The 288,358-nt window shown below is 37.6% G+C and overlaps 3 protein-coding genes across 3 annotated transcripts; 1 reads left to right on the forward strand and 2 right to left on the reverse strand.

Annotated features, from left to right (window-relative positions):
- Nucleotides 1–39,853: 39,853 nt before the first annotated feature.
- VPS13C (vacuolar protein sorting 13 homolog C) lies at nt 39,854–205,126 on the reverse strand (the record flags this gene model as incomplete). The annotated part of the gene is made up of 85 exons (XM_084239974.1): nt 204,950–205,126; nt 194,125–194,168; nt 191,986–192,028; nt 187,170–187,265; nt 184,739–184,840; nt 179,349–179,411; nt 173,723–173,788; nt 173,340–173,449; nt 170,602–170,661; nt 166,372–166,431; nt 165,502–165,582; nt 164,587–164,644; nt 162,638–162,765; nt 161,181–161,287; nt 160,163–160,334; nt 158,921–158,983; nt 155,756–155,885; nt 155,094–155,188; nt 154,063–154,205; nt 153,062–153,254; nt 151,815–151,929; nt 151,042–151,178; nt 149,987–150,110; nt 148,506–148,623; nt 146,090–146,216; nt 145,213–145,291; nt 142,624–142,763; nt 141,502–141,655; nt 139,524–139,603; nt 138,055–138,114; nt 136,273–136,435; nt 135,420–135,536; nt 133,759–133,862; nt 133,389–133,556; nt 132,583–132,887; nt 130,541–130,688; nt 129,509–129,617; nt 128,637–128,770; nt 126,844–127,000; nt 125,728–125,807; nt 124,603–124,662; nt 123,235–123,391; nt 120,622–120,738; nt 118,906–119,009; nt 118,000–118,167; nt 116,491–116,795; nt 115,570–115,717; nt 112,427–112,577; nt 110,082–110,191; nt 108,916–109,085; nt 108,468–108,715; nt 106,805–107,034; nt 105,463–105,555; nt 102,999–103,364; nt 102,267–102,353; nt 99,746–99,901; nt 99,321–99,585; nt 98,235–98,395; nt 96,833–96,954; nt 95,725–96,019; nt 94,047–94,436; nt 92,201–92,305; nt 91,351–91,515; nt 89,460–89,588; nt 89,070–89,203; nt 87,124–87,250; nt 86,702–86,937; nt 74,459–74,600; nt 72,675–72,815; nt 71,798–71,879; nt 71,615–71,684; nt 70,923–71,034; nt 70,690–70,803; nt 68,238–68,377; nt 66,457–66,538; nt 65,381–65,494; nt 64,562–64,637; nt 63,982–64,145; nt 62,713–62,758; nt 61,045–61,168; nt 60,520–60,634; nt 55,671–55,759; nt 42,550–42,673; nt 40,274–40,357; nt 39,854–39,955 (listed from the first exon to the last, which is right to left on the reverse strand). The coding sequence occupies exons 1-85, from the start codon at nt 205,047–205,049 to the stop codon at nt 39,854–39,856; spliced, it is 11,253 nt and encodes a 3,750-aa protein (XP_084096100.1). The 5' UTR covers nt 205,050–205,126.
- Nucleotides 205,127–213,727: 8,601 nt separating this feature from the next.
- C2CD4A (C2 calcium dependent domain containing 4A) lies at nt 213,728–214,993 on the forward strand (the record flags this gene model as incomplete). Its single annotated transcript, XM_084239811.1, has 1 exon — nt 213,728–214,993. Exon 1 carries the CDS (start codon nt 213,917–213,919, stop codon nt 214,991–214,993), a length of 1,077 nt encoding a protein of 358 aa, XP_084095937.1. The 5' UTR covers nt 213,728–213,916.
- Nucleotides 214,994–279,935: 64,942 nt separating this feature from the next.
- LOC311175599 (C2 calcium-dependent domain-containing protein 4A-like) lies at nt 279,936–280,982 on the reverse strand (the record flags this gene model as incomplete). The annotated part of the gene is made up of 1 exon (XM_084240536.1): nt 279,936–280,982. One exon carries the CDS (start codon nt 280,980–280,982, stop codon nt 279,936–279,938), a length of 1,047 nt encoding a protein of 348 aa, XP_084096662.1.
- Between the last annotated feature and the right edge of the window lie 7,376 nt (nt 280,983–288,358).

Below are 288,358 nucleotides of genomic sequence, written 5' to 3' on the forward strand. Positions count from 1 at the left end.
ATAATTTTAAAAAATGAAGGTATTATCTGCAGAAAAGCAAACGCATCAGGCTGTCACTAATGGACACTTGAGTGTAAATTAGCCAGTGATTAGCTGCTCAGGAATCAAAGATTCACCCTGCAAACAGGGAGAGAACATGACAGCAGACTGGGAAGGCCCAGGCCGTCCTCAATAGGAAACTGGCGAGATACATGGACTCAGAGTTCAGAGAAACTTTGGTCAAATTACCATAAAAAATAATCACACAAAGCAATTTTTCTTCTCTGCTTTTTTATGCCTCACAACCCAGGATGATGTGAGTTATAATTATCCTAAAAGAGGCAGGCAGCACAATGTGGCAGAGTTAGACTACCTGGGCACAAAACCCAGCTCTACAACGTGGCTAGCTGTATGACTTGGGCAACCTAGTTAACCTCTCTGTGTCCCCAACTCCTTATCCTAAAAGTGGAGATGATTCTAGTGCCAACCTCATAGTACTGCTTACAACATGCTTGACACATAGTAACAGTCAATGAGGGTTAACTGTTATTCTATATGTGCAGATATAGGACATGATAAGGTAAAGATATTTGACCAAGGATATCAGTCACAAAATAACAAAACCTAGATTAGGAGGCTTCCCTTTTCCTGGAAAAAGGAAGCATCTGGGAAACCTAGTTGCAGAAGGCACATTCCCAGGCCCTCACCTGGATGTCTGATCAGGCAGGTCAGGCAGGCCAGGGAGACTGGGCCATAAGAGAACAACAATCTGCATTTGCAACAGGCACTGCCCAGTGATTCTGAAAGAGGATCAGCAGAGGAAATTTTGGGGAACACTTTCCTGGACTCAGAAACTCCAAGATGCACTTGCCATCACATAGGAGACCCCGGAGCCAGACTTACCTCCTGTACCCCTTCACCAACATATTGGTTGTCCCTCCCTCCTGACTCACTGGGCATTTTTCTTTTTCTCGTTTTCAAGGGGAAACATGCAGCACAGCCATTATCATAAAAAGAGCTTTCTCCAAGACCAAGAGCTTTAAAACCCAGCTCCACTTCAGAGTGGATTTTACCACCGGGTTCCGTAATGGAAATGCTGACATAATCTTAATTATGAGAGAGAATTTCTCTCGGATGGAAATGCGGCGACCTAGAAGACTCCATTTGCAAGTCCTCCTGACCTGCAAGAGAAGATGCCTGGTGGAATATTCCGGGTAATATATTATGCATCTACTTATCCTATGATCCCCATCTGTGGGCTTATCAAGGCAGTATTTTGAAGAAAGGGAGAAAAAAATATGAACACTAGGCTTGAGAACACTCGCCTGGATCAGAGACCAGGGTGAGCTTTCTACTCTGCAGTGTTTTGCATTTCATATGAAGCGAAATCTATTTCAGGTGCTGCTGAAAATGCAGGAAAAGTACCGGTGACTAGAGTCCTAGGAATTAAACTGGCCTCAGTTCAGAGACACAGGGTGGTCTCACACCATCTTTTCTGCATATTCATAATTTGCCAATGTGAAGAGGTCTTTGTTACCAAAAAAGAAAAGGAGCAATGAGAGGAAAAAGTTCCTTGGGAAGCATCCTCTCATACCAATGAGGTAGTTTCCTTCACCCCAGCCCCCGGGGGTCACACCTGTGTCATCACATCTGTTCCCCCAGCATGATGTGCTGGTCCTGCCAGTCACTTCCTCACCCAGAGAGCATGGCATGGGCTCTGGGTTGACATATTACTCAAAGGACAGGCTGCTTCCCTGAGAGGGGGCAGTATTTAGATATTTAGCTTGTGGTTAGGGTAACAAGCCAGAAAGGGAAGCCCCTGTGAGTCTATTTCTTAACAGAAAGAGGTAACTAAGAGCAGAGTGACCAGTGGGCATCTGGAGTGGGCCTCAGTTGGCTATGACTTCTAGCTATATTTCTCTGAGCAGTATTCAGTCACCAGTGTTTTTTGAAACTTACAGTTTAATAAATAAAGCTTACAGTTTAATAAATAAAGCTTACAGTTTAATAAAACCTACACACTCATGTAACAACAGCCTAATGAGGATAGAGAATGTTTCCATCACCCCAGAATTTCCCTTGAGCCCCCTTCCTATCAATCTCCTCTCCCCAAAATCCCCCAGTTCTGATAACTATCGCCCTAGATAAGTTTTGCCTGTTCTAGACCAAGCATTCATAAAACCACACAGCACACCCCTTTCTGTGCTTGTTTTTCATTGTTGTTGTTTATTTGACATATAAAACATTTTAATGATTACTTACAGGTGAGGGGAAAAGGTAGCTAAATAAGAAGATGACAGCACCCTGCAGGCTTCATGTGGGACCTCAGGACTTTACAGTTTGCATATTGTTTTCTCCCATCATAGACCTGGGACGTGAAGAGCCCCACTGTGACCAGAACCTGGACAAACTGCACTGGTTTGGAGTAAACATATAGAAAATGTCATTACTATATTTATTTTATAATTAATTTCTTATTTTTTAATCAAAAATTTATTGAGCACTTTACATAAGCCAGCCCCTTCCATGTTCGGCTTCTCTGCTCAGCATAAGCGTGAGATTCACTGTGCACTTCACTGTGCCTTTGCCTGTATCAGTGATTAACTGGAGACACCTTTGTCAGTGTTGGGAGCTCACTCAACAGCCCCACCAGCTGAGAGGCTCCGAGTTCCTGAGCAAACAACCCTCGGCTTCCCAGGCTTCCCTGCAGCTCTTGTGGTTGCTCAGCTCATGGGTGATGTCAATATGAGAGACTCCGGCTTTCAGGGAACCTTTGGGTTAATTTCTTGCCCCTTCTCCATCCTTCCTCTTAGTTCTGATGTACAGCAGGCATTTCCCAGCAGCCCTTTCCAATCCCCAACTAGTTCATGGTCCTGACCAGTGGGCCATGAGCCAGGGGGCAGCAGTCTGGAGGCCCTGACTGTGAAAGGTTTCATTAGCTGTGGTAAGAAGGAAGTGGTGGGGACGAGGAAGGGCACCCTTCAAAGGCCTCCAGAGTCTGTGCTAATTTATCCTTCCTTCAAATCGCCTCCAAACTCCGGTAATAAGCACGCTCATAGTTCGGTGATGAAATGTATTCTTCCAAAGCAATTTTAAAATAATCGTAGTGTATGCTAAACCTTAAAAAGAAGAGAGATAGAAAAAGAAAACCCTGCAGCCAAGTCATCCTAGACTGAGCACAACGACAGAATTTCATAATTAGGAAATGCAGTGTCATTTCTGAACGTTATTGTACCTTTGAAAAATGGTATCAAACTGAGGACTGCATATTTGATACCCGATTGATTTCAGATTTCAAGTCAACTGCAGAAAAATAATGAGCTGCCTCTGTCGTGAGCAGCTGAGTTTCAGCTCAGAGGGCCTGGAGGGAAGGCATGGAAGGGGTACCCCAGTCCTAGGCCCTCCAGGCCTCTGAAGCAGAGCTGGAGGGGGGGGTCCTGGACAGATGGGCACAAGGGACTCCCGCTGCTGTTGCCTACATGGATGTTTGCACCCAAGGGGCTGTTTTTTGAACTCAGGCTTTATTTCAATTGTTGTCAATTTGGCTCCCAACACTGATACTGGGAATCAGGAGGGGCAAAGCTCTGGACTGGAATTGATTGCATTTCCCCCGTCATGTATCCTGGCCCCAGCTCAGGGAGCAGGAAGAGTGGTGTGCATGACACAAGCTCATGGACCTCCTGCCTTTCACCGTCTCCACCACCACCGTCTCCGTCCACTACCTGATTCAGTGCTAAATATATAATCAATTAGAATTTCATTCTTTCAATTAAAGCATCTTAGACCCAGTGAGGGACAGCCCGTCATTCAGTGCATCAGTCCCCTCAAAGCCAACAGGTGTCCACAATATACCAAAGACCCGGTCCCGAGGCTCTGCTATTGGGGGCAGAGTGTCTTGTGAAGCCACCAATTCATAGTAGCTACAATTCTTAGAAAAAGTTTCTTTCTCCTCACCACAAGTTCACTTCCTCTAACTCACCCCTATCACAGTGCTTCAAACATCCCAGGATGGTTCTGATGCCCGTAGTGCCTTCCCACTACAGTGCTCCACCTCTGAGTCTAGGGGCTCTCTCAAAAGCCTTGGATAGAGGCCTGGGCATCGCCCTCAATTTACAGGTGGGAGCTGGCATACAGATGGCCCAGAGCCTCACCCCTTGGGTGGGGTCACTGAGCTGTGTGCTCTGCACCAATTCCCAGGTCTCTTCACAGCATCAAGCCCCAGGTACTGGTGGTGGGAGCCAGTTGGAAAACACACCCTTTCCTGGCTGCCTTCCCTTTCCTGTGTCCCTTCCCTACTACCCCCTGCCTCACTGTTCTCTGTGCTTCCATAAAGACACAGGCACTCAATTCCTGTATCAGTTGTGTGATCCCAACTGTAGTGGCAGGAATGGGGCACAGGGCAGGATTTCTATGATCCAGCAGACCGGTTAAAGGAGGAGTCCAGAGCATCCTCAGTGGCTTTTGCAGGCTTTTATTGGGATTTACCGGGTACACAGCAGTCAAGGGTGCTGGGGTGCCAGGAGGCTGACAGGCCTCCCGGTCCCCCAGCAAGCCTTCACTCTGTCTGGGCTCTCGGGTGTTCTCTGGTGATCTCTGCTGCTCTGCTCTCTTGTGGTTCTGCTTCTGCTTCTGCTTCTGCTTTTCTGCTTTCTGCTTCGTTCTGCTTCTCTGCTGGCATCCCCATGATGCGGCCCTTAAAAGCCCAGTCTCAGCCCAGGTGAATCCCATCTACCTATGCCCACACCCTACTCCAGGTGCCCACCATCAGGCATGCATTCCAGACCACAGGGTTCCGTCATCTATCCTAATGGGAGGGCAGAAAAGCCTGATACTTTTACCTTACCCTACACCAACTAAGATAATATTCTAACTAAGGTCTCTTCCCCAAGTTAGATATTCCTGTTGCTTTCTATCCTTCATGTGATGTAGTTCCCAGAAGAGTATTCCCCCTGGACAAGCTTCTCCTTGGTCTTATCACTTGCAGAGATTGCCTTTACCTACGATGTGGCACCTGGGACAGGTACGATGTTCCTACCACATCTATCCAACTGGAAGCAACTCCTGGGGTTCCTCCAGATGTGAGTATTAGAGTTCTTTTCTTAGTCTTAACACTGCATTTACTTTTTAATGAGCTCACAATTTTGGTTTATAATCGGCTTCCTTATTAATGTGAAACTCCCAGTCTTCAGACTTGAACTGCTAACACTGCCAGCTTACTTTACTTTGGTCTATATAAGCATGCTCTGTGCCTTTATCCCAACATTTGATAAAAGTGTGAGCTAGGACAGGCTCAAAGACATGACCCCGCAGCATATTACTGGAGACCTGAGGTTGACAGCAATTCATTAATCAAATCCTGTGGGTACAGTTGACAAGCCCACAACACACATATCTAATTGTCATCATCAAATCCACATTTTCTCTATTAGCTCCACAAGGATATCAAGAGGGATTCTGCCAAGATCTACTGCAAGCTGGGCCCGTAGTCTGAAAGACCCAATAAATCCCCTGTGAGGGTTTAGCCTCATGCACCGTGCCCTGTCTCCACCTCTCTGTCAAAGCTCCACAGTACACCTTACTCAAGCCACAACAATACGCAGAACATTTCACACCTTTTTGGCTCCTAGGTTCAAACATTCCCCTAAACTTCCTCTGGGAGGAGAGAATTTTTTTTTTCAATTTTTAACAAACTTTTTTTTAAAATTTTATATATTTTTTTTACATCATTTTTCATTTTTGCACAATGCATGCATTTTCTTCTTGGTTATAGTTCCCATGAAATTCCCACCACCCTTGTTTTGATCCTACTCCTTTCTCTCCCCACCACTGCCATAGTGTGTCTCTGGTTTATAGTTGCTTGTTGATTTTGATTTTTACTTTATTATAATTAGCCTTTTTTCCTGGTCCCTTATTTAGGTTTTCTAAATTCCTGCTATGAGTGAGACCAGCGGGTATTTTTCTCTTTCTTTCTGCTTATTTCACTGAGCATGATCCCTTCCAGCAATAGGTTAGCTATGGAAACAACCCAAATGCCCCCAAATAGATGACTGGATCAAGAAGATGTGGTGCATATACATAATGGAATATTACTCAGCAATCAAAAATAGGAGGAGAGAATTTTTGACATAGGTACTCTAGAAGAACTGGACAAGAGGCCAGAGAGCAGGGATCAGCAGATTATTTTGTAGAAAAGGCCAGGAAACAAATATTTTAGGCTTTTCAGGTCAGAGGTCTGTCACAACTACCCAACTCTGCCATTAAAGCCCCAGAGCTACCCTAATGTCTAAACAAAGGGCATGGCTATGTTCCAAGAAAACTTTACTTACGGGCACTGAAATTTGAATTTCATATCTTTTCACATGTCACAAAATATAATTCTTTTTCGTGTGTTTTTTCCCAACCATTAAAAAGAAATCCATTCTTACCTCACAGAACATATGAAAAAAGCTAGGAAGCATATTCAGCCTATGGTCACAGTTTGCAGGCCCTTCCCTGAAGTAAACCAAAGAAGACAAGCTCTACCACTGCCACTGCCCCAGTCCTGTATTTCCAGCTCTGGGGTCTCGGGCAAACCCCTTACCTCTTTCTCTGTTCGGTTCCCCAAATGGACTGTGGGGAATGGAATAAACAGGAGCCCAGCGTTGTGGTGTGGGTGCACAGGTGCCTGCAGATCTCAAACCTGTCCCCCTAGAATGGCTCACTCTACTATGCTTTATTTCTTAAAGTTCAGCCTACTGGCTTGTAATTTATTCTAGGAACTGGCCAGCAATTTACAGCCAGTGTGTTCCCCGTATGAAAAGCTGAACACAAGCCTACTTGGTTCCTGCTGGCTTTGTGAACTTAATTCCCACTAGAAGTTCCCTGAGCACCTTCAGGAAGTTCCAACACCCTTAGCTGGTCAGCCTAGAAGCTTGCAAATTTATGTTTATTTTCCTCCACCAAACCATGTATCTGGCTCCTTTCACCCATCCCTTCCTCCTTTCCCCCTACTCCCTTTAGTAACCACTATCTTCTTTTCACCAGTGTAGAGGCAGGACTGGGCACAGTGCAGGTTTTCTGATCCCATGCAGATCGGGTAAAGGAGGAGTCAGAGTCCTCAGTAGTTTTGCAGGTTTTTTATTGGGGTTCAGCGGGTACGTGGCAGGCAGGGGTGCTGGCTAGGGGGCTGGGAGGCTGGCCTCCCAGCCCCCAGCAAGTCTGTACTCTATCTGGGCTCTCTGGAGTTCGTTCTGCTGCTTCTCGGCTTCTCTTTCGGCTTCGGCTTCGGCTTCGGCTTCGGCTTCGGCTTCGGCTTCGGCTTCGGCTTCGGCTTCGGCTTCGGCTTCGGCTTCGGCTTCGGCTTCGGCTTCGGCTTCGGCTTCGGCTTCGGCTTCTACTGCCACTGCTACTGCTGCTGCTGCTGCTGCTGCTTCTGGCGTCCCCGTGATGCCGCCCTTAAAAAGCACAATCTTAGCTCAGCTGAATCCCATCTACCTATGCCCACACCCTATTCCAGGTGCCCGCCATCAGGCATGCATTCAGGACCTCAAGGATCCATCATCTATCCAGATGGCGGGAGGGCAGAAAAGCCTGATATTTTCTTTACCCTACAACCAGGTTCAAATTTTTATTTCTTCTATTGCTTGTGTGTAATTGTTTTTTGGGTATTAATATTCTGCAGATGAGTGAAACCATCGGAAATTTGCCTTTCACTTTTTGACTAATTTCACTCAATGTCATCATCTCAAGGTCCATCCATTTTGTCACAAATGCTGCTGTTTCACCTTTCTTCACAGCTGCCTAATATTCTACTGAATATATGCTCCATTCATTTGTTGAAGGGCCCTTGTGTTGGTTCCATGACTTGGCAATTGTAAACAGTGTTGCTATGTACTTAGTTGTAGATAGACGTTTTCGTTTTAGATTTTTCTTGTTTCTTGGATAAATACCTACTAGCAATATTGCTGGGTCAAACAGAATTTCCAGTTTTATTTCCTTGCGAAATCTCCATGCCATTTTCCCCAGGGGCTAGATCAGATTGCATTCCCACCAACAGTGGATGAGAGTTCCTCTTTCAACAATTTGTTAATTCTGTTCTTTTTTAGAGGTTTATAAATTAAAAGGTAACTGGGTTTTTTCCTTATCTTCAGCCTCAGCTCTCTCTTACACACTGAAGTCTTACTGACTCCAAGTTAGATATTTCCTCTTAGCAAAATGAGAAGACAAGTGATCTGCTCCTCATGGAACCCCACGCCCCAGTTTTCAGAGTCCCCATCATGATTTCCAGTGACTACTCAGACATTCCTCACTTTGCCTTCCTCAGATACCTCTTACAGCTTTGCCATGATCTTGCACTTGACCTTGGCCAGGCTCCCTGTGACAGTCACTTTGGTGTTAAATTAATTAAGTTCTTGTTACTTGGCCAGTTGTTTGGTCAAACAATGGTTTTGATGTCTCTGGGAATATATTTTTAGATGAGATTACAATTTCTATCAGCAGACCTTGAATAAAGCAGATTCCCCATCATAATACATGCAGGCCTCATCTAATGTGTTGAAAGTTATAAGGACAGAGACTGAGTTTCCCCCAAACCGAAGGAATTCCCCTCAAGAGTGCAAGCAGGAATCTAGCCTGAGTTTCTAACCTGCTGCCTTGTGGAATTTGGATTCAGGACCACAAATTCAATTCTTACTTCAACTTCCAATCTAGCTTACCCTGTGGATTTTGAACATTGCAGATCCCATAATCATGTGAGCCAATCCTTAAAAAAATTATGTGTGTCAGTGGTGGTGGTGGTGGGGAACAGTGGACTATGGTGGAGGACTATGGGTACCTTAGTGGGAGGATGCGCTGTGGTGACATGAATCTGAGGTGGTGTGACCCTATGCCTCTGAATCACAGTGTTGTTAACTGTGTAACTGCAATAAAAAAAAAAATTGTGTGTGTGTGTGTGTGTGTCCATCCTTTTGTGGGTCATCTTTGGAGAGCCCTAATACTCTCCTCTTTTGTGTGGCTATCTTGCATTCTTTATTAGCCTCTTCCACCTCTTTTTTGCTCCCAGTCATTTATGATTATGTAGATAAAAAGGCACTTCAGAGTGATAATCAGTATCACCCCTTAAGATTTTGGTGAATAAGAATCACACTTCTCTGTCCAAACCCACTGGCCTGGTTTCTGTTCACATGTGCCCCCCACTGCTATGCCTCCCCCACCACCCCCACCGTTCTCAGCTTCTCTTCCTTCCTAAATAAATTCTAAGACTGGGGTCACAGTCTTCTGGCATTTTTGTCTTCTAACAAACTGACTCCTGCTAGGCTTGTTGACCAGCTTTCCTCTTTGCTTTCTCTTCCTTTGGAGATGAAATTGTGAGCAAGGCAAGATATGTCGTTAGCTGTTTTTAGCCGCCTAAGATTCCGGCTGATCCCAGATGGTTGAAGTCTTCCTTCACTCCTGGAACTTGCCTGCGCGCCAGCCTTGTGTTAGGCCCTTGTGTATTATCCACCACTCCTAAAATAGGACTCCCGTTGCCCTCCACATTGGCACTGTCTCCCCAGGTTGGCATTTGCATTCCAGGGAGAACTTGCTCTACTTCCAGTCCCCTTCCATGATTTCCATTCTGTTACTGTTAACTGTACCATACAATATTCCTGTCCTCAGTATATTCCATTGCTGAGCCCCAAAATTAGATTCTCAGGATTAGAAGATGCTAATGATCATCAGATCTTCTCTGTAAAGGTCTCTTCAGGAAGTTTAAATACCTGCAGTGTCTTGAAGTTCACTTTCTCCCCTCCCAGTCCCTGATGCCCTTCTTTTTCGGGGGATGGGGGAGCTGTTTATTTTTTTTTAAAGCTTTAGCTTACCTGGGTGTAATGACTGTGGTCCATCTAGGGACGCCGGGAGGATCAGGGTGCTCAGAGCTGGAACAGTTCAGCCACATTTTCCAAAATCAGTCTCTTCAAACCCGAAGATGAACTGAGAAGGTAAGAAAGGAAGGAGGAGGAGGACTTTTTGCGTTAACTTCCCCCGTAACAAAATGTGGCCAGGCTTCCACTTGGCAACACCTATAACACTTATGCTCCTCCTGTGCTGTATCTTTTTCACTTTGTCACTCAATCCCTATTTTCTGTTATCCCTAAATTTCTACAGATTTTTCCTGGCCCTCCATACCATTAATTTAAATGTAAGAATATGAGCAAAGAATTTAGCAAGGGTGGTGCCATCACATAAAATCTAAGGAAGAGAAAGAAAACTGAAATAAATTCACAGGTTTTTGCCAAATCAAAATTAAAACCTTATTTGAAAAGTAAAAAGGAGAGTAAAATAGAGTGCAATGTTCAAAGTGTTTAAACCTCTTATACAAAGAGTTCTGCAATAAAGTTACAAGAAAAATCAAGCATTTAATTAGGAAAACTAGGTAGAAGATCTGAACAGAAAACTTAAATGGTCAGTCAGTAAACAAATGAATAGCTGTTGAAATGGGTGTTAATTTTTCAGTATTTGTGAGGCTCAAGATGTAAATGAATTCTGGTTCACATACCCTCATTTCTGAGAATGTATTCAACAGAAAGATTTGTACACACAGGTAAAGATACGTAAAACATTGTATAATGAGGCACTGTAATAGTAAGATGAAAATAATAATAATGTTACCTGAGACAAGTAAATACTAATAAGGGAGAGGTACAAAAATTATGCTGCAGTCAGACTCTGGAATGCTACGCAGAAGTGAAAAGAACAAAGATGATCATCCACTGAAGCAGAAAGATGGACATCTTTAGATGCTAAAAACAAAGCAGAGACAGTGACAGACCAAATGTACCTACTGACTCCATCTGTGAAGATGTGTCTGGGCAGCAGTACATGTGGGTGACATGGGAGAAAGTCAACAAGGATACCCCAAACTGCTGCCTCTGGTCCCTCTGAACCCTGAGACTGGACAGTACAGAGGAAGGAGGGGGACTGTCCCATCTAACTTCATGAATTCACACCTGTCACCCCAGAATAGTGCTGGGACTATAGGACACTTCCTTTTTTTTTTTTTTTAAAAGATTTATTTATTTATATAAGCACTGGGCACAGTCAGAAGCGCGGGAGGGTGAGAGAATTCACCAGAGACAGAGCGGGGAGCAGAACAGGCAGAAGGACCGAAGTACAATGCTGAGGGGAGCAGCGGGTGGCAGGAGAGGTCTGTGCGCCATGTGGGACCCTCCTCCGGTGGCCGGGTTGCAGCCGGGGATCGAACCAGCGCCTCAGAGGTTCCAGGCAGCTTCGCAACCCAGCCCCAACCGCTGCGCCACCGGGGAGGCCCTAGGACACTTCCTTTTGTGTGTTTTTTCTGTCTCTTTTAAATAAATGTTTTCAAAACCCTCCTCTAACCATAGCACGTGGCATAAAATAAGTGCTCACAAGAGCAGCCATGGTCTCAACTGCTCACAAGAGCAGCCATGGTCTCAAGAGCAGCCCTTAGTCTCTGACCTTACACTTCGCTTTCCCTTCTCCCACCCTCTGCACCCATCTCAGTGGTGTCATTGATTTCCCACCTGTCAGAAAAAATGGGAAGCAACGGGTGGGGTCGACAACTTTGGCAAAGTCTTCATGGCGTGCCAGAGACACCGTGAAGAACCCAGCCCACCTCCCACCGGGTGGGGCCCACACTGTCCAGGTGGCATGGCCCCTCAGAGCAGCCACCACCCCCCACTCTGGGCTCGTGCTTTTGAGGTTTTGGTGGTCACTGAGGTGAACACCCCAATGTGCCCCATACATTCCATAATTTAGCACTGAAAGTTCCCTATCCTGGGCCTGTAGTGCCGGCAACCACGGAGCAAGTTTGCTATGATCTGGGCAGACGGGTAAAGGAGGAGTCCTGGGGCCCTCAGTGCCTTTTTCAGGCTTTTAATGGTCTTCCAACACCATTTGTAGTGAGGCAACCAAGTGCAGGGCAGGCAGTGGGGTGGGGGGCGGGGGAAGAGAGGGGAAGGTGGGGAGGGCCCTGGAGGCTGGCAGGCCTCCCAGCCACCTCCACCCCCCCCCCCATGGCGAATCTTTACTCTCTGGGCTCTCTCTGGAGTTCTCTCCTGGTCTCTCGCCGGTGTCTACTGCACCCCACTGCACGCTCCTCTACTGCCACATCCTCTGCTCTCTGCTGCGGCACCTCTGTGTCGCTGCCCTCATATGCCCAGCCTCCAGGCTCAGGTGTGCCCACTAACACACACCCATACTCTAGGTGCCGCCACCCTGCCTATGGATAAGACCACAGGTGTCGATCATAGATGCTAATGGCAAGAGGGCGAAGACAGCCTGGTCACTTCCATTTACCTTACAGGGCCTCTCTCCAGACCCAAGCAAACTGGGAAAGTTGGTTATGGTTTTGAACATTTACTCTGTGCTAAGCATGGGATTGGGTGCAGTGATGGTGGGCGCAAGACCGCCAGGTGCCCCTTACAATGCAAATGGAGACAGACTGGTGAGCAAGCACCTCTGCCCTGATGGGAATCATCTGGAGGAGGTACACGCCACATGGCCTGGAGGAAAACCCAGATCAGCTCTCCCTTCTGAGATCTGGACCTGATGTTGTCCACACCATGGAAGTCTGCTGCTGGGGGAAGAATTTCAAAGGTGCAGACTTTCTTTTCCTGTATAGGGTAAGTGGAGATGCTCAGGCTTTACATTGCTGCCCTCTGTAGCATCACTTGCGGCCTTCACTGTGCTAATGCAGGAAGCGACTAGGACGTGGGTGTGGGACAGGGGCCTGATTGTGGACACCTGGAGAATGGCACCCTTGAAAAGGCTGAGGGATCAGGGCAGCGTCACTCAGAAGACAGTGGCAGAGCACAGCTGTGAGAAAAAGAGACCATGAGAGAACACCAGAGAGATCCCAAAGAGAAAGAGTAAAGATTTGCCAGGGGCTGGGAGGCCTGCAGCCTCCTGGCACACCACGCCCCCAACTCCAAGAGCTCCCTGCCTTGCCAGTTTGCGGGCTTTACCCATAACAACTGGTAAAGAAAGATCATGACAGCCTGAAAGAGCCATTGACGGCTCCAGGAATCGCCTTTACCCGTCTGCCCTAACCAATAGAGAACCTGGCTTGTGTCTGCTGGCTGGCACTACACCCTGGTCTCGCCCATGCCATGTTCTTGCATCCTTCCCACCACTACCTCTTCCTCTTCTGGGGTCTTCTGCTAGGGTACCTCAGGGCTCCTCCAGAGCAGCTCCCCCAGTCAAGCCACCTTCTGGTAAGAAGAAAAAAACAGGCCAGGCCCTGCAGACACTAGAGCAGTCCCAACTTTCTGGGGCTTTCCCTGAACTAACTGAATGAGGGCCACTGTAATGTGGCCTTAATAAATTAGTTCCTGGACTCCAGGATTTCAGCTGGCCCAATCACACCCTACCCTTTCCCCAGAAGCACAGTTAATTTACTTGTACCACCCCCCAGGTTCCAGACCAATTTTCTTTAGTTCAGTCACCTCTCCAAGTCTTGAAGCAGCCTTCCCAAATGCATCCCTCACCTCTCCCTCTGTTCTCTCTGCTCCTCTCTTTGGTCTGCCTCATTAGCACGGCCCTTCAGCCCTGGGTGTGCATTACTGTCACATGAAGAGTGTTTTTAAAACACCAATGCTGCTCCCCCTACCCCACCAGACTAAATTAAATTGGAATCTCAGGAGAGGGACCCAGGAATAGGTAAGGTTTAAAAGCCCCTAGATGATTCTAATGTTCAGCCAAGGCAGAAACCCACTGGCCTACAGTTGTTCTTCTTTGTTAAATGGTAACCTCTCCCAGATGTGGTACATATAATGCTATAGGGTAGTCTATAGGGGAGTTAAGCACACTGGTTCACTCCTCACCTATTAGATGACTTTGACCACCTCTCCAGTTCTAAGCTCAGTTTAATTTCTTCTGTCCTGCCACCATTTTGCCCCATTTCCCCAAAATCCATCTGCAAAATATAAGTAAAGACAGAATTTGCCACAAAGGGTTGTTGGGAGTACTAAAGGAAATAATAGAGGTGAAAATACCTAGCACTGTACACGTACTAAGTACTCCATAATGTTAGCTATCAGTCACTTACTCTTTAGTATGAATGATTGTATAATTGTTTTCTAGCAGGTGGTCTTGAAAAGAGAGGGAGACCCGTGGTGCAGCGGTTGAGCGCTGGGTTGCGAAGCTGCCCGCAGCCTCTGCAGCGCCGGTTCGATCCCCGGCTGCAACCCGGCCACCAGAGGAGGGTCCCACATGGCGCGCAGACCTCTCCTGCCGCCCACTGCTCCCTTCAGCAGTGTACTTCGGTCCTTCCGCCTGCTCTGCTCCCCGCTCTGGCTCTGGTGAATCCTCTCACCCTCCCACGATTCTGACTGTACCTAGTGCTTGTATAAATAAATAAATAAATGTTAAAAAAAAAAAAAAAGAGAGGGAGAATGAGGAGCCTGGGTGCTTAGGGAACAAAGGAAGGCAGGACTGAAGCTCAGCTTTGTTGATGTCATAGATTTGGCTCAGGATGTCATTTTCACTATTTGCTTTGTCACCTTTTAGGTCACCTTTCCTGTCTGGCAGTCTCGTTCTTAAGGATAACTGTGTTATTGTCCCCTCTTTAACCTGAGATGGATAAAATAATGAGGATCCTGCCTTTTCTAAGGAGCATCAGTAGCGAGCCTGTGTTGGTGGGGGCTTCCCAGTCCTGATTTGTGAGGTCATTCTTCTGGATAAATAGAGAAACTAGAACTTGGCTTGCCAGAGGCCTGGAGGCATCATGCCAGTTCTGAGCTCAGTTTAATTTTACCAGCCTCGAATCTTTTTCAATGTCATCCAACACATTACAGGCACTTGATGAATATTAAACAATAACAATAACAAATCGTTGTCTTCGGCCTGCAAAGTCCCCTTTCAGCACCAAAGCCAGAGCTTGGCCTGGCATTTTTGGAAGGAAATCCTGCTTATCTCCTTGTCCTTCCAGCACTCCACTCAGGGGTAGAGAATTCCTGGGCTACAGTGACTAGGAACCACAGCTTTGGCCCACTCTGAAAAGGGCTCATGCCCCCACAGAAGTAGGTGGGGGCTCAAGGAGGCGGGAGAAAGACACAGCAGTGAACCCAGGAGCTGCTAACCATGAGCACAGGCCTCTTATTCCTGAAGTCAGCCTGCAAACCCTGCTGTCGTCAGTCAGAATTCCTTCTTCTGTCCTGCCACCATTTTTCTCCCTTTCCCCAAAATCCAGGATGGCTAATTGGCTTCATCTCACCTGTCCATTCTGATCCATTGGTCATGGTCACTCTCAAGGAGTCTATCAAGAAGTCGATGATAGTGACTTCCTTGGAGAAGGAGGCTTGGGAAGACCCTGACAAGAAACAAAATATGTTGGAGTCATTTGAGTCTGAGGAGTTAAAACAAAGTCAGGAAGCTGTTTTGGGTGGGCTGCAGCACACGCAGGTAGTCCAGGTGTGCTCAGATACTGCTACTTCCTGAAAGAAACGAAACAAAGCCCACCCATCACAGACCACCAGGATTGAAATTCAGCCAATCATTGCTGAGCTACCTTCACCTGATTTGCATGTTATGAATCAATGGGAACTCAAGTGACATCTAGTCTAATTTGTTTAGTGAATCACACATCAGAGCTTGATGGACTTCTATAAATGAAAACTGTCTTGCCTTTTCTATGTAGATATAAGTTCTACCCCATCCAGACAATTGGGAGCGCTATTCAGAAACTTCTTGAAGCATGTGTCCTGGGCAGTACTCCTAAAAAAATCAAATAAATGCTTATGTTTTGCTTCAACCAAGCCTCATTCATTCCGGAAGGCCAATCTTCTTCCTTGCATGCCTTTTTGTATCTTGCTGAGTTTTGGGTCATGTACAGCTATATCTATCCAAAAAGCTAAATCTAAAACACTGTAAAGAATGGATGGAGAAGCTGCCCTTTGTGGAGATAAAGCAGAGAACCGACCATGTTCTATTAGCCAAGTCAGCCATTGTGGAGGAATGGGCGTGAGCACAAATAGCTACTGAATTTTATTTTCTTTTTAATGTTTTAACCTGGAAAAACAATCATGGTGTGGTTACAGATGTGTTTTATCTTAGATCCCACTCCCTCTTTGTGTGCATTTTCAAGTCGAGCAAAATCTTTGCCCACTATTAATGAAAGCACCACCTCTCACCTGTGTTTTTATTACTCTCTCTATGCTCAGGAGGATAAAGGATAGAAGAAAAATACAAGAAGGGAGCTTAATAAATAAAAGATTCCAAAGAGACAGGAAGCAAGAGAAACCAATGTTAAGAGGATGGAAAATAGAAGAACATGTCACAAAGAAGCAGGGGAAGCAGGAAGCTCCATGCCTGAAGGCATAGGCTGCATGTAGTGAATTCACTTCTCTCTCCATCCGAATGGTCCTAGTTACGAACCATCCTTGGCAGAGCTGAGAAAATTGTCACTCAGATCATTAACTGTGTTCTGTGGCTCCCATGAGGAACCTGGCTGGAGAAAGGCAGCATGAACATGTCAAAAGAAGCAAGTGGGGTTCATCCACAGGAGACTGTTCTGATCTGGGAAGCAGCCAAGCCCTGCGCGCCCCACAGGGCAGAGCCAGAGCAAAGTCATATCACCATCACCATGTGATGTATATACTATGTGTGGAGATTGAGCTTTCCTCCCTTTCTCCAGTAGACTAGGAGCTCCAGAGGAAAATGGCCTTATTCATTGCAAATTCCACTGCCACCACACCCACACCCCCAGGGTACTGGGAACACAAGACATGCTCGTAAATATTTGTCTGATGAGGATAAATGATGATCCAGCATCAGCGGATGTGAGGAACATTCAGTTGAGGGGCCAGGGAAACCCATTTTACAGATGCAGGGAGGCCTGTTTCCCCTGACTAGCTTAAGCATGCCCTCCAGGGACATATCTCAGTTACTGCTGCATCCCAAAAGTCAGCCAGGATGTGGGAGCTGGGAGCACTTGTCTGTGTCTGAAGAATTTTCAGGATGGTGGGCAGCACACATACTGAGGACACATGGGGGCTCAGGGGAACCTGTCAGTTTCTGACTGAGAGAGCCCTTATGTGGACATGGCTGAAAGGGCACAAAGCAAACACCAGGGAAAGCCTCCAATGGGTAAGAGGACTCCCTGGCCCACTAGGCCCTGCCATGAGACCCCAGTATTTCCCTTTATTTAAACTTGTAAGGCTCTGTGGAATTGTGCTTTGGGTTGGGATTGTGTGGGGATAGGTACCACATTAAGGTGTTTCTACCCGTGATGCTTTGTTTCCCAATCAGCTGGGCTGCCAGCTCATGGCATTAAGAAACCTACAGGTTTGGGTGAAGGGAAGGGTGTCAGGAAAGGCAAAGGACCCACAGGGACCCTAGTTTGAGGAAGCACCTCAACCCTGTGGAGAGTGGGTCACAAGTGCAGGTGGAGAGGACTGAGGAAAGGAAAGGTTTAGGGAGGTCTGAGCCCATGACTTCAAAACTGAACTGGAACTGCCTCCTGCAAGCACATGTCCTGGCCTGTGTTCCTTACCTGGGGAGAGATTCAGCGCCACAGGTAGGCAAGGGATGCCTTGGGAAAACCTGGGGATCGGCTAGGCCCAGGGGAGAAGCTTCTCTTCAAGGTTCACAGTGTTCCACACTGTGGAAAGAGGTTGATTAGGAGGAAAGGAGGAAAGAGGTTGATTACACACAGCCTCGGTTCTGAAGCTCTAGCAGCGATACCACCCAGTTTCATGGTGTGTATCCCCTACCCAAAGGCACATGAGCATATACATAAACACTAGTCCAGGATCCAAAATGTGAGAATATGAACACTAATTATTTCAAGTCAAAAAATATGTTAGAGGCACCTCTACTCCTCAAGATGTGCTTGAAAACTGTTCGCACATTGAAATTCAACATAGCTCCTGCTAATCTTGCTAAGACGGCTAGAGCTAATGGCACTAAAACCTCTGCTGTCTTTATATGTCTTTATCCAGGACTTGCAGAACTGCAGGAGTGCCAGTCCAGAGCTTGCAGGTGGCATTGGTGGGATCTGTGGGAATGGGTCAGGCCCTTAGCATCCAGCCATGGCTCACACTTACATGGCAATGCCCAGGGCAGGCATACAGTTAATGCTCCCTCAAGCCCAGGTGCTAAGCCCCCATCCTGTGTTTGCAGGAGTGCTGGCACTTCCCAGAGGGTCCAGATTGGTCCCAAACTTAAATGTTTGCTCACCATTCTCCTAATTGCAGCCATGCATGTCAGAAACATATGTCTACATTTGGGGCTCAGAAATTATTTATCCCAAAATTTATAGAACAAAAATCATTCCTTTAACAAAGAATGAGGGGGAAAACAGGCAAACAATTTATAAAAACAGAGCTCCCTGAAAGAAATTTCAGATGGGGGTGGGGGTGAAGAAAAGACAATGATTTTGGAATTCCCAAGAACAGAGCTCACTCAGCAACTGCCAATGAAGCACCCACTGGGGTGGATTAGATTTTGTACACTCAGCACCCTGATCAAAAGGCCTCTCTCCTTCCTCAGAATCACTCTCCTCACTGTCTCACAACACTGCCATGCAGGGGAGATATCTTTTTGCTCCATTTTTAAGGGGTTCATAAATGGGAAGTCCATGTCACCCTGAACAAACTCATTGTTTCATTTTGCCCACTTTAACAAAGTGCTGAGCTTTTAGTCCCGAGAAGCTTAAGTCACCCCGCCACCCTGTGGCCATAGTGAGAACTGCAGCCTCTATGCAGGACAGAAGCCATGCTCTGGAACAATGAGGTCTCAAGCCACATGCAATATTTAAATCTATAATAGAGATGAGCTCCTCTTAAAAGTCTTGACAGTAGTTAGTAATTGCAATGGACATTGGCTATTTTCATACGATTATCCACAAATTTCCTTGTGCTAAAAAGGACTGATTTGTATACTTTTGGGTTCATTTTCTACAGAACAGAATGGCTAGGTTTGCCCAAGTTCATTCTTCTGCCTTGGTGAGGGACACCCTTCAACCTGTGTGAGGAAGAAGGCATTGCTGCCATTTTCTAAGGATATCTGTATGGAACGTCACAATCTACTGGTAACACACAGCCACTTGAAATTCAAGGAGACTTTAGAAAGTCTTTGAATTCGGACCTAAATTCCTACTGCTACAAAGGCCTGAGAAAATAGAAGCAATCCTTTTTGAATCAGATAATGTGAGTTCAAGTCTAATTTTTCTTATTTGTGAAGTGGGAGGGATAAGAGTCATGCTTTCTGGTTGTAGGTGCATTCAGTGATGTGCTGAGCACATGGCATGGCATAAAGCATAGTAGGACATGCCCCAGGCCATGCTCCAGGTTGTCTAGCATGCTGAAATGAGACTGCCTAGAGCACCAGGAACCACTAACCCCTTCGTTAGAATTTTAACCCTAGAACAATCTGCCTTGCCCATTAAATATGAATTTGGGAGCCACACTGGCAAAAGGTCCTATGACCCAGAGGCTCTGTGACAGAATCTTGCCCTAATCAAGGAAAGATCTGTTCTGGATTTTCTGGATTCTGGTTTCAAATATTGCAGTCCATTGTTTCCCTAAGGTAAAATGTGCTTGGAGGGATGCGGCATTCAGGGTTCAAGAAATGCAGTCCCCAAAGCCCAGTGAGCCATCATAATCCATCCCCACAGAGCCCCTCTGAAACAAAGAGATAAAGAAGATCAAAAATGAAAAAAAAAAACTCCTTGGGTTTCTGAAATCCCAGTCCTGAAGTGCAGGGCTTTCACAGTCCCCCTCTCCAGGAGTCAGAGGGTCATCTCTTGAGGGAGGTCTGAACCCAGGGTAGACCCTGAATCTTCCTGGTCTCTAGCTGACCCCAGCTGTCTTTCCCAGAAGCATCAGGAAAAGACCCCTACTCAGAGCACTGGCACAGCCGGTAGCTGGTCTCCCTCTAGTGGTTGACAAGGAAAAAACAGTCTGGAAAGATGCAAAACGGATCTAACCAGGCAAGCCAAGTGAGTTTTTCGTTCAGATTTTCTTCCCTGTGCTCCAGAATTGCCAGCACACATCTGCTTCCACGTTGACTAGTGGGCAGGCTCTGGTGCCTCCTACTTCCAGTCCAGGGAATGACTTTCAATTCATAACAACTCACAGAAACCTTGGAAATATTTCTGAACGGCAGCTCTCTCCACCTCCAAGAAAAACAATGAAGTTGGGTTTTTGGGAAGCCTTATTCCCTTGATGTGTTTTGCACATGGTTCTCCTGGTGCAGAGAACTTTCAAGTCTGGACATTAAATCCAGTCACAGCTCTTTCAATAGGAGGTCTGAAAACCGAGACAAATAGTGGCTGTTCTTTTTAAAACGCATCACTTCTTTTGCTGAGCATTTGGTCTTTTTATTAGTCCCTTTAAAGTGTAAAATCTATTCTGCAGCACACACCCATTCATATGAACCAGCCTCCAGTAATGCTTGGAGCAGATGCACTGTGGCCTATTTTGTGGGCACGCAGGATGGGTGTCTACATTTTCATGTAAATTAAAAGTCATTAACATGAATTATTTAAGCACTACATAAAAGGTTATGGATATTTGTTTACTACATACTTTTTGCAGTTGATTTTTGATACAACCTACTAGCTGTAAAGCACTGCTTGAATATGGACAGTTAACAGCAATGCTAGATCCAAAGTTATAAACTCAAACTAGAATTTACTCATGGGCTACCTTCTACTTGGTTTCTCTGAGCACTGAGCACCATGCCTAGACACTGCACATATGATCTCATTTCATCTTCCCAACCCCTCCACGAAGGAGGTGTTATTATCTCCATGTTATCGTTAAGGAAACTAAACAGAGTCACTAAGTGACTGGGAGCCACACCCATGTGTTGGAAAAGTTGGTCTCTCCACTCAGCTTCAGCGCCTCCTCCATAAATACTAAAACTGCTGGCAAGAAGGACCCACTTCTTAAGTACCCTAAACCAGAGGATGCTGGCTGAATGAAATGCAATTTTGTAAAACAGAATTTCAAGTCAGAAAGGTCAAATTAAAGTAAATGCTGGAAAGAGAAAGATGGATAAATGTACAAATATTCAGCAAAGGTTTTCACACAAAGATGCTGTCAGGTCCTCTCATGTATCCAATCCAGCACTTGGAACCTTGATGCACTTGGAACCTTGAGGACCCAAATCAAACTGAGAACAAAAACCGGTACGTACTCCCAGGGAGACACAAGATCCCAGTTTACTGAGAGCAGAGCTTTTGGGGAAAAAAATAATAACACAAATAGATGGTCCCAGCCAAAAAAAAAAAAGGAAAGAAAGAAAGGAAGGAAGGAAGAGAGAGAGAGAGAGAGAAAGAGAGAGAAAGAGAGAGAAGAGAGAGAAAGAGAGAAAGAGAGAAAGAGAGAAAGAGAGAAAGAGAGAAAGAGAGAAAGAGAGAAAGAAAGAAAGAAAGAAAGAAAGAAAGAAAGAAAGAAAGAAAGAAAGAAAGAAAGAAAGAAAGAAAGAAAGAAAGAAAGAAAGAAAGAAAGAAAGAAAGAAAGAAAGAAAACAAAGACTGACTTTCCTGGCTCTTCCTTGGAGCACTTACTAAACATTATAAACAATGTAAAAAAAAAAAACTTAAAATGATTAATTAATCTTAAACTTCACCCTTTCTAAAATTAAATGCCTCCGTCTGAGGGCCTGGCTGCCTTGGTCTGGAAGGAATTTAGTTAGCATTTATAAACTGTCAGTGTAAATATCTTTTCAAGAGACACACATATGATTATTTTAATTCAAGAAGCCAATTCAGCGTTTATAAAAGGTAACTAAATCCGTCAGCATGCCCATCATTTTCTTTTTGCATTAATGAGATGGTGCTTCATAAGTTAATTCTGAAGTGTGCAATTCAAGTGTGTTTAGATTAGTAATAATTATGCACATATTAATATATAAGTTTACTGCAGGAGAGTTAAAATAGGGAAACTTTATTCTCAAAATTCCAAGAGCAATTGTAATTATAAGGTTTTGTTACACCCGATTGTTTTTTTATAACTTCCCTGAGGCCAAATGGCCTAGACAAGTGGAAACTGGCCACTTCTGGGTCTCCAGTGATTGCATTGTTTGGCCCAACGTAGGTGCTCAATAAATGCTTCTTTAATTGACCTATGCTAGCAACTGGGTTGCTGGTTAGAGCCACAGAAAAGTTTCTAAATTTCAGCAGGGACAAGCATACCTGCCATTCTTTCAAAACAACTCCAAGCCCATTGCAACTCAGGTCTTTTACTCAATGGCTCTCTTCAAAAAAGGGATGGAAGGGCCAACCACAGGATTCTCAACAAGGAGACACTCAGGTTAGACCCTACCCAACCCTTCCCACTGCAAAACGGTTGCCCCTTTCTTATATCAGTGCAGCCAGGGCTTCGGGGGGCCCACATTTCACAAAAGCAACATCTTCCAGATAAATGACAATAGATCTTCTCTGTCCACACCAGCTAACCAGCTGGCACATTCTCAGAGTGGGAGGTCCAGGCAAAGGTAAGAAGTAGTACAATGGCCTTGTTGTTGCCCAAGTCAGTGAGCTCAGAATCTCTCCTTCTCAGTTGCTGGGAGCTATGAAAGCTGACAGATAAAAAAGGAAATTTGGAAATAACAAAAAGTGGAATCAAACACAGGGAGATTTGTCTGAGCCACTCCTTACTCATGCATCCCAACATGGCCGTGTGTCGCCTTGCTCTGCTACTTAGATGACCGGCCCTCAAAGACAAGGGCCAATGTGGAAGTAGAAGTAGAGGTTTCTTTATGCAAAGGCACTCCAGGTATTTCTGTCACAAGAGGGATAAAAGACAGGCAAGTTTCCTCAGAGAGCAAATGCATAGAAGATTATCTCTCTCTCTCTCTCTCTCTCTCTCTCTCTCTCTCTCTCTCTCTCTCTCTCTCTCTCTCTCTCTCTCGGTGGGGGGGGCACATTATCCTTGTCTATCTTTGTTTTGACAGAGATGTTGACTCAAAAGCAAATGTTTTGAGGAGCAGCAAGCCAACTGCCCAAAGCCCTGGCTTCTTAATTAACTAATTGGATCAGCCCTGAAACATAGTTGTTTCAAATCTGTCATTTCTACTTTAGAAAAGGGAGAATTCGAATCAAAATATGTAATTGGATGCTACATAGATACACCTAGGGTTGGGCTGACACAGTGCTATATAAGCACCCACAGAAGGTCAAAAGCTTCCTTTCTTAATCCAGACCAGATTCCTGTCAGTCTAGACCCAGAAACATTTTCTTACCCAGAAAACCTCATTAGCCTGAATTGCTCAAGTAATTCAAGCCAGGCCTCCGCTCTATCAATGAAATAAAAAAGTTAGGTAGAGCTAATTAATAGTGTAAAGTATCACTAAAATTACCTTTCAAGCATTCTCAATTACCTTAGAAGCAGCAATTGACAATCATTTGGTATGTGAGATATGAATCAACTTTATCTAATTCATTACAGCGGGTCCCCCAGAGCCCTGGCCAGACCATACTTTGATAGCTTAAGTTTCTGAAGCATTTGCACCTGAATGTAACACAATTGAATTTCCTGAAAAATCCCCTTCCACATCAGCTGATGTTGTATATTTTTACTGTCCTTTATAGCATTTCTATCTTAAGTAAGAAATACCTGGATTCTCTGAGCAGTATGAATTCTGACTCCTTTTCTGTGTTCTCCCAGGCACGTCCTTCCTTCACAGGACTCAGTTCATCCAAAGATGAGGGGCCTGGTCTCCCAAGCCCCTCATCCTGAGAGTCCAGGGTACCCCATGGTTTCTTCATGTCAGAATCAGACACAGCCACTTTGTTGGGAGACGTCGAAAGACAAAAATCTCCAATGACAAAAATCTCTTGGGCAAATCCAGAGGGGGAAAAATGTCCACCTTCTGTCTGGGATTCTGAGCCCCTCTGTCAGTGTTTTGGGAGTCTGAGGGATGAAGGAGGGACTGGGGGAGGGGGTGTGGGAAGCAGCATACCATACAGGTCTGCTTAATCAGAATGCTAATTTTTCCTTAATGTTCCCCGTATTCAGTGTAGCCCACCACTGGGTGTGGTATCCTAGGAGGCTGGGGAGGAGAAGCAGGGATCTAATTATTCTTAAACCTTCTGTGAATCTTCCTGTTTTCTGTTCCACACAAGGCAGGACTTTCTGGACTTCACAAAGCTCTCCAGAGTCCCCTAGCACCATCAGCAGCTCACAGCTTTTCGGCAGGCCACCCCCACCCCCACCAACCCCATTCACAGCAGCTCTGTCCAATTTGCCAAGTTATTACAATCGAAATTGTCCATGTCTCTCATCCTGCTGTCCTTCGTTATGGGTCTGTACCTTTCAGCCTGGGCTGTCCTGTGGGTGGGGAGATGCAGATGCACCCAGTGTTCCACCTGGCTCTGTTTAAGCACCATTTCCTGGGTGGTTTGCAATGTGCTCCCCGCTTCCTGATTCCCCTCCTTGCTGTTTGCAAAGAACCAGAACACCTTCAGCAGGGACCCTCTCCCTCCATCTCCCAGCCATGCTTGTTTTCCTCTCCCCTCCTCTCTCTTTCTCCCCTCCCCTTGCCCCCTCCTCCCTTCTTTTCTTTTAAATATGAAATGTTTTGTGTACATAAAACCTGAAAAAGAATCTTATAAACACACAAGTACTCACCACCTGGATTTAACAGGTGTCAAACTTTTGCCATTTTTGCTAGCAGTCACTGTCTTATTTTTTTATAGCTTATTTTCCAATGCTTTTCTTTTTCTAATATTTTATTTTATATAATTCTTACTGTCTTATTTTTAACAAAGGAATCATTGTAGATATACCAAAAGCCCATTCTTCGCCTCTCCTGTTCCTTCTCTCATTCTCCCTTCCCAGTATGAAAATAGTGTAAAGTTTTCAGGGAACGTCCCTCCCTGCTCTAGCAGGCAAGAGAGCAAAGGTATCTGCATAGACTTGAGATCTGTGGCAAAGCTGTGCCAGCTGCCTGCGGACAAAGCCAGTCTTTCAACCCCTAGTAATGACCAAGGAGCCTGATAAAGATTTAACAGTGGGTCTCAGCCTTTGCATCTTCCGAGGGCATTCCTCAGACAGGAAGAGATTAAATCCCAGCACTGCCTTCCTCTGTGCAGAGAATAGCATCAACATATCTTTAGGTCAAAATAACTTTGAACCAGAAGTCCCCCTGTCAAGAATAAATATATTTTAATTTCAGTCACTCACTGTTCTTACCTATATACACTAAACTCAAACATGTGTGTGACTGTTAGAACAGTTCTCACAGAAAAAATCTGTTGGATGGTTTCCCAGGCTGGAATCCTCACTTTGATTATCCAATAAACTCGTCATTTATCATTGAGACTTTAATTCCACTTTATGCCATAAAAATGTGTCCTAAAGTTGGCATGTGTAATTTTCATGTGCCTTAAAATTTTTGATCTGTTCCTTTCACTCAACATTCTGTTTTTTAAATTATGTGTGTGTGAATACATATATACAGAGAGAGAGACAGATAGACAGAGACAGAGACAAAATTATTTCATATAGCTGCTTGTTTGTATTTTTTCTGAATGCTTTTCTTTAATACACAAAGGATATACAGTTCAATACTTTTGCTTTTATTTAAAGTGTTGTATTATATGAATATCCTGGCATGTTTATTTATTTCCTCTTTGCTTGTTTGAGAGTTTCTCTAGGTTGTACATTTGCCCAACCTGCCCTTTGGTGTGGATGCATTCAGCTTTGTTGGGCACCCACCAGAGGCTCTCTAAAGCTTTGATTTCACATTTCTTTGTAATAGGGTGGTCCCCAGGCAAAGGGAAGGTTCTAGGTTCCCTGCCCCACCCAAGGGAGGGTGGAGCTGAGCTGGGAGGAGGAGAAGCTGGAGAGGAGATTGGGAGGAGAGAAGGATGGAGAGCCAAAAGGAGACCTGGAGGAAGAACACGGAGCAGAGAGACATGTGAAGAAGCTGCACTTGCTTCTTGGTCTTGGACTGTGTGAAGCAGACATGAGTGAGAGACCCACAAGGGGGTTAGCCACAGCAGCGATTATCCTGATTTTGATTTTGCTTTTTCCTCCAGGCTTGTCTGGCACTTTCTGCCCCTTTCCTAGGGCTCCACAGCAGGAGGTGCCTTAGACTTGTGTCAGGCTTTCAAGCCTCAGTCGCCCTGCTTTGGGCCAACCCTGTTTGGCTGGGCATTTATGCACAAGGGGATGGGGAACTTCAGGTGCTTGATCTGGAAACTTTATTCTTCCCCTTCTCTTATTGCACACTAATTGTATTTCTATAAAGGTCTTACACAGTGGAGTATGTTTTTGTCTTGATGCGGCAGATGGCAGAAACTATTTAGAGTGGGCAGGTTTGGGGGTTCTGGGGTGCCCCCTCTCCCTGCCCTGTAACACTATCAGCAATATTTTCTGTGATTGTGCCACTGCATCCCATGAACATCAGCTGTTCTCAATCTTAGGGTTTTTTTTTTTTTTTTTTTTTTTTTTTGCCAATCTGGCACATGTAAAAGGTCAAAATTGTTTCCATTAGTATGTTCCTGATTACTTTCAGATTTCCTTTCCTGAGAATTGTCTGTTTATAACCTCTGCCCATTTCATTATTAAATTGTTGTCTTTTCCTTACTGAAATGAAGGAGCTCATCACACATTCTCTAATAATCCTTTATCAGTCATACTGATGGCAAATATTCTTCCTGGCTTGTGACTTGTGACTTAACTTTTTCATGGTCTTTTCTTTCACAAAAAAATTTAAGCTTCTCAAGATCATAGACATAGTATCCTATGCTTTCCTCTGTTAGTTTTAAAGTACTGCTTTGCAGTTAGGTCTTTAACATAACTGGTATTTATTTCATTGTATTGGATGAAGAGGAAATCCAATTTATTTTTTTGCCATATGAATAAACCAGTTTCTCAAGCAATATTTATGGAAGTCTATTTTTTTTTAAACGTTGGCACGTACAGAAATGTTAGCATTTTTTTTTTTAAAGATTTATTTATTTATTTATACAAGCACTGGGTACAGTCAGAAGTTTGGGAGGGTGAGAGAATTCACCAGAACAGAACAGGCAGACTGACGAAGTACACTGCTGAGGGGAGCAGCGGACAGCAGGAGAGGTCTGCGCGCCATGTGGGACCCTTGCCTGTAGGCCGGGGATTGAACTGGCACTGCAGAGGCTGCGGGCAGCTTCGCAACCCAGCGCTCAACCGTTGCACCACCAGGGAGGCCCAGAAGTCTATTCTTGATTACTGACTTTTTTTTGTTGTGCCTTCACAATGTGTGACCACAACCTCTCCATAATTTCATAACTTTTTCATCCCAGAAAAACATACCCTCTAAGTAATCACTCCCCAATCAACTCTCCCCCAACCCCAAACAACGCCATGCACTAATCTGCCATCTGTCTCTGTGGATTTGCCTATTCTGATATTTAATATAAAAGGAATCACACAAAATGTGATTTTCTGTGTCTGGCTTCTTAAACTAACTATAGTGCTTTTGAGCTTCCTCCATTTTCTAACATGTATACTTCATCCTTCATTCGTCCATTTGTTATAGGACAGGGAGAGGGGCAGCCCAAACCCCGCAAACCTGCCTATTCTAAATGGGTTCTGCCATCCGCCGCATCAACACAAAACATAGGAGACTTTAATGGGAAGGAACTTTAATAAAACTAGGAAACAATACAGGTAAGGCAAAGAGTCTAGTTTCTAAGTGAAGCACCCAAAGTTACCCATCCCCTCGTGGGTAAAAGTCCATCCAAATGGGATTGGCCCAGAGCAAGGCCCCAAAGCCTGCCACGAGTCTAAAGCACCTTCCAGTGGGGACCCACAGCAAAGGGTCAGAAACAACCAGACAAGCCCAGAAGGAAAAGAGCAAAATCAACATCAAGATAAAAGCTGCCATTGTCACCTCCCTACGGGTCTCACCCACATCTGTGTCACCCCGTCCACGACCAAAAGACAAGTGCAGTTTCTTCACGTGTCTCTAGGCTCCATGCGCCTCCTCCAGGTCTCCTGGCTCCATCCTGCTTCCTTCCTCAGTCTCTTCTGCAGCTTCTCTTCTTCCTGCTCAGCTCTACCCTCCCTTGGGTGGGGCAGGGAACCTCCCTCTTTCCTGGGGACCACCCTGTTACACATTCAGTAGTACTTCATTCCTTTTCATGGCTGAAAAATATTCCATTCTACAAGTACACCACAATTTGTTTTTCTGTTCATTCCTTGATAGACTTCAAGGTATTTCCACTTTTAGGTTATTATGAATAATGATGCTGTGCTTGACCAAAATTTAATGAGGATAAATGAATTAGAATATAAAAAGCATCTAGAAAAAATGCCTGGTACTTATATTTTAAGAAGCATATGTTTTACTTACCATTGTTATTATTTTATCATTACATTATATATGCCTATAGATACATCATGGGTCTGTTTTTGTCTCTATTTTATTCCAGCTGTCTCTTTCTCTAAAAATATCATTGTTTTAATTATTGCAGTCTTTTAGTAAGATTTAAATTCTGAAAGAATAAAACATGCCCTCCACTTGATCTTAATTCTCAAATTAATTTGCTAGTTCTTGGCCTTTCACTCTTCCATGTAAATTTTTGGAGCTGATCTTAAGTTCCATGAAAAGTATAGATGAGATCTTGATTAGAATTTCACTGAACTTACAGATGAGTTTGAATGTTTTCTCTTTAATGAGTGTTATCATCCAAATACATTATGTAACTTTGCATTTATTTAAAAAAATATTGAACTTTTTTTTTTTTTACAAAGTCTTGGTAAACTTCTTAAGCATCAAGATACTATTTTAAATGGTATTTTAAGTCTGAAAGTTTATACATTTATTTGTTATCACTGTTTCTTGTATTTTATTCCTTCTTTCTTGGTTCAACTTCCTTTTCCTGGAGATTATTCTTTAGTAGTTTCTTAAGAATGAGTCTGAGTTGGAGAACTTTTTTTTTAATCAGAAAATATTATTTAATTCTCACTCTTGAATGATATTTTAGCTAATTAAAGACAACTAGGTAGACCACTGGAATTCTCTCAACAATTTGTAGAAATTCCATAGTCATGTGGGTGCCATTGTTCTTGACAGTTCTGCTAATTGTCCATAATCTCTCTGCTCCATACGTTTTCCTCTTTGTGTTTGTTCTACTTTAATCGTAATCCAATGTATCTAAGCTTTGGATTTCTTCTAATTTATCTCAGCTCACTTTGTTTCCTGCATCTATCAAACCTTTCATATCTTCTCCTTCTAGGAATTGAATTAGAAATAAGTGGGATGTTCTCATTCTACCCTCCATCCTGCTTTTATGTCTTCTCTTTATTTTTGCTGTATTCCAGGAAATATGTAGAGTTGGTTCTATCTTCCAGTTCACTAACTCTTACCACAGCTATATTTATATCTAATTAACTGCTAGGGATTTTCATTTACTTATTTCAGTATTTTTCACTTGTAGGATACATGTTTGGTTCTTATTCAAATTTGCCTCTTCTCTTGTATACTTTCTATTTCTTGACAAGCTAACCTGGCAGTTTTGAGTTTTCTCTTTCTCAAGAGGGGTGTTTCTTTATCTTCAGTTTGTGTAATGTGGGAGCTTGGATTATTCTGTTGTTTGGCTTTACTTTTCTTGCCCTTCACTCAGAGTACAAACATGGGGAAGTTTGAGGTAAGGAGACTCTCAGGGCAAAAGTCCTGGTATGAGGAACTATACATGCTGAAAACAGCAATAGATACTGGGCTTAGATCAGCTATAATGCTGTTTCTCCCTGATCTCTGACTCTCTCCCCTGACTCCCTCCCTCATGCCCCCCATATTAACGCATTCCCCACGTCTTCTTGCTGCTTTGATTTCTTATCTTCTACTTGATTATAAATAAATACGAGACTACCCTTGGAAAAGGGGCTGCACCTTGACTCACCTTTCTTAAGGGAGTTTCCTTGGCGTAGCCCCTACAAGGCTTCTCATTGTTCCAACTTACTCAGACCCAGTAATCTTTTCACTCTCAGCACCACACATCATAATGAGACAGTGTGAAATGTGTGAGGCATGTACAACCTGGGTTGAGGGTATATCCACAGGCGTTTTTTTATTTTGCTTTTATTGGGTATTACCTGACACTGTCTCCAGGTACTTTTTATGTTATAGGATGGATTCAATCCAAAAATGCGTGTAAAGAAGGCAGTGATTATACATTCTCAGGGGAGAATTCTATTTCCACCCAGAACCAGGCTAAAGCAACATTCTTTGTAATTTCTTTATGCCAGTGGGAACATTTTTTAGTCTACCATTTCACCATAAAGTAAGTTCAAGATTTTATGTGGGGTTCTAAGTTCCTACTCCTCACCTTCAATGGCCTAAGACTTTACCTTCTAGGCATTAAATCCCAAGCCTTGAGATTAATAAAATTGGTAATAAAATTGACAAGACCTCCATCACCTTGGGCTGCAATAAAGCTGTCTCATGTGTTTATTGATCTAGTTTTCATTTTCCTTCATATTTTGGTCTACAGGGAATTCTCTTGTCTTCTTTGGAGCTCAGCTATATGCAATGAAGAACACATTTTATCTAATATTTCCAGGTGCTTTGTGGGTGTGTTTTTAGACCTCTAGTCTGCCATACTGTCATAAAGTCTTTCTTGTACTTCTATACAATGAATTTTCCTTGATTTTTTTACTGACTTATTTTGCTACCATGTATTTCATCTACCATGTGCTTAAACTAGAATAAAGGACTCACAGCATAATGCCATCTTAACTAGAAACCCCAAATCTCTTGCTATACCAAAGCAACAGTAAATTGGGGGATATGATCCAATGTTCCCGTGTGTGTGTGTGTGTGTGTGAGAGAGAGAGAGAGACAAGATGAGCATGAGTTCATTCCTAAGTGATTGAAGCTAACAGCGGCAAGCACAGCTGCTTCTTTGTCTACTTCCCTTTAATTTCTTACTGGAAGATACCTGATTTTGTTTGGATTTCCACCCCTCCCTTATGTGATTCAAGGGTAAAACTTAATTTCTGTGTATCATTCCTGGTAATACCATTTGTCTTGCTAGTGACAGCTATAAGAAATGTGACTCAATCCTAAACATTAGCTCTCAAGGGAGGTCTATCAGAGTTTTCTGGGAAATGTTCCCATGTTCTTGAAAAGTGAAGAAAAAAAATTTGAGTATTTCTTCTGCAAAATCTTTGTTACAGAAAAGATGCATTACCTGAAATTGTCATAGTCATTCCAAGATCATTGAGAAAAGACAGCTACCAAGTTGAGGATACAAAGCAGAAAGTTGGAAAGAGTCTGCTTCCTTTGATGATGTTGTTATGCTGGTGAATCAACAAAACAGGAAGACATCTGTGTCTTGACATGTCATTTCCTAATATATTAGCTATTAAATCCCCTTACCAGTTAAGTCAGTTAAATCAGAATTTTCTGTTGCTTGCTTGCCTCTGAAAATATGCAAGTAGATACCCCATAGTATAAGCCTAGCATCTACTGGTAACATCTAAAACACGAAGTTGAGCATGAGTTCATTCCAGCTGGGATACAAGATTTGAATCAGATGGCCGGTTTAGTGGCACATAAGGAACCTACATTTACTCTATGAAAAAAAAAAATGTATTGGCTTAATATAAGACCAAATGATACAAAAGCCCAGGGAATATAAAATACTGCTATGGAAGAATAACTATATGAGCAGTTGAAGTCATGAGTAACTACAAAATATTTTATCAAATTTTCATGCAAAAAAGTAGGTAAATATATATGTGTAAATATATATATATATCTCAATGCATGCATAACTAAATTGCTATCCATGTCAGTTATAACTTGTTGTCTCCATCTTGCTCCCTCAAGCTTAAAAAAGGCCCATCTCTGCAGGACGTTTACAGAGAAAATGATAGAGAAAAAAATTATTTAGATCAATTCCTGAGGCTACACTTCCTAGATATGTGAACTGGGGTAAATCACTTGTACAATCATTTTTCTTCATCCTCAAAATAGGAATACCACAACCTGCCATACGGGATTGCTATTAAGATCAAGAGATTAAATGTGAATTAATAAACTGTTAAGTTCTTTAGTATCTCAGTTTCTGAAGTGACCTACCTTTTTCTGATTGGTAAATTAATCCATGCAAATGAATCCACATAGTTAACATTTGCTATCCTTATCCAAAGCAAGAATTCCAATAAAATTTCAAATGACAGGATGGTAAGCAGGAGCATCTTCTGAGTGGGTGATTATCTGTTTGGCCTGTTATAACAAAAATACCATAAGCTGGATGGCTATAAACACCAAACTTGTTTCTCACAGTTCTTGAATCCAGGAAGTCCAAGATTTTGGCACCAGCCAAACTGGTGACTGGTGAGAGCCTGCTTATTCACAGACAAGATGGTGCCTTCTTGCTGTGTCCTTATATGGTAAAAGAAGATGAATATAATAGTCCAACTATGGACTATTATAATTCTATAAATTTAAGTATAATATAGGCCCTCAATTGAATTATTTCTATTAAAATATATTAATATATCTGACATTTAAAAAAATTATTAGTGCTCCTAAAGTCAACATCAGTGCATTATAATTAAACATTAATTGACTAATTAATTTTAGGTAGGATGAGCAATGTATTCTTATTTACCATTCTGAGTCCTGAGTAATCAGTCTTTATGGCCCTTACACACAGAATTTTCAATGGTATCCATTTGCCATCTGAATAGTAATAACAGTTATGTAAAATTTCCACTCTTGTTTATTTGGGGTCAACTTGAAAGGAGCATTTTCTAGGTCTCTACCCTTTAACCACAGGAATCTCTTACGTGGACAAGCAATTGTTTCCTGCAATGAATTTGTAGTCAATAACCTCAGATATATCAATAATGTCAGAGAGCTCTAACATGCATTCAACGACTACAAAATCTCTCAGGTATATATGACTCCCTTATGTTGGCTTAAAGAAAATAAAAACTACTACTTCTCTAAGTTATTCACATTCAAACGATTGCAGAGTCCAAGTCATTTTTATTGAAAAAGTTAAGAACTCTATTAAGCCTCTAATTCATGCCTTTTTTTGAAAACTGATTTTGAAAGTGTGCACCGCCCTGAATTGAATAAAGTAGGAAGGGTTTGATCAGATGTGTCAAAGTAGGTTAAGAATCTCTAACAGCACTCTATAGGGAAGGGAAATGTGTCCTGTTCAAGTGTGGTTTCTTAATTTAAACCATCAATAAGTGCTTGCTGAACTGATTTGCAACAGCATCCTCTGGTGCAGCTAAAATGTTATGGCTTCCATTCAAAATGCAATTTTTGAACACCTGCTCATTTATTACATTATTACTCTATAATATGATGTACTGTGCTTTAAAAATACGATGTCTTCCTTGGTGAGCCCTTTACAAGTTGTGTTAAAGTATGGATCCTGGGCATTTTTCTTCCTGCTTTTAGCATCAGAACTCTAATGGTTTGATCATGGTAGAATCTCAGGCATTTGATTTTTGGTTCTGACTGAACATTAGAAATAGAGGCAAGTTTTGTGTACTAAGTTTTTATTTCCTGATTTTTACACTCAAAAACTATGTTTGCTTGTAAGCTACCACAGTAATATTGGACCATACATATGAGCTCTATAAGAAAAGAAATTCTTTACAGCTGAGGGCGGTTTATTTTTCAAGTGCTACTATGGGAAATGTTTGTGTCCACTGTTAGGCCTAAAACATAGATGAGGAGAAAATAAACAGAAAATCTTAGCATAAGTATATGAGATTTTAAAAGAAATCCAAGAAATCAACATTGGTCGTATTCATTCAAAATGGACACAAGTATCTTTGTTCACAGGAAAAGGAGGAGCTGGAGATAAGAAAAAAAGATATGGTAGATGTTAGATCCTAATTTCAGCTCTTAGCTCACCATCAGATATTGGGTAAATTATTTGATATCTTGTTTCTGTCACATATGTTAAGATTGATTATATGGTGTATAATACAGAGATTGATAAACTTTTTCAGTAAAGGGTGCAATAATAAATACTCCTATGTTTATCCGGCTCTGCCATTATACTGCAGGGACAGCCACACCCAACACAAATGAATGGGTGTGGCTGTGGTCCCATGAAACTACCTACAACAAGATCATTTGGCCTTGATGGGCTATAGTTTTTCAACCAGTGGTATAATACCTATTTAATAAAGCTACCTGATGAATAGGGTGGTACGATACATGTATAAAGAAGGCAGGCTTAATAAAGAAGATGACAAAAGAGAAAAGTCTGAGGGGGGAAAAACTGGTATTATGTAAGGTAAATGTTTTTTATAAAAATAAACCCAAAAACCAAGATCTGAAATCTACTTTTACTGAAAATTATTTATCATGGAATTGACACCACAACTAGGAAACTTTAAGTATTACACTCAATTTTGGGGGAAGTCATGTTGTCATTCTTCAAGTCAGGAAGAATTCTAATTCCTCTTTGTAAAATGTTCATTGTCAAAGTGGATACTATCAACCTAGAAGATCATGGTGGCTTACATCATTACTACTCTAATTATTTTCTCACTTAGAGGTCAATTATAAAAATCTTTCATCCAGGGCCTCCCCTGGTGGCACAGTGGTTGAGCGCTGGGTTGCAAGGCTGCCTGTAGCCTCTGCATTGCCAGTTCGATCCCCGGTCACCAGCGAGGGTCCCACAAAAAAAAAAAAAAAAAAAAAAAACTTTCATCCACCAGTATTTTATTAATTAAAATGCAAAGGGAATAAAAACCATAACTGGCTTTTTCTGCTCATATATTTTCCTAGAGCGTTCTCATAAATCTTTTTTTAATATTTTATTTTATATAATTCTTACATCATTTTTCATTTTTGCACAATGTATGCATTTTCATTTTGGTTATATTCCCCATACAATTGCACCCCCCTTATTTTGACCCTAATCCTTCCTCTCCCCCTGCCCCCCCCCCCCCGCTGCAATGTGTCTCTGGTCCATAGTTGCTTGTTGATTTTAATTTTTACTTTGTATTAATTAGTCTTTTTCCTGGTCCGTTATTTAGGTTTTCTAAATTCCTGCTATGAGTTCTCATAAATCTTAATGACATTCGACAACATTTCAGTTTCCTATATGTTAATGTCAATTCCTTTGACCACTTTATCAAAATATTTTGCCAGAGTAAGTGTAAAATGGAATATTTATTAGCAGGGTCTTAAGAGGAAGAAACTTCTGTTGTTCCTCATGGTTTCTCCTACAGTTCATCATTTTTCTAAAATTCAGTAAACAACTTTGATAAATTGATAATTTTAGCAGTATACATATCTATGGTGTCTTATCTGAACCCTTTGAGACCAGATGTGTGTTGGAATATAGAACTTTTCAAATTTTAGAAAGTCGGTATGCTTCACATACCACATAGCTCACACATCTGCAATGAAGGCTGGAACATCACCCATAATAGAACATATTCATTTTGCTGCAGTCAAACTCATTTACACCAAATAGAATAAAGGCCATGAATAGCCTTATGTTATTTCAGTACAGATTTTGCTGTCAAAGACCTGTTACAAACTTATGAAAAATCTTTTTGTTTTCATTTTTGGTGAAGGACCGGGTTTCTAGTGTGTTGAAACAATACAAACACAAAGCAGATTGTGGGCACTTTGGTGGTAGGAAAATCAGGGTGACTACACCTGACGGGGAAACCCTATATTACAAAAAAATAAACAGGGATGGTTAAAAATTTTTTAAATAAGGACAACACAGAGCCTATCTAATGACTTTTTTGTTCAAAGAGATGCACAATGTTGAATATTTGAATTATTTACTCTTGTAACTGAATATACTTTCAAGCACGAATTCAAAAACAATAAGGCTAAATTCTTCCACTATAGGCACAATTACCAAGAGAAATATGCTCCCTCTGCCCCACTGAGTTTCAATTTCTTTTCAGAGCCAACACATACAGGGCATAAAACCCCTTTGATCAGTACTACTGGACATACTGACAGTGCTTCCCCACCGAAAGAGTTTGTCCCTCAAAGAGAGAAAATTCTGATATGAGTAATCTCCTATACTGATTTTCTCCCCAATAAAAAGATGTTCCTTCTAGTTATGGCAGTAATTGGAAAACTGTATTTTACTGGTATTAAGTTTATGGGGCTCTTCAAGAATTTGATTATTTTTAAGTCCAGTGCATTAATTTTTAGTCCTAGCTGTTCCTTAGAAATACACGTGGGACATGCAAAAAAATGAAACTAGACCACCACCTCTCACCATACACAAAAATCAACTCAAAATGGATAAAAGACGTGGACATAAGACCTGAAACCATAAAATACATAGAAGAAAATATAGGTAAAACACTACAAGACATACATTTCAGTAACATTTTTAAACACTCATCACCCAAAGCAAAAAAAGTCAAGGAAAAGATAAACACCTGGGATTACATCAAACTGAAAAGCTTCTGCACAGCAGAAGAGACATTAACCACAACAGAGAGACACCCCACTGATTGGGAAAAAACTTTTGCACTCCATACAACTGATAAGGGACTGATCACAAAGATATACAAAGAACTCACAGGACTTAACAAAAACAAATAATTCAGTCAAGAAATGGGCAGAAGAACTTAAGACATTTCTCCAAAGAGGAAATGTAAATGGCCAAAAGGCATATGAAAAAATGTTCAACATCCCTTATCATCAGGGAAATGCAAATTAAAACTACATTGAGATACCACCTTACACCAGTAAGAATGGCACATATTAAAAAAACTAGCAACAACATACGTTGGCAAGTATTTGGTGAAAAAGGAACTCTCCTGCATTGCTGGTGGGATTGCAAACTGGTCCAAGCACTATGGAAAGCTGTCTGGAGGTTCCTCAGTCTACTAAAAATGGAGCTTCCATATGACCCAGCAATTCCACTCCTAGGGATCTACCCAAAGGACACAAAAACATTGATTCAAATAACACCTGCACCCCTATGTTTATTGCAGTACTATTTACAATAGGTAAAACCAACCCAAATGCCCCCAAATAGATGACTGGATCAAGAAGATGTGATATATATACACAATGGAATATTATTCAACAATCAAAAAAGAAAAACTCATGCCATTTGCAGCAACGTGGATGGAGCTAAAAGGAATTATGTTCAGTGAAATAAGCCAGAAGGAAAAAAAAAAATCAGATGGTTTCACTTTTAGTAGGAATATAGGGGACCCCAATAAGACATCAGTGTAAAAAAAATAATAACAGTACAAAACACAACAAAGCAAAAACAGACAATTATAAGTCAGAGATATACTGCAGGGAAAGAGGAGGGAGAGGGATTAGAGGGAGGGAGGGGAACAGGGGCTGTGGTGATGGTGCACAGGTGCATTGGAGAAAGAAATTCCATGGGGACTACACCTGAGGGGGTGGGGGAAAGCAAATATTGTTTAAAAATGAACAACGATGTAAAAAAATAATTAAAAAAATACACGTGGGAGCACTGCTAATATTACAGATTCAGGCAGCACTGGATCGATACACATGTAAAAAAGACCATCCAATTTGGACTTTTCCTATGAAGCTTTGGTATACTCTTCTTCCAATTTTTTCATTTGTTTTGCTACAGTCCTTGGGTGCACCTAGTCTTTCTATTGGATAATCTAATATTGGAGGAGGCTTCAGACTTAATGTTTGATCTTCCAGTGAAGGAGGACACAGAAAAAGAGAGAGACAGAGACAGAGAGGCAGACAAGGCAGAAGTCTCCCAGACTGCTATGTAGTCTAAGAAAGATCCTGGAAGCTGCGAAGAATTTTCAAATCAAAGTTGGCTAACAGATGAGCTCATATCTCCCAGGAATGGGGTTGCCCTACTATCCTTGCCAGTCAGTGACTGACAGAAAGCATGGAAGTCATGACCTCAGAGTAAACGCAGTCATGGATTTCAAAGTGTTGCAGCTGGGCCTTTGGTCAAATACATTCTCTATACTCCCCCAGTACTGCAGATTGTGCCACATATATGCAGTAGGATCTAGGACACCAGAAAAAACCTCTTAACCCATCTTTTAACAACCTCCATAACTATTAACTTCTCACTGTAACAGGATAGGAAGAGGAAAAAGGGAAGACATCAAAGTAAAAGCAAATGTCATTTCAATATTTAACATAAATCCACAAAGTTTTCACGGCTGTAAATAATGCACCAAATATTTTATTTCTCTCGGTAGTTCATATGCAAGTGATACACTTTTAAAACATTTTTTAAAACACATAAGACGTTATACTTTATCAGTGAATTATTTCTGTCCCAGGGGGTTCAATCAAATTAAAATTTTATAGTCTGAAAGTTTATTTTTAAGCCAACTGAGTTGACAAATTTATAGGTTTCTATAAATTATTTTTTCTTAGTTCAATGCTTTGTACACACCATCAGTAAAATATAATTTTGTAAATATTTAGGACCATGTCAATAGCTGTGATTCACATGAAAATATAATCAGATATCTCAAATTCCTGATTAAGTCAATTTCAAAGACATAAAATACCAGCATACTTGCTATGAAATTCTGTTAAAAGGCTTCTTTTAATAAACTCTAACCACTGATAAAGAAGTTCTGTTTAAAGCTAGAAGTTTTATATATGATACTTTTCTTCACAGAAAAAAAAATGATGAAAAGGCAGTGACCACCATCCTACATCACAGATGAAATATTTATGAGTCTATATTAAATAATAACTAGGAAAATTTTTAAAAATTTTAAGGTCCATCTTATAAAACATGAATAAAGATAGCAGAAACATTATCACACAATAACAAAACAATATAAACCAAATGTCTCCACATCTTCATTGCATATTTCAGTGATTTGAAATAAATGCCATGTTAAAAACCATGAGCAAACTTAAAAATTTACCAAGGAAACTGAACTTTTAGCATTTTAAACAAAGTTTTAATAGGCAATATATATCTGATCAACATAGGCAAGATGCATAAAAGACAAAAATAATACTGCATAGAAATGATTCTCATAGGCCTGCTTTCTCAAAAATCACATCTACTAATTATTTTCCAAAGTATTGTTATATATGCCTTATTTTACTTATATATAAAACAACTAGAGACTTTTCTTCTTCCTAATAAGTATTTAGAATACATTTCTAGGTACCCATTAAGTGTTAAGATACCCTTAAAAATCTTTCAAGGCATAAAAAATGATTTCTGGCAATATAAAAATATTGAATTTTTCATATTTCTGTGTCTTGAAAAACTTAAAGTGCAATATTTTCATGTATCAGCAAATTATAATTGTGCCATATAAGTGCATTTTCAAAGAGCAAGTAAATAATTTTCAAAACTTTGTGAATGTTATATTACAGAGAACAGAGGTGTCTTTATATTATTTATAGTGCAAGAAGAAAAAATAAGCACCAATGTGAAGCATATTTTTATTAGGAGAAAACAACTTTTTTGGAGAGAAAAGAAGAAACAACATTTCTCTCTCTACTGGCTTTTTCTTCAGTCTATGACCTGGTTTACCAAAAATGTTATCTTGGTTCAATTATTGAACAAATTACTTTTAAATATTCAGCATTTGTCCATGCCTATAAACTTTCAAAGAACACCAGTCATTCTAAGTTCCTTCCTTATTCTGCAATAAAGACTTTAATTAAAAATAAACCAATTGTCCTTTGCTTCACAATTTTAACATTAATGGAAATTTCACTCTGAGTTTAAAGTGGTGTTTGAGGATCTGACTCATTCAAGATGGCAGTGTAAAAGTGGACTGCTAACATAGTTACAAAATTATAGTCAAAAGTAAAGAGAAAAAAAATGAAAAACAATACTAGGTATTCTACAAAAAAAATTCTAAAAACTAAAGGAATGCTTGCAAAATTCTCTTTTGCAAGATAAAGAAAAGTGATATATAGACAAGACTGATGATTGCTTTTTCTCCCAGTAGCAGCCCCCTGGATCTGTGATTTTTTAAAAGGGTATTTGGGGCCTGAGAAGTTTCAGGGATGATTGCTTCATCAGTTTTTGCTGGTGTCTCATTGACTGCGCATCCTCAATGGCATGATAAGCTTTCTGTAAAATAAAACATTTACTATAAATTGTAAAGACAAGTACAGGCTTCTTTGGCGGAGAAGAAAGGCACAAAAACAAGAGTTGGAGCTCTGCAAGCAGGTTCATTAGCTAAGGACAAGAAAAGAGTCCATACATGCAATGCAGAATAAACCCTCTGCCCTACTAAGACCACAGTATATTATTTAAACTTGCACAACAATTAAAAGCTACAACTGAAAAGTCTTTGCAGAGCAATGTATATCATTAATTTTAACAGATCCCTTTAAAAAAAAATCTTTCAGCTAAAAAACTGAGTAGGCATTCTTTAAAATAAATTACCTCTGCTGTGGTGGCATTATGCAGGTAAATTTTCCGGATATAGCCTTGATTGGCACTGTCTTTTCTGAGGAACAGACCCTGCTCCTATTTCAAAGAAAACAATAATAAAAATTATTCTGGAAAAGAAAAAAATTCATAACCTTTAATTGGATGCTTAAATGTCAACTCTATTTTACAACTAGTAGACTAACCAAATACACATATTCAGGTATGATAAGAAATAAATCATTTTGGTACAAGCATAGTGGTTCCACATGTGAGTTGTTAGAATTTATGAAATTGGATGAGTATACATCTATCTGTATAAAATAATGGCTTTCTGCAGGCTATGATAAATAGCCTACAGAAACACCACTTGATAACTCATCACATCTGACAAATCAAAAAACCCTTCCTTCATTTCCCTTGGCTGATAGATAAAATTCTTATATAATGTAAAATACATCGAGTCAATTCTCACCACTGATGTCAAAGAAAAGTGATAACTGAGAAAACTGTAATATATATGCAGAGTGACTCCTTCCCAGTTTGAAAGCTGTGTTTCATATATTAAGGTGCTCTTTAAATTCTGACACTCTACAATGAAGCAAGGCTAATATACAAAATGGAATGGTATCATGGTAGTTCCTTTAATTCATAAACTTCTATGAAAAGTAAACAAATTAAATGGTAATAGCACACGTGCATCTCTAAGTAAATTTTATGATGATACATGTTTTTTAGATAGTTTCAGTAACAGAGAGAACCTCATTATTGGTTAGGAAAAATACATACTATAAAATAACCATCTTTACAATGACAATTTATAGTTTTAAGGAGATAAAGATAAAATTATATCATAAATAGGGGCCTCCCTGGTGGCACAAGGGGCTGAGCACTGCACTATGAAGCAATCTACAGTCTCTGCAGCACGAGTTTGATCCCCACCCGGCCAGGAAGAAACCCACATGGTGAGGTAGACCTCTCCTGTCTCACCTGTTGCTCCCCTCAGCAGTGTATTTCAGTCAATCTGCCTGTTCTGTTCCAGTCTCTGGTGGATCCTCTCCCCCTCTCACCCCCCAGAATCTCTGGCCTGTGCCCCAGCTCTTGTATGCATAAATAAATAAATCTTCTTAAAAAATTGTATCAAATAAAAATTGTGTATTTCAAAGTAAAGGGAGTCTAGGAACTAAGCAAGAGATGGAGTATCATTTTTGCTAATTTTTGCTAATTATTCATTATGCAATTAAATGTTCTTCCTTAGAAAATGATGCAGAGGGAAGATATGAAAACGTTATTACATACTTAAATTATATTAGCATTCAATAACTTTAAGTGTTACAAAACATGACTATTTAAGACATAATATTCCTAATTATCTCCTAAAAAACAGCAAAGAAGTAATGTTGTCAGAAGTATCTATAGTATCTAGTAGCAAAATAGGTATCCATGTGAGGTAAAACAAAATCTCCTATTTACTACTGCTTTAGCCAACCAAAAAGGAAGTATCAGCACCCTAACTCTTTCTTTTTTCTTTTTCTTTTTTTTTTTTTTTTTGGTGTAGAAGAACTTGGGTGTGCCAGCGGTAAGGGGGTAAGAGGATTTACCAGAGAGAGAGTGGGGAGCAGAGCAGGTGGATTTATTGAAATACACTGCTAAGGGGAGTAGTGGGCAAGACAGGATAGGTCTGCTCCTGCCATACATGGGTTAGCTCTCTGTCCAGGGATGTAACTCAGGCTGTAGAGGTGATGATAGCACTGAAACTTAATCCCTAGGCCACCAGGCACACCCAGCACCCTAACTCTCATGGCTAGACTGGATCTTGTACTTGATGCAATCAAAGACTGTCAGAATAAAGTGCAGTACAGGGCCTCCCCTGGTGGCACAGCAGTTGATTGCTGGGCTGCAAAGCTGCCCACAGCCTCTGCAGCGTCGGTTTGATACCCGGCTACCGGCGCGGGTCCCACATGGCGCACAGACCTCTCCTGCCATGCCCGCTGCTCCCCTCAGCAGTATATTTCGTCAGTCTCCCTGTTCTGTTCCCCACTCTGGCTCTGGTGAATTCTCTCACCCTCCAGCGCTTCTCACTGTATCCAGTGCTTGTATAAATAAATAAATACATAAATCTTAAGTGCAGTACATACCAAAAAAGATTGTATCTTTCATTGCATCTCAGCATATAATAATGAGCCTTCAAACACTTTATGAAGCAGCTAACTATAAAACAAAGTCAGAAAACTGGTTCTCACTCAATTAATGAATTCTTTGCTCTGAAGGAATGACTCATAGTTTCTTACCTTAACCGAAATTTTTAGCAGATTTTCACTGACACTAGGAGGAAATACAAAATCTTCAAATGGATACTGCCAGTCTGTGGACATATGGCCTAGGATTTCAACTTCCTTTATGCACAACACTCGCCTATTTTGCAAAAGGAAATAAAAACAGGTAGTGATAAAGATAGTTAATAATTCTAATATTTTTTCTGCTGGATGGTACAGATAGCACTCAGTCAGTATGCAATATAACCAGGCACTTGAAAGGGTATGCTTCACATGAAAAAAAAAATCTAGAGAACTGTCAAATAAAAGCAAATATGGCACCTACCAAGTAACAAACAAGACTCAAAAATTCCCCTTCTGCAAATCTTGCAAAATTCAGGAAAGTGAAATTTGTTTTCAAACTGACCAAAAAACTGAAATCATTTTTGGAACACAAAAGAACAGGCTATATTCTTTTTTTTTTTTTTTTATAGAGGCATGTTTTATTTTATTTATTTATTTGTTTGTTTGGTTTATACATGCACTGGGTACAGTCAGAAGCGCAGGAGGGCGAGAGAATTCACCAAAGTCAGATCGGGGAGCAGAACAGGCAGAAGGACCGAAGTACACTGCTGAGGGGAGCAGCGGGCGGCAGGAGAGGTCTGCGCGCCATGTGGGACCCTCCTCCGGTGGCCGGGGAGCAGCCGGGGATCGAACCGGCGCTGCAGAGGCTGCGGGCAGCTTCGCAACCCAGCGCTCAACCGCTGCGCCACCGGGGAGGCCCAACAGGCTATATTCTTATCTGGGAAGTAAGAAAGGCAGAAATGCTGAAAATGTTTTACTTAGAAAATTATTAATTGCTCTTTACTGTCAATCACTTAAGCCTTCCAGTCAAGAAAGAACGTGCAGAAATGTCACAAACCTCAAATGTCAGCAAAGATGCATGGTAGGCCTATTAATAAATATCAAGTTTGAACACTTTTAACACCAATATACTATATCACAGAGTATCCCATTTTACTCAACAGCAATTAAAAAAAATCATATAACGCTTAAAGGGTATCCACAGTGATTTCCCAGTCCGTGGCTCAGATTAATTACTGATATAACCATACTAGATTCTAAGGTTTCTATTATAGAAAGCAAAACTAGGGAAACAGAAAAACTATTAATTCTACTACTATCTGGGGTGTTAGAAACAAAGAAGAGTTTCGTTTGAGATGTACTCACAGGTTAGAGGGGGAAATAAACATGCAAATAAATGCTACAGCCCAGCTAGATAAATGCAACAGCAAAATGTGCACTACATTCTTTTGGAGCTCAGGAGAGAGGACAGACTGTGTTAGTAGAATAGAAGACAAAAGATTCTTCAAAGAAAGGCTTTCTTTTGGTGGGAAAGGGAAATGATAGACTAAACAAAGGGAATAGCACATTGACATACACAAGAGTTAAAAAAAAAAAAGGGGGGGGGCCTCCCCTGGTGGCACAGCAGTTGAGCGCTGGCTGTGAAGCTGCCTGCAGCCTCTGCAGCGCCGGTTTGATCCCCGGCTGCTCCCCGGCCACCTGAGGGAGGGTCCCACACGGCGCGCAGACCTCTCCTGCCGCCCGCTGCTCCCCTCAGCAGTGTGCTTCGGTCCTTCTGCCTGCTCTGCTCCCCGCTCTGGCTCTGGTGAATTCTCTCACCCACCCGTGCTTCTGACTATACCCAGTGCTTGTATAAATAAATAAATAAAATAAAAAATTAAAAAAAAAAAGGAAGATTTGTAGTACAGTCTCTAGTTGAAGATATATAGAGGTAAAAAAATTGGATTAGTGCCAAATCTCAATGGAAGGGTTTTTTATCTATTTCGTTTGCAATTTTATGCAACTTCGACTTTATCTACAGGCAACGGAAAATGACGGAATAAAGTGTCTTAAGAGCCATGGCTCTAGTAGCCAATGGAGAAGAGGTGGGGCAGACTATCAAGATAGGAAGTTATTGTAATAGTCCAATTAGGAAGCAGAGAGAACCTCAATTAAGGCAGTGGCTATGAAAAGGGAGAAATAAAAATTTGATTCTAGATATTTACAAGGAGAGAGTTGAATAAACTTGGTGACTAAGGGAGCACGGAGACTGAAAGAGACCCCTGGCACTCTATTTCTTTGCAGAGGTGCCACTGAAATGTTGGGCTTGCTTGTGCCTATGGTGCTGTGCACAGCAGGAAGTCCAGAGTCCCTAGCAAGTCCCTAGCACAGTCCACTAAGCGCCAGTAGTGCCCTCCAATCATTGTGACAACTCAACAGCACCAGAGTGTAAGGTCATAAATCTGAGTTGTTTGAAGGTGTCAATTTTATAGTAATATTTTGTTCAGCAATAGAAAATTAATAGTTTTTAACTGTTCTCCCTGCCTCCATTCTGATTCTGCTCCAATTCAATGACTGCCAGAATCTATTTAACCTACAAACCTCATCATATTACTCCCTACTTAACATGCCTTCAGTGAGAAAGAAAAAAAAAAAAAAAAAAGAAACTTATTTGTTGCATATGCCTCTGGGTGAAAGCTGTGATACTGAACAATTACTGACTATGCCTTAAAAAAAAAAAAAAATTAGTGGGCCTCCCCGGTGGTGCAGCGGTTGAGCGCTGGGTTGCGAAGCTGCCCGCAACCTCTGCAGCACCGGTTCAATCCCCGGCCACTGGGCGAGGGTCCCACATGGTGCACAGACCTCTCCTACTGCCCACTGCTCCCCTCAGCAGTGTACTTCCTCAGTCTGCCTGCTCTGCTCTCCCCTCTGGCTCTGGTGAATTTTCTCACCCTTCTGCGTTTCTGACTGTACCCAGTGCTTGTATAAATAAATAAAAAATTAAAAAAAAATTAAACTTAAAAAAAAAATTAGTGGTCTTCCATCACATTAATAAACCTAAACCCTTCCAATGGCTAAGCAGACACTATGACCCCTGCTTCATCTCCTAATACTTCCCCATGAAGTTTTTACTATCTAGCCATTCCAAGCTGATCTTACTAAGTGCCAGTTTTATGCCTCTGCTTACCATTAGTTCACCTTTATGACAGCTCCATTTGCTACAAGACTCGGCTCAAATACATCTTCAGTTAGAATGTCTCCCTAATATCTTCCCCATGACACATTGGTTCCTACTTCACTGGACCAAGAGCTTTCCCTTTGTCTTCAGAGTCTCTGTACATTACTTTCCCCTAACACCTACCATACTGAGGTCATTGATAACTGGTAGGTTTTCTCCTTTAGAGGGGGAGGAGATGGATGATATAAATTTCATCTCTGTGTCCCTGTATCTGTCATAAACTGATGGTGCAATGGACTAAATGTTTATGTTAATGTTATCCAAAATTCATGTTGCATCCTAATGCCAAGTGTGATAGTAGTTGGAGGTGGGGATTTTGGAGGATGATTAGGTTATGAGGGTAGAGTCCTCATGAATGTGAATGAATGCCCTTACAAAAAAGAGGCCAAGAAAATTCTCTTGCCCATTCTGCCTTGTGAGGAACACAGAAAGACTACATCTATCTATGAATCAGGAAATGGGACCTGACTGGACATAGAATCTGCCAGAATCTTGATGTTAGATTTCTCATGCTCCAGAACTGTAAGAAATAAATGTATGTTGTTTAAGCCACTCAGCCAACAGTACTTTCATTGTAACAGTCCAAACATATGAAACAGATGAACAAATTCCTAAAATAAATACTATGTTGTTGTTAAAACTGACAAGTGGAGCTGCAGCCTAATGAATTCATGTCATGAGAACTCATATTTTGTTTGTAAAAACTATTAAGAAAAAAATATTAGAATCAAATTTTGGATGAATTTCAATGTGAAAAAATTAAAATCCTGATAGGAAAAAATCAATATATAATCATTAAAATGTTAATGATACATTGGGTAAAAAGAGCTAAAATCATTAATTTATAAACAATGCTTTACTGACTTTAAAGAAAATCAGTAAGAAAAAGACTAACTGACAATGAGCAAAGAATATAAACAAGCAATTCACAGAACAGAAAATATAGATGGATGATAAGTATATAAAATAGTCATACTCACTAGCAATCAAATAAATGGTAATTAAAACAAATACATTATCTTCTACCCATTAAGTTAGCAAAACAAAAAAGTTTAAATGATAATTCTTAGACTTAGCAAAACACACAAGAAAGAACACTCATATATTGTCAGTTGCATTTTAAAAAAACTGATACACTCTTTCTGAGAAGATAACATGGGAATATATAAAAAGCACCTCAAAAACCTATACAACTTTTAAATCAGCAATTACACTGATAAAATTTATCTTAAGGAAGTAATTATAATGAGAAAGATGTTAAAAAAAGACAACTACACTGACATGTTTATAATAATAAAATATTGGGAAGGAGAAAACTGAATGTAAGGTAGCATTTGAATAAATTATAGGATATCTATAAATACAATTTTATGTAATTATAAAAAAAATTCTCAAGGAATATTTAAGAGTTTGAGAAGGTATTCACAATATACATTATCAGGCAAAAACAAAAAAAAAACCCTACATTAATTAAGCAGGCATAATGCAATTTTTTGGTACATAATTCTTATAAAATACATATAACTGCAAAAATCTGATATAACAGCTACTATCTTTGGATGGTGAGACTGCTTCTAAAGGCCAATTCTAGGGGATCCCATTCCCAGGAATAAACCCAGTCTGTGGCCTGTTTTAGTAAATAAACTTTATCTACCCCAGTTCATTTACATATTGTTATAGTTATTTTCCCATTAGAAGAAGAGCGTTTACAGTTGGGAAACACATACAGCCTTCAGAGTTTAAATATTTACTATGTGTACTTTTAAAAAGATTTCATTGACTCCTGATTCATATCACCTACACTGAATAAGTATAATGTTAGCAATAAAAAAGTTATTTTATAAATACTAATTTTGGAAGAAATACAATTTGTATGTAGACATTAAAGGTCAAACAGATGAACATTTATCTACCTCAGTCAAAGATATACCTGTTAGAAAGAGTCTAGTAAAGGTAAAAGGAGACCAAGGCAATATACTATTTAGGAATATTATTTTACTAATTGCCTCCTAAAAAGTTCTTAAGTAACTAGATTTAAAATTACTATGATGAGAGGGGCGGAGCAACATGGTGGCGAGGAGACGCTGCGACTAAGATCTCCCATTAAAAAAAGTTAATAGGGAGGAAAAGCAGCAGGTCCCAGTGAGAACTGGGACACGGAAGATAAACAGACGACTCCAGCAAACTACCCGAAGAAGAAAGTTGCCATAAAAGAGGACTAGAAGGGAGGAAAGCGCAGAACCCTGCTCCCCTCCCCCACCCAAAGAGTAGGCACTACACAGAGAGGAGGAAAAAAACAAACTAAAACGACCAACAAGAACAAACTACGCAGGAAGCGGGACTGTGAGTGGAAAGGAACTATTGCAGCCACCACACCCCGTGAACGGGAGCTGTGGAGAACCCTGCAGGATTCGCACGGCGGTGAGCTCCAGGCGCCATTAGAGAACAGCAGAGACCACGGAGACCCGCACACAGCCCAGGCCGGCCGGTAAGCTTGCGCGGAAAAGCGGGGCGCTGGAAAAGCAAACGCGGATCGGGATCACGGCTGCCCAGGTCCCTGCGCCTGAGACCTAGGCTTGCGGGGAGACGCACGGGGTCCCTCAATGAGGTGAAGGTCCCTCACTGAGGTGAAAGTCCCTCACTGAGTAATCAGAAACCAGGCACCCAGACACGGGAGTGGGGTGCAAAAGGCGCCATTGCTGTGGCCACTTAACTGGGCTACAGCCCGCGTCCTGGACCTGAGGGCTTTGGAACTGAGACCTGGGGCACGAAATTCGGGGTGTGGGCTCTCCACGATGGTGGGGCACAAGTCAGACACAGCACCCCAAAGCCGTTGAGGTTTTCCTTAGCATTACCACTCTGTTCCCTGCCACACGGGGTGAAAAACACAGCTCCCCAAGGGCTCTAGGTGAGATCTCTGGCGCCACCTAGCGACCAGAAAAAGTCACTAACACCTTTCTTCAGAAAAGACCACTTGACAGGCAGAAGGCGGAGCCCGTGGCCAGCTGGGAAGTTAGCCCACCCCAGGCCCCTTCAGACCAGCAGTCTGAGCCCACAGGGGGAGCGGGCACCCACGGCCAGGGCAGACCGGGCACGCAGGAGAGTGTGCCTGAGACCGGACGTGCAGGGAGTGCGTCCCGCATCGCCATTTTAGAACAGGGACATTTCTTCAGTAAAGACTGCCTGCAGAAGGCTCCCTCAGGAGCCAGAGGTGCGCGGGGAAGCTCGCCCAGGCCAGGCCCCTTCTGGCCTGCAGTCCAAGCCCAGAGGGGAACAGGAACCCACCACCGGGGCAGACCAAGCACACAAGGGAGTGTGTCCCCACATCGGCATTTTAGAACAGGGACCCTTCTTCAGTAAAGACTGCTTGAAACCGACAGAGGGCTCCTGGAGAAGCCAGAGGGGAGCGGAGAAGCTTACCCAAGATGCCAGCCAGTCCCAGCAACACAGTATCCCAATGCATACAACAAATTAGAAAACAGACAGTAGGGAGTAGAAGAACCACACGCAACCAAACAACCCCTCAGGAAAAAACCACCTCCCAGATTGTAATGACAGTAACTTGGAAGAACTTCTGAGCCTTCCAGAAAGAGAATTTAAATTTGCCATGATTAAAAAAATGGCAGAACTCATGAAGGAAATTGAGTCCCTAAAGAGGGAAAACAATGCTCAGAAGAATGAAATTGAGTCCTTAAAGAGGGAAGCAAAAGAAACGCAGGGGATCAAAGAATTAATGGAGGAACTAAAGAACTCTGGGAAAAGCAATGAAAGCAGAATAGATGAAATGGAAGAACGAATAAGTACTCTTGAAGACACAGAAATAAAAAGAACCAAAACAGAAAAGGAAAGAGAAGTACAAAGGAAAAAGAACGAAGAAAGACTTCGGGAACTATATGACTCCATGAGGAAAGGAAATATAAGAGTTATAGGAATCCCAGAAGGAGAGGAGAGAGATGTAGGAACAGAGAAAATATTCCAGGAGATAATTGAAGAGAACTTCCCAAATGTGAACAAGGAGCTGAAAATTGATATACAAGAAGCAAGAAGAACACCAAACTTCCACGACGAAAGGAAAAATACAGCAAGACACAAAACAGTGAAGCTCCCAAGAATCCAGGACAAGGAAAAAATAATGAAGCTGACAAGAGGGAAGAAACAGATAACATTCAAAGGAAAACCAATCAGGCTGACATCAGACTTCTCTGAAGAAACACTACGGGCAAGAAGAGAGTGGAGGGACATAGTCAACAGACACCAAGAAAACAGATGTCAACCAAGAATACTCTATCCCGCAAAGCTCTCCTTCCTCTATGAAGAAAGAATAAGGACCTTCCCAGACAAACAGAAACTCCGGAATTTCATTACGACTAAACCCCCACTCCAAAAAATACTACAAGGAGTCCTAAAGCCAGGACCTCAGAGGGATGAATAACAACGAAAGAAGGCCAAAAAAAAAAAAAAGTTATTAAAAGAATAAATAAAATCAAAGGAAAGACAAACACAATGGCAAATACAGATGCTAACATATCAATATTAACCCTAAATGTAAATGGACTAAACTCTTCAATAAAAAGACACAGAGTTGCAGCCTGGATTAAGAAACAAAACCCAACCTTTTGCTGTCTCCAGGAAACACATTTAGCTACAAAAGATAAAAATAGACTCAAAGTTAAAGGATGGAAAACAATCCTACAAGCAAATGGACCAAAAAAGAAAGCAGGAACGCTATACTTATATCAGATAAAACAGATTTCAAACTCAAAAAAATAAAAAGAGACCCCAATGGCCACTACATTATGATCAAGGGGACAATACTTCAAGAAGAAATAACACTCATTAACATATACTTACCAAACGAAGGAGCGCCAAAATATATCAGACAACTGTTGTCCTCTCTGAAAACAGACATCAGAGAAAACACATATGTAGTGGGAGACTTCAACACATCACTATCAACAATGGATAGATCAACAAGACAAAAAATAAGTAAAGAAACTAAAGCTCTAAATAAGGACCTAGAGCATTTAGGCTTAACAGACATCTATAGAACACTAAACCCCAAAAAAACGGAGTACACATTTTTCTCAAGCGCACACGGATCATTCTCCAGGATCGATCACATACTGGGACACAAGACAAACATCAACAGATACACCAAGATTGAAATCATACCAACCATCTTTTCTGACCATGAAGGCATCAAGCTAGAAATAAACCATAAAAAGAAGGCAAGGAACTTTCCTACCTCATGGAGACTAAAAACCACACTACTGGAAGACCACTGGACTAAAGAGGAGATCAAAGAGGAAATTAAAAAATTCTTTGAATTGAATGACAAGGAGGACACCAGTATCCTAAATGTATGGGACGCAGCAAAAGCAGTAATAAGAGGAAAATATATAGCAATAGAAGCTCACATCAAGAAACAAGAAAGAACTCAAAGAAACAACCTAATCTCGAAGCTCAAAGATCTAGAAAAAGAACAACAAAAAAACCCCAAATCCAGTAGAAGAAAAGAAATAATAAAAACCAAAGCAGAAATAAATGAAATTGAAACTAAAAAAACAATCCAAAAGATTAATGAAACCAAGAGCTGGTTCTTCAAAAAAAATCAATAAAATAGACAAACCCCTAGCCAGGCTCACAAAGGAAAAAAGGGAGAAAGCACAAATAAACAGGATCATCAATGAAAGAGGAGAAATCACAACGGACACAGCAGAAATCAAAAGAATAATCAGTAACTACTATGAACAGTTATATGGAAACAAGTTCAACAATCTAGAGGAGATGGACAAATTCCTACAACTCTACAATCACCCAAAGCTAGATAAAGAAGAAATAGAACACCTAAACAGACCAATTACAATTAGCGAAATTGAAATGGTAATCAAAAACCTCCCCAAAAACAAAAGCCCAGGACCTGATGGATTTACAAATGAATTCTACCAAACATTCAGAGATGAATTAGTGCCTATCCTTCACAAACTCTTCCAAAAAATTGAGAAGGAAGAGACAATACCAAACACATTCTATGAAGCCAACATTACACTAATACCAAAACCAAATAAGGACAACACAAAAAAGGAAAACTACAGGCCAATCTCCCTAATGAACACTGATTCAAAAATCCTCAACAAAATTTTAGCTATCAGAATCCAACAATGTATCCATAAGATAATTCACCATGACCAAGTAGGGTTCATTCCAGGGACACAAGATGGTTTAACATCCGAAAATCAATCAACGTTATCCAACACATCAACAAAAAGAAATATAAAAACCATATGATAATGTCAATAGATGCTGAGAAAGCTTTCGACAAAGTGCAACACCCATTCATGATAAAAGCCCTTGAAATTCTTGGGATACAAGGAACATACCTCAACATCATAAAGGCCATCTATGACAAGCCAACAGCCAGTATCATTCTCAATGGTGAAAAGCTGAAAGCAATTCCATTAAGATCTGGAACAAGACAAGGATGTCCACTCTCACCACTGCTTTTCACTATAATACTGGAAGTCCTAGCCAGAGCAATAAGACAAGAGAAAGACATCCAAGGAATCCAAATAGGAAAAGAAGAAGTCAAACTATCACTGTTTGCAGATGATATGATAATATACATAGAGAACCCCAAAAACTCCACAGAAAAACTAATTCAACTCATCAATCAGTTCAGTAAAGTGGCAGGATACAAAATCAACACACAAAAGTCAGTAGCCTTCCTATACAAAAACAATAAATCTGAAGAATAAAAAAAAAATCCCTTTTATTATCGAAACAAAAAAAATCAAATATTTGGGCATAAATCTAACAAAAGAGGTAAAGGACCTATACAAAGAAAACTATAAAACACTGTTAAAAGAAATAGAAGAAGACACAAAGAAATGGAAAGACATCCCCTGCTCATGGATTGGAAGAATAAACATTATTAAAATGGCCATCCTACCAAAAGCAATATACAGATTCAATGCTATTCCAATCAAAATTTCAATGTCATTCTTCAAAGAAATAGAACAATTATTGATGAAATTCATATGGAATCACAAAAAAACCCCGAAAAGCCAAAGCTCTCCTGAAACAAAAAGAAGGAAATGGAGGCATCACACTCCCAGACTTCAAACTATACTACAAAGCCATAATCATCAAAACTGCATGGTATTGGAACAAGAAAGTACATACAGACCAATGGAATCGAATAGAAAATCCAGAAATAAACCCACAGATTTATTATCAACTAATCTTTCACAAAGGAGCAAAGACTATGCATTGGAGCAAAGAAAGTTTGTTCAATAAATGGTGCTGGGAAAACTGGGTCGCTACATGCAAAAGAATGAAGCTTGACCACTACCTCACACCATACACAAAAATCAACTCAAAATGGATTAAAGAACTAGACATAAGACCTGAAACCATAAAATACATAGAAGGAAATATAGGCAAAACACTACGTGATTTGCACATCAAAGACATCTTTACAGACACATCACCCAAAGCAGTGATAGTGAAGTCAAAGATAAACAGCTGGGACTACATCAAATTAAAGAGCTTCTGCACAGCAAAAGAGACAATAACAAAAACAAAGAGAAACCCCACCAACTGGGAGAATATTTTTGTACACAATACTAATGATAAAGGACTGATCACAAAAATCTGCAAAGAGCTGATGAGACTCAACAACAACAAAGAAAATAATCCAGTCAAAAAATGGGCAGAAGAGCTAAAAAGAAACTTCTCTGAAGAAGAAATGCAAATGGCCAACAGGCATATGAAAAAATGTTCAACATCACTTGCCATCAGGGAAATGCTAATCAAAACTACCATGAGATACCATCTTACACCAGTGAGAATGGCACATATTAAAAAAACTAGCAACAACAAATGCTGGCGAGGGTGTGGAGAAAAAGGAACTCTTCTGCACTGTTGGTGGGAGTGCAAACTGGTCCAACCACTATGGAGAGCTGTGTGGAGATTTCTGGACCTACTAAACATAGAGCTTCCATATGATCCAGCAATTCCACTCCTAGGTATATACCCAAAGGACACAGAAATATCAATTCCAAAGAGCACCTGCACCCCTATGTTTATAGCAGCACTATTTACAATAGCTAAGCTTTGGAAACAGCCCAGATGCCCAAAAATAGATGACTGGATCAAGAAGATGGGGTACATATATACCATGGAATATTACTCAGCATTTAAAAAAGATAAACACATGCAATTTGCAGCAACATGGATGGCGCTGGAAGGGATCATGCTCAGCGAAATAAGCCAGAAAGAAAAAGAAAAATACCGGATGGTCTCACTCATAGCAGGAATCTAGAAAACTTAAATAAGGGACCAGGAAAATGAATAACTGTAGGAAAGTGAAAATCAAAATCAACAAAAACTATGAACCAGAGACACTTTTTGGGGGGTGGGGGGCAGGAGGGGAGGGACTGGGGTCAGAATGGGGGGGGTTGAAATTGTATGGGGAATAAAAAATAAAATTTATTATTAATTAAAAAAAAATGTGGGATATTGACAAACACAACCAGATCATTATATTTATCAGTAAACTTGAAATAGCAATAAAAATCTTTGCAATAAAAAAAATTAAAAAAAATAAAATTACTATGATTTCTCAATTTACTTGAAGAAAAAAAAACCTGATGCATAATGTATTCTCACAAATGACTAAATCAAGCAAATGTTAAAAGTTTATTAAAAAAAACTGATTTCCATTGTATAGTGTTGAATTATATAAAAGGCATACAATTTTAAAGTGAATTAACATATTGCCATTGTCAACTAACTACAACACACAATGCAAAATAAGCATGGCTTTTGGTTTAATCTAATGAATACAATATAAAAATAAATGATTATGTGTTAAACCTGCAAAAAAAGGCTTCTAGATTGCTTTGCATTTTTACTTGCTAAATAATGAGCAAACTAGATGACAAATCTTTGAAAAAGTTTGTAGCTTTAAGCCTGAATCCTGTCACTTTAGTTTTCCTTTTTTTTCTTCTCATCAAATTATATTTAAATCTAATCTAATGAAGACTTTGCTTTTGCAAGTACTTTGCCTTAGTCCTACAAAATATCAAGATATAACTTTAGAATGTTTTGAAAATTATCTACGCATAGTTGTCATTTTAGGATAAGTGATCTAGGGTAACTCTCAGGAAAATAAACTTAATAGTTTAGTCCAAGTTATTTTATTGGAAAAGATGTCTGCCAATTCCAAAATACATGGAAAAAACTCACATTAATAATACCATCCTTCATAATAGGGTAGTGTTCCAAAATAAAATCAAATAAGCAAAAAATGATTTACACTCAGTTATCTGAGATTCCTTTAATAATTTTAAGAAATATAAATTAAAGGATCTAATATTTAAAATTTTGATCTTAAAATGTAAAATATTTCTCATGAATTGCAACACAGAATATTATTTTTAAGAATGACTGTGGTATTCAGTGAGGAAATGGTCTCTATATTACTTCAATATAGTATTTTTAATTACTTTGCCCACATGGACTTCATTATTCTTAATTCTTCTCTCTGTGGATTCCAAGGTTTTAAGGATTTATCTACCAAAAAATTTGCATGTATTAGGAGCATGGCTACTTTTTATATTTTTATGTTGTTTTATATTTTAACTAAAGATTAATAATAATAATAATAATGTAAAATTAAATACATTGCTACCATTGTTTGTGTTACTAATGTGCAAACAAATGAGCACTGACAAAGTGATTTATGAATTCTCCTTCCATAACTGGATTTACAATTCATATCTATCAGTATCACTACTGCACTTAGGGAATCTATCCTAGATTCTGTCTTTCAGTAGTTGTCCAACTTGAATAAGTCCCTGAATCTTGTTAAGTCTCAGTTTCAGCATCTCCAAAATAAGAGGTTGGAGCAGATGATCTCAAAGGACCTATCCAGATATGTATTATTGTGATTCTATGACAACTAACATTTGCAGTTGAAGTATAATTCTCCACATTCTTTGCTACTGTAGTCCCCAAAATTTTTATGATCTACATAATATGCATTTGAAAATATGTGATTTGAAGTTAATACCTATTTGTAACCATAAGGAATGTCTTCTTGCTCCCAGAAATAGCACAGTGGTACCGGTAAGTCTCTCCTTCTAACTTTTTGACATGATTCTGAAAAGAAAACAAGACTCAAGATTTGGCTAGTAATGCATCCAGATAGTTATTTCTAATACTGTACATCTACTAATTTACTATAATAGTTTAAAACAAATTATTAGAAACAAAACTTCAGTTCTACTTATTGGCATGTAAAATGAGAAAAATATTCATAGCAAGCTTATAAGTAACTTCTATTATGCCTTAAAAGACAAATATATATCAAATGCTTACTAAATGATGTGATAAGATACATCTCATACTGTAATAACTTAGGCATTTTAAAATACCAACTAGAAACAATCACATTTTAATTCATGAGAATATGAGCATACACTAATAGAAAAGTGCAACACTAGCACCGCAAAGATTATCAACCTGGGGTCCCAGAAGCACTTGAGATCTACAAACCTAAAATATGTCATGAAATTCTGAAAACGCAGTTCTGCAACTTTTTCATAGGACAATTCATATTTTTCATCAGTTTTTTCAATAGGATTGTGATCCTTCTTAAAGGTTAAGGGCCACTGATTTATATAGAGGCAGATATACAATTAATAAAGTTCAAGATAACATATCTAATGTTTCTGAATATTTGGTCTTATAGGTTAAATATATAAAAGAAGTACATGCATGTGTCAAATTATATTTCTCACAGAAAGAAAATGTAACGACAATATCACTACAAAGAGTTTTTAAGACATCAAATAGCTGGCACAATTTATTGTTAAAGACAATTACAAGCATAAAATAATTCAAGTATAAACAGCAGCATGTTAAAATACATATTTTTCATTTCAAAACTACTGTGATTTAAACTAGTCAACATACACATTAAAAACCAACAAAATAGTTATTTTATAAGAAATGCTAATGAAATATTATTAATCACCATATCTATAATGCATGGTTAAAGGTCAGATGAGCTAATATATAAGAAAATACAGAATATGAACATACCTAATAAATAAGAATTGAACATTTTAAAACTAAGAATACAACAATATCATTAAAAGGATAATATAATCAATATAATCATAAGCAGAGAAAGTACTATTATGTCAATGCTTAAATAAACTTTTTAAAGATCCTTGGTCCCCAGTCACTCCTTGTCAATTATGAAATGCTATGAATAAGGAAGATCACTCCCCAAAGAACTGGGGTCTCATCTTCAGAATGAATCTCAGAGGAAAGTGTAACTTGTTTTACATCTTACCTGTGTAAATTAGTTACATTTTTAACAGTTATACCTTAATTTCTTTAAAAGGAAAATCAATATAATAATTTAGTATATTTATTTTTGGCTTTGAAGTATGTTAAAATATTTAGATTTGAGGTTCAATATACAAGAATTACTACCTGCTTTCCATCCTGTATGCATTTTCATTAGTTCTTAGGCTCATGTGCTTTAAACTGTCATTGAAAGTTTTTAAGCAGACATTTTGTTTTCAACACTACTGAAAACCCACTACACTCTGAGATTCAGAGTAAGATGGTCAGTCACTGATGGCAGCGGGAGACCAGATTAGTTGCTAAAATATTCACTCTCCCTTCCCAAAATGCAATTTGAAGAATTTACAATATTTAGCCAAAGCAATCAATTTTCAAGTAAATTCTAAGGTAAGTACAAGATATGAAATAGCAATGTGAATACTGATGTTTAATACAGGATTATTATGTTAGTAAAATAAGAGAAACAACCTTAATATCAAGAACTGGGGAATGATCAAATATACAATGTAAGGCTATCTCAATAGATGGTAATGTAAGAATTAAGAAAGAAGCATTTCTATAAACATGGAAAATGTAACTAAAAAGGAAAAGGACTCAACATTTTTAATATTATATGATCAAAAGTATGTAAACCACACTGAATTTTAAATAAAAACTGACAATATATATTATATATATGTATATAAATATGTGTGTATAAATAGTAATTACCCTAATAATTGAACAAAAGATAAGCAGAAGAGCATACCCTATGAAAACATAGCATATGATTTAGTAACTAAGTGTTAAAGAATCCAAGGAGATATTCAGGAGGAAAAGAAAATGGGATAAATCAAAGATTCCCAAATCAATTATTTAGAATGTAACCATATTACAGTAAGAACTAGGAGAATATATCCTTATACACCAGTGTTCTTTAATATTTACATATTCTGTTATACTTGGGCCCTTAAAAGACAGAAGTCATTTGTTTTGTATATTCAGCATTATCTACATAATCAATAAATGTTGTACCCAATTGATAGGCAAGGGATCAAACAGCCTAAATTTCTTAATTATCCATGCCTACCCTTGCCACCCAAGGAATGAAAACCATCAAATCTTCACATTAATATACAATCTATTTCTTCGGTAACCACAAGAATATGCAAAAGTTTAAAAAACTACATTGTCAACAAAACTAATAAATCAGGTAAGATCACTATATGTGATCTTATCATTTCCAGCTACAATGATTTTAAAATTTCTGTAAGTTTTGTGCTTATTGACATGCAGTTGCTAAAAGGGAAATCACAAGGGAAGTTTAATAACATAAAGAACTAAACAGTAAATAAAGAAAAATACTTTAATAAGATACGTGATTTCCCAAAAGTTAAACGTCTTTAAAAATCATGATATATCCAGGAAAATTAAAAACCATTACTTTTACCTAAGGAGGAAGGGCAATTATTAGTGATGATTTAAGACAGCATCTTGAATTAGTTATTGTGCTTGATTCTCATAGGAAATTGTACATGCAGTGACATTTTTGCCAACCCTCAATTATCTAGGCACAAGAAAAGTTTGTCAGCTACAGTTTTAGACTGGTCTTTGGATGTCACTCTTCTTTATAATGCTTCAATGTATTCTTTTGATACCTACAGTTTTAAAAAATACATAATTCAGCTGAATGTATGTTAACAATTTCGTTATTTTAGAATGTACAAAACATTAAATCTAAGGTTATACTTGGTCTCAATTTGGGGGAAAGAATGAGGGTTGCTAGATAAGACATTGCTAAATCAAATTAAACACTATTATCACTTATAAAAAAGAAATGAAAACAAATTACTTTGAAAATTAATCATAGTATCGCTTCTCAGCCTTTTGGCTAAGATCAAGTGAAAATCAATCATGGAGGTACTAATTTAAAAATGATAATTTGTAGTTATTTTTGTTCCTATTAAGATAGTGAGTCCTTAAAGGACACTCTTATCTTAAAGGAAAAAGCAAAAAGGAGAGGTTTTTAAAAATAAATATATCTGTAAATTTCAACTGTCAAAAAGAAATTTACCTAATTACATGTTCAACTTCCATATATTAACTAAAACTAATACTTGTGAGATACATATAAGTAACAAGGAGATTCAATTTTTGAACAGCATAAATGCTAAAGGCTGAGAATACATGTAACCTAAATATAAAATGATTGCCATTTATCTAGCAAGGACACTAAAAGATTAAAAAAGAAGAAAGAGATTGTGGGAACATTTCAAAATTCATGTGCTAGTTTCTACTTGATGTTTAAGAACAGAACCAGAGCAACTGATACTTCAATTACTAAAACATATGCCCCAGTGAAAAGTCCCATAATTTGAGTAAATTGATCTGTGAAACTTAAATTATGTAATTCCATCATCAGGATTCACAAACATAAATAATGTACAATAGGATGGGTGTAATAATTGTTCTATTTTTTCAACTTTACTTGAAATGCACATGAATACCATAAAAAATGAAATTTTTAAAATGATAATAAATGTGTTTGCTTCTTAGCTCAGTAGGTCACTCACTAAATGCAAAAGAGTGCTAATTTCCTGAATTCTTTGATATTTTATATTGATGTCTTATTCCTGTACAGTATTATCAGGAATATCCCTTTTTTTTTTTTTTTTGCAGTCAAGTCACTATGATAAAAAGTTCAGATAGAGGTGAAAATTGCCAAGAAAATTTCATTAAAATGCACTCTCAATCTGAATAAATCAAAGACAGTCAATTAATACCACAGTTTGTTTTGATTTTAAAGGATGAAATCAAGTAGTAGTATAGGAAACATTTACTCCTGTATATCCAGTTCTTGCTGTGTAGGCAGAAAAAGAAAGAAAATAAAGTTAGAAGCATGAAGAAAGATAAAATGTAACCACATACAATAAAAACCAAAGACAAAGAACAATGGAGAATTATTTCATTTTATGTCAAAGTAGGAAAATGATAACAAATTTACTTGGGGGGAAGTAGAGAGGGTAGATAGAAATTTATATAGGTATATATTATTTAAGTACAGTAAAGTTGAAACTAAAATAAAAGTCCAAAACTTTAACCTTTTTCAAGATTTAAAAAGATTATAATTGTAAAAAATCTGTTTTTCTCTCCTCCAGCTTTTTTTCACCTGGATAAATCTAGATTTACAGAGTAGTCCAAATACATTAATTTGGTTGGAGAAAAAAGGAAGCGGTAAAATTCCAGTAAATAGTCACAAAGCAGGAATCCAAAGTTAATAATGTTAATGAAATGAACTACCACACAGTGATCAAATATGTGACTCCTTTAACATTATCCTTTCTGCACAAAAAAAAAAGAGCTTTGCTCCTGTGCAGAAAAAATTACATTATTCTCATTTAACATGTTACACATGTAACATATATAATCAAATTCTATAAACCACGTTCCTTGTGTAATCCTAGATTATGGAGCAGGAACTTAAAGAACCAGCCCTGAAATTCTGGTCCTAGAAATCTTTAAAGTTAAATTTCATTCATGACCATGAGGAACAGAATTCATACCTCAAATAAATCAGAGCCCTCGGATTCTTGTCTGTCATATGGGCGAATTATGCCATCTTCATGGATCATGCGAGGGGGACGGAGACTAGACACTTCCTCAGTTGATTCTGCTGCCCTGTATAAAGCAGGAGAGTAAGTATAAGAAAATATGTGAGAAGCTTTCAAAATAATAAAAACATTTTTATTAAACACCTCATTCATATTATTTAATATTGATAAAAAATAATGAGTACACTTAATTTGCCAAAAATAATGTGACAAGTATTAAAACCAAGTGTTCCCAGCTTCCTCACCTTATATTAAAGAAAATGTCAAAATAATAAAAGCAAGGACTAAGTCATGTACTCATTGAGGTCTTGGTGTCTAGCACAAGGCAAATGCTGAATAAAAGTTGAGCCATAAAAAGTGTCTTTTTATTCCTTCCTGGTGAAAGGTCATGAAGAGGTAACAGCAGGTAAAATATTTAACCTATTTATGTATTCATAGCAGCAATTAGCACACAGATAATACTGTGCTCTTAGTTACCTCTGAATTCCTTGGAAGGTACTGCTGGCCATATCAATGATTCCACCAGTTGGACGAGCCACAGCACCCACCAACCCTTTCCCAATGCCTTTAAAGAATCCAGCAGCTCCTTCCTTTTTGGCACCTTCAAAATGACAAAGAATATATATTTTAAAATAAGCAACTTTGGACTAACAAAAGCCCAAGCCAAAACTCTTTTACCCAGGAAACTTCTAGATTTTGGCTTTCTAAAGAAGTAAAATTTCATCCCAACATATAAAATAATGGCTCTTAAAGTGTGCTAAAACGCAAATTATGAGACCAGACCTACTGAATTAGAAACTCTGGGAGGCAGCCCACAATTTGTGTTTTAACAAGCCCTCCTAGTAATCTTCCTATACTAGTTTGACAACTACTTATCAGGAGTTTAATCAATAGCTGTGACTGCAGGTCTAAGAACTGATGAGAAAATATTCTTTTAATGTGGGTCAACTTTTCAAAAAGTATACTTCTTTTAAAATAAATATTTTATTGAATTATAATATACCATATTACATAGCATATTATCAATTACCATATAATTTACCCATTAAGGTATACAAATACAGTAGTTTTAGAATATTCAATAGTGTAACTATCACCACAATTAATTTTAGAAAATTTGTACACCTTAAAAAGAAATTCATTGCCCATTAGAAATTATTCTCTATTTCCTCCTAATGCAAACCTATGCAATTTACCTCCATTCCCCTCCCCCAAACCCCAACCTAGGCAACCACTGATTTACTTTCTATTTTGATGGATTTACTTATTCTGGACATATCCTGGAAATGGAATCAAACAATATGTGCTCTTTTGGGAGTGTTTTTTTTTTCCCACTTAATATCATGTTTTCAAGGTTCATCCATTTTGTATTTGTATCAGTACTTGCTTACTTTTTATAGGATATATCACATTCAATGTATTTACTTATGCAGTAGTTGATGGATAATTGGGTTGCTATTAAATACTGGTTATTGTGAATAATGTTTCTGTGCATGTCTATGAACAAACTTTTGAGTGAAAATATTTTCAAATCTTTTGGGCATATACCTAGGAGTGGAATTGCTGGGTCATATATATTAATTCTATGTTTATATCCAGTTTATGTCCAGTCAGTTGTGAAATGACTATTCTTCCCTTATGGAATTTTCTTGGTATCCTTGTCAAAGATCAGGTGACCAAAAACAAGGGCTTGATTCTGCAATTTTATTCAATTTATCTATATGCTAGTACCATACTGTCTTAAGTCACTATAGCTTTGCAGACATTTTTTTAATTGGATAGTATAAATCTTCCAACTTTATTCTTTTTCAAGACTGTTTTGGTTATTTGAGGTCCTCTGAATTCCCATATAAAAGTTTTTTGCAAAGAATTGAGATTTTGACAAGGATTGCACTGAAGAAATAATTAAAAAGTGAGTCAATTACTATTGGCCATACAAAGGAATCTATTTTACCTATGCCTTGTTGAAAATAGCATTCAAAATCTGAATCATAGTATATTATCTACATTTCTTAAACAATTGAAGGCTATGAATATAAAATTAGTCAGTGAGTCTCTTAATTAAAGACCTAGCAGCAATGACATCACAGTTACCAAGCATCACCTCTTTAGACCATGTACAGGAAGGGAACACTTGCAACCTACCTTCCACAGGTTTTGTTATTATTCCAGTCACTCCACCAACAACTCCCTGGAAGAGAAATCAATCATGAAGGCAAAGAATGGAAGGTGCTTAATTTAGACCAACCACTAGAGGTCTCTACAGACATACTAGAAATACTCTATTTTTCACTTCAATAACATTGCACTATAACAAATGTTTTAGCTGTGCAGCACTACTAATCAACATGTATATATACTACAATAATTTTTTAAGAGAACTTACTTGATAATGTGAAAATACACATATAATTTAGAACTAAGATTTTTTAAGTATCATAACAAATTTTAAATAGAGCACCCTGCAGAAGTAAAATTTTATGACGGAAAGAATGTTAATCAAGTCAAAAGACTCTAAATCTGGCTCTGGCATGAATCAGTTATATAACCATGGGTAGTTGATTCCATTTCTTTAAGCCTCAGTAAAATAAGTGAAGAGAGCCCCCAAAATTACTAGGATCTAATTATCATCAATTTTAATGAGATAGTTTTGTAATTTAGTCTAAGTATAGAAGATTTTGCTAAAGGACAGCAAAAACCAAATAAAACATTTTTAAGATAATACACAACACTACAAATCACTGGCACACAAAGTAGTTACAGTTTCCTGAAATTATTTCCAAAATTAAAACAGTAATATTTTTATATTCTTAATAATTGTCAAGTAATGGTAGTAATGAAAACTCTCTGTTTATTATATAAACATGCAGAAAGAGAACTGCGGATACACACTATAATGAAAAGATTAGGTACCTCCGGGAAGAGGTGAGAGGTGATCAAAGAATATTTTACCCTATATAAAGCTACTTTTTAAAAGGAGACTCAGAGGTTCTTAATTATTTATAAGGAGACTTTATCTATTATTGCCTGTGTAATTAAACAGTATGTATATAATACCTGTATAAATTTTTAAAGTACTAAAAAGTAGGGAAAGGCAGTTACTGGTTTTATAACACTTCACTTCTACACCTTCTTCCTATAAAAATACCAGTTGATGACTTTAAGAACTCCTCCCACTAGTTACCATCATTTACCATATGTCTTTTACCTTCTCCCTGGGATTTGCAGGGCAGTAATAATAAGGAAGGAGAACAAAAAAGGAAAACAAAAAAGACTGCAATTTATCACTACAGGTATTCTGACAGACCTTTACCCACAAGAAGCATTGTAAGTTACAAATAACCAAAAAGAATAATAAATTCTAAAGTGTATTAAAAAGTTGAGGGTTTCTTGAAGATTCAGCAGGGGACATACACGCAGGAAGCCCTTTCCTCCTCTAGCTAGACTGTCTCCAAAATCTTTAGGCTGTCGACCCATCTCTTCTCTTCTTTTTTGCTGATACTCCTTGTCCATTGTAATTGCTGCCAAGCCTTTTCCGACAGAACCAGTGATTCGAGATACAACTCCTGCTGCACCACCTGTAAAAAGGCCCAGAAAAGTTATATTGTTTCCCTAAAGAGCCTTACCACAATAGACAGTACATGATTGTTTTAAACTAACAGGTGATTAAAATTCTGAGTCATACATGAAAGTGCAGAAATTAATTTTTCCCCTTTTCCAATTATCGAAGAGAACAGAACTGTTTAAAATATTTTTTTGTTAAAAATGTTTTAATACTACAGAGACATATAAGAAATCCCTAGCAAGTCAATGTTAAATTATTTTCCACCTAAGAACAAGGGAACACGTCTTTTAAAAGGGATTATTAGAAAAGTGATCCCTCTTTTGTTAAATGTAATCATTTGTTTTACACAAAAAATGCATTTTATAACTATAATATACATTATAGTACTATCTACATATATACATAAACACACAGATACATGATACTTACCTACTGTGTGTCCGAAGAGACTTCTTACTCCAATCACTAAGCCCTCAGCAAATTCTTCAGGGCCTTGAACAGCACCCTGGACAAAAAACATTAGATATTTAAAACTGAAATAGTTTGAGAGTTTTAATCTAGTGTTTAAGGGTTTCCATGAATATACAGAATCTGTGATTCATGAACATTGTGATAACAGTGAGTTCTGAAGACAGAGTTTTCACCCTTTAACCAAAATATTGAAGATACTTTCAACCCACATGATCTCAGCAAACCCTTTAAGATGACAAAAATCAGGTAAGAGCAAAACACTGAATTCAATCACAAACTTAAGTTGGTCTCCCAGTACTAAGTTCACCACATTGGTAAGGAGCCTAAGAGCCCATATAGTTTCAACTCTCTTATTCTCCCATTTATTCTCTCTGCCTTATCATTCTTAGACCTTTGCTTTGCACTCCTGAATCCTTTAAATGGATGTGAACAGGTGAGAGGAAAGCTTGAACATGAAACAAAGCCAGCTTTTGCCTCATTAGTCCTTTCCATAGTGTGAAACAGCCTTAAAAGGATCTTTATATACTACTTTTCCCTACAACTTTATTAAGTCCTAGCAAAATGTGGGCATGTTTTGTGCTCAGACACTAAAAATCCTCAATTAATTCTAAAACAATCTTTAATGTCACCTCAATTACTTTAAAATAAAAAAATATATAATTGATATATTTGTTATTTGAACATTATTCAGTTCCAAGATATAATACAAATTAAATGTTATTTTAAAAACCAGAACATTCATTTTTCTATGCCTATACTTAAAATAAAGATCAATACCTGAAAGGGTTCATAGAATAAAGCTTCAACTCCTTCAGAGAGGCCTCTGATTAATCCAAACGGGTTTCCAAGCACATCTAAGCCCAGTACAAGGACATACATCTGTTTCAAGAACTAAATGGAAAAATGTTAAGTCCTTTACAAACTGTTGTAAAGAACAAGATGATGCAATAAAAAGGGGGTTACTGAATAAATGATGTCATTAAAGGAAAGTTATGTACAGTAACTACCACTATGTCTATTAATTGATCCTTCACTATGTGCCAGACATTATCCCAGTATTTTACACAGGAGTTTCAAATTGGACAGAACTAGGTTTGACGCATATTAAGAACTAAGAAGTTATCTAACCTTGGACAAGTCACTGAGCCTGTGGATAAGTCTCAGTATTCTAAACTATAAAATGGCAAGTGTGCTATACTGACCTTTTATGGTTGAGTATGCATTATTAAATGAATACATAATTCAGTAATTTTTTTATTTTTTATTACTATCTGGGAAATAATAACCTATCTATCTGGGAAATAATTAATAACCAAAAGAAGAAACAGATGAAAATATATCCTTACTTAAACTTGTAACACCCATAAAACATATCACAGGAGAAAGGACCTTCTACTGTGGAGGTCCGTGGGATAGCATTGCCACTCTGAGGCTCTGACACAGGAGTATGTTTCTGTGCATAAAACTCAAACCACGATATAGCTGAGGCATGAGAACTAGCCTGGACCAGAATTTCTCTGGCAAAATTCTACTAAACTATGATTAGAAGCTGTTGTCATTGAAGAAATAATTGTAATCACTCCTAAATCACAATTCCTTCCCCATGTCATTAATGTATAACAGCAAAGAAAAAAAAGAAATTGGTGGAAACTTAGAAAGGTGTACATGGGGGAACAGAACTAAAGAAATGGAAATTAACCATTGAGGAAAACTACTAGGTAATGAGATTAAGAATTGAGTTAAATTAGGTAAAAATGAGGTAAACATTATTGCACATTGTATAATCCATAAGTATTTTGTTCTGTTATTTTATGAAATACATTCCTTATGAGCTACTATGATAAGTCAATTACCTGTTCACTGTAATGTCTAACAACACTCCACATGAGTTGATCTCTATTGTAAAACTGATACCGAATTTCATAATAGGCAAGTCTAGGAGGAGAAAGAAAGATCCAAAGGTACTATGATTATATTTGGGGGAAAAAAAAGATTTAAAATTTCATAATTTTTAATGATAATCATTGCTAATTCACAATTAGATTGTACCTCTTTAGTACTAGTGTTGCACCTATTTTGAAATCTTTAATAATCTGTTTTAATTTGCATATATCCTTTGATTTATCATAATGCTAAACATTTCAAATATCTACCTCCAACTGTATCGTCCTTATACAAATTATTTTATTGTTCTCTGGCAAATATGACATTAGAATCATTGGATTTTTCTTATCAATATTTACTACTAAGAGTATTAGCCCTCGGGCCTCCCCTGGTGGGTGGCGGGCGTAGTGGTTGAGCACTGGGCTGCGAAGCTGCCCGAAGCCTCTGCAGCAGCAGTTTGATCCCTGGCCGCCGGTGAGGGTCCCACATGGAGCAACAGACCTCTCCTGCCATGCCCGCTGCTCCCCTCAGAAGTGTATTTCGTCAGTCTGCCTGTTCTGTTCCCGGCTCTGGCTCTGGTGAATTCTCTCACCCTCCCGCGCTTCTGACTGTACCCAGTGCTTGTATAAATAAATAAATAAATAAATAAATAAATAAATAAATAAATAAATAAATAAATCTTAAAAAAAAAAAAAAAAGAATATTAGCCCTCTATGTCATACTTCGTCTTATTTCCCCAGGTCTTTGACTTTTAACTAATTTTGTTCTGAAGTGCTTATTTTTTGTATTATATTTTCCATTGGAATTTTTTCCCATTGCTTTTATTTTATTTATTTATTTGTTTGTTTGTTTGTTTATTTATTTATACGAGCACTGGGTACAGTCAGAAGCGCAGGAAGGTGAGAGAATTCACCAGAGCCAGAGCGGGGAGCAGAGCAGGCAAAAGGACCGAAGTACACTGCTGAGGGGAGCAGTGGGTGGCAGGAGAGGTCTGCGTGCCATGTGGGACCCTCCTCCAGTGGCCGGGGAGCAGCCGGGGATGGAACTGGTGCTGCAGAGGCTGGGGGCAGCTTCACAACCCAGTGCTCAACCGCTGCACCACCTGGGAGGCCCTCCCATTGCTTTTAAACTTGTAAGCTTGATGAAAACTTTTTTTCCTTAATCTTTTTTAAATTTTATTTTTATATTTTATATAATTTTTTTAAAATTTATATTTTTAAATTTTATATTTAATCATTCAAATCTGATAGTATACAAGTAAGTGGAAATGATACAAATGAATTTCTCTCCCCAAGAAAACTATTTGTTCTAGACCATTGAATATTCAATTGAATATTCATTGAAGTTATAGGTCTCTAATACATAAATATTTTCATATTAAATGTAGCAAGGAATTATTATCTACACTTTGCCATATGATTACACTGAAATCTCTCCCTGTTGCGACATACATTTAAATATAATTGTGTTTCAAAACATGGTGAATTTTTACTATACCACTGAAGTAATTCAATTTTATTCTAAATTCATGTACTATTTAGATAGTAATAACTTTTTAAAAATGTAATTCTTTAGCATATCTTTATGAGTAAAATAAGCAGAACTAAAGAACACTCTTCGAAAGTTTCCAAGCTCTTCAAGTGTATGCAGTGAGAATTATTTTTCTAAGCTAACATTCTAATACAAATGGAGACAATTAATATCCATCCAAAAAACATAACCTTAGTACAAAAGTTAAAATAATTCTTACTTGAATATAAGGTCATCCACATCAGTCAGAGTAGCACCTATGCTTTTCAATAGTAGGTTAACAGAATGAATTGCAATCATTTCCTGTTTTTCTTTGTCAGACTCTTCACCTCCAGAACCCAGAGAGAGACTCAAATGCAACTAGAAGAAAAATAATGTTCAGTAAATAAAAGTTAAAAAAACAAAAACAATGTATAAATATAGGAACCAATCCTCCTGATACAAACTCTGCTTCTTTCGGAATCCTAAAGAAAGCTTTGTTAAGAATAATATATACAATAAAATGTACTGATATATTCTAGATATGGATGAAGCTTAAAAACATTGTGCTAAATGAAAGAAGTCAGACATGAAAGACCATGTCATATGATTCCATTCATATGAAATGTCAAGAAAAGGCTTATTTAAAGAGACGGAAATCAGATTAGTGATTGCCTAAGACTGGAAATGGAGATAGAAATAAACTTTATTTAAGCAAACGGTGTTTTATGGTGTGATGGAAACATTCTGAAATGGGATTGTGGTAAGGGTCACATAATCCTATAAATTTACTGAAAATCATTGAATTGTACATATAAAATGGGTGAATGTTATGGTATGTAAATGACAGCTCAATAAAGCTGTGAAAGAAAAAAAAAAGAATAATATATACAATAACACACTCATATCTAATTCTCATATTTACTTTTTATAAAATGTAAATTAGACTGTTCCAAAAGAGAGTTAAAATTTTATTCATATCAACACTCTTTGTGTTCATATGCATGGGACCAAAACACTTTACTAAAATAGTGTAACAAATTTAAATGATATTTGAAGTTATTAGTTTAGTGATAATTAAATAAATTTTAAATAATTTCATAAACTATATTAAAGAATAAAATTAGGAAGAAAAATAGATAAACTGACACATAGTGGTCTTCTAGTCATATAAGGGATAATTATTTTAGTCCAATTAAGGTAAGTAGCTTTTGTGACAATTAGCAATAATAATTATGATATAATTAAATAATAATAACAATAATATGATAATTAAGGGAGCAATTAGCAAGTTCCTAAACAAATTTTTTTAAAGATTACTAAGGCTTTAGCTTCCACACATCTCTTCAAATCATTACCGACACATGAAACTTTCACACTCCATTTTAGCTGCTTCTACTTTGTGCAGTATCAATAGGCCAGAAGACATGACAAGAGATAATTTTGACATGCGTAAGTAAAGCAGATGACTCTCTTTCCTATTTCTCTAGCCATTTTACTTAACCAAAGAACTTAATAGAGTGAACTTTGGGTAAAATCAGGAAAGTCTCATTGTTGGCTTTTTTCTTTGATAATGATTTCTGCCCATCTGCAGAGTCAGAGTGTTAGGATCAGGAAAGCTTACATGGACAGATATCTACCCTCTCCTTAGGACAGTCACCACAGAATAAGAAAATAACTATGGTTTATGATCTTCATTGTTCAACTTCATGGCACAATTCTCACTATGCCTGAAAACATATATAGGTAATAATAGTCTTTAATACTCTGTTAGATTATAAATTCCATGAAGTCATTTCACATCTCCCACTGACTGCAGCTTTGATAGTAGTCATTCAGTAATATTTACTGAAGGTATTGTTCAATCTCATAAATAACTGATTTTCACATAATAAAAGAAATTATGTATAATCCATATGGATATAAAATAATATCCATTTTAAACCTAACATTAATACATGAATTTAAAATTATAATTGCATTTTATAAATTCACTCATTTAGATGGTTAGATTGGTGAATACAACTGAAAATAATGTGCTATAAACAGTTTTTGAGAATGTAATGGATCATCAATATTTTAAAGAGTTACTTAATTATAAATCTGGCCCATTACACAAGTATAGAGTATTACGGTTGACAGCATTTGTGAGTTTACTAAGCAGTCACCTTCCCCTATAAAAGCTAAAAAGAACAACAAAAGGAGAAAAGGAAATGGGTTCATAAAGTACAAAATCAGGCAAGTGAAAGGTATCCAATTTTCCACTCCCTTAGTTACAATCAGATTTTGGAAGGGTGAAAAACAGCACATCAACAGTATACTACTACTTCAGCGTTTTCACATTCTGGTTAGGACACCCATTATAGCTTTCTGTTTAAACATTGATAGTAGTTACAAAGTGCAACCAAAACATTAAACGTTAGTGAGCACTTCTTCGCTTAATTAAGAAATGCTTTTGTCAGCTTCTTCCTTGAATAAAGGGGTTATTAATTCAAGACTAGAGAAAATGCTCGGGCGGTTTCTCTGTGGGAATTATTGTTGTACATATGTTAGAACTGTCTTAATTATTTCAATTAATCAAACAAAATTCCCGCCAAATATTTGATGCAAAAAATTAAAATCAGTTTCTATACAGACCATTTAAAAGTCCTACACAATTCTGAAAATTTTTCAAAATAGTAATTACAACAAACCTTAACAGGAGAAATATGAAAATGTTCAAAGAAACTAAGAATTGACATATCAGTCATTGAAGTCTCCATTAATTCTGTGTTTAGAGCATCAATATCATGCTGGATTAACTTTGTCTGAAAAAAATTAAATCAAGAAATTCATATTTTAATTTTTTCCTCTGCTACAGTTAGTTAAAAAAATGACTAATTTAATTTTTAATCTAAAAAATTTCCCAAGAAATAAAAATTGTTACCCGTTTTCTTTCAGCTTCAGGGTCAGTTGTTGGGGTAAACAGTGCAATAATAGCGCCTAGAAATCCTTGATCAACTTTTAAAGCCATTTCCTGAATAAGGACCATAAAATACCTAGGAAAAACATTTTATAAATATGGAAAAGGGTGTCTATAAAATCTTAAAATTTTCAATGTTAAAATTTTGATTATGGTCAAAAGTTACAGTAATATCTTATTCTTGCATTTCTGAAGAAGAGATATTATGTTAACAAGTCCAAGGACTACTTAGAATGAGAATTTTTTCATTAGAGTTAAGGTTTCACTAGAGTAATTGTACTGTGTTAACACTTAGTATTTAAAGTCCAAAATCCTACACCGACCAGGTTACAGAAGAGACAAACAAAACTAGATAATGTAGCATGTAGTCCATAGCAATTGCTTTAAAGAACACCCCTCACAAATACATATCATTTATAATTCACTTTTTCGTAGCCTAAATGAAGTTACAAAGGAGAGAATGTGATTAAAGTAATTTTACACTTAAAAACATATAAAGGCTATTATTAAAGTAAATTTCAAGAAAGAATATTACTTGACAAAAAGATTTCTGGGGGAAATAATTTCATATATAAGTCATTTTCAAAAGAGTAAAATTTATTTCAGTGTAGATTCTCATTTTAAATTCCTTTAGCTAATTAGGGGAATCTACTTACTTAAACTGTAGGACTTTACTATATTCATTAAATCTTGTGATGACACTCACATCAATAAAAGGTTTGGGCTCTAGATGAAGAAAGAAAACAAATATAATCATTGCTTTATACTAGTTTTGAATAAAGTACTCAACTTAAGAAATAGGGTATATTGCAACTTAATCTTTGTTGTTTTTTGTTTACCTGAATCCAAAGCAATAGACTTTGGAGGGGCCACTGGATGAAATACAACAGGGAACATTGTACCTGGTAACTGATTATCAACCTGAAAAAAAGAAAGAACATTAACTCAGCAGAATTTAAAATAATTAAATTTAGAAATTTCAGTTTCAGAAACAATATTATAGAAGACATGGCTAATTTCATCATAATTGAATATATGTGGTGCTACTACAAGTTTCATCTCAAATTTAAAATTGTTACATATCTCATCAAGGGCATACTTTTATATAAAGGAATATATAAAATCCTCATAACTGTATTAACATTGTGCAGCATGAATGCCATAAATAGAAATATTTCTACCTATAGGTCATGAGAGATCTCAACTCTTTGCAAATAAAATGTTATTGGAGACTAGATATGAAATTAAGGAGAGGTAGAAAGTAGAGAAAATGTCATAAATAATATTTTGTAGTTAAGAGAGATGTATGGAGATAAGAAGGGAGCAAGTAGCCAAAATAACCTGCAATCATAAGCTCATTCTTATGCAGAATAACAAAATAAATCTAGTTTTGGGGAGTCTGTGATAAATTCAAAGGTATATTTTAAAATAACAATGTCAGTACAAGAAAATACTCTCAGTGTTTAACTAGCAAAATTAAATGGTCTCAACAATCACAAGATCTTTGAACTTGGATGGTCTATATGTTGAATTCACAGATAGTTGGGAAGAAGGAAACAAATACACAAACAAAAGGAAAGATGCCCATTACAATGTATGCTGCATCATACATTAAAAGAGAAAACTGTCTACCAAGGTGATTAAATAGATCTATTGAATTCAATATATCTACTGAATTAAATATAACTATCTATTGAACAATGATGACATTGTTACCTGAAGCCAATATAACCTGGCCCTCAAACTTCTCTGGTGTGGAGACTGTTTAAATTCAATCTGAATTCCTGATAAAAAATCTCGTTTTATAGGGCACTGAATAGGGAGGCGCATTTCCATTGGAACTTTATCAAAATTGACCTGGAAAGAAAGCACATGTGTTTGTGAGGTGCTATTACTACTAGTAATGTAGCTACTCCATTTTGAATGTCCATTTAAATTGAAAAGAAAATGGATCTTAAACTGTATCATGCTGAAAAAGCTACCGTCAGATAATTTAGAGTTGAAGATCTTTGAAGCAGAATTATCACTTTTCCAATAAAGTTATGAAGAAAATAACTAATTATATAATTAATTATATAATCAATTATATAAACTGTAAAGAAAATAAGTCATCTTCATATTTTTTAAAAACCTCAATAGTAATGGATAATTTTACATAATTAATTCTTAAGCTTTGTTTTCACAAAACTAAACAATGAATAGTTAATAGCTTCTTAATGTCTGACACTAATTATACAGTTTTTTTTATTGAGCATGGCCAATATTTATGGGCAAGGGGATAAAGAACATATCTGGTGAATAAAGGAAAGACAAAGAGTAACCAAAACTGTATGACTGTATGAACTGTATGAACCAGAGCACACCAGAAATTCCAAGTCAAATTTCTGTGGTTTTCTTGGAGCAAAAGCAACTTTTAGTTTCAATACTATAAGGTTCCATATAGACTACATCTTCATTTGTAGACATCTACCCATGTCTAATAATCATTCACATTTAATGAATTTAATTGAGCAATTTTCTTTAGTTTTTTCATCATTAAAATATATAATTTTACATAGCCTTATTTAGCAACATGCGTTGGTATCGTTTAAAATACGAGAGAAAAACGGGCCTCCCTGTTGGCGCAGGGGGTTGGGCACCACAGCCTCCACAGCATGAGTTAGATCCTGGCCGGCCAGGGAGCAACCCACATGGCGAGGCAGGCCTCTCCTGTCTTGTCCGCTGCTCCCCTCAGCAGTGTGTTTCAGTCAGTCTGCCTGTTCTGTTCCCCACTCTGTCTCTGGTGAATCCTCTCACCCCTCTGCATCTCTGGCCTGTACCCCAGCTCTTGTATGCATAAACAAATAATCTTTAAAAAAAATAAAATATGAGAGGAAAAGATTCAATTCGCAATCTTCTCAGTAATCTTTTTTTTTTTAGAAAATTTGTTACTTTTTTAAGATTTATTTATTTATTTAAACAAACACTGGGTACAGTCAGAAGCGTGGGAGGGTAAGAGAATTCACCAGAGCCAGAGCAGAGAGCAGAACAGGCAGACTGACGAAATACACTGCTGAGGGGAGCAGTGGGCGGCAGGAGAGGTCTGCGCACCATATGGGACCCTCGCCGGCGGCCCTCACCAGCGGCTGGGGATCGAAACAGCGCTGCAGAGGCTGCGGGCAGCTTCGCAGCCCAGCGCTCAACCGCTGCACCACCGGGGAGGCCCTATTCTCAGTAATCTTATTGAAAACAGAGTCCATTAAATGATTTGCCTTACAAATAGAATAAACTGTAAAAATGCAGAAGAGAAACATTTTAATCATGTTTCAGAGAACATAATAACAATATAACATTTTCACTGAAAATGTAGTAATATTAGTAATGCCAATCTTTCAAATACATAAAGAACTGATTTACTAATTAGTTTTCTGCACACAGTTTTATGTAGACACTAAAGTTTTGGTGATTCACTACCACCAACAAAATATATGTAGAAAATTCCATGAAAAGTTGTTGCATACCTCAAAATTATTGTCTAATTTAATCCAGCCATGGTCTTCTGAAACTTGATGTTTCTTAAAGTATTGTTCCAATAAAATAATCTGTTTTTGACTGAAAGGCTTCCATTTCTGTTTTGGTTTCATCTCCCAAACAACACCAGAACTATAATCGTTCATAAAGAAAATTAAATTAGAATACATACTTAAGTTCGTGGAATTGTTATACAATTCCAAGTTATTGCAACAATTAAACTCTTATGAATTTATGCAAGAGATTTTTAAACACCAAAATATGCCTTTTTTTGTTAGATAACACATACTTGATTCTAACACTTTCCACAAAGTACCTATGACAAATAATATTCAATACATTTAAAAATCATAGGCTTTAAACACTAAATTTACACTTTATGGATTTGTCCAACTAAGTCTTTTTCTGCTCCACACATATTTTTCTCAGAGCTTTTTAACAGAGCTTAAAAGATTCCACTTCAGGTTGCACTGAATTAGCACTATTTCAACTGATTTGAAAATATTCTCATATGTAGTTCTATGCAAACTATTCACAGAGGCTAATTCTTCAATAACTTCAACTCAGCATTGGCTTCTCAAATATACAACAACTAAGCAGCACTGGTAACATCTGTTGACTCATCAAGAGCCTAGGAAAAACAAAATTATTTGCCTTGTTCTTAATTGACGATTGAATGTTGCTCTGAATGGCCTCAATTCTTCAAGTAACTGTTCTCCCTAAAAGGCTAATTAATGGTCCTGAGTTAATTTTCTCTAGACAAATTTCTTTAGCTGCTAAAATCAGACATGATTTAATTAACTCACCATTGGTAAAAGGTTTTCCTTCCTTGACTAATAAATGATTGACTCAGAAACTAACTTGGTAGCAGCCTCACTTTAGATTTTATATTTTTATGAAGAAATTCTGCTGTGATGAGATATTTTGTCCTAAATTTTCCAATTTTTCTGGTCATAGATTTACTGTGAATTGGGTATATTGTGATGCATGCTTAGTTTAGGAATACCAATATATACTGTATTCTTTTAGCTCAGATAAAATATCATTATAAAATAAAATAATTCATTGACATTTCATTTCACAATTTTTCCCTATAAGCGAGACATTAAAAGTTTACTTCTCTTGTTTTAACATGATGAATACATGGCTAATTTCATCATAATTGAGTATATATGGTGCTACTACAAGTTTCATCTCAAATCTAAAATTGTTACATATCTCATCAAGGGCATACTTTTATATAAAGGAATATATAAAATCCTCATAACTGTATTAACATTGTGCAGCATGAATGTCATAAATAGAAATATTTCTACCTATAGGTCATGAGAGATCTCAACTCTTTGCAAAGTAGTAAAAGAACAAGGTTATAGTACAAAGATATGTGGAGCACTCAAACACTTAAATTACAACTACATAATTAGATTTGTTGTACACTGAAAAGCAGTGCAAAAGCAGCTGTAGACATTATGAAAGAATAAGTGAGGCTATGTTCTAATAAAATTTACTTATGTGCAACATTGAATTTTGTATAATTTTCATGTGTAACAGAAGATTTTTTGTTAATAACTTATGAAAAATCTTTTATGGTCCAAGGGTGGCACCAAAACAGGAAGCAGGCTACATTTGACTTATGGGCCATATTTTGTTAATCCCTGATTAGAGAATGCTGTTTGCACAGTAATACAATATAAGTTCATATCATTTTAATTTACATAGCTTCTTGATATTAGTCAATAGCAATATTTACAATGTTCTCACTATGAAAGTAATGAATAAAATTTCTACTATAAATTATATGATTCCAACAACAATTCATAATAAAAAACCTCAGCAAACCAGGAAGACTGAGGAACTTTCTCAACTTGATAAAGAACATCTTCAAAAAAAAACTTAGAGTCAATATCATACTTAATGATATTGAGAAACAATATGCTTTCTCGCTAAGATAAGAAACAAAACAAAGCTGTCCACACTCATAACTTCTGTCCAACATTACAGAAAAAATTCTAGATACAACAATAGGACAAGAAAATAAAAGGTACACAAGATAGAAGAAATAAAACTGTTCTCAGATGACGTGAGTGTTGGTATTAGTCAACAGCAGTATTTACAATGTCATTGCTATGAAAATAATGAATAAAATTTCCACTATAAATTATATAATTATATTGACAATGAGGATTTGACAATAAAAATATTTTTATTAGAAACCAAAGAAATGACATTCTTAGGCATACACAAAAAATAATAAATTTGTACAAAATCTACATGTGGAGAATACAAGTCTGATGAAAAAGATCAAACATATAAATGAATAGAAACATCTCTGTACAGGGTTATGAAGACTCAATATTATCAAGATATCAGCTCTTCCCGATCAAAATGATGACTTTTATCTTGTGGATACTGACAAACTGATTCTAAATTTTATAAACAAAGACGAAAAACTCAAAACAGGCAACACAATATTGAAAGAGAAGACAGAAAGTTAGTGAACTGTAATATATGACTTCATGATCACTATAAAATCACAGAAATCAAGACAGTGCAGTATAGGTGAAAGAATAAACACCTAAGTAGAACAGAACTGAAAATCTTGAAATAGATCCAAGCAAATATACTCAACTTATTTTTGAAAAGGCACAAAAGCAATTCACTGGGGAAAGGATAGTCGTTTCAACAAATTGTGTGGAGGGCTTCCCTAGTGGCACAGGGGTTAAAGACACAGTGCTATCAAGCTACCGCCAGCCACTGCTACATTTGTTCAATCCTTGACTAAACAGCTAACCCACATGGAGCAGCAGACCTCTCCTGCCTCGCCGGCTGCTTGCCCTCAGCAGTGTATTTCAGTCAGTCTGCCTGTTCTGCTCCCCGCTCTGTCTTTGGTGAGTGCTCTCACCCCTTCTGGCTTTACACCCCAGTCCCTGTATGCATAAATAAATAAATCCTTTTAAAAAAATGGTGATGGAACAACTGGACATTCACTTGAGAAAAAAAAAAATAGATCAAGATGAAGAGCTTATATCTTTCACCAGAATTAATCCAAAATTGATTACAGACCTAAATATCATATGCAAAACTATAAAACTCCTAGAAGATAATATAGGAGAAAATCAAAGTGACTTTAGGCTTGACAATGACTTTTTAAAGATGTATCATCAAAAATACAATCCTAGGGCCTCCCTGGTGGCGCAGCGGTTGAGCACTGGGTTGCAAAGCTGCCCGCGGCCTCTGCGGCGCCGGTTCGATCCCCGGCTGCTCCCCGGCCACCGGACGAGGGTCCCACATGGCACGCAGACCTCTCCTGCCGCCCGCTGCTCCCCTCAGCAGTGTACTTCAGTCCTTCTGCCTGCTCTGCTCCCCGCTCTGGCTCTGGTGAATTCTCTCACCCTCCCGCACTTCTGACTGTACCCAGTGCATGTACAAACAAACAAACAAATAAATAAATAAAAATACATGCCTCTTAAAAAAAAAATACAATCCTAGGGGGGGAAAAATGTGTTGAACTTCATTAAAGATCTCTGTGTGGGAAAGACACTGTTAAAAGAAGGAAATAACAAGCCATAAATTGGGAGAAAATATTTGTAAAATATATCTGGTAAAATACTGATATCCAAAATGTAAAAAGAATTCTTTAAGTTCAACAATGAGAAAAAGAACAAATAAAAAATAAGAAAAAGAGCTGGAGATACCTTACAAAGAATATATCCAGATGACAAATAAGCATATGAAAAAATATTTGACACCATACATATAATTAGGGAGAGGAAATTAAAGCAACAATGAGATTCCACCACACACCTAGTAGAATGGCCAAAATCCAGAACATTAACATCAAATGTGGACGATAATGTGGAACAACTCTCATTTATTCCAAGTAGGAATGCAAAATGGTGCTACCACTGTGAAAGACAATTTGGAAGCTTTTTACAAAACTAAAGATACTCTTACATATGATCAAGCAATCACTCCCCTTCTTGATATTTACCCAAATGAGTTCAAAACTTTTATCTATACAAAATCCTGTGCATGAATGTTTACAGCAACTTTATTCATAACTGCGAAGTTTGGAAGCAACCAAGAGATCCTCAGTGGGTAAACAGATAAACAATGGTATGTTCAGTCATGGATTAGTTACTCAATGATGGAAAAAAAAAATTTAGTTGTCAAGTCACAAAAAAAGAGTCAAGTCACAAAAAAAGACGTAAGAAACTTTAAAAAAGTATTTCTCAGTCAAAAAGCCTATTTGAAAAGCCTACATGACAATGACATTCTCCAAAAGGCTACCTTTGGAGATAGTAAAAAAAAATCAGTGGTTTCCAAGGGGTTGGGGAAGGAAAGGACATATTAACAGGTAGAACACAGGAGATTTTAGGGTAATGAAACAGTTCTAGATGATATTATAATGGTGGACACATGTCATTATATATATTTGTCAAAACTTAGAAAATTTATACTATAAAAAGCTAACTCTAACATAAACAATAAACCTTAGGTAATAATATTGTTTCAGTATTAATTATCAATAGTAACAAGCATATCCTACAATTTCAAGATGTTAATAAGGGAAAATAAGAGAAACTTGGGGAGTATATAGAAACTCTGTACTTCATAGTCAACTTCGCTTTACAACTAAAACTGCTCAAATACTAGTCTATATTTTAAAATTACATAAGTAATTGACTTATTTTTCCTCAGCACACATATTTATTGTGTGTGCTGAAAGTATTGTGTGTAAGAAAAACGATCAAGTTTTTCTAGATAAATTTTTAAAATGTCATAAAGGCTAATTTGATAAAATATAATAGCATATATAATATAAAAGTAAAAAGCGACATCAAAAAACAAGAGAAAATTAGATTTATATGACTTAAAAATGACTTTCATACTTATTTTAAAAAATACTATATAATTCTGAAATGTACAACCAAGAGAATATATTACTCGTGTATACACAGGTGTATTAATAATTTATTAATAGTATGCATAATACTATGTGCAAAATGTATTACACACATCACCTGTTTATTTACTTAATTTTTACTTCATTAAACACAAGTTTATTATAGTTCCAATGCTGATTATACATGGCAACATATTAACCACTCCACCAACTGGCCTCCATATAAGAATGAGTCTTTTACCAAAATTAGTATGATTTTTAAAAATCAAATTAAATAAATTCAAACATTTTTCTTACAGATATAAGCAGATCCAGAAAAAAATGGTCCCATCCCTATTAAAAAGTTCTAAATACTTTTTAAGATTATTCCTTCTAGGGGCGGAGCAACATGGCGGCGAGGAGACGCTGCGAGTAAGATCTCCCATTAAAAAAAGTTAATAGGGAGGAAAAGCGGCAGGTCCCAGTGAGAACTGGGACACGGAAGATAAACGGGTGACTCCAGAAAACTACCCGAAGAAGAAAGTGGCCATAAAAGAGGACTAGAAGGGAGGGAAGCGCAGAACCCTGCTCCCCTCCCCCCCCCCCACAGAGGCGGCACTCTCCGACCGGCAGAGAGGAGGGAAACAACAAACCAAAACGGCCAACAAGAACAAACGACGCAGCAAGCGGGACTGTGAGTGGAAAGGAACTAATGCAGCCACCACACCCCTTGAGCGGGAGCTGAGGCGAACCCTGCAGGATTCGCCGTGGCGGTGAGCGAACGGCTCCGGGCGCCATTAGAGAAGAACAAAGACCCCGGGAGACCGCACACAGCCCGGGCTGCCCGTAAGCTTGCGCTGAAAGCTGCTGAAAGCAGCGCTCTGCGCGCTTGAAAAGCAAGTGCAGACCAGGATCGCGGCTGCCCAGGTCCCCGCGCCTGCGACCTAGGCTTGGGAGACGACCTAGGCTTGCTGGGAGACGCGCGGAGGTCCTCACTGAGGTGAAGGTCTCTCCCTGAGTAAGCAGGAACCAGGCGCCCAGGCACGGGAGCAGTGCAAAAGGCGCCATTCCCGCGCCACTGAACTGGGCTACAGCCCGCGTCCTGGAACTGAGGGCTTTGGAACTGAGACCCGGGGCACGAAATTAGGGGCGTGGGTTCCCCACGACGGTGGGGCACAAGGCAGACACAGCACCCCAAAGCCGTTGAGGTGTACCCTACCATCCCCGCTTTGCTCCCTGTCCCACGGGGTGGAAAATCAGCTTCCCAAGGGCTCTAGGAGAGATCTCTGGCGCCACCTAGCGACTTGTAGCCAGCACAGGCTCCTGAAGGAGCTAGTGGCCAGCTGGGGAGTTAGCCCACACCCGGCCCCTTCCAAACAAGTAGTCTGAGCCCACAGGGAGAGCGAGCACCCACAGCCAGGGCAGACCAGGCACGCAGAAGAGTGTGCCTGACACCGGACGCGCAGGGAGTGTGTCCCACATCACCATTTTAGAACAGGGACATTTCTTCAGTAAAGACTACCTGCAGAAGGCTTCCTCAGGAGCCAGAGGTGAGCGGGGGAAGTTCGCCCACGCCAGACCCCCTCTGGTCTGCAGTCCAAGCCCAGAGGGGGAGCAGGAACCCACCGCCGGGGCAGACCAGGCGCACAGGGGAGTGTGTCCCCACATCGACATTTTAGGACAGGGACCTTTCTCCAATAAAGACTGCTTGAAACTGACAGATGACTCCTGGAGGAACCAGAGGGGAGAAGAGAAGCCCACCCAAGATGCCGGCCAGTCCCAACAACACAGTGTCCCAACGCATACGACAAATTAGAAAACAGACAGTAGGGAGGAGAAGAACCACACGCAACCTAGCAACTCTCCAGAGAAAAAGCACACCACAAAAAGAAAACCAGCCCCAGATTGCAACGACAGTAACTTGGAAGAACTTCTGAGCCTTCCAGAAAGAGAATTTAGAATTTAAAATTTAAAAAACTGACAGAAGTCATAAAGGAAAACAATGATAAGGGAAAAATAATCAACGATCAGAAGAATGAAATTGAGTCCCTAAAGAGGGAAGTAAAAGAAATGCAGGATATCAAAGAATTAGTGGAAGAACTAAAGAATTCTGGGAAAAGCAATGAAAGCAGAATTGATGAAATGGAAGAACGAATAAGTGCTCTTGAAGACACATAAATAAAAAGAACCAAAACAGAAAAGGAAAGAGAAGTACGAAGGAAAAAGAATGAAGAAAGACTTCGGGAACTATCTGACTCCATGAGGAAAGGAAATATAAGAGTTATAGGAATACCAGAAGGAGAGGAGAGAGAAGTAGGAACAGAGAAAATATTCAAAGAGATAATTGAAGAGAACTTCCCAAATGTGAAGAAGGAGCTGAAAATTGATATACAAGAAGCAAGAAGAACACCAAACTTCCACAACGAAAGAAAAAATACAGCAAGACACATAATAGTAAAGCTCCCAAGAATCCAGGACAAGGAAAAAATAATGAAGCTGGCAAGAGGGAAGAAACAGATAACATTCAAAGGAAAGCCAATCAGGCTGACATCAGACTTCTCCGAAGAAACACTACGGGCAAGGAGAGAGTGGAGGGACATAGTCAACAGACTCCAAGAAAACAGATGCCAACCAAGAATACTCTATCCCGCAAAGCTCTCCTTCCTCTTTGAAGAAAGAATATGGACCTTCCCAGACAAACAGAAACTCCGGAATTTCATTGCAACTAAACCCCCACTCCAAAAAATACTACAAGGAGTCCTAAAGCCAGAACCTCAGAGGGACGAATAACAATGAAAGAAGGCCAAAAAAAAAAAAAAAAAAGTTATTAAAAGAATAAATAAATAAAATCAAAGGAAAGACAAACACAATGGCAAATACAAATGTTAACATATCAATATTAACTCTAAATGTAAATGGACTAAACTCTTCAATAAAAAGACACAGAGTTGCAGCCTGTATTAAGAAACAAAACCCAAACTTTTGCTGTCTCCAGGAAACACATTTAGCTACAAAAGATAAAAATAGGCTCAAAGTTAAAGGATGGAAAACAATCCTACAAGCAAATGGACCAAAAAAGAAAGCAGGAACAGCTATACTTATATCAGATAAAACAGATTTCAAACTCAAAAAGATAAAAAGAGACCCCAATGGTCACTACATTATGATCAAGGGGACAATACTTCAAGAAGAAATAACACTCATTAACATATACTCACCAAACGAAGGAGCACCAAAATATATCAGACAACTGTTGTCCTCTCTGAAAACAGACATCAGAGAAAACACATACGTAGTGGGAGACTTCAACACACCACTATCAACAATGGATAGATCAACAAGACAAAAAATAAGTAAAGAAACCAAAGCTCTAAATAAGGACCTAGAGCAATTGGGCTTAACAGACATCTATAGAACACTAAACCCCAAAAAAACGGAGTACACATTTTTCTCAAGCGCACACGGATCATTCTCCAGGATCGATCACATACTGGGGCACAAGACAAACATCAACAGATACACCAAGATTGAAATCATATCAACCATCTTTTCTGACCATGAAGGCATCAAACTAGAAATAAACCATAAAAAGAAGGCAAGGAACTTTCCTACCTCATGGAGATTAAAAACCACACTACTGGAAGACCACTGGACTAATGAGGAGATCAAAGAAGAAATGAAAAAATTTTTTGAATTGAACGACAAGGAGGACACCAATATCCTAAATGTATGGGATGCAGCAAAAGCAGTAATAAGAGGAAAATATATAGCAATAGAAGCTCACATCAAGAAACAAGAAAGAACTCAAAGAAACAACCTAATCTCGAAGCTCAAAGATCGAGAAAAAGAACAACAAAAAAACCCCAAAACCAGTAGAAGAAAAGAAATAATAAAAACCAAAGCAGAAATAAATGAAATTGAAACTAAAAAAACAATCCAAAAGATCAATGAAACCAAGAGCTGGTTCTTTGAAAAAATCAATAAAATAGACAAACCCCTAGCCAGGCTCACAAAGGAAAAAAGGGAGAAAGCACAAATAAACAGGATCATCAATGAAAGAGGAGAAATCACAACGGACACAGCAGAAATCAAAAGAATAATCAGTAACTACTATGAACAGTTATATGGAAACAAGTTCAACAATCTAGAGGAGATGGACAAATTCCTACAACTCTACAATCACCCAAAGCTAGATAAAGAAGAAATAGAACACCTAAACAGACCAATTACAATTAGCGAAATTGAAATGGTAATCAAAAACCTCCCCAAAAACAAAAGCCCAGGACCTGATGGATTTACAAATGAATTCTACCAAACATTCAGAGACGAATTAGTGCCTATCCTTCACAAACTCTTCCAAAAAATTGAGAAGGAAGGGACAATACCAAACACGTTCTATGAAGCCAACATTACACTAATACCAAAACCGAACAAGGACAACACAAAAAAGGAAAACTACAGGCCAATCTCCCTAATGAACACTGATGCAAAAATCCTCAATAAAATTTTAGCCATCAGAATCCAACAATGTATCCATAAGATAATTCACCACGACCAAGTAGGATTCATTCCAGGGGCACAAGGATGGTTTAACATCCGAAAATCAATCAACGTTATCCAACACATCAACAAAAAGAAATATAAAAACCATATGATAATATCAATAGATGCTGAGAAAGCTTTCGACAAAGTGCAACACCCATTCATGATAAAAGCCCTTGAAATTCTTGGGATACAAGGAACATACCTCAACATCATAAAGGCCATCTATGACAAGCCAACAGCCAGTATCATTCTCAATGGTGAAAAGCTGAAAGCAATTCCATTAAGATCTGGAACAAGACAAGGATGTCCACTCTCACCACTGCTTTTCAATATAATACTGGAAGTCCTAGCCAGGGCAATAAGACAAGAGAAAGACATCCAAGGAATCCAAATAGGAAAAGAAGAAGTCAAACTATCACTATTTGCAGACGATATGAATTATACATAGAGAACCCCAAAAACTCCACAGAAAAGCTAATTCAACTCATCAATCAGTTCAGTAAAGTGGCAGGATACAAAATCAACATGCAAAAGTCAGTAGCCTTCCTATACACAAACAATAAATCTGAAGAAGAAGAAATAAAAAAAACCATCCCTTTTGTTATTGAAACAAAAAAAATCAAATATTTGGGAATAAATCTAACAAAAGAGGTAAAGGACCTATACAAAGAAAACTATAAAACACTGTTAAAAGAAATAGAAGAAGACACAAAGAAATGGAGAGACATCCCCTGCTCGTGGGTTGGAAGAATAAACATTATTAAAATGGCCATCCTACCAAAAGCAATATACAGATTCAATGCTATTCCAATCAAAATTTCAATGTCATTCTTCAAAGAAATAGAACAATTATTGATGAAATTCTTATGGAATCACAAAAAACCCCGAATAGCCAAAGCTCTCCTGAAAAAAAAAGAAGGGAATGGAGGCATTATAACCCAGACTTCAAACTATACTACAAAGCCATAATCATCAAAACTGCATGGTATTGGAACAAGAACAGACATACAGACCAATGGAATCGAATAGAAAATCCAGAAATAAACCCACAGATGTATGGTCAACTAATCTTTGACAAAGGAGCAAAGACTATGCATTGGAGCAAAGAAAGTTTGTTCAATAAATGGTGCTGGGAAAACTGGGTCGCTACATGCAAAAGAATGAAGCTTGACCACTACCTCACACCATACACAAAAATCAACTCAAAATGGATTAAAGAACTAGACATAAGACCTGAAACCATAAAATATATAGAAGGAAATATAGGCGAAACACTATGTGATCTGCTCATCAAAGACATCTTTACAGACACATCACCCAAAGCAGTGATAGTGAAGGCAAAGATAAACAGCTGGGACTACATCAAATTAAAGAGCTTCTGCACAGCAAAAGAGACAATAACAAAAACAAAGAGAAACCCCACCAACTGGGAGAACATTTTTGCACCCAACACTAATGATAAAGGACTGATCACAAAAATCTGCAAAGAGCTGATGAGACTCAACAACAACAAAGAAAAGAATCCAGTCAAAAGGGCAGAAGAGCTAAAAAGAAACTTCTCTGAAGAGGAAATGCAAATGGCCAACAGGCATATGAAAAAATGTTCAACATCACTTGCCATCAGGGAAATGCAAATTAAAACTACCATGAGATACCATCTTACACCAGTGAGAATGGCACATATTAAAAAAACTAGCAACAACAAATGCTGGCGAGGTTGTGGAGAAAAAGGAACTCTTCTGCACTGTTGGTGGGAGTGCAAACTGGTCCAACCACTGTGGAGAGCTGTGTGGAGATTTCTGGACCTACTAAACATAGAGCTTCCATATGATCCAGCAATTCCACTCCTAGGTATTTACCCAAAGGACACAGAAACATCAATTCCAAAGAACACCTGCACCCCTATGTTTATAGCAGCACTGTTTACAATAGCTAAGCTTTGGAAACAACCCAAATGCCCAAAAATAGATGACTGGATCAAGAAGTTGTGGTACATATATACCATGGAATATTACTCAGCATTCAAAAAAGATAAACACATGCAATTTGCAGCAACATGGATGGCGCTGGAAGGGATCATGCTCAGCGAAATAAGCCAGAAAGAAAAAGAAAAATACCGGATGGTCTCACTCATAGCAGGAATCTAGAAAACTTAAATAAGGGACCAGGAAAATGAATAACTATAAGAAAGTGAAAATCAAAATCAACAAAAAACTATGAACCAGAGACACTTTTAGGGGTGCGGGGGCGGGAGGGGAGGGATTGGGGTCAGAATGGGGGGGCTGCAATTGTATGGGGAATATAACAATAAAATTTATAAAAAAAAAAAAGTTCTAAATAACTACCCATTAAAGACTATGTAAACATAAAATGTCAACTATTGCCTCTTCTATGAACTGTATGACTCAACACTACAGGCTTCCCCTAACCATGTCAATTTCTCCAGCACAAAATAAGGTAGTTGCTTCTATCTCTGCATTTTTATTGCATGAGTATGTATTTTTTTGTATCATTTCTCAGTGTTTTTAAAATAGATTTAAAAAGCACAAACAACAAAAAAAAATAAGCACCCTCTTATTTCCTTATCAACTGATAATATACACTGTGCAGGCAAAGGCATATCAGTCAATTTTTAAGAATCTTTTCAACTAGCAGTGAAAACAACTGTTTAGTGTTTCTGAAAGAATGTACAGTGTATCAAATTAAGAACAAGTATCTGGTCACATTCAATTCACATCAAATTGAATATTGTGAACTTAATGTCTTTAAAGAATTCTGATGCCTTATCTTTCTTCTTCCATACCTGGTTATCCCAATATATGAAACTTCCTGTTTGTTTTCATTGTTAACCAGTGAAAGCCCAAGACTGTGGAGAGAAAACGTGATTTCATGATCTGCCTGCTCCATTTCTTCTGCCTGCAGTGCTTTGGACACCAAGGCAACATCATCAGTGAAAAGCAAAACTCTTTGGCGCCCATCTAAGAATGATACCCAGTGTATCTGGATGTTTGCATCATATGGAAACTGTCCACATTCATCCTGGAGAAAATAGAGGCTTTATATTAAAACCACATGCAAAGAGTTCTTATTACATAAAATTGAACTACAGTAACTAAAACAGGTAAGAGAAGTTTTAAAAAGAAGTTTTAAAAAGCTAGACTCTGTGAGTCTAGCTTCCTTTCCTGTCAGGTTACTCATATAGCACTGATTAACATAAAATGATACCTTTAACAGATTATGCTCTCCAGTATTTGCTGCATATGTCCATGTAACTTTTCTGGTGCCAGTAGGATCTGCCCAGGCAAAAAGTCGAGCTTGTCTTGGCAGCAATACCACTTCTTCCTGTGATCCACTAAAACACAACAGAGCAAAGATTAAAATATCTTGGCCTTGAGAAACACAGGCCACTGGCTTATTTAAGAGGGGATTAACACAATAATCTTACAAAATTGGCTTTGTTAATACAGCACAACTCTGCCTAAAAATAAGTAGCCTTAAAGTAAAAAAAAAAAAGAGAGAGAGAGAGAGAGAAAAATGGTTTAGAAGCTTGAGGTAAAAGAATAGTGACCCTTCTGAAGTTGCTTTTTACCCAGAGTTGATCCAGGCATGATCACACCAATGCATTTCATTAAGATAAATAAATACTCCTGTATATGAGAAAGCACCTGCAGAAAAGGCTGTCAACAGTAAATTGTCTAGTAGAAGAACTTCATTCAGTGCTTAAATTTAGCTTTTTAATCAACTGCAATATGTATGAAATAGGAATGAAAAAAAAAAAACTGGGCCCATACTGTTGCTCAATGTGTGGTCCGTGGATTAGCAGCATCAGCATTACTGGGGCCCTGCTCAAATGCAAAGTCCTAGGCCCCATTTAATAGGATTGTAAGAAGATCTTAACACTGAGCTAAAGTATAAGAAGCATTAACCCATATGTACAAAAATCTTCCCAATAGAAGTAAAAAAACAGCACAATTAGATTTTAACCCCAATCTGTGCTTTCTTTAGCAGTAAACTTAATGTAGTATATATACCTGCTGATTTTTAATGATGTACACTTGAAACTCCTATTATTAAAATGCAGTGTAATTTCAATAAAAAATGTAAACAAAATATCAGTAGATTCAAGCCAGGAGAGTTAATGAATGTGTTTGCATATATGTCCTTCCATACAGAATTTATATGTGCAAAGTAATTCTATGAAGATTTAAAATAATTCTTTGCAGGGTCTCCCCAGTGGCGCAGCGGTTGAGCGCTGGGTTGCGAAGATGTCGGCAGCCTCTGCAGCGCCGGTTCGATCCCCGGCTGCTCCCCGGCCATTGGCGGAGGGTCCCGCATAGCGCGCAGACCTCTCCTGCCTCCCGCTGCTCCCCTCAGCAGTGTACTTTGGTCCTTCTGCCTGCTCTGCTCCCCGCTCTGGCTCTGGTGAATTCTCTCACCCTCCCGCGCTTCTGACTGTACCCAGTGCTTGTATAAATAAATAAAAATAAATCTTTAAAAAAAATAAAATAAAATAATTCTTTGCAAATATATTTTATAAAGATTTAAAATTTGTTATGTCATTTAATAATGGCATGACCCAAATCAAACGACAGCACTAACAAGATCAACAAAACTCCTATCATCCTGTTCTACACATTCACCACCATTATCTATTCATTGTCCTCTCATTTAATCTTCTACTATCCCTACCAAAAACAAAACTAGATAAAGATTTATAGAAAGAGGTTCACTGAGCATTACCAGATTACAAAAGAATAATTATGCTTAAACAGACTCACAGTTCCTTATACCCAATTCTGAAATTTAAGAGATTCCAAAGCCCAAAGATTTTTCTCTAAGTTTGGTGTCATAAGACATTTGGCAGCAAAACCTGATCTGTACTGACGTGATTTTATTAACAGTTCTTATTTATTTCACTTGGCACAAATATTCTTAAGTTTTGCTGCAGATTATTAATGAGTTTGATTCAAAGTGTATTATAGTCTCAAAATCTAGTAAATGTTATTAGTAAGAAACAGTATGTTTTTCATATTATCTTCCCAAATTCTGGGAATTTGGAACACATACAGAATGTATAACATATAACACCAAGTGTTTCCTAAGTGTTTCCACAAGTTCCCAAGTGGACATGTAAAAACAAATCAGATTTTCTATGAACCTTTTTTCCATACCTCTGTTTATATGTGAGGATGTCCAACTGGGTGTGGTTTATTATTAGGGCAGGTGCACATCCCTCATGGTAATCAGAAAAGGTTATGACAGTTGAATGTTCAGCAGTGTTTACATCCACCAAGATACCCCCATTCTGTTGTAGAAAAAAAAATGAATGTTTGACGTGTTTACATTTGGAATTTCAAACAGTTATACAGGCAAAAAAAATCATGAAGTTCTTACTGAAAAGCTAACTGGCTCTGATCCACAAATATGTATATATATACAGCATTGTATATTAATATGGAAGCACACTGAAAAGATCACCAATGGATTCTGTAACATGTTTTCATAAAATATTTCAAATTTTAAAATTGACAGAAATTTTATTTATAAACATGTAAACTTACCAAATCTTCTAGGCTCAATAAAGTGCCATTATCCTGTTGGTTATAAAAGAATGGCTTGGAGGATCCTTCATAGCCCACAACTCTCACACAAAGTTTGCCTGACAAATTTTCAGGCCAAAATGGAAGGCACTATAAATATAAAAGTTAATATCAGTCTTAAAACAATACTGTGGTATAAACAAGTTAGTGACTAAGTTTTCAGTTCTAAATCGGACTGTAATACGATTATTGCTAAATTTCTTAAAATATTACCTCCACATCTCATATTAAAATTACTGACAAAATAACTATTTTTGAAACCAAAGAAACCCTAGTGGTATAACACACTGAATGTACTTACAGAATAAACATAGTAAAAGAAATCGAAGACCCTATTAAGAATACTTAAATATCTTGAGTATTTAAAAACTATAATCTTTTTTTTTTTTAAAGATTTATTTATACAAGCACTGGGTACAGTCAGAAGCGTGGGAGGGTGAGAGAATTCACCAGAGCCAGAGCGGGGAGCAGAGCAGGCAGAAGGACCAAAGTACACTGCTGAGGGGAGCAGCGGGCGGCAGGAGAGGTCTGCGCACCATGTGGGACCCTCCTCCGGTGGCCGGGGATCGAACCAGTGCCGCAGAGGCTGCGGGCAGCTTCGCAACCCAGTGCTCAACCGCTGCGCCACCGGGGAGGCCCCTAAAAACTATAATCTTAATGACATTTGTTTCTGTGCATATCCCATTTTAATTTCTTGATGCACTATAAATTCTTTCACAGAGAATACTATGTGAGATAAACAAAAATGTCAATTAAAGGCAAGGAGAGAACATCACAGACTTTGCTGGAAGTTCTGACACTATCTTCCTAGCTGTTTAATCTTAATCAAACCAACTCTTTGAGCCTCACTTTTCTTATGTGTAAAACCAAGGTTTTGATTCATAATGTAACCCAAAATGGTCCTTTGTTAAAGAATACTTGATAAATTCTATTTCTGAATAAAATAATATTGTTATGAAACCCACATCAAAGTTAAAAATATAATGAGCATTTATTTGCTGCTAAGTCTATGAAGTCTATGCCTCTCATGATTCTCAATTTGTGTTATAACCAGAATCCTTCCCATTAAGCTTTTTTGCTAGCATTTTTAAAAATAATTTTAGAACTTTTTAAGAATGGTTCTATCCTCAAGGCCAGAGAGTCTGGTTGAAAACTCAGATAAATTCAAGCACTAATGCTTATCTTTGCACCTGTCCTCTTTCCCACTCTTTTTCTCATTCTCTTCACTTTCTCAAATTTAATTGAACTTAGAAAGTTTAATTCAAATCCTACATCTTCTATGAAACTTTAAATTTTGCTATAGATAATGATCTCAACTTCTAACAATTTCAATGACCTTAGAGAAATATGAGATTCAATTTATTTCTCTGTAATGTGAGGGGTTGAATTTTCAGAAATTTTCAAGGAAATTTCTAGCTCATCTATTCAGAAATTCTACAACCACTATAACTTAGCATATAGTACCTTTTTTCTCCATGTGCTAAGTTAATGACTCTCAAGCCGACCAACAAGATTATATGTTTGAATACAGAGATATTATATTGACTAATAGACAATATATAGTACATTATCTTTATGTACGTTTCATGGTATATAAACTACGTTCTATGCATACAGGAAGAAATAGAGAATAGGTGTTCATTTCCTAGTCTGGCTAGGATAAATAATAACAACAAAGTTCTTTTTTAAATATATGCTTACAGCGTAAAAAAAAAGCCTGCGAGCTGGCTATCACATTTTAAAACACAAATACAGTAACAACATAGTATATCAAAGAGGTAATACAAAGCTTAGTTACATATCTGTATTTATTGTACTTTTAGGAGCCAGTTACATTAGAGAAAAATTTTACCTCTGCAGAAGCAATATAGTTCCACTTATTCGTTGGCATTGAGCCATCAGATGCAATTTCACCAACTTCAAGTTCTAATGATGACTTGTTTGCAATGGTACAAAAAGGTGTCAGAGTAACTATTCGTGTAAGATTAAAGCTGCTCATTTTGATGCTAACACCAACCTATGGATAGCAAATAAACAAGTTTATCATTCCTGGAACTTTATGCAACTTCTTTGATATATATACACACACACCATTCACACACAGGTTTCTTAAAATATTATAAAGTAATATTTTTTTTAATTACAACATTCCACCACTGAGAATCTTCACACAAAGAAGAAAAATTTTGGTAGTTTAATGTGGCTCCATCAGAAATCACTTCAAGAAATGTCAATCAGGAATTTAACTAATGATGACTAATAATAATATTTTTTGTACTCTTTATACCTTTTAACATTTCAAATATAAATTATTTTATAATAAACATAGAAATTCAAGTTTTGCTGTTTTACTATGCCTGATATTAATAAGACAAAAACATCAAAGCATATATAACACCTGAAAACTGGCAACAGAATGTTTAAATTTTTATAGTCAAATTTAAGTTTTAAAAAATGTTTGGGAGGAAGCGGTATAAAATGAGGATTCTAGTAGTTCTGAATATTTACCAAGTGGCTTATTTGGATGGACTCTGTTTTAAACTTGGATAAATTTCAGGTTTTGCTTTGATACTAGTGGCCATAGAAATGTGTAGATAATAGACCTTCACTTTGGATTCAAATTTCTGTATCCTTTGGAGTGAGCTGGTTTACTCCAAATGTAGTGAATGTAGTCAAAGATAAATAAACAAGGACAATCTTACCAGGTATTCCATATTGTTGGCAGGACACTTCACACACCCGTAACTTCCCACTGTATCCAATGAAAAACTATTGGACCAGGCACTTGTTGAAATTTTCAACTGTACCTATACCAGAGAACACATACCATCATATAAAAAATCTGGAAGGCTGTATTAACTTACCTAGTGAAAAGCTGTTAGATCACTAGAAATTTGTTTAGCATCATGGAACAAAAAATAATAATGAAAACCAAATTGTGTGGGTAGCAGAAGCACAGAAAACTGGAGGAGCCAATATAGTAAAAGTAGGGCTCTGACCTTCCCATTCACGTATGCAATGAGTATGGTAAATTTAAAGATGTATATCAATGAGATACTCTGGTTTTTTTTTAAAGAATCATAATATAAAATTATATTTTCTAGTATTAGACTTGATATAGAGCTAACAAATTCTTAAAAGTTTTAGCATATAGGGGTCTCCCCAGTGGTGCAGTGGTTGAGCACTGGCTGCGAAGCTGCCCGCAGCCTCTGCAGCGCCGGTTCGATCCCCGGCCACCAGCGAGGGTCCTACATGGCACGCAGACCTCTCCTGCAGCACCTGCTGCTCCTCTCAGCAGTGGTCAGTCTGCCTGTTCTGCTCCCCGCTCTGGCTCTGGTGAATTCTCTCACCCTCCAGTGCTTCTGACTGTACCCAGTGCTTGTATAAATAAATAAATCTTAAAAAAAAAAAGTTTTAGCATATAAAGAATCTTTGTCTTTAGTATTATTCAGCGAGTGCTAAATGAAAGGCATTGTTATAAACACAATGGAAGATAATAGGACAGTTCCTGACTTCAGTGAGCTTCCAACTAGATAGAGCAATAGGAAAAACACTAATAATTATGATGCAAGACTTAATGTGTTAAGAGCCATACAAGAGGTACTAAATGTTATTGAGGTGAGAAGGTAAAGCATTTCTTTCTGGCTATGAGATGGAGATAGAGGGTTACAGAAAAGCCCTTCTGTATTCTCGCATTAACTTCCATCTACACAAGTAGATTATAAAAGGCCTGAGAATAACCAGAGGTCATACACATAAACAGGTAATTACCATACCTTGTATTAATCAGTAATTAACACTGACACAATGGTTCTCAAGACATGGTTCCCAGAACAACAGCACCATCAGCATTACCTAGGAATCCTTTAGAAATGAAAGTTCTGTGACCTGACCCAAACATTTTGAATTGCACCATGGGGAGAGAACCCAGAAATCTGTTTATTAAAACCTAAGATTATTCTAAGTATGCTGAAATTTGAGAACCACTGCTCTAAGAGGATATCTAGCCCTTCTTTAGACAGAAAATCCTACACACAGGGCTGGCCTGAGCAGAATGCCAAAAGATGAACAGCAGATTATCAGAAGAGATAAGACCAACAGGACATTCCCCCTGACTGATGGGGGCGGGGGGGTGGGGTCCAGGGGGTGGACATTTTAGGTAAAGGGTGTTGTATAGTTTTCTCTTTCAAAAACTTGGCTTAGCACTTCTTACATAGGAGGACTCAGTTCATATAAGTGAAATTCAACTGTCTTTTCTTTTGAAATGTTATTTCATCACTGGAAAACTACATAAAATCAAGTTCATAACTGATGTTACTTCAAAAACAAAAGATTTCTAGGACCACTGGAAAAAAAGAGAAACTCAGCTTCAAGAATTGGTTTTTGTTAATTCCTGATAACACAGTTGATTATGTAGTCCTTTAAAGTCTCTTTGGATCTAATTCATAACAGGACTTAGTAAATAAGTAAGCATGGTTTTATGGAGGCTAATGACTCCCAAGTTTCCAGGTTAGAGATTTATCTGTTTAAATTTTTATATAAATATACCTTGTTTTTACTAAAAATGTTCTTCTTCTTGAAAGAGAATAAAATAATATCCCTTAAATCTGCTGGATGTTTCACATGAATATCTTCTGAACGATACTGAAGAACCCGAGAGGTCTTGTTGATGAGCCAATAAGGACTAAAAACAGACAGCACCATACGGCTGCCAATTCGCCTCACATGGATTGACACATCCAGTGTCATCATTTCTGTAGAGTCAGAAGTAAAACACACAAGAAAGAATTCGGGAAGTGTATCACATATACGGAAATGTCCATTCCAGTTTTTACCCTGATATTTCACCAGGACTAATTCCATTATTTCTCCACTGATTCTTGAATGTAAAACATCGGCAGTACTGCCTTCTGCTAGCTCATGAACTTCTGCTGTTCCCTAAAAGCAGACAAAAATTAAATTTGCTTAGCAAATTTTTAAAAATCTCTGCAGTAGCAACATTTTATGCAAATGATAAATAACCTACCAGATTCAGATGAACTACCAAGTCTTTAGTGAAGACATTTTTACTTATTAGGAGTGCCAATAACCACTGAGAACTTGAAAAAAAAAATAGCCTGCAATATCAGAGCTCTTTTGGTCATTAGTAGGCTAACAGACTTAAGTTTTAAGAGAAAAATCAAGAGCTTTGCCATAAATCAATGACTGGATTCAAAAACTATGTCTGCTGTCCATTAATTACCACTACTTCGGCTCTATCCTCTATTCACATGTTCTACCTAATGGTTCCCACTTAAAAAGAAAATGGAAATGATATCAAACTATTCTGACAAGCTACCTAAATAATGTACAATTATTTGAAAAATTAATGATAGTAACATAATAAATTAGGATTCCTTGCTGAAAGTGTCTCTTGTATAAATACTACTTAGTTCATTTAACTAATTTAGTCTCTACAATTGAGCGATGGGTCATTGTAACACAAAGACAATTTCGGTTCCAAACACCTCCCAGATTCTTGTATTGTAAAATGTTGTGGCAAGTAGAAATTTCAAAATATTTATTATACTTCATTGTTAGAAATTTTTCTCTATTGTTTCTTTTTTTTAATCTTTAATTATAATTTTTATTTTTATTTTTTTAAATATTAAATTTTATTTTTATATTTTTATTTTTATTTAAGACAGAAAGTAATTAAGTTCAATACAAATTTGGGCCAAATAATCATATTATTAACTTTAAGATTAAAAACCTAAAAATTAACCTTATAATAAATTAAGATAGAATATTTTATCACTATCTTTTTCCTTTCTTTCAGTTATAAAAATTCTACTTTATTAAAGAGATGATTATGGTTCACATGTTATGGCAGATGCAGCAGAGTTTGATGGCAAGGAGTTTGATGCTTAGGTTCATTTTCTAGCCCTACCACTTGGGTCTGTCCCATTTCCCTCAGTAACTCAGTTTCCTCATCTGTAAGATAGGCCTAATAACAGTACCTATTCGGAAGGGTTATTGTAAGGATTATCTATGTTATTATATGTAAAGCACATGATATAATGGTTGGCATATAACAGACAATGTACAAGCTTTTGTTGTTGTTGTTATCTAAGTATTTCAAAGATGCTGTGAAAAACACTGATCTCAACAAAAAACACTACACTTAAAAAAAAAATCAGAATTCACCACACAACACTAAATGTCAAATAAAATATAAGAGACATACCTCAAGTAAGAATCTTAAAGAATATGGGAGAAGATTCCTCAAGGTAAGGGAAGGATAAAGATGAATAATGTAAGCTGGATCCCAATCTTCCCCATGTGTACATATATAACTTAATTCATCAGGCAGAGCAACTGTATTCACTATTAGAGGTAAGAAGCTGACTTCTACTGATGGACACTGCAGCATGCACCTGACTTCTGTGCTCCTGTGAAGTTCTTCTTTCCAGGAAATGTAAGTGGTGGATTCTTTGTACTGCTTCTCTAAGATACCAGCTGGCTGAATAAATAATTGACATCTACAAAAAGAAAACAGACTAGTGAAAAAAGGTTTTGGTTGAGAACTTAAGACAAGGAACTTCAAAAGTTTTCTGTTAATTTTACAAGGCAAGTATTATTCTTTCTATTTTTATAGATGAGGAACCAAGATAAGAAAGGTTAAAAAACTTGACCTAAATCACATAGCTAATTCATGGTGGCACTTTTGGAAAATACATTCAGTAAACAGCAAATTGAAAAAATTCCTCATTACAAATGAAAAAAAGAATCTAATTAAAAAAAGGTCTCAATATTTTTAAATGTCACATGTACAAGAAATTTGTATCTGGTACATTCAATGAAAATAAAATGCATTTCTCTAAAATTATATGTCTTAAAAAGGCTCTACAAATCGGGCCTCCCCGGTGGCGCAGCGGTTGAGCGCTGGGTTGCGAAGCTGCCCGCAGCCTCTGCAGCGCCGGTTCGATTCCCGGCTGCTCCCCGGCCACCGGAGGAGGGTCTCACATGGTGCGCAGACCTCTCCTGCCGCCCGCTGCTCCCCTCAGCAGTGTACTTCGGTCCTTCTGCCTGCTCTGCTCCCCGCTCTGGCTCTGGTGAATTCTCTCACCCTCCCGCGCTTCTGACTGTACCCAATGCATGTATAAAAAAAACAAACGAACAAACAAATAAATAAATAAACATGACTCTATAAAAAGAAAAGAAAAAAAAAAGGCTCTACAAATCTTCAGAAAATAAAAGAGGTAAATTATTCTAAAATATATTCACCAATTCAAAGAATTAAAAATATATATTATGAACTTTATACAGCTTAGTATATTCAAAGAAGTACCTACCTATATGAGTCTAAAGGAACATGGAACTCTTCTTCTGGTCTGGCAACTCCAATGCGCTCCAATAGCTTAACATTTTTAACAGATTTATAAATGATAAATGCAACAGAAAAATGGTTTTTAATCTGTTGGACAAAGAAGACACATGAATTGTTAAAGATACAAAAGTTCAAATGAAAACTGTGAGTTACAAACAATTACTTTCAGATGTACAAAACTTCAAGCTTAACAAACTGAAGGATATTTTTATATTAAAAATTTTGAGGATATTTAAGTGCTACATATATGTTTAAACTTGATGCTTAAGAGGCAATAGAAAATTATTAGAATATTTACAAGTTCTATATATTACTTGATGACATTTAATGTTTGTATATAATATCTTTCAAATATGCATTAATTGTTGAAGATTTCAGTCATATAGTTCTTCATTACAACAATTATTCAATGTACCATGTGATGAAAACACAAAACAATAGCAAGAGAAGTATTTTAAAGAGTACTATCGGGCCTCCCTGGTGGCGCAGTGGTTGAGCACTGGGTTGCGAAGCTGCCTGCAGCCTCTGCAGCACTGGTTTGATCCCCGGCCACCGGGTGAGGGTCCCACATGGCGCGCAGACCTCTCCTGCTGCCCGCCCGCTGCTCCCCTCAGCAGTGTACTTCATCACTCTGTCTGTTCTACTCTCCGCTCTGGCTCTGGTGAATTCTCTCACCCTCCCACGCCTCTGACTGTACCCAGCGCTTGTATAAATAAAAAAATGAATAAATCTTAAAAAAAAAAGAGTACTATGACTCTTTTTTTGACTACAATGTGATATATGCCAGAGCTAGTACTAAAGAAGAGATAAATGACCAAAAATTAAAATATTTTCATTTTTATCTGATATATAGGAAGAAACAGTTATGCTGACCATAAACTGAAGCCTGTAATAATGCACAGAGAAAGAAAATGGATAAAGCCTTAAAAGTAGAAAATAAAACAATTACACAGATCGAAATGCTGCAATATTTTTCCAGGGGCATCATTTCAATATTCCTTCACATATACTTGAAAACATATTCCCAAGTGATGCACAAAGAAAAGGGAATGCTATCCTATTTGAGAACTAACTCTAATTCAGTACTTCTCAATTCTGAATCATTAAAGGAATACACAAAAAGATAAATTAATTTTAAACCCAGGAGACATCATAAATAGGCTTTAAATGAACAAGTTTGTTTTATCAGACATTTAAAGTGTTACAAAAGCAAGTTAGATATGGAATGTCAACCATTTCAATCTACTATTTATTTCTAAATAAATTGCATTAGCCTAATGAAGTTTTATTCTATTCCTATCTTCAATTAAAATGATTTACTATCTATTGATATATTTAAAGGAACACAATTCACTTTAATGTATTACCTGCAGAGGAGAGCGAAGGGTAATCACTTTATTCCCTTCAGTTGCATCAATCTGTACCAACAATGAGTCAGAATGACTGGCATTGGGATTCCGTACATTATATAATCGCCGTCCAGGCCTGGAAACAGGGATTTTTGCAACTTCTGTATATCCATGAGGTACTAGAGCAGACCACAGGTGGGAAGCATCCCAAATATTAATTTAATTATGTTTTTCTATAACAGAATAATTATCAGTAACTCTAAATAATGACTAAACTATTCCTCCTCATGAATAGAGATAATGATTATACAAAATGTCATTCTAAGACACAGGAACTAACAAAGAAAGAAAATCAGTTATTTAATAAAAATTTTTACCCCAAACAATTTTTCTTGAGGTTTTAAATGCATTAAAATAGACAAAATCCAACTTGTTCCCTATTTTCTCAATTACACAGCAATAATCTCCTATTCTTTTAATGGTAATAGTTACTGTCAGTATCTTAGGATTTTTGAATATAGTTATTTCCTCTCTTCACTGAACTCCCATCTGTTTCGAAGCATTTTACATATTGCATTATATAAGGGGGTAGAAATAATCTAGTTTTCTTTTTTTAAAGAATTATTTATTTATTTATATAAGAACCAGGGTACAGGCCAGATGCGCAGGAGGTGAGAGGATTCCTCAGAGACAGAGCAGGGAATAGAATAGGCAGACTGACGAAATACACTGCTGAGGGGAGCAGTGGGCGAGACAGGAGAGGTCTGCTTCGCCATGTGGGACCCTCGCCAGTGGGCCAGGATTGAACCGGCGCTGTAGAGGCTGCAGACAGTTTCACAGCGCTGTGCTCAAGGCCTGCACCACCGGAGGGGGGGGGGCGGGGGGCGGCGGCGGCAATAATCTAGTTTTCTAAGATGCTTCTTAATCAAGTAAAATTTTCTCAAGTTTAAAAGAAAACAAGAGACAAGAGTTTACCAGCTACTTGATCAAGTCTTTAGAAATGTCACACCGCAAGATAAATGTAACAAAATATTTTTCATAGTTTACAAAAATTAAGACCACACCTATAATTCCAAAGTTGCCCTTAAAATAAGTATAGCATACCAAAGGTCAAAGTGAAAAAGGAGCTTTCTTGACGGCTCAATATAGATCGCTTCCCATGATGTGAAGGTTCCATGCTGGCATAGTCCAATTCCAAATTCTGGCCAGCATCAACATCATAAATATCACTTTTCTCAGGAGAACCCATCACTTTGAGGTTATGATTGGGCTGTACCTTAATGGGTACACCTACAGCATTTTTTACTGTAAAAGGTGCTCTGTCTTTTAAAGAGTAATCAAAAGTAGAGGCAGTGCCCTCTGAAAAACCCTGAAAAGGAACACAACATGGCAACAAAATTTTTACAAAATGCATTTCTTTCAAAAATTAAGCCATGACTACATATTTTAAAGAAAATTGTTTTGATCACAATAAACTAAATACATTTCAAAATTCTATTTGAAGTATTCCAAATAAATGCCAAACATACTTTTGCTAAGTTGTTGAAAACACTAAGACAACTTTTAGATATTGTTATATTCATTGTATCTCCTGAAGATATATGAATTGCTGTTTGTGGCTCAGGAAGAAAAATAAAATCATCCCCAGGCATCAAACTTTTATCCTGGACTGGATTCTTCTTTACCTATGAGGATAAATGATACATTTAAGTTATTAGCCAATTAATAATAAAATTAACATACTCTCCATAGAGTTAAATTCTCCTAAACCAATCACGTTACCTTAAGGATTCTCAAGAGTCTCACTTTGAAAAACATACAGTGCTTCAACAATCCAGTCAAAAATGGGCAGAACAGGGCCTCCCCAGTGGCGCAGCGGTTGAGCACTGGGTTGCGAAGCTGCCCGCAGCCTCTGCAGTGCCAGTTCGATCCCCGGCTGCTCCCCGGCCACTGGAGGAAGGTCCCACATGGCGCGCAGACCTCTCCTGCCGCCCGCTGCTCCCCTCAGCAGTGTACTTCGGCCCTTCTGCCTGTTCTGCTCCCTGCTCTGGCTCTGGTGAATTCTCTCACCCTCCCGTGCTTCTGACTGTACCCAGTGCTTGTATAAATAAATAAATTTATTTAAAAAAAAAATGGGCAGAACAGCGAAAATGACACTTCTCCAAAGAGGACATGCAAATGACCAACAGGTATATAAAAAAATGTTCAGCATTGCTTATCATCAGGAAAATGCAAATTAAAAAGATATTTTTAAAAAACAGCAACAACAAATGCTAGGGAGGATGTGGAGAAAAAGGAACCCTCTTTCACTGCTGGTGAGAATGCAAAATGGTCCAACCTCTATGGAGAGCTGAGTGGAGGACCCTCAAATTACTAAAAATGGAATAGCAGTTTCACTACTAGGGATCTACCCAAAGGACACAAAAAAATATTCATTCAAAAGGATACCTGCACCCCTATGTTCACTGTGATACTATTTACAATAGCTAAGATATGGAAACAATCTAAATGCCCTAAAACACATGACTGGATCAAAAGATGTGGTATATATACACAATGGAATACTATTCAGCAGTCAAAAAGATAAACTCATGCCATTTGCAACAACATGGATGGAGTTGGAAAGGATTATACTAAGTGAAATAATCAGAAGAAAGAAGAAAAATATCAGATAGCTTCACTTATAGGAGAAATACAAGAATACAGAGGTGAGAAAAAAAGACAAAAGTAGCAGACAAACTATAAATCTAAGACACACAGCAGGGGAGAAGGAGGGAGATGGGGGTCAAAATGGGAAGGAAGGGAACAAGAAACTATGATGACTTTTCATGGGTGATGTGGTGGTGAGATTTTATGGGGATTACACCTGAGGGGAGAAAGCAAACACAGTACCAAAATGAACGATGTAAAAAAATAAATAAATATATTTTAAAAGAATATTCAGTGCTTCACTTTGATTTAGCACACATCAGCATTCTTTTTTTTTAGTGTGTAGTCAAAGCATGGAGAAATGTTTAGAATTGCATCATGAATGCACTCAAAACCAGTGACAATATTTGTCTCTTGTGCATTCCCTAGAACAAGCAATTTACCCAGTGTTGCCTTACTAATGGGTCATTATGTGTTGATGAGCAATCTAAGATAACCCTGAAGTGTACATTAATCCTTACTGGAAGTAACATCTGGAAACAAGTTTCTTTCTTTCAACATTTTACCAGTAACACCTATATAAAATATAAGCTTTCAATCAGTCATCGGAGTTTTTATTCTAAGAATATTTCAAAAATCTTGTAAAATATTTTTGTTAGCTTCCCACTGCCACAGAGATGTAGGTCAGAAATATTATAACTACTTAATGGAGAAGAAATTAGAACAGCGAATAAGTGACTTCTTCCCTTTAAAATAAGAATCTACTCAAATTCAGAGCTCTGCATGTTAGTTACATTGTCCCAGAGAGGGATGCTATGATAATTTAAGGGTATATAACTCACGTTCCTGTTAATTTAGAAAAATGTGCTTTAGTATCTAGGACCCTCAAGTGTTCTTAAGAAGTACCATTAAAAATATAAAACAAAAGAGTTCATAAAATAGCAGTTCTCAAATCTTTTGGTCTCACACTTATATTCACTGAGGATTCCAGTTTCATGTATATGGATTATATCTACCCACATATACTCTAATATAAACTAAGGTTGATTCATTTAAAACAACTACATGTTAACATAAATTATATTTTTAAGAAAAAAGTTGTTAAAAATAGAGTATATTTACAAATATCTTTCATGCATGCTCTAAAAAGGGACGGATTCTTATTTCTGCTGCTATATTCATTCTTTTTTAGTATTATAGAATTGTTGGAAAATTCCATTATATTTTTATGAAAGAAGTAAAGTAAAAATGCTATAACATCTATTATGAAGAGTTTTGACCTCATGGACCTCCTGAAAGGTCCTCAAGGATCCTGCACCACATCTTGAGAATAACAAAACAAAAAAATATAGATGAACATGTTTAGTGTGCTTCTACAAAGATACTTTAAGTCTTCCTTACATGCAGTCTTAAATTCCATTGTCTCTTTCCTGCCACTCTCTCAATCAGTGGCTCCCAAACAGCATGGATCTCATTATAATAGTGAACCTGGAAAGGCACAAAATTATGAGAGACAACTTTATATATTTCTATAACTAGCAAGAGGAAATAATTTTTGTCAATAGCCATTAAAAAAACAAACCTAAAGACACAAGGAATATACATAAAGAATATATACAGGGCCTCCCTGGTAGTGCAAGAGGTTAAACCTCAGCACAATGAAGCTATTGGCAGCCACTGCAGCACGAGTTCAATCCCTGGCCAGGGAGCTAACCCACATGGTGCAGCACACCTCTCCTATCTCACCCGCTGCTCCCCTCGGCAATGTATTTCAGTCAACCTGCCTGTTCTGCTCCCCACTCTGTCTCTGGTGAATCCTCTCACCCCCAAACACCTCTGGCCTATATTCCAGTTCTTAGATGCATAAATAAAATAAATCTTTAAAAAAAAAAGACAGGTATAAAGAATATCTATAAATATGTATATATTTTTTCTTACTTTATTGCCATAAACAAATCCTTTAGCAAAAGCATCTTTAAAAAGTAGTGACTAAATAAATAATACTATTGCTATATATCAACAATTAAATGTTAGAATGTATTATCTACATCATGCACAAACAAGAAAAGCTCATATCTTAAATCTGCAATTGTACTTTTGAGAAGTCAGTTCTGGCAGTACTATATGTCATACCTCTAATGTCATGTCAGCAGCAGCAATCATTAAGGAAGTCCAATTTTTGATATTTCCCGAAATTTTAGACTCTGCCAATAATAAAGGTACAGTTCGATGCCCAAGGCCACATTCTAAGGTAACCTGAATGGACTCCACAGTAACAGCACAATTTTCCTCTATCAATGTATGTTGACTATCTTTGAAATTTTCTGTTATTTCTGTTGCCGTGTCAACACCAAGAAACCAAGAGTTAAAATCACTAATAGACTTGATACCCCAAAGATTTTCTATTTCCTTAGATGTATGTTTAGATTCATCTTCTTTTGTTTTCGGAGACATAGCAGCCATAATTGTCATCACAGTATTAAGAATTATGGGTGAAATCTTTGAAAAGAAAAGGAGAAAAATTTTAGAATAAATTCTTCCTCAGATGAAAAGAATTAATATATAATGCAAAAACTAATTAAAAATTTAAAAATATTAAACTTCTAACTAAAGAAAACACATATAATCATGTCAAGTCAAGTAACCTCAAAACATTGATTTCTGCTCCAGATTACTCTGGAATTAAGTAATTTATCTTAAATGTTAATTGTCAAGAATCTAAATCAAAACTGTTCAATAAAGAATAAAGAGTATGATGTGAACAGAAAAAAAGTAAATTTGCAATGAATTTTTTCATTTTCCTCCAGCTGCAATGAACTAAATCAAAGTGTGTGATGTCATTAAAATACACCCACTTGGCTTTCATGTCTTTGCTCAACTCCTCCCTCCTCTCACTAGGCCATAGTAGGACAGGATGATGTTCTCCATGCCCAGCTAGCACACTTGCAACCCAACCCTCACACTGCCAGTGGACTGATTTTTCTAAAATGTGACCTGAGCATGTCAATCATTAGTTTCAGTCTCCAATTTCTCACAATTTTCAGAACAAAACTCAAATGCTCTTCAGCTTGAGACACAAAGCTCTTCTTGACTCCATGCCTAATCAATTAACAAGCAGGGTTTTCCAAAGTTTAAGTAGTACATTAAATAAGTTAAATAGATTTCTTTATTGTTCCTTCTCAAAGCCTTTACTTAATATGATAAAAAAAAGTAAAGTATTTAGTATGTATTTCTTCTCAAACTTTCCTGTCAACTGAACCTGCTTTTCTTTTGCCTTATTAATGACACCTAAAATTAGTGCTCTTAATCCTACAACTCTGCCATACCCTTCAGTCAGCCACAGGGAACCACTACTCTAAGTCCTTTAAGGAATTTTCACATCTCTGCCTTTGCGCATACTGTTAGTTATATCTATATAGCCCTTCCCCTTCCTCTCCATCTAACATGTTTCAGATTGTAAAATCTCAGTTCAGGTAACTCACTTCCAGAGAGATGATGATCTGGTGTGAATAAAAGGTCCCATGTCTTTTTGCATGCCTCTAGCATTGGGCATTGAAAGCTAAAATCAATGATTTACTTCTCTCATATATGTTGTTACATTTTTTGAAGGCAGGGACAATGTACTGCCAAAGCCTTGTATAGGACTTTTTTCATTCGTAGTAAGAGATTTTTTCAAATGTTGAATAAATAAATTGACGTACAAAGATAGAAAGAGGCGGGGGATGGGAACCCTAGCACCTTCACCTCGTGTCTTTGAAAAAGTACATGCAGTTCAAGGAATTTCCCTCTCCTTTAATTCTTTAAAAAAAACTGTATCTGTTAAAACACAACCTAAGACTATCTACTATCTTTAAACGCTGGGAGAAAACTACATTGTTATTTATATGGTAATTCAAATGACATTAGTTTGAACCTGAGTCTAACCACTATTGTTCATTAACCTATATAGGTAAAGGTATTATTAGAATTAGCATTAACCACCTCATTTTTCTATCCTTGAGAGGGAGAGAGAAATAGATTTTGCTAAGTATTCTATATCTTCCATTTGTAGGTGGTAACAAACTAATATTTAAAGAATCTGAATTTCTCTGGAAAACAAAGATGCTCTTTCAACATTTCAAACAAAAGAAATTTAAAAAAGTAAATTCTAATAATTAATTTCTAGCATAAATCATTACAAATGACATAAGTTATATAAAACATTTAATCAGTTATTAAATTCAGTCAAATTTTGTCTCAAATAAAAAACTAAAAATGACATGCAACAAAAAACAGCAACCTCATTTTTCTAACCTTTCTTCAGGTCTCTTCCCACTCAATTAACACTCCCCCCCACCAAATTCAACACACCAATGTAATCGGATAACCTATTTTGATCATTGGTAGAGAGTTATAAGTATTCCTTTAATTAAAAATAAGTATTTGCATTAAAAATATATGTTAATGTCAGAGATATTTATTAATTACTGAATACATGGCTATAGAATGCTATACATACATGAGCGGTATCAAAAAATACTGTCTCATATAACTGCAAGTATACAATATTATTTGAAAATTAAGAATTCATTTTCACCTAATAATGAGAGGCACTTACTTTAATTATAAATTCTTCAACCTTAATATTTATATTTTGTTTCCCTGAAGCCCATGTACATTTTTCCATAAATAAAGAGCATGGCTGTAAGACCTAGAAGCAATTGAAGTTCACATTTACACAGTTATTTCCTTAGTATATATGTAATACACACAAGAGCATTTCTTACTTAATTTGACATCTTTAACTACAAAGTCTACAGCTAAAAGCAAAAAGGCAAGTTAACTTCACTGAGAATCTCTTGTCAGGGCTTCTTTGAACACAAGTCTGTGAACATTTTTAAAGATTTTGAGAAGCTGTGATCAATTCCTTTATGTCAAATTCTTAAGTAACAATGCACAGTTACTACTAAAAGTTTAAAATGCTTCCTTTTGCAAAGATACATTTTAAGTGATGACCTCCATAAAATCTATTCTTAAGATATCTATAAAAACAAATGAGAGACTGTGGGAAGGTAGGTAAATGACAGTTTCAAAATGATTAACTAAATGGATCAGTCTTGAATATCATACAAGATAATTATTAGAATAAATTGCATATAGTCAAACTAAATGCTTTACTGAAATTATGAAATCAATATTCTGACAGTTAAAAGAAATAATCTTATGCCAAAGCTGGAGAATTTGTAGTGGATAACTTTCATTTCAAAAAATTAGATGAACTTTTAGTTGAATAATTAATACAAGCTTTCTATGATATATCCAAAGAAAATGATCCTACAAAGACTGTTTCATGATCAAGTATAGACTAAACTAGCACTACATTTCTTCATGCAAGTCACTTGGCTCACAAATATTATAATTTTAAAACAAAACTGTAAATGAGTCACATAATAATCCTCTTTAACATAAAATTATCAATTTAACATAAAAATTTACATGGTAATTTAACTTCTTAACAAAAATCATATTTTCCAACAATCATGAAAACAATTGGAACAATGAGCTTTTAACAATAAAACATAATCTCTTTTGGTCACATGACTTCAATTGAATTTTTTCACCCTTAACTCAAAGATTTAATAGTCATTTCCTCAGTGGGCACACCCTGGTGAACAACAACAACTTAAAACAAGTGTTGATTTGCATTAAAATTCAAACACTGTTCAACAAAAGATGACAGAATGTAAAGAAAACCAGTCTGGAAATAGTCCCCAATTCAGTTACTAGCAGTCATGGCTAAATCATTTAACATCTTTGGAACTCAACATTCTTATCTATAAAATCTCAAGCTTATAAATAGTAAATAATCTCTAACGTCCTACAGTGTTTTCAAATTCTAGAATTCTATGAATCAACCATTTCTGACATTCTTCAAACTAAGGATATAAGGTAATTCTTACTGTAGTAATGTTTTTTCTTCTCTTTTCTCGGAGAAAAGGGCAAGCAAGTACTTTAAGATCTCTCACAGAAGCTTCCATCATCTGTTCAAGTTTTGATGTTGACAAAGAAAGATTACACTCGCATGAGGCTGTCAGAGCGGGAGCATCAGCCTTTGTCAGGTTGGCAACAAACACCACTTCTGGATCTGTGATTTTGGCCTTTAAGGTCATATTCGGCCTTACAGAGTCATCTGAAGAAACAAAAATAGGAACCAAAAAGTTGTAAACTAAATCTTGTCACCTGAGTACATTTTACCTACAAATCTCTAAGTTGTTTCTAATATCCAATTCTAACAAAAATGGTAAAATTAATGCTAATAATCAACCCAATATCAATGATAAATGATTATTAATGGATGCTGATTATATAAGATAATGCAATTTAATCCCCGTCATAAAAGGATTATTCCCACTTCAACCTACCAGGGATAATCTTGCCTAAAGTTCTTTGTATCAGAATTAAAGTATAAACAGGTATACACACATGAGTGTGTACTGTGATATGTTGGAGGGGAAAAGAGGAATATAGGAAATAGGAAAAGAAACGCTGATAAAATGTAAACATTAGGGCCTCCCTGGTGGCGCAAGGGGTTAAGTACCACATTATGAAGCAATCCGCAGCCTCTGCAGCATGAGCTAGATCGCCAGGAAGCTAACCCACATGGTGCGGCAGACCTCTCCTGTCTCGCCCGCTGCTCCCCTCAGCAGTGTGTTTCAGTCAGTCTGCCTGTTCTGTTCCCTGCTCTGTCTCTGGTGGATCCTCCCAGCCCCATCTCCCCGCTGCCATATCGCTGGCCTGTACCCCAGCTCTTGTATGCATAAATTTTTTTTAAAAATGTAAACATTAAATTGTTTACTTTGGTTTCACCCTGAAGTCTAGTCAGTGTCAGTGTCAGTGTCTAGTCAGTGTCTAGTCATACAATAGCATAAATACACTAAATAAGAGAAATCAAAGATGATTACTGTTTAACAAACATTAAAGGTAAATGAAAAAAATGAAAGTCTGACCTTACCAATAAATGATAATTTTCCAATTTTACTGAGTTATACATTAGGGAGAAAAAACCCTGACCCCAAACAATTAAAATGTAACAACAAAGAAAATCACTGGTCTACTTGGTAATGTTGGAATAAAAGGCTTATAGAGCAGGGAAGTGGCTTTCATAGAAAGAAACCAGACTATTACATACTGGTCTACAGAATTGAAGGCATCTAAGTTTATGCCCAAGGATGTTATGCTGGCTCCACCAAGATCCCCATCTTATGATTTTTATCTGTTCAATTGTTCTTCAATATGCTAGATTTCTTCCAAATATTTTACTTAAAATAAAAGATTTTTTCTATAACAGGCTGCCAACTACAAAACCAGATTAACTCCCATTCTTTCTGGATGAGTAAAGAAATGTTAATGGCAGAGTTGGAGCCAGATAAGAAATTTTCTGATCCCTAATAAAGTATAAATCTACTCTTTCTCTTAAAAATGTACACTAAAATTTTTATATAGAAAATACTTAAATTTTAAATAATTTTATGTTCTTAAAATCTTCAATTCTCTTTCTTCTGTTTGTAATTTTTGCTAAAATACATAGCAGGTTGTTATCTATGACAGGTAAATTCTGCTAACCTTTCTCTATCTTGCTTTTTGCTGTGGCAGTCTGTCGTAGTGGAACCTGTGCTTCTTTGGCCATATTTTCAGGACTTTGAGGCATAGCTTTGACAAAGAAATCTGCCACGGTCATCAGAAATTCCACACTGGCACATACATACAGCTTGTCAAGAACGGCATCAATATGACTTCCATTGCTGTCTTGTTGGTAACTTATATCAATCATAGAACTGTTGCTATCTTGATGATCCTTCTTGTCAATCATTCTGAAAAATATATAATCATATTTTAATCCTACCAAAATAACTAAAAATATGAACATTTTCCCATACACTTTAATAATCTTTCTGTCACCTTTCAGTTTTTAATCTGATTAGGAAATAGGTCAGTATTAGCAGTGCCTAGGAGCAATGCCAGGTGGAATGTCAATGTTAAATAATGTATGGAAAATTCAGAGATGACAAACCTTGATGTTGCTCTCTCAATACCTTCCCTGAGATCATCAAGGGTGCATGTCTTAAGTTTAATGCTGACATTCATTGAGCCATCCTTAAACATCTTTCCCGTGGAAGACATAAGATGAAGTCTGAGTTCACCAAGTCGGAAACTGTCATTATGAAATGAAAGTTTGGATTCCTGTGGCACATTTTGCAAGTGAAAGAATCAATTATCTCTAAACAATGTATAATTACTTTTAAATATATTTTTTAATTTAGATACAAAAGGCAAATGGATCTCACAAATTTTAAAAGCATGAATTGTTAAAACACAAATGAAACAGAAAGAAAATGCACTGTGACAGTATACATACAAGCAACTACTTTTATGTGTGCAATATTTAACATTAATATACAAAATTATCTCATTTATAGTTCAAAGCAAATAAAAAGAAACAGGAATTTTTATTAATTAATCTAATTAATATTTAATGAACTCTTCTGTATAAAACAGCGATAGAAATTATGATGTTTATAAATAAGGATAAGGCATAGTAGGTGACCTAAGTAAGCTTTTATTCTAATGGAGAAAATAAAACAGAAATACATTACACGGAATTTCATAAGGTAATGCTGTAAGTTGCAAATGATCAAAAAATGACATATAGTCATTTATTTATTCATATTCATTCATGTGTATGCGCTCATATTCCACAAAAAACAGTACATGATTTAGTAAAAAATATAAACAGGAAAAATTCAAAGGATCAAAGATCACTGTGCACTGATAAAAACTGATGAAGGAGGTAAGAATTAACTTGATGCTTGCATTTTGAGTAGGACCAGATAGGTTAAGAGGAGGCAAGTAGAAGACATTCTGGACAGAGAAAAATCACAAGCAAACAATTCAAGTGTCTCTGAGGGTACAAGGTATTGATTGCTTAGGCTTGAATATTTCAATTAAAGAATGGGAGGGAATGAGGCTGGAAAGAAAAAGAGAGGTAGAATCAAGGTATCAAATCCTGAAGTAAGGTTAGAAACACTAATAAAATAAAGACAGAGAGCAAGACCAATGTATATTCTACAAGCCAAACAGAATTTAATAGACACAATTTTTAGATAAAACATACCAATATTCTAAAATTTAATATCAAGAGTTAGGATTTGTTTGTAACTAGAGAAATTTACTACATACCTGATTGATATCATTGTTGTAAAGGATAATGGAAAGAGATTCAAAGTGAAACTCAAATTGGAGAGAGACATTCTGGTCCACAGAAATCTTTGAGTCTGTCAAATCTTGTTCTGATGGTTCAAATATAAAAATGAAATTTAAAGAGCTTTAAATAGATATATGATTTTATAAATATCTTAAAAACTGGTATAATTCATTATTCTAAATTTCTATCACACTTTTTAGGAATAATTAAATTATATTACATGAGACAATAAAAATGAAAATTATTTATTCTATATACATTTAGTACATGGCCAAATGCAGAGGTAGTCCACAATAAAAGGTGGAGGTGAACTTGCAAAAATATCAAAAAAATTTTTAAAAAGACCCTTCAGGGAATGGCTAACTTATTACAGAGAAGTTTAAATTATCAAAACATTTCACAAACTGGTTATATAATTCCAAAAAGATGTGAAAATGAAGGCAGAGAAAAGTAAAATACTTTGTCCCAGAATACACAGCTAGTCAGTAACAGATCCTCCACTAGCCAAGGACTCTTCTTACTTTCTCTAATAACCTACATCACCCTACTCGTTACCTTTACAAAAACAGAATGTAATTCATCAGCAGAGTCAAACAGAGCTCAAATATAATGTGGGGAAGTGAATCTGAGATTTTTAGGTGAATGAGATTTTGAGGTGAATAAGACAGAAGTAATTCTGTCTTTTCCCTTATTTTTAGGCAGAAACTTTATCGATAAATAAGAATAGATACTAATTTCAACCACACTTACAAAATAATTCTATAATCCCTTTTGAAGACTGATTGTATTCTTTGGTCATTTAGAGGAAAAAGTATTCTTACAAGTGACTGGAAAGGCCTTTAACTATATAAAGGTATCTCCGATTTGGAGAAATTTGGGGGTTTTTTCTTCACTCTTCCCAAGAATAATTCATACTTTCATCATTCATCATCTTCACAGCTTTCATCTGAGCTTACAAGTTTTCCCAAGTACTATATTAACCATATAGCTAGATGCATAAACATAAACTATTTCTGAACATAATGAGATCATTAACCACATAAAGCTTGCTACTAATGTACTCAACATGGGGTTATAGACACTGGCATTACTAAGCACATGGAGCATGCATAACTATGCACTTGAACCAAAAACCTTATTTTGCACACTACTCTAGCCATTTGTGTGTTTGCAAAACACATGAGGTCTAACTGTAGGATAAAGAGTGTTGGTATGGTATTATTAAGTGGCAGTTTTTCAACTGCTATCAGAATTAACAGCTGATAAGTTGAGGATTATAAAAATATAGTAGCCTGGGGTCATCAATTATAAGGACAAGTAGCACTTCATCTTTTTTTTTTTAGCCATGGAAAATTGACCTATTACCAATCTTAAAACATAATGATAATCACATTAATATCTTTAATCAATGAAAATAAAGTGAAATTACATTGTATGCGATTTTAAGAAAACAAAAAGGAACCTTAAATTTTAGAAAAATTGCCTTTCAAAAATGCCTAATTTAAGAAGTTCAATGCTTTTTTTTTTTTAAAGATTCATTTATTTATTTATACAAGCACTGGGTACAGTCAGAAGCACGGGAGGGTGAGAGAATTCACCAGGGCCAGAGCAGGGAACAGAATAAGCAGACTGACGAAATACACTGCTGAGGGGAGCAGCGGGCAGCAGGAGAGAGGTCTGCGCACCATGTGGGACCCTTGCCTGGTGGTCGGGGATAGAACCAGAGCTGTGGAGGCTGTGGGCAGCTTTGCAACCCAGTGCTCAACCGCTGTGCCACCGTGGAGGCCCAAAGTTCAATGCTTTTTAAAAATTCTATTTTAATAATCTGGAAAACTCCCTTACATATACCTCACTACATCATTCTCCAATAAAACCAGAGATGTAAAATTGTTACTATGTAAGAATACCTTCCTAAAAGCAAAAAAAGACTACCTTTCTCTCTCAGAGGCCAGTTTCTAAGTATGATATCCAGGTCCTTTTCTCTCAATTACTTTGGGACCTTACTATGTTACATGCCAAGCTTGCTTTTTTTCACTCCAGGGATACTACTTCAATGCCTCATGAAATTCAACATATGCAGCTTTCACATGCTAGAAATAACAGGTGGTCCCTCTCTTTAGATAGACAATGAGTTTATCCCCTTTCCCTGGATTTGTAAGAGGAAGTCCCAGCATATTTTTCACAGTAACACATTATAAAATCTTCTCATACTATATTATACTGCTGGACAATTAAAAAAAACATCACTTATCATAAAGATGATATTAAAACTAATTTTTTTCCATCCATCAAAGCAAAAAAAATATGTTATCAATTTTACCTTTGAGGTGATCAGATCTAATTAGAACATCTTTTCTTACTCTTACAGCATCCTGGGTAGATTGTGTAGGGCTTGACTGCGAAGAAGCCTCTCCCAGATTTTCCAGTAAAATTTTCATTAAAACTGTTAAGTCATCTTCACTGAGTGCAACCTAGAAACCAACAATAAATTTTTATTAATAAAAAGTAACAACAAGTACAGAACATCACATTTATGTCTCAATTAGGGGTTCTGTAAATTAACTAACAGTTCTTCTACTAAGAGAGATAAAGAGTTGGGATCATAAATAGCAGGAGAGAAGTACTTCATCTTGTACACTGTGAGATTCCTGTGTATAAACCCAGTTCTGCTGACCAGATACAAACCTTGACTTCTGGCACTTCATCACTCTCCCTGCTTATCTGTACCTACCTTGTTCTATTCCTGGACGTGTGACTCTCTTCCCTCTCCCTATTTCCCCATCTCCATTCTGCCTCTCTTTCTTCTCACCCAATACCAACCCCTTCCTCCACATTATTTGCTCCACTCCAAACTCAATACAGGAAGAGGGCTGCTCAATTTTTTGTCTCACCAAGAAGTGAAAAATGGTGTTCTCCTGCAATTTAGCAATGACCAGGAAGGGAGGAGCTTGTTCATTGCCTACATATACAAAAGGGGATGTGTGGCCGAAATATAAGCAAGATTTTTTGAGTCAGTGAGATCTGCTGGATCAATTCTAACTTTTAAGGTATGTTGGACAAATTTCTTAGCCTCCTTAAGTCAGGTTTCTTAATCTTTTAAATAGGAATAATATCACTTTCTTCATAAGTAGCTAAAGAATGAAGAAGCTAAAACAAAAAAAAAAGGCAGCTACTGGCAGCAAAGAGCCACTGAAACTTTTCATTATACTTTTGTACATTTTCATCATACATACAATGGTCTAAAATGCCTATTTCAAGTAGTTCAACACAAATTCACAAAGGCATGAAAGGATTCACAGCACCTTCTCCTAGAATATCACAATACCCCTTGTTACCAAGGAAATTGCCTGACTCCCAGCCTAAATGAAAAGAGTGATATATTTTGGCATTAGATAATGACAGGGATTTCCGTTGTCCCAAATCCCATTCCTTAGAATACAAATGTCACTTTAACCTCCTAGAAATTCCTTGTGTTCATCTGTGATAGCAACCAAAATATCACAACCAGAAATGCAACTTACTTCATTACCACTTTTGGTTTGCTGTTGGTAAAATAAACAATTGCATCATATACTTAAACTGGTCTTCAGTCAATCTGAAGGACAATTTTGAGAGATTACCCACTATCATCTCCTTGATACCATTTCATAGCTGCAATGCAGACACAGGAGAAATCTACAGATTATCACCAAAGAAGGAATGTCTAGAAAGAACGAGATCACAAACGAGGCAACAGAGACTACCCTGGATGGGTGGATGAATGCCTGACTTAACAGGGAATTTTTAGTTAAAGTGATGATCATACTTTCATGGTAAACTTTGGTCTTCTTGGTTTTTACTTGTTTCTTCTCAAATACTTCCAGCATAAAAGAAAAGCATAAAGAATACAATAATCCTCCCCAGTGAACCAAACATCTAGCTGTACCTTAACAAGTTGCTATATTTCCTTCAGATCATTTTTTCCCATTATAGGTAAGGTTGAAACCTCAAATTTACTTCTCTGAGTTCCCATTCCCTTCTCTCCACCCCAAAGTATTAGGAAACTATTCTTCCCATGAATTCTTTCTTATATTTTCCACTATTGTGTTTCTCTATAAATAACATATAGCATTGTTCACTGTCTCACCTATTGTAAATTTGAAATAAAGAACTGCACTATAATTTTGCAACATTTTTTTTTGTTTGTTTAAGATATACCCATTTCATTTCACATAGTTCTGATTCATTCACTCTATCTGGCCTATAATGCCCAAAATTTGAATATAGTGTAATCTGAGCCACATTTTCCTATTGATAGAGATTTAGGTTTCACTTTTTCTTTCAGCAACCTATAATTATACGATCTCTGAAAGAAAGGAAAAAGGATCAAATAGTAATCTGTTAAAAGTAAGGAAGATTTAAAGACCCACAACTTTGGAAGAGAGAAGTCTACAAGAATATCACAGACACTCTTCTTCATATAAGTGAGCCATTCACGCATACACACAGACACCTACAATGGACTTCAATTTTAATTTCTTCCCTAGTAGAACTCTGGTCCTTTGAGCTTTAATGTTTCATCTTAGAACTACCTCTGGAATAATCACAGATATCAAAAACAGTAAACTACTAAATTTTGATTTGTTTTTCACATACTGTTTAGTCACTTCCCTAACCTCCCCCTTACTGTTTAGCTTCAACAGTTTCCTCACACATAGGCATATAAAAATCAAAAGATTCCTATATCCCAGGACCATCTTCAACTATTCCTGCCTCTTCTTGTAAAGCCTACACATGCTCTATCTAGTGCAGTACTGGGTCTCCTTGGTGGCGCAAGGGATTAAGTCTCAGCACTATAAAGCTATAGCCAGCTACTGCAGGATGAGTTAATCCCAGTCAGGGAGCTAACCCACATGGCACAGCAGACCTCTCCTGTCTTCTCCCGCTGCTTCCCTCAGCAATGTATTTCAGTCGATCTACTTGTTCTGCTCCCTATTCTGTCCCTGGTGAATCCTCTCACCCTACCTCCAGCACCTCTAGCTTACATCCCAGCTCTTGTATACATAAATAAATAAAATACATCTTTACAAAAATAAAATAAAATAGTGCTGTATTTAAATGCCTACTAAATAAACATATTCACTTACTTAAAACCATACCTACTTTACTAATTAAATGAGTTTTCTACACAAGAAAAATATTACTAAGGTATTTTGAATGTGGTATCCAATGTTACTTTACAGTGTCTTACAATTAAACTGCCTTAAAACCTTAATAGAATATTCCAAATTTACAAATAATTTTTCTTACAAGTGTTGTTGGCTTTATCAAATATCTGACTAACATGAAATAAAGTGTGTGAAACTTGGATGACCTCAATTTCAGTTAACAAAGCATATTCTTTTAATGTGTTGTCACTTCTGATGTACACTAGAACTGCATGATGATAAAAGCAATGTTCATATATTTTAGATATAGACTTACTTGCATAGGTTTTAGTTTTCCTTCGATCTCCATCCCTGGAATTTGCACATACCATGCTGCTGCCAAATTTCGTTGTATGGACAAAAGCATGTTTACTGGTTTTAAAATTTCAATGTCTTGCTGTGGCAAGCTAGTCTGCAAAATAGTTCTGAAAGATAAATAGAATTCATTTCATATTCAGAAATATTTTGAAAATTACATTTGAAAATGAAGACTGGCATATTGTGTACCATTTTCCACACAGGAAAATGCTGATTTCAATGACACAAATTTCATAAAGTATAATTTTGCACTTACTATCTTTCACAAAGACTAGCAGCTAGTACAAATGTTATACAAATGTTACATACTCCAAAAACTGGAGGACAAAGTGTACTTAGCTTTATGTTACTAGTACTTTTTTCAAACTCAAAGGGAAAACTCCACTCAACCTAGAAGTTAAACAAACATATGGTAATTGTTCTAGCTTACTTGCCAATAACCATCTGTACAACCAAATAAGTATTCATGTCATTCAATATGGCCAACACTTTCACATCTGTATAGGATAATTCTTTATATAACTCAATGAAAATGCCCAAATGTGTTAATGTTTGGAAATGGAAATAAAACTTAAATTTTATTATATTTTTGGACAATTTCTCCCATCTACAAAAAATAGGTATGTGCAAAGTAAATTAAATATAATGTATAAATATAAATATTATAGTAGTACTTTTTTTTTCCCAGTAAAAAAAATCATATTCCAAATTTGGTAAGACAAAGCACAGGTGCCCTACTATTAACCACTAACCAAAACCAACAATCAATTTTTCATAATTAGAAGAATGAAAAATACAAATCACTAGAGCATTTTACCCCCAGAAAACATTCTATAAAAATTCTATTTCTAGTAAGTAATACAAAATTACATATTTATACCTGGACAGCTTCAACTGAGTAAGTTGGATGTTCATTTTGTCAATGACTGGGGGAAGAGTGTAATGTTCCTTAGAAACTAAGCTAAATTTGTTTTCAACTCTGATTAAGCCCAAATCTGCTATAACAGCATTAGGTGATACTGAAGACTGAGGTATGATAATAACTGGTGCTTTCAAATTGATATCCATCAAAAGGCGGAAACTCTTCTGAGCCAAGTCTTTCATGCTTGAAGCAGCTCTTTCTGCAGCCTGGGCAGTGGCTGTGCTCAAAGCTTCTTTAGCAGTCTGGAAATTGTTGAGGAAGTTCTGTTGGAAGAAACTGTATTTAGAGAGTATCAAAAAAAAAAAAAACAAAAACCCACCCAGGATTTATTTTTGAAAAGCAAAATTTTGAAAAGCTTTACTTTAAAGAATAAAGCCCAGAAAAACACATTCTAGGATGTTAATAACGTTACCTCCAGGAAGGAAGAATAGTTTAACTTTCATAGTATCTATTTCAGAATTATTTGGCTTTTATGAAAAATTTTGGTAACAATTCTTTAAAATATCACTTTTATGGGCCTCCCCGGGGGCGCAGCAGTTGAGCACTGGGTTGCGAAGCTGCCCGCGGCCTCTGCGGCGCCAGTTCGATCCCCAGCTGCTGCCCGGCCACCGGAGGAGGGTCCCGCATGGCGCGCAGACCCTCTCCTGCCGCCCGCTGCTCCCCTCAGCAGTGTACTTCAGTCCTTCTGCCTTCTCTGCCTCCCGCTCTGGCTCTGGTGAATTCTCTCACCCTCCCGTGCTTCTGACTGTACTCAGTGCATGTATAAACAAACAAACAAATAAATAAAAACATGCCTCTAAAAAAAATAAAATAAAATATCACTTTTATGATTAAATGTTTGCCATTGCCAATTCAAATATAAATGAATTTACTTTTCCCAAATTAGATTTAATTCTGTACCTAAGTCACAGGAATAAAGTATATTTTTTGAAACTAATGTTTTGCCAGTTTATTTCTCAAGGTTTACTTAATTATATTGAAGCATAAACAAAGATGATTAAATGTCTATGGGTTTGTTTTCATTAATAAGTCAAATTTCTCAATTTCAATTAAAAAAACAGAAAAATCTTTCCAAATGAAGAAAAGATCATTCTTGGAAGCAGTATTCTCAATGCGCATCCTGTATTAGTCCAATATTAGTCCTTCAAACATCTAAGGGGCTTAAAATAATTCTTAAGGATATTTCATAAAACAATCACCAATGAAGTTTAAATGTAGAACATCAAAGTGTATTATAAGAACATGTAACTATGGAAATGTTAAAGAATTTTAGTTTATATGTTCAACACAATGAAACAAAAGTTCATTTGGTCATTCATCATGTAAAGGATTTCCTTTAATGTAGTGTTGCCTTCAGTATTAGGGTATTTACTAGACAGCCTTATTTTTGACTATCTAGGTTCAGATGCATTTATAAGCAAAGACAGACCTCAGTGAGAAATAAATATATTTAAAAAGTAAACTTACCAAAAGAGACATGAAGAATTTATGAACGTAAACAATTTGAATACAACCCACTTTGAGACTAAGTTTGCCATCTACTTTAGACATATCAGTATAGGCCTTTCCTTCTGTGGCATCTGGATAAAGACTCATTTGGAACCTAAAGACTTCATCTCCCAAAATAGAGACAGCCTAAAAGCATTAAATTAAGTGGTTATTAAACCAAAAGAACTATATAGCCTTTATCACCATGTTAAAAATAAGTTTCCTTATTACAGAATGCTTTACATATGAAGCACCATTTAAATACAACCTAGAATAAATTTAAAGCATTTTACTGGACAGTAACTTTTTACTATTTCTATAAAAATAGTTTCATCAACAGAAATATCAATCACTTAATTGGTCAGAAATAACTTTTACACATCATCTAGTCTATAAACAATCTGAAAACAAACTGTGACCATACTGGTGCCCTAACAAAGTGCTAAACATATAGCACAGTATCTATTCATATAAGGAATATTATATTATATTAATGAATATATAATGAATATTATATGAATGACCATATTCATATATTATGTATTAGATTGTATTATAATAGATAATATAATTAAAATTAAATATAATTAAAATTATATTATATACAGCTAATATATAATTTTATTTATCTATTATAATACAATCTAATATATAATTATAATACATACAATCTAAATTATTATAATACAATCTAATATATAATTTTGATTATAATACAATCTAATATATAATTTTGATTATAATACAATCTAATATATAATTTTAATTATATTATCTATTATAATACAATCTAATATATAAATAGATACTGAATAAGTGAATAAAGGTATGCTAAACCCAAAGAATTAAAATAAATTTCTATATAGAAATCATTTTTAAAATTACCTTTTTGTGAATGGAATGTGAATCAACATTGTTAACTATGATATCCTTAAGTCTGGCAAACATATCGGTCTGCTTTGGCTTTACAGAAACAGAAGCATCCATTCCTGTGGAAAACAGGAAACTTAACCAAATTCAGGTGAACCAATTCAGTGGTATTTAAGTTCAATTCTATACTACCAAGATATGAAGCAAACAGAAAATATTTACTATCGGTGGTACTACAGGCATCAACTTACATGTATGAGATACGTAATAAAGTTTATAGTATCTTCAAATAATGTAGGCATCTCATACATAAAAGTTGTAGAAATTTTAAAACAAAAGAAACCGAACTTCAAAGAAAATTAGTCACAGGTATCTAGACACAACTATTCTATGCATTGGCAAAATTAAAAAGTCATCATTTAGGAAGACACAATATTTGTAAAAGTCATCTCACCTTTATTATAAAAACTACTGCTTCGATAACTAAGCATAAATGAATATAATATGATAAGTAAGTCTATTCTTTCTACAGTAAGCTATACCTGAAATATAATCATCTAAGATTTCTCTCTAAAAAATATTTGTTATTCTCAGAATTTCTATGGCAAAATGATTTCAAAAGTTGCTGTAGCTGAGCTTAGAAATGAGTTCAAAACATTCCATAAAATAAGTATTTAGTAATATTTGTTGACTGGAAGTGACATTTTACCTTTTTTAACTGCTTACCGTATAGCAGGCACTTTCCTAAATACATGTAAATGTATAACTTAATCCTTAAAACAACCATATGAATAAAATTATGACATTTTCTATTTTATAGAAGAAGGTTAATTAACTTGCTCAAGGTCAGTCACTAATAAGTATTATAGCTAAAATTTGAACCTTGCCAGGTTGGTTCTAAAACCATAGCATATTCTGAGCCATTATATAATACTGCCTCATCCTTTTATCAACCAGATGATGGGTAAAGCTTACAAAATTTCTTTTAGAAACTTTTCCTGATGCTATATATGTACAAAAGACAAGGGAAATAAGGATAATGACATTTTCTTTCCTCAGTGAGATGTTAGTATGATATTCATTTTTCAATTTCAGCTAAAATTATATTATTCTGGAAAAGCAAACAGAACAATAAGCGAGTAAGTTTTAGATATATGTATATTGACTTTTTTAAAAAACAAGGAATGTCTCATGTCAGTCATGAATCATAATTAACTTTCTTCTAACATTTTAAAGTACACCTTTGAAAAGTTTACACAAGTCTGGGCCTCCCCGGTGGCGCAGCAGTTGAGCGCTGGGTTGCGAAACTGCGCGCGGCCTCTGCGGCACCGGTTCGATCCCCGGCTGCTCCCCGGCCACCGGAGGAGGGTCCCACATGGCGTGCAGACCTCTCCTGCCGCCCGCTGCTCCCCTCAGCAGTGTACTTCGGTCCTTCTGCCTGCTCTGCTCCCCGCTCTGGCTCTGGTGAATTCTCTCACCCTCCCGCACTTCTGACTGTACCCAGTGCATGTATAAACAAAACAAACAAACAAAACCAGCAAAACAAATAAATAAAGCATGCCTCTATAAAAAAAAAGAAAGAAAAAAAAAAAAAAAAAAAGAAAAGTTTACACAAGTCTAAGGTAAATAAACTAAAATATGGCTCATGAGAAATTTACCATGCATAAGCTCATTCTTCCCAGAGGTTTACATAAAGAACAGAAATATTTATACCAAGGAATAATTACTTACCGTGTATCCTAATATCTGCAATGCTACACTTCTGATCACAGATAAAGATATTAAATGCATTTAATTCAGCTATGATCTTTAAATCAAACAGATCATCTTGCGAATTACTGCTGGATACTGAAAAGTAATAGAAGACATGTGATTAGCAAAGTGCAAAGATGATATCAAACAAAATAATCTCAAACTCACTAGAATAAAAGTACATCAGGAACTATAGAACCAAAACGGCCTCCACTGAGATTATAAATAACTAATCAGGACTGTGAATAACTTTTCCAATGCCAATAAAGATAAAAACTAGCATGAACCCACCAAATTAAGAATAAAGGCAACCGTTAATAGCACCTCAAAAGAACAATGTGAGAGAGAAATTTTACTATAGTATTTCTTCCAGGGGAAAAAGAAACTCTCTATATTAAGATTGCAGGCTTCTATTAGTGTCAAAATTTTATTCCAAACTCTTTTTCATATCATGTATTATATCAAAGAAAAATAATTCACAAAAAACTAAAATAGTTATAACTAATAAAATATATATTAACTATGTCACTAATGTGTTATTAACAATAGAACAAATTTGTCTAGATAACATCCTGTTACTCCATGAAGAATCCCAAAATACATATTAAGATAAAAGAACATAAAGGGTTAATGTTAAAAAAATATATATTGTACAAAGTGTTTGTTATGTGTACATGTACTTAAAAGCACAGTCAAATGGATACCTTTAATCTACTTTAGTCCAACTCCTAGTTGAAAAATTTAGGTTACAATTTCTTAGAGATTTGTCTTGACTGAGGAAAAAGAACTTTTTTTATATAACACTGCAAAAGCATGGGACATCAAGACAAAGAGTAATTCATATGATTCCAGTTATAGTGGAATCTAAAGAACAAAACAAATGAACAAACACATAGACACAAATTGGTGGTTACCACAGGGGAGGACTGAGGAGTGAGCAAAATGGGCGAAAATAATCAAGAGCTAGAAACTTAACAGTGACAAAATAATTACAAGGATGTAATACACAGCATGAGGACTATAGTTAATAATATAATAAATAAATAAATAAATAAATAAATAAATACATAGGTATATACATGGAAAATTTTGCATAGTGGTGATGATTGTACAATAAATTAATATGCTTTATATCACCAAATTATACATTCAAAAGTGGCTAAAATGGAAAATTATGTATTATGTACATTTTACCACAATTAAACAACAAAAAAATGAATATATCAATCCTTACATAATCAAGATGCTAACAGCAGCTTTTCCCCCCCTTAAGATTTATTTATTTATTTTTTTTAAAAAATATTCTTTTTTTTTTAAGATTTATTTATTTATACAAGCACTGGGTACAGTCAGAAGCGCGGGTGGGTGAGAGAAGTCACCAGAGCCAGAGCGGGGAGCAGAGCAGGCAGAAGGAACGAAGTACACTGCTGAGGGGAGCAGCGGGCGGCAGGAGAGGTCTGCGCGCCATGTGGGACCCTCCTCCGGTGGCCGGGGAGCAGCCAGGGATCGAACCGGCACTGCAGAAGCTGCGGGCAGCTTTGCAACCCAGCGCTCAACCACTGCGCCACCGGGGAGGCCCCCCCCTTAAGATTTAAAGCAATATAATCAAACCAAAAAACCAACAATATTGCATAACTGGAACACTATTTTTTGTATTAATATTTTTTGTAGTTTATAATATGTTTGAACACTGACTTTTCACTTACTCAGCCGCAAGTGTATATACTGTACATATATATAAAGAAGTATTTCTGCAAGATTAACAAGTGAAAAAAGAAAAATAATTTAAAACCCTTTTACTCCAGTTGATAGCAAAAATATTTCTCTGCTCTCTAGTTTAAAAAAAAAAATCTGATTCTAATATCAGATACAATATTACTGATGGTTTTATACTTTAAAGATGCCAGTAATATAGATATAACTCAAACTGACAAAGGTATGGAAATAAAATTATTAGATGTCAGAAAATACACATAATATGATACTGAAGAAAAACTAATTAATTAAAATGATATTTGGCTTAAAAATAGATGCACGATTATGCAGGATAATTACATCTAATATTTCACATACAAGTCACATATCTGAAGATAATGCACCCAGACCTGTAAGTGATTTAAAGATAGCAATTAGAAATCGAAATGAGTATCTCTTCCATGAGATTCCTCTTTGTGTGTCTTGCAAAGCATTTAAAATTGTTGAACACCAGATAGATTTACTTGACTGACTGAAGTGGGCCTTTGTTACTATGCCTAACTGTATTCATATTTTAATCTTTTTCCTTTCTCACTTTCATTGGAGAAAAGACTGCAAAGAGATCAGTACAAAGTATACTTAACTTCACGCAAAAGTTAGGCAGTGAAATCAAATATAAATACATGACTAATATTAAACATTTATTTAAAATCCCCCCCTAAATTACCCTATAACAATATAGGGATAAAATTTGCTTTCTTTTGAAACAAATCCAATCTGCCAGAACAGCTATTAACTTATTTAAGGGGCTAAATACTTAACTTGCATGCGAAAACTATTATTTTATTATTAAACTTCAGATAGAGTATTAGACCATGGCTCAAAATTTAATATCACCTTGGATGACACTTCTGGACTCCCCCACAATTGATTTCAGCTCAGATTCCTTCTCAGAAGAGGACAGTTCAGAGGATGGAACAGAAGATGATAAAATATCCATCAAGGACAATAAAGCTTCCAAATGAAGTACTAAGTCTAAGGATGAAAATGAAACCTACAATAATGAACAAATAGAGAGGCAGATTTCAGATATGGTAACATTTTCATGTTAAATTTCAACATATACAAGTAACAAAATAACAGTTCAATCCAGGGTCTTAGAAAAAAATTTAAAGAAACAAATCACTATAACAACTTTAATACTTTCCATATAATAAACTAACATTCTGTCCAATCCCACACTGGTCCATAATTCTAACAGAAGTTGCTAGGTTATAAGCAAAGATTAGAAGTATTATCAAGCCTTAAGTCAATCACATTTCAGATGGTTCTAAGACAATGTTATATATGCTCAAAAGGACTGTGAGCAATGTCTGTACTAAGATATGTTTTAGCCTTGTCCTTAATTTTATTCTAATCCTATAACCAACATATAATTCATACACTTAACACATTTATCAACACTAGCTCAAATAATCATAGTGAAAAAAAACCCTTAAAAAAGTGTATTAGAAAAAAAAAAAAAAAAGGAACCCAACCACTGTTGGTGAGAATGCAATTTGGTACAGCCTCTATGGAAAGCAGTATGGAGGTACCTTAACAAAATAAACATGGAAATATCATATGATGCAGTGATACCACTAGTATGTATGTCTTTACCAAAGGAAAATTAAAGCTCTAATACAAAAAAATTTAAGCACGTCTATGTTTGTAACAGCATTATTCAGAATAGTCAAGTCATGGAAACTAAGTATCCAACAACATAAGACTGAATGAATTGTGGATTATAAATTCAATGAAATACTACTCAGTTATTAAAAAACATGAAACAGTGCTTTTCAGGACAAAATTAGATGGATCTTGAGGTGATCATGCCAGATGAAATAATCCAGAAGGGGACAGGACACAGGCGATTTGACAGAGGGTCTGTGAAGTATGTGTACATATACTAGTGTTAAAATGCACCCTGAAAAATGACAGTTATGTAAACAACTAACAAAATAATAAAACTTAAGGAGAAAACGTTTATTACTGTATATTTGACAGCAGTCATTAATTCAAATCTGGGAAACAATCATTTAGGAAATCAAACATTCTGTAAATTTAATTTCATCTCCATATCCATTTCTTTTCTTTACAAGATCAAGTTTACTATTATTTCCACCCTCATTCTAATTTTAGAACTCACAATCTCAGAAGTGAAGATGGCTATGAAATTAGATATAAACATTAATGTAACATATTCTTATTGTGAATTAGATTTACCTTCAGTCTCTGCTTGGTACTGTCATGAATAGTTTTAAATTCTGGTCCATCACTGTTCGCCTACAAATAGTGAAGGATTAGACTTCACACAATGAAAATACATTTATTCTTTGCCTTTTTTTTTAAGATTTATTTATTTATGCATACAAGATCTGGGGTACAGGCCAGAGACGCGGTGGGTGAGAGGATTCACCAGAGACAGAGTGGGGAGCAGAACAAGCAGACTGACTGAAATACACTGCTGAGGGGAGCAGCGGGCGAGTTCAGGAGAGGTCTGCCATGCCATGTGGGTAGCTCCCTGGCTGAGGATCAAACTCGTGCTGCAGTGGCTGCGGACAGCTTCATAGGTTGCGTCCTAACCCCTTGCACCACCAGGGAGGCCCCTATTCTTTACTTTTCAAAGAATGCTATGAAAACACTATAAATGTAGTTCTTTTTTTTCTACCTCATTTTATTTTATTTATTTTTAATTATTTTTTTATTTTAACATTTACCATTTTTTACATTTTTTAGATAATATTTGTTTCCCCCCACCCCCTCAAATTGAGTCCCCATAGAATTTCCTTCCCCAAGGCACCCATGCACCATCACCACAGTCCCCTGTACAATTCATTGTACACTCTCTCTCTCCCCTCTCCCTTCTCCTCCCCTGCAGTATATCTCTGGCTTATAATTGTCTGTTTTTGCTTTGTTGTGTTTTGTACTGTTATTGTTATTTTCTTTTTACACTGATTTCTTATTTGGTTCCCCTTATAAATGTTCTTAATGGCAAAGAAGAATATGGAAAAAAATGGCCACATGCATTTCTCACATTTGTAAAAGCAAAAACTCAAATTCTTTATCTGGGAGGAAATGCTAAAAGTAGGGGAAATGATAGTAAATCTAGATTACCACAAAATTGCTTCCAGTTATAATGGAACTTTGTATATTCCCACTCATTCAACAAAATAGAATAACTCAAAGGTTACCTAAATTATTCAGCATTGTTAGATACTTATATAATTCACTATAATTAACCATTTTTTGAAAAAAAAGTTGTAGGAATAAAAAGTGAAATATTAAATATGGGGGGTTATATAACTATATATTAAAATATTAGAAAATTCTAGAAATGAAACCCGATACCTTTGTCAATAACATTTTCAGAAGGGGTTCATCAGTTACATTAGAAGAGTTAATAATGTGCAGAGGCTCTCCTTTAGAATCTAAAAGAGAAAAAGAGAGAGTTGATTCATTGAGTCTCTTAAACGTTTCTAATATGTTTTAAAACAAACTAATCAGTTACACAAATTTATGTTTGTCAAAATTCAATGAATTGTATACTAAGAAGAATGAATTTTATTGTATATAAATTATACCTTAATGAAATTTGCTGTGGGGAAAAAAAAAGACTCCATAAAACAATATCCTGCAAGAGTCAATTGCACTCCTGTAATACATGGTACTATTGGTATTACTTATTTGAACAAATTACATAATGTAGTAAAGAACAAAGCTATAAAATAACTAAACTAGGAATTATTCTCCATACAAGTTTACTTAAAAATACCCCATGAAGTTCCTGCAAACTTTTAACATCCACAGCAACTTTAAAAATTGGTTTGGTAAAATTTAGAAAGTGAATTTGAAAGGGCAAGCATACTCACTAAACAATACCTTAGTATTTATTTGAGAGAAAATGATTGAGAACACAACACAAAATAATGTTGAATTTTTCCTCTCTACATTTTTGTATTGTTAAATTTTTATTTTCACAGTTATGTATTAATAACAAGTAAAAAACACTGATGTAACTAAAAAATTAATTTTTAAAAAGCAAAATGTCATACTTCCTAGTAAATTAACTCACCTTTTCAAAAAGGGCATCTGGACTCTACACCTGGGTATTGTACTTGGATCCTGAGTGTGTAACATATATCAGTTCTCGTGGCAGAGTTATAATAAAATGGAAATGTTTTACAAGTACTAAAGGTTTATGTATACATACTGATGGCATATACTTTACTTTTGTGATGTTATTCTATTTTGTGCTAAATTAATACATTTAAATATATTCTTACTTTATGATAAATAACTCATAAGATAAATTTAAATGTCAGATTTTTTTTGCATAAGTGTACTAAATTTCAACTCAAAAACTAATCATAGTGACACCAACAAATATACTTAATGGTGACAAAATGGTAGGAATCACATGTCTATTACATGAATAATTTACACATACTATATAGTTGTACTTACCAGTGAACTCAAAGCATCGCATACTAATTTTTTTTAGGTAAACTTCAGCAGTCAGATCGTAGGTTTTAACTCTAGCTTCCATTCCAAGCTGCAGGATATTTAATTCATGTAAAGGTCGTCCTCTCTTTTCTGCTTTTTTCATCAAAGTAATCACAACCTAGAAAAATGTAGCAGTATGACTACTCTTTTTCACTAATAGACAAGGAAGTCATGCCAATAATTTAACAATCATACAGCACAAAATAACAAAAAAAATTCTCACAATCTATAAAGATGCTTATTCTGTCTATTCCTGGAAATTGCCAAGTGTTACTTATTTTAAAAAGCACACTTTTGTTCAGACTTTTGAAGTACAGACACTATATATTAGTGGTTTTCAAGGTAAAATTTTTAAAAATAAATAAAAAAAAAATAAGATTCTTCCTTCTTCCCAGAAGTCCTAATCTGATGTATGGTCTTTCATCTAAAAGTCTTTAAGATCAATGTTCACCTCTATGATACTAAGGCAAGGCTTCTCAATACAGGCACCACTGATATTTTGGACTGGGTATCTCTTTATAGTAGGGAGCAGCCCTGTGCACTGTAGGAACTGTAGTAGCATCTCTGGCTTTCACCCTGTTTATCAGCAGTTTCCTCTTACCAGACAGTGATCACCAAAAATGTGGTCAAACAAAGTCAATGAAAGCCTGAGGAGATAATGCAAATTGCTTCCCCCATCCCAATCACTGTCCTAAGGGAAGGGAACTATAATAACATGCATGACAAATGGCACTGAAAAGGACTAATGGGTTTTCTATGTACATAGGTTAATGATGTCTATTTGCAAAATATTATTCATCAAATAGCTTTCAATTATCAAAACTTAAAAATCTTCAATAACTCTGATATTAAACCAGAAAAACACTAGAGGCTTAGCATGAAAGAAATTAGTTTCAAAGTATTTATTTCAGATGAAAAAACAAAACTGATTGTTTAAGTTTATTATTTTTAACTCAGAAAAAGCTTATAATAACCTCATACAAGGACTTAACGATGATGGGATTTTGAAGACAGAGCTTGCAAGTCCCTGTATCAAAATAAGCTCTCTCACAGATTCAGACCGCTTTACCTATTTCTCTTTTTAACCTGCCCCAGCCCCTTTTGCTTCCTCCAGGAAATCTTTCCTGACCCTCTCAGGCTATATAAGTACCTCTTCCCTACCATTATTGTCAGAACTTCCAGTTGTACCCTAGGGCATACTTTAATGAGAACACTTAAAAATTTTTTAATTATTTTCTTATTTGAGTTCAGATTCTAAGCCTTTTACCTCTGGATCCTTAGCACCTAGTACATGCAATGAATGAATATTTGCTCAATGTATGACTATAGAAAAGAAAAATCTACATACTCTCTTCTCAAGAATTAGCAACAGAAACAGATAGTGGTAAAAAATATTTTTAATAGACATACTGTGTTTTATTCTATAAAAAATTTATCAAGTTTGCAAAGGATTCCTCCATCATTGTTTCCTTTCCTGCCTTTCCTATATGAGATCCAAAGCAAGTCATATTCCATCTGTCCTGCAATCATTTGAAAAGCATGTTACAGGCCATGCTACAACGGAATATTATACCCCCCAAATATAACTCATCTTAGATAAACTCTCAAATTTTATATTACTGCTAGATGTAAGTAGTCTATATAATCTTTTTTAAAATCCATATCAATAATCTATAAATTTATTTTTATACAGTAATTCAAAATATCCATTATGTACTCACTTTATTTTACAAAAACAGATAAAAATTACATACCTCTTTGATTTCAAAATTCAGCAGAATATTAATGATATCTACAGATCTAATTTCTTCCACTCCAGCTGTTAAAGTACCTTGTGAATCAAGTATGTCTTGTGATGTAGAGACTTCCAGTAACTCTTTAATTTCACCTAAAGATGTTGAAAAGAAAAACATTCACTTCTATTTACATATTTCTTCCACAAATATTCACTTATCTTGCTAACTATTAGGTTCCTACCATGTCTATGGATTTTGAGCAACCCACAAAGCAAGGCAGCCACAGTTCCTATCCCGAAAAACCTGAAGTAGCCATCGGTGTCATTGGCATATTACAATCCCCACTGGGGAGGAACTGAACTGCCATTTCCTGAATTTATGATGTATGTATGTGTAATCATGTTCTATCCTCAGCACCTGCACAGATGCCCAATGCTACGCAGTGCTCCATCATCCAATTACCTAAGACTTCATTGCTCTACTTTTGCTCTTTCCCCTTTCTGATCTTCTACCAGGTAAGTATTCTTCGGACATCTACTTCCATGCCTTCATATGTCACAGGTAATTAAACTACTCTTTCTTCAACAAACTTGGGTCTGATCTATTGCTTAACACATCCAAATCTTAACACCTTGAGTCTGGTAACAATTAGAAACCTTTATTTATGGCTCCTAACTTAAGCACTTTAGAAAAAAATCTATTCCTGTAACTGACTTTGGCTTAAAGGAAATCATTTCAACCTGTTTTTATTCAAAACCATCTTTTTTATTTTCTTAGTAACAAGTAACAATTTATAAATATGCATTTGTTTACTTCATTTTTATTAGTTGTCATCCTACTACCTTGTAAAACAGATACATGTCTAATTCCACCGAGTGTCAGTTCCTTACCTGTTGTTTGTTGTTTTGGTTTTACTTTACTCAAGTCTTCAGTAACTTCACCAAGATTTTCTGTCAGTATTTTAAATAGAAGATTAAGATCTTCTTGATTTAGACTAACCTGTGAAATATTAAATTAAAAGAAAAGATACATATTTCACCTTAAAATGAAACAACTTTAATACAGAAAATAAATTTCTGGTAACAAAACAAGGAAGAAAAAAATCCTATCATTAACTGAAAAATTATATAATCACTGCCCACTCAAGTACTTCACTAATTATTTTTTTAAAGATTTATTTATTTATACAAGAACTGGGGTACAGGCCAGAGATGCACGAGGGTGAGAGAATTCACCAGACACAGAGCAAGGAGCAGAACAGGCAGAACCAAAAACACTGCTGAGGGGAGCAGCAGGCAAGGCAGGAGAGGTTTGCCATACCATGTGGCTATCTCCCTGACGGGCCAGGCATCGAAACCATGCTGCCAGGCTTCACAGTGCGGCACTCAACCCCACTGCACCACCAGGGAGGCCCTTACTAATAATCTGATGTTAAAACTTTCATTCTCAAAAATAAGAAAATGTTCAGAGGAAAAAAATGTAATTCATGATTCAACATTAGTTCTATTTACTCAATTACATTATCCTCACTAAAAGTCAGGAATGCTTAAAGAAATGTAATGTTTTTTTAAAGTGACAAATTCGGAAAACATAAATTTCACTTTTTAAACAATAAATATCAATGAAATAAAAGACTGTCTTCAATATAAAAAAATGGGTATTTCCCTCAATACTATAATTATCTTAGGAGTAATGAGCTAACTTAAAAGTAAGTGTGTATACAACATACAGGATGAGTCATATGACAATAATTTACATACAGATCTCTGCTAACATGTATGTATATAGCAAAATTAAAACTTAAATAACATTTTACTGAAGATCAAATTCTACTTAAATAATACCACATTATTTGAACTCAAACTGTGAATGTCTTCATTCTAAAATTTCAATAACAAAACTTTCTTTACTCATACACTTACATTCATTGACTCAAGATGTCCTTTAATTTCTATAACAGGCACCTTATGGTACCAAGATGCAGCCAGATTGCGATCTACAGAAAACTCCAAATTAATTGGGTGCAACAGTTGAATATCAGGATGGGAGATACCTGGCTGGATCACTGTCCTAGTAAAAAACATAATTGAGACATATATGCATAAACAACGGAGGGGAATGCAACATATTCAAAAAACACTGCTTTAAAGTTACTGCTTGAAGTGATTTGATTTAAAGAAATACCATGTGAGTGTTTTCTAATGTCAATCTATAATTAACTTAGTCTACAATTTGCTCTCAGGGACAGATTATACTAAGTGATATACAAATCAGCCATTAGGAAAATTTTTTCCTTCAATAGTAAATAGGTGACAATGGAATATTCAATTAAAATATTTCAAAATAAAAAATAAATTCAAAATAAATGTTGAATAAATATTAAAAAGAAATTCATGTTGTTGAAGACATAGAGGAAAGCATCACTGTTGTTCAAGGACTGATATGTCCTTGATACAGAGACTAAAGAAAAAAATGGCAAAATGGACAATTAGCATTTTCTTTTCTTTTTAAAAGATTTATTTATTTATGCATACAGGACTGAGGTACAGGCCAGAAGTGTAAGGGGTGAGAGGATTCACCAGAGATAGAGTGGGGAGCAGAACAGGCAGACTGACTGAAATATACGGCTGAGGGGAGCAGTGGGCGAGTCAGGAGAGGTCTGCTGCGCCATGTGGGTAGCTCCCTGGCCAGGGATCGAACTCATGTTGTAATGGCTGCAGATACCTTCATAGGTTGTGTCTTAACCCCTTGCGCCACCAGGGAGGCCCCACAATTAGCATTTTCTAATGAGTTTCATAAAGTTCTTTTTCTAGGAGTATTACTTTATAATCATTCCTTTTTAATTAAGGATAATGAAGTCCCTTTGAATGGTATAGAAGTTACTTTAAAATGAATCATACATGCTTTCATTTGTAATCTAGAGCCTTATGAACACATCATTATTACACAGTATTTCTTCCCAAAATATGTAAGCTCAATTAAATCATGAGGAATCACTGAGACAAAACCAAATTGGAAAATAACTAGACTACTCTTCAGAACTATCAGCATGATAAAAGCAAAGAAAAGCTGGAGAACTATCAGTACAGAATACACTCCCCCTTCCCTTAGCAGTATAGTATACAATTAAATGCCATTTGTGATCCTGGATCAAGGAAAAAATTACTATGATGGACATTCCTAGAACAACTGGCAAAATCTGAAATATTAACTGCATATTAGATCAATGTAAAATTTCCAGAATTCAACAATGGCATTGTACTTATGTAAGAGGACAAATATCCTTGTTCTTAAGAGATAATATGCTGAACAATTTAGGGGCAAAGGGTTAAGATGTCTGTTCTCAAAAGGTTTAGCAAAAATGTTTTAACTTCCAGCTATAAAATAAGTCCTGGGATATAATGTACAGCATGGTGAGTTGTAGAGATACTAGATGAGATCTTAAAAGTTCTCATTACAAGAAAAAAAAAAATTTTTGTAAGTATGTACAGTGATGGATATTAACTACATTTACTGTAGTGATAATTTCAGATCATATACAAATATCCAACCACTTCCTTGTTACATGAAGCCTATACAATGTTACATGTAGCTTATATCACAATAAGAAATAAATTTAAAAGTTTTAAATGATAATACATATACAGACTTAAAGCAAATATAAACAATGGTGAATCAAGGAAAGCAACATAGGCACATTGATGGTACTATTTTTTCAATTTTTCTAGAGGTTTGAAATTTTTTAAATAAAAAGTTCATCAAAAAAAGAATCTCACCCTCCTGCGCTTCTGACTATACCCAGTGCTTGTATAAATAAATAAATAAATCTTAAAAAAAAAAAAAGAATCCTTAGTTATTTTTTAAAAAATAAAAATAAAAAAATAAACTGCTCTGATAAGAAGTTCAATGATAATAAAATTTCATGGAAAATATTAAATACATCAATAATTACTGAAAGACAAACCTAGAAAGTTTAAGTGTTGTGAGCTGTACATCCATTCTATCAATTACTGGAGGGTTTAAGAAGTTTTCACCAGACACCAGGCTGAACTGATTTTGAACTCTGATTAACCCAAGATCTACCACTACCGCATTTGTGGAAACAGAAGACTGTGGTATAACTATTACTGGTGCTTTCAAATCAATATTGACAGAAACACGAAAACTCCTCTGAGCAAGATCTTTCACACTTGTGGCAGCTTTTTCTGCAGCCTGGGCAGTGGCAGTACTGAGAGCCTCTTTGGCTACCTGGAAATTGTTCAGGAAGCTCTGTGGACACAAAGTATAAAAGGAGAAAATCATACGGAAGTCAGGTACTATATTAACAACATGATCTTTTTATGTATTATTTTTTTTCCTAATAGTTAACTTTCAGTTGAAGTCTATTTTTTCTAGAGTTAGGAAAGAATTATTAATTATCTAAATTATTAATTATCTACCTATACTTATTGATTACCCATCTATATTTATGAGTCAACGGACCAATGTTAATGTTATATGCTGAGGAAAAGAGAAAAAAAATATTTTAACAGCCTTTGTACTTGAAAGTTAGGTTTCATTATGTGATAGCAAAAATAATTCCAGATGTAACAGAAAGCATTAAAGAATTCATATTTCAACTGTTGAAGAGAGGTTCTGACTTCTACATTAATACATAAATTCAACCTATAATCAAGGCAACACACACTCTAAAATCCAAAGTTTATTAAGTATTAAATTCAAAGTTATTTAAGTATTTCTAGGTTGAAAATATGTAAATAGCAATTTTACCAGAAGTGACATGAGGAATTTATGAAGATAGACAATCTGAATACAGCCAACATTCAATGACACCACACCATCCACTTTGGACATGTCAGTATAGGAATCCCCCTCGGTAGCATCTGGATACAAATCCAAGTTAAAACGAAAAACTTCATTTCCCATTATTGACACAGCCTGAAAAGCAGAGATTTGAATGTACTCTATCCAAGAAGATGGCAACAAGTAAAATCCCATTTAAAAAGGGTTTATATTTATAATTATTATAGAAATAAACATTTCTCTATCAAAATGTATTTAATTAATATTTTAAAAATAAACATTTAAATGCAAAATCTCATATTTAATTTAAAAAAATTAAGTATTTACTACCACCTACCTTTTTATGAATTGTCTTAGGATCAACATCTGTGACAATAATGTTTTCCAGTCTAGCAAACAGTGACTGCTTTCTTGACTGAAGAGAAAGAGAGGAATCAAGGCCTGAAAAAAAATTTTATTACTATTATTTTTACAAATTTATTATAATAAGATCTTAATATATTTCTTTCCACTCATAATTTTCTTGTGTTTTTTTTAATTTATCAATGAACTTCTAATTAATAAATAAGTTGTGATATTAGGTACTTTTAGTTTTATAAACAATGACACCTATAAATTCATTAAAAAAATTATGTGGACACATCTCCAAAGAACACATACAGGTAGCCAAAAAGCACATGAAAAGATGCTCATCATCTCTTATTATCAGAGAAATGCAAATTAAAACATACACAAACACACAAGGGAATACTCAACTATAAAAAACAATGACATCTCGCCATCTGCAACAAATGGATGGATCTAGAGGATATTATGCTTAGTGAAATAAGTTAGAGAAAGAGCACCATGATTTTACTCATGTGGTTATACAAAGAAACAAATGGATGAACTAAATAAAATAAAAATAAACTTTTAGACTCTGAGACTAATTAGCCATTATCAGAAGGGAATGGGTAGGGAGGTTAGTAAATTGGGTAATGTGGTCAATTGTATGGTGATAGGCTAGGATCAGACCTTTAATAATGAACTTAATGTAGTGTATATGTGTATTAACTTTTAATGGTAAAACACCTGAAGCTTATATAATGTTACAATGCAGTGTTACTTCCACGAAAAATGAGATTTTCCTGAGGGAGAATGGGGGAGGGGGGAAGGAAGCATGCAAGGAGATTGCTTCCATGATGTTGTGGGAAGGAGTCTGTTCAGAAATGATTTCTTGAGTATCTTCAACATTTATGAATTAACACCATGTTTCAAATAAAGTATAAATTGCTTATAGAAAAAAAATAATTATTTTAATTTTCAAACTTCCAAAAAAACTAAATCCAATGTAAATAAATTATCTTGGGAATTTAGTAAACCCTTCATACCTTATATCTAGCCATTGATATGGAAGCTATAAAAGTGTCATGAAGCAATTTCAGACTTAGTGATGCACTGCCAGTTGAGAAGAAACCAAGGGAAAAAAACTAGTGTCTTGATTTTAAGTGCTTCAAGAATTTTATTAAACATAATCCTTATCTTTACCAGCTCACAATATGTTGGTAAAGAGTCAGCGAAAAAGCTAGATTTGTTTTGCTAGCTTTTGCATAAAAGAATAGGTTCATAGGTTTCATTATTTATTATAATATTGCTTTACATTTGTACCAAAATAAAGCTTAGTCATAGATCTTAATCTGAATTTTGGATTGACACTTATCCTAGCCCATCAGTAGCATCCCTTCGTTGATATTAGTATCCCTTTTTATCACCAAGACAACTCTTAGAGAGGTCCAAAACACTAGTATGTGTGGTTCAATTTGCTGGTCAGCTCCTGACCAACATCTACATTCCAAGGAGTTGAAAGAACATACTGTCCTATACCATGATAAAATAAAATGAACCAGTTTTCACAGTTCACAGTTTTTCACAGTTTTCTATTTGCATATTCTCTAGCACTGAAAAAAAAAAGACAGCACTTATCTTTTTAACATTTTTTAATACCATGAGGACTTTTACCTTGAATCTTGATTTCAGCAATATTGTTCTTCTCATCACAAACAATGATACAGAAAGCATTCAACTTGGCAAACAGCCTGAAGTCAATAATGTCACTATCTTTAGAGGATACAATCACTAAAAATAAAACAAAACAGCCCATCACAGTGAGATCCTGGTACTCTAAACTCTATTTTTTACCCTATATTAACTAACACACAGTTTTGTTTTAAAATATTATAAAATCCTCAAATTCTTAAAGATTTCAAAAACTTTCTTGTTTTATATGTTCTATAGAGTTTGCACTTTTAATAGTGAGCTGTTTAATAATTTAAAAACAAGAAAAACAGCAAAAATAAATAAGGACACTGAAATAAGAATTCAAATGATAGCCTGTAGTCACATAGTTTAAATAGCAGCATCAGGATACGAACAAAATTCTTTCTGTTCCAAACTCTAGGCTCTTGACCAACTATTCCAGCATCCATACCCTCCTGTCTCAGGTCTTGATTTCTTTATAAGTAAAATGGAAAGGAAGAGTAAACCTCTATGGGGCCCCTTCAGATGCCCAAAAAGAAGCAAACGGAGAGGAGAGGAATAGTTCAGTGTTAATAGAGGTCTTCTTCCCCTATTTCCCACAAAAGGCATCCACCACCACCACCACAAAGGTTAAGAATAAAAACAAGACATTTTTAAAAGAACAATATAAATTATATTTGCATTATATCAGACACCTGATTATCATTTGGTTTGGAGAGAAGTATGGAAAATGTAATGTAATGACAGAACCACATGAGCTCTCTGATTCCCCAGATAGCTCTAGAATTCCGAAACCCTTCCTAACAAAAACCAAAAAAAAAAGTATTTTTCATACCTTTCTGCAGAGCTGAACTTTTTTGTTGCCTTTCAGTCGAAATTTGTATATCTTTGGTATCACTCATGTTTTGGTCACCTGATGGAATAATGGTCATCAGGAAATTAATAGAAGAGAGAAGAGCTTGGGTTTGTAGCAACAGATTTAAAGATGAAAAAGCCACCTAGAAATGGTTAAAAAAGAAAATGAGTTTCCTAGGTCAATTACACCAATAGTCTCCACAATGGACCCAAAAGGCTTCCAGCTAGGCTTGCTTCACTGCCTTCCACAGCTTAGAAGGAAGGGAGAGAAGATTTGCAATCCCGACTCCTTAAATTGGCAACATATGGAGAGGAAATAAAACTTACACACTTCAGAAGCTCATTTGAGTATCAAAGTAACTTAACTGCCCCATTTCCCAAGCATAATTATCATGGAGCCTATAACCTGCTTGCCATGGCCATCACGATATTCAACATGCATATGATATTTTTTGGCTCTTTAATGGACTATTTATTATAATATAAAACACACAAGTTAGAACATGAAACTCCAGAATCAACATGTTATTACTATGTCAGAAATGATTTTATATGTGACATTCATAAGATTTAAATATTTCATTTTTTTAAAGATTTATTTATTTATGTATATTATAACTGGGGTACAGAGATGTGAGGGGTGAGAGGACCCACCAGAGACAGAGTGGGGAACAGAACAGGCAGACTGTGAAATACACTGCTGAAGGGAGGAGCAGGTGAGTCAGGAGAGGTCTGCTACACCTTGTGGGCAGCTCTCTGGCTGGGTATCGAACTTGTGCTGCAGAGGCTGCAGATAGCTTCATAGGTTGCGTCTTAACCCCTTGCGCCACCAGGGAGGCCCTTTAAATATTTTATAGTACAATTATGACTGAGTTCTTAGTCATTAAAGAATTTTCCAAAACCATAATGGCCTTATCTTTTTTATTTTTTTAAATTAATTTGTGAGCTGTTTACATATCAATATAACTTTGGGGCTACATTTGTACATCTCCATACATGCACATGCTTCACACATCCTCCACCAAAACTCCCATGTCAATCCTCTATCCTTTCTCTTTCCCCTATCCTTTCCACTCTCCCTCCTAGTTCTATCATTTAAAAAGAAACAAAAATACATAACTTATTGGAGAAAAAAAGTACTACATTTTAAACATTGAATTCAGCAAGCTAAGATAACAATATAAATTACTTTCAAGAATATGTGGCTTTCTAATAGCAAATTAATTTTTGATATTTATTTAAAGAAAAGCATCTCTTACCTCAAAACACTAAGTAAACATTAAAATTACAGAAAGTTCAGAATATTCAACAGCTTCTCCTATGTCTCAAAAGTGTAATCTAAAACTCATCTCTCATTTTCATTTTAATGTAACCTACAGCTACATTTTGCCTCTTCATCCTCTACATGACTATCTTGGCCCAGAAGTATTCAATATCTCTCCTTTTATTTCACATACTTTCTCAGTCCTGCATTAAATGATAGAACCGAGCTTGGGGTTTTTACAATTTTTTTAATTATGGTGTTATTGGTTTACAATAATACCTAGTGGTTTATTCAGAACCCAGTTGGTTCCTCTATAGGATTCCCTACTTTAGAAATAATTACAGTGTGATACAGTAAGTTAAAACAACAGAGCTAATATCTATGAGCTTAATTTAGGACTTATTCATCAAATAATCCATTCAATACTCCTCAATTGATACTGGAGACTTCCAAAGTAGGTTATTTTCAATATGACATGATTCTCTTAGAACTTCTTACCTTAAGTGTTTGTTCAGTTTTTTCAAAAGTAGTTTGAAAACTTGGTCCATTCTTATCAGCCTGAAAATAAAAAAAGGAAAATAAAGAAGGAATTAATAAATCACTTAAGTTCTCTAGTTAATTCATATTATTATAACTGTATTTTTATACATTCTGTAACATTATTTTGAAGTTATTCATATAACTTGCATAGTTATTGTAATAGTGCAATTATTCTCCTTTTAAAAGATGGGAGAGTATACAACATTCTGTTCTAGGATACTGCAGCTAGAAATCGTTATAACTCTTAAGTTTGGAAGGTTTAGAGGTCATTCAGTCCATACATAACCTAATTGCCTGAATTCCTTTATATAGTCTTTGGCAAATTTATTTCAGGATATCGCCAGGGAAAGAAAGCTCATTTTCTTACAAATTCAATTTTTAGAAAAACTTGATTTAATGAGATATTCCTATTGAACCAAAAATATACCTCCCCATTGTACCTACCCATTAGTTCAAGTTCTGTACCTAAAGAACTTACATAGTGAATTTAGTGTTTTATCTCTTATCAGAAGCCTCTGGCAAGGCCTGCTCCCCTGCCTCCCTGCTCCCACATTACTCTGTCACCTTCTTTATTAGAGAATCAATAAAATTATATTTCAACTTTTGTTCACTTGTCTATCTTCTTCCCAGTATAAAATGTCCTTGAGAATAGGGAATTTTTTTTTTAATCTCTGTATCCTAAGTGCCTAACAGAACATGACACATAAAAACACTAAATAAAAGGCTGTTCAATTATGTCAATTAACCAAAAAAAATAATTAATATTTTTGGGTTTTTGTTCTACTTTTTTATAACATTATATAAGTTACATGTGTACATCACTGAAAATCAACATATGTATATACTACATTGTTTACCACCAAAAATCCAATTCTGTCCTTCACCATAAAATCATCCTCTTTGTTCCAACTTACCTGTATCTCCTTTTGTCTCCCCTTTCTCACTTCCTTTCTGGTAACCACTAATTAGTCTTATGGTCCAAAAGTTTAAAAATCAGCTAATCTTGAGTGAAGCTAAATACCACAGATTCCTTCAGTGTTTCTCATATGATAAGTTTTTGAGTCCCTTCCTAATCCTAGTAGTTCTCTTCTGAACCTAATTCAATTTGTCTTTATACCTTTTGATGTAAGATACTCAGCCAAATGTCACTATTCAATGTAGGTAGTTGAATATGTCCCAGAAGACAGAAGTAGGATCTACTTTACCCCAGGTTTTGGGAAGCTTGGTGGCTTTGTAATAGTCCTAATCCTATACTTAAGTGAAATAGGAAAAAGATGTGAGTGGGAAGAGAAACAGCAAATATCCCTATGATTCAAACCTATAACATACACACATACAGAATCTTTAGTAATCTACCATCATCCTTTTTCTTTCCAGAAGTTACTTTGGAATATACAGTAAAAATATAAACAGTCTATTGTCCTTACCTTAATAAACTCCACTTTTAAAAGATCTAATCCAGGTTTGTCAGAAGAGCTAATTAAGTAAAGAGGCTTCTTTTTGGATCCTACATTGAAGAAAAAGAAAAAAAGTACTCCAAATAAATTGCTCTTTTTTTAAGATTGGAATTTCCTAGATGTCACCTTCTTTAAAAAAAAAAAATATTAACTAGGCTTTAAAAGATTACCTGCATATATTTTCTTTTTTTTTTTTTTTTATATTAACATAACATGTTTATTTGCCATCTGTATATGTTTTTTGGTAAAACATCTGTTCAAATTTTTTACCCATTTATTGAATGGCCTTGAACAGTATATTATATTTTTGAGTATTCTTTATACGTTTTTTTTTTTTTTTTTATAAATTTTATTGTTATATTCCCCATACAATTGCAGCCCCCCATTCTGACCCCAATCCCTCCCCTCCCGCCCCCGCCCCCCTAAAAGTGTCTCTGGTTCATAGTTTTTTGTTGATTTTGATTTTCACTTTCTTATAGTTATGCATATATTTTCAATGTTACTAAATAATGAACACTATTAAAGAAATAAACCAATCCAAAACGTTAACTTACCTTTGGCATTCAACTTACTTAAAAGCATGCCTACTTATTTTTATTTGATTTTACATCTGTGTTCAAAATAATGAAAACTTCTCTATATATACACTTAAGGACACATATGCATTTGTAAGGCAGTAGAAAGACGACAGGTTCGAGAATCAGAATATATTAATTCTAGTTCATTTCGACCCTTACAAAAAGTTATTTAACTTCCACTTTCTCAGCTGTGTAACAAGGAAACTGAACTACAAAAATATTTGTTAACAATCTGTTAAGCTCTAATATTCTATGAAAAAATATTTCATATATTACATATTTTTAACTCATTTCCCTCTGTTTAGACTAAGAAAAAAGGATTACATAGAAAATATTTTTTTCGGGCCTCCCCTGGTGGCGCAGCAGTTGAGCACTGGGTTGTGAGGCTGCCCGCAGCCTCTGTCTGCAGAGCCAGTTCAATCCCTGGCCACTGGTGAGGGTCCCCCAACCCAAAAAAAAAAGAAAGAAAAAAAAATTTTTTCAAGGGAGGAGAAATGTTAATTTTTTTTCATTCAAAACAACAAGTATTACCAGATGTCCTCCATATCCTCAAGTGAATGTGCAAAGGAATTGTCTCCATAGGAGGAAGTGATTTATCCACCATTCTATTTTTTTGTATTTGCAGTTCTCTAATTCCGGCTTCTGAGATCTCAGAAGCAGTCCCAGTCCTAACATTCCCTATAGGTGAAAACCTAGCAAATCTGTTACATATATTCGTCCCCTCAAGTGTAAATTTCATCTTAACACAGTACTTATAAAAACAAAGACACAAAAAAATTGTTCTAAATTGAAGTTTATCTTAGTTTCAACAATTAACAAAAAACAGGCCTTCATACATGACTAAAACATTAGGCAAATATTAAGTTATTTTAATTACTATAGACTTATCCATTCCTTCATTTCTCAAAAATCTAATTACACACAACATGTGTATTGAAATTAATAAAATATTAAAGCTTACACAAGAATGAATTTACCACCATTCTAATTTCTATAATTTGAGTCTGTGTCTGATATATGTACACTACTCAATAGAACGAACCTTTCTTTTATTTGTAAAACAGGAATAATATTTCTTGTATAAAGGAGATTTATATGAACTCTCCAAAGCAGTAGATCATAGTAGTTAAGTGTACAGTGAAGGGCCAAGGTTGCAGGATATCAATCATGGTTCAGTCTACATACTAAAAGTATGATAAATTATATGACCAATTTATCTCTTAGTCTTCTCATATGTAAAACTGGAGATAAAAACATTGCCTACTTCATAGTACTGCTATAAAAATCAAATGAGTATTATTTGTATAATGCCTGAAATGGTGCCAGTTATTATTCATTATAAATATTATTATGTAAGTGAAAGCTATTACCTTGAATTTCATGGTAAGCCAAGCTGATTTTCTTTAAATACGACACTGCAATTAAATCATATGTTCTTACTGTGGCCTCTGTTCCTAGCTGAGTAACATTAAATACCAGAATTGTATCTTCTTCTTTCTGTTGTTTGGTAAATTCTAAAAGCACCTAAAAAAATTAAGACAGAAAAAAGAAAAGGTGATAAATAGTTTGAATCGTATTTAAAATAAAAAAACAAAATCCTTCTTCATATATATCATTGTGAGGATAGTAGAAACTTGGCTCATACGTAGTTCTACTACCATAAATTTATTTACTATGAATGGAAATTATCATCTTAAATTCTATTACTAAGAATAAATTTGATCTACATAAAAATCATGATGAAACTTTATATTGACTATTGATTTACTTTCTAATTTAGTAAAAATAGGAACATATGCAATCTTTCTTAATATGGTTTAAATAAACCTGTATTTCAAAACAAAAATCATGACTGATGATATAAGAAACATTGCCATTTAAGTAAAAAGTAAACAAAAATGTTATTTTTATACTGCCAGTATTTAAATTTATTTTGGAAATGACAGCTAGTATATTTAGTCAATAAAAAATTAAAAAAACTTGTTAATTTTTATTTATTTATTTTTAAGATGTATTTATTTATTTATACAAGCACTGAGTACAGTCAGAAGCACAGGAGGTTGAGAGAATTTACCAGAGCCAGAGCGGGGAAAGGAACAGGCAGACTGACGAAATACATTGCTGAGGGGAGCAGTGGGTGCGGCAGGAGAGGTCTGTCGCGCCATGTGGGTTAGCTCCCTGGCTGGGGATTGAACTTGTGCTGCAGTGGCTGCTGATAGCTTCATTGTGCTGTGACTTAACACCTTGTACCACTAGGAGGCCCCTGAAAACAGGTTTATAACCCTGAAAATAGGTTTCTAATTAAGAGTCTTAAACTCTTCCAGATTAGGTTGGCTATCATATCGATCATTAAGACCAATTTTCACAAAACAACACTTCATATTTTGGATGTGTTTGTGCATGTTAGACAGAGTATCACATTTTTCATATACTTAATGTTTGGGTCTAGTAACAAAATTGTATTTATTTATAGACAAAATAAATATACATACCTCTTTAATTTCAAACTTCAGTAGAAGATTAATGAGCTCCTCATTTGGAGCCTCTACAACTTTTTTTGGTTCTGATCCCTTCATTGTTTTACCACTTTGTGTTTCTCCATCGTCTGCATCAAAATACTCATCATCAGACTCTAAAGGAAGAAAACATTCTTTGACTAGGAATAATGTCCACTAAAAACAGCAAAAAATACTGAAGATTAAATCCCTCAAAAGTAAAATTCATTAACTAGATATAATCTTCATATTTAGAACCAGAATAATTTCAGTGTGTATTAAGTCCCATGGATAACCATACATAAAAATCATACTACCCTATTACTTTTTCCTTCAATAGTTCAAATTGTTTCTCACTTAGTTCTTTCACTCAATATTCAATAAAATATTTATGTCATGTATCAATCTGTACCAGCCACTAATTGCTATCACAACAGGACAGACATCATCTTTGTCATCATGAAGTTTACACTCTTCTTCAAAATTAAAAGACATCAATGATGTTAGAACTAGAGAAAAGGATCAGTTAGACAATAAATCTGAAGAAGAAGAAATCAAAAAAACCATCCCTTTTATTATTGAAAAAAAAAATCAAATATTTGGGAATAAATCTAACAAAAGAGGTAAAGGACCTATACAAAGAAAACTACAAAACACTGTTAAAAGAAATAGAAGAAGACACAAAGAAATGGAAAGACATCCCCTGCTCATGGATTGGAAGAATAAACATTATTAAAATGGCCATCCTACCAAAAGCAATATACAGATTCAATGCTATTCCAATCAAAATTTCAATGTCATTCTTCAAAGAAATAGAACAATTATTGATGAAATTCATATGGAATCACAAAAAACCCCGAATAGCCAAAGCTCTCCTGAAAAAAAAAGAAGGGAATGGAGGCATTACACTCCCAGACTTCAAACTATACTACAAAGCCATAATCATCAAAACTGCATGGTATTGGAACAAGAACAGACATACAGACCGATGGAATCGAATAGAAAATCCAGAAATAAACCCACAGATTTATGGTCAACTAATCTTTGACAAAGGAGCAAAGACTATGCATTGGAGCAAAGAAAGTTTGTTCAATAAATGGTGCTGGGAAAACTGGGTCGCTACATGCAAAAGAATGAAGCTTGACCACTACCTCACACCATACACAAAAATCAACTCAAAATGGATTAAAGAACTAGACATAAGACCTGAAACCATAAAACACATAGAAGGAAATATAGGCAAAACACTATGTGATTTGCACATCAAAGACATCTTTACAGACACATCACCCAAAGCAGTGATAGTGAAGGCAAAGATAAACAGCTGGGACTACATCAAATTAAATAGCTTCTGCACAGCAAAAGAAACAATAACAAAAACAAAGGGAAACCCCACCAACTGGGAGAACATTTTTGCACCCAACACTAATGATAAAGGACTGATCACAAAAATCTGCAAAGAGCTGATGAGACTCAACAACAACAAAGAAAATAATCCAGTCCAAAAATGGGCAGAAGAGCTAAAAAGAAACTTCTCTGAAGAGGAAATGCAAATGGCCAACAGGCATATGAAAAAATGTTCAACATCACTTGTAATCAGGGAAATGCAAATCAAAACTACCATGAGATACCATCTTACACCAGTGAGAATGGCACATATTAAAAAAACTAGCAACAACAAATGTTGGCAAGGGTGTGGAGAAAAAGGAACTCTTCTGCACTGTTGGTGGGAGTGCAAACTGGTCCAACCACTGTGGAGAGCTGTGTGGAGATTTCTGGACCTACTAAACATAGAGCTTCCATATGATCCAGCAATTCCACTCCTAGGTATTTACCCAAAGGACACAGAAACATCAATTCCAAAGAACACCTGCACCCGTATGTTTATAGCAGCACTATTTACAATAGCTAAGCTTTGGAAACAGCCCAAATGCCCAAAAATAGATGACTGGATCAAGATGTGGTACATATACACCATGGAATATTACTCAGCATTCAAAAAAGATAAACACATGCAATTTGCAGCAACATGGATGGCGCTGGAAGGGATCATGCTCAGCGAAATAAGCCAGAAAGAAAAAGAAAAATACCGGATGGTCTCACTCATAGCAGGAATCTAGAAAACTTAAATAAGGGACCAGGAAAATGAATAACTATAAGAAAATGAAAATCAAAATTAACAAAAAACTATGAAACAGAGACACTTTTGAGGGGGTGGGGGGCGGGAGGGGAGGGATTGGGATCAGAATGGGGGGGTTGCAATTGTATGGGGAATATAAAAATAAAATTTATTATAAAAAAATAAAAAGAAAGAAAAGGATCAGTTAGAGATTGGGAATGAGGAGGAGGGAAGTACATTATTTAGTATCCTAAACACAGTCAATCATAAAATCCTTTCATTCAAATGAAGAAATTTAGATTAAAAATAAAATAAGTGCTTCTAAATCTCACCATTGGCTAGTAGTACAAATGGAACTAAAATTAGTAAATTACTATAATACTTTCAAAATTCCCTTGTTTTTTAAAAATTTTATTTCTGTATACTAATTTACAGACTTGGAATAGTAAAGATCTTACTGTCCTTACCTGATTCTATTCCATTCAGCAACAGTGATGTACTAAGCAGACCTTTTGTCCTATCTGAAATAACAGGAATTGAAGACACCTAGCAAAGAATATGAGTGTTAGATACCAATTTAACAAAATTAAATGAATATAAATGAGGGAACTATTAGACAGGTAATAGAGAATAGATAGAAATGGAAAAACATATACATAATAAACAAATATGCCCCAAAAGTACATAATCAATCAAATAACTAATGACTAGCTAGAGTTTACTAATTATTAAGATTACCACCCGCATTTGCAAGGGCATAACTACATTCTCTAGCAGGTAATCTATCATTGTTTGCCACTTAGTTACTGTCTACCACAATACTAACTGAGCATCTTTATTACGGGTTCCTGGAATATTGTTTCAATATTAACTGGCTCTCTCAAATTTCATTTGAAAATAAGTGGAAATCCATCATTTATTTTATGTTGTAAAGATCGATTCCAATTAAAGTGACCTAAACTTTTTAAGTCTAACATGTAAGAAAATTTTACACAAATAATTTTGTTTTATAACATTTTAAAGATTTTCATATCTAATTTTATTTAAAACACATTTCATAAATTTGAAAGACATTTTTTCCTTTATGTATTTTTAATCCCTTTGTTGCCCCAAACTGACTTTCAACCACCATTCTAAAACTGTAGTGAAAACAGGATATGATGCTTATTTATTCAATGCCATGTGCACTTCTGCACAGAATCAACAAAAACCTCAAAAGTATTCAAGTAAGTGAAACTGGCCCTAAATAATACTGTAAAATAAAATAGTTCACAGAAAGATGAAAATACTTCACCATATATACAAATATAAAGAGATTTAATATTCTTAATTATATCTATTTACCGGTCTCTCTGGAGACTGTGCTGATTTCTGTGGCAATGGTACACTGTTAATCAAACATAGCACATCTTTCATCTTCTGGTCAGAAATTCTCACATGCATCAAAGGCAGCCCTCCTGATGCTTTAAATCTAAAAATTAAATAATTAACTGTAAGATTTAGAGTTTAGCTTCTTTGTAATGTGGAGAGGGGGACTATAGAAAAGACTACAATGTGATTTAATCCAATTAGATTAATTCCTCCTTTCCTAAGCATTGTTAGAGAATGGGAAGTTCTATGTAAATCAAGTTTCCAGATAATTTAAATGTATCCATCTTTAAAATGGAAGCATTTTAAGTGAACTAATTTACTTTTCAGCATAAGTGGTTTAATAGAGGTTTGCAGACATTTTTGTAATTTTTGTTTCTTAATTACTGACATATTATTTTACATCCTTGTTTGTTTTTTAACAATATAAGATTTCTCCCCTCAGGTGTGGTCACCACAATTCTCCCACCACCAACATGTGCATAGTCCAAACTTTCAAACAGTCTACTTTTTAAAGCCAAAAACACTATATACACATTAACTATTTCCTGGCATCAAAAATTTCTCGGTATAAATATCAAAGAGTACCTACTCCACACATTCTCTATTCCCTCACCTTGCTTAGCACCTGACATATTATATGTATACTTGTTTATTTTAACTCTGCTCTGATTAAAATATAAGCTCCATGAAGACAAATGCTTTACTCACTGCTAACTCACTTTTGTGCCTTCATTATTTGCTTACCTTTTGGCCAGCTTCTACTCTGCTTCGCTACTCAACATTAAACTCCCTAGTTTTGTCTCAAAAGCTTTGTGGCAGCTATTTGTTATTCATTGAGCTCTTTTGGGTTGCTAGTTATCTTTGGCTTCCTAAGTTGTGAACAACTTAAGTACATAGACAACTAGCCACTAAAGAATAATTTTCTACATAATACACAAATCCCTAATGTTCAAATGAGGCTATTTGACTGTTCCTACCTCAAAAGAGTGAAATTTCTAAAAAAGTACTCTATAAACTGAAATGCACCATAAAAATGTAAGATGCTTATAGATTATTTCTGAAACATTACATAAAACCAAAAGTATCACCATTAGAAGCACTTGTTTAACCTTTCCACACAAAATAACTAAAAACTGGACAAAATATGTGAAACAATGGTCTCCTTGACATCAGTCAACAAACGACAGTTGTAAGATGGGAAACAAATAAAGTCTTAGAAGTAGCCCAGCTTACTGACAGACAAGTTTCAAAATGTGCAGGTTGGAGCAAAGCACTATTTCAAGGGAAATTTAAAGCATAATGTGTATTAAAGGAGTCAAATCAATGGGCTAAGTTTACAACTCAAAAAGAAAGGAAAGAAAAGAAAATGAAACCCAAGTAATAAGCAGAAGAAAGTAGGTGATGATAAATATGGGAGTGGAAATGAAGGAAATAAAAAAGAAACATAACAGAGATAATCATTGATACCAAAAATGGGTCCTTTTTTATCTTTTTCTAACACTTATTTTCAAATAAGTGTATATAAATACAGAACAAAATACTTTCTGAACAAAAATTTTTAGCAAATACTACAGTACTTTAAAATAATAATAAATCGTTACCAAATGAAGTTATTCAGTAATGCAAGGTTGGTTTAACATCCATTTGCTAGTGTACCAATGCATTACAGATACATACAACATGACTGACTGACTCACTCTCAAATTAATTATGTTGAGTGAAAGTAACCCAACAAAAAATGTATAATTCTATTTATATAAAATTCTAGAAAATCCTTACAAATCTATAGAGTCAGAAAACAAATCAATGTTGTCTAAGGATTGATAACATAGGATTTAACAGGCAGTGATGAAAGACAATACAAAGGAATACAAGATGTTTTAAGGATGATGAATATATTCATTATCTTGACTTTGGTGATTGTTTTGTGTGTGTGTCAAATTTATCAGGTAGTTTACTTTAAATAGATATTATGTATGAATGTCAATAATTCTTCAATAAGGCATTTTTTAAGAAGCATAAATGTATCATAATTATCCACTTAAATTCAAAATTCAGTTTCTACTTTTCATTCCCTTAAATTATTCTCAAGGTTTTACACAGTTTAGAAATCTAAATAAATTGGTTTTTAAAGATTTCGTTAACACTGAATCTTGGATATGATCCACTCAAAAATATATTTAACCAACTTTCATAGGAATTAAAAATACCAATTCTTCTGAAAGAAGAAAAGTGACATATATAATTCAAATATTTTCTTTAAAATGCCCTTCTGTCATATGGTATCATTTCTTTCTGTCCATCAGAAATCTAGCTTTGCTTTTTTAAAATCTGGTAAAGACAGAGATACAATGTTGATTTTATAGTATAAAGGAAACGCATACATTACCTGGCCATTCTAATGTCTTTTTCTACCATTGCCTTGGCCAACTCAACATGAATATCCATGGGTTGCAATATATGCATAGTTGATGGATGCTGAAATCGACACTTTTTCCAGTTTTCCTCTTAAAAAATAATGTTCAGTATTACATGACTCATTTTTATTTATTAAATGATTATTTTTAGATTATCAGATATTATGTAGAAAGCTACTTTAACTTATTAGAAATAGTTAACAAACATGTTCAATGAATAAACAATTTTTACTTTTTTCAACATACAAGTGAAATAGCCTATTTGATTTTCAATATAGATTGACACAAGTCAAAGATCATAAAATTGAAAAATTACAAATATTTAGAGAATGTTTACAAAGGTAACATCTTGTATTTTAAAGCAAACGGCAAACATCCAGGAATTTATCGCCCTGATTTCAGAATTAGTGATGAAGGTCAGGAGTTGCAGTGGAAAAAGGGAGAAAATATAAATGACAGAGGAAAAAAAGAGCTTTGGAGTTCCCAAGTACAAATAGGAAATTAACACATAATTCCAAGCAAAATTACTTTTATGAAGGAAAACGTGTAATAAGGCCTTTTCTTCAAATATGAAGGTCTCTAACACAGACTTTCCAATAACTAAAAGAATGCTACAAAGATCTTAACTGATGGCAATCACTGAACATATTTTATCATTTATAATTCAAATAATTATTATTAAGTATATATAAAAGAAAATTCCTATGGTATGCTTTCATGGTCCATGGTAGCTTTTCTCTTCAAAGAATTAACATGTTCCTAATATATAAAAACTAATTAAATATTAGTATGCAATATATAAAAACTAAGAGCATTATATATTTTAATAAATCTCATCATTCCAAGCAGAGTATACATTCTGTCTTTTCCAACAATGTCCTACCATGAAGTGGTACACTCCTGAGTATTTAGCAAAAACTGCTTTATAAACTAAAGAAATACAGAGAACAAGCAATCTTTACTTAAGTAGTGAAAAATACTAAAGTTTCTGGAAAGCAGTTAATTATCTTTAGGGTTTTAGGACTCTATAGTCCTCAGATAATCTACAAAAGTAGATTTAATACTACTGGAATAAAGACTAGGCTAAAATAGCAAAATATTTCAAAATAAAGCAGCAAGATAAAAAAAAATTGAAATATCCTAAAAGCAATGGGACAAAGGAACTTGAACAAACTGTTCATTCTATTTTGTGTCCTAGGAAGTTTCATAGTCACATTATAAAAAAAATAGGCAGTGACTAGACTTTTAGATTCAAATGGGGCTACATACCTAACAGTGAGATATTTACCTATATTTGTATCTATAACAATGATTTGCCACGAGGCTCCTATTGGGTTTTCTTAAGTAATATGTTTAATATGTTTAAAATGGTTGTCAACATGCAAACATATTCATGTATTTACCAAATATACTCAACACATTTTGAAATCCTAAAAATTGAGCAACAGTTTACCTGCTCTTGCAAAGAGTAGCTGCACACTTTTTATTTCAACATCAAACTTGTCATATGCCTTATCCATTATTTCTTCTAGAGACGAATTACTAGTCTTCTGCAAACCTTGATTTTTACTGTTAAGCTAAAATGGAGGGAAAGTTTCAATTTTTTTAACAGAAAAGTACATACATCTACATACTTAAGTTGTACTTTCTTAAAACCTAACTATATAACTATTTTATATAATTTTCTGATAACTATTTGTAGATATTTTATTAGAAATATAATATTTTAGCATATATTTTTATTATATCTGGGTAAAGGAGTTCAGCACATTTGTATTTATTAGATCAGTTATACATTCATCCTCCTCAAATAAGCTGTCTAGACTTGCAATTCTTTCTGATCTCAAAAGTTATCGCCCTCTATGATTCCGCTCCCTTGCTACCTAGCCTACAATCCACCATGAAATATCATCTTCTGTTCCTTCTTTACCATAATAATCAGGTTCCTAGAGTTCAGATCCAATCAATCCAATCTCTACTTTCTTTTCCCTCTTGCTGAAAGAGCAAGAATCAATTCGGGACTGCATTTTTTTAAACCTTTACTTTTTCTCAGAGGTTTGTATTTCTAAGAGGTTTCACACCTAAAACCTTAGAGTTCTTTCACTCTATTAAATTGCTAACTGCGTATTAACAAACATATATTCACATGTGTATAATTTCCTATTGTCAAAATATATAAATTACAATTTATACTCCTGGAAACCCAGGAGTACTTGATAAGTACTTGTGCTTCTCTCCAATGAGAAAAAGATAGCAGTAATTCAGTCCTCAATGTAAAATCATCTACCATTACAGAAATTTTGAGGATTTTTATTTTGTTTACTTTTTTAATAGTCAAATTATTTATCTAAAAAGCTTAATCTAAGCTAGGTTTGACAAAATGTTAACAGGATATAAATTTTGGTCTAGTTTAAGAGAACTCTGGGTGAAAAACAGCAAACTATCAGATAGTTAGCTACCAAACTGAGCAAAAATGGCTGCAGACACTAGTAATTCAAATATACCTACCCGAAATGTACCAAAATCCAAAATGAGAAGATCTGACTTTTCATGGTAGAAACCTGTCTTTGGTACTATTAAATAAGAAGGCTTTAGATTTATCCTTAAATCAAGGACTTTTCGAGTTTCAATAATATGTGTAAGTCCTAAAAGAAAAAACAGATTACATGGTCAGTTAAAATATACAATCCTGTTATTAAAAACAAGAGTAAGAAATTCACTTAGAAAGTATTATAGAAGAGCATCATTTATTTCTTCTCACAGGTTAGATTCTCATTTCAGTGTGTAAGGTGAAACTGCATATGGTCAATGACAATCATATCACATAGTACAGTAATCTCAATATAGCTAGTATTTTATCCAGAAATAAAGTAATTCATTATTTGTTACTTAAGCAACCACATAAAATAGTTTACATGAGTTCAGAAACCATACTGCAACAAAAGTATGTCTCTTTAAACACTATGTACAGACACAGTATAGCAAACCATTTAAAAACAGAGATGGAATGATGTTTTCCATGTCAAGTTCACTGGTAGGCAGATGTTCTTAAAGATAATGGCAGGCAGGTAATGAGGATGCCATTTTACTCTTTCTCACCTTGTTGAACAGGTAATTTGACTTAGAGTAAGCCATGTACACGCAAATACAATTCCACTGCTTATTATAGCCTCAATTGAAACCAAAAAAAAAAATGCATTTGCACTATTTTAAACACAATATTTATATTAGAATAGACAAAATTTGAGAGTTTAGTTATTCTTACATGATATTTTTTTTACCTGTAGCTGTTTTCTCTTTAATTTCTTCCAGCTTCATCAATGTAGCTGATGTTATTTGCTCAAGATCTAACCCCTTATTAGATTGAAAGAATTCAACTACTGCATTGATGGTTTTCTGTAAAATGAGCAAGTTATAAAATATGAGCAAGTTATATATAGTACTTCCTATATTATAAATTTAAAGTTTCAACTAAAGTTTAAACAACTATAGCTATAAACTCAGCAAGTACTTCCAAAGATATTCTGCCTTACAACCCAAGTAAGTTTATGGTGAGATCACAAATGTGTGCAATTAAGGTGACCTTAAGTATGTTCTATGGTGGCATGTTAATTTAGTAACACACATTACTTGTAATTTTACTCCTGAATTAGCCAGAAGATGAAACTCCACTTTTCTATGCTAGATTGGATTCTCTTACATTTTGAAGTATAGCAAGATTATATAAAAATCTGTCTAGCCCTTATCTATATAAAAAATTGAAACTTAGAAATCAGTTTTGCAAGGTGAAATAAGTTCTGGAGACAATGTGAATGTATAATTTTAACACTAGTAAACTGTAACTTAAAAATCACTAATATAGTAAATTATATGTATTTTATTACAATTTAATTTCTTTTTAAATCAGAGAATACAATAAGTACTGCAATCTTTATATAATGCTTTCTACCCACACCATGAAGTCACTTCTATACTATGAAGTAAAAAGAAGTCCAGGATTTCAACAATAGGATGGGGGGGCCAACAGCGATACAATGAGTAGAAGCCCATTCTACTGTCTAACTTGAAATAAGAGAACCTAAACAAAAAAATGGAGTCACAGATACAGAACTTGAGCCAACAATTTCACCAACATTTTTCATTTTTTCCTCACATGACAGTATTTGAAATTAATTCCAAAGTTCTCTGAATTGGTTCCAAATACAGAAGTATAAGGGAGAATAAATAAAAACAAACTGAAGTAGGAAGTCAGTATGTAACTATGGGGAGTAATTTGTACAGTAAGTACAGACTTTCTTATTAGTATATTTGATTTTTTTCATTTAACATAAGCATAGATAAGTGCACATCACAGTAGAAAAAAAATCTATACTATGTGAAAAATCAAAATTAACTGCTAAACACATACGCTTTTAAAACAAGAAAAAGGTGCTAGTAAATTTAGTTGTGAAATAAATGTTAAGAGTAAAATACACTATGTCAGAAGTATAGAGAGTTTAATAAAGATTAACTCTCCCCTTGTACTTACAGCATCATAGATAACCTCCACAGGCTGAGACTGAACAACCAGGGTCTGATCAGCAGTACTATTTTCTGGATTGGTTTCAAATTCAATTTTAAGCAAGGATGATGCAGTATCACCAATTGAAGCCACAAGTGATGGTACAATATCCTGCTGTCTCAGACCTGTTATATACCAGTGTTCTAATTTTGCTTCCACTCTACATTTGAGGAAAAAAGAAATTAACATAAATATGTTCCTTTGCAATGTATTGAGTTAAAATACAAACTTCTCTCTTACAAAACTCCTTTGAGAGTCAGAATAATGCTCACTACCCAGAGGTGAAGTCCAGACTCCGTGGTCTGGCATTCAGTTACCCAAATATCTGGATTTATTTGTTTTGTTTGTTCTTAACTCCTCCTCATCCACATGAAAAACCCACTTAGCCAACTCCAAAACACTGCAGAAGCTCTAATCACTGTTATATAAAAACAAACTATACTAAACACTCCCCTACTTCATACATGCTTCTCTTACTCCTTTACATTCTGCAAGCCTAAGTCCTATCTCTCCTAGATCAAGTTATTTTTTTCCACAACTGAGCTTGCATAGCATTAAATATAAAATATTTAATTATACATTACCTTGTCACCATGAGCTCTCTAACATGTTATACAGTTCTTAAATTATTAACTTTTTATAAGTATTCTCTTATCAACTATAGCATGAACTTCTTGAAAACAGGAACTTATGTGTAGCTTTCAGAGTATCAGATCTATAAATTAAATAGTTATCTAATAAATATCTGTGAAGGAAAGAATGGAGGCTAGAACAAATGATGAGTTCCTTGTATAGCTCCCTAAATATACAGAATCAAGTAAGAAAAGACCATCCTAACATACAAAATGAAAAGTAACTAGAGAAGAACTATAATAAATCAAATTGTTTATACAAAATAATATTATATTTTCTGGTCTAAAGTAATACACAGAAATAAAAATTGAAATACTAAGTTTTAAAAAACTTACCTAAGTGCTTGTGCACCTGGTCGCTGAGATACTTGGGTGCCCAGGCCAATTATCTGAATTTTTAGTATTTCTGGAATAGTTTTGTTTTCTCTTATTGTAACAGACGTGCTTACTAACTTCAATGTCATTATATGGGCAACATACTAAACAAATAAAAAAATTAATGAAAATTATTAAAGTTTAAATGATTATTACTTTCCTCAGTAATTTCTTATTTAAATTTTTGAGTTATAAAGTGATCTAAAAGTATGGTAAATTTTGAAACAAAGGATGAGTAAAAAATTATAATGACTAAAAAAAAAATTAACAGGCAACTATAAGTCAGAGACATTCTGCAGGGGATGGAGGGGAAAGGGGTCAAAACAAGGAAGAGAAGAGCACAAGCGGCTATGGTGATGGCACAGGGGTAAACAGGTGCTGGAAATTTTACAGGGACTACTTCTGAGAAGAGAAAGCAAACATTGTACAAAAATGAACAATGATGTAAAATAAATAAATGAATAAATTTTAAAAAAATATATTTAAAAAGGTATGGTAAATTTTGGCACTATATGCTCACAATTAAAAAGTACATTAGAAAATTCAACAGAAAATTGCCAACTTACATAGGATATTTACAAAAAACTCAAAAATTCCTTTCTTTTTAGTTTTTGAGGTAATCTTGATAGTAGTTACACAGAAATTTCCTTTGTGAAGTGAAATAAGGAATACATTTTGGTTTTGCTCACTCTTTCATAAATGAGTTTTATTTCACAATAAAAGAAAAATTTTACAATAAAATTCTAACATTTAAGTCATTAATAAAGCAAGTACTTTTTATCAAATTATTCTTGCATTCAATAAAGTAATTAAATCTAAACTTGGAAAGAATTTTAATTAGTAAGGCCATATTGGAAACATTTAAAAATATCAAAGTAGAAACAAATGATAGCATATTTTGATTATTTAAAAAATTAATGACCTGTTTAGCCTAACTCAAGACAAGACAGTAAAAAAAGACAAAATACCTCCTTGATCACCTAAATAACTACCTGCTTGGGTAAAGTTAGGTTGTAGGTGCTCTCACTATAACCAATAGCTGTAAAGAGCTTATCTTTTTCCTCTGAAGTCATAAGGTCATCAATAGCTACAAAGAAAAAAAAATGTTATATAAGAAATCAATGCTCCAGTTTTACAGATATAATCAAAATGTCAAATCAAACTAACAAGTGCTCTAAAATCAACATAAATAAATGGTAAGGCAAAATCAGCCAGATAATTTCCCCTGATGTATTACTTCCAATAGATTAAAAAAAAAAGTATAATATACTTGTCTGCTTAGGTCAGAGAAAAGCAAAGAGATACTATTGAGGCAATTTAGCTCCTCAGCTAAGGATTTTAAAATTGCTTACTATTTTTAAATTGAATGAAATTTCATTAAATACATATGTGAAATATAATAACAAGGAATGCTAAGTATTGAGATTTCCAAATTTAAACTTTTTAAGTTCACACAATCTTTCTCAAATAAGTCAGTTTTATTTTACTTAGATAAACACAAAATGTTCCACGCTGATGTATTTGCTTATATGTCTAATAAAAACAGAGCTCCTTTTATCTCAAAATCTTATGAAATAAAATTAGTGAACTGATTAAAACATTATACAGTTTTTTTCTTAGCAGTATAAAATAAATTGTCTGAGTTAGAACTTACTTTCAGGAATCAAAGATTCTTCATCTTTTTTCTTAGAGTCCTTCTTACCCCAAAACCCACTAAACCAGCCTCCACGTTTCTCGCCTGTATCAGTAGACTTTTTCCTTAATTTTTGACCAGACCGAATCACCTAAAAATTAAAAATTTAATTATAAGATACATACCCTCTTCCATTGCAGGTGTAACCAGGTTAGAATATGGCAAAAAATATTTTCAGCACTATATAAGGTCAAAAAGTGAATAAAGCCAGTTCATTCTGTAAAGATGCTCAACATGATTTGGTTAGTGTAGTTCCACTATTACCTTAATTTACTTTCCATATCTACTCAGAGCATTTTGATGAGGCTACATTTCTTAAGGAATATAACAACATATATAACAAAGGTTTCAAGTGAAATTTTTCTGAGCAATGTATCCTTCAAATTTACAAGTTAAAGAGACACAAATTTTGTATATATAAAGAAAAGCTCTCTGAAAGAAATTGCTTCCACATTCTAAAGCATTAGTTTAAAATAGTATTTCACAATTCATATACATCACTGGCTTGCTAAATATGTATATAAAGGGAGAGAGGACAGAAAATAAATAAAAATACAAAATCCTTAAATCTCATTTCATCCTCTTTTTTCAATAAATCCTAACTATTTTCTCCTACTACTTGTCTTTGCCCATTTTTCAGTGAGATGTAGATAAATAACCAAAAACAGAGAAAACACCAGGCTAAAGAATAACAGTGGTTAAGTTATTCAGACTTTATATGTTCATTTCCTGAAAAAGTAAACTTTAACAATTTTCCTACATAAAATTTAAAATATTTTAAAATGGTAGTAAAATTGGTAACATATCATAGGCCTCTGTACGTAACAAAAAATGAAATAATTCAAATGAGAAGTTAAAAGAAAAGAGTTGAATTCTAAAACAGAATCGGTTTAATTAATGACAGTTCAGTTTAAACCAAGTTAAATAAGTACTCTTTAGCAACTGGACATTAAATAATAGATGTTCATAATAAGGAATAGGTAGGTCTTCTTCTGCCCACAAAACTATCAAAGGTCTAAGTTACTCAGTCGCAACTATGTTTTGTCAAACTTACTTATCCATTTTCAGCAGTCAGAAATGTAATGGCTGAAATATGTGTCTATCCTAACTGCTTACATTCTATATGAGAAAACATTTAACTTATTCTCTTGGCATAAAAGATTAGTGTGCTATTTTAATTTTCATGAGTATAAGTTAGATAATTTATTTAACTTTTCTATGCCTGAATTCCCTAATCTAAATTGAAGATAAGAATAGTACCTCCCTCAAGTTAATGTTACACAGCAAATTACATCAAAAAAATGTTAGCTTAACTGTTTTCATTCACATCTAGTGATAAGATCCAGTTATACTTTCTATCACCATCACTAGATTACATACCTAGTGGTACTTTCTACTTTAAAATTTTTGTGAATACAAAGCTTCAGCAAAAGCACATCAATTTTTAGTCATCAATATTTTGCGTTCATTTCAGACTTAGTTAGGAACATTATTATTAATCTAAGTGCCTGCTATATGCCATTAGTTGTGTCCTATAATTACAGGACATTGTAAGGCTTGAAAGTTAAAAAGAAGAGACACTCAAAAAAAGAAACAAAATGAAAGTAAGAAAAATTTGAAAGTGGTTTCAAAAATGTCAAATGTAGCTTTCAGATACAGGCAACTAAGTTCAATAGAAGACATGAATCTTGAGGACAAAGAAATCATACAGCCTGTGAAAACGGCTCTACCATTCCAAAATAAGTGGTTATGAAAGAGCTAAATTTTATACATTATTGATTATTCAGGAGGCGACTTGGTTAGTGTTGGAGAATCTAAAAATTAAGCAAGGAGAAAATGTAAAACTTTTGTCATAGCCATGGAACACACACACTCAGGCCTTGTTTAAATTTTCAAGTTAAAAATGAATGACAAATAAGCTGCAATGGACACCATCTACATAAGTCTCAAACTAACTCCTATATTATGCATAACAAAAATAGACCCAAACCAACATCCCAAATTTGAACTATTATCCACAAAAGGCAAGAAACAACTTAATATAAGAACTTAACCAGGTTATATACTAAGACAAAATACAGACATTTTCCAGAGCAGAACATGATCAAGAGTCTATAAAATATTCACAAGATCCAGGAGAAAGCCAAAATTACTTGATGTGAAAAAAAAAATTTAGAAAAATGTACCCAACACTCAAGGGAAAAAAATAATCAATAGATGCCAATGGTCACATAATCTAGATATGGAAACAGATAAGGAAAATACACTTAAAATTGCTTAAAAAGATCAGTATTTTTAGCACAGAAATGGAAACTATAAAAAGGAACTCTATAGGCATTTTGACCTGAAAATATAATTTATGATCTCAAAAGACTCCCCAGATGGACTCAGTACCAAAATGGAGATGACAGAGAAATAGTAAACTGGAAGATAGATGAATAGAAATAACCCAAACTGAAGAATAGAGAGAAAAAACACTAGAGAAAAAAATGAACAAAGCCTCAGGAAACCGTGGTATAAGAGCAAAAGGTCACATACAGTGCCTATGTATATATATACAATATGTAGATATTTGCTTTCTCTTTGAAAGTTTTCAAAGTTTTTGTTACAAAATTTTAAAAAAAAATTTTTTTAAAGATTTATTTTATTTATTTATACAAGCACTGGGTGCAGTCAGAAGCGCACGGGAGGGTGAGAGAATTCACCAGAGCCAGAGTGGGGAACAGAACAGGCAGAAGGACCGAAGTACATGCTGAGGGGAGCAGTGGGCGGCAGGAGAGGTCTGCGCACCATGTGGGACCCTTGCCGGTGGCCAGGGAGCAGCTGGGGATCGAACCAGCGCTGCAGAGGCTGCGGGCAGCTTCGCAGCCCAGCGCTCAACCACTGCGCCACCAGGGGAGGTCCAAAATTTAAAAATTTTTTTCAACTTTATGTTAAGTGTTTTTTCCCCAAATATTCTAATTTGTTTTCACCTAATACAAATTAACCTATGAAAATTCAACTTTTATTCTCACCTGAATAAATTTACCAATTTCACATGAAACTTAAATTTCTTGATCCTTGATTTAAAAGAGTGGTATTAAGATGTTTAGAACAAAAAAAAAATCAGTAAATAAAAATGATTACCTCAACTTGTGCTTGTTGCCTTGCTAAAATTATGTTAAAGACATCTAGAGCCTTCTCCAAGTCCTACAAAACAAAGAGAGGTTTGTAATGAAGGAAAATGGCGTTAGATTAAAAAACTATTTTTTTCCAATTTCTAGGCTTATCTACATAAACAGTACTTGTGGTCTAATAAAAGTATAAGTATAAATTAGAATGTCCATTTAGGTTTCACATTTTTTAAAAATGTTTGCAATAAAAGGAAATGTATTCCAAGAAAGTAAATCCTCATTAAATATAATATGAAAATAAGAATTTTAATAAGACCATTACAATATACAGTCATATATGCAAATGGAAACAAGAATATTTGTTTTAGACATTATCTTTGAGGTTGTCATTCTAACTCTCTCCATTCTAACTCTATTATTTTACAGCCATTGTACTAAAAATATCAATAAAAAACACAAATTTAAAAATATAAAATTCTGCAAATCAACAAGCTAGCTAAAGTAGACACTGATTTGGGGAATTTATAAATATAAAAATAAGAAGAGTGTAAGATGTACTGGGTGCCCTATGTGTCAGGTGGTCTATATACAATCTCATGCAATTGTCACAAATCTGTAAGACAGATACTGTTTCCATTTTATACATGAGAACACAAGACCTGAGACACTGAGAAACTTGATGCTTTTGATAATATATAATACAGTGATTTTCACTGACTTCAGAAAAAAAGGAATTTAATTAATCCTTCATATTACAAAACAGTGGCAGAAATAGTTACATAACCTATGTGCGTATTAAGCAAATTATGTATTCAATGTGTGTTTTGCTATATTTCAAAGAGGGTTTAAGAACTCTGATCTTAAAGAGGAATACCGCTTTTTATTACAAATAATACTTTGTGAACTCTTAAAAAAAAGTCAAATTAAGACAAAGCAAAAAAAAATACATCTAGCTAATAATAAGCATGAATTTGTACAGTTCTGAGTGATTTCCTAAACATTATCGTAAGAACCAAACACCTCTCTCCAATGTACAGTAATTTTATTTTATATGATGCTAAGATAGGGGAAAAAGGTTTAAGAAGAGAAAAAATCTGAGAAAAATTACTCTGCAATTTCCTACATAATTCTCTCAAAAAAGAGATCATTCTGTTCTTTCTAAAAGCCTATTTTAATTCAAATCACATGTAGAAGAACCAACATTAAAGGATCATTTAACTAATAATAGCTTTCACTAATACTATGCAAACTGTACCTGAATTTGTTTCTGTAATTCTTCTGATACTTTAGCCTGGGTTAATTTGTTTTTGTAGGCATTTTTATAATTCTTAAGTAACTGCCTGTGCTTTCTTATATTGCTCCATGACCACATCTGTGTATATCGTCTTATATGAACTTCCAGAACAGAATCAATTGCATATTTCCACCTGCAAATCAAATTTTGTTAATGCACACTTATTTATTTGTTTGTGTTTGTTTAAAACGTTTTGTGTGTGTAAAAGAACTGGGGTGTAGGCCAGAGGTGCTGGGGTTGGGCGGATTCACCAGAGTAAAGAGCAGAACAGGCAGATTTACTGAAATACACTGCTAAGGGGAACAGCGGGCGAGACAGGAAATGTCTGTTGCATCACATATGGGTAAGCTCCCTGGCCTGCCTGGGGACAGAACTCAGGCCCAGTGGTGACAGTGCTGAAACTAAACCCCTAGGCCACCTGGGAGGGCCCTGTTAATAAACATTTGAATTAAAAAGAAAACAGTTTTTTCTAATAACTTTTGGACATTTTTGGTCTTATTAGCAGTTTTCTTGTAACAGTTCAGCAGTAACATTTGAATTCCCCAATATAATTATCTGACTTAAGTATAATAGATTATGATGAAACCTTTTCATAATAGATTATGATGAAACCCCTTCAGGAAGAGAGTATGCCGAGGCAAAAACACAGAAGCACAAATGATGTTATATGAAATTAATAATACTCCAATATGATTAAAATACTGAGTTCAACTGAGTGTCCAAAGAGTAGTAAAACCAAAAAAAAAAAAAAAAACTGTTGAAAGTCTTGAATGCTAAATTAAGAATTTGAGAATAATCTAGGAGCTTGAATACAAAAGAATGCGTTCATGAAAAATTAACAAGGACATTTAAAAGATATCCCTCTTTGGTGTGTTAAATGAAAAAGTGTCTTTATTATATAGCTTTAAATGTCTCTTAACTCTGAGAGTCCCCCCTAACTATAAGACATGTTTCTATTTTTAAAAAAATACTAACTTACCATTGTCGACTATTGGTATGAAGTGGTAAATAAGGCTTATATTTCCTGTAAGGGGCATTTCTAACCATATAATCCACTGATTCCAAAAGGTCAATCATACTTAAGTACTATCAAAACAAGAACAAACTGCATTTATTACACTGTACACATGAATAAACACCAAATTTTATTATATTTTCATTCTAGTAAGACTCCAAATTTCCCGACATTAAATAACATAGATGTATTGTAATGCAATACATTTCATCATTTAAAACATCAATTGTAAGTTGTGATATAATTTTTAGGTTTTACTACAAAAGAAAACAGTACTTCCAATTTAACTATCACACCACTAGTAATAATATACATCTTATTTTCAGATACATTAATATGTGAAATAAATGTACATTTTAGAAACAATGGAATATGCTACCAACTTCTGACAGGTTACTAAAACTATGTATTTTGATTTGGAACATCTTTTCAGCAGTAGTTATCTCCAAACTACTCCAGAAATTATTACATACTAAAGCAAAACAGAGTTATTTAAAGACCCATCTAGTTACCAACACAGCAACTCTGTGTATCTGATAAATAGCTCAACTGGAAAGAAACATATACACACACAAATAACATGACTCTAGACAAAACAAAGAAGGGAAGTTGACTTCATCCTCTATGCTTCTTAAAGTAATTCTATGTAAGAGTTCCATGTGGTTATTCAGCACTTAAAATGTGGATTGTCTGAACCTAAATACAAGTGTAAAATATATCTTAGATTTCAAATACAAAAGGAAAGAGAAATAATGTAAAATATCTTTCCATGTTGACTACATGTTAAAATGGTAACATTCTGGATATGTTAGATTAAATAAAACACGTTATTTTAACAAGTTCATCTTTTCTTTTTCCTTTGCTAATGTAGCTACTGGAAAATTTAAAAATCACATACGATTTGCATTATATTTTTATTGGACTGCCCTAGACTAAAAGCCCAATTAGCTAAATCCCCTGTCCTCCTTTCGCTTTCAGTTCTCCAGGTCTAGTCTCCAAACTCTCTGGGCATACTACAGAGTTTGAGAAACAATTGAAGGGAAAGAGCTGTTAAAATAGTTGATATGAAAATTAAGTAAATAATAAGTGCATATCTACTATTAAACACTGAGGAAAGAAAAATACATTAAACCCCTCCATCAAAAAATGGGAATTAAATGGGAATATCATTCACTACAAAGTGACTCTCTACTAAGGAAATTTCTTAAATTTTAGATTTATTTTGTTAAAAATACATATTTTTAAATATACTTGAGCACTATTAAAACTATTTTTCTTTTTTTTTTTAATGAGTCAAATCTTAACATAACAAACCACAAAAACTATTAATACCAGAACACTGGAGAAGGAATAATCACAAAGGACAAAAGCAGTCAGGATTCAAAACTAATCAAAGTTAGAAATGTCCAAGAAAATCTTACCTGAGGTTTGGTCAGTTCAATGGCAATATTTTGTACTTCTATATTCCAGTCAAGCTTAGGTGTTTTGAGTTCTGTTTCTGCGTAAGGATTCATGTAGAGTTTTGCAGAGGCTGAAATTGGCTGGAAAACTTTTATCACAAGGGAAAATATAAGTGATATGTTTACATACTCTTACATATGAACAATTGTAAGTAATTATGAGACTACTGTAACTCTGAAAGTAAAAAAATATAATTAAAAATATGTAGAAAAAATGTAAAAACCAAAATTCACTACCCAAAAAATATTTATCTATCTGGTAGTCTGCATTCAGCCAACTGTCAATCTCAATAAAGCAGAATCTCCAAGAAGGAAATTAGAATCTTATATTTCTAAATGAGAAATGCACAAAATATAGACAAATCTACCCTAAATTAGGTTTATCTTTCTTGCTATAAGACATTTAATGATTTTACTTTTCATTAAAAAAATCATACTAGAGAGAAAACAAAACTGTATTGATTTCTATCTTAATCACTAGCAGAATTCAGGAACAGAATCATAAATGAAATTCAAATTACCCAGAAAATAAACTGCTTACTAATACACAATTCTGAAAGTGATCATTACATGTATAACTTAGAATCAACCAAAGAAAATATTCTTAAAGTTGACAGGTAGCATGAAAAGATGTATTAGGGAAATGATAAGGCAAAGTAACAAGATAAATTTTAACTTTGAATAGCATGAAAATTATATAAATTATGCCATCCTATAGTATGTATAATTTATATAAGATTATATGAAAATTTAACTTATTTAGAGGCTATTTATAAGTAGAAAATGCCTAAGAAAGAAGTACATTTCCCTGAACTATTTCTTCCACCACCAAACTGAATGCTTAATTAAACTGAAATCAATGAAACTAAGTGCTACCCAAACTAGCAGTATCTGAAAAATGTCACTGTTAAATAGAGGGGTCTATGAATATAAAGAGAAAATGGCAACTTTCATATAAAGGCAATTAGCTAAAAAAGAATATGAGAAAGCAATGAACCAGAAGAATGTGGAATATGGAAGAACATGGGAATGAAATCTGAGAAAAAATACAGAGGGATATATTAAATAAAAACAAGCAAACAGCTTTTCAAGAAGGGAACAGAAATGGAGAAAAGAGGTAAGATAAATAAATAAGCGGGCAACTTTGTCAGAGATCTACTTAAGAGTAAATAAAGGTGAGGCTGCCAAGAAATTGAAAAGTTTACTTATAAAGTCTCTAGTGCTCAGTTAAAGTTTCAACACTGCAATAGTGACTTGTGAGGGGTGACCTAAATAGCCAGATCTCAGCGGTTTAGTTATTAAAAAAAAAAAAAAAAAGAAAGAAAGGATGAAAAACTAACTCCTAAAATAAAGAAGGGACCTCCCTGGTGGCACAAGGGGTTAAGACGCAACCTATGAAGCTATCCGCAGCCAATACAGCATGAGTTCGATCCCCAAGCAGGGAACTACACACATGGTGCAGCAGACCTCTCCTGACTTGCCAGCTGCTCCCCTCAGCAGTGTATTTCAATCTGCCTGTTCTGTTTCCCACTCTTTCTCTGGTGAATCCTCTCACCCCCCACACTTCTAGCCTGTATTCTGGATCCTGTATGCATAAATAAATCTTTTAAAAAAATAGCATTAAATTAAATTAAAATAAAATAAAGAAGATGAAAATGAAGTAAAAAGGAAACATAGAGATCAAGGATGGTTAACTTTTGGGGTAACTACAATCACATAGCCCTTCTCTCATTACTCTCCAGCAGTGTACATGGTATAATCTATTCCTAATTAACTAGCTATAATCCAAATATGCTGTATCATAAAATAAAGTATAAAATTAGTATTTTCTCTTTGTCAGAATAACTTTATCTATAAAATATATTAAAGCATGTAATTCCCACGACAAATAAATATTTACCATTACTTACTATATTGATGGTCTAGAGATACATTGCTACTTTTAAGTATTTCACTTTTGAGCTGATCCTAAACAAGGAATAGGAATTACATAAGAATGAAAAAGAAAACACAAATATTCAGTCACACTACAAAATAAAACCTTGACTCTGAAACCAGTATCTTTAGTCCCTTCTTTGTAATAGTCCACAAGAACACACTCAGCATTGTTTGTAGGTATTATTTTTTTAGAATAAAATAAAGAAGTAAATAATTTTTCAGTTTTAAGTATCTAGAAACAGAATTATAAAATTGTGTTTCCCCTCTGATTTATACACAGACATGTGTGTAAATGTATTTATGTGTGTGTACATACACACACGGATTTCAAACACTTTATAGACAAAGGCAAATTATTTGTTCCCTTAGCTTTCTGTGAAATAAGACAATATTTTGGAATTAATCAGTTCAGAAAATTAATTATTCTTCCTTTATCTGAGTAAATATTATTAACACTAGCTGAGAACACAGAATTTTGAATTAATCTCTCACTATACAGGAAATCATCACAAATTCTTAAAACATTTGCTGAGGTTATATCCTTTGGATCTGAAAAGTATCATCTTTCTATACAAAACTCTTCAAATAATCACTCTCCTATGAAATACCACAATGTAACACAATGACAACCATTCATATAAGAGTATAAAAAAACTTAAGCATAGTTTTAATTTAATAGGCTAGGTTTCTCATCTCACTGTCAAGGGAATGATTGCACAAAGGTCTTCAAAAAAAAAGACACAGGACAGATTTCAAATACTGTGTTTCACAGTTCTGATTTAGTTACACACAACCTAAACAAATGTCTGACATCCTGTCCTCATTAAGGACCTCGTATGTTAAACAAATGTAGGGAGCATTGTCTTGCAGGTGGAAAGTGAAATTACCAAGATCTGTTCCCGTGATCCCTGGTAAGACATGCTGCAGTTTACATTCCAGTACGCGCTAAGACTATCAAGTCGTATAAGCTATAAAAGAAAAATGGAATAAGTGAGGCAATTAGCAGATTGAGATTATGAAACCATATGCTCACATTCACTCCTCCAAAATAATCCAACCACCATTTTGAGCTTTCAAAGAAAAGAAATAATGCAAAAATGGGGGGTGGGGGACTGGAGTGTAAATATATTCATGTTTTTCATAGACTTTATTATTAATTTAGCATTTGGTAAGTCATGCTTTCAGGAACACTATTTCCAGGGGATTTATTCACTCAATTATTAAATATTTATTGAGAATTTAGTACTGAACAAACACTGTAAATGTTTTGCTAAATAAGAAAGACATGACCAAATTGTATGAATGACCGTTTCCAGGGAGGAGTAAGGGGAAAGGAGTCTATATATAAATATAGCCTCTTGAAGGTTCACAATATTTATTAACATACTTAAATTACTGGGAAGTTCTACAGTTTAAAATATAATGAAACATACCTGTTTAACTGAGTAGAGCTTAGTACTTTTATCCGACCTTATTTATTTGACCTCTTATTTTACCTTACTTATTTATGTGAGCATAAGCATTACCTTATGCTCCATAAAATACAACATGGGAAATAATTTTATCCAGTTTCTTTACCTCTGTGGTGAAGATCCTAAACCTCAAAATAGGTAAGTGATTACAGAATATTACATAGTAAATAGCAGAGCAAAAACTACATTCTAGACTTTTAACTCATACTCCAATGGCATATTTTGCCTCATCAAAGTTTTTTCAAGAAAAAATATTAACAAGAATTTTTCAATCTAGTCTAATACCTTGTATATAATTTTTTCCGTTTCATTTAATATGCATGGCGTCCAGTGTTCATTTGTAGTCTAAAAGAAAAACAGGAAAACTGTGAAAAAATATATATATACATATATATGTATATATGTCACAAAACAATACTCTAATATCTGTTATCTGTACCAAAATAACTTAGGAAGAAAAGCCATTCAGCTAACATGAGCTACTGCAAAATTACTGAATGATGATGTGTCTGAGCTGTGAAAAGAACTGGATATGAATAAAAACTGAAAGTTAAGCTATGAACTATTGGAAAGGGTCATATTCCTTAAAAAAGAACAAGTAAGTATTGAAAAGGAGGGGAAAAAACAGGAGCCATGTTACTATGAAGTCAAAATGGACAAAGATGCTAAATGCTACCCTGAGATAAACTGAATTTATAAGCAGCCAGAGTACTACTGATTAACTTGTTAAGAACAGTTTCATGGAATAGTAGTCAGAGGACAGTGAGAAGGAAGCAGGGAAATAAAAATAGCAAAGGTAGAAAAATTCCTTCAGAAAGTTTAGTAAGAAAGAGCAAAGGAAAGCACTCTTTAAATGAGGCTTCAATGAGATGGGAGAAAGGAGAGGCTTTTAAATTTTTTGTAAAGAGAATTAAATGTCTTTAAATGCTTACAAGTACGGGGAAGTGGGAAGGAGGAGAGTTGAAGATTTAGGAAAGTCAGAAACAGGTGGAAAGAACAAAGAAAAAGATGGGCGGGATGGGGAGAAAATGCTCTTGAGGACACAGGGGAGAACAGGATCCAGATCAGAGGTATGAAGATTGCCATAGATGTAAAAGTCAGATTGTAATCCCACCAACAGCATATGAGGGCTCCTTTATCTGCACATCCCTGCTAACATGTATTGTTTCTGGGCTTTTTGATATGGGCCATTCTCACAGTTATCAGGTGGTATCTCACTGTAGTTTTGATTTACATTTCCCTGATGATGAGCATTTTTACACATGCTTGTGGGCCATCTCTATTGTAACTTGGACATCAGCCCCTTGTCAGATATGTGACGGACAAATATTTTCTCCCATTCAGTCAAGTGTATTTTTGTTTTAATGACAGTTTATTTTTGCTGTGCAAAAGCTTTTTAGTCTGGTGTGGTTCCATTTGTTTATATTTGCCTATTTTGCCACTACAAACGAGTTCACAAAGACATCACTGAAACCAGTGTCATGGAGCATTTTGCCTATGTTTTCTTCAATGTACTTTATGGTCTGGGGGCTTATATCCGTGACTTTAATTCATTTTGAGTTAATTTTTGTGTAAGGTGTTAGATAGTAATGTAGTTTCATTCTTTCGCAAAGGTTGTCCAGTTTTCCCAATACTACTTGTTGAAGAGATGCTCCTTACTCCATTGTATAGTCTTGACTCCTTTGTCATAGACTAACTGTCCAAATATTGTGCATTTATTTCTGGACTATCAATTCTAATCAATTAGGCTGTGTGTCCCATTTAAATGTATAGCTTTTATAAATCTACCATGTAGTCAAGCAATTCTACTCATAAGTAACCCAAAAATGCAAAAGCACTAATTCTAAAAGATACATGCACTCCTATGTTCACTGCAGCACTATTTACAATAGACAAGTTACGGGAATAGCCTTAGTGCCCAAGGACATAAAACTGGATTAAGAAGATGTGGTGTATATACACAAGGAAATACTTGTGTATATACATGTATATACATAAGTGATAATAAAGTGAACTCGCCAATTGTGACAGTATAAATGGAACTGGAGGGGATAATGCTAAGCAAAATAAGTCAGACGGGAGAAGACAAATATCGCATGGTTTCACTGATACTTGGAATATAAATAAATAAAACAGAGAGCCAATCAAAACCAATCCAGTAACAAACATCAGGAATCTGTCTGTGTAATTAAGGTTACCAGAGCAGGAGAGGGAAGGTGAAGAGCTAAGTAGGGAAGGGGTCCAATGGACAGATGGAATATAGATACCTTAGTGGTAAACCGGTATGGTGACATGTACCTGAGGAAGTGTGATCCTATGCCTTTGGATCACACACGGTGTTGTAAAACACAATCAATCAATCAATCAATCAATCAAATGAAGTGATACATTTTTAAAAGATAGTAAAATAATTAAATTTATTTCCTGTACTCTGTATTTCTTAATTATCAGCATTATTGTGAGAGCATCACAGAAAAAGCTGGTAAACAGATCAGGTCAACTTAGTCTTCCTTAGCTTAAATTTGTGTGAGTAAAATGTTGTTAATATAAATATGTTCAAAATTTTATACTTTCTGAGAAGGCCCTGGAGATTTTTCAATACTCTTGTTTTCCTGGGGAGAAATAATAACTAAATTCTTTTTTATTATTATATATAGTTAACTTTATTTTCATTAATATTTTGTGTAATATAATTTCAAAGTGGGTCTCAGTTCTAAGACAAGCAAGAAAAAAAAAAAAAAAACAGATATCACAAATCTCTTCAGAACCTGCTTTCACACTGTTCCCAACAGCAGAGCAGGAATTCAGGGTCCCCAATGCTGACATCCAACATTTTACCCTTGAGATTTTACCTCTAGATAAAGAAAGAATATCAGCATACAGGAACAAAACTGTACAAGTGGATCATAAGAACAAACTCTGAGCTATTAGGGTTGCAAGGATAATGAATGATTTCCTCTCCTACAATCGCAGTGTCATATTTCAGTTTTAGAGTTTTTACTTTTTAAGTAAAATGCCCGAGTATATGGGGGAAAAGTTAAGTTTCAACTGGAAAGATGGAAAAAGGAATGGTATGGATACAAAAAGAGGTAGATTAGCTATTATTGTCATAACAAGTCAATGCAGTCATAGAAGCAGAAAATAATTGAGGTCATATGCCAAATTCTTTACGCACACTTTCTCATTTAATCATCACAGAAACACTAAATTGTGAGTACTGTTCTATTAGTGAATGAATGAAGTTTAGATAGGAGACAAAACATGGCAACCAATACAATAATATGTTATAGGGGCTTTGATAAAATATAAAAATGGTGTGCATAAAAGAGGGAATGGTAAATTCTAAGAGGGAAATATAAAATGAATGAGAAAGACAAAGGTAATATCACACACAAGAATTAAGATCTGAATAACACTGGCAGGGAGAAAAGGGAAGAGAATAATAAAGACAGAAAGCAAACAATACGAAGAGTCTGAGCAAAGATAAAGAGGATCAAACACACACATTAAGGAATCTAAGCACCATTCTTGTGCATTAGTTTACCTGTTATCAGACAATGAGGCACAAGACTATTTTACTTTTTTTGTTTGGTCTAACAGACACTTAAAGTTAACTGCTATGCTCACTTAAGACTAATAAACCTCCTTTTTTTAAAACAATTATCTCTCAAACTTTCAGAACGTAGATGCTGGTTTCTTACAGGGGCTAATGCATATTTCTTTGTTATCAAAAGCTACTTCAAATTTATTTAGAAAATAAGCAGAGGATAAAATGTGTATCACATAATCACCCCCTTGATTATTTTCCATGGTTTTTCAGTTCTTTAACGTTTTGTTTCTACTTTGGTCTTTAACTCAATGTATAGCTCTATTTCTCTATAGACATCTATCATTCCTAAGTCTCCTTGCAAACATGTCCTTTCTCTGTTTCTCTGGCAATCCATGCCAGTCATTTCTCTTGCCCTTCTCTTCCTACTTAGGTCCTCTCCATATAAATAATCATAAAGCAAATATGTATGTGATATGATTTATTGTTCACTTTCCTTAGCATTAAAATTTTTCCTACTAGTTAGTTGTCTATATATGGGGAAAGATTACCCAACCCAGACATACACATTCTCTATTTTTAAAATCCTTCAAAAGAAACCAAACAACACTATAAAATACTTAATCAAAATAAATTACCTTGCATATATCTCAATATAATAAAAACATAGGTACATATAAACATATACACATGTATAAGCTATTTGGAAATTCCATCTACCTATATACCAAGAGTCAGAACATTACTATAAAAATGTATCTTCTCCTTTCCTACATATTTAAAACACAACTTGTAATTCATTCAAAACATTTGATAATGATATTTGTTAAACTCTAAAACAAAAACAGAGAATGTAGTAACAATATCACTAAGAATTCTGAGATTTTGCAATAGTTAATTTTAGACAGCTCCCCCTTTAACTTGGGAATACTACTTCGCATATAAATTATGAATGAGGCCAACATTACCAAAAGACTAAGTTCTCCCAGCGTGACACCAAATGAAAGAGGTCGTATTGGATCTGTTACCTATCAAAGAAGAAAAGGTGACATTAAAATACACGGGTGAGAGTGAATTATGTTCCACTGTTTACAGTAGCAACACAGCGCAATGAGTTTACAAGTAAGTCACACAACGGGATGGCTCTGTGAAAAAGAAAGGCAATAACAAAACTGGGATTATTCAGATTTTGAAGGCACAACACTAATTATGATACTTTACCAGTGTGACTCTTCTTACTATAAGTGAGAAGACACTAACTACACCTAAACAGATTCAGTCTCTTTATGTATGGCATTAAAGATGTACTCAGTGAAAAATGAAACAGGGCATGACAGATAACCACAAAATCACTAAACTATTTTTAGAACACTTAAGAGTTTTATTCTTAGAGGGTCTCCCTCATGGCGCAGGCGGATGAACACAGTGCTGTGAAACTGTCCCAGTCTCCGCAGCACGGGTTCTATCCCAGCCAGAGGGGGAAATACCCACATGGCGTGGCAGACCTCTCCTGTCTTGCCTGCTGCTCCCCTCAGCATTGTATTTCAGTCAGCCTGCCCGTTCTGTTCCCCGCTCTGTCTCTGGTGAATCCTCTCACCCTCCCGCACATCTGGCCTGTTCTGGGTTCTTGTATAAATAAATACATCTTTAAATAAGAAAAACAAAACAAAAAAAAATATGCTTTAAAAAAAATGAGTTTCACCCTTAGAAATACAAAGAGTCTCTTTAAACCTTAAATTTTCTGGACACTTCCAAAATATTTCATGAGGAAATAGCCAAGATTCAATTTCCTCAGTCCCTTGACACAAAATCAGACATTAAACTTTTCCTCTACTTCTGATCTTTGATAAGTTATACACAGTGCTTCCACTGTACATTGATGTACACAATGTCATTATTTTAAACATCTTACAGATGTCCAGAAGTCATACAGAATTTTTGGTCATGTCAGAATCTAGGGAAACTAGATAAGAGAAAATAAAATAACATTTTAAGTCAGCCTACAAGGATGCCAAAGTCTAGTTACATATAGCCTTTCTCCATTATAAAAAAATCCAAGGTCTGGTATAGATGAAAAACAAAATTAGTTTTGTAAGCTTTGTTTTTAATATCAGATATATTACGATTTTTCCTTTCCTGATCTTTTTATACCTACAGATAACTAGTTCAAAATAACTTACATATTTTACAGAAGAAACAAATAAAACTACTCTGCTGCTAATGTATACTTATAAACTATTGCTATCTACCAATGACAATCTTTATAATAAATTATTTTACTTTCTAGTACCCACTTCTTACACTGTGTATTTTCCGTTATTCTTCTGGATACAATAATAATCACATTAAAAGGATGATGCAGGTAAGATTCCTTTCCCCTTTTTAAATTTTTTCCTTTTGTTTTATTTTAATATATGTTGTCACTGACATCAATTTAAACACAAATGATGCCACTTATTTCACTATATGCATGTCTGTATATTTTATTTAGGGGACAAATAATGTACCTTTCTAATTGTACTTGCTCAGTAAAAAAGCCTAGTTTCAAACTAATGTTCTTCATCAATATGCTGTTAGTTTTAGGAATAATTTTTTAACTTCCATGGTATGTTCAGTGTATTTTATTTTCTTAAATTTGTTTTAAACAAGATCAGTTATGAGTTAGTTTTTATAGACATTTATTTATTAACAAAGCTCAGTTTAATGAATACATAAAAAAGATAAAATCAATATAAGACAGAGATGACATATTTTTTAAAATTAAAAATATGTCTGAGTATGAAGATACATAAGGAAATTATCAGAAACAAGTTCTATATCTATCACTATTGCTTTAATTCAATCTAAACCAATGCAAATTAAAACCAAAAAGAATGTGAACTCATTTTTGTAACAGATGGAATAATATTTCCAATTTCCTGGGTAAATGAAAAATTCAAGGTTTCTTATCAAAACTCCAAACTTTAAAACAATGTATATATTAAGTTTAAAATATGCTACACCTTAAAATGAATTAGTAAAAGTTCTTAACTAACATTAAGTATTATAAGTGGGGATAATAAGTTATAAGTGAAGATTGATTTCTAAACATATTGTTACAGGTATGCAAGTGGTTGTGGTTGTTCAAGTCCATGCAGTATAAAAAGAATTAAACAGTCAAATAACTTATGTTTTAATCACTCTGTACCAACTACCATTATAACTGAGTATTTCATCACCTCTTGGAACTATTTTTTTTAATTTTATATATTTTTCACATCATTTTTCATTTTTGCACAATGTTCGTATTTTCATCTTGGTTTTATTCCCCAAACAATTACCACCACCCCTTTTTTTTTACCCTAATCCCTCCTCCCCTCCCCGGAACTAAATTTTTTTATCAGTGAAAGAAGAAAATTACTTCCTTAACATTATGATAGTATAAGTCTTAAGACATTAAACAAAAATCAAAATAAATAATAAAGGACAATCTAAAACTCTCTTACATAAAGTTTAGAAAGGAGCATAAGGTAGTTTTATGACATGTTTATACAGATAAATGGCCAATGAAAAAAAACTAACACAGGGAAGAAGATATGATAGTGAATTAAGCAGAAAAAAATTAACCTTAGATTTAAAATTGGGTACAGATAAACCATATGTAGACAAATCAAGACTTAATTAAATACACAATCACTAAGTTAAAGCAAGTAGTTAAATTACTTACATCATCTTCATATTTAATGTGAATGTCTGTAATTTTTACTTGTACATTCTTAATTACTTGAGTTGCCAATTTTTCCAAAAATGTATCCTTTTTTGCTTCTTTTGGTTTATCTACAAAAAACAGAAAAATACAAGGTCAAGAGTTGAAATTCTCACATCCCTCATAATCAATGACCAAAAAGATAGCAAAGGTACTCATTGGAAATTACAGCCTATTCTAGTGTCCTTGTTTAATTTTAGATTTATTTTAGATTTTAATATGCATTTTAAACTTAAAACATTTTTGAATTCACATTATAATCTAACATTCATTTTACCTTTGAAGGCAGAAATCAAGTAGCAATGTGTATAAATAACACATGGCATAAAAACTACTTTACCTACCTTTTGAGCGATCAAGACCTTTAAAAGCTTTCTTAAAATGTTTTTTGTGCTTTTTACGTTTACGTCCTTCTCAGTGGAAGCATTTTAGTGAAAAAAGGATAAAATTCAAGTTAGGAGACGAGAGGACACAAAGGAAAACAAGAGAATTTTTCCTTACAGAAAATTTTGGTAATATTCACCTCACTCTGTTCTAAACTAAGCTATTAGTTCAATATAAACAGAAATTCACAAACCTTAAATTTAGAATAACTTTCTTTAGCCTAGAAAATAACTTGGTAGATACAATTACATAAAAAATTGGATAAAATATCCATACTCAAAGTCTTTCATAAATTTATAACTTTTCACAAAACAATGTTTAATTTTAAGTTCAATGTTACCAAAATATTGGAAATGTAATAATGACAAAATATGAAACTTTCAGAGAAAAACTTTGATAGTTATGTGGTAAGAACATAGGAATACAAATGAAATAAATGGGTAGGTTGCCAACAGATGACTTCCTCTGAATGACACAACTTACAAGCAAAATTCTTTAATGACTTAATAATATAAAGAATACAAAAGAACATAAAAAATACATTTAATGATACATTGAAATTAGTGTAATAATTCCTTTAATAGCCTCACCCTCTTTCATTTAGCATTGCCTCAGTTTCACAACATGAATTAATACCCACCTTATCCAAGTTATAAACCTTTATATTCACCAGCCTACTAGGTATCAATTCTACTCTAAAACCTGAAGCAGTCTCAGAAGGGTCTGCCTGGCTCTAGTCGCCACTCTCACCTCCTATCGAACATCCTTCTGTTAGAGGGAAAGGATGTCCTGAGCTAATTCCATGCAGGCTTTGTGGACTCTATTCCCACTCCAGACCAAAGCCATCAAGACATTGGGAAAGACAAATCCCATCACCACCAAAGGGAAGGTGGCTGGGATCTGAGGGTGGAGTTAAGCAGCCAGGTTGGGTATAAAAACCAAACACTTGGGCCTTGGGGGGCTCGCTCTCTCACTTGCCTCCTGGCTTCACGGCTCCTGGCTTGCAGCCAGCTCTCAGAGTGCCATTCGGGATTCCAGATCTGCAGATCGGTTAGGACGCATTTAAAACTTTGTCTCCCACTTTTCTCCCTGAGTTGTACATTTCCTCGTTTGCCCTTCCCTTGTAAATAAACCTTTTATTAACCTTTCGTGTGTGCCTGCAGTAGAGTATTAATAAGTACTTTAAAGCGCGTGGGTGAGGACTCACAGTCAGGTAACCCGTTTTGTATCGGGGCTGCCCTGTAACACTTCTACCCTGCTACTGATATCAAGAATGGTAACTTTCTAAAATACTATTCACAATCTGTTAATCCCTGCTTAAGTCTTTGAAAACCTCTCTATGGTCTGCCAGATGGAAAAGATTTTTCATAAAAGGAAGGTCCTTTCATGATCTGAACCTGTTTTATCACCTACCATTCATCACTGCACTGACCATTACAGAAATACTACTTATGCTTCCAAAGCAAGTCATACCTTTCTAATGCCTCAAGTCATTTCCTGAACCTCAGTTTAATTCCCTCAAGTTTTTTTCATCTAGCAAACTCCTAAGTGGTTTCCAAATCTCAAGTCCAGCACTATCACCTCTGTGAAGCCCTCCCTCTTCAAGTCCTCCGAGCAGCTTCAGGGCTGTCTGTCACTGTACCTTATATACATAGACTTGCATTAAATAGTGAGTACCCTATACTTAAAGGGTATAAGGTATATCCCTGGTGTCATGCCAACAGGGAGGAAACTTCACTAGGACAGGAATTACCCTAATCCAAATACCTGGGCACAAAGCATCTGAGCATGATACATACTTGTTCAAATGAATCCAAAAATCTACATCTAAACATAATAATGAAGTATAGGAACTCAATTAATATTAGATATTTGAGAGAATGAGATTTAGCTTGTAATTTTAAATTTGTTTTTTCTTGATATTTTAAAGCAAATTGTCCTACCGCTATAAAAACTAAGAATCATATCCTAAATTACAAGAAGAAAAAAATCAAGAAAAAAACAGAATCTGGAAATTGTTATTATCAGTATATATTGTCATAGTGATGGTCTTTTTCACTCACAAATTAAACATTTCACTCACAAATTAAACATTTAGAAAAAAGACTGCATTCTCAAAAAAACACTATTTGAAAAGAAATTTTAAAAAATGGACTAGGCCAGAAAAGTATCCCATATGTCCCACAGACAGGTTTCAGCTGCCTGGGACTAAATTCTACCACAACTTGCTCTACGCACTAGACCTTCTACTATCTTTCTGGCTTGACATTTGTTGTAGTTCCTTGTTCTATCTTTGATATCAATGTTGAATGCAAGGTTTAAACCCTGTAGTTTAAACCTCCAAGTAGTTTCTAAATCTATAAATTCTTCAGAGAAAGTTTCTAATTAATCTTATGAATAATAAATGTATGATTCTCAATCACAATCTAAAGCAGGTCTCAAACATTTTGGTCTCAGGACCCCTTTTAACAAACTTAAAACTTGAGGACATTAAAGATAGCTTTTTATTTGTCAGGGTTATAACTATTGATATTTATCAAACTGGAAATCAAAACTGAGATTTTTTTTTATTTTATTAACTCATTTCAAATTTATAATAAACCATATGTGATAACACAGATACAACATTTATTTAAAAAATAACTTTTCAAATAAAGTTACAGGGAGAAGAGTGGCATGGCTTTACAGTCTTACAAATCACTTTCATGTCTGGCTTAGCCATAACATAGCAGGATTTGCGGATCTGCTTCTGCTTTCCATCTGTTGAGATAGGATGCTTTGTTTGAAGCATATGAAGAAAGTCTAATCTCAATACAGAGAAGAAATTGGAAAAAAAAGAGGAACATCTGTCCATCTTTTTTATGTAATTATAAACACTATACCAAAACTCAACAAGCAATAGTTCTTAAAGGGTATTGCATCTCAGAATCAGAAACTCTATTAAACGAATCTTTTATTTGAATTAAAACCAATTGGCCTAGAGAAGGCAGAATTAAATCTGCATAATGGCCACACCTTTGTTGGCTATCCCTTTCCTGGTAACCTCCCATGGGTGACCTTTCTCCCCTAACCCACAATGTCCTCTGTCTCAGCTGAGGTTATTAAAAGTGTTGACTGAGGTCATGTGGGGTAGTTACTCAATATATACAGAAAGTATACACGTCATCATTAAAATTCCTTTTCATTTTTTTTCTTAAAAAAATGTTGGGCTGCCTTGCACTTTAAAGGGACACTTCACACATGCATGATTTATCATCATGCACTGATAATATGGAAATATTGCTTCACTGAATTATGTAAACTTTCCAAATGTTAAGTCATTAATATAAATTTTAAAGATTCTATTTTTCCTCAAAAGCTCAAATTTTATCATTGGCGACAAATACCGTACAGTGCTTTTTCTTGAAGTTGTTTTGCTGTAGTGTCCTCTAAACACACAAATCTGAAAAATAGTCTGTCAGTCCCTTCTTCCAAGTAAAAATGGTTCTCCCTGAAAAAAACAATTAGTTCAGCCAACAAGTCAAACTACTGTACTTCTTTGAGACAAACGTCCTATCTCGGTCTGCAGAAATACCTTATGCCTACTTCCTTTTTGTCACAAGAAATATTAAAAAGATACGTACTATCTTAAGAGCTAAAGTTTATTAAAATTAGATTTTTCCTATTCATGAAAGACATTTTTAGGTAAACATGAACCTTTGTTTTGTTTAATTTTGGTTTTTACTATAAGGATGTGGTAATGGAAAATATAATCACTACTAGTCCACTGCCTTGACACAGGCTAAGGCAGCCAGCAATTTTATACACCACTGCTTTGCACATCAGTGAAAGTATCAATGCACAGAAAACTCAGAAAATGTCTTAGTATTATTTTGAAAAATGTTTTGATTCTTTATAAATCACTCCTCTAGAAAAGTAACTTTTAAAAAGACATCAGATAAGGAAGGGATACAGACAGAAACTGAAAAGACCAAATTATCACAAAGCACACATTAGGATGCAGCCAAGTGAATGAAAATGTTATCAAGGAAATTAACTATTCTCACTGCAGAATCATCAATATTCTGGGTCTGGTATTTTATCCAGGATAAGGCAACTTTTTTTAAGTAAATTCTGAATCAATTCAGTTTTTTTTTTTTATTTGAGTTCTGTTATTGCTTTTTTTTTAGCAATGCTATCTAATGATTTTGTTAGATATTTGAATGGGTCACTGGAATTTGTATCTTGGAAGCAGATTACTCATAGCAGAATCAGAAAACACTGACTCTGGCTGACACAGAAAGCAGGTTCAATTACAACCTACAAAATGGGAGTTTACCACACATACCCCCATGCTATCTTTTACATTTAACAAAGCAACCATAAAACAAATTAACATAGTCAGACAGACATAATAAAGAGGCAGATTTGTTAAAAGGAAAATTTATTTCAGAGTAGTTTTACTCAATGCTGTGAAATTTACCATGCAAATTCTTCCAACTGTTATAATAAAACTAAATATTAAAGAAGTTTCTAGTTGCAGAATTCTATAATGCTTACTGCTTAAATATGAGATGCAGACACTGCTTATCATTCAATCAAAACAAATTTTAAGTGCCAGTAAATGAGTATAACAAACTTCTGAAAAGTTACAGAAAACAAGTTTAATAAGTCAAATTATTATTTAAAATATTGGAAATTATCATTTTAATATATGTACTTGTTAGATTTCCTAAGACACAAAAAATGTAGAGCCTAACACTGTCAAACTTGAAATTTGACATTTGTGAAGCTACAAATTTCACTATGCTATATTCAGGATAGTGGTCTAGAGTGCCTCCGGAGGTTATCATCGAAGTGAAGAAATCAGGAAAGACATGAGAAGAAAGCCAGAGGAGTACCTCCTATCAAAGCTGCTAAAAAAAAAAAAAAAAAAAAGTCCAGGATCTCTCTGACAGTGTAGGAGTTAAGTTTTAGCACTATTACCACTGCAGAATGAGTTTGGTCCCAGGGCAGGGAGTTAGCCTACATATGGCACAGCAGACCTCTTCTGTCTTGCCTGCTGCTCCCCTTAGCAGTGTAATTCACTACATCTACCTATTCTGCTCCCTACTCTGTCTCTGGTGAATCCTCTCACCCTCCCATACCTCTGGCCTACACTCCAGTTCTTCTATGAATAATTAATTAATTAATTAGATGAATTTTAAGTCAATTTAATGTCTTTTAATAGCTTGAAAAACCACTGCAATATGAGAGTAATTGCTTGAGAAACTACTATACTACAGAATTAAAGTCAAAAAGGCAATCAGGATTAGAAAGTTATCTAAAGATCAAATTGTAAGCATCACAAGGGCATTGAATAGTTTTTGCTTTATCCCATGAGCACTCAACATCTGCACAGTGCTTGCCACAAGACACTAAATATATAGTGAATGAACCAGTGCCACAGAAGGTAGGGAAAAGGAAATGATGGTAAAAAGGAAAACATGAATTACATTTCCATATTTTCTCAAATGACAGCACATCATCAAATAGACTTAAAAGCACAAGCATGGATGAGAATATAATTTTCTATATAGCTTAATATAATTAACCATGCATACGCACCAGGCTTGATGTCCTTGTAAACAAAGTTTTCCAAGCCATATATGAACTCCCCTGAATGTGCGCCTGCATCCGCATGGCAGCAATAACCAAAATGCAAAGCATTTAAAAGATACCCTTAATTTCATATGTAAAATGTGTAAACTTAATTCAAAGAATTATAAGACAAATAATGGGACAATTAAAATTCAGTGACACCAAAACTATTTATTTCTAAGCAAATATTCACAGGGATACCATTTTCATTCTTTCATTATACAAACTTTATTTTCATAATATTAAACAAAAATCGTAAATAATTAACACAACAATTTGAAACTAAGCAAGGCAGACAAATACAACTATAGCTAAGGTCTCACTGGATTACTTAACAAATTTTCAAACAGCAAAAGTCTGGCATTTGGGTTCTCTTTTTTGCCTACCATCTTGCCATATTAGTCATTTTACTGATATATTTTCACTAATTTAAGAATTAGTTGAAGTGAACTGATCTCACTTTAATGTGATTTATTCCTTTCAGATATACTGTCTGAATGCATTCTATACACTAATAATAGCACAAACTTCCATTCCTCTCCCCAAAACCAGCCTAGCACCAGTGCAAATTTAACCTCTCTAAATCACAATTCTGATTGTGTCATTTCCTGCATTTTTGAAAAAGGAAAACTTAATGACTCCTCCACTGACTACAGATTAAAGTTCACAATTACACAGGGTTATGAATATCATACCTAGAGTCAGAATAGGTTGAAACTCTTATCATTTCCTAGCTATGTTACCTAGGATAACTACACTTCAGCTTTCCTAAATACAGCAAAGAGTAATGACTATTAAATGAGTTGATTCACATAAGCATTTTGAAGAATAACTGACAAGTAGCAAATGCTCAATAAATATTAGCTACTATCATCATCATCACCACCATTGTTACGGCAGTACAATCTCTTAAAATTGACTTAAACTTTTCCCAATTTACACAGAACTACTTACTCTCAAGCTCCCAAAATTATTAGCTATTTCCATATATGTTTGATACTTTTCCATCTTCATCATCCCTCTATCTAGAATGAACTCTCTCCTTTCTGCACACGCATTCTAAAGATACAGCTGAAATGTATACCTTCACAGTGTTTGCTTTGATTTCTGAGGCTAAACATGACATGCCCATTCTGAATTCCCTTAACACATGACTCAATTTTTCCTATTTATTATTAGTTGCATCTTATTTTTCCAACTAAAATATAAGGGCTTTGACAACGGGGTCCAGGAATTTTCTAACTTTTATATTTCCAACAATGGGCAGAGCAGCCTGGCATCAGATTTCTCAAAAGTATATGAAAGTTAGAAGACACTGCCTTTAAAATTCTAATTTTAAACCGAGCATTCTATCCCCAGTCACATCAAAGGTATGGAAAAAAATATAAGGACTTTCAGACTGAAAAAAATTTTTAAAATTATATGCAGCACATCCTTTCTAAAAAAGCTACTAGATATGTTCTTGATATACAAAAGAAGTAAGCTAATAAAAATGTTTTTAAAAGACAAGGGGCCCAGAAAACAGTGAACTAAACACTGGTAAGCAATGAAGACCAGTCCTAGAATGACAACCGGATAGCAGGACTGAAAAATAACAACAGGAAGAAAGGGAAAAAAAAAAAAAAAAAAAACAGTTTAAAGGGATACTGCCAAGAGAAAACAGATACAGAGAAGAGAACCAATAGATGGGTTCCAGCAATTAGAAAATAACATTGATAGTAATATAACAGATAGCTTTCATGTGGTATCTGAGAAGCAGTGAAGGTATACTTGCAGAGAAGATGAAACAAATAAAGCCTTTATAAATTCAAGATAAACAAAAGGCTGCCTAAGGAAAAAAAATATAATCATTTGACCTATACCATTTTGTAAATTTTGAGTAGTAACTGGTCAAAATTTTCCATATATTATGAGAAGATAGGGGAATTTAGAGTAAAAGGAGATGTTAAAAGAGGTGAACTCTTTTAATACCATAACAGAAAATCTGTTATAATGCCTCACACTAATAAATTAGATGACAGAAGAATCTTAATATTTCAAAAATGATCATTCCTTCTAAAGAGTGGGTCTCAATGGTAGAGAAGGGTTAACAGGTAACTGCCACTTTTCTTGCCTTTTTGGCAAAATTACCTGATTGAAAGTATATGTATATTATTACTTTGATAAAATGAATATTTAAATACAGAGTCTAGAGCATTTGGGAATCTTTGCCCTCATTAGGAATTTAACCTTTCTCTTTCCTTTCTAACAGCATTTCCAGAAAAATTAGCTTACTACAATAAAGTAAAAGGAGAAAAACATCAAGGAGTTTATTTTTAAACTTAACCAGACTCTCTTGAGAAGTATGGAAAACTGGGGCCTCCCTGCTGGGCTAGGGGTTAAGTCTCAGAGCTATCACTGCTTTGGCCTGAGCTTGATCCCCAGCCACGGAGATAACCCACATATGGCACAGCAGACCCCTCCTGTCTCACCTGCTGCTCCCCCTAGCAGTGTATTTCAGTGGATCCACCTGCTCTGCTCCCCATTCTATCTGGTGAATCCTCTCACCAACCCCCCACCCCCGACCTCTGGCCTACACTCCAGTTCTACACAAAAACAAAAAAAGGAAAACTGAATATTTCCGTTTTTGTTTTTCCCCACATGGTAGTATGCAGCACTCTAATATATCAAATGCAACAACTTAAGTAAAAATACATTTACATAGCAGATAAACTTTGCTTTCATTCTCATCATCTGCTAATTAAGAGCTGAATCACTTCCTCTCCTGAGCTCTCTGAGACCCTACATATGTGTAATGGAGCTTTAAAAATCAAGAAATTAGTGGAAAACTAATAAGTCTGAAAAAATAAAGTATGGTAAGTAATAGCTATTAATAATAGTGAAATGCTAAGCATCTCAAAGCCAAGATTATCTTTTATGACAGCAATAATATCACATGAAAAAGTGACCCATATTCACAGAAACTAGAAAAAATACTTATATGCAATATAAATCATATTATCAAGTGATACTGTATGCTTTTAGGGAAAAACAATCTCTATCAACATACTTTCCAATCCTTGAATTCATCTCTTTTATTTTCAGAACATCTTGCTGATAAATCTAACATGTTAGAACTGTTTCACTTTCTGAATTTTAATTCTACCCCAAAAACTTAAATTTTAATCATCTAAAACGCTACAACATAATTATTATATATTATATAAGCCCAATAGTCCTATTTACACAAAACTAATACTAGAGATGTTCATCCCCGATAGACATATCAAATCATACTTAATAGTATCTCTGCCAAACCCTTCTGATGATCCAGAGGACAAAGTTCCATGGGCACTCAATACAAAATATATAGTAGGTTATCACTTTCCCAATTAAATTACCAACTACTGAAACAGGAATATATCATGACTTTCCTAAAAATTCACAAGAAAGACCAAAATATTTTTTAGCAATCCCAGTTAATTCCATCCAAAACGCACAAAAAGAAGAATTCGGGTTTTTTCCTCAAAAGGGAAAATATAACAACTATTTATTAATTATAAGTATATAATTACATGTTGTATTGCCATATCTAAGTGTGTCAATATACCTATGGATGAATAGAATTATTGAAGAAAATACTTTAAATCTGAATAGTTTCAAAAAGTAATGAAATTCCAGTGCTTTCTAAGGTTTCTCTTCATTTGTAGTTATTTCTACACATACTAATGAACCAAAAGTGAATAAAAAGAAATAATCACAATGAAGTCTCATAAAATCTGGCAACTCTTTTGATTTGTTGATGGAGCAAGAATAAAATTCCCATTTTGTTTTATTTCACACATTAAAGTAACAAAGAATACCATTTTCACATAATACAGATTCTTAATTTCAGCAGCAAGACAAAACATGTTTCAGTATAAAAGAGAAAGGGAAAAACATTTAGGCTTTATTAAAATTTCCTTCATCTAAATAGAATCTGTACTTTAAGCATTTTAGTATATATTGTCAAAGACTCAAAATTTCTATATAAGACAAAATACTTGGCTGGCAAAGTATAAAAATCATTAAGAACTTTAACAAGCAAGCTATTTTGAAGATAAATTTCTTATTCATGCAATTATATATCAGTAGCTTTAGTTTAGGAAAGAAATCTTAAAACTAAAATATAATTTCTATCACTTTTAACTAAAACCTTTTAAAAGAAAAATATCCTAACATTTCTGAAGAAATAGAAGTATCTTCTTTCAACATAGAAATATCTACACAAGCCACCAAATGACACAAAAGTGATGTAAAATACTAGTAATTCTCATATCCAATCAGCAACTGAGATATGATTTGATTTGAAAGAAAACTCAGGATTTAGAAAAGTCCTTCAATTAATAACTTGATAGGCTACTTTTTTTCACCTTACGTTTATTCTTACTCCATAAACAAATCAGTCATCAGATTTATTTTTACACACACACACACACACACACACACAAAAGTTAAAACTTGAGGCAAGCTGTTAAGAAGCTTAAAATTTGAAGAATAAAGTGTAAAGAATAAAGAATAAAAAAAAATAGCCTAGGGCCTCCCCGGTGGCGCAGCTGTTGAGTGCTGGGTTGCGAAGCTGCCCGCAGCCTCTGCAGCGCCAGTTCGATCCCCAGCTGCTCCTCGGCCACCAGAGGAGGGTCCCACATGGTGCTCAGACCTCTCCTGACACCCGCTGCTCCCTCAGGAGGGTCCCACATGGTGCTCAGACCTCTCCTGACACCCGCTGCTCCCTCAGCAGTATACTTCAGTCCTTTTGCCTACTCTGCTCCCCGCTCTGGCTCTGGTGAACCCTCCCACACTTCTGACTGTACCCAGTGCTTGTATAAATAAATAAATAAATAAATAAATAAATAAATAAATAAATAAATAAATAAAATCTTAAAAAAAAAAAAAAGCCTATACAATATAAAGAGATATAGTTAGGAAAGAATTATACTACATTTTCCTCTCAAAATTACTTCACCATATTAATATGCTGAACCTCATTATCTTTGAAGAACACAGGTAAAAATACAGGCAAAAAAACTATTAACCTATAGCAAAATCCAGCAGGCCTACAAAAACAAAGAATTGGAAAGTTTCCAAAAAGTAGCATGGTAAAAATGACTGGGTAAGAAGAGTAGAAAAATTAAATTGATGGAGATATGAGCAATAATTCTTTTATATGAGTCACTAAAATTTTCCAATGATAATAAAAAATTTAGAGATTTAAAAATAAGATTCTTTCTTTGGAACTTCAGCTATGAAGGTTTATGAAATCTTCCTCTTTGTAGTGCGTTTAATAAATATAAAATATAGCTTTATCTAAGTCTGTCTAAAACAGAAACTTATTGTACCTTTCTCTGCTGCTTTTTGAAGGGCTTCTTCAATTCGGGATAGTTCTCTTCGTTTAATATCTTGCAAGGATTTTTCTTCTTTTTCAGCATCATACTTAATACCTAAAAATAATTAATTCACACAAAAAGAAATACAATTATAAAAAAAATCAGCTTCATGATTGTGTGTGTGTGTATGTGTGTGTGATGTGAGGCATTTTCTTTCGTAAATCAAATAAACAGTTGTATTTTCTAGATTAGCTTTATAAAAAAATTTGTATGTAGGGCCTCGCTGCTGGCGCAAGGGGTTAAGCACAGCACTGTGAAGCTATCAGTAGCCTCTGCAGCACAAGTTCAATCCCTGGCTGGCCAGGGAGCTATTCACATGGCACAGCAGACCTCTCCTGTCTCGCCCGCTGCTCCCCTCAGCAGTGTATTTCAGTCAATCTGCCTATTCTGTTCCCCACTCTGTCTCTGGCGAACCCTCTCACACCCCACCCCCCATACCTTTGACCTGTATACCAGTTCTTATATGCATAAATAAATAAATCTTTTTTAAAAATTTTGTATATATATGATTTCTATTTATAAAACTTACACCAAAAAGAAAGGAGAAAAGGAAAGATAATAAAGGAAGAAAGGAATAGGGAAAAAGACACAAAGGGGGAAAGGTGAAGATAAAAAGGAAAAGGAAAGACAGAAAATACATCAGGATATTTCTTATATTACATCTGAGTGGTAAAATTTTGAGTAATTACAAAAAAATGTAATATGCAATAATAGTTGGTATCAATGTAGATTGATAAGATTTTCATAAGGTAATTCAAGAATATATATCAACAATCATAATATATATATACTATTTATCCAGTAATCTCATTTCTGATAATGTATCCCAAAGGAATAATACAAAAGAATGTTCAAAAGATATCTATGTGAAGGATATATTTATAATAATCACTATAAAAGTGAAATAGAAAAAAAAGTGAAATAGCCCACAACAGAATATCAGTCTTTCAAAAATGTCACTATCACCATGAAAATTGAAACATAGCAAATATATACAATCAAGTGAAAAAGTTAGTCTCATTGTATATTTAATGTGGTAAAAGCTATATCAACTCAAGTATATATATGGTAAAGAGTGAAAAGTAAAATGTAAACATTAAAATTGTGTTTGTATTATGGTAGAGATAGTATAACAATTTTTCCCTGAAATATGCAAACTTTTATTAATGTTTTTATAACTGAAAAAACATTAATAAGGAAAAATATTAAATAAATATCATTACTTCAAAGTACTCATTAAAACTCAAAATACTGGGCCTCCCTGGTGGCACAAGGGGTTAAAACGCAACCAATGAAGCTATCTGCAGCCACTGCACCATGAGTTCAATCCCCGGCCAGGGAGCTACCCACATGGTGCAGCAGAGCTCTCTTGTCTTGCCTGCTGCTCCCCTCAGCAGTGTATTTCAGTCATTCTGCCTGTTCTGCTACCTGCTCTGTCTCTGGTGAATCCTCTCACCACCCCCCTACCTCTGGCCTGTACCCCAGTTCTTGTATGCATAAATAAATAAATCTTTTTTAAAAAAACTGAAAATACTATAATCCTTAATGGAAAAAATTACATATTTTAGACAGTTTTGAGAGAATATTCACTCAAAATCAAAAACAACAAAATGGGGGAAAAATTCTAATCTTAAAATCTTTAGATTAACACATCACTACATATTTCAAAACTTACTTCACTGGAGTCCCCAAAAGTAAATCTGCCAAATGCATCTCAACTTATTAGGATGTCTTAGTCACAAAAGAACTTGTCACAAAGAATAGAATAAATTTAACAAATGATTAAATTTATTCATTTCAAAAAAAATAAAATTATTCATTTCAAAAAGTTTTTATCTACAATGTTTTATAAAAGTTTTATAAAAGTTTTTATCTAGGGCCTCCCAGGTGGTGCAGCGGTTGAGCGCTGGGCTGCGAAGCTGCCCGCGGCCTCTGCGGCGCCGGTTCGATCCCCGGCTGCTCCCCGGCCACCGGACGAGGGTCCCACATGGCGCGCAGACCTCTCCTGCCGCCCACTGCTCCCCTCAGCAGTGTCCTTCGGTCCTTCTGCCTGCTCTGCTCCCCGCTCTGGCTCTGGTGAATTCTCTCACCCTCCCGCGCTTCTGACTGTACCCAGTGCATGTATAAACAAAAACAAACAAACAAACAAATAAATAAATAAAACATGCCTCTATTAAAAAAAAAAAATTAAAAAAAAAGTTTTTATCTATACTGTGGCAATATATGTGTATATATAAAATGTATGTGTACATGTGCATATATGTCTATAATTAGTATATTTACATTAACTTCTCTCTTACTAAATACACATAAATACTTAACCTAGGTCCCAATTTAATTTCACCATAATGTTACTAAATGGTGATAACCTAAAATAACATACTTGCTCCAGGAACAATAAGCAGATATAATCCCTCCAGGGTTGCAACAACTGCTTCTCCATAAAGGTTCTTCCAAGGAATCTTCAAAGTTAATTTATCTAAAGAAAAATAATTCCAACCATAAATTCTTATTTGATTGTTCAAGAAGATACATATTTCTCAATTTCCATTAAGAGAAAAGTATAACAAAACCTTTCATGTATATAGTAAATATAATACTCAGGTTAAAAAAAAAACTTGAACACTGAAGATTAAAAATAACTTTTCCATATTGTATTACTATTAGAAATAAATATTCACGTCATGTTTTCTGTTTTTCAAACTTTTTGATAACTATTATTTAATACTGCCAAACCGTAAGAATGAGGTAGTTGTTTCAGTTTTGAAAAAAATAGGAAACTCAATCCCAGAGAGGTTAAATTCATTGCTTAAGTCCACTCTGGTTAAAGGAGAGGATGATGGAACCAGAACGTGGTACTCTTAGTTATCCCACATACTTATAACTGTGTCTCTACACGCAACCATTAATTATTATCTGTATCAGATCCCAGGAATTGAAACAGCAATGTAGAGCTTGGTAGCAAAGGAATAGACTTTTGACACTATGGCAAATTGCTACAATTGGAAGAGGTCCAGCCCTAAGGGAAGGTATATTATTTTTGACTACTATTATCAGTTACAGACAAATAAGACAAGTCATATTTCAAATACCTACCTATAAATCCCTTGAAAGGCAGAACACATTTTTTCCTTAGAAACAATAGTATTTGTGTCAAGTCCTTTAGAGATTAGCCTGCAAAAGCTTTTTTTCTCATAAGACAAATGAACCAGGCCCCTAGTTATAACTAGTCCAAATTTATGGTTTTATGGGGAAAAAAACTACTCAAAGAAAGAGAGAGAAGACAAAAAGGACATACTTTCAGCTAGATTTTGAAATAGACAAAAATCTGTCGTTAGTATCTTTCCACATTTCTTTTCTCATACTCTTCCCAATGTCTAACATCCATTCCCTCCAGGTCTCCGGGAAGTTATGTCCTAATCTGCCCTTAACAATACTAGAGTAGGGCCTCCCCAGTGGTACAGCTGGTTGAGCTCAGCGCTGTGAAGCTGTCCACAGCCTCCACAGCACCGGTTAGATTCCTGCCCTGCCCGGGAAATTCCCACCTGGCCTGGGAGATTCCCACATGGCGAGACAGACCTCTCCTGTCTCGACAACTGCTCCCCTCAGCAGTGTATTTCATTCCTTCTGTCTGTTCTGCTACCTGCTCTGTCTCTGGTGGATTCTCTCACCCTCCCGTACCTCTGGTCTGTACCCCAGTAAATAAATAAATCTTAAAAAAAAAAAATACTAGAGTAAGTCTATTCAAAGCTCTTGTGCCCCCAAACTTCTCCATCTTCCAAAATGAAATACCTTCTCTCATCACAATTTAAAAAACATTAACCCTATAAAAGCTATAGTTCATCAATGTCACTGATCAAGACTTCTAAGAAAAAAGAATCTGACTCAACTAAATCACTGTGATATGTGAATATGACTAAGAATCCCTGGCATTTTTAAATAAAAATGCTCAAAGTCATAGAATTTTTAGACAATTTAATAAGTTGAAGAGGAAATAAAATCTTGCAATGTCAGGGAAGACATTTTGATTCACCTGATGGCTATACAGGCAAGCCAGTTTTACCTGGAAATCTATTCCCAGGTTAAAATCTCTAATTACTTCTCCATTTAAATTTTCACTTTTCTTCAGCTTATAAACCTACTGAGTTTCTTAAATGGCTCCTAAGGGAGTCTAGAGATCACACCAGGATATTTTTGGGTCATTTCTATGATGATTTTAGAGTGAGTACAGATACTGCTACATTTGTAATTATCTCTTAAACAAAAAAAAAAAGCTGATTCATCTCTTTAGTGAGCAAAAGACTAAAATAGGAAATGCATCTTTAACTAGCATACCAGTAAAAACTGTCTGTTCTCCAACCTTGTTTTCTTTATGTTCATTCTAACCCAATATCCTTCCACCCTTCAAAAAGGTTCTGGAATTCAGTTAGTTGTGTTACTGCCTCCTTTTTTTAGATCAAAAAAATTTTTTAAATAATTTTTAAGTAATAGGCTAATCCAGGAGTCCAACAAGTATGTATAGTTCTTAGAACACCAAAACATTCTTGAGCTTACTTAGCCACACTGATTTTTTGGTTGAGTGCAAATTCAAATATAAAGAGAAATCTACTAATTTACATAAATCCATGAAAGAGGAATAAACACAGACTATACTTTGCATCCTTACATGTAACATCTTTCATAATTCAACGAGCAAAGCTGAAGAAAGTCATTAAATTATTATAACACGTTAAAGCAAAAAGAAATTCTGAATCATTAGGAAACTTCCATTAAAATATAAATCTAGTTGTAACAATATAACAAATAATGTAAAATTTATTTTGTGAAAACTCATTCAGTACTATGGAAATGTGATTTCAATAATTACTTAATTTTAGACCTTCATAACTTCTTCGAGGACAAAGAAATCATATTCATCCCTGCCTCTCCCACAGATACCCACATAGTCTTGTGTATAGCATGAATGCATAAAAGATTGAATGAGTGACCATAACATCACCCTAGGATTTCAATTAAGCAAGGAGGGCCACAATACTCTAATACCGCTGTCATTACCAATCTCAGTATAGCAGACAAACAAAAGTAAATAGTACATGTCTCAGGGATGATTTCAGTCTAAGGAATGTCTCCTGCTTTGAGGGACAAAAACATGAAAATGTTACTCTATATTAAATGGAATACATATACATGATATAAACTGGACCCAAACAGCAGTATTCAAGTAACTGCTTTAAGATGCTAGAGTTGTGGAAGACATGTCTTTCCTGAATACAAAATAAGGAAGAAGGAAGGTGATGTGGTAAATCAACAGGGTAATGAAGATGGGAAGAAGGATTCTGTCAAGTGAAAATTCTAAAGTGACAGCATGTCATTGAGAGTATTAATTTAAATATAGTTTTTGAAAAAGTAAAAAATCAGGCAGTAGGAAGATTTTGTGGATTAAATTTCCTACCGAAAAATTTCTTCAACAAAGATGCATGCTGAGGTATGGATGATCTTAGTATTAAAGTTTATTTACTTAGAAAGACTTCCTACTTAACCAAAACATATCCTCCATATCACACTGTTGCATAATATAGCAAGTGGAAGTGGTTGAACAAAACATGAGAGAAATAAGCTACATTTAAATTTCACTTACTAGGATTTAAAAGTATACATACTAGTTTCATTTATCTAAAAAAAACTACAAATTTTAACATCAATTTTGAAAATGAAAATAATTTTGTGAGCTGGACCAATGCCTAAAAGTATAATTGCAGATCAAATGCCCTTACATATTAGAGCTATTGTTCAACACTCTAGTCAAAAATTTTAAAGTATATATGTATTATATATAATTACTTTGTACTCAAAATGCTAAAGACTCTAATCAACATAAGCCAAAAACCTTTCACATTTTGCTTCAAGCTAAAAAACGTTATCTCTTCAACAAATGGTTTTGGGAAAACTGGACCGCTACCTGCAAAAAAAGGAAACCAGACCACGATCTCACACCATACACAAAAATAAATGTGAAATGAATCAAAGACTCAGATGTGAACCTGAAACCATAATACAAAGAAGAAAACACAGGCAAAACATTCCACAACACTGGTTACAGAGATGAAGACTCAACTACAAAGGCAATGGAAACAAAAGCAAAATTGACAAACAGGACTACATTAGACTAAAAAGCCCAGTGAAAGAAACTTCAATAAAACAAAAAGACAGCCTACTGAACAACAGAAAAATATTCACATGCCATACTTTCAACTTGCGGCTAATATATAAAGAACTCATGCAATTCAACAACAAGAAAACAACCCAACCCAAAAAATGAGCAGAATAGGAATAAACATTCCTCCAAAGAAGACATACAGAAGGCCAACAGGCAATGAAAAAATGTACATCATCACTTATTATCAGTGGAATACAAATCATATCCACAATGAGATATCACCTCACACCTGTGGCCCACATGAAAAAGACCAGAAACAACAAGTGTTGGTAAGGGTGTGGAGAAAGAGGAACCCTCTTACACAGCTGCTGGAAATGTAAACTGATCCAGATCTACCATATAATTCAGCATTGCAACTCTTAGGTATCTATCCAAAGAATATAAAAACACTAATTTAAGATATATCCACTTTTATATTCATTGCAGCACTATTTATAATAGCCAAGATATGGAAACAACCTAAATGTTCAATGACAAACGAGAGGATAAAGAAGATGTGGTATAGATATACACAATTGAATACTACTCAGCTAGAAAGAAAGATAAAATTTTGCCATTTGCAGCAATATGGATGGAACTGGAGGGGATTATGTGAAGAAAAATCAGTCAGGAGGAGAAAGACAAATACCAGATGATTTTACTCATATGGAATACAAAGAAACAAAGCAAAGGAAGAGAAAAAAAACAAGCCACACAAAACCCTTGGAATCCAATTACAGAACTAATGTTACCAGAAGGTATAGTGAGCAAAGGGTAGAGAGGGTCCAGTGGACTGTGGTGAAGGGCTATTGGTATTTTGGTGGATGTGATGTGGCAAAATTCATTTAAAGAGGTGTGAACCTCTACTCCTAAAACATATTGTGCTGTAAACCAAAGTTGCCTCAAAAAAAAGTTTTAGATTAAACAACACAAGACAAATAAAAAAAAAAATCTAAATTCTAAAAGGACTTAGAATAACTCAAATGAAGAATGAAGTACTTACCAATTTGGCCAGCCTTGACTTTAAAAGGAACATCCAATTCACTCTTCAGAAGGAAGGAAAAATTTAAAAGACATCTTAAATTATTAAGCTTCCCAAAAGTCATTTTTCTATCATTTAAATACACAATCATCTCTAAGAAAAAAATGAAACATATTTCCTATATTTGGGTAGCTCATAAAAGACACATTTTATAGCTAGCAGGAAAATGTTTTTGCTAACTTAAACTTTGACTCTGAATAAAGAATAATACTTAAGAGATAAAGAAGTCTTAAGAGAAGCAAAATTGGGCTTCCCTGTTGGCCTAGGGTTTGAGCCTCAGTGCTATCACCATTATGGCCTGAATTTGATCCCTGGCCAGGGAGCTGGCCCACCTGTGGTGCAGTAGACATCTCCTGTCTTGCCCGCTGCCCCTAAGCAATGTATTTCAGTAAATCAGCTTGTTTTGCTCCTAACTCTGTACCTGGAGGATCCTCTCAACCCCTGCATCCTTGTCCTATACCCCAGTTCTAATAAAATAAAATTTTTTAAAAATTAAATTTAAAAAAAGAGGAGCAAAATTATAAATAGAAACAATGGAGAAAGTTTGTAGTTAAAGTAAATAATTGAGTAAACTGGATACTTGTTTTAATAAACTAAGCCAAATTTCTGGATGGAAATAGCATGAACTTTTAAAGGAATGTGTAGCCACTGCTCATATGAAATACTAGAAAAAGAAGAGTCTTCATATAAATAAATTGAAAACAATAATTGAACAATTATCTCTCAAATAAAATATTTAGTCAGTGAATACACAAAACAATCTCAAACAGCAGATGATTCCCAAGTTATTTAGCACATCAGCATTACTTTAGAAGTTACTGACAAGAATAAATCACTTATCCAGATTCCAAACCACTAGGATCTTCAAGTAACTTTTCTAGTCACAGAGTACTAAACAATAACTGACATCATAATGAAAATTTCAGTCTTTAGAATTACTGAAAATTAAGCCAGCAGCATTAGCCTTTCTGCTAGGTGTACCTCCATATGTACTAATACTGCAGATATCTGGCAACTAAAATACCATAGTTTAGACAACAATTAACTAAAATATTCAATTTACCTAATCATCTGATTACTCAAGCGAGTAATCAGTGAACAGGATGAAACAAAATACTAATTAGCAGCTTCGGTTAGAAAGCTTTTTTAGGTCAAACAAAAGACAGCCTCACTAGTGATCACAGAGCAGCTCTTCTGTCATAGTTGTGTGGGAAGGAGGGTAAATCTGAGGATCTTTATATAGGATACAAAGTATAAACCATATACTTCACACAGAGGGTAGAAAGTAGAGCCAGCACTCAAACACCAGTATTGGCCAGACTCCAAAGGTCATGATGTTTCCCACAATGCCAAGTATGCCATTACACCTTGTGACAAAGTCCTACTCCTAGGATCTTCAGTATCTAAAACTGTCTCTCCTGAGTGGAGTCATGGGAGCACTGTGTATATAGAGCTCTCCCTAAGTACATGGTTCATAATGCAGGATTTCAATCAAAGGTCAATAAAACATACTGCAGATTTTAACTAGAAACCTGAACTGTTAGAGAATAAACTTATTCATAAGTGACTTCATAAGCTAACATTAAGTACAATGGGCTGTACACAAGCTTAAGGGAAGGTGGGGAGAACATTGTTTTGTTGGAATTTATTATTACTTTCTAGGACTATATAGCCCAGAAAAATCTATTTTATACTTAACATTACCATGACATTATAAGACTAGACTGTCAATGTAATTCCAAAACACAATTACTTCTTAGATAAATTGTTAAAGTCAAAGGCTTATTTACCTGAAAAAAACATAAAGCTATGTCTGCATAAAACTACTTCAGTAAGAAAATGTCTACTACAAAGCTTTATGGTCAATTAGATCAGAGAAAAACATTCCATCTTCTAAGAGATACTAGTTTGTACATTAGAGGGAAAAAATTTGTAATACTTTAATCTTAATTTTTCTTAAGGCAAACAGTTAAACATGTAATACACTTTTTTGAATGACTCAGCCACTTTATCTGGCACCTGGTGTCAGATACCTAGTAACCAAGGGTTTCTAAGAGCTTACCAAATGAACTGAGTTATGGCAACAGTTTAAAAACTTACCAGAGCATTTTCTTTTATCTGTAGATTATCTAAAGCCACATTACCTTTAAAAAAAGAAAAATGAAAAACACAAAATTAATATACCAATTAGTATAATCTGTCATAATACTAAACACTATGATCTGTTCTAAGTGCTGAGAAGACAATGAGCAAAATAGATTTCAAGATTTTAAGAAGTTACTGGCACAAGACTTGCTGTATTAGGTGAGAATTAAGATCGTAGTTTACTTTAGGTTAGCTCAATGAGAATAAAATATTTAAAGTGGCCAACACTTAAGTAAACAATGACAAAGAATTCGGAGACGTTTAGTCTAAAGACTGAGGAACTTCAGAACCATAGAAAGTACCCAACATTTTGAATGATTAAGCCAAAATCTAAAAAGAAGGACATACAGAGATGACTCCTAGGCCAGATCTATTATCCAGTAACCCAGGATTCTTTCCTTAATTATGTTGTCAATCAACACTGCCTTCATCAATAACGTGTTAGTCTTTTAAAACTCCAAACTTTCTACCTTCCCAATGATTATCATTTGTTGTTCTATTATTCTTTAATTAATAGCTTTTTATAAATCTATTCAGATGATGTTATAAAAACGAAAGCCATGAAAATACTATTACAAGACTCAAATTTTAAACTGTACCTACACTATTGATACTGAATACAAAAAAGTATTCTTGCTTACACAAAAAAGGCAAAGTTTTAGTTCACGCTCTTAAATTCTCTAAAACTTAATAAAACTGTACTTTCCACATTAAATGTAAGCATATTATTAGTCATTCATGACACATTTGTTTTTAAAAAAAACTAAGGTTCTTATACTCTCCACGGATATTTTTCAGTAAAGTAACTTTTTCTTCATATTTTAGAGTAAAATTAAAAAACACATTTAATACTATCATGCCATTTTTAGATATTTGCTTTTCTCCAGATCTCAGATTTATTCAAATATATATTAAGCACCTACTAGAATTAGGTGCTAGAAAGAGATGGTGACTACAACAACATCCCTACTACTGAGTAGCTCAAAGTCCAGCAGGCAACTAAGTTTCTAAAATTATGGAAATATTCTAATGACATTCCAACAGAAGCATACACAAGATGCAAAGAAGGAACCACCTAGCTCTGCCTATGCAAATCAAGAACTTCATGTGAAAGTTTAAGCCAGAAGGTCAAAGAATTATTTACAAGGTGGGTAAGAAAAGAAGGTAAACAGATGCATGAGTAAGAGACATTTTAGGAGCCACAATGGTTTGATGTAGCTGATGGGTATGAGAAAAGGAAAGGTGACAAGGTCAGAAATGTTGGTAGAGGCAAGATCAATAGTTTTTTAGGATAAAAAGGTTCAGACAGGTCATAACAGAAATGAAATATGTGTAACAGAAATGATATAAAAAGAGCTATATTTTAGAACCATTACTCTACTAGTCTAAGGAATAACCATGGATCTATCCAACAATTTAGCTACAAGGATGTTGCAATATTGGTTATGGTAGGAAGGAAGAAGGACCAACCTAAAGAACTAAACCATCCAGTAAGAAGCATAAATTATAGTACATTCATAATATTATTTTTTTAAAGATTTATTTATTTATTTATACAAGCACTGGGTAAAGTCAGAAGCGCGGGAGGGTGAGAGAATTCACCAGAGCCAGAGCGGGGTACAGAACAGGCAGAAGGACTGAAGTACACTGCTGAGGGGCGCAGTGGGTGGCAGGAGAGGTCTGCGCGCCATGTGGGACCCTCCTCCGGTGGCCGGGGATCAAACCGGCGCTGCGGAGGCTGCAGGAAGCTTCGCAGTCCAGCACTCAACCGCTGCGCCACCAGGGGAGGCCCTCATAATATTAATAAAGAAGCAAAAATTAGATATTTGTGGAAAAAGGTTCACAAAATGTTGTTTCATCAAAGATTAAAGAATACCCAGATGGATCCAATTTAAAAATTATACACACAAAAAAAACCCTGTAAGATTAAATATCATAAAGATATTGATTCTTTCTATACAGCAAAGCTCATTTTCTGCATATACATTTTATTAATTTCATAAAATAAATTGTTGAAAACTGGAACAAAGAGGATGTACGAAACCAAACAAATGGGAAGAAAACCCTACAACATCATAATAGGAAAAGGGAAGGGGTACAGGCAGTCCAACAGCTTCTATTACACACTGAATAGAAAGTAAAACCTGAATGAGGCAGTACTAATTTCAGGATTGAAGAGATGGAATCAGAGTAAAAGTTATTTTGGAGGTAGAAGTGACAAGGTGTCATCACTGACAAAAATGTAAGGATAATAAAGTAATTACAGGGCCTCCCTGGTGGCACAAGGGTTAAGACGCAACCTGTGAAGCAATCCGCAGCCACTGCGGCACGAGTTCGAATGCTGGCCAGCCAGGGAGTAACCCACATGGCGCAGCAGACCTCTCCTGACTTGCCCGAGGCTTCCTTCAGCAGTGTACTGGCTGCTCTCCTCAGCAGTGTACTTCGGTCAATCTGCCTGTTCTGTTCCCCACTCTGTCTCTGGTGAATCCTCTCACCCTCCCTCAATACACACCTCTGGCCTGTACCCCAGCTCTTGTATGCATAAATAAATAAATCTTTAAAAAAAAAAGTAATCGTGGAAAACAAGTTAGGCAATTGGAAAAAATCCTTGCAAATGTATAAAAAATTGTATGAAGTGGAAAAAACATTCCTGGATTTAATTTTCATATGACTTGCAAACCTGCTCATGAATTCTACCTAGCAATTCGCTTCTAGAGGGTCAAGTGTCACCTTGAGTGCTCACAAGTAATCAGCACTAGAGATGAAGTTTTACTGTTAAGGCACTAACATAATGTGTGTAAAAATATAAATGTCCTTATAAAAAGAGGGCTGTTTCTACTGCAGTGCCACTTTGGTTCCTTAGTAAAGTACTATATATGATTTTTGAAGATGTGAAATGTTGAAAACTACCAATATGGCTAACAGAGTATGTAAAGACTGTCAAACAAAAAAGGTAATAGTGATTACTGCTGGGCGGTAGAATTAAGAAATGTTTTTTTAAATTAGTATTCTTCGGGTATTTTATAACAATAAAACAATACTTTTATGTTAAAATTGTTAAACTAATTTTACTAAGAAAGGGAAACATGAAAGGCAAATTCTAATGTCAGTATGACCTCTATATGCTTATATAAATTACTCCTATATCTAATATCTACCTTACCTACAGGAACATTTTAAAGAAAATCAATTTCTACTATTCAGAGTCTAGCACACAAATGCATACTTCCTCTCTGAAAACGGTGAATGTTATCTAGCAAACAGTAAATATAACAAGGAAACAGAATATATTATTTGCACTGAAGGAGGAGCGGCTATTCTTAACACAAAGAAAAAGGAAGTAATAGTAGCATATTTCAGATTAACTCTAGGGTAAAAGTGCATTCATTCATTCATTCAGGTAGTACATGAGTACCTTATCTAGGTAAGGCACTGTGCTAACAGGTATACTTCTACTAAACTGCATGCTTTTCTGACAAATATATACGCAAGAGTTGCACTATCTATCCTATGAATGCTAGAGAGTCTGCTTAAATAAAAATAATTTAAAAGACTAAGACTAAAGCAGATCTCCTCCAAATCAGCCATTTCATTTTTAACTGAATACTAAGGGAAAAGTTGAGATTTAGTTTTCCTTGTCTACTCCAATGATAAAAGTAATTCCTTATACATGCCAACAACTTTACTGCTATAGCTAACTACCTAGGCTAAGAACTCATACAGGCCATACGAAGTTCCTAAAAAAACTGAAGGAAGGGCCTTCCCGGTGGCGCAGCAGTTGAGCACTGGGTTGTGAAGCTGCCCGCAGCCTCTGCAGCACTGGTTCGATCCCCGGCTGCTCCCAGGCCACCGGAGGAGGGTCCCGCATGGCGCGCAGACCTCTCCTGCCGCCCGCTGCTCCCCTCAGCAGTGTGCTTCGGTCCTTCTGCCTGCTCTGCTCCCCGCTCTGGCTCTGGTGAATTCTCTCACCCTCCCACGCTCCTGACTGTAACCAGTGCTTGTATAAATAAATAAATAAAATTAAAAAAAAAAAAAACGGAAGATAAATATGTATGTCTAATCAAAAAAAAAAAAGCAAAGAAATTAATGACTAATAATGGAGATAAACAAACTTGCTACACAAACTCTCTCCTATCCCATGAAGTTCTAAAGACACCAAGGTAACACATAAGTAAAGTAGTTCAAAATCTCTATAATCCCATGAAGTTCCAAAGACACCAAGGTAACACATAAATAAAGCAGTTCTAATAAGTGATAATGATATTCTTCTGTGGTGGACAAACAGGCCAAAAGGGTGAGAGTAAGCAGTAAGCGTGTTCTGTACTTTCAAAGAGAAGGCTTCTGATTTTTGACCCTATGTCAACCTGGTAAATGGTAGAGCCAAGGTTCAAATTATCAGATGTCTAGAACATCATACTAGCAGAACATCATACTAGCTCCCAAAAAGCAGAGAAGAATGGGTAGAGGATTTCAATTCAGAAAATAATTCTATCACTGGGAGAGAGAGGGAGAGTAATAGAATTACTCAGACCTGCAGTCTGTGTATTAGAGGATCCACTTTCAGTCCTTGTGCTGAAGAGTGTGAAGAAGTCCAAAAACAAGGGTAACTAAAATCAGTACAACTAACAAAGATATAACCAGAAAGGTAGAATACAGTCAAGGTTTGTAGGAGGATTAACAGGAGACAGAACAGTTACACAGAGGAAAACATAGCAAAGAGGGCATTGGGAAATGGTTGTTTAAGTACTTTGTAAAAAATCACCATTTCTCTAAAAACAGCAATTCATAAGCTATCATTTAGAACAATTAAGGACCATAAAGATCTTTCTACCTAATCCCCTTTGAACATAAATAAATTGAAGACTAAAGAGATTAGATGGTTTATCCAAGGTTCTATCATTAATTTACAGCAGTGCTAAGAATAGAATATATGTCTCCTTACTCCCTGGTCCATGTTCTTAACATAAAACAGAGATTAACCCAAAACTAATTAAAAATGAAAAACCAACAACAAAAATGTCATGCTGTAACACATGAAACTAGATTTGCATATTGTAAAGTAGTGAAAAAATAATATATAGTGCTATGTACTTTTAAAATTTCCCTGTGTATCTATAATATAAACACTCATTATTTAAAATTATATGAAAATATTTAGATACATTCATTCTCCAAGGAAGTGGGCCAAAGTAAATGACTAAACTGTTTTTAAAAGCACAAATCAAATTATTATAATAACTAATGTTTTAGTAAATACTACAGAAAATATTATAGTGACTCATGTCAATTGATTCTACCCAACCCAAATTAACCAACCATGCTCTTTTGAACAGGAGTTCACAGTGACTTTGTTTTGGGAGGGGAAGGTGAGAGACCGAGAGGAAACAATTGGCTTTTTTTCCACTTCCCTATTAAAACAGAAGTGTTGGCAGAGAAAGATGGAAAGCTGCCATGGTACCTATGAACTTTTTCCCTTTCAAGTATACTTCAGGGATCTCATTAAATAGTGGGTAGTGTAGCAGAGCTTCCTAGCAGAATGGTTACCAAAGTAACAACTTCTAGTTCTATTTCTAGGAAAAGGGTACATTTTTAAATTCATAATGTTATTAAAATATGTGGAAAAGTATTTTCAATTCAAATTATAAGCTCTGCTTTAATAAGTGAGCCTAACTATATTACATTACAATGAACTTTTTGTTTATTTTACAGGCAATAGGGCAAGTTGAGAAATGAAGCCTTCACAACACCAAGTGTTGACAACAGCAAAGGACTAAAAAAATCCTCTACCGGTTTAAAGATACCTAGACAGGCCTGGCTATGTTTTATGTGGCAAGTCAAAAGGAACAAAGAGGCCTGATGTTTCTTGCATTCTCAAGCTTTCTTACAGCTATTAACATAATCTAATGTATTAGATTTGGAGCAACAAATATCAGCATGAGGCTGGAATATCTTGTCATATTTCATGACTGGCTCTTTGTTCCCTAGGCTTGAGTGAAAAAGAAGATATATTATTTGACTACCATTTCTCACCATGAAGGAGGTATACTGCACTGGCTTTGTTCAAATCATAGACGGTAAAAGTCAAAAGAGATGACCTTGTCTACCCCTCTCATTTGCAGATAAGAAACTAGTGGTCACTGGTCAATGACTTGCCAAAGGCCATACAACTAGGCCATACAACTAGGCAGAATGGGAGACGGAATTAAATCCCAAGATTCTTCCTTCCTGCTACTGCTCTGCTCCAACAATTATCTGGCAGCTGATGGAGATGGGGCAGGGTGAGGTGAAGGATGGTATCTAGTATAAGCTCAGCCTAGTTTACAGAGCTATAGCCTCTGAGGGCATCCCTACTAGCTCCTACTTCTTCCTGGGCAAGTAGCCACACTTGCACCCAGCTTCTATGTATATTTCACCTGTCAAACGGAAGAGTGAACAACAGAAATGTGAATGGAGGATTTCCCTGACAAAGGCTCTACAATTGCAACAATACTGTGTAAATCCAGTGGTGAAACCATTTTCAAATATGCGTTACTCTTGAAACAATTACATCCTGGACACACCTCAAATAGCTAAGGGCTGTATGTTTTATTTCTGGATACCAGTTTGTAGGGAACAAAACCCCAGGCAAACCTTCCTACTTGCATAAGCAACAACATGCCCACAAAGCACTTTTCTGAATCTATGAAAATCTGACTTACAAACTAGCTGGCAGGCAATACAACTACAGTGAGTGTAAATTCAAATGCAAACAGGTTTTTTTTTTTTCTTTTAATAAATTTGTTTGAAAAATAATGTTCAGACATGTGGTATTAGCTCTACACAAAATTATCTCACTGTTCAATATGAGAACCCTGAAGTTTGAAGAACAGAAGAAACATACTTTAAAAAAAAGTAGGCCGTTTTCCATCACTCAGGTTATCATCACTATTACTACCCTATTAATTACCAGTTTAACTCTTATCATTACAAAGGACTTTCATTTACCTCACAGTGTTATTTCTCCATTTTCCAGATAAGGAAACTGAAGCTTAAAAAGTTAAAAAGCTGGGGATTCCCCTGGTGGCGCAGCAGTTGAGCGCTGGACTGTGAAGCTGCCCACAGCCTCTGCAGTGCCAGTTCGATCCCTGGCCACTGGGCAAGGGTCCCACATGGAGCTCAGACCTCTCCTGCCGCCCGCTGCTCCCCTCAGCAGTGTATTTCATCGTTCTGTCTGTTCTGTTCCCTGCTCTGGCTCTGGTGAATTCTCTCACCCTCCCGCGCTTCTAACTGTACCCAGTGCTTGTATAAAATAAATAAATAAATCTTAAAAAAAAAAAAAAAAAGAAAGAAATGCTTTAAAAAAAAAAAAGTTAAAAAGCTTAGCCCTGAGTCCCAAAGCTAATAAATAAACAGGCCTCATTTTTCTACAATAGCAAGAACTTTTTAAAGACCATTCTGCTTCAATCACTTTTTAAATTACATAGAATTACATAGAGACTGCTTGGCATTTAAAAAAAAAAAAACAACACAGAAAATGGAAGTTTTTTTTTTTTTACTTCTCAAATTCAAAGGCAATATTCTTTCTGATTCTAGACATTGCACTAATAGTCCCCTTCCTTCTCACTCTACATTTTGCTTCTTGTCTATTTCACTGTGAATGCATACAAAGTATGAATGTATGCACAACACAACCATTTTCAAATTATGGCTAACACATTTTGATTCTTAAAACTACTTCTGATATCCTCCAAAGAAAATGCATTTTTACTGACAGGTGACCCTTTAGTCACTTGTAAAACATGTTTCTCTCTTAAGCTATAAATTTCATGGGGCACACACGTCTGTGAGTTTTTGCTCCTTGCTACAACTTATTTAGTACTCAAAAGGTCTACTAGAAATGCAGGAAACAATTGCAATTTCCTTAGAGAAGGATTTTTTCCCACATTTTGGGCTGGATAACTCTTTGTTAGGGAGCTATCCCATGCACTGTAGGCTGTTACAGTAGTTCTGGGGTCCATTAAACAAACAGCACACCTCTACCCTTCAATGTGAATTCCAAAAATCATCTGGGACATTGTCAAATATCCCCTTAAGAGGAAAATTATCCCCAGTTGAAAACCACTGCCTTAGACTAGTCAAGTACTCTAATTAAGAAGTATCAATTAAGTTTACCAAAGATTCCCAAATTATAAGATCAACTGCGAAAATTTTTTACAAGTTGAATTCTTTCCTTTCTGAAGATGTGGCATTTGAATATGAAAAAAATCAAACTCAATGATATATAAACCTTAGTTGCTAAATAGTTTTCAAGTAAGATTATATAGAATGCTCTTCATAAATATACGCTACTTTAATAAATTAACTGAATATTCCTACTTGTTTGGCATCAAAAGCTTAAGATACATTTCTTCAGGAATATTTTCAAAGAATAGGAATAGACAACTCACATATTTTCTCATTCCATTGTAATGGGGGAAGTAAGTGTAAAGCTCATGACTTCTGGTTCCCTTTACCACAAAAATGAAAGGCAGCAAAACTTTCATTTTTGAAAGTTTGAAACAGAGATGTGGGTTGATAAACCCAAGGGATTTCCTGATTGGACTTCCACTAGATAACATTTCTAAAAGAAATGAGTTTATTTGTGTAAGCCTATTATAAAGTTGATGTTGGCAACTGGAACAATACCTTATACGTTAAAAAAAAAAAATGTACAAAAATGTGATACCCTGTACTTCACCAAATATAGGGGGAGAAATGACATAAAATTATGGCGTTTTAATTTCAAATATAAAAAGTTTCAAAATCCTCAGGCAGTGTATTTCATAATTTCACAGTAAAAACATTTACAATTAGAATCACAGAGTATTGGTGCTGGAAGGACCTTTAGATGTTACCTAGTCCAGCTCCTAATTTTAACAAACAAGCAGAAACAAAATAAGGTTCGGTAGGGAAGGAAGAGTCAAAACGTATCCATGAACTTAACTCCTTTTTAAAAAAAAAACCTGAGATTTAAATAGGACACAATAATATGAATGATTTTAAGTAGTGATTACCCGGGGAATTACTACCTGCCATGATTCTTTTCCATTAAGTTTAAATTAAAATGAAGATTAAGGTACAGTAAGGTAAATGGCTTGTCCAATCAACCATCTATCTATAGCCCGGGTCTCCTAAATGCTAGCCCAGTGTCTTTCAGGCTTCAAATACTGCTTACAAACTAAAAGGAATAATGTATAGTATTGGGAGTATCCTGAAGAAACACTTGACCCCTGCAGAAGGCCCTTAACATTTCCATCTTTATTCTCTATCTTGCATTATACTTCAGTGTGGAGCAAGGGCACATAAACAAAATATATATTACAGGGCAAAGCACGCTGAACCAGTCAACTAACTATAACCTATTAAAAGCAGGCTCCTCCACAATTTAGGGTCACATTCCCAGTTTCATAACATCATCTAATATAAACACATGGTCCGCATTTATAATTATAAATTTTAGCAGTCAGATTTTATTTTTGAAACGTAAAAAGAAACGGGAAATTAATTTTAACTTTGCATTTTATTTAACCCAAATATTCAAATATCACTTCCACATGAAATCAACATAAAAATTATTTGGTTATTACTCTTTCTCCTACTAAGTATATTCAAAACTCAGTCTGCATTTTTGTCTCAATTCGTAGTAACTACATTTCAAGTGTTCAATAGCCACAGTGGCTAGAGGCTATCCTATGGGGCACCGCAGGTCTACAACTATTTGCTAAGTGAATTAAAACTAAACCAATGTGACCTCAATTGAAATAAAGCAGCTCCATCCATTTGGGTAGTTCTTTGGATTTTTCTCTCCAAAAAATGACAATATTTTCCATAAGTCTTTTGTAAAATAAGTATCCACAATGACCTAAGAGCTTAACAAGCAATCAGTGCAAAAAAAAAAAAAAAAAAAAACCATTAAGCTTTGTGAAGAGTGTGCAAGCCTACCATTTACTGTCTACTTTTATATTATCTCTAGGATAGAAAAGTTGGCGTCAAATTCGGGCTTGCAACCAAGCAGATACCTAACTAGAGATGATGCTGGTTTTGTCTTGAATTTCTTTCTCTTGCTCCAAAATAAAACTGAAAGTCTTAATGAGGGAGGACACTTTTAATTAAGGAAAGAAAACACCTTCTTAGAAGTTGAAAGTGGGAAGAGTAAGAATCCCTACTTGACAGGCCTTTCATAATCATCTTCCCCTGCAGCGCCCTCACCAAACCCTCCCAGTCAGCTATGATAAGCCAAAAAAGATAAGTGCGAAACCCAATTTCGTTTTTCTTTTCCTCGTTGCCACTTTATTTGATCGTGTGCGACCACGCATAGATCCTCACTCCAAGTAGAGCGGCAGCAAAAGGGCTTTTGAGGGGTTTTGTTTGTTTGTTTGGGGGGTTTGTTTGTTTTGATGCTGTGGAGCAAAAAGGGTGACGCTGAGAGCAGAGAGGACCCCAAGGTGGGCAGCGCGGGGCACGGCTAGGGACCTGACCTCAGGGGCGGAAGGCGGCAACTCGGGCAGCACCGGGGTGAGCCTGCGGCATCTCCCCACCCTGGGCCGGCACCCCGGGCCCCAAAGGCGGAGGAGGCGGGCACGGCCCAGCCGACGCCCTACACCTGCCACCCAAGGAGGGGGCCCACCGGGCGCCCGCCCCGGAGGCGGAGTCTCGGGAGGCGAAGAAAGCAGGGCCCGGGCAGGAGCCGCGGCGGGAAGAGCCGGCGACGCGGGCCCCTCAGCCCGCGTCCGCAGCCCGCCGGCCGCGCCCTCTTGCTTACCGCCCCAGATCCCCAGCTTGAGCTGGGACTTGTTCAGGTTCTCCACATAGTCCCCCAGGAAGCGGTTCAGCAGGTCCGCGACCACCGACTCCAGCACCATGGTTGGGGCTGAGGCGGCGGGAGAGGGAGGAGCCGGAACCGCCGGGCGCAGCTGAGGGCGGCGACCCGCGCCGCGAATGACAGCCCCCCGGGCGCCGGCCCGCCCCCGCGCCGCGCGCGTGACCCGGCCTGTGCGCAGGCGCGCCGCCGCCGCCAGGGGCCCGGGCGTGCGCGGTCCGCGCCGCAGCCGCGCGGGCCTGTGGCTTCCCTGTTGTGGGCCTCCGCAGCCCTACGCTCGGCCCGCCTGAGGCGAGGCGAGACGAGTGAAAAGGAGAAAGGGAAGGCAGGGGTTAGAGCGCAGGGACGTCTCTGCGGCCACTCGGGGCCGCAGAGCTCGGTGGTCCTGAGCGAAGCAGCCCGGAGGCGCCGGGTCCTGCCCCACCCGCTGGGAGTCAGGCACTTTCTAGGCTTTGAGTCCAACATGGGCGCCCCCCAAGCGGTCACCCCTTCACCTGTGGGTCAGGTGAGGAAAAAGAGACCCTGCGTCCTTGTTCTGCGTTATTTCAACTCCGCAAGGGGCCAGTTGCTTATTAAAACATACTTTAATAATTTTATTTTTTTTCTTTTTTTTATTAAATAATATTATATTCCCCCATACAACTGCACATGCCCCATTCTGACCCCAATCCCTCCCCTCCCGGCCCCCACCCCCCAAAAAGTGTCTCTGGTTCATAGTTTTTTGTTGATTTTGATTTTCACTTTCTTATAGTTACTCTTTTTCTAGATTCCTGCTATGAGTGAGACCATCCGGTATTTTTCTTTTTCTTTTTGGCTTATTTCGCTGAGCATGATCCCTTCCAGCGCCATCCATGTTGCTGCAAATTGCATGTGGTTATCTTTTTTGAATGCTGAGTAATATTCCATGGTATATATGTACCACATCTTTTTTTTTTTAATAAATTTTATTGTTATATTCCCCATACAATTGCAGCCCCCCCCATTCTGACCCCAATCCCTCCCCTCCCGCCCCCGCCCCCCTAAAAGTGTCTCTGGTTCATAGTTTTTTGTTGATTTTGATTTTCACTTTCTTATAGTTATTCATTTTCCTGGTCCCTTATTTAAGTTTTCTAGATTCCTGCTATGAGTGAGACCCTCCGGTATTTTTCTTTTTCTTTTTGGCTTATTTCGCTGAGCATGATCCCTTCCAGCGCCATCCATGTTGCTGCAAATTGCATGTGTTTATCTTTTTTGAATGCTGAGTAATATTCCATGGTATATATGTACCACATCTTCTTGATCCAGTCATCTATTTTTGGGCATTTGGGTTGTTTCCAAAGCTTAGCTATTGTAAACAGTGCTGCTATAAACATAGGGGTGCAGGTGTTCTTTGGAATTGATGTTTCTGTGTCCTTTGGGTATATACCTAGGAGTGGAATTGCTGGATCATATGGAAGCTCTATGTTTAGTAGGTCCAGAAATCTCCACACAGCTTTCCACAGTGGTTGGACCAGTTTGCACTCCCACCAACAGTGTAGAAGAGTTCCTTTTTCTCCACACCCTCGCCAGCATTTGTTGTTGCTAGTTTTTTTAATATGTGCCATTCTCACTGGTGTAAGATGTTATCTCATGGTAGTTTTGATTTGCATTTCCCTGATGGCAAGTGATGTTGAACATTTTTTCATATGCCTGTTGGCCATTTGCATTTCCTCTTCAGAGAAGTTTCTTTTTAGCTCTTCTGCCCATTTTTGGACTGGATTATTTTCTTTGTTGTTGTTGAGTCTCATCAGCTCTTTGCAGATTTTTGTGATCAGTCCTTTATCATTAGTGTTGGGTGCAAAAATGTTCTCCCAGTTGGTGGGGTTTCTCTTTGTTTTTGTTATTGTCTCTTTTGCTGTGCAGAAGCTCTTTAATTTGATGTAGTCCCAGCTGTTTATCTTTGCCTTCACTATCACTGCTTTGGGTGATGTGTTTGTAAAGATGTCTTTGATGTGCAAATCACGTAGTGTTTCGCCTATATTTCCTTCTATATATTTTATGGTTTCAGGTCTTATGTCTAGTTCTTTAATCCATTTTGAGTTGATTTTTGTGTATGGTGTGAGGTAGTGGTCAAGCTTCATTCTTTTGCATGTAGCGACCCAGTTTTCCCAGCACCATTTATTGAACAAACTTTCTTTGCTCCAATGCATAGTCTTTGCTCCTTTGTCAAAGATTAGTTGACCATAAATCTGTGGGTTTATTTCTGGATTTTCTATTCGATTCCATTGGTCTGTATGTCCTTTCTTGTTCCAATACCATGCAGTTTTGATGATTATGGCTTTGTTAAAACATACTTTAATAATTTTAAAGTGGGAGGAGGGAGAATAGAACCTCATCATAAGAGGCAGGTAGAATGAGACCTGAATGTGCATTTTGTTGTGAACTCGTTCTTTTTCTCTCCTATGTGCTTGATTTGCTTAGTTCTGAGGAGTACTTCAGTATGAAAATAACGTATAATGTAAGGACTCTGTCTTAATGAAACTTAACCACACATTGACAAGCCAATTTTCTTTAGAGAACTGGACTTTTTTTTTTCAATATAGTTCAAAAAGCAGTGAAATGTAGTAAGTAAAAATAAAAGTGAAAATGCTGAGATTATATGCATATATAATGCATATATGGTCTGAAAAAGTATACATGAGTTGCTATTAAACAACTGCTATGGACCTAATGTTTGTGACACCCGACCTCACTCCCCCACTACTGTGTTGAAATCCTAATCCCCAGTATGGCGGTATTCCGAGCATTCATAAAAGCAATTGGCACACTTGTAGAAGAAACCGCACAGCGCTGCTTCCTTACCCCTTCTGCCATGTGGGAATGTAGCACGATGGCCATTGATGAGCTAAGAATTGATGCCTTATCAGACACTGCATCTTCTTGCACTTTGATCTTTTGATATCCCAGGCTACACAACTGTGAGAAAGAAAGTTGTTTTGTTAGGGGGAAAAGGATGTCCTAAAGCTAATTCCATACAGTCTTTGTGGACTCCACACCCACTCCAGACCAAAGCCATCAGGACATTGGGAAATACAAATCCCATCACCACCAAAGGGAAGGTTGCTGGAACCTGAGGGTGGGGTTAAGCAGCCAGGTTTGGTATAAAACCAGATACGTGGGCTTTGGGGGGTCCCCCTTCGGCTCCTCTCTGCCAGCTCCTAGCGCCCGCCAGCTCTCAGAGTACCATTGGGTTTCCAGGTCAGCGGATCGGGTAGGACGCATTTAAGACTTTATTTCTCTATTTTCTCCCTGAGTTGTACGTTTCCTCATTTCCCTTTCCCTTGTAAATATACCTTTTATTAACCTTTTGTGTGTGCTTGCAGTGGAGTATTAATAAGTCCCTTTTAAGCGCACAGGCGAGGACCCACAGCTAGGCAACCCATTTTATATTGGGGCTGCTCCATAACAGTTTTAAAACCATTCCTGTGATGGTTTGTTATTGTGGTCTGAACAGACTAAGAAGACCATCTGCCTTACACAGAATCAAAAAAAAAATCATTTTTTTAAAATTTTAATTCCATTGGAGAAAGAAAAAAGTCTAGAACTGGTGTGTAAACTGGATATAAAAGAAAGATAAAATTATTATTGACAAATAATGTAGGCTCCCATCCGCCACTCCTGTACCAAGAAAATAAAACCTCAGCCATATGTTTTTCCAGGCTCAGTTATCCAACAAAATGCCTAGGAGCCCCTTTGGACTTCTTTCATCATCCACAACCAATTAACAGCCATACTTTTCTAGTCTACTGTTTCCATATTTCCTAAATTCTCCTTACATCTCACCAGGGCCAAGCAATCACCTTCTAACCAGTATCCTGGACTCATATTTTTCCCCTCACCATAGCTACACACTGCCACAGGGATCTAGCTTTCCAATGCACAGGTGAGCTCAGGTTATCCACCTGCTGAAAAACACCCAATAACTCCAGTGTTCAAAAACTCTCAGTCTACCCCAAATTGCTTCTCGTGCCTCCAATAATCCCCCTTGTATACTCACATCATTGATACATGGAGGAAAATGCAAATATATATATTATATATATATAATATATATATATATAATGCATGTTGTGGTTGGACTATGTACCATAAAAAGTTAAGGGTATATAATAACAGTGCAAGAAGATATGAAAGATGCCACAGAGTAGTGTGGTAAAACAAAGGGAACAGAGATAGTAACCTAGTGAGTAATATGGACAATGCCAAACTTTGTGTAATAATAATTCCTTGTGCTTCTACAGTAGTTTACAGTTTTTGAAGAATAATGCACATGTCAGGGCCTCCCTCATGTCCCAGGGGTTAAAATCTCAGCACTATCAAGCCATTGAAAGCCACTGCAGCATGAGGTTGATCCCCCACCGGGGAGCTAACCCACATGGTACAGCAGACCTCTCCTGTCTCGCCCACTGCTCCCCTCAACAGTGTATTTCAGTGAATCTGCTTGTTCTGCTCTCCAATCTGTCTCTGGTGAATCCTCTCACAGCAACCCACACCTCTGGCCTACACTCCAGTTCTTATATGTGTAAGTAAATAAAGATAAATCTTTTTTAAAAAAGAATAATGCCTATGCATGCTTTTACATTGTACAATTAAGTACAATGAGAAGGACAACAAAGACAACTGCGGAACTACAGAGGGACTGAGCAATAAAAACAGATGAGAAAAATATTTCTGTTAAAAATCAAAATGAGGGACAGCTAAAAAATGGTCAACTATTGTTTAAAAATTGAAAACTAATTAATTATAATTTCACACATCACATTCTCCACCCTTGGTGTTTGTTGAGAAAAGCAAAAGGGATATGGGTGTGGGGGTGGAAGGAAGGAAATGAAAGAGGAAGCGAGAAAATAAGCATGACACCATAGACTCTCAGGAAAGTTAACTGGGAGAAAGCATGGAAGTGGATTGCAGGATGTTAGAGTCAGAAGGAAAATATCAGGTAAACCCAGCCTCCTCATTTGACAGATGGAGACACTGAATGCAGAAAGAATTAAAGGATATGTCAAAGTCTCACAAGTTTAGTAACTATCGGCAATAAAACCCAAGTGTCTTGATTCCCTAGTCTGTGCTTTTTCCATTACTCCATACTCTAGTTGTAGTCAATGAGATGGATGAGCTAGACTGCCGGTATTATATTTGCTTGCCAACTCTCATTTTTCCTTGACATCCAACCTCCTGTAGGCAGTCATGCAGCGTATAAGAACAGCTTGGTCAAAGAAGGATCACATATGCAACAGTGGTCCCTGTGTATAGTCTAGGTGTGTAGTGGGCTAAACCATCTGGACTCGTGTAGTTACACTCTGTGACATTCACACAATAACAAAATCACTTAATGACATGTTTCTCAGACTATTCCCACATCATTAAACAGTACATGACTATTAGTTAAGTCTGCTTCAAGTTGTTCAGTTTCCTTCTCCTTCCAGAGCATGTCTGGCCATGATGGTGTGTGATCTTCTGATGCTTACTTCATAGAATTGTTTTCCAGCTCCATTACTGGCCCTGTTACACCATCCTCCTAAATAGTGCATGACTCATACTTCCGACGTAAGTAAAACATAAGGTTTAATATGGTCACGGGGGACCAGCTGTGCCAGGCTAAGTCTCTCCTGTTTTCAAGAAATCTTATACAGGAAGTGCTTAAGTGTTATTGGAGAAGATGAATTGTTAATAAAAACAAAGAAAATCTGCTTTGATTGGCCAAGAAGAGAAATGTTTTTAAAGAGGTCAATGTATGAATCAGCTAATCCTTGGTTAGGAAGAACTGTGTAATAAGAAACAGGTAGCAGTTAGTCAGCATTTATTGTGTACCAGGCATTTTATACATTTTTAATTCTCACACCAATCTCATATGATAGATATTATTAGCTGCATATTATATCTTGGGCTCAAAGAAGTTAATTAACTTGCCCACAGCTCCATATCTAAAATGTTACAGATCAGATTTGAACCTGGGACAGATTCAGTCTAAAGTCTGTATTTCTTCACCCCTAAATAATTTCTCATGCTCTAGTCCTTTTTTTTCCTTTTTCCACCACACAGACCTTGTTAACAACTTCTCAGCTAATTTCTCAGATTGTGAGACTCACCATCTTAACCAAGAGATCTCTAGACTTTGACTTGCAGAGCTAAATGTATCTTGTTTCCTGCGAAAAGCTGAGTCAAAACACATGCACATGACCACCAAGTATATAATCTGGCAATCATTCTCACATAGCACTGGCCCAAGAATTTTGTATAGGATCAGAGATGATATAAAGACAAAACAGTAGGTAATCAAGGATATGGTAAACCCAGGGACCCAAGAACCCTACCCTTCCCCCCAGGGATGTAGACAGATAGATATAGATATAGATATAGATATAGATATAGATATAGATAAATAAAGTGTCTAGTAGTCTTTTCTCACTGCTGCCTCAGCCAGATGGAATAGTCCATCCACATTATTTCATTCCTCATATAATAGATCTGCAGTTTATATGCTCTTATACAGCCTAGACCCACCCACCTAGCATTGTGGCTGAAACCCAGGAAACATTCAGTCAATATTACTTTGAATAAATAAATGAACTAATGTACACTTTTTTCTATAATGACTATAAATATAATATCTGACATTATGACAGGGTCTGTGCTAAGATCTTCATAGCATTATCTTATTATATACTAAGGAAAAGTTAGAAGTAGATACTATTATTATCAGAAGAGGAACACCAGCTCTCCACAATCTCCCAAATCTCCTGTTTCAAGAATCCCATTACTTCTCAAAGTTGCTACCTCCTATATTTTACATTTGATACTGTGGTTTAAAAACATTAAGGAAACTAGCTTAAAGTCATATAGCAATCTGACATCCTGAAATCAAGACTGATGCCTGATTTCAGATTATTTTAACCATTACATTATACAACCTCCTTTCTATAATATATATAGCATTATTTTATGTTATATAATTATAACAAATTATAACATTTATGTTATATACATATAACACTGTTATATAAAACACATATTTGTATTAATAATATATTTGTATTAATCACTTTCTATGCTTTTGGCACTTATACATCAAGCACAGTACTAAGTATTTTACATTATTAGATTCATTTAATCCCCCAAACAACTCATTTATGTCCACTAATATGTATTATTTCCTCCATTTTCCATCACTAGGTAAACTTGGTTAAGTTACTAGGAGTAATAGTTTGCAGGATTTATGTAACAATTCTAGACTATATTAAGTCATCAAGCACACTGTTTGTGTATTTATATCTTGAAAAGGAAATGTACATCTCCTCCCCAACCACCCCCCATCACCTTTGCATGAAATCAATTTAATTTGTTAAACAGTATCTGGAGAGGAAATTAATTTACAAGGCAGTGTCTTAGGCAGAAACAGCAGGTTTCCAAAAGCTGAACAAAAATGCCTCATCTCCTTCCACCTAGCTGGATGCAGCTCTTACAGAATGAATGCAAATCAGTTTTCAAAAGGAAAGTATAGGATCTCTCAGGTAAGTACCATCTAGGAAGGACAGATGTGGTCAGGGTGCCCCCAATCAATGGTTCCAAAAACCCAAGTTGTATGCAGGAGTCTATTTCCCCTGATAAAAAATCAAGACCTACGGCTTAAGAAGCTGGCTGTTATTTCTTTTTTTGAGACATTAGATACACACAAATTTAAATGCAATTCTTAAATGTATGCTAGATGATAGTTTTTACATAAGATACGCTCCTGTAACCCTGCCAAGATCAAGAAATGGAATATTACCAGCACTCCATAAGCCGCTCCCTAACCAGAGGAGTTTAAAAGCAGCAAAGAAAAAAAACTTCAAAATTAAAACTGAAAACCAGAAAGCAGGCAAGGAACTTCAAAAAGGTGGGCAACCAAGCCTAGATTTGCTAGAGGCTACTAGGTAAGAATAAAACAAATCCGACTCTTCCTCTTCTTTTAATGGTGGGTGAAGAACCCAGGAGCTTCTGTGCATTCACGTTCATTCTGTCCGTCAATCCTCACAAGGATTCTGCTCTACAGTCCTGACTCCTTTGCACGTGAGGAAACTGAAACATGTTCAGAATTTCCGGAGATAATGTCCCCCGCCCAAAGGAGAGAAATAACTGGATCTCTTAAGTTTGCTTTGCTATCCAGCCACGTGGCAAGGGGGAAGGCCCGGCATCAGGTTACCAAGCAGCACAGCTGACACTCCACCATTGGCCAACTTTGCAGACCGCAGGTATAAAAGCTCCCGCTGCTGTATTTGTGCTGAACCCAGAGCGTTCGCTTTGAACTTCCCAGAGCCTTCGCCCTTCTCCCAATGGGTACCCCAAGCATAATGGCACTGAGACCCATCTGACTCCGGATCCAGGTACCACAGGAGGGACCCACAACCTTGTTTAATACCCGCGGGGAGTCGCCTGAGGATATTTGTGCCTAAGAGAGAAGAGCAAGCTGGAGTGTTCAGGAGGGAATAATATTGAATAGTTATTACAAAATGTTAATTTTCTCTGAGGACTAGAGTGCATTCATCCAGGTTTCAAGTATTCAAGAAACGATTGTACAAGCAAAGCGCCGTTGGGCACCGAGGACCAAAGTTGGAGAGCAACATTTTGAGAATCTCAGCTTTAGGCCAACCAGGACGGATCTAGATGAAAGTAATAAGCCCCACAATGTACATGTAAGAGGCTACACAAGAAAAGATTGTTTTCCGATCACTGAAACATACTTTGCAATGGCAGAGTGAGGGGCAGTCCCGGAGGAAGAAGTACCTCGAAAGAAGAACACAGATAGGAATTGCTGCGCCCTGCAGGGCTCACTCTGACCATCGGTGTGCACTTGTGTATTGCCACCCCATCAGCTCCAGCGGAGGGTCAGCCAGAACAGACATCTACCACCTGATGTGGTTCCTGGAGCGGCTCCGTTTGGATCCCGAGCGCCTCCTGCGGGGCGGAAACGGGCTTTTCCAAGGTCGGGGCAGCAGAACCACGGCGGTCACACCCGCCACTTGCACAAACGTGCTCACCCCGGACCGCATCCCGGAGTTCTGCATTCCCCCACGACTCGCGCCCTGCTCGGCCCCGGCTGCACTCCCGGACTCTTGGGGCGAAGAAGCAGGGACCGACCACGGCGCCGGGAGCACCGACTGGGACCCGCGCTCGCAGGCCGCGCTCTCGCTGCCGCACCTGCCCCGCGCGCGCACCGCCTACGGCTTCTGCGCGCTGCTCGAGAGCCCGCACACCCGCCGCAAGGAGTCGCTCTTCCTCGGCAGCCCCGGCGCCGCCGCCCTCCTGCGCGCGCCCGCCGCCCCGGCCGCGCCGCGCCCCCGCGCCCACACCTACAGCGGCGGCGACGCCCCGGGCCGGCCCCCGAGCGGGGCCCCCGCCGCCCCCGCCGGCGGCCCCCGCCCGCTCCGGGACCCGCTCGCGCCTGCGCCCCGCGGCCGCCGCCTCCTGCGCGCCCCCGAGGGGCTGCTGAGCCGCGCGCGGCGGGCCCGGAGGAGCCTCGGCCTGGCTCGCGCGCGCTCCGTCTCCAGCGGAGACGAGGACGAGGCGCCCCCGGCCCCCTCCGCGTGCCCGCCGCCGCCCCCCGCCGCGCAGCCCGAGCTCCTGGAGGCCGAGGGCACCGTGCCTCTGGGCCGCGCCGGGGGAGCCCTGCGCCTGGCCCTGCAGTACAGTCCGGCCGGCGGCCGCCTGCGCGTCCGGCTGCTCGGCGCGGAGGGCCCGGCCGGAGGCAGCGCCGAGCCCCGCGCCGCCGGCTGCCGCGTCAGCTTCGTCCTGCAGCCGCCGGGCAAGACGCGCCGGCAGCGCGGCGCCGTGGTCCTGCGGAGCCGCAAGGCCGTCCTGGACCAGGACTTGTGCTTGGACGGGCTCTCGGAGGACGAAGTGCGCCGCCTGGCCGTGCGCGTCAAAGCGGAGCACGGGGGCCGCGGCCTGGAGCGCGGCGAGCTGCACTTGGGCTCCCTCCTGCTCCCCTGAGGACCCGGGTGCTGCCCTCGGGGCGCTCCCGTCGGGGCGCTTTCTGCCCGCTGGCCACTCGCCCAACTACAGCTGCTTTGTACAAAATAAACGTGTATTTATTCTTCTTTTTGGCCTCTCTTTCAGTTCGTTAGCAGAAATCGTCCTGAATTAATATCACAGTAAAGGATGTAATATTTTATGTGGATTCTTTTAACTTTCCCCCCCCAGCAAATGGCATGGTGTTCTGCAGTAGTGTTTCCTGTATAGTAGCCCATTACATTTCATATGTTCCCCCGAAGTTCCTATTGGGCAATAAGGACTCACAGAAGCGTAAAAAGTGGAGGGTGTCTTGGAATTGTGTTTGATCCAATCTCCTTATTTAGAAGTTTATTCAGCCCACAACATTCATCCAGACCATCTTAGAGCACACATAGTTTTGATGCATGTTTAACACTTTGGATAAGAAAAAGAGACTAGAAGAGATGAAGTGTCTTGTCCAGGTGAATTATTAGCAACTTCACTCTGATACTCTTGGCTACATCTTGCTGGGAAAGTACTGAAGAAATAGAATGTGAACGTTCTAAGCTAAAATGATCATAATTTTACAGACACTACTTTGTTAAATTCTCAAAATGAGACTTCAAAGTGGGTCCAGCCATTGTTTTACACATGAGAAGACCGAGGCACCCAATAAAGAGCAGTCAGGACTTGCGCCCAGGCAGTCAGTACCTCCGTCACTCTAATTAACGCCAGTGTCTGAAGCACTCCTCTCATTAATGTTGTGAGACTGCACCTTGTATCTGAAGTGGTTGACTCTGGGGAGGGGACATTCTCTCATTTCTTCACCTTCCAGTGGGAAAGCAAATTGATTGAAACCAAGTAATTTGTTGTGGATATTGATAACTTCAAGACCTGAGATGAACTAGGCTCGAAGTTCTGTTTTAAAAAGAAGCTAAGTAGTTTCACAGTCCCAGAAAAGGCACCAGCTGAGCTAGCACACCAGGGCAGGGCCCCAAGAGTGTACTGAGACATTGTTCTACCTCTGGCTTCTGATGGTAATAACATGAGTATTCTGTTTTAAAGAATAATTTTCCTTTACCCCTCACATTCACTGTCTGCCAGCTACAAGTCTTCCTTTCTGTGCACATAGGAGAAATATGTGTCCTAAATGAGGGCTGAAAAACATGTAAATATGTAGTATGGTGTCAAATAAGACTGTATTATCAGTCTGGATTCAGAAGTGGTTTCTGTTTTCATTAAACGGTTGACAATTTTATCCATTGGTGTTCATGAAAAATGCTATTTAGAAAAGAGTTTCTGTTTCAGTAACAACTTAACCATAAGCTGAGAATGGGTTATTGCAGTGGGTATTTACAATGACAACCATTGAACAAATGTGAAGAATAACTGAATTCATTCACTGTCAAAATCAACCATATCAAGAAGCTCCAAGTGGCTGACCAAATGAAGGATGACATAACAGTAGCTGAGATCTATCACCTCCTCTTCCACCCACTCAAGGCACCATTTCCTTAGTTTTCAAGTCAACCACTTTTTTAAACTATAAACTTCTTCATGATTTTAGAATTTGATAGTATAACCAATACTGAATTCCATATATAGTACTTTAATATAGTATTGAACACATATATAGAAAATTTAAATGGAGAGTGAAAATTTGGCTATATATGAAATATCAGTGTGGGGTTTTCTTCTTTTTTTTTTTTTAAAGATTTATTTATTTATTTATACAAGCACCGGGTACAGTCAGAAGCACGGGAGGATGAGAGAATCCACCAGAGCCAGAGGGGAGAGCAGAGCAGGCAGACTGATGGAATTATACTGCTGAGGGGAGCAGTGGGCGGCAGGAGAGGTCTGCGCGCCATGTGGGACCCACGCCCGGTGGCCGGGGATCGAACAGGCGCTGCAGAGGCTGCGGGCAGCTTCGCAACCCAGCGCTCAACCGCTGCGCCACCGGGGAGGCCCGGTTTTCTATTTTTTAATGAAAACCAATCACATTGATAGTTTAAATAATAAAAAACTCTTACAGAAAATATTGCAATCACCGCTGTTATTAGATTACATATGAACAATAGGCAAAAGTGTCATTTTATTAAGTAGAGTTTTCCAAGAAGGGAAACTAATGAATTTCATGGCCTAATTTTCTATGAATTACCTGTATTTCCAAACGGAATCTTCATTAATGTCAAGTCACACTTGATTAAATAGATCAATCTGATCAAGAAGATTTTTCTAACAAGATTTTTAGCTGACTGAAAGAATCTTAAATCATAAAATCATGGAATTTTAGAGTTAAAAATAAATTTAAGAATCATTTGGTGCAAATCCATGTATTATAGAAGAAGGTCAGAGAAGTAAATTGTAGCTTGTCCCAAACCACAAATAGTGAAAGAGCTGGGACTAGGACAAGTTCTATTCTCACTTTGCTGCTAAAGCTAATGAGAATTTGGACCACTACTTTCAAGAAAGGTGAAATATTTTGTGCGTGATTATTTTACATCATTGAACGAATTCTAATTTTTGGCACTTGAGAAAACTTATTTGCAAAACCAAATTTTTGTGCACTAACATCAGCCTTTCAGGGGGCAAATTTAAACTTGGTTTGCACTTTGCTGCCCTCTAGTGGACCCTTCGTGTGATTTGTCAGTGCATTTATGTTTTTAGCTGTGGATGGTCTTGGCCATTTAAAAACCAATCCAAGGCCAGAATCCAATCACATTCAGTATGTTCTTATCAGATGATATAGTGTATAATCACATCACAAAAATAACTCACTACAGTTATGTGTGTGTAGAAAATGCCAAAAAGTGTTTTGCATTTAAAAAAGGAAAAGAAAAATATTTCCCAGTAATAGTGAAGTTGGGGTATTTGGCAATGGCTTGTTGGTTGCAGAAAACTGCTTTTAAAACCCTCATGTTTCTCACTGGGCTTTAAGCATTCACATATTTTCCACAAATGACATGTCATGACCTTGCCTCTTTCTGGTTAAAATATCTGAACGCATTCAAAGAAAAGCCTTACATAACACACAGACACTATGCCAGTTTAAACAATGTTAAGTACAAATCGAAAAAATGAAGTTATGCCACTTGGTTTTATAAAGACAGTGCATTTTACACCTAATATACTTTAGATAATTTCTTTAGCATTTAATTTTCTTTTACACACAATTTGACAATTCACAAAATGTTTCCCCATTTCCATTCCCAGTACTTAAGCCAAAATACTAGATTTGGTCAAAGATATTTGAAAGAAAGAGCAAAAAATGGGTACTATGATATCAAATCATTAAGTGTACACACACACACACACAGATAAAAAAGCACTCAAAAAGTTCACTTAGAATATCTGTCTTGGGGCAAATGCTATCATTAATTTTCAGTCCAGCTTTTTTCTGTTTGTAAGAATGAAGTGACAACTTCCAAGCTCTTTACATATTGCAGCTCATTCCAAGATAAGAGAAATTCACCACATTCAGGAGGTCAGACATCCAGCATCAGTATTCAAGTACCTGTTCATAGGTGTTTAGACTCAAGGTTTTTTTTTAATGACTGAAACTGCTGTGAGTATTCCTATATAAGACTTTATGTAGGCATAAGCTTTCATTACTCCTGGGTAAGTACCTGGAGATAACATTGTATTTAACTTTTAAGGAAACTGACAAACTATTTTCCAAAACGGTGATATCATTTTAATTTCCCCCGATAACACATTAGAGTTGTTTGCTCTACATCCTGGGTGACACTTGTACACGTAAAGACCTCTTGAAAGAAGCATATATTCAAATTTTCTATTGTTTCTTACCTACATGTTATTAAAACCATGTACCTAAGAATTCTGATGATAAAGCAGCAAAAGCAATTAGGCAAAGGCCACATTTAAGACAGAATTTCAAAGCAATATAATCAGTATTATCTTGGTATAAGATGGCTGTAAAATATCTGGGTCCTTTTTAAGAATTCTAGAACATCAGAATTTTAAATTACCCAATGCCAATTCAGTAGCTTTGAAGTTCAATAAGAATTACTCAGTTAATTTTTCTAAAGTCATTCATTTAGCTATTTAAAACCAACCCAGATAAAAGAGATCTTTCATAGACTAGGATTGAATTTTATGAGAGTGAATTAAAGGAAATAACAATTATATCATTAGAAAAAAGTCTGAATAGAAATGGGCTTAGAGACACTCTTTTCTTCTAGGTAGGTTAATAGAGGTCGCCTTTGTCAAGGAGTTGACAATCCCTCCTTTCCTTTCTGTATCACCCTACAGCTGCTGGAGCAGAAATACGAGCTATATATTGACATCAGAGCCAGAACACTGTCATAGAGTCAATTTCTAGCATTTATTAGTCAAAGCCACACCCTATCAATCTGGGATTGAATGATGGGCTATGGCTACTCTGCAGCTGCTATACAAGTGTTGATTGTTGCCAGTAAATTCATTTGTTAAAGAAAGTTTAAACTCAAAATCAGGTAGATGTGGTTTCTAGATCTCAGCTGTCATTTATTATTGTGTCTCTTAGTCATGTCAGTTAGCCTTTCTAAATGTCATTTCTACATTAATAGAGAAGCAGTAAATTTACCTACCATGCAGGATCTCTGCAAGGATTAAAGGAGATAATGTATTCAAACTCCTCAGCACAGTGCCTGGTATATAGAACCACTCAACAAATATTAGGTCTATTTTCAGCTTTTTCATAATGGATGATATTACTGGACTTTCCTCCTGGCTTCTAGCTATACAATAGAAGCTCATTCTGTAGCAGGGACCCTATATCTAGAAGATTTTATCAATAAAATATACTTGCATGAGTCATAGGAGAAACTGTACAAGATGCCAGTTAAGTATTATAAACAATCATGCTATAGACAAGTATTCTTAAAAGAGGGATTCAGGAAATGAGAATAGACATGACATTTATTTAATATTCACCATGTTCCAAACAATATACTAGAGACACTAATACAGTCAGTGTTAGGTCCCTTTGTGCTACAGTGTATGTGTAAAGACATTATAAGTGGATCTGGAAGCTCAGAGAAGACACATGGTCCTATAGTTGGTGAAGAGGGAAAAATGGTTTGAAACTATGTGCATGTGACCACTGAGTCTCTTCTAGATTTTGGGTATCCAGGAGGTGAGCAGGATTTTGGTCCAAAAGAGAAAAGAAAAAAAACAAAAAAACAGAAGGACAGCTTTGGAAAAAGAAGTAAGTTTTGGGTGCAAGATTAGCACAATGAGTTGAGAAAACACTCCTTCTTAGGTTTCCAACAGTCCCTGGGCACTCACTCCTTTGGTGATTGTGTTGCCACCTGCTGACCAATTTGACTTGTTGACTTCTGTAGTGGCAGGAAGACACAGTGTAGGATCTCTATGATCCGAGCAGACTGGTGAAAGAGTCCTGGAGCCCTCGGTGGCTTTTTCAGGTTTTATTAAGATTTTACCAGGTATACAGCAGGCAGGGGTGCCAGGGGACCAGGAGGCTGGCAGGCCTCCTAGCCCCCAGCAAGTCTCCACTCTTCCTGGGCTCTCCAGCATTCTCTTGTGGCCTCTGCTTCTCTGCTGGTTCTCTTCCTGGTAGTTCTGCTTCGCAACGTCACACTTATTAGCCCTGTCTCAGCCCAGGTGAATCCCACCTACGTATGCCCATACCCTACTTCAGGTGCCCGCCATTGGGCATGCATTCAGGACCGCAGGGATCCATCATCAATCCTAATGGCGGGAAGGGAGAAAAGCCTCACAATCATTTACCTTACCCTACAACTTCTTAGCACCTAAAACTAAAATACAGGTATCACTGAGAGAGCCTAATGAAAGAAATTGTGAGCAGGTAGGATGAGGTGCCCCACATCCTGTTTGAAGAGGTGGACTGTATCATGGACTGGTGAGTTGTGTCTACTACACTCAGGCCAACACATTGACCATGAGGCATCATGCTAAAGAAAAAGCCTTAGATCCCAACTGATGATTCTCTCACAATTTCCTGGAAGGAGAAGGTTGAGAGGCAGCAGGAACACTTGGAGGGTAAGCTGTCTGCCCATTCCCAGATGTAGCCCAGCCCAGAACAAGCTATGACGCTGCTCTCCTCCTCCTGGATCTGCCCTTTCAATATCTCCTCCTAACTGCCCTCAAGAAGCCAGGCTCAATTCTTTCCAGCACTGGTTCCTACATGCATGAGTGAGTCTCTCTCATAAGGCCTTGCCTGGTTCAACTTCACCTAGCTCTCTTTGATGAATTGCACAGGCTAGGAAGGACTGTGGCAACAAAAAAAAAGGATGGTAAGGAAACCCAGGGATTAGAAAATCTCAATCAGGTACAATTGTTTTCACTATTGGGTAAAGACAAATGTCTACTTGATTACAGCAAGCCTTCCAGGCACTGGGAGACAGCCAGGAACAGGGCAGTCCGGTCCCAGCTCTCATGGGGTCTACTTTCCAATTAGGGTAGGAGGTAGACAATGAACGAGTTTTTTTTTAAAGTAAATGCACAAGGAGTGGTAACATGAAAATGACGTAACACAGAGATGTGGTAGATTGGGGACGATGGTGATAACACTGTGGCAGTTCAGGCAACCAAACCAGACCCAGGAAAGAGCATCCCTGCCCAGGGAACAGCCTTGCAAATGTCATCCTGGTCACAGCCTGTGACCTGCCATCCTGGAAGGAGTGTTACCATTACGGTGCTCTGTCACCAGCACTGTAATGTGTGGTTTCTCTGTGTCAAATTGTTCATTCCTAAGTTACCAAGATCTCACTGAGATAAGCATAAGTTACACCTTTGTGGAATTCTTTTTCTTTTTCACTTAAACTTAAATAAGACAAACTCCATAAAGCATGTCTATGATAGCCTGGACGATTGGCCAACAGTTTCCACCCTGAGGTACCAGAAAGGAATTAAAAAAGGGGGGTAGGGTGGGAGGGAGAAACCTGGAGAGAAAAACAAAACAGATGGTGATGTTTACCACTTCACTCACCTTTGCATTTGTGAGAAATGCTTGCGAAATTTCTAGGAACTGGGCGTTGCCAGAAGAAAAAAAAAAATGATATAAAAGCTAATGACTAGAAAAAGCAGCATCAATAACCCAATCATACCGGGAGGTCAGGCTGGAAATAGAAAACCCAGCTTATCACACACTTACAAGCCTGTCAATTGTGGTAATCAGAGCTTTGCAGAGAGGGGTTTTTCAGAACCCAGTTCCTGTGACTCTTTATTAGCAGTGAATCTCTTGATTAGATTAATTGTGAGCTGCTGTTTCTTGAAAAGTAGGCATAAAGATGGAAGGCAGGAGCACAGAAGACATCTGGGTGGGATTGATGATTGTGAAACAGACCAAGGAAGGCTGAGATTACAAGTCAGGGGAGAGGGCTGGTCTTCTTGTTGTGTGTCCCCTAGGCCCAGTGCAAGAGGGGAGTGTGGGGGCATTGAATAGAAGGAGGATGGGCCAGAGTGGTGGTCTCCAAATGGATTTGTAAGCTGCTGAAACTTTTCAAACAGAACCTTATGCAGAAGCCTAACATCAAAGGTAATTTTAAAGAAGTTGCTCTGGTTGATGAAGAGGGGGTGGGCCCAGAAACCCATTCATTTGTTCATACATTCATTCACACATTGATTTAACAAATCTTTGTGTCATTGTGTCTTAGAAAGTGACTGAGCATCATCAGTGAATAAAATAGATAAATATCCCTGTCCTTAGGGAATTTCAGCCAGGGAAAAGGAAACGCAGAAAAACGGTAAACGTAGTAAATCAACAAATCATGTGTTATGTTAGAATGTTACATATAACAGAAAAACGAAAAAGAAACTAGAGGAAGGGGATTCAGGGTGCCCCTGTGGGTGTAGGGGAAGCTGTGATAAGGAAGGGAGCAGGAAAGGCCTCACAAGAAAGTGAGGTTTGTCAGAAGATTTGAAAAGGGAGTGAGGACACCACTAACGGATACCTGAGGAGGAAGCACCCTGGGCAGAGAGCAGCCTAGACCTACTTGGAAAAGTATCTGCTTGTGGGAGGAGCAGTGCAGACGCTAGGGTGGCAGCAGTGCATTGGTGCAGAGGAGACTAGAGAAGTAGTGAGGCTAGATTGTGCAAGGTCTTGAGTCTTGCCAGGAATTTGTGTTTTGAGCTGGGTTTTGAGCCAAGAAGTAGCCTGATAGAGTTTGTTTTAATAGACCTGCTCATGAGGCTGCAGTGAGAAGAAACTAGATGGCCATGGGGTGAAAGCAAAGAGAGCAGTTAGCAAAATTACAACAGCAAAATTACAAAGGATCATAAAGTTTGATGGATTTGTCCTTCTGTTCTTTGAGGTCAAACCTTACAGTGAACTGCGTGTAATCTGCTCTTGGGCATATACAGCCCATTGCCTAAATTATCTCTCCCCATAGACATCTATTATTTCTGTAATTATCCAAATTTAAGCCACGATGACAAATAGGATTTATCTCAAATACCATGTGATTTAAAGTGTGATCAATTAGTAAAGGTTATCGGAAGCCACATCCAGGTGGCAGGTAAAGTTTCTAAAGCCAGTTCTGCAAATCTCCTGTGCTTTGCTCTTTTTCTCTTCTTAAGAATTTGGAGTTGACCATTTGAGTTCATGCAAGGGCTCTTGCCTGAGAGAAATTATCTACTAAATAGATGTCACCCGCTCACAAATGACAAAACTGTTCATGTCAAAAATGACTATACTAGCTTAAGCCTGGTGATCTTTGTGATTTCACTAAGTCGAGTCCTGAGGGCAATTAACACTGACTCAATACAGACTAAAGCTCTTACCGAATCATTTGTTTGCATCTCTTCAATAAATGGAAATGTCAGCTGGACATGACGCGTTTTACTCTGCTGGTGATATTTTGAAAGGGTTGACTGTTTTCTCAGAGCACACATTTCCAGTCCCCTGTTGTCCCCGCTCCACCCCCAAACTGCCTCCTATTGGAGCAGTTGCTGGGAAGAATGTCAGCTTTCCCAATGTTGATCCAGGACTGGGAAGTTTCCAGGTCTCCAACTCTAATCTTTGTAGGGCAGAAATGTTTACTTGTGGGTTTCTACTGACATAAATAATAGGAATCTAGGGCACAAAAAGCACAATTTCAAATGCGCATTTTTATGCATCTTTAATGCTTGAGAAGGGACACTGAGTTAAAACTTAGCAGGCTTTATCCACAAATATTTAACCCACCAATGCCTACTGTGTGCTCCCTACCACATCAGCCTCTTTAGAGGATGCAGGGGGAAACACCCGGCTTCACAGACCTTAAGCTCTAGCTGGGGAGGCAACATTTGGAGAACATCAGGATGAGAACAGCTAACACTAGTTAGCAAGATTTCACATGGAAGATTCTGCTCTAATTTCCTTACATATATTAACATTTTAAAACTTGTAACGATAATAAGCAGGGATTATTTTTTTTAGAGTCATCATCCATTTATGACAAAACACCCCAAACTAGGGAAAAATAGAACACGCAGTAACATAATAAAGGTTTCTATGACAAACCACAGCAAACATCACAATAAATTGTGAAAGACTGAAAGTTTTTCGTCTGAGCCCTGGTACAAGGCAAGGATGTCCAATTTCATCCCTACTGTTCAATATAATATTGGAAGTCCTAGCCAGAGCAGTTAAAGCTATAAAAGAGCAGAAAGCTATAAAAGGAATCCAAATTGCAAAATAAGCAACACTTCACAATTTGCACATGACGTGATAATATACATCGAAAACCCTAAAGCTTAGGAGTTATTTTTACCCCCATTTACAAACAAGGAAACTAAGATTGAAACTAAGATTGCTAGGTGGAGGCCAAAGCTGAGCAGACTCCAACCATAACCCTGTGATGGTAAATAAAGCTGACACACCAGGAGCTCAGTGAAGCCTGATCCTGCAGGGGGGCTTCAAGGAGGAGGTGTGAACTCTGTGTCTGCCTCTCTCTTGCATTGGAAGCCTCCAAACTTGGGGTCTGACTTCCTCAGCTTGAATCCTACTTCAACCTCTGAGTAACTTGCTGACCTTGGATACATTTCTTAAATTCTTTGTGTTTTTCCTCAGCAATAAACTGGGGCTACAAAATTTCTGGGGAAAAATTCTGGTGTGATTGTGAGAATGTATGATAACAAGAGTAAAAGGTTTAGCATAGCCTAATACATCATAAACAAGCTCACTGAGTGTTCACTGTTATTGCTCTTACTATTATTGTGTACATGGGTACAGTGTGCATAACTGGCAAGGAGAGTGCTCAAGGGTATTATCAACCAGGATAGAGATTGAACAAGAACAGAAATCTTCAAAAGATGCTTAGCCAGGGGCCTCCCTGGTGGCACAAGGAGTTAAGATGCAACCTATGAGCACTGTTAACAATAGCTAAGCTTTGGAAACAACCCAAATGCCCAAAAATAGATGACTGGATCAAGAAGATGTGGTACGTATACACCATGGAATATTACTCAGCAATCAAAAAAGATAAACTCATGCAGTTTGTAGCAACATGGAAGGCGCTGGAAGGGATCATGCTCAGCGAAATAAGCCAGAAAGAAAAAGAAAAATACCGGATGGTCTCACTTATAGCAGGAATCTAGAAAACTTAAATAAGGGACTAGGAAAATGAATAACTATAAGAAAGTGAAAATCAAAATCAACAAAAAACTATGAACCAGAGACACTCTATAGGGGGTGGGGGGGCAGGGCGGGGAGGGATTGGGGTCAAAATAAGGGGATTGCAATTGTATGGGGAATATAAAAATAAAATTTATTTTAAAAAATAAAATAAATTTTAAAAAAATAAATAAACTGCCAATAAATGTAACCATCTTCCAATCTTTAAAAAAAAAAAAAAAAAAGATGCAACCTATGAAGCTATCAGCAGCCACTGCAGCACGAGTTCCATCCCTGGCCAAGGAGCAACACAGATGGCGCAGCAGACCTCTCCTGACTTGCCCACTGCTCCCCTCAGCAGTGTGTTTCAGTCAGTCTGCCTGTTCTGTTCCCCACTCTGTCTCTGGTGACTCCTCTCACCCCTGCACTTCTGGCCTATACCCCAGTTCTTATATGCATAAATAAATCTTAAAATAAAAAAAGATGCTTAACCAGAGCAACCATAGTCTTAGATTCGCTCTCATTCTCTCCATCGCCTTCTTTCTTGCTGTGCTCACACTTCTTTCATAAAGCAGAGGGGATGGGGTGGAGGCCATGGCTGCCAGCATTTCCAGCATATATCAAACTAGCCTAGTGCTGCCTGAGGAAAGAAGAGCTAGGGAAGTCTCTAGCTGACCCAGCTTAGTTATGTGACCCTCCCTGGGCCACTCATTGTGACCAAGAGAACCGTACTTGATGTTTGTATGAAGAACCTCATGGAGAAGTGGAGGTCTCTGAGGAGGGGGGTACTTTCCCAGAAGAGAGAGCTCAGAGACATAAGACAAAAACAACAGATGTCAGTCCCCTAACACCCACCCTTACTACATAAAAATAAGCTTACTTAACTGCCAGAGGGAACACGTTATTAATAACCAAAAAAATACTCTTTATGATGATAGAACAGTTACTATGTAAATCGACTTGGAAACAAAAACCAAAACAACAAAAAAGCAGAGAATATTCTGTCAACATGAAACAGAATTTAAAATGTTAATCAGATCATTGTGAACCTTATAAACTCCTTTTTTTCAAAGGTCTAAGTTTTTATTCCACGTTTTGGTCACTTGTTAAATTTTATTGCCCTACATAGTTCTTAAATAGTTCTTATCTGAGAAGAGAGAAGCATTCTGTTAACTATATAGTGATACAAGTTGTCAAAAAAAATTTTTAAAGAACATACTTTATGTGAAGCATATTTACAGATTATTTCAATTTCTTTTTTTGATGATTGGAGGTAAAGTGGTAGTGGAATCAATAATGTGTGGGTGATTCAAAAATATCTGTTGGACTTTATGCCAACTTAAACTTATTGATTTAATAAATATTTCTTGAGGTTGTGTTTTGTTATTTTCACCAATTTGAATGAAATCTGTTGAACGTTCAAATGCTAACAAGTACAGCCTGAACTCTTAGGATTTGAAACACTACCAGATATCTGACAGATGTCAGACTGGCTTTAAACATATTGATAAGCCAAAGCAGGCAATATCAGCTATTTAAAATATCAGTGAATAAGGGCTGTACTCTTCAGGAACAGGAAGGGTAGTTATTGGGAGGGGTAGCCAGGAGGGTGTCTGGGGCGAAACCATGTTCCATTTCTTTTCTCTTAATTTTAAAATTGTCTTACAATAAAATTGCATTTGTAAAAAACTTTTGGTGGCCTCCCCTGGTGTTGCAGGTGGCTGAGCACAGCGCTGTGAAGCTGTCCACAGCCTCTGCAGCTCTGGTTCATTTCCAGCCGGCGGGCAAGAATCCCACATGGCGCGGCAGACCTCTCCCGTCTCGCTGGCTGCTCCCATCAGCAGTGTATTTCGGTAGATCTGCCTGTTCTGCTCCCCACTCTGTCTCTGGTGAATCCTCTCACCCTCCCGCACATCTGACCTGTATCCCGGTTCTTGTATGCATTAATAAATAAATTTTTTAAAAAAAAACAACTTTTGGTGTACAGTTGGATGAATTTTAACACATTTGTAGATTTGTGTAACTACCATAACAAACAGAATTTTGGGGTTCTATCACCCCAAATGTCCGTCATGCTAACTTTTTATAGTCCCCTTTACCCCTGGTCTATTTTCCATCATCATAATTTTGTCTTTTTTTTAATTTATTTTTTATTTATACAATAGCTGGGGTACAGGTCAGAGGCACGGGAGGGTGAGAAGATTCACCAGAGACAGAGCAGGGAGCAGAACTGGCAGACTGACTGAAATACACTGCTGAGGGGAGCAGCGGGCAAGACAGGAGAGGTCTGCCATGCAATATGGGAATCTCCCTGGCTGACCAGGAATCGAACCTATGCCGCAGAGGCTGAGAACAGATTCACAGCCCTGCGCTAAACCTGCTGTGCCACTGGGGAGGCCCCCCATAATTTTGTCTTTTTGAGAACATCATATAAATGGGATCACACAATATGTAACCTTTGACACTGGCTTCTTTCACTTCCTATAATGCCTTTGAGTTCATCCAAGTTGTTGGATGTTATAATAATTAGTTGTTTTAATGTATGGACATGCAGTGTTTATCATTCATTGAAGGACATTTGTGTTGTTCCATTTGGGGGTGATTATAAAAAGAGCTGCTACAATAGCTGTCTGCAGGTTTACATATAAACACATTCTGCTTTGTGGTCTAAATGCTTTGTGATAGACACACAAGCATTTGCTTTGTGATGTTCTTGAGCTGGACATTTTTATTCTCATGTTTGTTTCTCTGTGATGCAATGAAAGGAGCTTTAAAATAGCATTGACTCTGATAAGGGTCAGAGAAAGAAAATTTTTTGTTAGAGGAGATGATTGAAAACTAAATTTCCATTTGGCCTTAGAACACTGCAAATAAATTTCCATTTGACCATATTTTTTTTTCAAAGTATAGTTTTTTTTTAAAAAAAGATTTATTTATTTATGCATACAAGAACTGGGGTATAAGCCACAGATGCAGGATGGGGGTTGAGAGGATTCACCAGAGAGAGTGGGGAGCAGAAGAGGCAAATCCACTGAAACACACTGCTGAGGGGAGCAGCCAGGAGAGGTCTACTGTGCCATGTGGGTCAGGTACCTTGCAGGCTGGGAATCTAACTCATGCTGCAGTGGCTGGTGAGAGCTTGATAGCACTGTCTTTAACCCCTGTGCCACCAGGGAGGCCCTGACCTGTATATTTATAATGTTTTTTGATTCTAACAAACACCTCCACATTCTGGCTTGTCCTCCTGGTAGTTCCATGGCTTGTCCTCATGGAACTATATAAATAAAAACTCATGGACAAAAATTAAAAATAAGTGAATAAATAAATATATAAAGAGGTCAGGCGTCAAAGGCCTATTAGTCATTGTGACAGTTCTTTATCTCTGCTGATTGTGACAAAAGCTTCTGAGGCCTCTGCTTAAAACACTGATAAAGATCAAAGCCCTTCCTTAGAGGCTCTGAACTTACTGGTGAAATGGATATATGATTGCTTTGAGCATTATAATAACTCAGATGTGCTCTACTCTATTCCAACAACCCAAGAAATAGGTTAAAAAAGTGGGGGCTGCCTTTGGCAGAAGTAGAGGAAATATGAATTATATGAAGTAATACAGTTGCCCAGCACTATTAGCTTTATAATTAGTGCTACATAATCTGTTCTTACAATTGTTGAGTCATTTAAGAATTGGGAAGGGAGCAGTTTGGTTCTCACGCCAGCTGGCTCACTGCCTGCAAGCCATTAGAGGAGGACATGGTTGTCCTCTTTAGCACAGATGCCCTTTAGCAGCTATGGTATTTCCTCCGCTGTTGTCATGCAAGAGCAAAGCCAAAGCAAAATGAGTGCAACAGGGGGGCCTCCTGGTGGTCCAAGGGTTAAAGTTTCAGCACTAGCTTCATAGTGCTTCACCAGCCACTGCAACATGAGTTTGATCCCCAGCCAGGGAACTAACCCACATGGCACAGTAGACGTCTCCTGTCTCACCCACTGCTCCCCTCCACAGTGTGTTTCAGTTGATCCGCTTGTTCTGCTCCCCACTCTGTCTCTGGTGAATCCTCTCACCACAGAGGATTGGCCTATACCCCAGTTCTTGTATGCATAAATAAATAAAAAATAGATCTTAAAAAAAATGTGTGCAATGAGGCCATAAAGCTATGGCCAAAAAATATCTAGCCCAAGTTAGCATCTCTTGAGGTACAATTTTATTTCAGAGCTAATATAATTAATTCCATACTTATTTTTAAAGACAATAACCGGGCCTCCCCTGGTGGCGCAGCCGTTGAGCACTGGGCTGCAAAGCTGCAGGCGAGGGGACCTCTCCTGACTCCCCCGCTGCTCCCCTCAGCAGTGTGTTACGTCAGTCTGCCTGTTCTGTTCCCCGCTCTGGCTCTGGTGAGTTCTCTCACCCTCCTGTGCTTCTGACTATACCCAGTGCTTGTTTAAATAAAATAAATAATTTAAAAAAATGCAATAACCCACTTAGTGGCTGTGATTTAACCTGAAACATTCAGATCCAATTTTAACCTGGGGGCCCACAGGTTGAAGTTCACACATTTGTCTCATTCCCTTTGTGGCTGTCTTTCCCTTGATGATGCAGAGGAAAGCTGTCAGAGTTCCACACGCTCTACAGCATGTGTTTAGCGGGACAAGAATTTGATATACTGCTTGACCAGTTTTCATTCACTTGAGGCAGAGGAACCTATTGGGACCGGGTGCTCCCTGCAAAGACATGGGAGTGGCTGGGACTCACTGTTGGTGGACAACAGGGCATTACATTCAGTTCTTGACCGGGGCAATGAAATAATGAAAGGCATGGTGACTTGAGTGCTGTTTTGTTTTAGGTTTTTTTTTTTTTTTTTTTGAGGTACAATTGACTCATAACACTGTTTTAGTTTTAGGCATACACCATAATGATACATGTACATATTGTGAAATGATAACTGCCACGTTTAGTTATTTTGAAATACCACAGAGTTACAATTTTTTTTTCTTGTGATGGGAACTTTTAAGATCTTCTTTCTTAGCAATGCTGCACATTGTATCTCCAGGACTTACTTATCTTATAACTGGAAGTTTATACCTTTTGCCCACTTCCTATCCCTACCACTAGTGACCACTAAACTGTTCTCTGTATCCATGAGTATAAATATCCTCATGCAAGTGAGATCATGCAATATTTGACTTTCTCTGTCAGATTTACTTCACTTCGTATAATGGCCTCAAATGCCATCCATGGCATTTCTTTTTTTATGACTGAATTATATTCCATTATGTCCATTATGTATGTATATCTATGTATATAAGTGATGTGTGTGTGTAGAAATATTTCTTTATCCATTCAATGGACACTCAGTTTGCTTCTATATCTTGGCTACAAATAAAATTGTAATAGGGCCTCCCCTGGTGGTGCAGGCTGTTGAGCGCTGTGCTGTGAAGCTGTCCACAGCCTTCTGCAGCGTGGGTTCTATCCCGGCCAGCCAGCGAGGGTCACGCCCGCTGCTCCCCTCAGCAGTGTATTTCATCAGTCTGCCTGTTCTGTTCCCCACTCTGTCTCTGGTGAATCCTCTCACCCTACCACACATCTGGCCTGTACCCTGGTTCTTGTGTAAATGAATAAATAAGATCTTTAAAAAAAAATTACAATAGACATAAGGGTGTAGATATCTCTTTGAGATAGTGGTTTCATTTCCTTTGGATATATATCCCAAAGTGTAATTGTTGGCTTACATAGTGGATCTACTTTTAATTTCTTGAGGAACCTTCACAATATTTTCAGTAGTGCTTGCCTCAATTTGCATTCCCAGGTCTTAGCATCTTAAGCTAGGAATATGCATTATTTTCCTAAACATAAGTTCTTGGAGCAACATTGCCAAAGCTACACTTGGACTTTTTTTTTCATTTTTTTAGAAAAGGAGGAATACGTATCTAAAAAGTGATAAAGTTTATCAGTTGAGTAAGATAAAACACATCTACATCCCGATTACTGCCTTTATTCATCCCATAAAAGAAACAAATATTTGCTTGTCTTTAATGGACTATCATCTAAATTTTCTTCCTGTGTTTCAGAATTCCCTCAAGATTGAGCAGAGTTGAACTGTCCCCACAGAAGCTGAAAAGGCCAGATTCATTTTTTCAGTCTTCCTTGTAACTGCAACAGGATCCCATGACCTAGTGTGCACAATCAGACACCCCAGATATGGACTCAGACAAGCAGAGCTGAGGATGGCTGTGCATTGCTCTCTGTGGCAGGGTGGCCAGCAGTGAACCAGTGTTCAGGCTGTGGTAGTTGCGTCAGCATCTTTATGGACATGATTGAGTGTGTGTGTGTGTGGGGGGGTATGTTGGGGGCTCTTGTTTTGATTACATGGAATCTCTTCGTTTATCTCACTTTCCAAGCCTGGTTCTGTAGACTCCCTAAAGACCCCACAAAAAGCCAATATCCTGTCAATAAATTCTTTTCAATTGTTTGCAAATGAGAGTCTTGACTAGCTCAATGAAGGATCACATGTCAATTTCCTAAGGATTTTTACATGGTTTGTATGTCTTTCTATGATGAGGACAACTTTATTAACACAGTTAAATCATAAGTGCAGTGCTGAAGAGCTCCTAAAGTAAAATATAGATGTTGCATTTATGTCAGAGGACTAATTGAAATCATCAATTTTTTCCTTATTACAAGTTTCATAGCTTTCCTTGAGAAGGGCACATCCTACGTGCATTATTGACTGAAAATATAAGGAACTCACCAGGAAACCATTTGGAAGGAAAAACTCAGTGGACACACTGAAAAATAGTATATCTCCCAACTGGCCTCAAGACAAAACTCAGTCTATAAGCAAGAGTTACACTGCCCCAGCAAGGCTCAGATTCCAAAGCAGTTATGTTGAAGTAGAAAGAAATCATATCAGCACCTATTTTCAAATTGTTTAAGTTGCCTACATGTTTCTCCAAACCCTCACATCTCACACAATTACTCTAATATTGGTAGGACAGTGGTGAGGATTTTAAAACCATCTGCAATACAGCTAAACAAATTATCTAATCCCAAGTGACTGATCAAAAGCAACAGCCAGGACAATATATTTCTCACTTCCTTTCACAAACTGAAATGCTGTTTCTCAAGGAACCGCTTCTTGATCCCTTTTATATTTTTCTTCAGTGCTAAACACAGAATCTTACATAGAGAGAGATCAATAGCTGCTTATTCATGTAACAAACATAGAGAGAGATCAATAGCTGCTTAGTCATGTAATACACAGTCGAATGATTACAACTAGCAGTGACCAGGAGGTAGGAGTAGCCTGAATCCTATACACAGAAAAGACCAGGACTCCTTCTAAGATTGGGCAGATTTGACTGTGGGGTGGGAGAGGGCAAAGTTCACACTTCATGCAGTACGGATCTGTGGATTTATTATGCCACAATCAGGATATTATGGCATTTTCCTATAAAAGAGTTTACAGGGTGCCTCTTAGTAATTAGTAGAAAGACACCATCACCACTACCGTATAGGGTAGCAGCAACATAAGGGAGGTCCATAGGGGAACTGGGTAATAGGCATTCAACCTGAAAGAGGTTTCCAACCCTTAAATTACTGAACAGGTGAGGGGCTGCAAAAAGAGTCCTGCTGAATAAATGGTTGCTGTATTCATGATAAAAAGTTTAGGTGTCAATGCATTATATCATCTCTGTGTATTGCATCATCTCAATGTATTACATCATCTCAGTACATGTCAGGCATCTCTGCTCCCACTCTCTCTAGCTCATAGTCATGGACCCCATATCACATGTTGCAAGAGGAAGAGTAGGTGAGAAAGATGTGCAAATCCACAGCAGCTGATCACATCCTGGGAAAGCCACGTCAGCCTGGCACAGGTCAGCAGTTAGCAGCTCAGTTCTGGGGAGGGGAGCTGAGCTGCATGGGAGAACTGAGGGGTGACAGGCTCTTTGTGGAACAGCTAGGGAACAGGCAGGTTAGATCATTTCATGGATTAAAATAGTGATTCTCAATGAGTTAGTACTACATCTCAGAAGGCATTTTGATCACTCAAGGAGTTCACTGGTTTGTACAATGATTGTAGGAACGTTGTTTACATTGAGGGTTCTGAAATGACAATGGGCAGGACAGTCTTATACAATAAAGGATTTTCCCTAGTGTGATACAACTTGAATGTTACAGTGGGTGTTCACATAATGGGAAAACCTTTTTATGATTATCTGTGCCTAGAACATACCTGTGTTTTAGATATAACATGGAGTCAGTTTTACATTGATTTAATCTTCACACTGGTTTTCTAAGAATATAACTGCTATGCAAATCAGGGAAAGTTTGTACTTTGTTTTATTTGGAAATATACCAAGAGCCCTTGATCGTTGTGGCAACTCATGCCAGGTGCTTTCTCTGCTGCATACACCTGTGCTGGTCTGTTCTATGTAAAAATGAACAAAAGAGATTAGAGACTGTACTTAGCAGATTCTATAGCAGATTTAGATCTAAATCTTGTTAAAATGTGAATATACATTATATGTAAGAATCTCATGGCACTTTTTTATATCTGCAACTTTACCGGCACTTATTTGGAATTATTTATATAGGATAATGGCTTTTTGAAATTTAATATTGAAATTATGTTTTTATTTGGATGTTGCCTGTTTCCTTCCTACTTTGATAACAGCCCTCATTCTATTCCTCAATGATTATTCTTTTTCCAGCCCATCCTTTATTCCCTATCACCTGCTGAGGTACATGACCCACAAAGTCTTTTTAATATACTATAGCTAGATTTGTTTTAAATGACATGTGGCAGTATTATAATAACATAGAAAGTTATTCTCCATGAAACTGATCCAACCACTATGGAAAGTTGTGTGAAGTTTCCTCAATATGCTAAAAATGGAGCTTCCATGTGATCCAGCAATTCCACTCCTAGGTAGCTACCCAAAAGACACAAAAACATTAATTCAAAAGGACACCTGCACCCCTACGTTTATTGCAGCACTATATACAATAGGTAAGCTATGAAAGCAACCCAAATGCCCAAAAATAGATGACTGGATCAAGAAGATGGGGTATATATACACAATGGAATATTACTCAGCAATAAAAAAAGATAAACTCATGCAATTTGCAGCAACATGGATGGAGCTGGAAGGGATCATGCTCAGTGAAATAAACCAGAAAGAAAAAGAAAAATACCAGATGGTCTCACTCACAGTTGGTGCTGGAAATGCTCCTTAAGTTATCAAGGGAAAGAAATACTCTGGCTTTTTTCTTCTACCTGCTAATCTTGTTTCACTATTGTCTCCTACTAGTAGCAGCCAGTTGAGGCAGGAACCTGAGAAACAGCCTGCAAGAGTCAGCTTCTCTTCCCTCCCCTTCTCTACTCCTTATGTCCCTCCCCCTCAATGACAGAGAACTAAGAAGGGGATGGGAACATGGAAGCTTCCTAAAATCAAACAAGCCCAGGATAGGCAAACCCACCCTTGTATCTCCTAAGCATTAGGAGAAGAAGTTCTGGGAGGAGTAGGATGAAATTAAATTAGATTTAGAGATCAACCCTCTAAATTAAAGAGTGTATGAACCAGGGAGGAGGCTTCTGCTAGGATTTTCCCATGACATAGAGCTACTCTCTCAGAAAACAGAGTTGTAGAATTGATCCTCAGTCAGTATATGACAGAAATTCCTCTAAGTCTGCAATACAGAGGACACTTTTCTAGTTTCGGAGTCTATACAGATGTTCTACTTTTATCTTCCCTAGAACTTAGAGTCATTTCTAGGAGGCACGGGCAGTTGTACTTCCATTCTTTGGTCTCCATCTTTCCAAAAGATCCAGACCTTCGTGTGCGCAGACCAAACTCCCAAACAATCACATCCATAGGCCTCAAATATCTTGCAAGTCCAAATGAACAGATCTAAGAGCACCTTTATTATTCTTTCATTAGAATGTTGTGCTGTTTTATATTTTTTATTAAGCTGCAATGCATAGGAAAAGAGGATGGGGCTTTGATTGAGATATCTGTAAGGGGCATGATGTTGGACATGTGAAGGGATGGTTTTAAACCTTCAATTTGACAATACTAAGATAGGCATAGTAAAGCTTGACTTGAAAATAAGTTATGTGAAATGTTTTCCACCTGTTAGGGTTAATAGGTATCTAACAAACAATAGTACCAAAATGAACTGTGAGAGTACTTTCAATGAAGTATTTGTGGTAATTAATGAAGACAAACATTTGGTGAATGACCTTGAAAGTAAAAGAATCCTTCAACCCAGTCTTTTTTTTCACCATGACCCATAGCAAACAACACATTTATGTCATAATATGAACATAATGAACCTAATGTCATAATATGAACATAATGAACCTTTCATATATGAACCTAAAATGAGTGTTGCAGGGAACATCTCTTATTATTACTAGATGTGATACATGCTGATGTTTTCTGTTCTATGCCATTCCATTCCATTTACTTAAAAAAAAAATTCTGGTCATGACCCAATATGTTTCATAATAGTGGAAAATTCCAACTCAGATTTTTTTTTCAGTGTGTTCAGAAGGAAGTCTGCCTAATTCATTGACGTCAGAGGAAGTCAGGCACCCATGAACAGCTCAAAAGTAAGTGATTATTCTCCAGTAGCTTAACATGAATGTAAACCCCAATCTTAGCTACACTCATTGGGTTTTACCACCCAAATAGGAGTTCTAAATCTTGCTTTATAACTGCTTGTCATGTTACATTTGGGCAACCTCAGAGGAGTCCCAGTGATCTGGCCTTGTCTCTGGCTGAGTCATTAAAAATGACATATGTCCCAACATCTGTATTTGCGTCCTTCAAGAGAGCATTAGTGATTTTTCTATTTTAAGCAATGAAGGATGTGTGGTTGCCTTCTGAGATGATTTCTGAGTCCTCTAATTGCCAGTGGGTTCTGTGCAATAGGTAGGCACTTAGTGAAGTCACATTATAAAATGAGTTGCTCAAATATTTAATCAGTTGTGGATAGAACCCAGCCACGTGGTTCCTCCTATATAACGTTCTATCCGCCACAGCTAGAAGTTGCTATGGGTTACAGCTCTCCTGCCAAACATGAAGCTGGATTTGGGAGTTGAGTTCCAGAAATGGTTCCTCCTGACTGAAGAAGGATTGGCATATAAGACTCTTGTGCCAAGACTCTTGTGCCAAGACTCCAAAAGTAATGGTTTCTTGTCACAACTGTTTTTAATAGCTTGCTGGGAAATTATCCACCTTTTCCTCAGCTTCATTCATTTAAGGAGAAGAGAATATAGTCAGCATTAGTGTGTGCTAAGAACTTTCACAAAGCTTAAAATAATTTGTCCATGAATAGCTAGTTAGCCAGTGAAAGAACAGTAAGTTTCCAAACTTATTTACCTTATTTTGAGTTTTCATTACATGTCAAGAATGCAATATAAACTAGATCTATTGAAAGAACTTGTAGTCTACTGGGGAAAATATATACACAAAAGTATACTGATATATATAATTGGAATATACGATGTATGGAGGGAATTCATAAGGTTGAATGGCTAATGCATCTTGAGTTTCCATGGTCTCTCTGTATAGATGGCTATTCCTAGTGGCATGAGGGGTTTGAGAAGCAAGATTATGTCATATGTCAGATTCCCAATTGAATATAAAGTTTATTTTTTAGTAATAAATTTCTAGTATTTCCAATTCTTTTAAAGATTTTAGTATTTTCCACATTTTAAAAAAGATTTTAGTATTTTTTTTTTAAGAAGAGCCCTCTCAATTCAAACATTTCATGAATAAAATGTGGCTTGAAATAGATGAGCCTTTGGTTAATGTTTATAAAACTTTTTGTTATTGGGGAAATCAGGGTGTTTTGCCCTTGACTGTGTCCTTCGTTTACTCTTAGAGATCAAGAAGTTGGATGTCTTCCGGTTTCTAAGAGAACCAAATTCAGTTTTGTATCCATAATCTTCAATTCCCTTTTTGGTGTCTCCTTTCTTTTGGCAGTGACCTTGATGTCTGTCAACCTAACAAAGGAACATGAACTCCTTTTCCCCAAATACAAAGAAGGCTAAATTTAGCCCAGGTTTTTTTTTTCTTCCTTTCTCCAAGCCAGCTCACACAGTCCTGAAATCCCTCAGGCAATTTTTATACTTGATCAGACCTTGCACCTTCTCATGAGAGAGCAAATGACTTATCCCTAAAAGCTTCAGCAAATGATCATTTGAATATCTGACTGAGTCTCATGTCCATCCCAGAGCAAACTGTGGTGGCCAAGAGGAATACAATGTATTGCTGGTCTTTGGTATAGGACATGTGCTCCAAGCTGGAGTTTTAGGGGTGGGTCCCAGTCAACTAACTACATGGACTAATAATGAGGAGGGTGAGGAACAATAAAAAATACTGTCAGTAGAACTAGGGTGACTAGATGTTGGGATATCCCACAATAATTTCCAGAAACCTCAGAGACAGCATTTTACTTTTTAAACAGCCTGGAACAGCAATTTATGCAAAGTGCAATATAGATCTTAAGAGGCTGGGAGGCATCATCTAATATGTTGTTTATATCAGGGAAAGAAATGAGATAAGACATTTACCATGAAGATAATGAAGCTTCAGCTTTCTCAATTTGACAGCAATCCTAAAAATATAACATGACATTATCAATAATAAGCTATGATGTGGTGTACTCCTACGTTTATTACAGCACTATTTATAATAGGTAAGACTTGGAAACAACCCAAATGCCCAAAAATGGATGACTGGATCAAGAAGATATGGTATTTATACACAATGGAATACTATCCAGCAATCAAAAAAGATAAACTAATGCCATTCACAGCAACATGGATGGAGCTAGAAGGGATTATGCTCAGTGAAATAAGTCAGAATGAAAAAGAAAAATATTGGATGGTTTCGCTTATAGGAGGAATATAGGAGAACCAGATAAGGCATTAGGGAAAAATACTATCAATAAAAAACAAAACAAAACAAAAATAAACAGGGAAGAGCACAAGGGACTATGGAGAAGGTGCACGGGTGAACTGGCGGTAGAAATTCTATGGGGACTACACCCCAGAAAATAAAGCAAACATTGTAAAAAAAAAAAAATGAATAATGATGTAAAATATATAAAAATAAAAAAATAAGCTATGAGGTTGAAATAAACTTTTCTAAAGTATCAATAAAACCTATTTTAGGGCCTCCCCGGTGGCGCAGTGGTTGAGCACTGGGTTGCGAAGCTGCCCACAGCCTCTGAAGCACCGGTTCGATCCCCAGCTGCTCCCCGGCCACCGGAGGAGGGTCCCGCATGGCGCACAGACCTCTCCAGCCGCCCACTGCTCCCCTCAGCAGTGTACTTCGGTCCTTCTGCCTGCTCTGCTCCCCGCTCTGGCTCTGGTGAGTTCTCTCACCCTCCCGCGCTTCTGACTGTACCCAGTGCTTGTATAAATAAAATAAATAAATAAATCTTTAAAAAAAAAAAAAAACCTATTTAAATCATCCATTCTAGGGGCCTCCTAGTGGCACAAGGGGTTAAGCACCGCACCATGAAGAAATTCACAGCCTCTGCGGCACAAGTTCAATCCCTGGCCTGCCAGGGAGCAACCCACATGGCGAGGCAGACCTCTCCTGTCTTGCCCGCTGCTCCCCTCAACAGTGTATTGCAGTCAGTCTGCCTGTTCTGTTCCTCACTCTCTCTCTGGTGAATCCTCTCACCCCCTGCATCTCTGGCCTGTACCCCAGCTCTTGTATGCATAAATAAATAAATCTTTTAAAAAATCATCCATACTAAAGGAAAAACTATCTTTTTATTTTCTCTATAAAAAATGTTATTACTGGGCCTCCCCGGTGGCGCAGCGGTTGAGCGCTGGGTTGCGAAGCTGCCCGTGGACTCTGCGGCGCCGGTTCGATCCCCAGCTGCTCCCCGGCCACTGGAGGAGGGTCCCACATGGCGTGCAGACCTCTCCTGCCGCCCGCTGCTCCCCTCAGCAGTGTACTTTGGTCCTTCTGCCTGCTCTGCTCCCCGCTCTGGCTCTGGTGAATTCTCTCACCCTCCCGGGCTTCTGACTGTACCCAGTGCATGTATAAACAAAACAAACAAACAAACAAACAAACAAACAAATAAATAAATAAATAGAAACATGCCTCTATAAAAAAAAAGTTATTACTAAATCATTATATATATACTTTATATATATATATATATATATATATATGAGTTCATAGATATCCTCTGTGAAATCTTATGAGAAATCTACCTACTCTCAGGCTATCAGAACCTTGTGCTTAGAAAGATCCCCAGGTATTGGTGAAGGGGAGAAAGGGATCTATACTTCTGATCATGTGTATGATTAGAAAGTTAGTATTTCATAAATAAGAGCCATAGATAACTATTAGAAGGAACAAGTAACTCATAGGTTATCCAAACACATCATTTAAAATAACAGTTGCTATTTCAGGGATGTATTTCATAATCCCTGAAATTGCCAATAAGAGACCTTTGTCAGCTCTGTGACATTGGGTGAATCACCTGGACACTTTAACCTTTTGGGTGCTCAGGCTCCCCGAGTATGAGTTGAGGGGTGGGAACTGAGCAATAATCTCGAGGTCCTTTCCAGTTCTGTCATACTAGAAATCCAACAGAGAGGGGTCATTTCCCTTCCTTTCCTTCCCAAATCAAGGTAGGCACCCCCAACAGCAAGGTGATCCATGTCAGGGCAGAAAACCTATTTATACTGGCAAGTGGGACTTACGTCTAAAATAATCTTGATCTTAATTTTTGAAAAAATATGTCACTCAGTATTAGCATTTGGGTTTTCTGAGAAGATGATGCTGAGATAGATATTCAAGAGATTTATTGGAGGAAACACCTGTGAAAGAGGAGGAGGTAGAGCCAGAATGTCAAGAAAGCCTGCAGATCCCAATGCAGGTCTACCCTAGTGAAAGGGGAGGTAGAAGGAGAGGTACTGGGGAGGAAGAATCTCAGACTGTCGCACAGTTCTAAGAACGTTTAAGTTAGGCTGAAATTAGTCTACTAAGGTTACCATACAAAGGACCGTAGACTGGGTGGCTTAAACAACAGAAACTTCCCTACAGTCTGGGACTGAGATCAGGATGTTGGCAGGATTGACTTCATTCTGAGTCCTTTGTCCTTGACTTATAGGCAGCCAACTTCTCCGTGTGTCCGTCTCTCCTCTCTGTATAGATCTATGACTCGAGGTGGCAGACCTCTTCTGATAAGAACACTAGTCGTACTGCACTAAGGCCCACTATAACTGTTGTAACTTCATCCCTCTTTGAAGAACCTGTCTCTGAATGTAGTCACATTCTGAGTCAGAATTCTGCTGTGCTGGGGATTAGCTCTTTGACACATAAATTTTGGGGTACACAATTCAGCCTACAAGTGGCAGGCAGCGTGTCCTCAAGCCAAAGTCACACAATCAGAGGAGGCCTGCATCTCACAGCAGTGGGAATCCACAAATGACCCTCCCCCCATGTTATGTCTTTGGCTGGAAGCAGCCTACAGGAAACATGGCCTTGTGCGAACATGGTGATGGATCCAAAGGGTCTGTGGGTTAGTTTCCTCCCACCACCAGGAGAGCTACAATAAGTGGCACATTTCCATGGTCATTGCGACATTCAATTTCCACTTACTAAATTACTCAAGACAAAGACATTGGCCACCTAGTAGGTACTAGGTGAAGGAGTCGCAACCCTGATTACAAAAAAATCACCAATAGAGATTTTGTCTTCTGGTGCACTTTTCTTGGTCCCATCTCTGCAGGGAGCAGCTGTGTATGAAAGCTGTCATGCCTGGTATTGGGGTGGGGGGAGGCAGGGCACTGAATGGGCAATCTCTGCTCCAGGAGCTCCAGGTCAGGAGCTCTGAGAAGAGCTTGCACAGAATATAACATTGCCACACCTTGGCTAAATCAGAAACTGGAATCATCTGGGTGCTGACTCCAGGCAAAGAGCTGTGACTATTATCAATCAGAAACAAAGTTCCACAGCGATAGGAGAGCAACTCAGAGTCATCCAGCTTCTCCCTCGGTTCTTCCCTGCCAGTTGCTTAATCTACACTTCCACAGGCTAAAACCAAGAGATGAGACTCAACTGAGACCACAGTGTGACTCCTTAGGAAGGACAACCTCACTGCTAACAAGTTCAGGGCCCGTTGCCCTCCACCGTCAACTGTCTTGGCTGTGAGCACAAACCTCAAGTAGCAAACTTGGCCTCCTAGTTATAGCTAAAGAAAGAGAGGCTATAAGCTCTGTCCTCCCCCAAAAGTGCAATTTGAAGACACCACCACACCTTTAATGCCAATTTGCCAGACAGATCACTTAGAGCAAATTATTTAACCTCTCAATGTCTTAATTTCCTCATCTGTAATTTGGAAACAATAGTAAGTAACTTGCCGAGTTGTAATGATTCAGAGATGGCACATGTGAGAGTGTGCTTGGTAGTCTATAAATGCCGACCTCCCACTTCACCCCCTAATCATTAGAAAATTATTTTCCCCAGAGTTCAAACAAAAATTCTGCTACCAAAACCATGGAGGAAATGAAAAAGCTCCAGTTGCCACTAATCTTGAAAATCCCCGTTTCTACCCCATTTATGTACCCAGAGTCACTGGAGCAGCCAAAACCTACTTTCTGTGAAGGTTCTAATTTCAATCTTTTCCACTTCATGTGAATTTCTAATTCTCTAGACATTTCTTCCAGAAGCCTCATCATGGAAAAGATGTATTTTAAAATAAGGAAAAACATATCAATAGTAAGGACTCTCTGGTGGCCTAAATCACACCAAACAGGGGTCCCCTTCTTAAAATGGTGGTTCCACTTTGAAAGGCAGTGTAGGTAGGATTATCCTCTAAAGGGAATGCAAGCATTTTTAAGAGGAGACATCTCTTTCCTTTCAAACTGAATCTTACCTTGGATCCTGATATTTATTTTATTAATATAAATTTTAGTTCAAATTTATAATCTGTGCTCATTATAAGCTGAAAAATATCAACAAGAGTCTATTTTGAAATTGGGACATCAAAATGTAGACAGTAAGATTTTCTATTATTTTTAGTAACTTAATTTGTTGTAGGATTAGTTGTTCAGTGTTCAAAAAACCCTGCCACACAGATAATTGTTAATGGTTCCAGTCTTCTAACAGCTCTTCTGTCAGTCTCAGGAGACATTTAGATAAAACCTTCATTAAATCTTAAAAGACTGGGCCTCTCCTGGTGGCGCAGGCAGTTGAGTGCCATGTTGTGAAGTTGTCCACAGCCTTTGCAGCCGGCCAACGAGGGTCCCACATGGCGCAGCAGACCTCTCCTGTCTTGCCCACTGCTCCCCTCAGCGGTGTATTTCGTCAGTCTGCCTGTTCTGTTCCCTGCTCTGTCTCTGGTGAATCCTCTGACCCTCCTGCGCATCTGGTCTATACCCCAGTTCTTGTATAAATAAATAAATCTTAAAAAAAAAAAATCTTAAAAGACTTTTCTCTGTCTCACCTCTCCTCTCTCCCCCAAACCCCCAAATATATATATATATATACACACACACACACATATATGGCAATAAGCCCCCAGAAATCACAATAACTGCTTAAATGATAAATGATTTGTAATATATTTTTGTATTGCCGCAAGTATTGTATTATTGTCATAACACAAGTTATTGACAAATGGAATTAATCTGTAATGAGGTTGTTGCCAAACACACATTTTTGAACTAAGCTAATGCACACTGCAGCCCCTATTGAAAGATAAGACTAGTGAGAAGTGGCAATCTTACAGGTCAATAGTCATCTACAAGATATTTACAAACATGCAGACGTTCAGGCGAGACCTTTTCCAAGGCCACAGGATAGCTTCACACAGAAATACAAATCAATGTACTCATGCATCGTTATGGTTAGAATTAGAAAATCATCTATTTAGTTATTCTCACTCTTTTAATACTGTTTGAAGACACTATCATTTTTTAATGAAATTTGACTCAAGAGTTTGCAGAACCCCAGAAGCATCTTTGCAGGATGGCTTTCAGGCCTCTGATCTTAACCCCAGTTCAATGCCAATGAAGAAACCAGGCCCAGAGAAGTAAAGTGTCTTACCCATTCACATAGCCCACTAATGGCAGAACTATAATGAGAATTTTAAACTTCAGGCTCCTAGATCAGTGTGCTCACCTCTACCCCAAAGTGCCTGGAGGCTCCCACACCCCAAACTTGAGGGCAGTGGCAGACCTCAACAAGGAGTCAACATGAAATGCTTTCTCCACATGGGGGAGAAGCATCCTGAAATGACCCATGGCCTTTGTGACTCAACCTGTGGTGTGGAGCATGGATAAATAAAGATTGCTTTGGCTTTTGAGAAAGAGAGAAGCCACTTTATATCATACTGCAGTGTGGATCCACACTGGGGAAGCCCCTCAATGAATGTGGGGAAAGGAAGTGTGCCTTACTCATGGTAGGTTGAGAGCCTGGCTTGAGTCTGGGCCAACAGAGGAGGGGCCAGTCCAGGAGGCCTGCAATCCTTCCATCTGCTAGACAGTTGTAGCAGCTATTCTGAGCATTGGCCTGAGGCCAGCCTTTATTGATTTCAGCAATAAAATTACATGTTCCAAAGCTCATCTGTTTTGGATCATAAATGACAAAGACAGCTATTACAGAATGTCATATTTGTCCCTCTGTTTGGGACAATATACTCTGTATTAATACTTATTTGGCCTCTACAAATGATTTATTTGAGGCAGCAGAATTATTGAGTCACTGCCAGAGTAATTCACTCCCATTTCTCTCATCACTAGTATATGTTTTTCTCTGTTAGAGTTAACTACTATTCATGTTTCCCTCTGTACATGTTAATATTAATGTCACAGACAGATTGTGTTTTCTCTCTCCTGAGCTAAGACATGGGAAATAGGAGGATAAAATGCAGAAAATTCCCAATGAGGTCGTGAAGCCCTGTTTTTAAAGGGTTAGTACACATTTCCCAAGCGTGGAACGAAAGAATGACTGTCCAACTTTGGGTGAACACATTCCACCCCTATCCACAACTCATTTATTTAAAATGCCTTTCTAGTTATCTCCATGGAGCCAATGTTCCCTTCCCACTCACAGGCACCTTCTTCCTACATGAAACCTCCTCAAACCACATAAAAAAAAAAAAACACACAGGAACTGTACTGGAAGGAATCAGGGTTGATTCTCAGGAAACTGAACTCTTGAGGAGACAGGACATCCCTTGGGGAGCAAAGGAAGTGGCCACCACCTTGGGTTCTTACAAAGAGAAGCATTTCCTTATGTTTAAGGAGATGTGTTGGAAGGTTAGAAAAGTATGATACAGGGGTCACAGACTCTAACAACTGAAACCCAGTGGTCAAAGCTGTGATGTGTAAGACAACAAATAGTGGCACAGTGTCCACGGATCCACCCCCAGCACCTCAAGTCCCACCCACAGCCCAGCCCCACCCTCACCATTGGGTACTCGGGCTCCGGCTCACCTGTGTCTATGCTCCCCAGGATTTGACTCTCACAACATTTGTCTCAGCCTTGTTCATCTGAGAGCGCCAGTGACATGAAACTTACCAACTTTCTCCAATTTCAGACAGCTCTGTCCAGACCTCAATGCCTTTCTCACTCACCTCTAGTCTTGCCTTCTTCTTCAGATATATGAAAATGTCTTTCATTTTCCCATAAGTCTTCCTTTTTAGATGCTAGACATCCTCAGGACATTCAACAACATCTTACAGAGTGTTTTAGGGCCCCAGGTCCTCCTAGCATCTGTCTCTGGGACATCCTCCAGTGTATTAAAGTCCCGTTCAACTTGTAGCATCAAAAACTGAACCCAGTGCTCCAGATAGTGTCTTCCCTGCAAAATAAAGTCACCATACTTTTACTTTTTTAAAAGTAAAAGTCACCATACTTTTACTTTTTTAACCTCATTAATTATTACCTGGTTATTGGATATAATACTTCTAACAAGGTTCTGAAATTTAAATTCAGTTTAATTTTCTGGTGACCAGAGCACAGGGTTGGCTCTCACAGAGCTCGTTATCAATGAAGCCCTGCTTGACTACACACAGGATGCCCTCAGTTCCTGTGTCTATCATCCTCCACTTAGGCTGTTAATGTTTAAAGCCAAAATGCAAGACTTTACATTTATATCCATGACATTCCACCTCACTGAAATCAAGCTACTGTTCCACTTTACTGAAATTATTTGTGTCCAATTTCGACCATCAAATTCACTGTCCTACATCTTTATATAAACCTCAAATTTGATAAAAGGTAGTGTGCATCCAAGTCATGAATATGAACATTGAACATGACTGCTCAACATCAAAACTCCTGTCTGTCATCCATTCTTTACTCAATAATATTTCAGTTTCCATCTTTCAAAAAGTTGCAGATTAATCTCTTTCATGATTTAATCAGCATTTCTTCATCTTATCCTCAAGTTATTATGAGTCTGTTTAATGCTTTGTTACAATCCAGATTCACTATTTCTGTTGTATGTTCCTGACCTGACATGGGAGATTTATTTATTTTTTAAAGATTTATTTATTTATGCATCCAAGAGCTGGGGTACAGGCCAGAGATGCAGGGGATGAGACGATTCACCAGAGACAGAGTGGGGAACAGAACAGGCAGACTGAGTGAAATACACTGCTGAGGGGAGCAGTGGGTGAGTCAGGAGAGGTCCGCTGTGCCATGTGGATTGTTCCCTGGCTGGCTGGGAATCGAATTTGTGCTGTAGAGGCTGCAGATTGCGTCAAAGTGCTGTGCTTAATCCCTTGCACCACCAGGGAGGCCCTAAATCTCCCATTTAAAAAGTAAATCAAGTTCATTGGGCACAACTGACAGTGAGCCACTGCTGGCTTTTGGTGAATTTCTGCTCCTTAGATTGAGTTCACAAAATGTTCTCTTAACAATTACAGTTAGAGCTCTAGAAGACACCTTTTTTCCTTTTTTTACAATCAGGGCAGTGCTTTCTTATCTCCCATCTTTTAGCACATTTCAAAGTTTCTCACCAATGGCTGATAAGCATTCCATTTGCATATCTATTTACATAAAATTTTCATGAAACAGGATATGAATTTATTCATTTTTGAATAAATGTTTTTTTCCATTCATTTCTCCTGTCTTGGACTTCCACTTTCTAGTCCCTGTGTTTTCATTCTGCAGCTCATTAACCTTGATGGAATGGCAAGGTTAAAAAAGCAGTTGTACTTTTTCTTTTCCCCTGTAAACACTATAGCATCTATTCCAAACAATAGACTCATGTCTTTGAAGTTCTTCCAGCTCTGAACCAAACAGAAACAGTCATTATCATGGTTTTTCAAGCCTAAGGTCATCCTGCTCTATAGTCAGCCTGATTCGATTTTTACAAATGCATTTGTTCTTTTATCCACTGAACAAACTCTAGGAAATCTACAATGATCCAGTTTCTCCACTAGAGATACAGAGCTGGAAAAATTACAGTCCTACTCTCAAAGAGGAAACACCTTTATAGGCAGGAATGTAGATTCTCATGTCTCTCTCTCTCACAATGTTATTAGCATTTCTCATTTTGTCCCCAATTAAGTAAGATAATTCCATCCTCATTATGCATAGTCCTTTTGCCAAATTTGGGGATTTGTATATTTGCTTTTATCCTCTAGCAACCAGAGAATCACAAGTCACTTCTTTGGATATAATTAGGGGCAGAATGGGTTGCTGGAGAGAAAAAAGTAGGGACGCCCATATGGGGAGCAGGAGGAAGAGCTAGAATTAAGGTATTTCCAAAGCATCCTGAGGAGATATTAAAAGTGACAAGAAAAAGCACACTCTGGCATTTTGGCTGCATTTTCCCCATTCGTGAGAAAGAAGAGAATTAAGGCATGTGGTTAAGGGGGACTTGGGACAATGTAGGAGTTGATGACAAGAGTCACCAGCTTTAAGTCATAAAACCAGAAAAGGAAAACAAACTAACCCTAGCATGCTTATAAAGTAACTGTACTTATAAGTTTATCATTGAAGCTATACTAGAGACAGATTCTGAAACATTTTTAATGAATTATTACTTAATATACAGAAAGTACTGATGGTTTAGTAATGGTCCTTAGTATTTTATCTTAATTACACATAAAAGTAAGGGTGTTCTGTGGAACAGTGTCCAGCAGCTCCAAGTAGTGGAGCTGGGCGATATCAAGGGCTCACTGTCACAGCAGGTGGCCTCAACTTCCTCCTGAAAGTCCAGGGAAACAAATCCACGATGTGTGAACAGGCTAGTATGTCATGAATTGACTTGTGATTTCAAAATACAAGGCAGAAGATGGTTTATACGGTGGGTCCTTTGGGCAATGGCTCTGGGAAGCTCTATCCTCTTTCATGCTTCTGTGAAACCCTTGTGTATATTATCTTTTTTTTAAAAGATTTATTTATTTGTTTGTTTGTTTGTTTGTTTGTTTATACAAGCACTGGGTACAGTCAGAAGCAAGGGAGGGTGAGAGGATTCACCAGAGCTAGAGCAGGGTGCAGAATAGGCAGACTGACGAAGTACACTGCTGAGGGGAGCAGCAGGCGCAGCAGGAGAGGTCTGTTGTACCATGTGGGACCCTCTCCCTGTGGCAGGTGATTGAACTGGCGCTGCAGAGGCTGCAGGCAGCTTCTCAGCCCAGGGCTCAACTGCTGCGCCATTGGGGAGGCCCTGTGTGTATTATCTTTAGGATAATATACAATATCTTTAGGACTGCATTGGCAACCTATGGGGTAGGCCATAAAACAGGAATTCATTCAGTTACATCTGAAATCATAAATCTCTTTTTTTGACTGCTGCTTCTCTATCTGCTGAAGCAGGGACATAGGCCTCCCCTAGCTATCTCATTGCCAAGAGCCCCTGTATTTTTTGATCTCTAACCCTGTGCAGGCCATGCACACATGCAGTCTTTCATTTAATCCTCATCACAACCTTACCAGAAATGAACTATTAATATCCCCATTATATGAATGAGGAAACTGAGCTTCAGAGAAGGGATATGATGTCCCTTAGGCCTTATAAGTCTAAGTGGAGTAATCAGGGAATTCCTTTATGAGGTCATTCCAGGGGTGATCATTGTAAGCTCCACAGCTGCATTGGATTCTAGGAATTGAACTGTGCTTTCAGGAAGCAGTGGAAAGTCCCTTTCATCCTCCCAATAAAAGTTTACCTTCTTGGGCCTCCCCTGGTGGCACAGCAGTTGAGCACTGGGCTGTGAAGTTGCCTGCAACCTCTGTGACACCGGTTCGATCCCTGGCCACCGGTGAGGGTCCCACATGGCGTGCAGGCAGACCTCTCCTATCTCTCCCGCTACTCCTCTTAGCAGTGTATTTCGGTCCATCTGCCTGCTCTGGCTCTGGTGAATTCTCTCACCCTCCCGCGCTTCTGACTGTACCCAGTGCTTGTATAAATAAATAAATAAATCTTTAAAAAAAAGTTTACCTTCTTTCCCTTCATGCTGGTGCTGTCATTTGTATTTAGAATATGGAGTTATTGACTTTAATCACCTCGCAGGCCCCTCCAGAATTCAACAGTTTGGGAAATGTAATTTGTTCTCATTTCCATAAGTACTGTGTCACATCTGTGATTCAGAAACTTGTCTTCTTTCTGCTCACTTGTCGCACTGATGATTCAGAAACGTGTTGTTCTTTTGGTAGTTCACGATTGTGCTATTGTGTCCGTACAATATTGTGTCAGGGTGTTGACCCTGACTTCCTGTTAGTACAATGCTTATTTTTATCTGAACTGGGATGAAAGGTGCCTGGAAACCCTAGGACAGAGCTAGTCAAATGTTTTTTTAATTTATGGTGTTTTCTTTAGATGGTAGATAAAGTAACATAATTAAGAAGTGTTTGTGGTGTAATGGGAAGAACATAAAGCTAAAGTCAGAAGACCAAATCTCTCCTTGCCCTCTTTTTGGTGAACTTGTTGAGATATAAATAATCTATGATAACATTGTGAAAGTGTGCCCTTCAATGGTTTTCGGTATATTCACAAAGGTGTGCAACCACCACCACTCTCTAATTGCAGAAAACTTTCAGCACCATAAAAAGTAATTCCGTACCCATTAGCCTGTGGAGTTACATAAACAGCAGATGACAGACAGGAAGAGGATATTCAAATATAGCCACTTCCCATGGTCCTTTACTGAGCTGCCAATACCATCTAGACTTGTTTACTCCCCTTTTTTCCCTCCCTCTCCCCTCCCCCTCAGCCACCCACTCGTTGCTGCCAGGTCATCAGAGATGAAGTTCCTTGGGCTGAGCACAAAACCAGGATCGTTGTCACTTCACTCACTACAAGGATGATTCTGCCATCTCACCACCCTGCTAAACTGATATCCAGATGAAAGGTCAGTAAGCAGCCAGAGACAGATAGGAAGCCCTGAGTGTGGGCTGCTCTCACCTCACTCTGTCCCACCAGAACCATTCTCTGTGACCCAACAAGGATCAAAAATGGGCTCTCTGGGATAAGGAAGGTCAGCATGAGGGATCAGGGACCCAGGATGGAAGTGTTACCTTCTGATGTCCATACACTTCCCCGCTCCTGAGCTGCTCCCATTGAAGGGACATTTATTCTAGCCCAAGTTTTCGTGGAGAGGAGAGAATTCACACTCTAAGTCCAAAGACACACAGTGTCCAAGGAGACATGAATCTTTGGCCCCTCAATCCCTCCTCCCCAAGGCAGGAGAGACTCAGCACCACCTTAAAAATGTGTGTGTGCACATGCATCTATCTGTCTGTCTGTCAATATCTAATGTATACTTGTGTCTTTATTGGTTAGTGCCAATCTATTCACTAGAACATACTGTCCAAGAGAGCAAAGAGATGGTTTATCCTCTTCACTGTCTCACCTTCAACACCTAGAACTGTGCTCTATAAATATGTGTTGAATAAATGAAGGACAGGGGGTCAGGAAAGCAGAAAAGTGGCATGAAGTCAATGACCCAAATTTAACATGGAAAAAAAACTGTCACTGGTGTGAGAATGTCCATGCTCACGTTTTAATTTTTAATTATTTATTTTGAGTAGAAGAACTGGAGTGTATGCCAGCGGTGTGGGGATGAGGGAGAGGATTCCCCAGAGACAGAGAAGGGAGAAGAACAAGCAGATTTACTGAAATACACTCCTAAGGGGAGCAGCAGGAGAGACAGGAGAGGTCTGCTGCACCATATGTGGGTAAACTCCCTGCCCGGGGGTGATAGCACTGAGATTCAACCCCTAGGCCACCAGGGAGGCCACCAGGATCATTTTTAAAACAAATTATATTTTTATCACATTTAAAATTTTTATACCTCAAGGGCACTTAGCACAGCAAGGCCATAGTTTATCGAGCCGAGGCCTGCAGCCTCCCTTGTATGACTCAGCTTTTCAATCCTGTCCACCATGCATGGAGCCTGCAGAGACCCTCCTCTCTGGTGGCTGAGCCAGCATGCAGGCCTGGAGCAGAGATCCTGGCTTCCTTCCCTAGCATGACTGGTTCTCCCAACCCATCAGGGATTGGCCAAGGCAGCCCTCTTTAAGGGGCACTAACATCACCACCGGCTTATCCTCCCAAATGCAACGATGTGGAGAAAATCTTAGTTACTGGAGCTCATGTCTGTACTGTGTGTAGTTATCAGCTGCTTGACACGGGGTATAAAACCCCAAAGGGTGTGCTCTGGTAACAACAGACAATAAATACCTTGGCTGCCATTGGAGTTGTGCCTTGAGGGGGGTCTGCAAGGTTGGAACCAGAGCTTCATGGCCTGCCCCAGAAAGGAGAGGCTCTCAGTGATGACAGATCAGTTTCGCCACTCTTCCCCTGGCAGACTGCTCTTCTAAGTGGATGTTTGACAGCTCTTTGGAAAGGGGCTCTAAACTGTTTTCCTACTCAGGGTACCCAGCACTCAGCCCACTCCTGTCCCCCGTTCCATACCGGATGCCACTATGTGCCATTCCTACTAATCCATCTTAACTTCCAGTTTTGCCCCCAACCCCACAGTGATCTCAGGCAGTAACAGCCATCCATAGGTAAAAATGATATTTGTTTTAGCCAAATTTCCGTAAAATAGAAGAGTTCAAACTGTGTCTGATATTATTTAAGGTCATCTAAGGCTCAGACTCACATTTAATTTCTGCGGTTCTTAGTGGAGTAATTGGGCAATTAACCCTAAGTCTTTTACCCATGGAGTCTTTTTGTTTCTTATAGGCAGCAACCTAGGCAACCCCAAATGCAGGCCAAGCAGAAATTGGGTCAGCATCCCTTCATGGTATTGATTCAGCACAGAATCTAGGTCAACGACATTTACCATGGCCCATACTGGGATACAGCCTTTCATTAGCCATGGAGCTATAGGCAAGATTGATTTCCTTGATCTCCCTAAGTGTAAGATTTTCCTCGCATCCCTGCCAAAGAGAGTGGAAAAGCACTTTTATAAGCTAGTCCACCAGCTCTAGCCTTAACAGGTTGGACGACCTACTTGGCTCTGGGTTTCATTGGCCACCAGTTGCCCAAGGGCTGGTTTACGGTCAGCCTGGATTTGTTTATAACATGGGGGTTTCAGGATAGAGGCTCTTTATCTTTCCCCTTTACCTAAACAGCAGAACAATAACCAGAGTGTGTTCAACAACAAAAGAATGAAGCAAGCAAATCTGATTTTAAGGCCATGACGTCAAACAGGGTAAAACACTGGTTTGGCATTGCAGATGGTTTCATGCAGGTTTGGGTCATCTGTGGTTCACCAGTGTCAGACTGAACCCCTTGACATCAGCCTTACAGACACACAAGGAGAGCCTGTTAGACAAGGAAGTATGCTAACTCCTCAGGCAAATACGCAAAATAATCTAATCCTGAAAATGTGATTGGAGCAAACGCTGCTTTATGCTATGAGTCTTGTTAGAGATACCAACATTTATTATGCTTTCCCTTAATTATTCCATATGGACTATTATGAGCAGGTTTTAATGAAGCAAATTCAAGTCCACAAATATTTCATCACCAAAAATAAATAATTTCTGGCTTATCAGTACTGGTTACTCACATTTTTAAAGAATTTATTAATGATGAGTTAACTATGCAAGAGGAAACCGTATTTTTAATCCAAGTTTTGACTCTAATCAACCATGTTGCATTAGAAATTTTACTTCCTCTCCATTTACTTCCTCTCCTGTTGAATATAACTATGGGGGGGGGGGCATATGGGTTTCATTTCAAGGTTCACCTCCAATCAATTAGTGATCACATAAAACACCATATTGAGGATTCTGAACTCCTGAGTTCAGTGAAAAAGAATCTGGAATTGATTAGAGATGTGTGTCATGGGAGCTGATGGGGAAAAATGATGGACAATAGGTTAGATTTATCATCCTGGTATAAATGATTGCCAGCATCCCTTTCAAGTTCTAAACTTCTGGTTTATTTTTTAATAGTTCATGGATTACCTAGCATCTTTTAATGCTAGTTTACAATATGAAAGTTATGTGGGGCCAGGATGCATTCATTGTTGACTCAATCCTGGCACTATGCAAAGTACATTGCATAGATTGTTTTATTTCATCCCCACAACAGAACCCATACTATGTGCAGCCCACACTATTATTATTCATATTATACAGTATGAGCAAACAGATGCAAAGAAGTTGAACTTCTTGCCAGATCACCTGACTGCAAGTGAAATTAGTATTCATACTCTGAGATTTCTTCCTCAGGAACTGTTTGTAATCACTGTGTTCAGGAGAATGTTCACTTTGGCTTCCTTCTTGGCAAAAAGACTATGATGAAGTCTCCAATAAAAAAAGTAAGCATATTCAGGGATTAGAAAACTATATGTGTTTTACTGATAATGATTTACAACCTCAAGTAACCCAGGGCTGATCAAATATTGACTGTTCCTCAATTGTGATGTTATAGACAAGCTATTTGACATGCAGCATCCCTGGGAAAATTCAGACACAATTATTTTTTAGTATTACTAATGAATTAAAGAAGTTATGACATTGTAGGCAAAATGAAACAGGAAATCATTTCTTTATCTCTCTCTCTTTTTTTTTTTTTTTTTACATATGAGGAGAATAGTTAAGAATCTCAATTGGGATTAAGAACTACAAAGAGGCAAATCTTTCAGGTAGATGGTCGGTAACTTTTCCCATTACATACCATCCTCCGCCCTCTCTGTTCACACTTCCTGACTCACCAAATGATCTCCTTTCTAATTTGTCTGCTCTTTTCTTAGTTCTTCAAGCTAAGTAGCATCATCTGTGCTTTATATCGCGATGCAGTTCATGAAGACAGGACTAACATACTAGCAGCATTTCTATGCTCAGATCAGAAGAGGTTTTACAGAATTCAGTCTACTGAGTTATTAGAGATTGCTACTTAGGACCAGTTCCCCAAATTTAAGTGATCAATAGATGGGGCCTGGGACCTTTCCGTGATACCTGAGAAGTACTCTCACCGCACTTGCAAAGGTTAGAAAAAGGCCATCCCACTGATGCAGAAGATGAAAGGATGTGCTTATTACTATGATTATATTGGGCACATTAATTTTCTTATGCCTTTGCGCATACCACTCCACTCATCTCTATCCAAGACTAACTTTTGTGACACCTGTGCTCTGGATTCCATCCTTTAAAAGAATTGCTTCCCTCCATATGTAGGAATAGGGGGGTTAAATTTATTTCCAATTGCTCACTAAATACACTAGTGAGCTCTCTGTTAAGAAATTAAAATGTTACAGATAAGGCTAAAATTAGATCGATAGTTAGAAATGTGGATCTCAAAAGTGAAGTCTAGGAAGAGTAACATAAATGGTAATTGAAATTACCATGGTAAGCTGGTCCTTACCATGCTCAGCTGGTCTGAATAGAATTGCAATTACTACCAGAAGTGCCTAGCAAGCTCACTGTTACTTCATCCCAATCAACCAATCATATTATGTGTTCACTCTTATGTCATTATGTAAATATAATAAAACTGTTTATCTTTTTAAGCCTAAGATCCTCTAATCTAATCTGTTCCCTCTAAAAGTTCGCAATATATGAAAAGATATTAAGTGAATAAATCCCTGGACAAGAGGTAAGGACCCACATTTCCTATGATTATATCATCATATATGCACACAAACCAATTAAGGATAAATTCATTTTATAAAAAGCAAACTGAGTTGTCTTGTAAAATTTAATAAATGTTATTAATTTGTTGATCTCCCAAATTTTTAAAATATCACCTTTATTATAAAGTTTATTTTCAAATATGCAGGGTCCTGTTTTTGTTGTTTCTTTTTAGATTCTTCAATCGCTAATTCTAGTACAATGTCAATACCACATCATTTTACTTGCTACAATTTTTCATTTCATTTTTATATTTGGTAGGGTAAGTCTCCCTTTCTTGTTACTTTTAACAAAAATATTTTGGAGGGAGAAACTACACATTTTCTCCTTGTTAATCAACTTGTTAATTTCTACTAAATTTCTTTGGAATTGGTACAGGGCATATCAAATCAGTGAAGATGAGCTGGACTTTTTAATATTCCAGTGTTGGAAATAATGTCATGGAAAACAGATTAAATAGTATCTATTTTTCTGTTTATCAGGATACTTCCAAAGGGGATTGGACATTTAATTTACTGTAAAAATAAAAGGATGCAGACGCTGCCTTCAAGCCATAGAAGGAAATGGACATCAATGTGTAGGTCGCAGCAATTGTAGAACTTTGAGGATGTATTGACTCTACTGGGAGCACAGAGAAGGCTTCATGGCTATGCCAAGCAGGGATAATGATATAAACATTTAAAAGGGCACTTGCAGAGAGTGACATGGTGAAGGGCATGTGGCTGGTGATATGATGTGGAGGTCAGCTAGTTCACATGGGGCTTTGACCCTGGACTAGGCAGCAGGTCAGCAAGAGGGATACAGAGTTTGTGTCTATAAACTCACCTTTAATGCCTTGGGACGAAGAGAAACCATTACCTGGTCCCTGAATAGCCATCACTGCTAGTTTGTTGCAGACCAGAGAGAGGAATGGGCCTCATGCCTGACACTCTCAAGGCCCCCACCCCCTTCACCCCTATACTTCCACAAGTTTTATGTTAGCTAAAGCCCAACAGAAGTGACAGGGCCTCTGCAGCATCCCTGTGACTTCCTCACGTGGGAAATGGCCTGGCCTTCGTGTTTGTTCCCTCTGCAGACTTTAGCACTATAGCGATAATCAGGAGACTTCAGGGATTTTCCTCTGTGGTAAAAACACTTCAGCTTCGCTTAGTGCCAGTGCTTTCCAGGTCTCAAAGTCTGGAGCCATCCACAAACAAAGTTCATTCTGATAACTGCCACGAGCCCCTTGCTTCCCTTAAACTAACAAAAACACTCTTATCTCCTTCCCAAAAAAGAAAAAAAATCCCCGTCATCATCCAAAGGCACTGACTTCCTATTTTTCCCTGACCTGCTGTCCCCTTTTCTTCATTGCCTCCTCTTGGTTTCCCAGCAGCCACCAACACCCCCAGCAACTTGAGCCCCAGGGCCAGGCAGTTCTCCCCAGGTGAGTGCAGGTCACAAGGCACAGGAAGAGCGCTGTGGCTGCGGGCATAGCAGGGCTCCTCTGGGTTCTCCAAGAGGCCGAGGCATTTACAAGGCTGGTAGGAGAGGGACCCTGAAGCCTAGTCTAAACAAACACATAGAACCTAGGTTGCAGTCATTGCAAGTCACATGTATTCAACACTTCAGAGTTTACAAAGCTATTTTAATATATATTTATCTCCCTTCATACTCACAACAACCCTATGGGGCCCATTCTGATCTTTCTTTCAGAGATGAGGAAACCAAAGTTCAGAGGATTGAAATGGCTTTCCCCAGATCCGTCTGCAGATCCTGGAAATGACTTTACAACTCTGAGTAAATCCTTTGGAATTGGGACTACTCTTGCCTATTCTACCTTAAGGAATTCATGTTCAATGAACTAAAGCACTTAGCATGGTGCCTGACACCACACAATACCTCACCTATGAAAAAGATCACCTTAAAGTCACTAATAATTTTTTTATATATGTATTTTTTACATTGTTGTTCCTCTCAGATGTAATCCTCATAGAATTCCCGCCACCAAGTCACCCATGAACCATCACCATAGTCTCTTTTGCTTTCCCCTCCCCTGTTCTGATCCCTCTCACTCCCTCTTCCTTGCTGAGTGCCTCTGATTTATCTTTGCTAGTTTTGTTTTCTTTTTTTCCCTGATCCCTTGTTTGGTTCCCCTATATCCCTCCTATAAGTTAAGCCATCTGATATTTTTCTTTTTCCTTCTGACTTATTTCACTGAGCATAATCCCTTCCAGTTCCATCCATGTTGCTGCAAATGTCATGAGTTTATCTTTTTTGACAGTTGACTAGTATTCCATTGTGTATATATACCACATTTTCTTGATCCAGTCATTCGTTTTGGGGCATTTAGGTTGTTTTCATATCTTAGCTATTGTAAATAGTGCTGCAATAAACATAGGCGTGCAGGTTTCCTTTTGAATTAATGTTTTTGTGTCTTCTGGGTAGATCCCTAAGAGTGGAATTGCTGGGTAGCTCCATTTTTAGTTGTTTGGGGGTTCTCCACACAGCTCTCCACAGTGGTTCAACCAGTTTGTATTCCTACTAGCAGTGTAAGAGGGTTCCTTTTTTTCTCTACATCCTCAACAGTATTTGCTGTTGCCAGTTTTTTTTAATATGGGCAATTCTCACTGGTGTAAGGTGGTATCTCATTGTAGTTTTGATTTGCATTTTCCTGATTATAAGTGATGCTGAACAATTTTTTTTTAAAGATTTATTTATTTATTTATACAAGCACTGGGTACAGTCAGAAGCGCAGGAGGGTGAGAGAATTCACCAGAGCCAGAGCGGGGAACAGAACAGGCAGACTGACGAAATACACTGCTGAGGGGAGCAGTGGGCACGGCAAGAGAGGTCTGTCACTCCATGTGGGACCCTCTCCGTTGACCGGGGATCGAACTGGTGCTGCAGAGGCTGCGGGCAGCTTCACAGCCCAATGCTCAACCGCTGCGCCACCAGGGGAGACCTGATGCTGAACAATTTTTCATATGCCTGTTGACCATTTGCATTTCCTTTTTGGAGGTGTCTTTTAAGTTATTCTGCGCATTTTTTGACTGGATTGTTTTGTTTTTGTTGAGTCATGTGAGTTCTTCATAAACCTTAGAAAGCAATCCCTTACAGTTTTAAGGCATACAAGTATTTTCTCCCACTCAGTAGGGTATCTTTTTGTTTTGGTTGTTGTCTCTTTTGCTGTACAGAGGCTTTTTTGTTTGATGTGGTCCCAGCTGTTTACCTTTTCCGTCACTTTCTTTGCTTCAGGGGATGAGTCTTTGAAGATGTTTCTGAGATATATGTCATGGAGTGTTCTGTCTATGTTTTCTTCTATATATTTTATGGTTTCAGGTCTTATGTTCAAGTCTTTAATCCATTCAGAGTTGGTTTTTGTGCATGGTGTTAGGTAGTAATCTAATTTCATTCTTTTGCATGTGGTGGTCCAGTTTTCATAGTCTGCTCCTTTGTCACAGATTGGTTGTCCATATATATGTGGCTTTATTTCTGGGTTTTCAATTCAATTCTATTGGTCTATGTGTCTGTTTTTGTTCCAGTACCACACTGTTTTTATTATTATAGTTTTAAAGTATAGTTTGAAGTATGGGCATGTGATAGCTCCATTCTCTTTCTTTTTATTCAGGAGAGCTTTGGCTATTTGAGGTTTTTTGAAAATTACCAATAATTTTTATGAATGAACTAAACAGCAGTTATCACACTAGATGCACATATTACTTATAAGAGCAGCAGGGCAAAGTGTCAATTTTGATCGAAAAAGAAGTGGTTTAAACCCTGTTTGCACTTACAAACCTAAAAAAATTAAAGCTAGAGAGCAGGTGGATATTTGGATATTGGAACATCTCTAGAGAACTGCCAGCCTGCTATGAGTTCCCACAATCACTCAAAGTGGAAGGGTGTGTTACAAGCTGGTGGGGTTCCCTTTCAAGCTTAGTAGTATGCATGAAGGGCTTGCTCAGAAGGCTTCATTGTGGGGAAGACAGCTGAAGAATTTCTGGGAGAAGCAGCCTGGGAGGGCACCATGGGTACACTGCTGGAATGCAATGCACTCCTGGATCTCCGAGCATGTACTGGTGTTTGCCCAGGACCAGATGGAAGCCCTGGCAGAAAGAAATTGCCTGGAACCCCTGAGATCCTAAAGGATGGGGGTACACTGTGGTTGCACTAAGGGGTAGAAGAAGGAGCTACTAAGTGATCAGCCAGAATATACATATCCCACCACCTCTTTTCTCTTCCACCCTCCCAACACACAAAAACATTGCAGGGAAAAGATTTTTAAGCTGGATGCACATGTCCAAGAAATGCACAAAAAAGTTGTCCTAAACATTTGCCTTGTCAGAGAAAAGTAAAATCAGATAGATGCTGACCTAATAAGTCTCTTCCTGTCCTTTGCCTTCCCTTCCTCTCCATGGCAACTCTGCAGTCATCTGAATGTATGGTAAATCCTATGGGAAAAGCACAGTCAAAGTTGCCAGCAGGTACAGGAGCTCCTGGCTGGGAAAAAGGAGCTTTCAGTTTGAGAGCTGTAATTTATTTGTTTGTGTGTTTGTGTTTAAAAAATAAATTACAGGGCCTCCCCGGTGGCGCAGCGGTTGAGCGCTGGGTTGCGAAGCTGCTCGCGGCCTCTGCAGCGCCAGTTTGATCCCCGGCTGCTCCCCGGCCACCAGAGGAGGGTCCCACATGGCGCGCAGACCTCTCCTGCCGCCCGCTGCTCCCCTCAGCAGTGTACTTGGGTCCTTCTGCCTGCTCTGCTCCCCGCTCTGGCTCTGGTGAATTCTCTCACCCTCCCGCACTTCCGCCTGTACCCAGTGCTTGTATAAATAAATAAAAACAAATCTTAAAAAATAAATACTTTATTAAAAATAAAATAAAATAAAAAATAAATTATAGGGTCTCCCTGGTGGTGCAATTACATAGCACTGAACATGTTACTTATTGAGCTGAGACCATTTGGAGGACCAAGGAAACTGGGAACTTTCGTTATAGAGAAGTTATGGGACCTGTATGAGACTTTCAGGCCAGGGAAGAACCACAGAAGGGCAACAGAGAGAAAAGATTAAGCTGCTGTGAAGATTGTCTTTATGAATGCTAACCTTTCAGTGATGTGTGAGTTTCCTTTTGCTGCTATACCAAATGACCAAACTTAGTGACGTAAGTCCAAATGGCTTTACAGTCTAAACTCAAGCTACACTCCTTCTGGAAGCTCTAGAAAAGAAACTATTTCCTTAGCCTTTCCAGCTTCTAGAGGCTGCCCACATTCCTTGGCTTGTGACCTTAAATGACATTACCAATTGTCCCTCCACTTCCATCATCATGTCACCTTCTTTCTATCTAGTTGACCCTCCTGTCTCTCAATTATAAGGGTCCTTGTGATTACACTGATTCCACTCAGATAATCTGGGATAACTTCCCCATCTTCATATTCTACATCTGCAAAGTTCCTTTTGCCATATAAGGTAACATCATTCTGGGTTCTGGGGATTGGGATGTGAACATCTGGTGTGGAGGGCTCATTATAAGCCTGTCATACATGGATAAATGGCACTTTATTCTCTGAGTCTTCCTTTTTTTCCTCTGTAAAATGGGGAAAATACCTTATAAAATTAAGGAACTAAAAGGAAGTCTGATGTGAAACACTTTGTATTGCATCTCAGTACAGTGCTGGGTAAGAATTCATAATTTTCATTCATCACATGTTAAATTTATTGAATACCTATTTTATGGCAGGCAAGGTCCAGAGTGCTTAGTGTATGCAGGTAAAAAGACGGAAAGGCAGGACTTGGCCACCCTAAAAGTGGGAAGGAAGGAGTTAGTATCAGAACTGGGAAATGGTTCAGAAACATGAATGGCGGAGATGTTGCTGAAAAATACCGGATTCTTTCTGCCTGCCACGATGGGATGGTTGAAACCAAAAGACAAAGGACAGAGTTTGAATCTTTAATATGCACTTTAATTAGATCAGCAGGCTACTCTGAGAATGGCCAAGCATCACGCTCCAAGAAAACCATTTTAACACCTCATTTCTAACTCATAAAGGCTACTTTATAGTGAGTTAAACAAAGACAGTTAATTATCAGTGAGTGGCCTTCACTCCAGGTAGTTAACAACTTCTTGGAGTTTTATGGTGCTCCCCCTCTGCTGGCATCTGGATTTAGAGCTCTTTACTCCTGGGATGGCTCAGTCTCTGACAAAAATGGTGTCCATCACTCTTAGAGGAGCCTGTGTATATGCAGATTCCTAAACTAGGCATAGCGCCCTTCTCATCTCCCTCCCTAGCCCCTATCAGAGGAACTTAATTAAAATACTTTGCTCATATCTGCTTTTTTGTTCAAGAAATACCTATGTTTATGTACTAATAGGATAGGGACATAAAAATGCATAATATTACCCTGCCCCAGGCAGTTGTAGAAACTAATTTACAGACATAAATGGATTCAACAAACCAATGACTTCAATCTGGAAGTAATTTAGTAGAGTAGTTTAGTACTAAGGTTAAATTCTGGCTCCAGGTCTAAAGGGGTTGTAGCAAACCTTCCTTGGATCCTCTAAATGGTGTTAAATTAATTAAACAGGGAGGATGTTAGGCCGAGGTGGCTCTCATGCATGGTGACCTGTGTGAGCAAACCAAAATCTAAGCCTGTAAAAGCCTCAAGGTCTTGAAATTAAGACCAAAGATAACCAATCACAAGCAACCAACAGCAGCTTTAAGTGACAGCCAATAGTGTCCTTACTTTGCTTCTTTTTCTCTATAAAAAATTCTCCCCAAGCTCATGTTTGTGGAACGCCCCTAGTCACTTCTGGTTTGGCACTGCCCAGCTGGAATCTATTTTTCCTCAAATAATCTAATTTTTTTTTTTTATTACATGTGTCTTTTTATTACAAGTGTCATCTTGTCTTTTAACTATGGGTGTACTTGTTAGAGGTTGAACTAGATAGCTACAGTTCTAACTTGATCTATATGCCCTAGCTTCCAGGTTAGAAACAACTTTTGTAATGGAAACAATTTCTCAATAGATTAAGAAGTGGTAAGGGAAAGACAAGAATTCCTAGGAAAAAGAGGAAGCTGCTAAAGAATTGCTAACAAGATCACAAAAGCTTTGCTGTTGGTAAAATTTCAGTCCTTCCTAACTAGCGCCGTCTCAGAAATTAATACTTGCTGTAATCAAAGAGGATGTTTTACTTCAAAAGTTACATTCCATACGTAATTTTCCCTGAGCTTTGCTGTTTTTCAAAATGCATGTATATATTTCCAGTGAAATTTATATATACAAAATCTTTCTCTTTAAAATAAAGATACAGGGCCTCCCCAGTGGCGCAGCGGTTGAGCGCTGGGTTGTAAAAGCTGCCAGCAGGCTCTTCAGCGCCGGTTCGATCCCCGGCTGCTCCCCGGCCACCAGAGGAGGGTCCCACATGGCGCGCAGACCTCTCCTGCCGCCCGCTGCTCCCCTCAGCAGTGTATTTCGGTCCTTCTGCCTGCTCGGCTCCCCGCTCTGGCTCTGGTGGATTCTCTCACCCTCCCGCGCTTCTGACTGTACCCAGTGCTTGTATAAATAAATAAAAACAAATCTTTAAAAAAAAAAAAAAAAGTCCATTTAAAAAAAAATAATAAAATAAAATAAAGATACAAGGAAGACTATTTTTGTGATGATAAGGAAATTTAAACCTATCTTGGGACAAGGGAACAAAGCAGGAAAACAAAACTATGTCCATTAAAACCATAATTAGGGCCTCCCTGGTGGCGCAGCGGTTGAGCGCTGGGTTGCGAAGCTCTCCGCGGCCTCTGCGGCGCCGGTTCGATCCCCGGCTGCTCCCCGGCCACCAGAGGAGGGTCCCACATGGCGCGCAGACCTCTCCTGCCGCCCACTGCTCCCCTCAGCAGTGTACTTGGGTCCTTCTGCCTGCTCTGCTCCCCGCTCTGGCTCTGGTGAATTCTCTCACCCTCCCGCGCTTCTGACTGTACCCAGTGCATGTATAAACAAAACAAACAAACAAACCAGCAAACAAATAAATAAAGCATGCCTCTATAAAAATAAATAAATAAATAAATAAATAAAAAATAAAACCATAATTATGAAGACTGTGACAATGTGGGAATGGATAAAGTTGTATGAAGTGTATAACTGTAACTGAAAAGAATGTAAACAGAGATGGAAGGGAATATAGGAGGTTCTTCCTGCAGTGGTAAGGTGGTAGGATAGTGACTTTTTCCTGATTTTCATACTTTCTGAAATGAATTTTTATCAGCTTTACTGGTGTAACATTTAAATGTTTTTCTCATTCAGGTTAACCCAGCCTTTTAAGGACCATTTTTTATTTTAATTATTCAAAATCTCCGTTCACTCTCAAGCATTTTGACAATTTGTAAGGAAGTCCTCGAAGCCCCTGTGATGGAAGTGCATGCAGGTAACACTATGTGAACAGCACAACTATGTCATCAGAATTCTTTGAAGCATTAGTCGTTCAAAATATCCCATAAAGATACTATTTACCAAACACTAAAAAGAGGTGACATAGTAATAGGCTTTTCAGCAAACAATAGCAGCAGAGATTTTGTTTCTGTGGGAAAACAAAAACATGCTTGGTTAAGAAATGTGGCTCAAGTAGCCTGTTAACCAATACCTGGAAAGCCTTTTTTTTTTTTCCTGTGAAAAACACGTGTCCGCTAATAACCAATGGAAATGTAAATATCTTTTCAGAAGGTTGCAGCGGTAAGGTAATAGGATCATGGCTTTCTCCTGGGTTTTGCTCACAGTCTCACACATTTTGTTGATATCTTTCTCTACCATTTAAATCTTGACCTCAGAGGCCAAGAGATATTTTTTATTTTACACAAAAGAGAAAAGTTCAAACATCATGTTAAATACATTCAGAATATGAGTGTTTCATGCATGATCTCTGTGCATAACATCCCTCCAAAGCCACATCTTCCCCCGGCTGGGGAAATAGATCCTCTTAACGCTAATGATTTCAGCTCCTGAGTTTCTTAAAATATAGCTTTAGATTATTTCATCTACTTCTCACAGCACATTGAGATCAATTGTTATCCTGTTTTACAAATAAGTAGATTGAGGCACAGGGCTATAAGTAGCTTACCAGTGACAAGACTGATGGAAAAGAGTAGAAAATTTAGGAATGAGACATCAAAGACCAGACACTGTAGGTAGGAGACCAAATGATTTGCATCATTGTTAAGCCAGCTATAGAAATGAAAAATTCTTCCCTCAACTGTTATAGCAAGTATCAGATGCTATGAAAGTATCCGGGTCGCAGACCAAGTGGGGATGTGGAGATGGAGGGCCATTGTAGAGAATCCCTTGTCCTTACACAAGTCAACCTAGTCATACCCTATTAGTAAGTCATTTAAAAATAGAAAATCAGGGCCTCCCCAGTGGCGCAGCAGTTGAGTGCTGGGTTGTGAAGCTGCCCACAGCCTCTGCAGTGCTGGTTCATTCCCCGGCTGCTCCCCGGCCACCAGAGGAGGGTCCCACATGGCGCGCAGACCTCTCCTGCCGCCCGCTGCTCCCCTCAGCAGTGTACTTCGGTCCTTCTGCCTGCTCTGCTCCCCGCTCTGGCTCTGGTGAATTCTCTCACCCTCCCGCGCTTCTGACTGTACCCAGTGCTTGTAGAAATAAATAAATAAATCTTTTAAACAAACAAACAAACAAATAAATAAATAAAGATAATCATTCCACAAAGGAATGAATCCTTCCCCAAAAGAACACTATATCAGTACAATTCTGTACTAGCAAAACCGGGTCTCCTGCCCAGCTATGTCTATGTAGGCATCTCTTAGCAAGCCTGTCCCTTTCAGATGTGGCTCTTTCTGCCTACTTTTGTCAATGGAAGCATCCTTTCCTTTCATTTCCTTTTTAAAATAATAAGCCTACCCTTTTGAATATAACTACACATCTCAGCCTTGGGGGGAAACTCACGGCATGCTGCTGAAAGGGGAGGTCTGATGAGACTTTTCTCAAAGGTGAAGCAAGGACCCATTCTCTGAACCCAATACTTTCGCAAAATGACATCAAGACCAAGCCCCTCAAGTTGTAGCTAGAAGGCTTTCCATGTTGTCACACTAGACATCGAAAAGTATTATCACGGCGTTAATATGGAGGTAACCAACTGTGAAGGAATTATGTAGATACGAGATACTATTCCTTCAGATTCTATGCTGGGATTTCATGGGTTCTTTCCATCTTCTAAGAAATGAACAAAGGTAACCTGTGATCTTAGCAGAGCTTCAATGTCTTTCTGGACCTTTGCCTATGAATAAAGGCAACCCACCTGACCAGCTCTACCCTCCTTTCTACCCTTCCCTCAATATTGGTCTGACCACTAGCTCTCCCTCAGGGCCTCCCCCATTCTCTGCTTACCAGTTCCTCTCTACCTCCCCAACCCTGCCCTGGAATTCTGGCTGTGGCTCCTGTGGGACTTTGGAGGGAAGGCCAGCACCAAATCCTTTGGCCTTCTTGGGCCCAGATGAAGAGTCTCTGTTTCTCTCTCATTACCTTTGAATCATTCCATGCCAAAGTCTAGCCAGCCCTTAAATTAACAATCATGGGGAACCAAGGAGGAGGTCTGGGCCTTGTCTTCCAACTGGTAGAATTCAAAAGTTCCAGTGGAGAGAAGGGTCTTGAGCATGGGATTTGTGGGAGAAAAGGGACATGGAGTATTTTATAAGTAAAACCTAAAGCAAAAGGCGTATGTGCCGTGACTGTAAATATTGGAGACCTGAGAATTGGTGGAGAGCCTGGAGTCCAGTACTACCTTTAGATTCATCTTTCAGAAAAATTCCATGGTGGGGGAGGTCTGTGCCAGGGAAGAGTAAGAGCACCTTCAAGTGTCTCTTGTAATCCCTGTCTTGACTGCAAGTTACTTGTCTCATGAATAATAACTTCTCATGTAATGTCATTGCCATCAATAAGGTCTATGAATTTTAGTGAAATGGCATATAATAAAATCAGTTTTGCCACAGACTAACAGATATGAACAAAATTTTAAGTTACTGGGCCTCCCTGGTGGTGCAAGTGGTTAAGCACTGCACTATGAAGCGATCCAAAGCCTCTACAGCACGAATTCGATCCCCGGCCAGTGAGCAACCCACATGGAGCAGCAGACCTCTCCTGTCTCGCCCACTGCTCCCCTCAACAGTGTGTTCCCAGTCTGTCTCTGGTGGATCCTCTCACCCCTTGCATCTCTGACCTGTACCCCAGCTCTTTTATGCATAAATAAATAAATCTTTAAAAAAAAGTTTAAGTTACTATGGCATATTTCTTGTCACAAAAGCATCATTAAGCTTCTAAATAAAGACCAAAGCATTTCTAATATTAACCAAACATTTGTTCATTTATTTACATTAATTCATTCACTCATTCACTTTTCAACCCACTTATTCCATCCAGTTCAGGGTCTCAAGGTGGCTAGAGCCTATCCAGGTAGCCTAGGAGCAAGGCAGGAACCATACCTAGACAGGGAAGCCCCTTTAATATAGGTTACACTCACTCACTCACTCACTCACTCACTAACACTGGGATGATTCAGACATGGCAATGAAGCTAACATGCACATCTTTGGGATGTGTATAGAAACCAGAGTACCCAGAGAAAATCCAGTGACACAGACTTGGGGAGAACACACAATGGCCCTGGCTGAGAAGGAATATTTTTTTCTCATCATTGTTACAATAAAGCGTTGCAGGACCCACTGTACTTCCCCTTCCCAATGACACCTCCTAGACCTTGTTTCCAGCTCCATGATTATTCTCTTGTCTTTTGTCATGTAGGAAATCAGCAAATAATTTCTTTGTATTAGTGAATGATCTAGAAGGGCATTTCTAAATTTTTTTTATAACTTGAGCAAGCCAAGCCCCATTAATCCATAGCATACACTAACTAAACATTAACAAAAAGATAAGTGGGGTGCTTGATACAAAGAAGTAGACCATATGGTCTCTGCCCTTTAGTCTAGTTGGGATGATGGGACACAGAGCTATGTGTTGTTACACTGCAGTCCAAGGTAACATATACAGATACTGATACAACTCAAACCCAGCCTGTTTCCTGATTAAGGCTGCAGGACCTGCACAGGGTCACCCTTGCTGACCAGACACACTGCTGAGGGGAGTATTATCTTCTTAGCAGCTAGTTTTAGCCCAGGTCTGTAACCTGGGATTATTGCTGCTATCAACCAATCACCTTCTGGAACCCCCAGTTCTTACTCTGGTCTCATTTCATGCATGTTTCCCATTCCATTCAGAGACCTGGAATTTTGCCCCGCACACACTCTCCTATTCATACACCCCACTTGTCTTCAACAACACCTGAGTATCACCCATTCCAGATTCCCAGTTGACATGTTCTGCCTACAGCTGGACAATGCAGCCTGCCGTGCACTTGTGGGAAAGGAAGGGCAACAAAAATGAGCCCTACGGGCCTCATGTCACCCACATGAGCATCACAAACCTGCTTAAGTGGCACCTGCAGCAGCCACATGTCATTACCCTTAAAGTCATAATACCCCATTGAAAACCAGGCAGACACTGCCTTGTGTAACTCAAGCCTAAGTTTTCAACTCAGCCACCTGCTTCTCCAGAAACTGCCAATTCAGACCAAAGTTCAACGCAGTTATAATTCCAACAAGCAGCTGCATTTCTGATAAATTATTAGTTATCAAATTAACTGTGACCTTGGCACCTGCCAGACCAAACCAACTCACAAGGGTTTTAGAGAGCACATGTTTTAAAATTTTGTTATGTTTCCCATGTTACTTTTCCCATTTTAAACACTTGACTTCGGATCATGAAAGTTTTTTGTCTGGTGGGATTCCTGCATAAAGCCTGTGGATATATGTACTGCATCTAAGCACTCAGTATTTCCACATTTAAACCAGGTGAATTCACAATTTAAACTCCGTCATCTCAAGAATTCCCACCTTGCTCCATCTTTCAACCCTCTTTCCAGTGGGGAGGTGTCTGTACCAAGACCCTTGTCAAGGGAGGCTGACTTTGCTGACTAGTCTTCATCAGGTCCTCATTCTGATGAATTAATCTCATGGCTGATGGACCCCCTTATCATGTCTCTTGTCACACACCTCCCTCACCTTTCTTTCTGGTTCTGATACTGGCCTTTCTGTGTGAGCAAGCTTGTTCTCAGCTACTTTGGGGCCCCTCTGAAGGTATCCTACATAATTTTATGATGCTTCTGGGGCACTGTGACACACAGGGAGTTTTTCCAGGCCCACAAGCTGGTATTCTACCCCCAACTACTGCTGTGTCCTCCCACACAGCCCATGAGAGACACACGCCTATTTACATATGCTGTGGTTACCAATATTTTCAGAGATCTAAAAAGAAAGACAGAGATAAATATGTGTGTCCTTGCTTCCTTAAGTTGTTCACTGGAAATAATCTGACTATACATACATTTATCAGGAAATATTTATTGAGTGCCTACTATGTGCCTAAAACTCTTCTAGGTACTGGGGATAAAGCACTAAACAAAATAAGACAAGACTTGCGTCCTGATCTCATGGACTTTTAAATTCTAACATGTCAAGACAGATAATAAGCAGGATCTCATTTCACAGTGAAAACTGAGTTTATTCTGATTCTTACATCCAGAAAACTCATGAAACATTAAACTTCCCCCCAAACAAGTTATGCCTGAAAGCTCTGTAAGTTCTGAGCCAATTCTCATGATGTAAGAATTACAGATTCCCAGGACTGTGCTGAGGGCTGTTTACCAAGGTCTTAAAAATACTGAATTGACCACTATTTTTTTTTTAAGATTTGTTTATTCAAGAACCAGTGTACAAGCCAGAAGTGCAGGAGGGTGAGAGGATTCACCAGAGATAGAGTGGGGAACAGAACAGGCAGACTGACTGAAATACACTGCTGAGGGAGCAGCGGGCGAGACAGGAGAGGTCTGCACCCCTATGTGGGTTGCTCCGCAGCCGGCAGGTATGGAACCAGCACTGCAGAGGCTGCGGACAGCTTCACAGCACTGTGCTCAACTGCCTGCACCATCAGGGAGGCCTCTGAATTGACCACTCTTAAGACAATACAATCATCCATTACTCTATTTCAGGCATAATGTGTCAAGGTCTTTAAATGTATTATCTTTAATTCTTAGTATAATCTTAAATTAGATGTGTATTGTTACTATTATTACCCTTACTTTGCAAATGAGAAAACTGAGGCTGATAGAATTTAAGTAAATTACCTGAGGTCTCACAGGTAGTAAGTGGATGACCTTTCTTATATGGAACTTCAATGGTCTGACTTTATTCTGCCTCACTCCAATAGTAGGGAAATCCTTAAAAAGAAAAACCAAATTATAAGTAGGAATTCTGGGAGAATCCATGTCAATAAAAATTTTTCCCTTGCATTTAATGTTTGCTTGTGGAGGAGAGGATGAAATGGACAACGTTAGTAGAAACACTGGCAATTGAGGACCAAACAAATATACAAGCATTCTCAGAAGCATAATGTAGGAGGGTGTAAAAATAGAATCCATTTTACGAATATGCAGTTCCCATATAAGCTCCTGGAAACAGACCTTGAGGATGTGGGGGAGGGGATATGAAAGCAGATCTAGGACAAATGTTTTGTGGGCATAGATCCTACACCAGGCCTTGCCCCCAAATGGCCTCCTCCTAGTGGGATCTTCTCTTGTTTCTCACCCCTGAAACCGACATGTCCTCTCTATCCTGAGGCAGGCTTCTACCATATGGCAACCTCCTTCTTTGCAGCCCTGGCCTTGGCTCTGCACACCCAGCCTCCCAGTCATATCAGGCTTCCTCAGCCTCCACATCAGTACAGGTATCTCTATGTCCCATACAAGCCTAGACCCCTGGGTTAACATCTATGAACATCAAATCCCCTACCAGGATGACCTCTCCTCATAGTCCCCTCAAAGTTGAAGCCATGAATAATATTAACAGCTGAGACTGGAATATCTGATGAGATTAAAGCTCTTAAAGTTACCTCTTATGCAGAAGCTGAGCTGAGTTAAACCCTAAGGGTGGTTCCCAGCACTGTGCTACCACTCAGGGAGCCAGGGGAGAAAACACAAAGTAAGGGCGCCGGGAATGGTCCTTGAAAGTCTGGTCAGGGCGTTATCTTTGCTTCTTCCTCTACTGGTCACCTTCTACATTGTCTTTCCTTATAGACAGGGCTTCTACTACCTTCTCTGCTCCTTGAAGGCAACAGAGAGCATGTGCTCTACAAGCCATCTCCACTGTCCCATAAACATTCTCTCCTCTTCAGAAGAAGAAAGCCCACAATGGCCTGTTGTAAAAGGGAAATGCTATCCAGAGTAATGCAATTTGTGGTAAGCTGAGCGCATCAGAAAAGCTTCCTTCTTTTCCTTCCTCTACCCTCTCCTCTGTTTCTCCACTAATCCTTTCACTTTCTGGATCTCAGTCCACTGGAACAAAAATGACATTGTGACCATGACCACATTATGATGAATGGAAACACAAAGAAGAGAATTGATTAAGCTGTTTGGCATTTCCTGTCACGTGACCCACATGGAAACAAAACCACATCAGATGTTCCATTCTCAGCTCTCAAAGTTATCCCCTGCTTCTGCTCCTGTGTTGTTTTACAAGTTATTTTCTTTGGTCTCCTTTCAAAAGTTGTATCTACATTTTATTTTATTTTTTTAAAGGAGTCCTTTAGAGATCGATCTCCAGAAAAAATTCTGAAACAAGTATATTTGATTTCTGGTGTAGTTATACTTCAGGGTGAATTGCATCAGGACATTCTCTGTAAGCCTTAATTTGTGCAGGATTTACATTTTCAGTCTAATGCCTGGGGGAACAAGTATAATATAGCTAAACTTTGTAAGGTCTGAGTTTGATCTCTGGCCAGGGAGCTGACCTACATGGTGCAGCATACCTCTCCTGTCTCGCCCACTGCTCCCCTCAGCAGTTTATTTCAGTAGATCCACCTGTTCTGCTCCCCACTCTGCCTCAGGTGAATCCTCTCACCCCCTGCATCTCTGGCCTACACCCCAGTTCTACCAAAAAAAATAATAAAATAAATAAATCATAAATGATTATCTGTTCCTCATCTGATTCAGAATTGCTCCCCACCTCACTCCTCAGTGTATGTGTCACTGACGCAACAGCTTGGGGCTCACAGAGTTCTCGCCTCACACTCTTTTCTCCCAAAGGCAGGAAACACTCCTCATGTGAATGAAGCCTGCAGAACTTGGCATGGTGCTCACTCCAAGGCAGTGCAGGTCCAGGGTACCCGGTCAGGAGCTGGCAGTCAACACTAGGACAGGGTCAGCAGCCAGGACAGAAATCTACCTCAGGCAATGTCAGCCAAGAGAAATGGGTTTCCAGACTTCCAGTTAACAGTGAGGCCCCACTCTGGCTCTTGGGATGTCCTTTCAAGTCAGCCCAGGTGCCTGATTTATGCACAGAGGTTTGGAAGAAGCAAGTACTTTACAGATTAATTGGTTTAATCCTTACAAGAACTCCCCAAAGTAGATGCTTTTACATCCTTATTTCAGAATCAGGTAACTGAGACACAGAAGAAATGTAAATCTCTGAGGGTCACCTGGCTCACAAGTGAAGAGAAACAGTTGGTTCTGATACCGGGCAATAAGGGGCATTAGAACTGGCCAAGGACAGTGCCCAGATAGTTTACCAGGCACTGTCTGAGTTCTTCACCTGAACACAATTGCAAAATCACTCAGGTTCAGACTAACTGGGACCTCACTTCCAGAGACAATTGCTTTGCCTTTACCACATTTGTCTGAATACAAGTCTTCCTTGCTAAGAGGTGGGGAGAAACTAGTTCAAACCAGTGCATAAATTCCCCTGCTGTTAAATAATGGGATTTATTTAACAAACTAGGGAAAACAAAGAGTCACTGAGGCCACTCGTAGCCATTTCTCACCCAAAGCAGTGTCCAGTGTTTCAAAGGCCTAAAGCAAAAGGTGTCTTGATGGTGTCTTCCTGCCAATGAAGACGTAGAATTCCTATCCTGAACAGAAAGCCATGGTCCTGAGATGTGTCTTCCCGCCACTGAGGGCCTGGAGCATGTGACAGCCAGACAATAGGCTGAGAAGCTCATTGAATTGCTGAGATGTGCCAGCACAGCACCAGACGAGCACCACTGGAAACAGCAGCTGCTGCAGGCGCTAGCAACTCAACAAGAGGCCACATTCACTCAGCACAGTGAGGAGCCCAGCTCCGGGTCTTCACCTTCCCCTGAGGCTGTAACAGCAAAGCTAGGAACAGTTTCACTCACTCGGCTACTTGCAGTGCCTCTGAACTTTTCTCCTCTTGTGGCAGGGTGGTCCCCAGGGAAGGGGGAGGTTTCAGGTTTCCTGCCCCACTCAAAAAGGAGGGTGGAGCTGAGCAGGGAGAGAAGAAGCTGCAGAGCAGACTGAGGAAAGAAGGAAGCAGGATGGAGAGCCAGAAGGAGACCTGCAAGAGGCACATGGAGCCGAGATACCCATGAAGAAACTGCGCTTGCCTTTTGGTCATAGACTGGGTGACACAGACGTGGGTGAGAGACCCGTGGGGAGGTGACAATGGCGGTTTTTGTCTTGATTTTGATTTTGCTCTTTTCCTTCCAGACTTGTCTGGTTATTTCTGATCCTTTTCTGTGGGCCCCCACTGGAAGGTGCTTTAGACTTGTGACAGGTTTTGGGGTCTTGCTCTGGGCCAATCCCATTTGGACGGACTTTTACCCATGAGGGGACGGCTAACTTTGGGTTCTTGATTTAGAAACTATATTCTTTGCCTTTCCTGTATTGTTTCCTAATTGTATTAAAGTCCCTTCCCATTAAAGTCTCATTTGTTTTGTGTTGATGCGGCGGATGGCAGAACCTATTTAGAGCAGGCAGGTTTGGGGGGTCTGGGCTGCCCCTCTCCCTGCCCTGTAACACTCTGAGGTTGGCTGCTGGAAGCCTCTCCATGTCCTTCAGAGGTCCGCAACAGCCTTCTAGAAGGCTGGCATGGTGGGGCCAGGAATGGCTGACTCCACAACCACTGAAATCCCAAAAATTCTGAATAATCTCTCAAGATGCTGAATCCGCTAGGGCTACGTCTGCAGTTCTTTATATTTTCTATCAGTCTCCAACCCCTACCAGTATGGTGCCTGTATTTTCCCTTGGGCTGTTCATCCTCACCTGGGCCCCCCTCTAGGGGGCACCACCTGTAACAGCCTTTGGCTTCAGCTGGGGTGGCAATTCCAAAGCCCAGTGCTGAACTGCTAACCTGTGCAACCTGGGCTACAGGCCTCACAGTGGAAACTAGGCTTTTATTTCTGAGCTTTAGCTTTCTCTTCACCTCATGGTTTAGGATTGTTGTGAGAATGAAATCAGTCTATGCATATAAAGTCCTCAGCATGGTGCCTTGATAGTAAACACTCAATATTTGTCAACAGCTCCATCATCATTACTATTATGAAGTGCCAAATACCATAAATCCACAATCCACATGGCCCAAGGTCACTTGCCTCTCACCCTTCCCTGTGCCAGTCTCCCTGCCTTCAGTGTTGGGTGTGACTGCTAGGTTTCTCACAGCTGCCTCTACCTTAGTTCCAGGGCTATTATGAACAGACCTTCATTTTCTTTGATATTTAAAATAATCTGGTAATGTTAGTAGAGCAAGATTTAGCAAGATTAAATACTTAACCAAAGATAATTTTTTCAGGTTCAAAAATAGAGCTCTGACAAATCAAATATTACTATAGTCATAACTATAGTTATGTTTATAGAATTTATTCATCATATAACTAAAAATGTATATATTTTTTAAAGATTTATTTATGCATACAAGAACTGGGGTATAAGCCAGAGGTGGGGGGGAGTGGTGAGAGGATTCACCAGAGAGAGTGGGGAGCTAAACAGGCAGATCTACTGAAACACACTGCTGAGGGGAGCAGCGGTCCCATGTGGGTTTCTCCCTGGCTGGCAGGGAATCGAACTCATTCTGCAGTGGCTGGCGATTGCTTGATAGAACTGTCTTTAACCCTGTACCACCAGGGAGGCCCAAATGTGTACTCTTTGATCAATATCCCAAGCCATTATTTTTTAATGTAAACCATGTAATATCCATGTTCTTTAGTGTGTGCTGATAGAATATGCGGGCATCTAATCCAGTCATATATTTGTTCAGTAAACCCAAAACTAAGGTTAAAATATGAGCTTTAATCTTATTCCTTTCCATCCACCCCCAGATCATTAACTATATCAAGACTAGTTTGTTGTTGCTTTTTTTTTATTTTAACAGTATTTTTTTCTTTTCTTTTCTTTTCTTTTAGTTAAGAGACTTAGAAAAAAAAAGGACTCCCTAATTTTACGTTGAGTGGAAGAAATTTATGGCTGTATACTGTCAGTCTAGGGATTGATAGCAAAACCATTCCTTTTATGGAATATAGGTTATAGAAAATTCAAGGATTACAGAGGGGAAGGAAAGTTAGTGACAGTATCACTAATTTGGTTTGAGTGCCCTCCCACTCCTCCGCAACTATCTGAAGTTCTATGTGAGCTTCCTCCATTTTGCTCTTTTTTTTTTTTAAAGATTTATTTATTTATTTATTTATAGATACATACAAGCACTGGGTACAGTCAGAAGTGCGGGAGGGTGAGAGAATTCACCAGAGTCAGAGCGTGGAACAGAACAGGCAGACTGACGAAATACACTGCTGAGGGGAGCAGCGGGTGAGACAGAGGAGGTCTGTCGCACCATGTGGGACCCTTGCTGGTGGCCGGGAATCGAACCGTCGCTGCAGAGGCTGTGGGCAATTTCGCAGCTTCACAGCCCAGCGCTCAACCGCTGCGCCACCAGGGGAGGCCCCATTTTGCTCTTTTTGATTTGAGCACCAAATGACTGACACTGACACGTTTCTTCTATAGTCACTGCAGGATCACCTCCATACATACAACATACACGGGAAGAGTATGGGAAACTGTTTCAGGACGGGCAGTCACCCAGGGCAGACGGGAGCTGGCAGCAACAGTCTCAGCAACTCCTTGCAGGCATCCATCCTCCAATGTCCCAGGAGGATCACCTGGTGTTCCGGCAAGACCCGTCAGCTGTGGTTTCCAGCCTTGGCCTTCATGGTCTACGTGGATGCATGCCAGTGACCAGAGCACCATGGAGGAGCTGATCCTCCACAATTAATAATCAGGAATAATGGGAATTTATTTGTAGAAGTCCAGAAAAATCTTTTGCAAATTGATAAGTAGGTTTGAAAAATAAATTCTGTTATTTTGTGGCTACAGACAATGAACCACTCCTTTATTTGAATTGAAATGTGGGAGATTCTTTATATCTGTCATTAAAATAAATTTAACTTAGAATCACATTTTTAAATTGTTGTATCAAAAAGGTTAACACAACTATTCAAAATTGAAAAGCAAAAGTTCAATAACATTTCTTCCTTTCCCTCCCCTGGATTCCCCTCCTCTCTCCTCCCCTCCCCTTTCGCACATATTCTCATTAAATTAATTAAGCCAGGAGGCCATTAGACTGAGGTGGCGCTAATGCTATGGTGGCCTATGTGAGCAAACCAAAATCTAAGCCTATAAATGCCTCAAGATTACAAAACTGAGACCTAAGAACAAGCAATCACAGTCAACTAGGGTTTAGACTACAGCCAACCAGTTATTACTCTGCTTCCTCCCCTTCTCTATGGCATTTCCCTACCTCCTGTCAGCAGAGAGCACCTAGATGAGGGCCTAGACCTTGACAGAAAAACAGAAACTGGACCATGGGAGATATAACAAGAGGGATAAGGATGGGACCCTGGAAAACATGGGACCCCCAGGAGACACAATGAGATATACTAAGAAAGAAAAGACAATAACAAGAAAAAAAGCCCTCACAGAGGATCCAAATAAGGGATCAGGCAAAAGAAAAGTAACTATAACAAGTAAAAATCAAAATCAACAGGCAACTATAAACCAGAGACATTCTGCAGCAGGGGGAGAAGGATGTAGGGTCAAAACATGGGTGGGAAGAGCACAAAGGACTATGGTGATGTTACACGGGTGAATGGGTGGTGGGAATTTCACTGGGACTAGAGCTGAGATGAAAATGCATGAATTGTACAAAAATGAAAAATTATGTAAAAAGGAAAGAAAAAAACCCATGACGCTATCACTGGTTAATCTGTGTTAGGGCACAGGCCAAAGTTGACCAATTAAGATACTGCACAATCACCACAGCTCATCCCCTAGACCCAAAACATGAGCCTAACTATGAAAACCCCAAAGTTGTTTTCTCCAGTGGGAACATTGGAGACGCTCTGTGAAGGAGCTGCTCTGCTATCTGTTCTTTTCTTTTTTTTTAAGATTTATTTATTTTATTTATTTATACAAGCGCGGGAGGGTGAGAGAATTCACCAGAGCCAGAGTGTGGAACAGAGCAGGCAGATTGACAAAGTACACTGCTGAGGGGAACAGCGGGCGACAGGAGAGGTCTAAGCGCCATGTAGTTCCCTCGCCCGGAGGCCTGAGATGGAACCCGCACAGCAGAGGCTGCAGGCAGCTTCACAGCCCAGCGCTCAACCGCTGTACCACCAGGGGAGGCCCAATCTGCTCTTGCATAAATCTTTTTAGGCTTGCTTGCTGCTGGCAGGAGCTAGCCTGTTTCTTTAACCCTTGCATTGGAGAGCTGGCCTGTATCTTTATTTTTTTTTAATTTTTTTTAATTTAAATTTTATTTTTATATTCCCCATCAATTACAACCCCCTTATTTTGACCCCAAACCCTCCTTTCCCCACCCCCCCACCCCCCATAGAGTGTCTCTGGTTCATAGTTGTTTGTCAATTTTGATATTTTCTTTCTTATAGTTATTCTTATTCCTGGTCCCTTATTTAAGTTTTCTAGATTCCTGCTATGAGTGAGACCATCCGGTATTTTTCTTTTTCTTTCTGGCTTATTTCGCTGAGCATGATCCCTTCCAGCGCCATCCATGTTGCTGCAAATTGCATGTGTTTATCTTTTTTGAATGCTGAGTAATATTCCATGGTGTATATGTACCACATCTTCTTGATCCAGTCATCTATTTTTGGGCATTTGGGTTGTTTCCAAAGCTTAGCTATTGTAAACAGTGCTGCTGTAAACATAGGGGTGCAGGTGCTCTTTGGAATTGATGTTTCTGTGTCCTTTGGGTAAATACCTATGATCCAGCAATGGCCTGTATCTTTAAATAAGCTTCCTTTGGCTTTCTTACTGTTGTTTGCATGTGGTGTTTCAATTCCTTGATACACCAGTTCAGCATATCATATATGCCCTGTTACATACTTGGGTGTTCATTCACAACAACCTTGCTCTCACAACCACCAAAGCAAGATTGCCACTTCCAATCTGGTGCTCAAATAGACTCCTAAACTGTTTAATATGACATGGCTTATCTTTAAACTTTCTTCTTTCTGTCCTTGCCTCATGAAAGGTCAGGAAAAACAAAACCTGGGGGATTGTGGCGTGAGAGGAAGAATGGTGTAGCGAGTACTCCCCACACAATCTGAGAGGATTTGACAGGGAAAAATGGGTGACCACAGGCCGGAAGCAGTACTGTGTGTCATTGTCACACTTTCCATGAAACAGCAGTGTTTTGCAGCCCTTCCAAATACTAAGGGCCCAGTGAAGGGAGTACAGTGTTAGCAAAGGTGTCAAAGCGTCACAAACTCCGAGTTTTTCTAGTGTGTTTTCATCAATATCGACCTTTTCCAATTAGGAGACACCGTCTCATATGCCTGCCTCTACTCCCCAGCTATCTGTTCTTGTGTATAAGCTTTTTCCATCAAGAATTTACATTTATGGATTAACCATTTCTTCAGCAACTCTGCATGTTTGATGGCTTGTTACTTATATTTTAGTGTTTCATTTTATGCCCCTGATGAAAAATTCAAGCAGCACAATTCTATTTGGAGGATAGAAGACATTTTTGTGGTACAGCACATGGACCCTCTCCTATGACAGAGGAAAGCTGGGGAAGAGGGATTCTGCAGGGTAAGTTTGGAGGAACTGGGCTAGGGAGAGACAGCAATGGGTCTTAAATTTTAATGCTAGAATTCTGAGTGATGTGTAGACACAGAAGGATTTTGTTTACGATAAAAGCAGAGTGTCAGGAAATGAAATCTGATGATGGTACATTTTTGCAAAGATAGGTGAGAACTCCCCACCACAGTAGTTGGAGTTTAGAAGCACTCATGAGCTGAACTGTTATTCCTCTCTCTGGAACATGGCAGATGGAGTCTGAAGTGCACAAGCAGTGGAGTGGAAAGATTCTTTGTGTTTATGTCATTTAATGCAGTCACCCAGGCCTGTATCCATAAGACTGCCCTTTCTACAGACTTAAGACCAGAACTTCAGATGTACATAAAGTCATTCTGTAAAATTAAACTCATCTGCGTGTGCCTGAGAGATGTGCAACAACAGTGTGCCTGCCCATATTAACATGGACCTCAATGTGACGAAACACATGATCTCATTTAACTCTTGCTGTCTTCATACCCAATACTCTTGAAAAGAGAAAAACAACTCGAGTTAGATCCCCAGCCAGCCAGGGAGCAGCAGACCTCTCCTGTCTTGCCGACTGCTCCCCTCAGCAGTGTATTTCAGTCAATCTGCCTGTTCTGTTCCCCACTCTGTCTCTAGTGAATCCTCCCACCACCCCCACCCTGGCACTTCTGGCCTGTACCCCAGTTCTTGCATGCATGCATAAAAAATAAATCTTTAAAAATATAGATTAAGTCGTCTGGCACTTGTCACAAATGCCAGAGACTACTCTGTCAAAGGGGATTTGTTTTAAGTGGAGCACTCTCTCTCTGAGGGTGCTCCACCTGCTGCTTCCCCAGCCCTGAGAATCTCTGTCACCCTCCCTAGATTTTGTCTTCATCATAGTCACCACACTCTGTAGTAATAAAACATGCCATTGTTTAGTTACCTCTAAATAAAAAGAAGTTGTGTGAAAAAAGCAGCCTTGTCTGTCTTGTTCATAGCTGTATCCCTTGGACTTAGCATAGAACTTGTAACAGAGTAAGGGCTCAACCAGTACCTTGAGAACACAGTGGAGGTCTGTGCTCTGCAGCACATGGGTCTGTTTGGTTCTCACCTGAGTATGGTCAGTCACGAATACACAGCTTTGGGCAAGTCACCGCTGGTATTTTCTCAGTTCCATGAATTGTTTGATTAATTTCTAAATTGAAGTTAACTTTAAAAGCTAGGATTTTTATTATCTGACCACATTTTTATAGAACCTAATTTCAGGAGTAACAGAGCTAAAAGGCTTTCTGATGCACAATGAGAGCACAGTAAATTATTGGGGCTTTGCCACAGGGATCCTGAGGGTTCCAAATTCCCACTCCTGGCCTTCCCTCAATCCTGGAGCCATCTATTCTGCCATTCTTCCCCGCTTCCCTCCAGAACCAGGGGGAAACAAGTGGGAAAAAAAGGATAAGTGAAGGAATTTATTTTCGGAAACATTATGGAACAAACCCTCTTGGGTGTAAACAGCTACTTTTAAACCAACAAATAAAAATACATCAGATAAGAAACTCTCTTAGAACCCAGTCTGACAAACTGACAACTTTTGAACACCTCCAAGAAATCCTATTACTAAGCCATTAATTACTACGTAACTAGAGACTTAGCTAGGTAGGAACAATGCCACAAAAACATCAATTTGTTTACAGAGCAGGAAAGATTTCTCTTCTGATGTGGCAAGATTTCCCAGGGTGCCTTCTGGAGAAGCAGAGGGGGACAGCCTTTCATTGTGAGATCTCTCACCAACTTTGTTTTCCTTTTCCTGAGCAACTTTTAAAGACTTCACTTTCCCAAAAAATCCTGGTCTTTTATTATCAAAAAAGGAATATTTTTCCACCAAGGTATCGTCTTACAGGTCTCACGCGTGTGCAAGAACAAGAACGAGAGCCTTTGCCATGCCGTGTAAAATATGTTACGCTGTGTGTATGAGTCTTAACGCGGGGCGTGATTCTAAATAGCTTTAAAAAAAAAAAATAGACCCCTGGACGTTGATAAAGGCAGGAGCGGAGGAAAAACCAACACTTGTGCCTTTTAATATAGAAATAGTCTGGAAAGCGAACTGAATGCTGTGAAGAGAAGGCCCTCATTGGCTTTTTCCTTCCTTACCAATAAATAACGGCACACACCTAAGAACTAAAATGTCAATAAAGCACGGCCGGTTGTAGAAAAATAAATAAATAAATAACATTTATTTTGTACAAAGCAGCTGTAGTTGGGCGAGTGGCCAGCGGGCAGAAAGCGCCCCGACGGGAGCGCCCCGAGGGCAGCACCCGGGTCCTCAGGGGAGCAGGAGGGAGCCCAAGTGCAGCTCGCCGCGCTCCAGGCCGCGGCCCCCGTGCTCCGCTTTGACGCGCACGGCCAGGCGGCGCACTTCGTCCTCCGAGAGCCCGTCCAAGCACAAGTCCTGGTCCAGGACGGCCTTGCGGCTCCGCAGGACCACGGCGCCGCGCTGCCGGCGCGTCTTGCCCGGCGGCTGCAGGACGAAGCTGACGCGGCAGCCGGCGGCGCGGGGCTCGGCGCTGCCTCCGGCCGGGCCCTCCGCGCCGAGCAGCCGGACGCGCAGGCGGCCGCCGGCCGGACTGTACTGCAGGGCCAGGCGCAGGGCTCCCCCGGCGCGGCCCAGAGGCACGGTGCCCTCGGCCTCCAGGAGCTCGGGCTGCGCGGCGGGGGGCGGCGGCGGGCACGCGGAGGGGGCCGGGGGCGCCTCGTCCTCGTCTCCGCTGGAGACGGAGCGCGCGCGAGCCAGGCCGAGGCTCCTCCGGGCCCGCCGCGCGCGGCTCAGCAGCCCCTCGGGGGCGCGCAGGAGGCGGCGGCCGCGGGGCGCAGGCGCGAGCGGGTCCCGGAGCGGGCGGGGGCCGCCGGCGGGGGCGGCGGGGGCCCCGCTCGGGGGCGGGTCCGGGGCGTCGCCGCCGCTGTAGGTGTGGGCGCGGGGGCGCGGCGCGGCCGGGGCGGCGGGCGCGCGCAGGAGGGCGGCGGCGCCGGGGCTGCCGAGGAAGAGCGACTCCTTGCGGCGGGTGTGCGGGCTCTCGAGCAGCGCGCAGAAGCCGTAGGCGGTGCGCGCGCGGGGCAGGTGCGGCAGCGAGAGCGCGGCCTGCGAGCGCGGGTCCCAGTCGGTGCGCCCCGCGCCCTCGTCGGATCCACCTGGCCACAGGTCCGGCTCGGCCGCGCACCGCCGGGGCAATGCAGCGGCCCGGGGCCAAGACTCGGGCGCGCAAGGGACTGGCAGCCGCGGCGGAATGCAGAACTCGGGGATGCGGCCGGGGGTGAGAACGTTGCAGAAGGCGGGCTGGGGAGCAGAGGCCCGGAGTTTCCCGAGGAGTCGCATCTTCCCACCTGCGACCGGGAGTGGCGGGGGAAAGCGCACCTGCAGGAGAGAGAAGCTGCTTGAGTTTGGGCGCCTGCAGCCCCTGGGGACGTGGGTGGACCCTTCCCAGCTACGAACTCCAGTCAGCCTCGGCCGAGTTCTGAAGCCCGCAGACACCCGCCCGCCTTCCATTCATTGACACTTAGTAAACTAATAAGTGGAAACCAGACCTTTCCTCTTCAGTCCCTCAGGGTGTCGTTGCCAACTCAGCGCCTGCTGCCTCCTGGTCTAGCGGCGGCGCCAGCTTCAGCACTGCCGCCGGGACAGTGGCGCTCCTCTTATACCCGGAACCCTAGTCCCGCCCAGCTGGCGGGAGGCGCAACCCCTGGAGGCCCCGGACAGCCTGCCTTCCCGGCTCTCCCCCCCAGCCCCCCTTCCTGCAGACGCGGGAGGGGAGGCGGCTTGCAGCGGATGCTCTGGTGTGCCTGAGGCGGGGGTCAGGCACCCCCTGGTGAGCCCCGGAATCCGCATCCGTTCTACGGACGAGGAACCACGGACACAGGCTTGTGGAAAGGTTGCAGGGGCTAAGAGGGCGCCTGGGGGCCCTGCCAGGAGAGAACCGACAGTTGAAAATGTTGGCGACTGAACGTGTTGGCGATCTCTTGGAGAAGGTAAAGCAGGATGAGGAAACAGGAAGTTTCTTTTGCTAGAAGCTAAATCCTGTCACCCAGCACGTACCTACATGCCCTGGGAGCCTCGGTGCCCTGCCCCCACGCTCCACAGCCTGTGATCCAGTGTAGTTTCCATGGTACTCGCGTCCTGATTTATTTACACTTCTGTCTCCCTGTGCTGGACCTGTTTAATAGCTTAGGACCTGACTCAGTAAACACCATAAATATGGTGAAGTGGGTGAATGAATGTATACAAAAATTTCTGAATTCTGTCATTTCAATTCTGTCATTACAAAAGATGGGACTTCTAGCACTCGACATTTCCCAGCCACCTTTTTCTGCTCCAGCATGGAGGTATCCAGTTACAAAGTATCTTACAGAAAGATGTAGGTTTCCTCTTTCCAAGCCCCAACTTTTCATTTCCTAGGATGAGGAAACTGATAACCCAGAGGAATTTGGGAAATTCCACAAAGGTTAAATAGAGTTAGCCAATAGAGTAGCCATTTCCTGTTTATTTGGCTTAGCATGTGATACTTCCTGTTATCTGAAAGTCCCTTTCTCTCTTTTCCCCTCTGTAGGAACTCCTGTTTGTTTTCCTTGTATTGGCCAGACCATCATCCCCTTCAGGACCCTTTGTCTAACTCCCACTCCGTGTCACATTCCCTGCACACACATTCTATGAGCCGCTATTGCTGCAATTAGCATGCTGCTTTGGAATTTATGGCTCCCAGGGTTGTCTCCCCCAGTAAACTGGGTCTCTACTGCATGGAGTTTGGGGGAATCTATTATTTATATATGGGAAAATAAAATCACTGTAGCCAAAACCTGGGTCTGCTGCCATCCCAGTTTTCCTATCTTAAAGACAAGCGACAGGCTGTATTATTTATCTCTTATCCAACTCCAGCACCTGGGAATACAATGCCGAGCAAATAGTAAGTGCTCAGTAAATATTTGATAAGTTATACTGTGTTGAATTATCTTGATCTACAATCCAGGTATTATGACTATCAGACTGTTAACCACATATTTCTCTAACTGCGTAATTCAATTTTGTTCTCATAACAAACCAGGTGGTAGACATTGCTTCTATTTACCAGATAAGAAACTGAGGCTCAGGTTAAGGGACCTGTCTGGGATCATTCAAACTATGAATCGTAACCCACATATCCTAAGTCCTAGTTTCTTGCTATTTCTTATAATTCTTACCTTCCTTCCTTTTTCCATCTCTTGACGCAATTCAGTATAATTCACTGAGTCTGCTGTGTATCAGGCGTTTTGTGTCTTGTATACTACTCTATAACTACAATGTTAATTTTTAAAACAACTCAGTCTGCTATTACGTATTTTCCACTATGTCCAATTACTTCCAAATATTTAAAGAAAAAGAAAATGTTTCCCCTGAGTTAAAAATGCTTTCTTTCTTAATTGATCACTGGTCTCCTCTAATATTTGCTTTGTTGAATAGATCAGTATGAAGTCAGGGAGTGGTAATCATTCCTGCTAAGCCACACTTGCAAGCAGGGGAGTCCCAGGGGTCTCTTCAGGACAACCTGAAGTTCGTGGTCAAATGGTCTTCTCTAAAGCAGAGCACACCTGCATTATGTCCTGACAGTGTGCCAGCTCATACAATTACACCTCAGTGAAAATGGTTTTCACTCTCCTGAGGGTCTTCGTCACATGAACCCACAAACAAATTTTCTTTGTGGGTAAATGTCACTGAAAACACGACTTGTTACCAGCACTTCCATGTTCATAAACAACGTAAGTATGGCTATAAACAAGCCTCTACAGGGCTTTCCAAACCATTAGTTTTCCATGAATCATTATTCTACAGAAAAGAAAATAAGGTACAAGGAAATTAAATTACATGCCCAGGACACACTCCAATCATTCATTTATTTAAACCCATAGCTGCAGGCTGTACCCATAGTTAGAGGCCTGGTTTCTTTCCTGATTCTGAAAATTGCACTGGGAGACAGTGAAAAACAACCCCTTGGTAGAAACCCTGATCTTGCCATTGTTTCCTTATTTGGTGCCTTGTGACAACATAAGGTTCACTGTCATCTTGTATTCAGAGCTTTGAAAGAAAGAAACATTCCTAATAATAACATTACTATTTGCTAAACACTCACTATGGACTGGGTCTTATCTCTGAGCAACCCTCTCACGAAAGTAGAAATGTAGAAACTGAGGGTCATAGATGATAAATAACAGTCTTACATCCAGTAAGAGTGGAACTGGGACTCAACCCCAGATCCAGATGGCACATTATCCTGTGTTCTTATGGTACTTCCCTCCAGTATCCCCCGCAAAACCTTTGTTCCTGATCCCATCTTTTTTTGAGGTGACTAGATATATAGAAACCCTAATTCCAAGGCTTGAGTTGAAACTAACCCCTTGTTGATTATACATGCCCCTACTAGATGAGAGCATGTAGTTGTCACAAACAGGACATCACTAGTCATGCATAGTAGCACTGTACCATTTGTCAACAGAGTCCTTGTCCTCCCAGGGATGTTTTCATGCCCTTTATTTGTACCATACTTGTTTCAAAATAGGATTTGAGGTGATTTGCATGACAAACACCCAGGGAATTTATGACTACAGCCTGAGATGGTGAAAATAGAAAAGATGTGCATGGGTCTTTCCGGTGAATGAAGCCATTCACAGCACTGCAGCACAAGTTTGATCCCAGGCCAGGGAGCTGACCCACATGGCACAGGAGACTCCTGTCTTGCTTGCTGTTCCCCTCAGCAGTGTATTTTGGTAGATCTGCCTGTTCTGCTCCCCACTCTGTCTCTGGTGAATCCTCTCACCCCCTGCACCTCTGGCCTACAAACCAGCACTTTATGCAAAAATAAATAAAATAAATAATTTTTTTAAAAAAATGTGCAAACCTCTGAATGAGGTCACAAATAAGCATGTCAATATTTATGCTCTCGAAATGGGAAGGGCAAAGTGTGAAAGGGCTCCAGCAGAATAGCTTGGGCTGGTGAGAAGTTGTACAGGCTCCTCATGGTCCACCAGCCAGCAAGAGCCAGTTTGAATGTCCATGGTATGGGAATGGCCATGTCCCCTTTACAGAACAAAATACATACATAGCAAATCATCCAGGAGACTGAAGCAGTGCAGAAATAAGTTTCTTGTGGAGCATTCCATGAAAGAGCAAAATATAAAATTATGTATCCCTTCACGTGATCATTGGACAGAGATGTGGTTTGCTAAGTCCCAGACCTGGAAGGAAATATAAAACAACAATGTGTTAGGGTTAGGATCTTTTGATTTTTTTCTTTTTGTGGGTATTGCAATTTTTATTAATTTATACCTTGGTTCACTGAAAGTTAGTTTGAACAAGCTTACAAAAATATATAAAACATGATCAGGTAAAATGAAAACAAGTAGGTAAAATAATTGGGACAGAAAAAAATTAAAGATAAGAAAGATATTGAAAAGCTAGTAATCAGCTTAGAATGGAAAACAAGTGAGAAGTTTTATAGGTGCCACAGCACTACTGAACAAGCCCAGGATCTGGAATCATAACAACTGATTTTGAGCTCTAGTTCAGTAATTGACTTTTTCTGTGTCCTTGAGCAAGTCAAGGAACCTCCAATATGTTTTCATTTGTAAAATGAGAAAGATGATATTCCTCCTGAAGATAGAATGAAAACTTGTAAGTGAAGGTACTTTGTTGGTCATAAAGTACAACCCACTCTTTATTTGCTGTTTCTTGAAAGTACTGTAATAACGCACTTTCCTGCCTTTGATTTGTGCTCCCCCCACCATAACCCCTGTCACCTTCAAAACTCCCCGTCATTCTTCTGGAACGATGCTCAAACATTGCTTCCTCCTCTATGACTGCTCAAACATTGTTATATACCCCTTCCCCTGATCCTTTTAGCGCTAAGGTAAGGCAAGGCAGTGAATTTTGTCATTCAAAATCCTGCTTTGCCATTTTCTGTGTGACCTTGATCTCGTTAGTTAAATGCTCTGAGTGCCAATCTTATCAACTAAGTGAGAGTAACAGTACCTACTACCTCAATTTTTCAAGGATTAGAGCTAGGATAAGAAAGCACCAGACACATAGGAGCAAATTCTGATTATTACTAAAATAATCTCTTTGGGTTAATGTCTCCATGTTACACTTTAAAAATTGTTGTATTTTTAAATACAACACATTAAGCATTGACATTCAAAATTATGGCTTATGAAAACATATAAAACAGCTTAAAAAAAAACTAGTTCCTAAATCATGCTGATTTGCAGATTCAGAAATCATGCAGATTTCTTAGTACCATTAAAAAGATGTGTTCATCAAGCTAACAAATGAAAATAAAAAACAACAATCTCTTTTTGTCCTTGAGGGGTGTCTTGATTCTCCCTGTGATTTCTTTCTCCAGATAATTAAGTAGTCTAATTCGTGACTAAGTCTTCAGGTCGTTAGACTCCTTTTCTAGAGGTGGCGCGAGCCTTTTCAGCACCTCAGTCATCTGACTACAACTCCCAGCATGCTGTGTACCAGACATCTAAATGGCGCATTTGCTGGTGGGAAGGAGGAAGGAGTAAAGTAGCCACTGGCCGGGGGAACAGGAGCAGATTCCTGTGCAGATGCATTTGCTGGTCTTTGCTCTTTGTGGCTTTAATGTTCTGGTCCAACTGTCTTCAGAGACAACAGCAGCCGGCAGCCGTGTTGCCCCCTTGATGGGCTCGGCTTATGTGGTGCATTTGGCACTCTGCATCTCTCTCCCTGCTTAGTGAGTCCTACTGGGCCTTCCTGCCAGAGGTGCCTTGGACTTGTTCTGGCAACTTTGCTTTTGAGTCTTGCCCTCACAGCTCTGGGGCCTGCCGTTTTAGTATCCTGTGGCATATCGCTAACCTGGGAGAAGGTCAAAATGTAAGTTGGGGACCATCTGTAATGTGGAAAAAATATCTTTAAAAATGGCACTAATGGGCCTCCCTGGTGGCGCAAGGGGAGCAATCCGCAGCCTCTGCAGCACGAGTTCGATCCCTGGCAGGCCAGTAGGGCTTTAAATGGGAGTTTGTGTATTAATAGTTGTACTTCAAAGCCTGGGAGAGGTAGGAGAGGGCTAGTTCTGAGTAAAAGATTGCTCTTGAAAGCAACAACCACTAGCCACATGTGACTACTGAGCATCCGAAATGTATCCATTTCCAACTGACATATGATTAAAAATAAAATACATATAATGTTTTAAAGATTTATTATTTAAAATGTAAAATACCTCAATATTTTAAATATTATATCTTTAATAATCATAAATGGTCAGACTGAATAAAAAAATTAAGCTAATCACATGCCACTTATAAAAGAACCGGTATATGAAATATAAATGCCAAATATTAGTAAAAGAAAATAAAAATCTGTACAATTTTAGGTATAGCAGGTAAAAATAAAATAATTTCATCTTCTTTTTTGGTATAGTGCTCATTCGGATACTTGGCAGTTCTCTGAAATATCCCCTCAAAACTAAAACCAAATGCAAAACCACCTCACAGGAAACTTGCCAGATGTAATTTCACTTAGTGCTTTCATAGGACAACCACTGAAAGGAGTAGTTGGTTGTCAATAAGCACATTAAATGAACTGTGGGGCCTGTAAGACAAAATACAACCCATACTGCTTAATTGGTGCACAGTTGATTCATGAGCAATGCTCGGATTACGAGTTCCAATCCTTACACAAATGAAAATACTTGTGTGCTTTTTGAGTCCCCCAAAACTTACCCACAGAAGATTGGTTTCAGGACCTCCACAGATAACCAAAATTCAAAGATGCTCAACTCACTTTAGTTCCTCTGCATCCACAAGTTCAACCTCCGGGGATTTCAACAACCAACACCCACAACTGATTAAATCTGTGAATGTGGCACCTTGGGTAGAAAAATGTCCTCATATAAGTGGACCTGTGCAGTTCAAATCTGTGTTGTTCAAGGGTAAACTGATATGATAATATATATAACTGAAATCTGTCAAGTCAGGACAAGGTAAGGAAACAACCTATTGTAGAAAGTCATTAACATCTTCTGGGGAAAGTCTCCAAACCCATTATATGCTGCACAACTGCCTCATTGCATCACATATTATATGTTGAGTTGAGTTGGACATTTGACAGAAGGATTCTGACCCATTCTCAAGGAAGGAAATCACTGATTCGGGAAGATGTCTCTATATTGTCTTTGGTTAATTTGTTTCTTCATTTTTTTTCAAGATTTTATTTATTTATTTATACAAGCACTGGGCACAGTCAAAAGCGCGGGAGGGTGAGAGAATTCACCAGAGCCAGAGTGGGGAACAGAACAGGCAGACGATGAAATACACTGCTGAGGGGAGCAGCGGGCATGGCAGGAGAGGTCTGTCGTGCCATGTGGGACCCTCACTGGCGACCAGGGATCGAACCGGCACTGCAGAGGCTGCGGGCAGCTTCGCAGCCCAGCGCTCAACCGCTGCGCCACCAGGGCGGGCCCTTTTTCTTATTTTTAATAATGGTTTTTTAGTGTCCAAAATTAAGATGTAGCCAATGGTTACTCCAGCCTGCTGATGTTTATATGGAAAAACACAAACAGGTTTACAATTTATACAAATCAATTAAACCTGGATAAACTCTTTTATAATACTAGATAATGTGCATTGAATTTCAGAGGACATTAATTACAACTCAATTATCATTTCATCTTCTCAGTGGTCTATGAGGTATTTTTTTTTTGTATCAGT

This window comes from Talpa europaea (assembly GCF_964194135.1).
Source record: "Talpa europaea genome assembly, chromosome: 8".
NCBI lineage: Eukaryota > Metazoa > Chordata > Mammalia > Eulipotyphla > Talpidae > Talpa > Talpa europaea.